Below are 288,358 nucleotides of genomic sequence, written 5' to 3'. Positions count from 1 at the left end.
CATGACAATGATCCAAAGCACACCGCCAGGGCAACGAAGGAGTGGCTTCGTAAGAAGCTTTTCAAGGTCCTGGAGTGGCCTAGCCAGTCTCCAGATCTCAACCCTATAGAAAACCTTTGGAGGGAGTTGAAAGTCCGTGTTGCCAAGCGAAAAGCCAAAAACATCACTGCTCTAGAGGAGATCTGCATGGAGGAATGGGCCAACATACCAACAACAGTGTGTGGCAACCTTGTGAAGACTTACAGAAAACGTTTGACCTCTGTCATTGCCAACAAAGGATATATCACAAAGTATTGAGATGAAATTTTGTTTCTGACCAAATACTTATTTTCCACCATAATATGCAAATAAAATGAAAAAAAAACAGACAATGTGATTTTCTGGATTTTTTTTTCTCAGTTTGTCTCCCATAGTTGAGGTCTACCTATGATGTAAATTACAGACGCCTCTCATCTTTTAAGTGGTGGAACTTGCACTATTGCTGACTGACTAAATACTTTTTTGCCCCACTGTATATACTACATTCATACTACATACATACTACATATATACTACATTCATACAGCATACTACATACATACTTCATATATACTACAGTCATACAACATACATACATACTACATGCATACTACATGTATACTACATTCATACAACATACATATATACTACATACATACTTCATATATACTACATTCATACAACATGCATACATACTACATACATACTACATACATACTACATGTATACTACATTCATACAACATTCATATATACTACATACACGCTACATATATACTACATTCATACAACATACATACTACATACATACTTCATATATACTACATTCATACAACATACATACTACATATATACTACATTCATGCAACATACATACTACATTCATACAACATACATACATACTACATGTATACTACTTTCATACAACATACATACTACATATATACTACATTCATACAACATACATATATACTACATACATACTTCATATATACTACATACATACAACATACTACATACATACTACATGTATACTACATTCATACAACATACATATATACTACACACTACATACATGCTACATATATACTACATTCATACAACATACTACATACATACTTCATATATACTACATTCATACAACATACATACTACATATATACTACATTCATGCAACATACATACTACATTCATACAACATACATACTACATGTATACTACTTTCATACAACATACATACTACATATACAGTATACTATATTCATACAACATACATACATACATACAACATACATACTACATTCATACAACATACATACATACTACATATATGCTACATTCATACAACATACATACTACATATATACTACATTCATACAACATACAGTTGTGGCCAAAAGTATTGACACCCCTGCAATTCTGTCAGATAATAGTCAGTTTCTTCCTGAAAATGATTGCAAACACAAATTCTTTGGTATTATTATCTTCATTTAATTTGTCTTAAATGAAAAAACGCAAAAAGAATTGTCCTAATGCCAAATTGGTTATAATTCCACACCAAACATAAAAAAGAGGGTGGACAAAAGTATTGGCACTGTTCGAAAAATCATGTGATGCTTCTCTAATTTGTGTAATTAACAGCACCTGTAACTTACCTGTGGCACCTAACAGGTGTTGGCAATAACTAAATCACACTTCCAGCCAGTTGACATGGATTAAAGTTGACTCAACCTCTGTCCTGTGTCCTTGTGTGTACCACATTGAGCATGGAGAAAAGAAAGAAGACCAAAGAACTGTCTGAGGACTTGAGAAACCAAATTGTGAGGAAGCATGAGCAATCTCAAGGCTACAAGTCCATCTCCAAAGACCTGAATGTTCCTGTGTCTACCGTGCACAGTGTCATCAAGAAGTTTAAAGCCCATGTCACTGTGGCTAACCTCCCTAGATGTGGATGGAAAAAAAAATTGACAAGAGATTTCAGCGCAAGATTGTGCGGATGTTGGATAAAGAACCTCGACTAACATCCAAACAAGTTCAAGCTGCCCTGCAGTCCGAGGGTACAACCGTGTCAACCCGTACTATCCGTCGGCGTCTGAATGAAAAGGGACTGTATGGTAGGAGAATCAGGAAGACCCCACTTCTTACCCCGAGACATAAAAAAGCCAGGCTGGAGTTTGCCAAAACTTACCTGAAAAAGCCTAAAACGTTTTGGAAGAATGTTCTCTGGTCAGATGAGACAAAAGTAGAGCTTTTTGGGGAAAGGCATCAACATAGAGTTTACAGGATAAAAAAAGAGGCATTCAAAGAAAAGAACACGGTCCCTCCAGTCAAACATGGCGGAGGTTCCCTGATATTTTGGGGTTGCTTTGCTGCCTCTGGCACTGGACTGCTTGACCGTGTGCATGACATTATGAAGTCAGAAGACTACCAACAAATTTTGCAGCATAATGTAGGGCCCAGTGTGAGAAAGCTGGGTCTCCCTCAGAGGTCATGGGTCTTCCAGCAGGACATTGACCCAAAACACACTTCTAAAAGCACTTGAAAATGGTTTGAGAGAGAGCACTGGAGACTTCTAAGGTGGCCAGCAATGAGTCCAGACCTGAATCCCATAGAATACCTGTGGAGAGATCTAAAAATGGCAGTTTGGAAAAGGCACCCTTCAAATATCAGGGACCTGGAGCAGTTTGCCAAGGAAGTATGGTCTAAAATTCCAGCAGAGCATTGTAAGAAACTCATTGATGGTTACCGGGAGCGGTTGGTCGCAGTTATTTTGGCTAAAGGTTGTGCAACCAAGTATTAGGCTGAGGGTGCCAATACTTTTGTCTGGCCCATTTTTTGGAGTTTTGTGTTAAATGATCAATGTTTTGCTTTTTGCTTCATTCTCTTTTGTGTTTTTTCATTTAAGACAAATTAAATGAAGATAATAATACCAAAGAATTTGTTTGCAATCATTTTCAGGAAGAAACTGAGTATTATCTGACAGAATTGCAGGGGTGTCAATACATTTGGCCACAACTGTACATACATAATACATACTACATACATACTACATACAGTATATACTACATTCATACAACATACATACTACATACATATTACATACTACATGTATACTACATTCATACAACATACATACTACATACATAGTACATGCTACAGACATACAACATGCTACAGACATACAACATGCTACAGACATACTACATACAATACATTCATACATTCATACAATACATACATAGACATACAGTACATATAACATAGAGAACATACTCACCATCACTTGTCACTTTGTTCCCCGAAGCCAGTGTCATTCTCACTGTAAAAAATATGAAAATAACAAACAATATACTCCCTGATCCGCAGAAATCCATGCGTGTGTGTCCCACGCCAATCTCCCGTGGAGAACAGCATCAGCTGATGCTGCTGTTCTCCACGGGAGATCGGCGTGGGACACATACGCGTGGATTTCTGCGGATCAGGGAGTATATTGTTTATTTGTTATTTTCATATTTTTCCACAGATGACACTGGCTTTGGGGATCAAAGTGACAAGTGATGGTGAGTATGTACTCTGTTATATGTACTGTATGTCTATATGTATGTATTGTATGAATGTATTGTATGCAGTATGTATGTAGTATATATGAATTATGTATGTAGTATGTATGTATGCTGTATGAATGTAGTATATGTGTAGCACGTATGTAGTATGTATGTATGTATGTTGTATGAATGTAGTATATGTGTAGCATGTGTGTAGTATGTATGTATGCTGTATGAATGTAGTATATATGTAGCATGTATGTAGTATGTATGTATGTTGTATGAATGTAGTATATGTAGCATGTATGTTGTATGAATGTAGTATATATGTAGCATGTATGAAGTATGTATGTATGTTGTATGAATGTAGTATATATGTAGCATGTATGTAGTATGTATGTTGTATGAATGTAGTATATATAGCATGTATGTAGTGTGTGTTGTATGAATGTAGTATATATGTAGCATGTATGTAGTATGTATGTTGTATGAATGTAGTATATATGTAGTATGTTGTGTTTTTTTTGTTTGCTTTTTTTTCTACATTCAACACATTAGCCGGATGATGGGACTACTACTGTCCCATCATTGGCTAATGTGTCAATCACTGACATTGTAGCAGGCATCGCCCGATGGGACTTGTAGTCCCATCGGACGATGCCTGCACAGACACAAGACCCCCGGCAGGCCCGCACAGACCACCGGCACAGGCCACCGGCAGCCGGAACAGACCACCGACAGCCGGCACAGGCCCCCGAGAGGCCCGTACAGACCACCGGCAGCCGGCACAGACCCCCGACAGTCGGCACAGACCCCCGAGAGGCCCGTACAGACCACCGGCAGCCGGCACAGGCCCCCAACAGTCGGCACAGACCCCCCGAGAGGCCCGTACAGACCACCGGCAGCCGGCCAGGCACCCAACAGGCCTGTACAGACCCCTGAGAGGCCCGCATCGACCCCGGCTGCACACACAGACACACACAGTGTCTGCCCACGCACCGCCCACACTCTTCCCCCCTCCCGAACAGGATGTACAAGGAAAGAAAGGTTTTTTTATTCCGATATTTCTGTCCCATTGACTTGAATGGGACTTCCGGGATCGGAATCGGCGATACCCGATACTTTTTTTTGTATCGGGCCAATCCAATCCGATCCAATATTTCTGAATATCGGATGGTATCGCTCAACACTATATTAACCCTTCAGGTGTTTCACAGGAACTAAAGCAACGTGGAATGGACATTTTAACTTTTCCAACAAAAATTTACTTTTAGCATCAATTTTTTCATTTTCACATGGGCAACAGGATAAAAATGGATCCTAAAATTTGTTGGGCAATTTCTCCTGAGTATACCGATGCCTCATGTGGTCATAAACCACTGTTTGGGTGCACGGCAGGGCTCAGAAGGGAAGGAGCTCCATTTGACTTTTTGAATGGAAAATATGCTGGAATATTTAGCAGTTGCCATGTTGCGTTTGGAGAGCCCCTGTGTGCCTAAACATTGGAGCTCCCCCACAAGTGACCACATTTTGGAAACTAGACCCCCCAAGGAACTTATCTAGATGCATAGTGAGCACTTTGTACCCCCAAGTGCTTCACAAAAGTTTCTAATGCAGAGCCGTGAAAATAAAAAATATTTTTTCCCTCAAAAAATTATTTTTTAGTGTGCAATTTTTTATTTTCACAAGGGTAGCAGGATAAATTGGACCCCAAAAGTTGTTGTCCAGTTTGTCCTGAGTACGCTGGTACCCCATATGTGGGTGGGGACCACTGTTTGGGTACACGTCGGGGCTCGGAAGGGAAATAGTGACATTATGAATTGCTGACTTTGATGGAATGGTCTGCGGGCATCATGTTACATTTGCAGAGCCCCTGATGTACCTAAACTGTGGAACCCCCCACAAGTGACCCCATTTTGGAAACTAGACCCCCCAAGGAACTTATCTAGATGTGTGGTGAGCACCTTGAACCCCCAAGTGCTTCACAGAAGTTTATAATGCAGAGCCGTGAAAATAAAAAATAATTTTTTTTTCCTCAAAAAGGAAGGCCAGCATTTTTTTTTCACAAGGGTACCAGGATAAATTGGACCCCAAAAGTTGTTGTCCAGTTTGTCCTGAGTACGCTGGTACCCCATATAGGGGGTGAACCATTGTTTGGGCACACGTAAGGGCTCGGAATTGAAGTAGTGACGTTTTGAAATGCAGACTTTGATGGAATGGTCTGCGGTCGTCGTTACGTTTGCAGAGCCCCTGATGTGCCTAAACAATAGAAACCCCCCACAAGTGACCCCATTTTGGAAACTAGACCCCCCAAGGAACTTATCTAGATGCCTGGTGAGCACTTTGAACCCCCAAGTGCTTCACAGAAGTTTATCACGCAGAGATGTGAAAATTAAAGAAAAAAAAAAAAAATTTCCACAAAAATATTTTAGCCCCCAATATTTTATTTTCCAAAGGGTACCAGGAGAAATTAGACCCCCAAAGTTGTTGTGCAATTTTTCCTGAGTATGCTGATACCCCATATGTTGAGGTGAACCACTGTTTGGGCACACGTCAGGGCTTGGAAGGTAGGGAGCACCGTTTGACTTTTTGAAAGCAAAATTGGCTGGAATCAATGGTTGCACCATGTTGCGTTTGGAGACCCCCGTGATGTGCCTAAACAATGGAAACCCGTCAATTCTAACTTCAACCCTAACCCCAACACACCCCTAACCATAACCCTAACCACAAGCCTAACCCTAATTCCAACCCTAACCCTAATTCTAACACTAATTCCATCCCTAACCCTATTTTCAACCCTAACCCTATTTCCAATCCTAACCCTAACCCTCTTTCCAACCCTAACCTTTCCAACCCTAACCCTCTTTCCAACCCTAACCCTAATGGAAAAATAAAAATAATTTCTTTATTTTATTAGCTGTTCCTGCCTATGGGGGTGATAATCAGGGGGTTTATTTACTTTTCATTCTATATTGATCACTGTGAGAGGTTATCACAGTGATCAAAATGAATGAAAGGAAATTGCATCCGGCGGGCGCACTGCGCATGCGCCCGCCATTTTCCAATATGGCGGCACTCATGGTCTGGGACTGGGGGACACCGGGAGCCATAGCGGCACTCGGTGAGTACCAGGGGGTGGGAGGGGGGTTGATCGGAAGGCGGGGGAGTGGAGGGAAGGCGGGGGGCAGATGATGACAGCGGTGGCTTATCACCGCTGTCATTCAGTGGCAGGGGGGCAGATCGCCCCGTTAACCGTTGGGGGGTCGGATTGGTGTCACCAGCCATGTCCGATGCTACAGCAGCGTCGGACATGGCTGGATTGTAATATTTCATCAATTTTCATTGATGAAATATTACTATCGCTCTGATTGGCTGTTTCACTTTTAACAGCCAATCAGAGCGATCGTAGGCATGTGGGGGCGAAGCCACGCCCCCCATGGTGAAGTACAAAGCCCCCTGTATCTGCGGGTCGGGTGACCTTTCAGTGACCTAGGTCACCCGACCTGCAGCGGGGGCTTTGAAGTCATGACACAGGGTATGCGTCATTGGTCGGAATGGCACCGACTTTCATGATGCATACGCTGTGTCACAGGTCTTCCCGAGTCTGGTTATTTTTTAACCCCTTCACGACCAAACAGTTGGACTGGCAATTTCCGTCATTTTGGTGTTATGGGGAATGGTTGCTTGCCTTCTTCGTGCCTGAAGGGGTGCTACACCTCCCTCCCCGTGTGCTGCTGTCCTCCTATCAGGTTGGGTCAGTTACTATATCATCCACCACCTCATCTTCCACTTCCGCACCCTGGTCCTCCTCCTGACTTTCTGGCAATTGTCTCATCATCATCCACCTATTGTGACCCTAGCTGGTCAAATATTTGGGCATCGCTACATGGAATCTCATCTTGCACCGCTTCAAGTGGACCAGGCGAGAGGCACGAATCTCCAAATGGAAAACTGAACAGCTCTTTGGAGTGTCCGAGTGTGGGATCAGTTGTCTCATGGCATTCAGCATGGTGGAAGGAAGGAGGATCATGCTGAGGAATATGCAGTCCGGATTCACGGCTACTCTGACTTGACCGTGTGGAAGACAGGGGGCTGGCGGTGGTGGATAAGTAACTGGAAGTATCTGCTGCAACCTTTTCACACTGCTCTGGCTTCAATAGTGCTGTCTTGCAGCGGTCCCCTAGAATTTCGGAAACTAAGGTCCAGCAAGAAACCGTGGGTGTTTTTTGTGGCCCAATTTCAGCTTGCCCACGGCCTCAGCATGCACCATCACCATCATGTCCTCTTCCCCGTCCCTTCCCACATGCCTTGCCCATTGTAAATGGACTAGAATATTATACAATGGTAAATGCAAAAAACACGGTGGGCACCACATTAAATACGCACGATGAGGATGACCGGGTGCTACTCTACGCCAAACAGTGAATATATGAAAGGAGAAGAACAGAAGCGCAGGAACCAGTGCACACTCTGCCGAAATGAAAAATACAAAAAGCTTTATTGAACAAAAATGCCCAACAGACAGAAAAACATACAATATAAAAACACAATTAAAATGACTATGCAAAGACAGATCAGACCTGACATATTGGGTAAATATGAAATTGACAATCATGGGTACAAGTATTAATAGTTAACATACCACTGAGTGGACACCGCACATAACAACATGGGCAAGGAAGTAGATCTAATCAAAATTGAATATCATACATCACATGTATAAACATCTTACAAATAATCGTCACATATGAGTAAACTGGTGTAATATAATCTAATTTAATCCACAATCAGATGCCAAATAGGAAGATATAATAAATAAGGTTATATAAACAATAGCCACTAAACAGATGAATAAAGTGCAAAATCTCTATATGACATGCCCCCTGGCTATGCACACGTGTCCCTGACAAAGCTGTCTGAGGGACAGCGACACGCGTAGGATCAGACAGACCTGAGGGTATGATATACATATGGGGCCTTTGTGATAACTTCTATTGTAATTTTCTTATTTACTTAAGGTGCCTATGTGATGGGAATTGCATGTATTATACATGATTTACTGCGGAGTGGACACGTGTGCATAGCCAGGGGGCATGTCATATAGAGATTTTGCACTTTATACATCTGTTTAGTGGCTATTAAACACGATCACGGTGTACCGGGGGTTAAAGGGAAGCATCGGCAGGGAGGGGGATCCCTCCGTGCTTCTCTGAGCCCCCCACAGCAGCGCAATGTGCAGCGCTGCTGCGGGGGGCTCCATCCCTGCAGGTCCCCGGATCCAAGATGGCACGAGGAAGCCTTGTGCAGTGCCTGTGTCAGATCGCTGATCTGTCACAGTGATCTGTGATGTGACAGATCAGCGATCTGTCACATGACAGTTATGACCCCCCTGGGACAATGTAATAAAGTTAAAAAAAAAAAAATGTAAAAATAATTTTTTAAAAATCGCTAAATAAATTAAAAAAAAAAAAAATATTCCCTAATAAATTCATTTTTTGGAAATAAAAAAAACAATAAAAGTACACATATTTGGTATCACCGCGTCCGTAACAACCCGCCCTATAAATCTGTCCCATTAGTTAACCCCTTTAGCGAACCCCTTAAAAAATAAAAATAAAAAACGAAGCAAAAAAGTGATTTATTATCATACCACTGAACAAAAAGTGCAATAACACGCGATCAAAAAGACGCATATAAATATCCATGGTACCGCTGAAAACGTCATCTTGTCCCGCAAAAAATGAGCCACCATACAGCATCATCACCAAAAAAGTAAAAAAGTTATAGCTCGCAGAATAAAGCGATGCAAAAATAATTATTTTTATATAAAATTGTTTTCACTGCATAAAAGCGCCAAAACATAAAAAAAACCTGAATAAGGTATCGCTGAAACCGTACTGACCCAAAGAATAAAACCGCTTTATCAATTTTACCGCAGGCAGAATGGTGTAAACGCACCCCTCAAATGAAACGCTGGTTTTTGTTCATTCTGCGTCCCAAAAATCAGAATAAAAAGTGATCAAAAGATGTCACGTGCCCGAACATGATACCAATAAAAACGTTAACTCGTCCCACAAAAAATAAGACCTCACATGACTCGGTGGGTCAAAATATGGAAAAATTATAGCTCTCAATATGTGGTGATGCAAAAACTATTTTTACAATAAAAAGCGTCTTTTAGCGTGTGACAGCTGCCAAATATAAAAACCGCCATAAATAGTAAATCAAACCCCCCCGATATCACCCCTTTAGTTAGGGGAAATTAATAAAATAAAAAGAAAATGTATTTATTTCCATTTTCCCATTAGGCTTAGGGCTCGGGCTGAGATTAGGGTTAGGGGTGTGTTGGGGTTAGGTTTGGAGTTATAATTGGGGGCACATCAGGTGCTCTCCAAATGCAACATGGCGTCTGATCTCAATTCCAGCCAATTCTGCGTTAAAAAAGTCAAATGGTGCTCCTTCCCTTCCAAGCTCTGCCATGCGCCCAAACAGTGGTTTACCCCCACATATGGGGTATCGGCGTACTCAGGACAAATTGGACAACAACTTTTGGGGTCCAATTTCAAAGTGCTCACCACACATCTAGATAAGTTCCTTAGGGGGTCTAGTTTCCAAAATGGGGTCATTTGTGGGGGGTTTCCACTGTTTAGGTACATCAGGGGCTCTCCAAAGGCAACATGACACCTGCAGACCATTCCATCAAAGTCTACATTCCAAAATGTCACTACTTCCCTTCTGAGCCCCGACGTGTGCCCATACAGTAGTTTTCTCCCACATATGGGGTATCTGCGTACTCAGGACAAATTGGACAACAACTTTTGGGGTCCAATTTCTCCTGGTACCCTTGGAAAAAAATAAAAAAATTGGTGACTAAAATATCATGTTTGTGGAAAAAATATGATTTTTTTATTTTCACGCCCGGGCGTTAAAAACTTCTGTGAAGCACTGGGGGGTTCAAAGTGCTCACCACACATCTAAATAAGTTCCTTGGGGGGTCTAGTTTCCAAAATTGTGTCATTTGTGGGGGGGGGTTTCCAAACGCAACATGGTGTCCGATCTCAATTCCAGCCAAAAACGTCAAATGGCACTGCTTCCTTTCCGAGCTCTGCCATGCGCCCAAATAGTGGTTTACTCCCACATGTGGGGTATCAGCGTACTCAGGACAAATTGCACAATAACTTTTAGGGTCCTGTTACCCTTGGGAAAATAAGAATTGAGGGTGAAAAGATCATTTTTGTGGAAAAAATATGATTTTTTAATTGTACCGCTGTACGTTATAAACTTCTGTGAAGCCCTTGTGGGTTCAAAGTTCTCACCACATATCTAGATAAGTTCCTTGGGGGGTCTAGTTTCCAAAATGGGGTCACTTGTGGGGGGTTTCCACAGTTTATGTACATCAGGGGCTCTTCAAACGTGACATGGCGTCCGATCTGAATTCCAGCCAATTTTGCATTGAAAAAGTCAAACGGCGCTCCTTCCCTTCTGAGCTCTGCCATGCGCCGAAACAGTGGTTCCCCCCCACATATCAGGTATCAGGGTACTCAGGACAAACTGCACAATAACTTTTGCATCCAATTTCTCCTGTTACCCTTGGTAAAATGAAAAAAATTGAACCTGAAGTATTTTTTTGTGAAAAAAAGTTAAATGTTCATTTTTTTAAATATTCAAAAAAATTCCTGTGACGCGCCTGAAGGGTTAATAAACTTCTTAAATGTGGTTTTGAGCACCTTAAGGGGTGCAGTTTTTAGAATGGTGTCACTTTTGGGTATTTTCTATCATATAGACTCCTCAAAGTGACTTCAAATGTGATGTGGTCTGTAAAAATAAAATGGTGTTGCAAAAATGAGAAATCGCTGGTCAACTTTTAACCCTTATACCTTCCTAACAAAAAAAAAAATTTTGGTTCCAAAATTGTGCTGATGTAAAGTAAACATGTGGGAAATGTTATTTATTAAGTTTTTTGTGTGCCGTATCTCTGTGATTTAAGGGCATAAAAATTCAAAGTTGGAAAATTGTGAAATTTTAAAAATTTTCGCCAAATTTGTTTTTTTCACAAATAAACGCAAGTTATTTGAATGAAATTTTACCACTAACATGAAGCACAGTATGTCACGAGAAAACAGTGTCAGACTCACCGGGATCCATGGAAGCGTTTCAGAGTTATTACCTCATAAAGGGACAGTGGTCAGAATTGTAAAAATTGGCCCGGGAGTTAACGTGCAAACCACCCTTGGTGATGAAGGGGTTAAGAAAGGTCCACAGCCTTAGTACTAGGACCAGGGAAGTCCCCACTGGACACTCTTAACCAAACCTAGAAACAACTAATACACAGAGTTGAAGTCCACAATATTGTAGTGAAAACATATGCTAATTTTATTAGTTACAAGGCAAATCAGTATATAAATAGAATTCTTCAATATCCAACAAAGGCCTTAATACTAGAGAAATGAAGGTTACACACAATATCCAGTGGGTCCTGACATAATGGTGAGAGGTGGGGGAGCAATTATCCAAAACATTAACAGCATATCATATAATATAAGGTGCCTTAAGTGCTCAATGGCCGGGTCGCAAATGCTAAATAGACCAAATCATTACTGAAGGTCCAAAATACCCTCTAATGTATACAGAAAAAATGACCCACATATATCTTAGAGTGTGACTCTTTAGTAATTTATAATATAAACGTTGCTCTTACCCATGGAGTCTCAGTCAGGAACCCACAGTAGCGTAGCCCCAACATGTTTTTCGCGTTGGCTTCTTCGGGGGGCCGTGTTTGTAAGTGTGTCAAACCAGGTCATATATAGACCAAGACGCGTGTGCGCACAGGTGCCGTGGATCACGCCGGAAGTCACGTCATCCCCAGCAGTCAGAGACAGTGCGGGGTCATGGGGAAGTCCCCAATGACGTCAGTGACCCGGACGCGTCATGATAAGACGCCGGAAGTGATGTGTCGGCAGTCAGACAACAGGAGACGCGCGCACCCACCACATCATGTGATCACAGGCTGAACGCACGTACTCCATATTAACTATGGGCAAGAGTAAAGGCAGGTATAAAACGCCTCCCATAAATATATAGAAATAGGAAATATCTTAAAAACAGCCCAAGCATAATAATAAAAATAATACTAATTAGAAATAAGTTTAAAGTGCAGTGTGCATATAAAAAGTGACAGTGCTCAATCCCTAGGGACGCATGATACCTATAATTAGATACAGTAAGAATACACATATAAAAAACAAAAAGACAATTATAAATACAAGTTGAGTCTTAAAGTAAGTGTTATTGTTGAGGATGAGAAAAGCTTGGGCATTCCGGACATCCTTATCATTCAGGGGGTATCACCCATACTTTATACTTAGATAGATAATGGAGACCATTATAATATACTGAAGTAAAAAAACAAAACAAAGACACACATTAAAGCACAAATATTTACAACAAAATAAAATGTAAGACCAGGAAATAGCGACTTAGAAAGACTAACTATTTAACGGGAACCTGTCACCCCCAGGGCGTTTTTCAGTTAAAGAGCCACCTTCAACAGCACTAAGGCTGCAATCTGTGAAGGTGGCTCTTCTGTTTCTGACCCCTAGTAACGCTGAAATATTGACTTTTATAACTAGGTCCTCATACCTGTAATGCGTCCCCATATATATGGTGTGTCCCCCTGTATCAGCCGCCTACCATCCATCCATCATGCCCCTTGTCTTGTGTCTGGGCGCCGCCCACCATTCATCTATCATGCCCCTGTGCCCTGCCGCCTCCTCCTGGTTTGTATGCCGGTGCCTGCGCTGTGACAAGAGTTTTCGGGCATGCGCAGTGCGCGCTGCCTGAGAACCGACATCAGGCTATTGCGCCTGCGTGTTGCGGAGGCCCCAGATCCCGCCCCTCAGTGTGTTATGATGTATTCACACTGCGGGGCTGGGGCCTCGGAATCGCTAAATGGTCGCTAGTGAGCTGCTAAACAGGCAGATCTTACCAGCGACGCAGCAGCGATAAGCGATCCGTCGGCAGTCGCTCTTACTTGTCACACCGCGGCAATGATGACTACTTCTGCCTGCGTTAATGCGTGGCTAGTCGGTGCCAGCGGGACGCCAACGAGGAAAAAATGGCCCAGGACATTCGAGCGTGATCAGCGATATCCAGCGGGGGGCGGTCGCAGGTACGTGTCACACAAAGCAAAATCGCTAGCGATATCGCTGTTGCTTCACAAAATCGGTTATGGGGAAGTCCCCAATAACGTCAGTGACCCGCACGCGTCATGATAACACGCCGGAAGTGGGGGCTGCGCTACTGTGGGTTCCTGACTGAGGCATCATGGGTAAGAGCAACATTTATATTATATCCTAGAGTGTGACTCTTTAGTAATTTATATATGTGGGTCGTTTTTTCTGTATACATTAGAGGGTATTTTGGACCCTCAACAATGATTTGGTCTATTTAGCATTTGCGACCCGACCATTGAGTACTATAGGCACCATAAATTATATGATATGCTGTTGATGTTTTGGATAATTGCTCCCCCACCTCTCACCATTATGTCAGGACCCACTGGATATTGTGTGTAACCTTCATTTCTCTAGTATTAAGGCCTTTGTTGGATATTGAAGAATTCTATTTATATACTGATTTGCCTTGTAACTAATAAAATTAGCATATGTTTTCACTACAATATTGTGGACTTCAACTCTGTGTATTAGTTGTTTCTACTGCCAAATATGTGGCCTGTTTTGGTAAAAAAAAAAAAAAAAAAAAGCAAAATAGTGCTGTTTATAACTAGAGTGGCAGACAGGAAAACACTGGAATACCGGCCTAAAATGGCCAAATTCGGACCACGGAGATACCACACTGCCAAATATGTGGCCTGTTTTTATTAAAAAAATGCAAAATAGTGCTGTATATTACTAGAGTGGCAGACAGCAAAAAAATGGAATACCGCCCTAAAATACCCAATCTGAGAGCACAAAGATATATTAGGCCTTTCACGGAGATACCACACCGCCAAATACGTGGCCTGTATTTTTTTCTTTTTTTATGCAAAATAGTGCTGTATATAACTAGAGTGACAGACAGGAAAACACTGGAATACCTTCCTAAAATGGCCAAACTTGAACCACGCAGATATGAGGCCTGGCGCAGAGATACCACACTGCCAAATATGTGGCCTGTTTTTTTTTTAAAAATGCAAAATAGTGCTGTATATAACTACAGTGACAGACAGCGAAAAAAATGGAATTTAGGCCTAAAATGCCCAATTTTTTAGCACATGGATGTATGAGGCGTGTCACAGATATACCACACTGTAAAATATGTGGCCTGTATGTATTTTTTGGGGGGTTTCAGCAAAATGGTGTCAAGAAATTATGTAAGGCTGAGTGCAGACGTACTTTTTTGCCCTGCGGATTTTTCTGCGCAGAATTGAAGAAATCCGCAGGTCAAATGACCTGCATTTTTCCTGCGGATTTCTTCCATTTTTAATGCGGTTTTCTTGCGGTTTTTGTGCGGTTTTCCACTGTGGATTTCCCCCTGCGGATTTGGAGACTGGGGAGGTGGAAAACCGCACAAAAGGAGTAACATGCTGCGGATTTTGTACCGCAGGAAAACTGCACGGAAAAATCCGCAGCGTCTGCACAGCGGTTTTTTTTTCATTGATTTAAATGCTACTGTACATTACAATGCAGATATGCAGTGTTTCTGAGTGGAAAAATCTGCTGCGGATCTGCTGGATATCCGCATCGTGTGCACACAGCCTTAGACACTCAAAAAAAACCCAAAAACTACTCTACCATACCACATAAAAATGAAAGATTTCTCTGCACTCAAAAGTGATTTTTGGGACCCCTTTAAATTTGCTGGATTTTCATGCTGTGCTGCGAAAAGGATCTGGCTGTATTGTACAGTGTTAAAAAGCAAATGGAGAAAAAAAAGGGCTCTGGATTGCTTTGCAATAATAAATTTTTTTTGCCAGGTTAATAGAGATTTTACTAGCCAATTATACCTGGGGCTAGGTATTATACGGTCAATAAATGCTATAGGTAGCAGCAGCAGACAGTAATGGAATGGACCCTTTTGATGTATGCAATGGTATCTATATACACATATACAGTGCCTGCAGGCCTTGCACTGATATGCATAGCGCGACGTACACTCCCCTGCCTGCCTAACACTGCAACCCAAATACTCTGGAATTAGTCCTTAGAAGGACTGATGGTTTAGCTGGATTTGAGTATTTAGGATGTTAGACCCCACACTGACTAATAAATCCCCAAATCTGACGTTATCTCGGCAGCAGCTGTCCCTACACTATCTCAATTCGGAGCTGAATGCGCCGAGCAAGGCGGCATCCGGTCTCTTATACCCCTGATGATGCTGTGCGGCCAGCTAATCACTGCAAGACCACCGCAAAGATGGCTGCGGCGTTACAGTGCCTGGCAGACAATCCCTGCATGTTGATTAGGTCTCTAAAGACCGCCAAAAATGCTGGGTGGAGACCTGAGTTCCCGCCGAGTAATCCCGGAATTACTCGGTGCCTGCCGAGTACACCGAGTACAGTTATACTCGGGCGAGTAACGAGTAGTGGTGAGCACGTTCACTCAGCACTAGTAAGTACATAATGTTGAATATCTCCTGAAAATAAAATGAATCAAGTGAGTTATTTTGTATAGCGCACTCATGTTAAATACAAAAGAGAAAATGATAAATGATAATTTAAAACAAACAATGGGAGGGAAAAATAGAAAAACCTAAAGCTTGCTGTGACACTGGTATTGGCACCCTTTACATTAAATTAGTATGGAAACACATTTTGACTCACCTGTGGTAAATCACAAAGGAAAATCACCTGTGACTAATTGTCGGTGCTCATGTGACATGAATTAGCCAATGAATGATGACTTCAGCGGTTTAAAAAGCCACATGGTAGGCCCTGTTCCTTTGTTACAATGGTGAAGACAAAAGAGCTGTCTGAGGACATCAGAACTGCTATTAGCAAGCACAAGTCTTCCAAAGGGTATAAGGTCATCTCCAAAGACCTGCTATCCCAGTTTCAACAGTGTGCAATGTTAAGAAGTTTGCCAAGCATGGAACAGTCAAGAACTTACCTGGATGTGGAGAAAGAGAAAAATTGACAAGAGATATCTTCAAATGTTGGTGCGAGTGATGGAAAAAACATCATGTCAAACATCCAAAACCTGAAGGCCAACCTGGAACAGTCAGGGGTCTTGCTTTCATCAATTACTATATGCTGCACACTAAACCAAGCAGAGCTTTATGGGTGAAGGACAAGGAAGAAACCATTGTTGAAGAAATTACATAAAAAGGAAAGACTGATCTTTGTCAAAGAGTACCTTGACAAACCACAATTCTGGGAAAATGTTCTGTTGACGGATGAAACAAAAATAGAGCCTTTTTGGCAATACAAAGCAACAGTTTGTTTACATATGGCACAATGAAGCTTATAAGAAAAAGAACACACTACCAATAGTTAAGGATGGTGGAGGATTCATATTGCTGTGGAGTTGCTTTGCGGTGTTCAGTACTGGAGGCCTTGACCGTACTGCAGGAATCATGAAATCTGAGAATTATCAAGAGATTGTAGAGAGAAATGTCCTACCAAGTGGAAGAAAACTTGGTTTGAATTTAAGATCATGGGTACTCCAGCAAGACAATGACCCAAAGCACACATCCAAAAGTACACAGAATGGTGGAAGAAGGAAAAAAAATGGACTGTTTTAAAATGGCCAAGAATGAGTTCTGACCTCAATCCCATCGAAAATATTTGGGGTGAGCTGAAATTTGCCATTGGGAAAAAGAACCCTGCAAAGTGCAAACGTTTCAAGAGCTTGAACAAACTGCAAAGGAAGAGTTGGAGAAAATACTAGCTGAGAAGTGCAAGAAGCGTATAGATGGCTACAAGAAATGTTTGGAGACTCTGATCAATGCCAAAGGATGTGCAACCAAGTATTAATTAGGGGAGCCTTTATTGCTGCACATGCTGTTTAATCTGTTCCTTCTTTGAAATTGCAAAATGTAAGTTGAAAAACAATGTTTTATTGCTGTATTGCTTTGGACCATTTATTAAAAAAATCCTGAGCATATAACTTTGGTACATTCCCATTTATTTCTGAAGAAATTGTACAGTCTATGGAAAAAATTAAGCAGTGCCAATAATGGTGAGCAGCGCTATATTAGGTTACTTTAATTCAGGCATGTCATAGTCACTGTGGGGTGTATATGAGAGGATGGGTGGGAGCTGAAGGGGTTGTAGAGGGAGGACATGGTGCTGGAGGCCTTATTATACTTAGTGTTATAGTGTTTAGTGTTCTAAGATTATATTCACTACATAGCATGTAATAGGTGGTGTTTGGGAGTCTGGAGATGGAGAGGTAGGGGGCTTACAAGCCCCCATACAGTAACCATGACATAAGCTGCATCATATTTAATAATGTCATAGTAAGGCTGGTTTCACACTAACGTTTTATCGCGCAGCGCATTGTGCGCTATTGGGCGCACGCGCAATGTTCCTCTATCTTTAACATGGTGGTTGCAGGGTCTTGCGATTGTACGCGCTCATCAGCATTTAGTGTGCGCTGCGCATTTTACAGGTGTGTGCCCAGACACGCCGTACACTACATGTTGCATTTTTTGTTCCGCCTACATCGTTAAAAAAATCGCGCGCACACATGTGCGCCCAAAAATGGCATTACAGTCTATGGGGTCGCTGACGTGCGCTTGGATGCGCGCACGTCAGCGCTTTGCGCACGCACGCGACTTGAGTAAACAATGTCTAGACACTTGTCTAAACCTCCCTCTAAACTAGCAACATTGTTTGAGAGGAGTCTAGATAAAAGAAGACAGCCTTGCAGAGACCAGACAAGAACCTACAAGCGCTTTCCTACTGTGGATTCAAGCTTCAGAAACCAAAATGTGAGTATTCTTCAACATAATGTCTGTGTGTCCTGTACAATTTTATAATGTACTAATGTATTTTTTGTTTAAATTTCAGCATGTCTTCTTCTGGATCGGTCTATTGGCCATCTCGGCAAGAACTGGCCCAAGCTGATCGTGAGGTGAGGATGTTGCTGCCTTTGGGTAAGTTTAGCTGCCTCTAGAAATGTGTTATAATTTTTTTTTTTTCTTTACAGACATCGGACACGGCCAGTGAAGGTGAAGTGCGGGAGCGGTCTGAGCGGGAGCATCGTAGTCAAGTCGTGGCAAGGAGACGCAATGTTAGTATATAATCCTTTTTTTTTTTTTGTCTTTTTCATCTTTTAACTTGCTTCTTCTCTGTTTCTTTTTCTATCTTTTTCATTCTCCAAAATTACAAACATTCTATTAGTTTTTTTTTTCTAGGATCCACAACGGAATGACGAAGAAGTGTACATCGACAACGAGCACCTGATCCGCCTTGTTGAGGAGCGTATCCTGTTGTGGGACAGCCGTGACCAGCAGTACAAAGACACAGTGGTGACCCGGCAGCTCTGGAATGAGGTGGCCGCAGCGATGATGGATGGCTGAGACAGCGCCTCTGCAGCTTCAAAAAGGGCGTTCAGTAAGTATAAAGATGCTCTGTGATACTGCATTGATTTTTGGTCCAGATGGTGCTGGTGTGTTTGTGGCAAGATATATTCTTGCATCAAACACACCAATGCCTTGTGGAAAACAGTGATTGCTTTTTGTTTTGAACTGCTGTCTGCAAGCTGCATTGATTTATGGTCCTGATGGTGCTGGTGTGTTTGTGGCAAGATATATTCTTGCATCAAACACACCAATGCCTTGTGGAGAACAGTGATTGCTTTTTGATTTAAACTGCTGTCTGGAAGCTGCATTGATTTATGGTCCTGATGGTGCTGGTGTGTTTGTGGCAAGATATATTCTTGCATCAAACACACCAATGCCTTGTGGAGAACAGTGATTGCTTTTTGATTTAAACTGCTGTCTGGAAGCTGCATTGATTTATGGTCCTGATGGTGCTGGTGTGTTTGTGGCAAGATATATTCTTGCATCAAACACACCAATGCCTTGTGGAAAACAGTGATTGTTTTTTGTTTTGAACTGCTGTCTGGAAGCTGCATAGATTTATGGTCCTGATGGTGTTGGTGTGTTTGTGGCAAGATATATTCTTGCATCAAACATACCAATGCCTTGTGGAAAACAGTGATTGCTTTTTCAACTGCTGTCTTGATCCTGTTTTCACTCTTGCTCCGGATGATGTTGTTTTGGCTGCTACATATATTCTAGCAGGAAACATAAGTGTCCTCAGGATCAACAGTGACTGCATTGTGTCTAAAATTTATGCTGCAGCATTGACTGTTTGCAAAGTTCTATCAGGTGTGTGTGCTGATAATTATGTTGCCTTCAGTGCATTGTCTAACGTTTTTTTTTCCCAACAGTGAACAAAATCCGCACACGTTGGCGCTCGATGAAGGACCGCTTCAACACTGATGTTCGTGCTGAGGGACAGGTTCGCAGTGCTTCTGCGGCAAGGCGCAGAAGAAAGTACCGCTATCATCTCGAGTTGGCTTTCCTGAGACCGGTCCTTGCCAGCAGAGCGTAAGTTTTTTTTTTTTTTTTATTACTATGTGCTTTTCTATTCCACAGCTGATGCTTCTTGTTAATGCATGATACTAATGTTTTCCCTTTCTTTCCACAGCACGTGGAGCAGCACCCTGCAACCTGTCCCGGGAGCGGTTCTTCATCGATTGACCTCGGACCCGTCCCAGCCATCTGACAGCCAGGGAGCATCTTGCAGGTCAGCAACGCAGACAGCTGGTGACCAGGAAGCTGGTCCATCAGGTGTTCCCCTGTCCCAGGTCTCTATCAATGGTTATGCGGGCACTACCCACCAGCGGCAGAGGGCCTCGGACAGGCCTGTCATGCCCGAGTTCATGCACTTGAGCGAGGCCTTTCAGGCCAGCCTCAAGGTGCTGTCCGCCAGAATGGAAAGCGGGTTTTCCCTGATGGAACGTGGTTTTAACCACATGGAACACGACTTCTACTCTGTTGACCAGCGCCTTGACCATCTGGAGGCCGACCTCAACAGACCAGCGCACCATTTTTTCAGTAAAATTGAACAGGGCATGGCGGAACACCCTTAGTCCTGAGCAACAGCTGAGTGTGTTACAGGCCTGCAACACTGCTTACTTGCAGGCTATGCAGCAGAAACGGTATGTGCAGCAGGCAGTGGTGTCATTTCCAACAGTTCCACCGCTGACTCGCTACACCTCCCTACCGACTTCTGCTGCATACCACAGCACGGCCACCTACATTCCCAGCGAAGCCGGACACCACTACACCACCCCAAGTCTGAGTGCTGCTGGACACTCCTCCGCCACCACTACTATGTCGAGCACTGCTCCTGTATGGAGCACCGCCACAGCACTACCAGCTTGGAGCCAACCACCACAGAACCTGCTTGGGCCACCGACACCACCAGTCAATATCAAAAGAGCACCGCCAGCACTCCTCAGCAAAAGAGCACCGCCAGCACTCCTCATCAAAGGAGCACCGCCAGCACTCCTCATCAAAGGAGCACCGCCAGCACTCCTCATCAAAGGAGCACAGCCAGCACTCCTCATCAAAGGAGCACCGCCAGCACTCCTCATCGTAGTCCTGCCAGAACTTCTATTCAGATCCCAGACAGGCAGCCCTCTTTCTAGGAGCACGGACACGACAACATCTCCAAGGGCCACCGCCACTTCTTTGAGCACCGACCTAACTTTGTCCCCTTCTAGGAGCACCACCACTGCCACTTCTAGGAGCACCGCCACCACAGAGCAGCAAATTGGTGACCCGCATTCCATCTTTTACAGGGCAACGCCACGGTCCACCATCACCAAGCGGTCGAGCAAAGTACGGCGGTCATGCGGTGCAAGTCGGTCCAGGCAGGATACTCCTGCGCCAAAGAAAAAAGCAAAAATTTGTTCATCCATCCACCCTCTCCTCCTAGTGTCTCTCAACCTGCCTCCACGTCCATTCCAGAGCTCCCTTCCACCAGTACTTTCGTCGCCCCTTCTCCTAGAACCCTTTCCTCAACCTCCAGTCGTTCCTCGTCTCTCCACACCCCCAAAGTATCCCAATCTTCCCCCAAACGTCATTCCTAATAAAACTTTTTTTATTTTATTTTAGTTTTTGTGAAAAAATAAATGTGCAATTGTGCTTTCAAAATGTTTGGATTGGTTACTGTGTCAATCGCCGAGTACACACACCGTCGTACACACACTGCGCCGTACGCTTAGCGTTTTTGCCACCAGATATCTCCATTACTGAGACATGTTTCTTGTGTCAGTCTTGGAGATATGTGTTGTCAACGAAACCAATCTATATGACTTGTCTTTTCCACAGCAGTCTCTACATTCTTGTAATATTGCACAGAGTGGATCCAACAGGGTTCCCCAACTCCAGTCCTCAAGGGACACCAACAGATCATGTTGTATGGAATCCTTTTTTATTTTGGCTCTTGTGAAGCAGTTATCAATGGAGATATGGATTTCATTACAATATGATCTGTTGGTGGACCTTGAGGACTGGAGTTGGGGAACCCTGCTGGATCCAGTCTGTGCAATTCTCCAAGAATGTAGAGACTGCTGTGGAAAAGACAAGTCATATAGATGTGTTGTCCAAAAAACCAAACCAATCTACATGACTTGTCTTTGCCACAGCAGTCTCTACATTCTTGTAATATTGCACAGACTGCATCCAGCAGGGTTCCCCAACTCCACTCCTCAAGGGACACCAACAGATCATGTTGTATGGAATCCTTTTTTATTTTGGCTCTTGTGAAGCAGTTATCAACGGAGATATGGATTTCATTACAACATGATCTGTTGGTGGACCTTAAGGACTGGAGTTGGGGAACCCTGCTGGATCCAGTCTGTGCAATATTAAAAGAATTTAGAGACTGCTGTGGAAAAGACAAGTCAGAATTTGTCCTATACTCACACAAGAAACATCAGTAATGGAGATATCTGGTGTATTGCACAGACTCAATTGAGCAGGGTTCCCCAACTCCATTCTTCAATGCCAACAAACAAATCATGTTTTAAGTAATTCCATTACTCTGGTGATAACAGTATCACCTGAGGGAAAAAAATTACATCCTTAAAACATGATCTGTTGGTGGACATTTAGGAATAGATTTTGGAAACCCTGGCATAGAGGATGGTGTTGAGTGCAAGGCATATCCAGTGGCGTAGCAACTGTTTGTGGCGCCCGGGACGGTCGAAAAATTTGCCGCCCCTTTGGTCGTTGATAATTCGGAAGCATCCGAAGAGCCCACACTACACTCAAAGATCTAATTTTTAGTCTGCTACTAACTCTGCTATTATTTCTAAATTTCTAGACTTTCATCTTCTTGCAGTTCTCTATATATATGTATGTATTAGCTTGATGATGCTGGATGAAGACCTAATGGCTTTTTTAATAATAATTTTTAATAATGTGACAGAAAAAAAAACAGAAAGTACAAATTATTTTGGCGGACAGGGGGCGGACACTGACAGCTTGGGGCCCCTGTGCAAGAAATGTATTCGGGCCCCCCTCCTTTTATGGCGTCAAAGCTACGTGTGTGTGTGTATATATACATATATATAGAGATAGATATTGATATTATATAGCCACACACACACATACAGGTATATATTACATAGTCTCCTTTATTATGTACAGTGGGGCAAAAAAGTATTTAGTCAGTCAGCAATAGTGCAAGTTCCACCACTTAAAAAGATGAGAGGCGTCTGTAATTTACATCATAGGTAGACCTCAACTATGGGAGACAAACTGAGAAAAAAAAATCCAGAAAATCACATTGTCTGTTTTTTTTTCATTTTATTTGCATATTATGGTGGAAAATAAGTATTTGGTCAGAAACAAAATTTCATCTCAATACTTTGTGATATATCCTTTGTTGGCAATGACAGAGGTCAAACGTTTTCTGTAAGTCTTCACAAGGTTGCCACACACTGTTGTTGGTATGTTGGCCCATTCCTCCATGCAGATCTCCTCTAGAGCAGTGATGTTTTTGGCTTTTCGCTTGGCAACACGGACTTTCAACTCCCTCCAAAGGTTTTCTATAGGGTTGAGATCTGGAGACTGGCTAGGCCACTCCAGGACCTTGAAATGCTTCTTACGAAGCCACTCCTTCGTTGCCCTGGCGGTGTGCTTTGGATCATTGTCATGTTGAAAGACCCAGCCACGTTTCATCTTCAATGCCCTTGCTGATGGGAGGAGGTTTGCACTCAAAATCTCACGATACATGGCCCCATTCATTCTTTCATGTACCCGGATCAGTCGTCCTGGCCCCTTTGCAGAGAAACAGCCCCAAAGCATGATGTTTCCACCACCATGCTTTACAGTAGGTATGGTGTTTGATGGATGCAACTCAGTATTCTTTTTCCTCCAAACACGACAAGTTGTGTTTCTACCAAACAGTTCCAGTTTGGTTTCATCAGACCATAGGACATTCTCCCAAAACTCCTCTGCATCATCCAAATGCTCTCTAGCAAACTTCAGACGGGCCCGGACATGTACAGGCTTAAGCAGTGGGACACGTCTGGCACTGCAGGATCTGAGTCCATGGTGGCGTAGTGTGTTACTTATGGTAGGCCTTGTTACATTGGTCCCAGCTCTCTGCAGTTCATTCACTAGGTCCCCCCGCGTGGTTCTGGGATTTTTGCTCACCGTTCTTGTGATCATTCTGACCCCACGGGGTGGGATTTTGCGTGGAGCACCAGATCGAGGGAGATTATCAGTGGTCTTGTATGTCTTCCATTTTCTAATTATTGCTCCCACAGTTGATTTCTTTACTCCAAGCTGGTTGGCTATTGCAGATTCAGTCTTCCCAGCCTGGTGCAGGGCTACAATTTTGTTTCTGGTGTCCTTTGACAGCTCTTTGGTCTTCACCATAGTGGAGTTTGGAGTCAGACTGTTTGAGGGTGTGCACAGGTGTCTTTTTATACTGATAACAAGTTTAAACAGGTGCCATTACTACAGGTAATGAGTGGAGGAAAGAGGAGACTCTTAAAGAAGAAGTTACAGGTCTGTGAGAGCCAGAAATCTTGATTGCTTGTTTCTGACCAAATACTTATTTTCCACCATAATATGCAAATAAAATGAAAAAAAAACAGACAATGTGATTTTCTGGATTTTTTTTTCTCAGTTTGTCTCCCATAGTTGAGGTCTACCTATGATGTAAATTACAGACGCCTCTCATCTGTTTAAGTGGTGAAACTTACGCTATTGCTGACTGACTAAATACTTTTTTTCCCCACTGTATATTGCTGTCCCTTACACAGTGCTCTCTTTTGTTATGTACAGTACCGTCCCTTACATATTGGATTATATAGAGCCCTTTTATTTATTACATACCGTCCTGTCTTGTTGGCTGTATAATGCAATGATGGCTGATGGAGCTTGGGAAAGTTTCCTTTCTAATGGAGGAGCTGATGGACTGGTAGTTTGGTCACCGGCTCCTCGATCAGCAGTCATTTTATATCTAAAAAGAGAAGGGACTATAATAAGAGGGCACTGTAAATAACAAAATTAACAAGAATACACTATGTAAGAGACAGCACTATACATAACAGCAGAGGAAGCTATGTAATAAGGGACGGCATCATATATAACTAGAGAGGATGATACGTAATAAGGGATGGTGTCATACATAATAAAAGAGGAAACTATGTAACTAAGGGTGGTGTTATACAGAATTAGTGAGTACACTATATACTAAGGGACTGTGTTAGACATAATAAGCGATAATGTCTTCCTCCACCTCCCCCTGTTCCTAAGGCCATTATAAGTCCCCCTTCCTCCTATCCCAATCCCCCACACCCCTCATTGTCCTCCTCCCCTCGCATCCCATCATTGCCCTCTTCACCACCTCCATCATTTTCTTCTCCACCACTATCTTTGCTTTCTCCCTCACCACTCCCATCATTGCCCTTTCCACCACCTCCATCATTTCCTCCTCCACCACCACCCTCATTTATTGCCCTTTCCACCACCACCATCATTGCATTCTCCCCCTCCACCCCATCATTGCCCTCTCCATCACCCCCATCATTGCCTTCTCCTTCACCCCATCACTGCCTTCTAGACCATCACTCCCATCATTGCCTGCTCCATCACCCCATCATTGTCTTCTCCCTATCACTCCCATCATTGCCTTCTCCATCACCCCATCACTGTCTTCTCCATCACCCCATCACTGCCTTCTCCCCATCACTCCCATCATTGCCTGCTCCATCACCCCATCATTGCCTGCTCCATCACCCCATCACCCCCATCATTGTCTGCTCCATCACTCCCATCAGTGCCTGCTCCATCACCCCATCACTGCCTTCTCCCTACCACTCCCATCATTGCCTGCTCCATCACCCCATCACCCCCATCATTGCCTGCTCCATCACCCCCATCATTGCCTGCTCCATCACCCCCATCATTGCCTGCTCCATCACCCCCATCATTGCCTGCTCCATCACCCCCATCATTGCCTTCTCCATCACCCCATCACTGCCTTCTCCCCATCACTCCCATCATTGCCTGCTCCATCACCCCATCACTCCCATCATTGTCTGCTCCATCACCCCATCATTGCCTGCTCCATCACCCCATCACTCCCATCATTGCCTTCTCCATCACCCCATCACTGCCTTCTCCCCATCACTCCCATCATTTCCTGCTCCATCACCCCATCACTCCCATCATTGTCTGCTCCATCACCCCATCATTGCCTGCTCCATCACCCCCATCATTGCCTGCTCCATCACCCCATCACTCCCATCATTGCCTTCCCTGCATCACCCCCATCATGGCCTCCTCCCATTACCCTCACATGGCCTCCTCCCATTACCCTCACATGGCCTTCTCCCATTACCCCCTCAAGGCCTTCTTCCATTACCCCCATCATGGCCTTCTCCCATTACCCCCATCATGGACTTCTCCCATTACCCCCATCATGGCCTTCTCCCATTACCCCCATCATGGCTTTCTCTCCCTATCACGATCTTCTCATGTCCCCATCTCCTGCAGGGCCAGGCTAACCTACAGACATACACACACACACACACACAGACATACATACACACACACAGACAGACAGACATACACACACAGACATACATACACACAGACATACATACACACAGACACCACCTCTCTCCTCTCACCTGTCCGCAGCATCGTGCGCGCTTCCTCCCTCACACAGCAGCGGCCGCTGAATGATGACGTCATTCAGCAGCGCTCCACTGTGTGAAACAGGAAGCGCGGCCTCCGGGCAGGAAGCAGGACGGACCCTTGCAGCTCCGCTCCTGCTATTCACTCTTGCAGGCAGCGGAGCAGCTGTGATCGCTCCCTGCCCGCCGCTGCACTGCACTGCAGGGTGAAATTGCTGCTGCCGGGCCGCCCCCACACACATGCCGCCTGGGGCGGACCGCCCCCTCCACGCTACGCCAGTGGGCATATCTATTGTTACCTTGCATTTTTTGTACTGTCCTCATTTAACTATTATAGAAAAGGCAAGAAACTATAGATATCTATACCTTGTAATCAACCACATACTCTTATTACGTGTGTTGAAGAAACTGATTAATATTGAACACAGACTGTAGAGATTATAAAGGTAATACAACTTGTGTGTGTATGTATAGTTACCTACTCAGGAGTATTAGTGAAGAATTCATGATACACAAAACACAGCATCATAAATTCACTGATACACCTGGCTACTTGCTAATGGTATTGGGAGTGTAAAAACAGAGAATGCACTCAGTACAGGTATCAAAACAGTTATTTTTATTAACATACCAACAAAAAATTTTTTTTACACCATTTGCTTTTGCCATTACACCCGTCCTACATCTGAGTTGAAGTAGGCCGCAAATTGGTCCCTCATTTGGCCAACTTCAACGGATGACCTGAGAGGGTGCTGTGTAAATTCAGGCAATGGATTAGGAGCAACATCATCAAGATCTAAGTTCGGGTGCTCTAGAGCAATTACAAAATTATGGAGAACAACACAGGCCTTCACCACCTCATCCACTGTTTCCAGTTTCAGATTAATAGCTGTGCCATGAATGCGCCATCTAGATACAAGTATACCGAAGGCACACTCTACTGTTCTCCTGGCCCTGGTCAGCCTGAAATTGAAAATTCTTTTGTTGTGGTCCAAGTCCCGGCTGGAGTAGGGCTTGAGCAGGTTTTGGCACATCTGGAATGCTTCATCACCAACCATTACAAAGGGCTGTGGCGGAGCTTCGGTGTGGGGAAGAGGCCGTGGTATGGGGAAATTGAAATGGTTGCCATACAACCTCCTGCCCATGTCCGAGTTCTTAAAAGCCTGGGAGTCATTCCCACGGCCAAATGCCCCAAAGTCCACAGCAATAAACATACAGTCTGCATCCACAATGGCCATGAGTACAGTAGAAAAGTACTTTTTATAGTTGTAGTACTCTGATCCAGTTCTTTTGGGCTTGAAAATCCGGATGTGTTTCCCATCCACCACTCCCAAACAGGGAAATTGCAGACAGTCCAGAATTTTTCAGCGATTTCCAGCCACTTTTCTGCGGTTGGCAGGGGCATGAATTCTGGACAAAGAACGTTCCACAAAGCCCGGCAGGTGTCTGCTACAATTCCAGACAACGTGGAGATTCCAATCCGGTACTGGAAGTGCAGTGAAGAGAGGGTCTCTCCAGTAGCCAGGAATCTGTAACACAAAGAAAAAAAAAAAAAATTAATATTTGTGTTTAGGGATTTTTGTACACACGTAAAAGTTATATAATTTTTTTGTTTTTTATCTGCAGCCTTTTGTTCACTACATGGCAGAACTCTAATTCTGCCAGATTTGGAAGAGTACATGTCACAACCAATACAATTCTGCAGGCATTGGTTTTGCAAAACTACGTACCTTAATGTGACCAGGAGCCGTTCCTCAGGAGTAATCGCATGCCGGAGCTGCGTGTCCTGTCTCCGGATGACTTCTTGTACCCGACCAAGCAAATAGTTAAAGGTTTCTTGGGTCATCCGGGTATAATCTGTAAATTTCTGCGGGTTTGGCTGTAGCTCGCTGTAGAGGCTGTGGTACGCTCCACGGCTCTCCCGGAGTTCAATAATGGGATGTATCCACAAACACCCCCGATGCAGTCTTCGCTGCCTCTCTCTCTCCCTCTGTCCATGGCAAGCAACTGCATAAGCCTGAGCCATCCTCATGTCCAGATCCAAGTCAAAGTAAAAGCTCTTCCAGCGCAGATCCATGTTTATCAAGTCAAATGCAAGCAAATGTGAAGACTTCAGCTGTAACCAGGGTCTATACAAAGAATTTCCATAAGACACGCCCACTGCTGTCCCGTTGGTGGAGTGTGTTGCAAGAATTTTTCAAGGATTCTTCCTCGTGTGAAGTGACACCATTGCGCATAAAAAATGCAAACGCATGAAAAACGCTTACAAACGCATAAAAACGCTGCAATTTTTTGTCGTTATGCACACAATAATGCAACAAAAAATGCAGCGTTTACAAGCGTTTGCATGTGTTTTTGACATGCGTTTCTTGTGCACTCGATACGCTGCGCAAAAAGGCGCAAGTGTGAAACTAGCCTAAGCAACTTATTATAAAGTTATTAAAGAGAGCCTGACAAATGATGCATGCTGTCCAACCATGCGCAGCATGTATCAGCACCGGCTGTAGGGTCCCAGCCAGATATGCTTGTCTCTAATGCTGTGTCGTTTCAGAGGAATACATATTCTAATAGCCACTGGGGAGCGAGATCAGCTGTGCACTAGTCCTGCGGTTCTCCCTGCCATCTGACTGATTGGTCTCTGCCCAAATGCGTGTAGGAAGAGGCTTGTCAGTCACTGTCAGTGGCCGGGGAGAAGTCGCAGGGGAATCTGCCTATATGACCAGTGCCCTCACGGCTCAATCCCCGACAACTGTTAAAGTGTGTTTTCTCTGAAACACCAGTGCGTTACAGACACAAAACTACCTGGCTGGGACACTACAGCCAGTGCTCATACATGCTGAACATAGTTTGAACAACATGTATATTACCTGTGAGGTTCTCTCTAAGGCCACGTTCAGTATTTGGTCAGTATTTTACCTCTGTGTTTGTAAGCAAAAACCCAGGAGTGGGTGACAAATAGGGAAGTGGTGACGTGTTTCTATTATACTTTCCATTTGATTGTTCCACTCCTGGTTTTGGCTTACACATACTGATGTAAAATACTGACAAATCAAATGAAAAGTATAATAGAAATGGAGCGCCCCACAGGTGCGGTACCGGGCCGGTCAGGTCTTTAAAGGGGATGTCACAGTGGCAGTGACACGGTCAGTGGCCCTGGGCGTCCAATAAAAATAGAGGATAATTAAGTGGTGTTTGATCATGACGCCACCCGTGGTGTTCGGCAATGCGCGGCCAACGCTGCGGTTTTGGTCCACTGGGGCTGATGGTGACTCGGCAAAGATGGTTCAGCTCCCTCTAAGAGGGGAGATAGAGGGGATAGAGAGATGCCTCGCATATTATTTCTGTCTGTCCTAAACGAGAGAAACGTTGTGCACACACGTTTTCTGTGGGTGGTGTTCAACCTAAGTTTCTTCTGGGAATTACTCTGATCTGCCCCCTGTCCACATTTTCCGCCAAGGCTTTTGTGGATTCGGGAGCAGCCCTGAATCTAATGGACTTGGATTTTGCTAAACGTTGTGGATTTCCGATGACACCTCTGCGGACGCCTATCCCTTTGAGGGGGATTGATGCTACTCCTTTGGCAAAAAATAAACCTCAGTTTTGGACCCAGGTGGTAATGCGGGTCGCTCCAGACCATCAAGAAAATTGCAGATTTTTGGTGTTGCATAATTTGCATGATACCATTGTTCTGGGGTTTCCCTGGTTGCAAATTCATAATCCAGTTTTGGATTGGAAATCTGTGTCTGTGGTGAGTTGGGGTTGTCGGTGTGCCCTTAGTGAGGCTCCGTTTTTTTCCACCTCTCCTTGGTCGCATGATGTTCCTGACTATTTGGCGGACTTTTATGATGTATTTAGTGAGAATGAGTCTGCGTCTTTGCCTCCTCATAGGAGTTATGGCTGTGCAATTGAACTGAGCCCGGGGTGTAAATTTCCTAAGGGTCGGCTCTTCAATTTATCTGTACCCGAGTACGAGGCTATGCGATCCTATATTAAGGAGGCGTTGGAGAAGGGTCATATTAGACCATCCTCTTCACCCTTAGGTGCCGTTCTTTTTTCGCGGCCAAAAAGGATGGTTCATTAAGGCCTTGTATTGATTATCGTGCCCTCAACAAAATTACTATTAAATATCAGTATCCGTTACCCCTGATTTCGGATCTATTCTCCAGAGTTAAAGGTGCTTGCTGGTTTACCAAGCTTGACCTCAGGGGGGCGTATAATCTTATCCGCATTAAGCATGTGCATGAATGGAAGACAGCGTTTAATACTCCGGAGGGACATTTTGAGTACCTGGTGATGCCTTTTGGGCTCACTAATGCCCCTTCTGTCTTCCAGTGCTTCATGAACGACATTTTCCAAGACTTTGTGGATAAATTTTTGATTATCTATCTGGATGATATTTTGATCTTCTCCAAGGATTGGGATTCTCATGTGGAACATGTTCGGACTGTGTTCACGGGTAGAGCCGGGCCCCAGTTCAAATATATTTGATTGTTAAGATGGTGTTGAACGTTGGGGTGCAGAGGAAAAGTGAGACAGAGAGGTGCGGTTTTCTTTACCTTTTACTTGAATGTAAATGCAATCTGGGGTACCACATACAGATGATGGATTGAGTCCTGCTCGCCTGGAGGCATTCAGGGGATCCACCCTGCTAGGAAGGGTTGTGGACCTTCATTCTGCGCTCTGTTTTCAGGTCCCTGCTGCTTGTAGCTAAGCTGCGGCTTTCTCCTGCATGATGATTGCTAACCTGTATGGCAGACAGCGTGAGCCTATTTCACGGCCACTGTCCTTTTCACGATCAGCTCCGGGCTCTTGGTCTGCTGCCGTACCTTCAGGTGTTCAGTGTGGCCAAGGAACTTGCAGTCCCCTGCACTCCAGATTCGGCTGTCAGGGCATACAGCTCCTGCTCAGCCAAGGACTCTGGGGTCCCTTTTTATCAGTGCTTCGCTCTGGGGTCATCTTTATGCAATTTTAGTTCCCCAGAGCCCCTTGTCTCTGCTCCTGTCCCTCCCCTCTCCACAAACCAACTCCAACGTCTTGTCATGAGCTCCAACTGCTCTCGTTTCCATGACAACTCTCTTGTTTACTCTCTCAGCTGACTTCTTACTGACTCACTAACCCCACCTACTGGCCAGAATTTATAAGGAAGCTCCCCTTTCTGGCCTGCAGCAGGAATTGTCATGTACACTATGTTAGCTGGCATGGGGAACCCCCTCCTGCCTCCAGGCATGACATCACCCCTTAGAGGGAGGCAATGTTACCGTGGCAACTGGACTCTGGGGTGCCACAGAAACACATCACCACTTCTGTATTTGTTACCCAGTCCTGATTTTGGCTTACAAATACTGAGGCAAAATACTGTCCAAACAGTGAACGTGTCGTTAACCCCTTCACGACCCAGCCTATTTTGACCTTAACCCCTTAACCCCTTCATGACATATTTTACTTCATGTTAGTGGTAAAATTTCTTCGATATGACTTGCATTTATTTATGAAAAAAAACGGAAAATGGCGAAAATTTGTAAAATTTTGCAATTTTCAAACTTTTAATTTTTATGCCCTTAAATCAGATATGTCACAAAAAATAGTTAATAAATAACATGTCCCACACGTCTACTTTACATCAGCACAATTTTGGAAGCAAATTTTTTCTTTGTTAGGAAGTTATAAGGGTTAAAAGTTGACCAGCGATTTCTCATTTTTCCAACAAAATTTACAAAACCATTTTTTTAGGGACCATCTCACATTTGAAGTGAGTTTGGGGGGTCAACATAACAGGACCTCAAATTTATTGTGCAATTTCTCCTGAGTACGCTGATACCCCAAATGTGGGGGTAAATCACTATTTGGGCACATGGCAGAACTTGGAAGGGAAGCAATGCCATTTGACTTTTTGGCTGGAATTGAGATCGGATGACATGTCACGTTTGGAGAGCCCCTGATGTGCCTAAACAGTGTAAAACCCTCACAAGTGACACCATTTTGGAAGCTAAAACCCCCAACGAGCTTATCTAGATGTGTGGTGAGCACTTTGAACCCCCATGTGCTTCACAGAAGTTTATAACATATAGCCGTGAAAATAAAAAAATTTATAATTTTTTCCTCAAAAATGATCTTTTTGCCCCCAAATTTTTATGTTCACAAGGGTAACAGGAGAAATAGAACCCCAAAAGTTGTCCAATTTGTCCTGAGTACGCTGATACCCTATATGTGGGGTGAAACCACTGTTTGGGCGCATGGCAGAGCTCAGAAGGGAAGGAGCGCTGTTTTGGAATGCAGACTTTGATGGAATGTCTGCGGGCGTCATGTTGCATTTGCAGAGCCCCTGAAGTGCCTAAACAGTAGAAACCCCCCACAAGTGACCCCATTTTGGAAACTAGACCCCCCAAGGAGCTTATCTAGATGTGTGGGGAGCACTTTTTTTTTTCCACAAAAATGATCTTTTTGCCCCCAAATTTTTATTTTCATAAGGGTAACAGGAGAAATTAGACCGCAAAAGTTGTTGTGCAATTTGTCCTGAGTACACTCATACCCCATATGTGTGGGGGTAAACCACTGTGACCACCTCACTGCGATCTTTGGGGGGCAGAATGAACAAATCCATGAAAGGTGAAGAATTGGTTTTATTTTTTATGCTGTTCCTCGTGCAGTATTAGTGATTAGGTGACTTTTTTCCTTGGGTCGGTACAATTACAGCGATACCAAATTTATACCTTTTTTCATGTTTAGCTTCTGTCACACACTAAAAGACACATTTTTGGAAGAATTTTTTGCAAGAAATTTTTGCATCGCCGTATTTTGAGAGCTATGATTTTTCTATATTTCGGCTGACAGTCATATGCAGGCTTGTTTTTTGCGGGACGAGCTGACGTTTTTATTGGTACCATTTTCGGGCACATAACTTTTTTGATCGCTTTCTATTCCGATTTTTGTGGAGGCAGAATGAACAAAACCAAGCAATTCAGGAATTTTTTTTTTTTTCTCCATTCCACGTGTGGTAAAATTGGTAAGGCAGTTTTTTCTTCAGGTAACTACGATTACAACGATACCTCATTTATATCTTTTTTTTATGTTTTGATGTTTTTTACACAATAAAACTTTTATGGAAAAAATAATTATTTTTGCATCACTTTATTCTGCGAGCTATAACTTTTTTATTTTTCTACTGATGGAGCTGTATGACAGCTTGTTTTTTTGCGGGACAAGATGACGTTTTCAGCGGTACCATGTTTATTTATATCCGTTTTTTTGATCGTGTGTTATTGCACTTTTTGTTCGGCAGTATGATGATAAAGCATTGTTTTTTGCCTTTTTTTAAGAAGTTCACTAAAGGGGTTAACTAGTGGGACAGTTTTATAGAGCTTTTATAGAGCGGATTGTAATGGACGTGGCGATTACTAAATATGTGTACTTTTATTGTTTTGTTTTTTTACATAAAGGAATTTATTGGGGATTTTTTTTTCTTTATTTAGGAATTTAAAAAAAATATATTTTTACACATGTTAAATATTTTTTTTTCTAACTTTATTACATTGTCCCAGGGTGGGACATTACTATATAGTGTCAGATCGCTGCGATCTGACAGGCTGTGTAGGAGGCTTCTCAGCGCCTACTCTCAGCAGGCACTAAGAAGCCACCTCCCTGCAGGACTCCGTGACCATCTTGGATTCGGGGTTCTGCAGGGAGGAGGCCTTCAGAACAATGTGATCACATCTCTTTGTTCTGAGAGTCTCAGCGAAGCAGGCAGGGAGCCCCCTCCCTGTGCAATGCTTCCTTATGCCCCCATGAACACTGCGATCATGTTTTATCACAGTGTGCTGGGGGTTAATGTGCCGGGAGCCATCCGTGACCGCTCGTGGCACATAGTGCCGGGTGTCAGATGTGATAATCGGCTGACACCCGGCAGTGATTAGCTGCGCTCCCCCCGTGAGCGCAGCTGATCGCTATGACATACTATCCTGCCAATGGGCATTAAGACCCAGTGCACATGGACGGTATAGTACGTCAAATGTCAGGAAGGTGTTAAAGGCACCAATAGCTGGTTTAAAAAACAACAGTATCACTGTGCTTGATTGGCTATCAAACTTGCCTGACCTTAACCCCATAGTGAATCTATGCAGAAAGTGGTGGGGTTAATCCAGTGACTATGAGAAGTAGATTTATTTATTTTTTTAAATCCAGTTTACTTTATACACATTAAAATACAGTGCAGTGCAGCATGTCGTAGCCACAGGGCCAAACTTTGGGAACAACAATCCTACGCGTTTCAGCTATAGAAAGCCTAAGTAATTGATGCCATAAAATAAACGATTTAAAAAAAATAAAAATTTCTACTGCCCATAGTCTCTAGATTACCCCCACCACTTTCTGCATTACTTTCAATCTGCCTGAAGCCAAAGGCAAATCTGTGCACATGGAGAGAATCCAATATCCAGGAGGACGACGTAAAAGGGTTGAGCTGAATCATTTTCTCTTTTTTTCCATAGTGAATCTATGAGGTATTGTCAAGAGGAGATGAGAGACACCAGACACAACAATGCAGATGAGCTGAAGGCTGCTATCAAAGCAACCTGGGCTTCCATAACACCTCAGCAGTGCCACGGGCTGATCACCTCTATGCCATGTCTTATTGATGCATTAATTAATGCCAAAGGAGCCAAGGCCAAGTATTGAGAGCATTTACTGAACTTACTGAAGTCTCGACTATTGCAACATCCTTTTATGTTGCCTCCCTGCTAACACCCTTGCACCTCTCCAGTCCATCCTCAACTCTGCCGCCCGACTAATTCATCTCTCTCCTCGCTACTCCTCCACTTCTCCCCTCTGCAAATATCTTCACTGGCTCCCATTCCCTCAGCGTATCCAATTCAAATTACTAATACTGACCTACAAGGCCATCTACAACCTGTCTCCTCCATACATCTCTGAACTAATCTCCCAATACTTTCCCTCACGTAATCTCCCGTCCTCCCAAGACCTCCTTCTGTCCTCCACACTTATTCGCTCCTCACCCAACCGCCTCCAAGACTTCTCACGAATAGCCCCCATCCTCTGGAATTCCCTGCCTCAACACGTCCGGCTATCATCCACACTCGGATCTTTCAGACGGAACCTGAAAACCCACCTCTTCAGGATAGCCTACAGCCTGCAATGATCCCTGCTGCTTCCTTACCACTACTGGAGCTACTGCCTCATAATCACTGGAGCTGCTGCAACCCCTCAACCTACTGTCTCCTTCCCCACCATCCTGTAGAATGTAAGCCCGAAAGGGCAGGGTCCTCTCTCCCCTCTGTATCAGTCTGTCATTGTTAGTTTGTTTACTGTAAGTGATATCTGTAATTCGTATGTAACCTCTTCTCATGTACAGCACCATGGAACCAATGGTGCTATGTAAATAAATAATAATAATTAAATAATAATAACATACATTTCAGTAGGCCAACATTTGATATTTTAAAATCATTTTTAAAGTTGGTGTTATAAAATATTCTAATTTACTGAGATAATGACTTTTGGGTTTTCATTGGCTGTAAGCCATAATCATCAACATTAACAGAAATAAACACTTGAAATAGATCACTCTGATTGTAATGACTCTATATATGAGTTTCACTTTATGTACTGAAGAACTGAAATTAACTTTTTGATGATATTATAATTTTGTGAGAATCAGTTGTATATACAAAAGAAATGGATTGGAATAAACTTTTGCAGTATGATTAGCTTCCATCCCTCTCCCATGAAAAGGTCCCTACTAGTTTTACAATACCATTGAGTGAGAATAATTGTCTCCAATGAGTCCACGCAATATTTGTGACTTTGGGAGATGAGTTCTAAATCTGAAGCAAAGGGTTATCCCCCTGGAGTTCTACGTCGTGTACAGGAGACCACTCCAGTTCCCACAAGACAGAACACAGGCCGTATTCTCTTTGTGCACACTTTTCATCCTAGTGCGTATAGAATCCCTAGATCACTAAGTAAACACTGGCACATTACCCAAACCCACTTATCCAAATATTAGGGAGTTTCAGATCCCTTTTTACCATGCTTTAGATGTCCTCCAAATCTTAGGGACAAACTGGCTCAAGCGGATACTGGTCCATCCTCTAGTATTCAACGCCAGAGATTTCTTGCCGCACCCAAATGTGGTACTTTACCCTGTCTTCACTGTTTCCAGTGAAGCAACATATTAAAGGGAAATGTCATTCATCCTCCATACTCAGGTAATCGTTATCCTATTAAGGGTTTTTTCACCTGCGATTCCACTAACGTCATTTACCTCATTAAATGCCCATGCGGTCTCTTGTTTGTCGGGGAAACCACCAACATACCAGCATATTGGATACCGCATTTTGAAAAACAAGTCCACAATACAGTGCAAGAACTTGATGCTACCAGTACCTCAGCATTTTCAGAATACAGGCCACACTGTGATGCAATTGAAATGCTAAGTCATTGGGCAGATAAACCAGGCAAGCCGAAGAGGAGACCTTATTTTGACTCTTAAAAATCGTGAGGCTTTTTGGATACATGAACTGCAAGCACTAGCACCAAGAGGCCTTAATAGGGAGTATGATTTCCAAACATTTGTTTAAATTATGAGTTGCATTTTACCTTGAATAGAAGTATTTATACAACATGCCTTGTTATATTCTTCCTCTGTGTGATTGATTTTGCTTTTGTTTTATGATGCTACTTACCGTATATACTCGAGTATAAGCCGACCCGAGTATAAGCCGACCCCCCTAATTTTGCCACAAAAAACTGGGAAAACTTATTGACTCGAGTATAAGCCTAGGGTGGAAATTGCAACAGCTACTGGTAAATTTCAAAAATAAAAATAGCTACCAATAAAAGTAAAAGTAATTGAGACATCAGTAGGTTAAATGTTTTTGAATATCCATATTGAATCAGGAGCCCCATATAATGCTTCATACAGTTCATGATGGCCCCATAAAATGCTCCATACAAAATACACCCCATATAATGCTGCATAAAGGTTAATAATGTCCCCATAAGATGCTCCATAGAATAATATGCCCCATATGCTGCTCCATAAAGGTTATGGCCCCATAAGATGTTCCATAGGTTATGCCCCATAAAATGCTCCATAGATTATGTCCCCCAATATGCTGCTCCATAGATTATGCCCCATATGCTGCTCCATAGATAATGCCCTGTTATGATTAGGTAACCGAGGAGGACAACGGGGAATAGACTAGGCAACCAGATAACCAGAGAGGTTGGTAGCTAGCGGATTGCAGACCCCTAAACTGACAACACAACAAGAATTAGCCGTGGGACATACCTACGAAGCCCTAGACGCCTCGGCACAGCCACAGAATTAACAGCCTAAAGAGAGAAATGGGAAAGCTAAACTGCCCCGGAGCAGAACCCAAAGGAATAGATAGCCCCCGAACATATATTGCCAGTGAGACAAGATGAAGCACAAAACACAGGCAGAGAATAGAGTAAGCAAATGATGGGGCCCAAACTGTCTAGATAGAACAGGACAGGAAAGAATACTGTCTGCAATCATGCAAAAAACCCTAAGAAAAATCCAACACGTCTGATATGCAAAAATACAGAGGCCACATGACCTCTCCCCCACTAAATCAGAACTCTGGTGTGAACTGGTTACTAAAAAGACTATCATACGCTGTAGCATATGGAACAGGGAGCAAGGCTGAACTCACACCAGCTAAGCAAAAATCAGAGACAAGCAAAAATGGATCCAATGCAAAAAAAAGATTCAAGAAGACAAATAACTTATCTGGGGGCCAGGTGCCAGTGTCCTGAGCAGGCGAGGACACCAGCGCACTATGGGGGACAGGTGCCGGTGTTGCCCTCTAACCTGAACGTCACAGACAGAGAACGCAGAGGACAGAGTGGTGCGTGGCGGTGGAATGGGGACAGGTGAATATCGCATACTTACCGCCTCCTGGCACGGTCTCTGCAGCCCCACCTCTCCCATGGTCTCCGGCAGCTCTTCCTTCCTTCAGCGGTCACGTGATACCGCTCATTAAAGTCATGAATATGCGAATATTTTCTCTACCTCATATTCCACATTGCCTTTAACCAATACAGGGTCAGGAGGCGCCGCCATAGGAACTACTGGCTCCACAAACCTCTTCAACAGAGATTTATGAAACACGTTATGGATCTTAAACGTAACTGGAAGAGCCAATCGAAAGGAAACAGGATTAAGAATCTCCAAAATCTTATAAGGTCCAATGAATCTTGGCTTGAACTTTGGAGACGCAACCTTCATAGGAATATTCTTTGACGACAACCAAACCATATCACCCACTTTAAACCGGGGACCAATGGTCCTATGCCGGTTGGAAAACCGTTGGGCCTTTTCCTGAGGGTCAACTTATCCACCTCTTGGTCCCAAATCTGCTGCATTCTCTCTACCACAGTGTCCACACTTGGGCAGGTCGAAGATTCCACTTGCCCTGAAGAAAATCGAGGATGAAACCCAAAGTTACAGAAAAAGGGCAACATCAAAGTGGCAGAACTAGCTCTATTGTTTAGCGCAAATTCGGCCAAGGGCAAAAATAAGACCCAGTCATCCTGATCAGCAGATATAAAACATCTCAAATAGGGCTCCAAAGTCTGGTTTGTTCTCTCAGTCTGCCCATTGGTCTGAGGATGAAATGCAGAGGAGAAAGATAACTGAATTCCCAGTTTGGAACAAAAAGCTCTCCAAAATCTGGAAACAAATTGGACTCCTCTGTCCGACACAATGTTCTCAGGAATCCCATGCAACCGAACCACCAGTTGTAAAAACAAGAGCACCAACTCTGAAGAAGATGGCAACTTTGGGAGTGGTACAAGATGGATCATCTTAAAAAATCTATCACAAATCACACAGATAACAGTCATTCTCTGAGAAACAGGAAGATCAGAAATAAAATCTATTGAGATATGGGTCCATGGCCTCTTGGGCACCGGCAGGGGCATCAACAACCCACTAGAACAAGAACCGGGTTTAGACCGAGAACAAGTCCCACAGGACTGCACAAAATTCCTGACATCACGAGATAAGGCAAGCCACCAAAAAGATCGACTCAGCAAATCTCTGGTACCAAAAATACCTGGATGACCAGCCAACGCGGAGCAATGAATTTCAGACATTACTCTCTTCCTCAACTGATCAGGAACATACAATTTTCCCATAGGGCAACGTTCAGGTTTGTCCTCCTGAAATTCCACCAGGGCACATCTCAAATCGGGTGAGATGGCGGAAAGAACTACCCCCTCATTTGGAATGGTAGTAGGCTCAGTCACAATAAGAGAATCTGCAAAGAAACTCCTAGAAAGGGCGTCTGCCTTGACATTCTTAGTGCACGGAAGAAAAGTGACAACAAAATTAAAACACGTGAAAAACAAGGCCCACCTAGCCTGTCTAGGATTCAAGCGTTTGGCTGATTCAAGATAAATCAAATTCTTGTGGTCGGTGAGGACCACAACTTGATGTCTAGCTCCCTCCAACCAATGTCTCTACTCTTCAAATGCCCATTTCATGGCCAACAATTCCCGATTCCCCACGTCATAGTTACGTTTAGATGGGGAGAATTTTCGAGAAAAAAAGGCACAGGGATTCATTTTAGAAGTCACCGGATCTTTTGGGGACAAAACGGCTCCTGCACCAATCTCAGAAGCATCTACCTCCACCTGAAATGGGAGTGAGACATCAGGTTGCCGTAGAACCGGAGCAGAAGTGAATCTCCGCTTAAGCTCCTGAAATGCCGAGACTGCCTCTGGAGACCAATTCACCACATCAGCGCCCTTTTTGGTCAGATCCGTCAGTGGTTTGACAATACCAGAAAAATTACTTTTAAATTTACGATAGAAATTAGCAAAACCTAAAAACTTCTGGAGAGCCTTCAAAGAAGTGGGCTGAACCCAATCATAAATGGCCTGTATCTTGGCCGGATCTATTTCAATAGCCGACGGGGACAAAATAAATCCCAAAAATGAAATCCTCTGTACACCAAAGAGGCACTTCGATGCCTTAACATACATGGAATTTTCCCTCAAAATCCGGAACACAGTCCGGACATGTTCCACATGAGAATCCCAATCACTGGAAAAGATCAAAATATCATCCAGATAAATGATCAGAAACTTATCCACAAAGTCCTGGAAAATATAATTCATAAAAGATTGGAAGACAGAAGGGGGGCATTAGTGAGCCCAAAAGGCATCACCAGGTACTCAAAATGTCCCTCCGGTGTATTAAACGCCATTTTCCATTCATCCCCGTGCTTGATGTGAATAAGATTATACGCCCCCCTGAGGTCAAGCTTAGTAAACCAGCAGGCACTTCTAACTCTGGAAAATAAATCAGAAATCAGGGGTAACGGGTACTGATGCGATAGTCAATATAAGGCCTTAATGAACCATCTTTCTTGGCCACAAAAAAACCAGCACCTAAAGGTGAAGAGGATGGTCTAATATGACCCTTCTCCAATGACTCCTTGATATAAGATGGCATAGCATCATGTTCAGGTACCGATAAGTTGAAAAGCCGACCCTTGGGAAATTTACACCCGGGCATTAACTCAATTGCACAGTCATAACTCCTATGAGGAGGCAAAGACGCAGACTTACTCTCACTAAATACATCAGAAAAATCAGCAAAATAATCAGGAATATCATGAGACTGGGGAGAGGTGGAGAAAACAGGAGTGTCACTAAGAACACACTGACAACCCCTACTCACCACAGACACAGATTTCCAATCCAAAACAGGATTATGAGTTTGCAACCAGGGAAAACCCAGAACAATAGTATCATGCAAATTGTGCAACACCAAAAATTTACAATTTTCTTGGTGGTCCAGGGCGACCCGCATTATCACCTGGGTCCAAAACTGGGGTTTATTCTCCGCCAAAGGAGTAGCATCAATACCCTCAAAGGGATAGGAGTCCGCAGGGGTATCATAGGAAAACCACAACATTTAGCAAAGTCTAAATCCATCAGATTCAAAGCTGCTCCTGAATCTATAAAAGCCTTAGCGGAAACTGTAGACAAGGAGCAGATCAGAGTAATTGCCAAAAGGAACTTAGGTTGTACACTGCCCACAGCAAATGTGTACATTTTTCTCGTTTAGGGCAGACAGAAATAGTATGAGAGACGTCTCCACAGAAAAAACACAGCTTATTACGCCTTGTAAACTCCTGACGTTGTGTGAAGCTCAGTGGGGTTCAGGTTCCAGCCACCTGTAAGGTCCGAGGCTACGTGCAGGCGTGTTAATCATGTCATCCCCAGATGAACATGAGCTGCAATCACCAGCGGTGCAATCACCAGCGGTGGAATCACAGGTGCATGTCACGGGGAAGAGAAGTGGGCGCTCCAGAGAAGGAGGTTCCACGGACAGGAGTCACAGAGCAGTAACATCGGACCCTCCTAAGACTCGGACTGAACCTTGGCCTCCAGATCCGTACCATATAAGCTTCACTGGATGAGTGTACGGGGCTCTACCTATTAAGCTGACTCCCCTTCTTTCTGTATACCTCCCTCTTTCCAGACCAAGAAAAAACAGAAACCTAAAAACAAGGAGTGTGCATTATGCAAAGAACCCCTTCCTGACTCCTACCCCAAGAGACTATATAAGGTTGTATTACTGAAACCCTACAAAGGGAGGCTGCTGTAACATCATCTGACATCCGTACGATGATAAGAGAGGAGCTTCAGGCCTTAGGTCAGGCAAGCATACCTAAAGGCCACATAAGTAAAAGTAAGAAAGTGTCCCCTATCTCGAGTTCGGAGTCCGACAGTGACTAAGGAGAGGCTTCTGACTCCTCACAGATGTCTTCATCTTCCTGTTGTGAATTCATTTCTGGCCTACCTCTGGTTACTAGTGAAGGTAGTGGAGCTGGTTATATTGACAGATGGGTCACGAGTTCTCTTTCCAGGCTCCCTCTGGTGGTTACTGGATGTAATGGAGCTGATCTAATTAACAGAGGCCTGCCACCTGATAATGAGGAGGATGACTGGAGATCTGGAGTTTCTGACTGGATTTAAGACAGCTGACTCCCTCTATCCTTGCTGGTGATTTTTTCCTGCCTCCTGAGGTCTTAGTTTCCAGCTCAGTCCCTGCATGCTCAGCTAAGTGTTCTTTTGCTATTGTTCACATTTGATCTGGTTTTGTCTATTTCAGTTTTGTGTGTTCAGCCAGCTCCGGCTGGGGCTGTGCTGAATTTCCATCCTTATGTTACTGCTTTTGCCAGTTTGTTTTTGCCCCTTATTAGATTGGCCTCTTTTTGCTCTGCTTTCAGAATATACCAGAGTGCTGATATAGTGGGCGAAGTCTAGTGACTTCAGTATTTTTCTATCAGATGTGTTGGGCATTTTTTGCAGGGTTTTTTGCGTGATTGCAGACAGAGTCTTTCCTTTCCTGTCCTGTCTAGTTAGTGTGGGCCCCATCGTTTGCTCAGTCTATTTTCCTATTTGCTTTTGTGTTTTCATCTTGTCTCACCGACAATATGTTTGGGGGCTATCTATTCCTTTGGGGTCTGCTCTGGGGCAGTTTAGATTTCCCCTTTCTTGCTTTAGGCTTATTTAGTTCTCCGGCTGTGTTGAGGCGTCTAGGATCATCGTAGGTACGCTCCACGGCTACTGCTAGTTGTGTGGATAGGATCAGGGGTCTGCAATCTGCTTTGCTACCAACCTCTCTGGTTTTCTGTGGCTTAGCTTGGTCTTGCTTTCCTCCTCGGTGACCCAATCATAACATCTTCCCCTTCATCTGATATTGAGGGGCGTTCGTGCTTTTCCATTGATAATATAGACAATTTAGTTAAGTCTGTCAGGAACACTATAGGGTGCACAGACACAAAAGAAACCCGAACGGCTCAGGATATAATGTTCACAGGTCTGACACAAAAGAAAAGGAGAACCTTGCATGTTATTCCAGCAGTAAAGGAACTAGTTAAGAAGGAGTGTGACAAACAGAACCAACAGGGTTTCCTTCCGTCAGCTTCCAAAAGGAAATATCCATTTAGTGAGGAGTTGTTGAATTGGTCCAACGTCATAGAATCATAGAATCGTAGAGTTAGAAGGGACCTCCTGGGCCATCTGGTCCAACCCACTGCTCAAAGCAGGATTCGCTAAATCATCCCAGACAGAGATCTGTCCAGCCTCTGTTTGAAGACTTCTATTGAAGGAGAACTCACCACCTCTCGTGGCAGCCTGTTGCACTCCTTGATCACTCTAACTGTCAAAAAGTTTTTTCTAATATCTAATCTGTGTCTCCTCCCATTCAGTTTCATCCCATTGCTTCTAGTCTTTCCTTGTGCAAATGAGAATAAAGATGATCCTTCTGCAATGTGACAGCCCTTTGAGATATTTGTAGACAGTTATTAAGTCTCCTCTCAGTCTTCTCTTTTGCAGGCTAAACATTCCCAAATCCTGCAACCTTTCCTCATAAGACAGGGTTTGCAGACCGGTCACCATTCTGGTTGCTCTTTTCTGAACTTGCTCCAGTTTGTTGATGTCCTTTTTAAAATGTGGCACCCAAAACTGGACACAATATTCCAGATGAGGTCTGACCAAAGAGGAGTAGAGGGCAATAATGACTTCACGTGATCTAGACTGTATGCTTCTGTTAATACATCCTAGAATTGCATTTGCCTTTTTTGCTGCTGCATCACAATGTTGACTCATATTCAGTCTGTGATCTATTAGTATACCCAAGTCGTTTTCACATGTGCTGTTGCTTAGCCCTAGTCCTCCCATTCTGTATATGCTTTTTTCATTTTTATTGACCAGATGTAGTACTTTGCATTTTTCCCTGTTAAAAACCATTCTGTTAGTTGCTGCCCTCTGCTCCAGTTTATTTATATCTTTTTGAATCTTCTCTCTCTCTTCTCTAGTATTAGATATCCCTCCTAGCTTTGTGTCATCAGCAAATTTAATCAGTTTACCCTCAATTCCTTCATCTAAATCGTCGATAAAGATGTTGAACAATACAGGGCCCAGGACAAAGCCCTGTGGTACCCCACTTGAGACATTCTTCCAACTGGATGTGCAGCCATTTACGACCACTCTTTGTGTCCGATCACTAAGCCAGTTATGATTCCACCTAACAGTTGTCTTGTCCATTCCATACTTATTCTTTTTTTCAAAAAGGATTGTGTGAGATACTTTGTCAAATGCTTTGCTGAACTCAAGACTATATCTACAGCATTTCCCTGATACACCCAATCAGTGATTCTGTCATAGAAGGAAATTAAGTTAGTCTGACATGACTTATTAGTTACAAACCCATGCTGACTCTGTTTAATCACTTCATTCCTATCCAGGTACTGACATACATGTTTAATAAATTGTTCAAAGATCTTTCCTGGTATAGAAGTCAGACTCGCCGGCCTATAGTTGCCTGGGTCCACCTTCTTCCCCTTTTTGAAGATAGGAACAACATTTGCTCTTCTCCAGTCTTCTGGGACTTCTCCTGTTCTCCACGAATTTTCAAAGATTATGGAGAGCGGTTCATAAATTTCTTCTGCTATCTCCTTCAATACTCTGGGGTGTAATTCATCTGGACCTGGAGACTTGAATTCATTTAGGTTAGCTAAGTGTTTCCTCACTATATTTCTGTTTATAGTTATATAAAGTCCCTAAGGTGGACGCGGCAGTGGCCTCCACATCCAAACAGTCGGCACTGCCGGTAGAAGATACGGGCATGTTATCAGACCCGCTGGACCATAGAGCAGAGACTTCCTTTAAAATAGCGTGGAAAGCTGCTACTGGAACCTTTAAGCCAGCCATATCAAGTATATGCATGGCTAGATCGATGCTGGTATGGATAGACCATCTATAACAACAGGTTACGCAGAAGGTGTCCAGGTTAATGCCGCCCGACGTGCTCTATGGTTCAAGAGCTGGAATTGAGATACACAGTCTAAAACAAAACTGCGCTATCCCGTGCCAGGGAGAGTTTCTTTTCGGAAGTGTTCTGGGTGAGATACTCACCAAAGCAGAGGAGAGGAAGAAGGGGTTCCTTAATAGATTTCTTCTTTTCTACAGGAGGACATTCAAGGGACGTCCATTTAACAAACAGAAGACGTCAGGAAACCGAGAGCACGAGCATACCAAACAAAGAGATGCCATGTTTTTAAGGGATATTACTCTTAGAAGGGCAGTAGATACCAGTTGCCCAGACGCTCCGTTAGGAAGCAGACTAAAGTTTTTTCATCAAAAATGGGAATAAATAACAGCAAGCGCTTGGATCTCGAATATAGTGAAATCTGGGTTGAGCTTAGAATTCCGCCATATTCCCCTTGATTCATTTATCATAACATCACTGAAGTCATCGGTACAGCAAATAACTCTTGAATCAGAAATTTTGAATTTATTGTCCAAAAATGTCCTAATAAAAGTTCCAGTAGGTCAGGAAGGAAGGGGATTTTATTCCCCTTAATTCCTGGTCCCCAAACCAGATGTGTCATTTAGGAGAATTATAAATTTAAAAAGGTTGAATACCTTTCTTTACAATCATAAATTCAAGATGGAGTCAATTAGATCCACTATTAAACTTTTATTCCATAGATGTATGATGGCCGGATTGGATCTAGATGCTTATTATCATCTTCCCATACACGCCAAATACCAGCAATATCTCAATTTGGCAGTGATCATGGCAAGAAAGGACCGCCATATCCAGTTCGCAGCAATGCCCTTTGGTCTCTCTATGGCATCCCGGGTGTTTACAAAGGTAATGCTTGAGGTGATGGCCTTTTTACTTCAGCGGGATACATTAATCATGCTGTATCTGGTGACTTTCTGGTAGTAGGGAATTCGGCCTCCCAATGTAGAAGCTGCCTTGCTGACACAATTTCGTCTTTACAGGCGTTGGGATGGATTATCAACTTCGAGAAGTCCAGGCTGGTGCCACAGACCCTCCAGTCTTTTCTGGGTCTTCTTTTAGATTCAACAAGTCAAAGATGCCTACTTCCAGAGGTAAAAAAGTCAATCATAAAGGCGAAAGTCAGCTTAGCAACTGACAGTCCACGAATGGCATTGAGAGACTCTATGTTCCTTCTGGGATCCCTTACCTCCTGTATTCCAGCAGTCCAATGGGCCCAATATCATACCCGGCTATTACAGCATGAGATCCTCTATGAGGAAGAATGCTTATGTGGTCATCTTGGGGGAATGATAACCTTGTCCACAGAAGTGTTAACTTCCTTATCTTGGTGGTTGGATGATGCCCATCTTTCTAGAGGTGTTCCATGGATAATAAGACCATCCAGGGTAATCACCACTGATGCTAGCCCTGAGGGATTGGGTGCCCATATTGTGAAAGCCTGGCTCAGGGTCAGTGGAATATACGGGAGATGCAGGACTCATCAAATTTGAAGGAGTTAAATGCGGTTGGTCATGCACTACATCATTTTCTCCCACAGCTTCGAGGCTCCCATGTAAGAGTCCTATCAGACAACACCACGGCAGTCGCATATGTGAACAGACAAGGCGGAACACGATCAAAAAGATTGATGTCTTCCACAGTAAAAATCTTCAATTTGTCTGAAAATCATCTACTTTCTCTCTCCGCCCTTCATATCAAGGGAAAAGAAAATTTAAAAGCAGACTTCCTGAGCCGTCATACGTTAAGACAAGGAGAATGGTGCCTAAATCACCAGATATTCAGGAAGATCGTGGAATTATGAGGTCTTCCTCAGATAGAGCTTTTTGCCACAAAAGAGAACAGACAGGTGCAGAGATTCACCTCCCTGAATACAGCAGATCATCTGGACACAGTGGATGCCCTTCAAGCTCAGTGGCAGTTCAATATTGCTTATTATTATTTATTTATATAGCGCCATTAATTCCATGGTGCTGTACATGAGAAGGGGGTTACCTACAAAGTTATAAATATCGTTAACAGTAAACAAATTTACAATGACAGACTGGTACAAAGGGGAGCGGACCCTGTCCTTGCGGACTTACATTCTATGGGATGCCTTTTCACCAATAATGCTGGTACCACTGGTCATCAGGAAAATCAGGGAGGAGAGGACGATAATAATCATCATCGCACCATTCTGGCCCAAGAGACCTTGGTTCTCCTGGCTGCTGGCAATGTCCATAACCGACCCATGGGTCCTTTCATCAGGCCCGGGTCTCCACTTGACGGCATGGAACTTGAGAGGCAGTTATTGCGGTCAAGGGGATTTTCAAAGGGTCTAGACAACACGCTCCTGCAAAGTAGGAAAGAATCCACAACAAAGATTTATGCAAAAGTTTGGAGGAGATTCCTAGATTTCCATACAGACACGTTTTCTAGGAAGATTCCAATCACAGCTATTTTAGAATTCCTGCAGAGGGGAAGAGAACTGGGTCTGTATGTTAGTACGCTAAAGGTACAGGTATCTGCCTTAGAGGCCGTTTATGTGGCAGGAGATAGGTGGGTTTCCAGGTTCATCGCAGCATGTGAACGTGGTAATCCGGTTCACATTTCTCAAGTACCCCCCTAGGATCTAAATTTGGTACTGGATGCCCTGACAGGTTACCAATTTGAACTTTTAGAGTCCATCTCAATAAAATACATATCGCTAAAGACAGCCTTATTGGTAACATTGACTTCAGCTAGAAGGGTTAGCAACATCCAGGCTCTTTCCATAGATCCTCCCTTTCTTTTAGTTTCTCAAGACAAAATAGTGCTGAAGCCAGATCCGTCATATCTTCCTAAGGTGGCAGCAAAGTTTCACAGGTCACAGGAGATCTTTCTTCCCTCCTTCTTTAGTAATCCTTCCACTCCAGAGGAAGAGAGGTTTCACACCCTAGATCTGAGGAGGGCCGTCCTGAAGTACATAGAAAGATCTAGCTCCTGGAGGCAGAGTAGGGCTCTGTTTGTATCCTTCCAGGGCTACAGGAAGGGGCATGGAGTCATGAGGGGCACTTTGTCTCCCTGGTTCAGGGATGCAATCTACCTGGCATACTCCACGAAGGGCGAGAATTCCCCGGAGGGTAAAAGAGCACATTCAGCATAAGCTGTAGCATCCTCTTGGGCTGAGAGACCAGACATCCCAATTGAGCTTTTATGTAAGGCCGCAACGTGGTCAACTCCGTCCACCTTTTACAATCACTACAGGCTTGATCTTTCATCTTCTTCTGAACTAGCCTTTGGGAGAGCTGTTCTTAACACGGTGGTCCCTCGAATGTGATGGATCTCTAAAAATCTCTCATGTGGGTGCTGTCGTGGCGAAGAGTAAAAAGCCGAGCCGGATTACTCACCGGTAATGCTCTTTCATTGAGTCCACGACAGCACCCACTCACTGCCCTCCCTAAATTACATATAAGAAAAGCATTTAATGGTGGTTATATATATAAATATATAGATAGATGGGTATATATAGTAGGATATAATTAGTAGATAAAAGGGAAAATGTTATTGCCTAATACTCGGGCGGTTCCCCTGATACTCTGAAATCCAACTGAGGAGAGGCGGACCACCTATTTTATTTCTGTAGGTTTCCTGTTCCTTTGGGCAGATCCATCTTTCATGTGGGTGCTGTCGTGGACTCAGTAAAAGAGCATTACCGGTGAGTAATCCGGCTTTTTTCTTTTTTAGACTCTTAACCTGTGATGTTCCTGGGTCTTCTGTTGTTGAATGTGATCACCACCCCTGGATAATTGATACCTATTGGCATAACATTTACTTTATAAAGAAAAACAAATTGCCAGCTCACCGATCTTCAGAAAGTGCACAGAACTCCGTCATGATGAGACGCATTCATGTGAATTTTGAAGACCAATTGTTCCAGCTCTTCCATAAAAATGTTTTTATTTTGTCACGATAAAAACATGATCAGCTTTTTAGACAACATCAAGGCACACGTGAGGACGAGCTATGCGTTTCGATCACTGCTGCGATCTTTATCAATGCTATCACACTATGAAAGTACCAACATTAAAAAGGACCTGTCACCAATCTGCTGTCAGAAAACAATCACATGGTTTAAGTTCCTGAACAAGAAACATACATATAATCAAAGTCACCAATGAGCTGTCAGAAAATAATCACATGATCTACAGTAAGGTCCTGAACAAGAAACATACACATAATCAAAGAAAAATAAAGGGAAAACATCAAAACACACAAATATGAATATAAATGACATGCAAAATCAATTAAATCAACTTAATAATAAATATTGCTTTGATGTAGATCAATAATGAAACACAATTTCATTTTTTCTATTCAGACCAGCAGGGAACCTTGTTCCAAGATTGAATATCCAACATGCCTCACGGGTGAGTAAGAGTCTTTTGATATCACCTCCACGAAAAGGTTTTTTTTTATTGTTTCCAGATCAGTGACTCTAAATGAAACAATATCCCTTGAGTGTACATCTATAAAATGTTTTGCTGCAGAGGATATACTATGGTTGCCACCTGCAATGTTTGCAATATCATTTAAATTTTCACTTATGTGAGTATTTAATTTTCTGGACGTACATCCAATATATGCCTTATTGCAGATAATGCAATCTATTTTGTACACAACATCGGTGAGCTGGCATTTTTTTTTCTCTATACTGTGATTCACAGTTGATTGGCACCCGATTTTTTTGCTTCTTAATATTGTGGCACATCTTTATGCACTTATGTGAGGAGGAACACTCTTGTGTTATTGATCCAACATACTCTACCAACTTGAAACATGTCAGACCCATTAAGGGACAAAATTAAGAAAGCTGCACAAGTTTTCTCCGTTACGCCTGATAAGACTAAGGAAGGGCTCCCCAGTTTTAGACTGGGGGGGTACATGGTCGCACAGACTTTAAAATAAGTAATATTTACTTTAATAATAATATCTTATGATAATTTGTTGTTAATGGGGTTTTCAGTTATATCTACAGGTCAAAAGGTTAGTTGCTCAAGCTGTGCGTGCTTCATGAGCAGGTTTAAACCGGTTCTGGCTATTGGGACTTTCCCGTTTTTTTTGAGAAATCTGTTTGGCAGCTGTCAATAATGGCCGGAATGTCAGTTGCTATATAAAGAAGGATCAGCTTGAGTGGTGTCAGTCATCCTCGGATGAAGACAGGAGACACTCCCCCCCAATTTTCTGTTATTTTATTTGTGATGTTTTTATTAGAGTGATAATCGCCCAGCTCTTGCTGGGTGGAGTTGGTCGTTGGAAATTTTTACTGGTGGATTTGTATGAAGATTTATGGTTGTGTAATATTAATATTTATTAAATTTATTTGTAGTAACTATTAATAAAATTCATCACGGCCTATTCTTAATCCATATTTCTGTGTATTGAGTGTTGTTTATTTTAGCTATTAGAATGTGTGAGTCTTGTGCTACCATGACTCTCCTGATATTTCTCACTTGTTCAAGCAGTTGGAAAAATTGATCCAGGAAACTAAGACATGGTGGGATCTCACCACCCTCCAGAAATGTTTCCAAGGATATGATTCCAAGGGGATTAAGGATTAAGAAAAAATCCACTACTGATTTTGGTGAACAATTTTTTCCAAGAGTGTAACAGCATTTTAAGCACCTGTTCGTTAAACCTTATGCGTCTCCTTATGAAATATGAAGAGTCAAAATTAACAAATATACAGAAAGACATTGATGATACATAACAGACATTGATCACACATAACATAAAAATTGAAAATGATGAGTTTCTAAAATAAAATCCAGGATAGCATGATCAAACTGGAAGATGACATCATGGTGAGAAAAAAATGCAAGTTCCAGCGTGACCTGGATGATTATTCATCAAATAATGTCTATGATTGGAACAATGGTGATTTTTAAAAAAAATCTCCATAGTCTATTTTAAGATGTTCTAAATCTAAAAAAACACATGAAAAACAACATGTGAGTTTCAGTTCACATGAGGGAGATTCATCTGATAACAATTTTAGCATGTCTGATTCATCTTTAAATGACTCAATGCATCATAAATTAAATAAACAATACAAAACAGCAAAAAACGTAAAAGGCGCGGTGGGAGCAAACCCAGAAGGAGTTTTTGTATGCAGGCACGCCGCAAGAAAAATTTCTAAATAAAAAGGAAATTAAAAGCGTTTTCAATCTCTCTACAAGGACTTTCACCAAAAATCAACTTGAGGTGTTATCATATGGCGTGAATTTCATTCCTGATCAGGACTTCAATTTATTTTCTACCATCTTGGACATTAATAAATTTATCTGCAATCTCACAATGAAAAAACATTTTTGGAAGGATGATTCTGTTGAATTATTGGACAGTGACATATCAAATGTGAATGAATTCCATTTAATGAATTTCCAAGAACAAATTTCTCTTTTGAATTTACAGGAGATGCAGGATGAGAGTGTCGAATCAAGTCATATTGTTACTCAATCAGACAATTTGAAGGTAAAAAAAAACGTTTTTTTTATCCGATCCAGATGAGATCGGAATGTATGGCTAAAATTCAAGAAATTGTAGAGCGCAAACTCAAATATGAAAAAAACAATGTACGCAGCAAATATAATCTTTCTAAAGAAAATCAATTAGCTATATAAGAAATAAAAAATATCATGGACATTATCATAAAGATGTCAGACAAAGGGGACATTATAGTTGCTATGAATTCTAGTGATTACAAAAATGAGATCTTGAAACTATTATCTGATTCTAGGACTTATAAAAAAAATACCAACGAATCCAGTGTGAACATTTAAAATTAAAATGGATAAACTAATCAAAGAAAGTTTAACAATGAGTGTATGTTCCAAAAAACAGGCAGAGTTTCTTGAAGTTTCTCATCCCATTAAGCCTATACTACATGGGTTGCCTAAAATTCGTAAAAATGAAACATTTCCACCAATGAGACCCATAGTCTTGGGAATTGATTCCATTAATGAACACATGGGGGAATGGCTAGATTCTGTGTTACAACCGATGGTAATTAAAACCCCAGGGTATACTACAAATACCAAGGAGGTTTTGGATAGGATATCTTGTCCCAAAAATCATGGCTGCCAGAGTACAATTGGTTGAGTTGTGATGTCACATCTTTACATCTGTGTATACCTCACTTTGTTGCATTGCAAGCTTTGAATTTTCATCTTACAAAGTACAATAATTATACACAAGATTTAATTCATTATATCTTGCAGGTAACATCATCTTTGTTGACTCATAACTATTTTTTTTTTGACCAGGAATTTTATTTACAGTGCACAGGAGTTCCAATGGGGGCTAAGTTTCTCTTGCTAATTTAGTTACCGTATATACTCGTGTATAAGCCGACATGTGTATAAGCCGACCCACCTGAATTTTGCCACAAAAAACTGGGAAAACTTATTGACTCGCGTATAAGCCTAGGGTGGAAAATGCAGCAGCTACTGGTAAATTTCAAAAATAAAAATAGATACCAATAAAAGTAAAATTAATTGAGACATCAGTAGATTAAATGTTTTTGAATACACATACTGAATCAGGAGCCCCATATAATGCTCCATACAGTTAATGATGGGCCCCATAAGATGCTCCATGCAAAATACACCCCATATAATGCTGCACAAAGGTTAATAATGCCCCCCATAAGATGCTCCATAGAATAATATGCCCCATAAAATGCTCCATAGAGTATGCCCCCATAAGATGCTCCATAGATTATGCCCCAATAAAATCCTCCATAGATTATGCCCCCATAACATGCTCCATAGATTATGCCCCATATGATGCTCCATAGATTATGCCCTCATATGCTGCCCCATATGCTGCTCCATAGACTATGCCCCCATATGCTGCCCCATATGCTTCCCCATAGAATATGCCCCCATATGCTGCTCCATAAAATATGACCCCATATGCTGCCCCATAGAATATGCTCCCATATGCTGATCCATAGAATATGCCCCCATATGCTGCCCCATATGCTGATCCATAGACTATGCCCCCATATGCTGCCCCATACAATATGCCCCCATATGCTGCTCCATAGAATATGCCCCCATATGCTGCTCCATAGACTATGCCCCCATATGCTGCTCCATAGACTATGCCCCCATATGCTGCTCCATAGAATATGCCCCCATATGCTGCTCCATAGGATATGCCTCCACATGCTGCCCCATAGGATATGCCTCCATATACTGCTCCATGGAATATGCCCCATATGCTGCCCCATAGAATATGCCCCATATGCTGCCCCATAGACTATGCCACCATATGCCCCCATAGAATATGCCCCCATATGCTGCTCCATAGAATATGCCCCATATGCTGCTCCATAGAATATGCCCCCATATGTTGCTCCATAGAATATGCCCCCATATGCTGCTCCATAGAATATGCCCCCATAAGATGTTCCATAGATTATGCTCCAATAAGATGCTCCATAGACTATGCCCCCATAAAATGCTCCATAGATTATGCCAATATGATGCTCCATAGATTATGCCCTCATATGCCCCCATATGCTGCCCCATATGCTGATCCATAGACTATGCCCCCATATGCTGCCTCATACAATATGCCCCCATATGCTGCTCCATAGACTATGCCCCCATATGCTGCTCCATAGACTATGCCCCCATATGCTCCTCCATAGAATATGCTCCCATATGCTGCTCCATAGAATATGCCCCCACATGCTGCCCCATAGGATATGCCTCCATATACTGCTCCATAGAATATGCCCCATATGCTGCCCCATAGAATATGCCCCATATGCTGCCCCATAGACTATGCCACCATATACTGCCCCATAGAATATGCCCCCATATGCTGCTCCATATAATATGCACCCATATGCTGCTCCATAGAATATGCTCCCATATGTTGCTCCATAGAATATGCCCTCATATGCTGCTCCATAGAATATGCCCCAATAAAATGCTCCATAGATTATGCCACAATAAAATGCTCCATAGATTATGCCCCCATAAGATGCTCCATAGATTATGCCCCAATAAGATGCTCCATAGACTATTCCCCCATAAAATGCTCCATAGATTATGCCCATATGATGCTCCATAGATTATGCCCTCATATGCTGCCCCATAGGATATGCCCCATATGCTGCCCTATAGAATATGCCCCCATATGCTTGCCACCATATTCTGCTCCATAGAATATGCCCCCATATATTGCTCCATGCATGGACTATTCCCCAATGTGCTGCCCCGTAGAATATGCCCCCATATGCTGCTCCATAGAATATGACCCCATATCCTGCCCCATAGAATATGCCCCCATATGCTGATCCATAGAATTTGCCCCCATATGCTGCTCCATAGAATATGCCCCCATATGCTGATCAATAGAATATGCCCCCATATGCTGTCCCCATATGCTGCTCCATAGACTATGCCCCCATATGCTGCCCCATACAATATGCCCCCATATGCTGCTCCATAGAATATGCCCCTATATGCTGCTCCATAGACTATGCCCCCATATGCTGCTCCATAGAATATGCCCCCATATGCTGCTCCATAGGATATGCCCCAATAAAATGCTCCATAGATTATGCCCCAATAAAATGCTCCATAGATTATGCCCCCATAAGATGCTCCATAGATTATGCCCCAATAAGATGCTCCATAGACTATTCCCCCATAAAATGCTCCATAGATTATGCCCATATGATGCTCCATAGATTATGCCCTCATATGCTGCCCCATAGGATATGCCCCCATATGCTGCCCCATAGAATATGCCCCCATATATTGCTCCATGCATGGACTATTCCCCAATGTGCTGCCCCATAGAATATTCCCCCATATGCTGCTCCATAGAATATGACCCCATATCCTGCCACATAGAATATGCCCCCATATGCTGATCCATAGAATTTGCCCCCATATGCTGCTCCATAGAATATGCCCCCATATGCTGATCGATATAATATGCCCCCATATGCTGTCCCAATATGCTGCTCCATAGACTATGCCCCCATATGCTGCCCCATACAATATGCCCCCATATGCTGCTCCATAGAATATGCCCCTATATGCTGCTCCATAGACTATGCCCCCATATGCTGCTCCATAGAATATGCCCCCATATGCTGCTCCATAGGATATGCCCCCATATGCTGCTCCATAGAATATGCCCCCATATGCTGCTCCATAGGATATGCCTCCATATGCTGCCCCATGGGATATGCCCCCATATGCTGCTCCATAGAATATGCCCCCATATGCTGCTCCATAGAATATGACCCCATATGCAGCCCCATAGAATATGCCCCTATATGCCGATCCATAGAATTTGCCCCCATATGCTGCCCCATAGAATACACCCCATATTCTGCCCCATAGAATATGCCCCCATATGCTGCTCCATAGACTATGCCCCCATATGCTGTTCCATAGACTATGCCCCATATGCTGCCCCATAGAATATGCCCCCATATGATGCTCCATAAATTATACCCCCATATGCTGCTGCTGCAAATAAATGCCATGCTCACCTATCCTTCTCAGTACCCGGCACCTGAGATTTTCACCTGTCCAGGGTCCATCGCTGCTCACCGCTGTCTGCCCTTCCTGTGTCAGTGACTATTCAGCCAGCAGAGGGCACAGCGCCCACTAACCAAGTCATTGCGCCCTTTACTGCCAAAAAGTCACTGATAGAGATAAGCGACTTTGCCTTTTTTTGGGTCGAGTCGGGTTTCATGAAACCCGACTTTCGCAAAAGTAGGGTCGAACGCAATCGGCCGATTATCGTGAAAAGTCGAAGGCCGACTGAAACATGAAACCCAATGCAAGTCAATGGGGAAGAAAAGTCAGCAGTGAGTGGAGGACAGGAAACACATCTACAGTGCCCATTATAATGCCAAAAACATCAATTCTTATTACTTAAGCTTGTCAACCTTAATTTACTTTATAATAAGTTAGGCATTGAAAACTGGGGGTTATTTGGCTAAGGGGGGTAGGACTGGCTCAAGATTTTCGTGGGCCCAGGGCCAAAGAGTGTCACTGGGCTCCTTTAACACATGCCACAATTCGTGATCCTCTGATACAGCAGAGAAATAGCGGTATAGTACAATGAAAAATACTTCACTTCTTACATCACATGACTGATATCCATTTTAAATTCTCCAATAGCTCCAAAAAGGACAGTATATTACTCCATACAGTATTATGGCCACGACATAGTGCGCCATACAGAGTAATGAGGCCCATATATTTCTCCATACAGAATCATTGGTCCCATATAATGTTCGATACAGTATATGATGAGCTCCACATAATGCTACAGTATATGTTGGTCCCCATGGATGAAGCTCCACTGTCTTATGGGCCCAAATAATGCTCCATATATAATGGGCCCCATTTCTAATGCTCCAGTGTATAATGGGCCCTGTAAATGCTGCTTCAGTGTCTGATGTCCCCCATTTGGAAAGCTCCAGCATATGATGGGCCTCACGGATGATGCTCTAGTGTACGATTGGTCCAAATAATGCTCCATATATAATCTTCCCCATTTACAATGCTCCAGTATATGATGGACCCCATGGATGATGCTCCAGTGTCTTATGGGCCCAAATAATGCTTCATATATAATGGGCCCCATTTCTAATCCTCCAGTGTATAATGGGACCTGTAAATGCTGCTCCAGTGTCTGATGTCTACCTTTGGAATGCTCCAGTGTATAGTGGGCCCCATATATCATTCTCCAGAGTATAGTGCTCCCCAAAAATTGCTCCCAACCTTTAAAACAATTAAATAAGTCTCCTTGCTAGGGAATCCCTGTACTCTGGACTTCTCCTCGTCCCCAACTTCCATCTCTCTGCACTTGGACTGTTTAGGCAGAGGGCGTACAGACGTGATGTCATCGTGCTCTCTGACCAGAATGTCAGTGTCAGGAAACGCGGAAGACGTCACGGCGGTGGAGCAGGGAGAGGTAAGTATTTCATCTTTGCAAGTGTTGTGATCCTGAGCAAGCAGGGGGGCCCACTCGTTGGCGACGGCACTGGCACAGGGCCCCTCATAGTACGACGGTGTGTCTGACGGCGGGTGGGCCCCTCCCACCGGCAGAGACACTTTTTCGTATATGAGGGGCCCTGTGCCAGTGCCGTCGCCCATGAGTATGCCCCCCCACCTGCTCAAGCAACCTGCACTTTCATCTGCACCTTCCTCTTTGTCACCGTGTAAGGTGGTATAGTATGCGGGAAGGGGAACCTGAGTTTCATCAGGGTCAGATTCTGGCTCAGTATACTGCGAGGACAATGTAGTGCTCTGAGTGAATGTACCAGCAGAAAAATCTAGCAGTGGCTGAGCATCAGTGCACTCCATGTCACATTCATCTTGGACTGGGGAATTCACGATTTGACTTGATAACCCAGGCATGGTATGTGAAAAGAGCTCCATGGAGTAATCTGTAGTGTGGCCTGCCGCATCCTTCACTTTTGGTAGGGGTGAAGGACACAAGGAAAGGTGTGGTTCCTAACCAGGAGCCTCCACTGATGACTCAGTGCTTTTATTTTTTGAAACTTCAGAAGATGAGGCGATAGAGCTGGAGGCTGTGTCAGCAATGTAAGCCAAAACTTGCTCCTGAAGCTCCGGCTTTAAAAGCGGTTTACCTACTCCCAGAAAAGGGAGCCTTCGAGGCCTTGTGGAGCCAGACGATGATGCAGGTTCAACACCTCCTGCCTTAGGTGCTATTGAGCTTTTGCCACTACCAGCAGATGCACCACCACCACCACCATCAGTACCAGCTGGCAACCCCCGCCCACTTCCACGGCCTCTTCCACCATACTTCCTCATTTTTGGGAAAATGTACCCAAAATACCACCAGCTATATGGTACTGTAAAACAAGGTACAAGGTGTATATAGTATTGGGGAGAATTTGAATCTCCCTAGAGATTATAGGAGGCTGAACAATTATCTCAGGCCCACTATAGATTACACCTCAATTTAACAGGCTGAAATAGGCTGGTGTATGACAATGTACAAGGTGTATATAGTATTGGGGAGAATTTGAATCTCCCTAGAGATTTTAGGAGGCTGACAATGATGCTCTCAGTCCAAGTATGGCAGCAGGCAGCCTAATAAGCAGGACTGCTGCACAGTGCACACACAAAAGGGTGGAAAAATGAATGCTTGGTAACTGTGCAGAAAAAGGAGGAAAAGTATTTTGCTTTTAAAAAAGCAGTTTGCACAGCAGTGTGCAAACAGCAATGCAGCTATCAGGGAGCCTTAAAAGGCAGCCTAATAACCAACAGAGCTGATGCCCAAAAATATATCCTCCCCTGTCACTACTTCTTATGGAACTTATTTTTTGGACTTTCATGCGCTGCTTGACATAATACACAATACAGTTATATTAAAAGATCAATCATTTATTCCCATTTAATCCCAACGCGTTTCGAAGTGGAAAACACTTCTTCAGGGGTAGACAAATATTTGAAACGCGTTGGGATTAAATGGGAATAAATGATTGATCTTTTAATATAACTGGATTGTGTATTATGTCAAGCAGCGCATGAAAGTCCAAAAAATAAGTTCCATAAGAAGCGATAGACTGGCGGTCACTTGTCTGACCTTTTGGACGTGCAGCAGCTGACGATTTCCATATGCTTGATCTCTCCTTTAGTGGGTGAGTGGATTTTCTATATCTTTATACCATTATCATCAGATAAGACCCTATTGTGCTTCTTTGTTCCTACAGTGTATTTTACTCCCCTGTCACTGCACACAAACTGTTGTGTTGTACAGTGAACATCGCTACCAGCAGAAGCAGTTTTTTTTTCTTCTTCCCTGCCTAACGCTCTCCCTTATTCAGAATCAGCAGCAGCAACCTCTCCCTATGCTAAGATCGGTAGAAGTAGGATGGCGGTCGGCGTGCATGCCCTTTTATAGCCCCTGTGACGCCACACAAAGCAAGCCAATCACTTGCATGCCCTTCTCAAAGATGGTGGTGACCGCTGCCCATGTCATCGCGTTGCCCACAGTGTGTGTCCTCCATCATTGGCTGAAAAAGGGCGCTGGAAGCATCATTTGAAACGCCGACCTCACGCTATGGTCGGGTTTTGTTTCATGAAACCCAACTTTAGTGAAAGTCGGCGACTTATGAATTTGACCGACCCGTTTTGCTCAACTCTACAGAACATTTGCGGATGGTACCCCTTGTCCGGAGGAGAGGAGACTGTCCTCTGGGCTCTGGGTACCATTTCCCTGTAAAAAATAGAATTAAAATAAAAAATATTGTTATTCTCACCTTCCGGCGTCCCGCGCAGCTTTCCCGCCTCTCTCCACGCTCCCGGTCCCAGTAATCCTTTGCGAGAATGACCGCGATGACGTCGAGATCTCGCGGGAGCGCGACGTCTCACGGTCATTCGCGATGACGTCGCAGGAGCGCGACATCTCGCAGTCATTCGTGCAAAGGATTACTGGGACCGGGAGCGTGGGGAGGCGGGAAGGCTGCGCGGGACACCGGAAGGTGAGAATAACAATATTTTTTATTTTTTTATTTTTTTTACATTTTATCTTTTACTACTGAGGCTGCATAGGCGGCCTCAGTAGTAAAAAGTTGGTCACACTAGTCAAACACTATGTTTGATGAGTGTGACCAACCTGTCAATCAGTTCTCCAAGCGATGCTCCAGATCGCTTGGAAAACGCTAGCATTCTGCAAACTAATTACGCTTGCAAATCGCTAGTTTTTCCACGGGAAAATCGCAGGAATTTAAAATTCGATTTTCCCGCGGAATGGAATTCCGGAATTCTCACGGTACCTTCCGCGAGAGTTCCGCTACGTGTGCACATAGCCTAACAGTAAGGAGATTTATTAATTGTAACACCTGTTATGTTATGTACAAAATAGATTGCTAGATTGCATTATCTGCAATAAGGCATATATTGGATGTACGTACAGAAAATTAACCCCTTAATCCCATGTGACGTACTATCCCATCCATGTGCCCTGGGACTTAATTCCCAGGGACGGGATAGTACGTCATAGCGATCAGTGGTGCCCACGTGGTGAGTGCCGCTGATCGCGGTCGGGTGTCAGCTGATTATCACAGCTGACACCTGGCACAATGTGTCAGGGGTGGTCACGGACCGCCCCCCGACACGTTAACCCCTTGCACACCTCGGTGTACCAGGGGTTAATGGGAAGCATTGGCAGGGAGGGGGCTCCCTCTGTGCTTCCCTGAGCCCCCCAAGGCAGCGCAATGTGCAGCGCTGCTGCGGGGGGCTCCTTCCCTGCAGGCCCCCGAATCCAAGATGGCGACGGGGGCCTTCGGGGGCATGCAGGGAACTGGCATCCTCAGTGCCTGCAAAGCGCAGGCATGAGGAAGTCTGCTTCAATGCCTGTGACAGATCGCTGATCTGTCACAGTGATCTGTGATGTGACAGATCAGCAATCTGTCACAGGACAGTGATATCCCACCTGGGACAAGGTAATAAAGTAAAAAAAAAATAAAAAAAAAAATTGTTAAAATAATTAGAAAAAAAATCGCCAAATAAATTAGAAAAAAAAAAAATATTCCCCCAATAAATTCATTTTTTGGAAATAAAAAAACAAAACAATAAAAGTACACATATTTGATATCGCCGCGTCCGTAACGACCTGCCCTATAAAACTGTCCCATTAGTTAACTCCTTTAGCGAATCCCTTAAAAAATAAAAATAAAAAACGAAGCAAAAAATGATTTATTATCATACAGCCGAATAAAAAGTGCAATAACGTGCGATCAAAAAGATGCATATAAATATCCATGGTACCGCTGAAAACGTCATCTTGTCCCGCAAAAAACAAGCCACCATACAGCATCATCAACGAAAAAATAAAAAAGTTATAGCTCGCAGAATAAAGCGATGCAAAAATAATTATTTTTTTATATAAAATAGTTTTCATTGCATAAAACCGACAAAACATAAAAAAAGACCTAAATGAGGTATCGCTGTAACCGTACCGACCCGAAGAATAAAACCACTTTATCAATTTTACTGCACGCGGAACGGTGTAAACGCACCCCCCCAAAAGAAATTCATGAAACGCTGGTTTTTGTTCATTCTGCGTCCCAAAAATCAGAATAAAAAGCGATCAAAAAGTGTCACGTGCCCGAAAATTGTACCAATAGAAACGTCAACTCGTCCCGCAAAAAATAAGATCTCACATGACTCAGTGGGTCAAAATACGGAAAAATTCTAGCTCTCAATATGTGGTGATGCAAAAACTATTTTTACAATAAAAAGCGTCTTTTAGCGTGTGACAGCCACCAAACATAAAAAACGCCATAAATAGTAAATCAAACCCCCCCGTTATCACCCCCCTTAGTTAGGGAAAATTAATAAAATTAAAAGAAAATGTATTTATTTCCATTTTCCCATTAGGGTTAGGGCTAGGGCTAGGGTTAGGGTTAGGGCTAGGGTTAGGGCTGAGATTAGGGTTAGGGATGTGTTGGGGTTAGGGTTGGAGTTAGAATTGGGGGGTTTCCACTGTTTTTGCACATCAGGTGCTCTCCAAATGCAACATGGCGTCTTATCTCAATTCCAGCCTATTCTGCGTTGAAAAAGTCAAATGGTGGTCCTTCCCTTCCAAGCTCTGCCATGCGCCCAAGCAGTGTTTTACCCCCACATATAGGGTATCAGCCTACTTAGGACAAATTGCAAAACAACTTTTGGGGTCCAATTTCTCCTGTTACCCTTAGGAAAATAAAAAATTGGGGGCAAAAATATCATTTTTGTGGAAAAAAATGATTTTTTTATTTTCACGCCCCGACGTTATAAGCTTCTGTGAAGCACTTGGGGGTTCAAAGTGCTCACCACACATCTAGATAAGTTCCTTGGGGGGTCTAGTTTCCAAAATGGGGTCACTTGTGGGGAGTTTCAATAGTTTAGGTACATCAGGGGCTCTGCAAATGCACATGACACCCGCAGACCATTCCATCAAAGCCTGCATTCCAAAACGTCACTACTTCCCTTCCGAACCCCAACGCCTATGACTAAGGGTGCCTTTGCGCACCAGAAACGCGTCAGGTGTTTTTTGCATTTTAATATGGCATATTAGCCTAATAAAGTTTTTTTTTTCATTTATGCCGGTGTGCTGAACGAACTTTCTTCTTCTTGTGGATATCTGCTGTGCTCACCAGCGAATTCGTGCACCCACCTGTGGATTAATGAACTCAGCCCAAAGTGGTTTTCATTTGGATGCGATGCAAGCTCCCAGTCCTCCCTCTTCTAAGTTCCTTAGGGGGTCTAGTTTCCAAAAGTGGGTCACTTGTGGGGAGTTTCAATAGTTTAGGTACATCAGGGGCTCTCCAAACGCACATGACACCCGCAGACCATTCCATCAAAGTCTGCATTCCAAAACTTCACTACTTCCCTTCCGAGCCCCGACGTGTGCCCATACAGTAGTTATCTCCCACATATGAGGTATAAGCGCACTCAGGACAAATTGGACAAAAACTTTTGGGGTCCAATTTCTCCTGTTACCCTTGGGAAAATAAGAAACTTGGGGACTAATTGATCATGTTTGTGGAAAAAATACGATTTTTTTATTTTCATGCCCGGGCATTATAACTTCTGTGAAGCCCTTGGGGGTTCAAAGTGCTCACCACACATCTAGATAAGTTCCTTGGGGGGTCTAGTTTCCAAAATGGGGTCAATTGTGGGGGGTTTCCACTGTTTAGGTACATTAGGGGCTCTCCAAAGGCAACATGACAACCGCAGACCATTCCATCAAAGTCTGCATTCCAAAACGTCACTACTTCTCTTCCGATCCCCGACGTGTGCCCATACAGTAGTTTTCTCCCACATTTGGGGTATCAGCGTACTCAGGACAAATTGGACAACAACTTTTGGGGTCCAGTTTCTCCTGGTACCCTTGGGAAAATAAAAAAAATTGGTGACTAAAAGATCATGTTTGTGGAAAAAATATGATTTTTTAATGGTACGGCTGTATGTTATAAACTTCTGTGAAGCACTGGAGGGGTCAAAGTGCTCACCACACATCTAGATAAGTTCCTTGGGGGGTCTAGTTTCCAAAATGGTGTCATTTGTTGGGTGGTTTCCACTGTTTTGGTACATTAGGGGTTTTCCAATCGCGACATGGTGTCCGATCTCAATTCCAGCCAAAAATGTCAAATGGCGCTGCTTCCCTTCCGAGCTCTGCCATGCGCCCAAATAGTGGTTTACCCCCACATGTGGGGTATCAGCGTACTCAGGACAAATTGCACAATAACTTTTGCAGTCCAATTTCTCCTGTTACCCTTGGTAAAATAAAAAAAATTGAACCTGAAGTATTTTTTTTGTGAAAAAAAGTTAAATGTTCATTTTTTTTTAAATATTCAAAAAATTCCTGTGACACACCTAAAGGGTTAATAAACTTCTTGAATGTGGTTTTGAGCACCTTAAGGGGTGCAGTTTTTAGAATGGTGTCACTTTTCGGTATTTTCTATCATATAGACCCCTCAAAGTAACTTCAAATGTGATGTGGTCCGTAAAAATAAAATGGTGTTGCAAAAATGAGAAATCGCTGGTCAATTTTTAACCCTTATAACTTCCTAACAAAAAAAAATTTTGGTTCCAAAATTGTGCTGATGTAAAGTGAACATGTGAAAAATGTTACTTATCAAGTTTTTTGTGTGCCGTATCTCTGTGATTTAAGGGCATAAAAATTCAAAGTTGAAAAATTGCGAAATTTTCAAAAATTTCGCCAAATTTCCATTTTTTTCACAAATAAACGCAAGCTATTTGAATGAAATTTTACCACTAACATGAAGTACAATAGGTCACGAGAAGACAGTGTCAGAATCACTGGGATCCAATAAAGCGTTTCAGAGTTATTACCTCATAAAGGGACAGTGGTCAGAATTGTAAAAATTGGCCCGGTCATGAACGTGCAAACCACCCTTGGGGCCTAACGGGTTAAAAACTCGCATAGGTGAACATTTAAATGATATTACAAACATTGCAGGTGGCAACCATAGTATATCCTCTGCAGCAAATATTTTATAGATGTACACTCAAGGGATATCGTTTCACTCAGAGTCACTGGTCTGGAAAAAAAAACCTTTTCGTGGAGGCGATATCAAAAGACTCTTACTCACCCGTGAGGCATGTTGGATATTCAATCTTGGAACAAGGTTCCCTGCTGGTCTGAATAGAAAAAATGAAATTATGTTTCATTACACTGTGTTACCAAGGTTTTGTCCCTCAGACAATTTTGATTGTTGCTGATAGATTTTTTCATGCTGATTTCAGAATTGAATTCATATTTTTTCTACCTCGTAAGGTTTTTGAGAAATGATATGACACATTATAATATTGCAAACAGGGAAAGAGACAAAGGAAAAATTCAGCTCGCCAATTTCAGCAGGAATCCAACCTCATAACACGCACAGGGCGTCAGTCACAGAGAAGTGTTAACGTAATACACTCACAGAGGTGCCTTGATCAGAGGCGTTGTCCACAACAAGGAAAAACGAGAAGTAGATTACTCTTCACATTTCTCCACATTATAATATTCTGTTATAATTCCAAAAACTCATATATGAACTTTTTCTGAAACAGTATATTCTGAATTTTCCGCTGAAATAACATAAATAGCTGATCTACACATATGCAAGCACTTATTATGTGAATTCCACGCAGGCGCAGTGAATCATTCAGCTGATCGTGTACAGAGCATTCCACATCTCCTGGGCAGGGGAAGAATCAAAAGACAACACTGACATACTTAGAGCATGGCTGACTGGATCATGACCTTCAATGCAGTTCGCTGTCCCAATGATATGGAGAGAGCAGAGAGATCATGTAACAAATTGCTACTTCTGCCTTACAAATGTAACAAGCAATCAATAGAATATCCTAATATTCCTTCAGCCATAAGACCAGTGCCAAACAATAAAAGTCTTCGTGTTCCAAAGTTGCCCAAAGTATGGACAATGGAGGACGACGAAGATGAACTAACAATGTCAGTGGAAAATGAAACTGCTGCAGACCCAGACATTGAGCCTTCTACATCTAATCCACATATGTTCAGTCAAGCTGATCTGAGTGACTTGGTCAGAGTTTTGAAATTGTCAAAGAGGCGGGCAGAATTATTGAGATCAAGGCTACAAGAAAGGAATCTCTTATTACCAGGAACAAGAGTTTCTGTTTTTCACTGTCATCAAGAAGACCTTAATCAATTTTTCAACCATGTCAACAGTTTAACCTTTGTTTGTTGTTGGTACTCTTGGATGCGAACATGACCCGAACGAATGGCGACTGTTCATTGACTCATCAGTTTTAAGTCTGAAGGCTATTTTACTACACAACGGAAATATCTATCCTTCTATACCTATTGGACATGCTGTACACATGAAAGAAACATATGAGAATATGAAGTTACTGTTGACCCACATTAATTATAGAAATTATAACTGAAACATATGTTGTGATCTACAAATTGTTGCACTTCTTCTTGGACTGCAGTTTGGATATACCAAGCATTGTTGTTTTATCTGTGAGTGGGACAGTCGTGCATGAGAAATGCACTATTTAAGAAAGGACTGGCCACTCCGCGAAAACCTGGTTGCTGGACAGAAGAATGTTAAACATAATCCTCTCGTTGATCCAGCAAAGATATTTCTCCTCCTTTGCATATTAAACTTGGGCTTATGAAGAATTTTGTCAAAGCAATGAACAAAGAATCGGAAGTCTTTTCTTACTTGTGACAGAAATTTCCAAGAAGAAGTGATGCAAAGATTAAAGAAGATATTTTTATTGGCCCACAGATCAGAGATATAATGAATGACAGTAGCTTTGATGGTCTTTTGCAAGGTGCTGAACAAGTGGCATGGAGAGACTTTAAAGATGTGACCTTCAACTTCCTTGGCAACAGCAGGGCACCGAACTTTGAACAACTAGTGGACATCATACTCACAGCATATCATTTGATGAAATGCAATATGTCAGTAAAAATGCATTTTCTACATTCTCACTTGGACTTTTTTCCAGCCAATCTTGGTTCCGTTAGTGATGAACACAGTGAAAGATTTCAACAAGACATTGCACAGATGGAGAAAAGGTACCAGGGAAAGTGGAGTATGTCAATGCTGGCTGACTATTGCTGGAATCTTATTCGAGAAGCATCTGACACAGATTATAAACGAAAGTAGTCTGCAAAGCACTTTTGAACAATTGCTTTTGCTACTGACATTCGATGCACATGTACTGTTTATAGTGCCTCGGACGTCATAATGTAGACTATAAACTGCTGTTTCTTAAAAACCTTATATGATACAGACTTTTGGAGCACATATTCGTGTTCAGCATATCAAAATCTGTAAGATACAATAAAATTTTTTCAGGGGACAAGAACTTCCCTGAAATTTATTGCGCAGTGTTATTGATCTACATCAAAGCAATTTTTATTAAGTTGACTTAATTGATTTTGCATGTCATTTATATTCATATTTGTGTCTTTTGATGTTTTCCCTTTTTTAAAATTTTTGTTCTTTGATTATATGTATTTTTCTTGTTTAGGGCCTTAGATCATGTGATTGTTTTCTGACAGCTGATTGGTGACTTTGAATATATATATGTTTTTTGTTCAGGACCTTAATCCCTTTCTGCCATGAGACATACTATCCCGTCCATGTGCCCTGGGACTTAATTCCCAGGGACGGGATAGTACGTCATGGCATTTAATGCGACATCGCGACTTCAGTCGCGATGATCGCATTAAAATTCCGACGCCATCCTACCTTATGGTAGATGGCCTCGGCATCCAGGGGTCTGTCGTCACCCTCCCTTCCTCCCGATTGCTGTGATTGGCTGTTGAAATCGAAACAGCCAATCACAGCGCTTCTCATTGTTTCAGCCAATCGGCGCGGCTGAAACAATGATGTGCTAGGCTGGGAGCTATAGCGCCGCTCTGCCCTGCCAGTATCGGTCCGGATCGGTGCTGTGTTAGCACCGATCCTAGGCAGGGACCTGATACAAGCCAAGTAGGGCCTGCAGGAGCTGATTGGCGCGATCGATTAGATCGGCGATCGCGCCAACCACAGGGCACAGCAGCTGTCACTCTGTGACCGCTCTGTGCCCTCCTGATGACCTGGGCATGACCTGCCTTTGAATCGGAGCTGTGAGCTCCGATCCTAGGTGGTTGCCATGGTCACCAGGCAGTGAAGGGATTGGTGGATCGATATTATCATTGGATCCCACCAATGGCAGGTCACAGCAGCGATGTGACCGCTCTGTGACCTGCCTGTGACCTGTATGACAGCTCTGCAGGGGGTCCTCACACTAGCTGAGGATTCCCTAGAGAGCAGTCATACGTCTGGATCTCCTGGTGTTCTGGGTATTGTGGTGCCACAGCAGCTTGTAGCATCCCAATACCTGCTAAAGAAAGAAGAAAGAAAACCCTACAACTGTAAGTATTGCCTGATCCCCGATCCCTGCCCAATCTAGCTTCACCCCCCAATCTAGCTTCATCCGCCAATCTAGCTTCATCCCCCCCAATCCCCCTACCCCCTCTTTTTACCCCCCTCCACCCCCCCTTTGCGCCACCTCCGTGCGCACATTTAGCAGCCGCCGAGCGTTGATTGGTGACGTAGTTCACCAATCAACACTTGTGCTTGCTTTTTGTCTCTAAGCCCCCTTTGCGCCAGCTCCGTATTCGCATCCTACAGCCGTCAAACTTTGATAAGTTGACATAGTTCACTTATCATAGCTTGTGCTTGCTGATTTCCTTTTTTTTTCACCCCCTCTTTGCGCCACCTGACTACCAGGGTAAGTGCTAATCCCTGTCCGATCTCTCTTCATCCCCACCCTTCCCCCTTCCCCCTCTTTTTACCCCGTCAATCCCCCTTTGCGTCGCCTCTGTGCCCACATTTAGCAGCCCCCTTTGCGCCATTCCGTATTCGCATCCCACAGCCGCCAAACTGTGATAAGTGACATAGTTCACTTATCATAGCTTGGGCTTGCTGATTTCCTTTTTTTTTCACCCCCTCTTTGCGCCACCTAACTACAAGTGTAAGTGCTAATCCCTGATCCCTGTCCGATCTCTCTTCATCCCCCCTTCCCCCACTTTTTACCCCCTCCATCCCCCTTTGCGCCGCCTCTGTGCGCACATTTAGCAGCCCCCTTAGCGCCAACTCCTTATTCGCATCGCACAGCCGCCAAACTGTGATAAGTGACATAGTTCACTTATCAGAGCTTGTGCCTGCTGATTTCCTTTTTTTCACCCCCCCTTGCACCACACCTGTACGCACACCCAGCAGCCGCCACTGAACTTTGATAAGTGACACCGTTCACTTATCAGAGCTAGGGCCTGCTGTTTTAGACTTTTCTTTTCACAGGTATTTTTCTCCCCATTTCCTTTTTTCTTTTAGCTTTTTCTTTACAGGATAGTGTGCACCAATCACTAGCTCCCCCACACCTTCACATAGTTGTAAATAAAGTACACCCAAGCACCACTTTCACAAAAAATGTCCCGCCCATCGCATTCGTCCCAACAGCGCTATTCAATGGAGGAGGCATATTCTTACCTTGCCTCCGACACTGATAGCGAGGATGACGATCCGACTTTTCTTTATTTTTCGGATTCTTCATCCTCTTCCTCTTCCCCCTCCTCATCTTCCTCCTCGGGTCCTGCGGAACCGCCACGCAGACGCTCCAGGACAGAAGATGAGGCAGCGGCCACCATGCCCGAAGCTGATTCAGTAGACCCTGTATGGACTTCGCCCCCCGAAAATTACGAGCCACTGATTCCTGATTTTGTGGCAGAATCAGGAATCAAGTTTGACACCACCGGCCTCACAGAAATAGACTTTTTCAAAGTCTTTTTCTCTGAGGATTTTGTTAACCTCATGGTGGAGCAAACTAATTTGTACGCTCGTCAATTTTTGGTGGAAAACCCGATTTCAACATATTCCAACTGGTCTCCTGTGGATGCAGTTGAAATGAGGCAGTTTTGGAGCCTGGTCCTCCACATGGGGATACTGAAGAAGCCAGAAATTCGGCAATATTGGAGTGTTGATATTTTATACAACACTCCAGTGTTCCGAATGGTCATGGTCCGGACGCGTTTTGAGGCCATCCACAAGTTTCTGCATTATACCGATAATGCACTGTGTCCCGCATGAGATGACCCCAACTTTGACCGTCTGTTCAAAGTTCGGCCGGTCATCGAACACTTCAACAAAAAGTTTGCTGAAGTGTACGTGCCTCAAAGGAACATCAGCGTGGATGAGTCCTTGGTCCATTTCAAGGGAAGGCTCGTATTCCGTCAATACATGCCCAGTAAGAGGGCCAGGTACGGAATCAAACTCTACAAACTTTGTGAGAGTACCTCAGGGTACACTCACAGGTTTAGAGTCTACAAAGGAAAGGACACCAGGATTGAACCCCCTGAGTGTCCCCCTGTCCTGGGAGTGAGTGGTAAAATTGTGTGGGATTTGATTCACCCACTGCTGGATAAAGGTTATCACCTCTACACTGATAACTTTTATACCAGCATCCCACTCTACAAATCCCTCTCTGTGCGAGGTACCGCAGCCTGCGGTACTGTCCGCAAAAATCAGAGAGGCCTTCCGAAGACGCTACTTGGGCAGATGCTCAGAAAAGGTAAGAGCAGAGCCCAATGTAGCGACCACCTGCTGGTGGTCAAGTACAAGGACAAGAGGGATGTCCATCTCTTGACCACCATACACGGTGATGGCAGCACCCTCTGCACTGTACGGGGTACCTCCACACAGGTCAGAAAACCGACCTGTGTAGTGGGGTACAACAAAAACATGGGGGGGCGTTGATCTCTCCGATCAATACCTCCAACCGTACAATGCTCTCAGAAAGGCAAGGGCATGGTACAAAAAGCTGGCCGTGCACATCGTACAAATGGCAATGCTCAACGCATTCCTGCTGTCACAATGTGCACACCCCACTGATACGTCGTACCTTCATTTCCAGGAGGTAGTGGTTAAGGCCCTGATGTTTGGCGCTCAGGAAGAAGCGGGTCCCAGTACTTTCAGAACTGAAGGTGCTCGTATCGTACCAGGTCAGCATTTTCCGGGGGTGGTCCCGCCAACTGGTAGAAAAGGTAAGCCGCAAAAAAGGTGCCGAGTGTGTTACAAAAAGGGAATACGCAAGGACACCATTTACCAGTGCGACACCTGCCCCGAAAAACCTGGCCTGTGTATGAAGGATTGCTTCAAATTGTACCACACCTCCATGCACTACTAATTTACATTAGTGTAGTTGGGGGCACATCTAGATTTGTTCTTTGGGGGTCCAGTATACAAAATGATGTCTCATGTGGGTTTTTTTCCTGTTTAGGCACATCAGGGGCTCTGCAAACGGAACATGACGCCAGCAGACCCATCAAATTCTGCGTTCCAAAACGTCACTACTTTCCTTTCCAACCCCCGACATGTGCCTAAACAGTTTTTTCCCACATGTGGGGTACCAGCGTACTCAGGTCAAATTGGACAACGTCTTTGGGGGTCCAATTTCTCCTGTTACTCTTGGGAAAATTAAAAATTGGGACTAAAAATAATTTATGTGGAAACAAAATAGGATTTTATATTTTCACGCCCGGGCATTATAAACTTTAGCGAAACACTTGGGGGTTCAAAGTGCTCACCACACATCTAGATAAGTTCCTTAGGGGGTCTAGTTTCCAAAGTGGGGTCACTTGTGGGGGGTTTCCACTGTTTAGGTACATCAGGGGCTCTGCAAACGGAACATGACGCCCGCAGACCATTCCATCAAAGTCTGCATTCCAAAACGTCATTACTTCCCTTTCGAGCCCTGCCGTGTGCCCAAACAGTGTTTCTCCCCCACATATGGGGTATTAGCGCACTCAGGACAAATTGGACAACAACTTTTGGGGTCCAATTTCTCCTGATACTCTTGGGAAAATAACAAATTGGGGACTAAGAGATCATTTTTGTGGAAAAAAAAATAATATTTTTTTTTCACGCCCGGGCATTATATGCTTTAGCGAAACACTTGGGGGGTTTAAAGTTCTCACCACACATCTAGATAAGTTCCTTAGGGGGTCTAGTTTCCAAAATGGGGTCACTTATGGGGGTTTCCACTGTTTAGGCGTATCATGGGCTCTCCAAACGGAACATGGCGTCCGATTTCAATTTCAGCCAATTTTAGGTTGAAAATGTCAAACGGCGCTCTTTCCCTTCCGAGCCCTGCTGTGTGCCCAAACAGTGTTTCTCCCCCACATATGGGTTATCAGCGCACTCAGGACAAATTGGACAACAACTTTTGGGGTCCAATTTCTCCTGATACCCTTGGGAAAATACCAAATTGGGGACTAAACTATCATGTTTGTGGAAAAAATATGATTTTTTATTTTTATGCCCAGGCGTTATAAACTTCTCTGAAGCCCTTGAGGGTTCAAAGTGCTCACCACACATCTAGATGAGTTCCTTAGGGGGTCTAGTTTCCAAAATGGGGTCTGTCACTTGTGGGGGTTTCCACTGTTTAGGCATATCATGGGCTCTCCAAACGGAACATGGCGTCCGATTTCAATTTCAGCCAATTTTAGGTTGCAAATGTCAAACGGCGCTCTTTCCCTTCCGAGCCCTGCTGTGTGCCCAAACAGTGTTTCTCCCCCACATATGGGGTATCAGCACACTCAGGACAAATTGGACAACCACTTTTGGGGTCCAATTTCTCCTGATACCCTTGGGAAAATAACAAATTGGGGACTAAACGATCATGTTTGTGGAAAAAATATGATTTTTTATTTTTACGCCCGGGCGTTATAAACTTCTGTGAAGCCCTTGGGGGTTCAAAGTGCTCACCACACATCTAGATGAGTTCCTTAGGGGGTCTAGTTTCCAAAATGGGGTCACCTGTGGGGGGTTTCCACTGTTTAGGCATATCATGGGCTCTCCAAATGGAACATGGCGTCCAATTTCAATTTCAGCCAATTTTAGGTTCAAAATATCAAACGGCGCTCTTTCCCTTCCAAGCCCTGCTGTGTGCCCAAACAGTGTTTCTCCTCCACATATGGGGTATCAGTGCACTCAGGACAAATTGGACAACAACTTTTGGGGTCCAATTTCTCCTGATACCCTTGGGAAAATAACAAATTGGGGACTAAACGATCATGTTTGTGGAAAAAATATGATTTGTTATTTTTACGCCCGGCGTTATAAACTTCTGTGAAGCCCTTGGGGGTTCAAAGTGCTCACCACACATCTAGATGAGTTCCTTAGGGGGTCTAGTTTCCAAAATGGGGTCACTTGTGGGGGGTTTCCACTGTTTAGGCATATCATGGGCTCTCCAAACGGAACATGGCGTCTGATTTCAATTTCAGCCAATTTTAGGTTGAAAATATCAAACGGCGCTCTTTCCCTTCCGAGCCCTGCTGTGTGCCCAAACAGTGTTTCTCCTCCACATATGGGGTATCAGCGCACTCAGGACAAATTGGACAACAACTTTTGGGGTCCAATTTCTCCTGTTACCCTTGGGAAAATAAAAAAAATGTTGCTAAAATATCATTTTTGTGACTAAAAAGTTAAATGTTAATTTTTTCCTTCCATGTTGCTTCTGCTCCTGTGAAACACCTGAAGGGTTAATAATAATAATAATAATCTTTATTTATACAGTGCCAACATATTCCGCAGCGCTTTACAGTTTAACAGTTTCAAAACACAAGTCATAAGTAACAACGCTAACAATACAATAATTAAAGCAAAATAAGACGAAATAAGACGACCCTGCTCGTGAGAGCGTACAATCTACAATGAGGTGAGGGAGATACAGAGTACAGGTGTGTATTTACAATGGTGTATTTACAATGAAGGTCCAGCCATCTTGCAGGAGTGAAGGATGGATGGAGATAGTGAATGGGCTACGCACGCACACTTACACAGAGAATGACTTTGAATAGTGAATGTGATAGGCCGCTCTGAACAGGTGTGTTTTGAGGGAGCGCCTAAAACTATGCAAATTGTGGATAGTCCTGATTTCTTGGGGTAGAGCATTCCAGAGGATAGGAGCAGCACGGGAGAAGTCTTGGAGTCGGGAGTGGGAGGTACGGATTAGTGCAGAGGTTAGTCGAAAGTCGTTTGCAGAGCGCAGCGATCGGCTAGGCCGATAGACAGAAATGAGAGAAGAGATGTAAGGGGGTGCCGCACTGTGGAGAGCTTTGTGGGTGAGAACAAGTACTTTGAATTGGATCCTATAATGAATGGGCAGCCAATGTAAGGACTGGCGAAGAGCGGACGCGTCTGAGTAATCTTCTTGAATGTAGTTTTGAGTAGCTTAAGGGGTGCAGTTTTTAGAATGGTGTCACTTTTGGGTATTTTCTGCCATATAGACCCCTCAAACTGACTTTGAATGTGAGGTGGTCCCTAAAAAAAATGGTTTTGTAAATTTTGTTGTAAAAATGATAAATCGCTGGTCAACTTTTAACCCTTATAACTTCCTAATAAAAAAAAATTTTGTTTCCAAAATTGTGCTGATGTAAAGTAGACATATGGGAAATGTTATTTAGTAATTACTTTGTGTCACATATTTCTCTATTTTAAGGGCATAAAAATTCAAAGTTTGAAAATTGCAATATTTTCAAAATTTTTTCCATATTTCCATTTTTTTCACAATTAAACGCGTTATATGAATGAAATTTTACCATTACATGAAGTACAATATGTCACGAGAAAACAATCTCAGAATCGCCTAGATCCGTTGAAGCTTTCCAGAGTTATGACCTCATAAAGGGACAGTGGTCAGAATTGTAAAAAATGGCCCGGGCATTAACGTGCAAACCACCCTTGGGGCTTAAGGGGTTAAATCATGTGATTGTTTTCTGACTGCTGATTGGTGACAGGTCCTTTTTAATGCTGGTACTTTCATAGTGTGATAGCTTTGATAAAGATCGCAACAGTGATCGAAACGTGTAGCTCGTCCGCACGTGTGCCTTGATGTTGTCTAAGAAGCTGATCATGCTTTTATCGTGACAAAATAAAGAAATTTTTTATGGAAGAGCTGGAACAATTGGTCTATAAAATATAACATTTACTTTGTAGGAGATTGGGAAAACATATTGCTTTGTCTTTACTCCTGCCAGGTCTAGCTCACCACCTTACTCCTCTTATTAGGGTTCAGTATATATTTCTTGCAGATTTGTCTTGGACCTCCATCCCTGGACTTAAACCCTCCTACTCATGGTATCCACAGTAACTTTGGATGCTTGTAGATCACAGTATAATCTACCCTGGACTTTGTAATTACTCCCTGTGCTCGGTGCCACTCCACTGACCTGTCAATCTGTCACTGCAGGGCATAGAGAGTGCTGCATCTAGACTCCAAAATCGGGCTCTTATAGTGGATTTGATTCTATTCCTGTAGCACGTCATTACTGACCTGCCTATCTGTTACCACTGGGCATTGAGAACGCAACCTCCAGACTCTTACCACTCGCCCTGAGATGCGTCACCTGACCACACCCCTGGAATCCTACTGGTCCATTGCCCGCACACCTCCTGTCTTCTCTGGGTGAATATCAAGCTGTTAGAACACGCTCCCTTAATTCCTATTGGCTCGCTCCACACACACCCTTCGACTGTCCCGAGTTATTTAAATCCGACTACATCTATTCCCCTCAGTGCTTTCAGTCTGAGCAGTGGATACCACAAACTCTCACCTGACCCTGCAGCACTCAGTTTCACCACTTCTAGAGTGTGTGATATCTTGTTGGGTTATAATTATTACTCGCTATTTTTCTGTGATATTTGTGTTTTAGCTCAGTTAGGGGTGTAGGTGTATTTTATGCTCTCTTGGTCTGACCGGTAGTGTCTTTTCTGATCTCAGTCCGGTGGCTGCAAATTTTTCTATAGTCCATGTGCACTACACATACCATATATATCCTAATGTTACATCTGCTTACATGATAAACACGGTTGTAGTGTATACTTACCTTGATCTCCCACATGTGTGTTTGTTGGTCTTCATTTTTGAACTTTACTTAATTTTTTTTGTCTAATACATAAACAGTATATTTTGCTTTGAGGGATTCAAATTATATTATGGATGTTAAAATGGGTTTTCCTCTCACAGATAGTATGACATGTATCTATGTATATTTTCCTTATGTAATCTGCAATATTGTGACATCATACAAAGTGATTATTTAATTTTTTTACGATAGTTATTGTACACTGTTATGTTTTTCTTTATCAGACTGATGAAGGTCTTGTTTTGACTGAAAAGTCTCTTTATTTTTGTCTGGAGTTTCCACAATGAAAGCTATTTCCTTGTTGAATACATCATTACAGTGCCAAGTGTCTTTACAATATAACCCACAGCTTTGGGTCCTACTTGTGCACCTTTTCTCCAGATGTGCCGTGTTTACTATCACATACCACTAAACTAGACAACTTTTTTCACTTTTGTTGGTATTTTTTGGTGAAAAAGATAACAATTCTAGTGAAAGTGTTTGTCAGAGCTTGTTACCTGACCCATAGGAGAGGGAGAAGGGTGCTTTAGGGTTCCTGTTACTTTAGGGGGGATGTAATGGCTTAATCTGCCTAGGGTACCAAGATGCATTGTCCCAGTCCTGGTTTAAACTATTCTACATAAAAACCACAATTAAAAGTGATACAGGACCTTTTAGAACACCACAGTGACATAATCAAGGTCTTGCACCCATGCACTGCAGAGATAAACTATTATGAGGTCTTTAATGCTTTTGTTTGCCTAAATTTGATTAAAGAAATAAAAAGAGAAATGGAAATATTTGCACTTCTTATTTGTATTGGTCCTGCTTTTGGTTTTGGATTACAAGTACTGTTGCAATATACTGACCAAAATACAGTTTGTGACCGTGTCCTTCCTCTTGGATTATCACTATTGGTCCCCTCTATTAGTAGGCCGTATGTGGTACCTTCAAATTTACATTTATTAGTGAGATCCATTTGAAGTATTTGTAGAAATTTTGTACCACTTACCGATGATGATGGTTTTACCATTTGGCGCCCATTGAACCCTAGAATGGGACTCTGCAAAGCCCCATCTAAATGAAATGAAGGTCAAGCATGCGTACTTCTGGTCCATTGATTGCCTATGGGACTGCTGGATGTAGCCATTTACAGTGGCAGAAAAAAATCTGATGGTGTTGAAGTTTTTTGAAACTCCAAGCAAAGCGTAATGTGTTAACATTTTTTGCCCAGGCAATACCTGCTCTCTTGGCAGTAAGGCTGGTTTCACATTTGCGTTTTTTAGCGCTGGAAAAAAACGCATATGTGCGCATGCGTTTTTTCCCCTATATTTAACATGGGTGCGCATACCTGCGCGCTTGTAAGCGCATGTATGCGATTTTCATGCGCTGCGTTTTTTTGGGGTGTGCGTTTGTATTTTCCAGACGCAGCATGTTGCATTTTTTGGCCCTGCAAAAAAGCGCATGCGCACAAATGCGCACGTTTTGCGCTAAAAATGGCCATTATAGCCTATGGATGCGCATATGTGCGCACTGGCATGCTCATGTATGCGTTTTTTTGCATATGCGTTTTTTTTTTTAACCATGGAATTTAGGGGTTTGGGTTAGAGTTAGGGTTAGTTAAGGGGGTTTAGGGTTAGGGTTAGGGTCAGGGTCAGGGTTAGGGTTGGGGTTTGGGTCAGGGTTAGGGTTAAGTATGGTTTGGTTAAGGGTTAGGGTCAGGGTTAGGGTCAGGATTAGGGTTAAGTATGGTTTTGTTAAGGGTTAGGGTCAGGGTTAGGGTTAGGGTTAGGGTCAGGGTTAGGGTTAGGGTCAGGGTTAGGGTTAGGGTCAGGGTTAGGGTTAAGTATGGTTTTGTTAAGGATTAGGGTCAGGGTTAGGGTCAGGATTAGGGTTAAGTATGGTTTGGTTAAGGGTTAGGGTCAGGGTTAGGGTTAGGGTTAGGGTTAGGGTTAGGGTCAGGGTTAGGGTTAGGGTCAGGGTTAGGGTTAAGTATGGTTTTGTTAAGGGTTAGGGTCAGGGTTAGGGTCAGGATTAGGGTTAAGTATGGTTTTGTTAAGGGTTAGGGTCATGGTTAGGGTTAGGGTTAGGGTCAGGGTTAGGGTCAGGATTAGGGTTAAGTATGGTTTGGTTAAGGGTTAGGGTCAGGGTTAGGGTTAGGGTTAGGGTTAGGGTCAGGGTTAGGGTTAAGTATGGTTTTGTTAAGGGTTAGGGTCAGGGTTAGGGTTAGGGTCAGGGTTAGGGTTAGGGTTAGGGTTAGTTAGGGTTTAGGGTTTGGGTTAGGGTTAAGTATGATTTGGTTAAGGGTTAGGGTCAGGGTTAGGGTTAGGGTTAGGGTCAGGGTTAGGGTTAGGGTTAGGGTCAGGGTTAGGGTTAGTAAAGTCATGGTTTGGGTAGTGTGAGGGGCCACCTAAAAATGTTGGAAAAAAACGCAAACGCGGTAAAAACGCACTAAAAACACATACAAACGCATAAAAACGCTGCGTTTTTTTCATGCATGCTCATAAAAATGCTTGAAAAAAACGCAGCAGTTGTATGCTTTTGTATGCGTTTTTTCAATGCGTTTTTTTGCGGGAAAAAAGCGCTGCAAAAAAAAGCAAGTGTGAAACTAGCCTAAAGAAGCTGCTTTTGCTGTGTTTTTATTGCTGCTTTTTTAATCTCTTGTGCATGTTGATAAAGTTTACTGACCCAGAAAATAGCATGATTAGACTTCCCTAGGTTTTTTTGCACCAATAATGCAGCAAAACTTGATTCCTGCATTTTTTGCTGCATTTTTGCACTTACCCATTGTTTCCTATGGGTGAAAAATCAGTCAGGAAAAAAAAAACCAATGTGTGTGAATGAGAGTTCTGAAATCTCATAGACTTTGCTGATACTGTTAAAAGCTTCTTAAAATTTGCATTAAAAAAGAAGCAAAAACTGCAACCTGTGAACATAGCCTAAAACTTCCCTAGGTTTTCATTCAGAGAAATATCACACTGTGATCTGCTGCAGTGTAATGCTAGCCCCAAACTTTTCCGAATTTCTGACACAGACTTTCTGAAAATGCTTTCAGAATAATACAATAGAAATGCCAGGTTTTATAAGGTTTAATCAGTGTATTATTTACTGCTAACATGTTAGTGCCGAAGAGACTACAGCATGTCTAGGAATCTTCGATTTACATGTGATACATAATCTGAAAACTGTTAGGACCTTAACATTACAATAACAAGCTTTTATCAGTCAAGAACAGGTTGGATTTCACCTCATTTTACAAAGCAGGTTACAGTAATTGTAAATCACGGAATTAAAAAATAAATATTATTCCAAATGGCATGGGTTGCTCTATAGAATAACTTTTTTGAAGTGGTATAATAAATAATCTTGTTTTCAGCATAGATTAGAATGTTGCATGGCTTTTAAGGTGAAAAGCGGAGTCCATTATTGATAATGTCGTTGTCTGTGTCCTCATTCTTTGCAGTTATACCAGTCCTTTGCGATATTCTGCTCAGAGCCAGGCTGGGGTTTCACTGCTGTTTTGCTTGACATATTAATGTTGTAGTATTTGTCTAAAAGTAAAAAAATAACACCTCATTATGTGAGTACATTTTAATGAAAATAACAAAAGTAAAGTGAACAGCCTCCTATTATAAGGGTGAGTGCACACGCTGCGGATTCTGCTGCGGATCTGCAGCGGTTTTGGCCCTGCGGATCCGCAGCATAATTAGCTGCGTTGAACAGTACCATTAAATCCTATGGAAAATGGAAACCGCAGTGCAGATGGTGCAGAATTTTCCGCGCGGTTTTTGCTGCGGTTTCCAATCTGCAGAAAGAATTGACATGTCACTCTTTTCTGCGGATTCCGCTGCGGTTTACCATCTCCTCCATTGTAGAGATGAAAAACCACAGGGCAAAACCGCAGGCCAATCCGCATATAAACCACAGGTCTTTTGACCTGCGGATTTACCTGCGGATTTTGCAAAATCCGCGCGGAAAAATCCGCAGACCAATTCGCAGCTTGTGCACATAGCCTAAGAAAGGTTTCCAGGGCCTTTTTATTTACGCATCTCTCTCAATTATGAAGAAGAATACATCAATATAATCTAATATATAAAGCTCAATGTGTATGTATGTATGTATGTATGTGTGTATGTCCAGGATTGGCATCCGCACCGTCGCAGCTACAGCCACAAAATTTGGCACAGTCACATGTCTGGACCCCGAGAGCGTCATAGGCTATTATTACTAATATGCATGTATATAGCGTCATTTATTCCATGGCGCTTTACATGTGAAAAGGGGAAATAAAGACAAGTATAATAAACATGTGTAAGACAAGGGACACACAAGTACATAAGGAGAGGGGACCCTGCCCGCAAGGGCTCACAGTCTACAGGGATGGGTGAGGATACAGTAGGAGAGGGTAGAGCAGGTCGTGCAGTGGTTCAGTAGACCGAGGCTATGTTGTGAGGCAAAATTTTAACCCTGCATGTTCCAATTCACCAAACAATTTTGCCCCTAACTACATAATGGGGAAAAAGTGAAAAGAAAAGTGTTGGAGGTAAATTGACAGCTGCCAGATGTGAACAAGGGGGACCTAAAGAATGAGAGCGATGGTGCCAAAGAGTATATACCGTACAGTTGCTAAGGTGGGGCCCTGATATGGGATATTCACCACACACGGGGATATGAACACACACACAAAATGCGCCACACACTACCACGTGCTTCAACACATATACCACCCTCAGCACACATCTCACCACACATACACCAACCTCGCCACACAAAAGTTGAAACACAAATGTCGCCACTCAAAACTCGCCACACTGTCCCAGAGCTGTTTAAAAGATGAAAAATGAGCTGTGATTGGTTGCTATGAGCAACAGTTTTCTTTGTAGACAGTTGTGGTAACTGAGGCCTATTATTCTTATCATTTCTATGGTGTTATTGTCCTTCTGTAAAGCTAGAAATAACACAAATTATTACCGTGCCAACACAGACCACCCTCTGACACAGACTGCAGGAGGAGCCTAGTATCACACAGGATAGGATTAGATACACAGCTCAGCAGTCAGTATCACACAGGATAGGAATAGATACACGGCTCAGCAGTCAGTATCACACAGGGTAGGATTAGATACACAGCTCAGCAGTCAGTACCACACAGGAGAGGATTAGACACATGGCTCAGCAGGCAGTATCACACAGGATAGGATTAGATACACAGTTCAGCAGTCAGTATCACACAGGATAGGATTAGATACACGGCTCAGCAGTCAGTATCACACAGGATAGGATTAGATACACAGTTCAGCAGACAGTATCACACAGGAGAGGATTAGACACATGGCTCAGCAGGCAGTATCACACAGGATAGGATTAGATACACAGCTCAGCAGTCAGTATCACACAGAATAGTATTAGATACACGGCTTAGCAGACAGTATCACACAGGATAGGATTAGATACACGGCTCAGCAGATGGTATCACACAGGATAGGATTAGATACACGGCTCAGCAGTCAGTATCACACAGGATAGGATTAGATACACGGCTCAGCAGTCAGTATCACACAGGATAGGATTAGATGCACGGTTTTTATGTGCAATATAATCATTATAATTTGTTATAACTAACCACAGTTGGTTACTATGCCCAGGCAACGCCGGGCTCTTCAGCTAGTTATCAATATTAATGGAAATATGCGGCAATCACCTTTATTGAAGACATAATAGTCATAGCCGTCCTTCTTCTTATAATTTGGCAATGATACAGCCGAGATGATGTTATTGGGAATACCTCTCCAGGTTAAACGTACTGTAGACTGTTCATGAAGCATGCCTAAATGTACACATGAAATAATGATAAGTACTGACACTAAATATATAGACGTAACGGTATAATAGCCAAGTACTGTATGGCATAGGCGGGATTTACACATCACAGATTTGGTGAATTGTGAATGCAGCCATAGGATTTGCACAGTTTCTCCCATTGCTGGAGTGAAACTTCATACTGCTGTTTACACAATCCAGAATATTAATGTAATAAAAACAGTTTTAAAGAAGCAGTAAGAGGCATCACAATATTTACCCTCCATTTATAGTGTCCTTATTAGAATCTAAGCAAATTACCTAGAGGCTGCTGGACATTAGCGAAAGACCGATGTATCTGGATCCGATGTCTCACTACATCCCGTGGGAAACGATACTTTACAGTCTGAACGTTTTTAGAGTTAATGGGATATTGGACACTGGGACGCTTCTTCTTTGTGCATCTTTTGGCTTGTTCCTGCCGGAATGTGTATTTTTGTACAAAACCACCTATGAGACAATCATATTATTGATGGACTGGATTGTAAATCCATACAATTGCACCAAACTCTGCTTTCCTCTTTTACAACAGCATCTTTGTAATGATGGATGTGACTTGTCTATCAGGTATAAGATCACTTGCTTGTCTCATATAGTGTGTGAAATGTGACCTTTATAAAAGTGACAAGAACAGGTGACCTTGACATGTGGACGAGAGAACAGTATTGACTTCACTTAAAGAGCGGCTATCATAAAAATATAGTTTTCTCTGTCTTTGGAGCTATTATTCAAAAATCATACGTTTCTGGGATTTTTTTTCTGTGCCTTCTTTTTCATACATCCATATTTCACGTATGTTTTTGATCTGTGCTTTTCACAAATAGAACATGCACCCATTATAGTCTATGGTGCTTTTCACATGTCCTAAAACTGAGACGTGTGTGATTCATTCCCAAACTCTCCAGTGCAACTCTATGGGTCATAAAAGTCTTGGACAGCACAGATATGTCATCTCTATGTACGATGTGTGCTGACTAGAATGCTTTTTTGCATACAGGAAAATCACTGATGAAACAATAATGGCAAAAACTGATAAACTGACCAAACACTGATCAAAAATAAATGTAAAACACAGGTTTTTTTTTTTTTTTAATTCCGTGGCGTCTGAATGAAGCTTAAATTTGCTGCTCCCCTAAATTTTATCTAAACGTCTTTTCATGAGAGATACCTTCTATATCTTATCTAACCAAGCATCTCATCAATAGTCGGTGGGTCCTGACAGTATAGGCATATTTGACCGACATAATCTAATGTGTATAGGGTCCCTTCTTTATTCAGACAGAAACCAATTCATTAATTTCAGAGTGAAAGGTGCTGAAAAATGTCAGGCCAAGACACTAAAAAAGGAAAGGAGATCATTTATCTGAACGTACACTGACTCCTCAGAATTTGTGGCACATATATTTTAATTCTACATTGAAAAATGAAACACAACAATAATGCTTATTAGTGGAGGAGTGTTGGTTCAGTAAATTTGTAACAGTCCTTCAAATATTTTTATTATAGTGTATCTAAGGGGGAATAGTTCTCCTGTCCACAAGGAGAAAGGTTTCCACTTAGACAGTGGCCTGCCACTTAACCAGATCAGATCTCTTGCCTTGCAATGATGACGAGAAACAACCCAAAAAACTTGTCTGCAAATGGAGTGTCTGGTTTGGCTTTTTGTCCTAAATAAGGTGACAAGGCTTTTCAAAGGATTGATATTGACTTTTAGAATAGCTATCTGGATAAGATGACACTAGTGTTCCTGTCCTCTTCCTCTTTGAAGTGGCTGTTTGCATATTTAAATCAAATCCCCAGAGGAGCATTGCATGGCCTATAAGTCTCCATACAATGGCTTGGCTCTCTCCGCAAGGGGAAACCTCCCCCCCTTAGATCCCAGTTAGAGGCATTTCACTTAGAAAAATTAGATCTCCTACTTTGCACTGATGAGGGAGAAATTCCCTGAAACACATCTGTAAATGAAGCCTCTGATTTATTTTCATCCTAAGTCATGTGCAAAGGCTCATTGAAAGATCAATATTGATTTCTAGGATTTCTACCCCCAATCTGTGGCACTAGTCTTTGTCCTCTTTGAAGAGAATATTTGCATGTTATAGTCAGTGGCGTAGGAAGGGGGGTGCGGGGGGGCAGGCCGCCCCAGGCGGCACGTGTGTGGGGACGGCGCAGCACGGCAGGAGCAGAAATTCCTCCTCTCTGTGCTGTGGGAGAGAAGCGTGGAGGCGGCCGAGGCACAGTGACAGGAGAAGACTGTGTGTATAGCAGGAGATTTTGGCAGCGGCTAGTGCAGGTGGGTCACTCACCATTTGGGAGGAGGACGCTCTGCCTCTCCCCAGCCTCCCTCCATGCTCAGTCAGCTGCTGAGCTCTCCCTGCGGGCGGCTTCCTTCGTCAGTGTCACACAGTCACACACACAGCAGGCAGCCGCAGGCAGCCTGTGTAAGTGTAACTTATACTGCGGCCAGGGGCAGAGGAGGCGGAGCTGAGCCTGCACATTACTGTCTGTGCTGCCTGGGAGCACTGTCGCAGGCAGTGTGTCAGAATGTCTGTGTGATTAATCATTAACATCCCTAACCAGTAACCCTAACCAGTAACCGCCCAGGCCGGTACCCCCTCCCAAGCGCGGCCATTTTATTCCTTTGCAGACCCTGCATCCGAGCAGGCCATTCACCGCCCGGGGGGGGGGCGCCAAATTTGGGAACAGCCCTGGGCGGCAAAAGCTCTAGCTACGCCTCTGGTTATAGTATAGTAATATTTTGTTATGTATAGTATTGTAATAGCTCATGTTGTATACTTCAATAATCTATCTGACCAGTGGGTTACACATGCAGTGTCACAGATTCCTCACCTGGTTTGAAAAAATAGACAGACTCCGGCCTTGTTCTGTATCCAGCGACGGGCAGAACAGCATTTACTTTACCTCTGAGTCCACCAAAACCCTTAATAATTTCTTTTGGATAGCCTTGGTCCATCGCATCATTAGAAAAACGCCAATAACGAGAACCCTATCATGAGAAAGGAACAAGAGGATGGATACAAATTTTCTTTTTTTTATTGCACACTACTTTACAATGCTGAATACATGCAAGTGCACACTTTTATTGTCAGCATGGTAAAGGTTGTGACACATGTGTATCTATTATATCCTTTATAGCTTCCAAATCTCTAATACAGCATAGAGGGGCCACACTGTGGCATATGATTGGTAAGTGTCTACATTCTGGCAACCACACTGATCTGTGATACCTTGTATCTGAAAGGTAGGTGACTGCACAAGTACAATCTTTCTCTATTGAAATGTATAGGGAATATGGGTACTGTCGAGGGCATGCAGATATTTACAGTTTGGGGATCATGTGTAGATTGTCATATAAATTGAGCCAAGACCTCAAGAAATACAGGTGTGTGAAAAAGTATTTGCCCTCTTCCTGATTTCCCATTCTTTTGCATGCTTATCACAGAACACCAAACAAATGTAAATATTAGATAAAGATAACACAATTAAACAAATAATGCAGTTTTTAAAATGAAGATCTTTATTTTTATGGGAAAAAGAAATAAAAAAACCTACAGGGCCCTGTGTGAAAAAGTGATTGCGCTCCCCCATCTAAAACCTAAATTAACTGTTGTTTATCACATCTTTGGGAAGATGACTCCAAATTCCGTAGCCACAACCAGATCTGATTACTGCCACACCTGTTCTCAATTAAGAAATCATTTAAATAGGACCTGCCTGAAAAAGTGAAGTAGGCCAAAAGAACCTCAAAATTTATACTTTGTGACCCGATCCAAAGAAATTCTGGAACAAATAAGAAACAAAGTAATTGAGATCTATCAGTATGGAAAATGTTAAAAGCCATTTCTAAAGCTTTGGGACTCCAGCAAACCACAGTAACAGCCATTATCCACAAATGGCAAAAACATGGAACAGTGATGAATAGTCCCAGGCGCCGATCAAGCAAAATTACTACAAGAGAAGAGCAACAACTTATCCAAGAGATCACAAAAAACCCACAACATCCAAAGAACTGCAGGCCTCATTTGACTCAGTTCAGTGTTCATGATTCTACCATAAAAAAGAGACTGGGCAAAAATCGCCTGCATGGCCGAGGTCCAGGATGAAAACCCATACTGAGCAATAAGACAATAAGAGCATAAAGGCTCATCTTAGTTTTGCCAGAAAACATCTTGATGATTCCCAATACATTTGGGAGAATACTCTGTGGACTGATGAGACAAAAGTTGAACTTTTTGGAAAGTATATGTCCCATTACATCTGGCAAAGAATTAACACAGCATTTCAGAAAAGGAACATCATACCAAGAGTAAAATATGGTGGTGATAGTGTGATGATCTGGAGCTGTTTTACTGCTTCAGGACCGGGAAGACTTGCAGTGGTAAATGAAACAAATAAATTCTGCTGTCCATCAAAAAATCCTGAAGGACAATGTCCAGTCATCTGTTTGTGACCTCAAGCTGAAGCGTACTTGGGTTTTGCAGCAGGACAATGATCTAAAACACACCAGCAAGTCCACCTCTGAATGGCTTAAGAAAAACAAAATTAAAGCTTTGGAGTGGCTAGTGAAAGTCCTGACCTTAATCCGATTGAGCTACTGTGGCTTGACCTTAAAAAGGTGGTTCATGCTCAAGAACTCAATGTGGCTGAATTGCAACAATTCTGAAAAGATGAGTTGCCAAAATTCCTTCAGAGCGCTGTAAAAGACTCATTGCCAGTTATCGCAAATGCTTGAATGCAGCTGCTGCTGCTGAGGGTGGCCAAACCAGTTATTATTTATTATTGCATTACTTTTTCCCTTAAGGCTACTTTTACACTTACCGGGTATTTTGCGGCCCGTTTTTGCGGGCCATATCACCGCAAAAAGGCGGTCTGCCACAATAACAGACCGCAAAAACTTGTGGATCGCTATTTTTCAGTTTTCCAATACTATGGAAGAAGTTTTGGAAAAAAAACGGCATTCCGCAAAACCGGAAGTGACGGTTCACCGCAAAAACAAACTTCTGTTTGTTTTTGTGGCCCCATTGATTTTCAATGGGGGCCGTGTCTGTACGCCATGAAAAAGATCGAGCAGGCTCGATCTTTTTTCATGGCCGCAAATACGGCCCTCACGGCCATACAGCACACCGTGGAATTTTCGCGTGCCAATTTTGCGGCCCCATAGAAATCTATTGGGGCCGCAAAAACGGCCAGTAAAAGCATAGTATGTGTAAAAGAAGCCTAAAGGGAACCTGTCAGCAAGATTGTGCATAGTAACCTACACACAGTGTCAGGTCAGCGCCCTTATACTGAATAAAATGATACCTTTATTGATGAAATCTGTCTTGTGGCTGTTTCTTAATCTTTATTTTCAGTTTTCTGTTAATGATATGCTCAGCCGTGGCACCTGCACTGCAGCATAATCGAATGGTTACTGTGCACTTAATCCCTTTTGCAGATTTACTTAAGCGAGGGAAAAAAAAGTCATTTTGAAAATGGCATCCGGGGTGCCTGCGCAGTTGCGGCTATTGGCTTGTATTCAGATCCAATAGCTGCTGTTGCACAGGTGCTGGCGGCGCCATCTTTTTGGAGATGAAAAAAAGTCCTGGTGCTGCCAATACCTGAGCAGTAGCAGCTCACGGAAATCGCGAACAGCTGCTATTGCGCATGTGCGGGTGGTGCCATCTTGGTGAAGGATATATTTTTTTTTCTCCATCAAGATGGCACCACTGGCACCTGCGCAAGAGCAGCTATCGGATCTCAATACAAACCGATAGCTGCTACTGCGCAGACGCCCCGGGCGCCATTTTCAAAATGACTTTTTTCCCTCACTCAAGTAATCTCCAAAAGGGATTAAGTGCACAGTAACCATTCGATTATGCTGCAGTGCAGGAGCCACGGCCGGCATCTGCCTGCAGAAGCAATTTTTTTTATTCAGTATGTGATGGTATTCATTATGCAAACTAGGGGGCAGGTCACTGAGAGATCAGTGACTTCTCTGCAGTCTGCATTATGAATATCTAATCAGAGCACCACGTACATGAACCCTGCCTTAAGACATGAGCATATCATTAACCCAAAACTGAAAGTAAAGATAAGACACAGCCACAAGACGGAGTTCATCAACCAAGGTATCATTTTATTCAGTATATTGGCTCTGACCTGACACTGTGTGTAGGTTACTATGCACAATCCTGCTGACATGTTCTCCCTTTCATTTTTAAATGAAGGTCTTTATAATTAATTTTGTGTTTTCTTTTGTTATCTTTGTCTTATATCTAAATTTGTTTTAGTGTGACAAACAAGTAAAATAGAAAATCAGGAAGGAGGCAAACCCTTTTTCACGAAACTGTAATTGCTATAAGAATAAACACTAAGCAAGCTATCGGCAATAACTATCCTTTAGGGAGCAAGAAAACAATTATATACTACCCCTTATAAAACAAGGATATCATTGAATGATTATTCCAGTTGCAAATCTTTATTCATTACATAGTGGAATGCATTGGGAATAGTGATGGGTGAACCCCTGGCTGATCAGGTTTCGGGCAGGTTCTGCAAAATATTTTAAAAAGTTTGGGTCGGGTACCAGAACAGTACCTGAACCTGGACTCCATTTATATAAATGGAGGGCCTGAACATCCATTGGTTGCTACGCTTGCATGACAGCGTGCCAAACACGTCCTTTGATGTATGGTAAGATTGACAGTGCGAGCCAGCAGCTGTGACTGGTGGTAAAAAACTTACCTCCAGTCACAGAGGCCTCGGCTGATGAGAGAGTACTACTCCCATCAGCCTATGCCTGCTGCCACTAATAACAGCGAGAGCGAGCATGGCTGATGGGAGTATTCATCAGCTTGTGCCTGTGTTAAAAATAAATTGAAAAAAACTGATGGGGGGGATTTTCTATTTTGATAACCAGCATGGCAAAACTGAAAGCTGTGAATTGCAACCCTGAGTTATCAGCTTTGTCATGGCTGGTTATGAAGAAAAGAGGGGTCCCCATACTGTTTTTTTTAAAATAAATAATAAAATAAAAACATTGTGGGGTCCCCTCCATGTCTGACAACCAGCCAAGCTAAAGCAGACAGCTAAGTCACTGATGCTGCACTCGCAGCAGCTTATTCTCCTGTGGATTTCACCCTGATGGTCACATCTTGGCACCATCCAGGTTGAAAACCACAGAAGAATGAGCTGTTGCAAGCAGCAGCGTCAGTGACTAGAGGTGACTTCATCGAGGTTATTCCAGGTCACTGAGGCTGCATTACTATCTCAATTTATTGTGAGCCAGGACAATGAACTGTTATGACCTTAGTGAGATCACCTCTAGCACCATGAGAAAAAATCTCACTGTGAAACGCTTAGCTCAGTGAATTCTCCGCTGTTCACCACGACAAATTTCTTATGGTGATTTTCAGCCATGACGATCGCACCTTGCACCGTCCTAGTTGAAAACCGATTATTGCAGATATGGATTATGGCATGGGACAGTGTGTCGGACATGTGAGGAAAATTGTCTTTATTTTTTAAATTTTTTTTATAGGTGACCAGGGCTTCAATGGAATAGGTGTAAGGTGAGCATAGCGGTATTTATTTTTAAATAAAATTGTAAAATGGTGTGTATTTTTATTTCAAATAAAGAACTTTATTCTGGGTGTTTTTATTGACAATATGACTATTGGATTAGTAATGGAGAGGCATCCATAAGACGTCTGTCCATTACTAACTGCTGGGCTCGATGTCATTTGAAAATACAAATGTGACATCAACCTCACAAATATGAACTCAACTTGTCACCACCACAAGGCAAGTGGGAAGAGCCAGGCAAAGTTCCAGAATTGGTGCATTTAACAGATGCACCTTTTCTGGGACAGCTGCGTGCTGCTATTTTTAGGCTGGCAGGGGCTCCTTACCAGCCTTAGAATACCATCCCCCAGGTGTCTGCTTTAGCTGGTCTGGTTGTAAAAAATGGAAGAGACCCTAAGCTGTTTTTTAAAATTATTTCTTTAAATAATTTAAAAAATAGCATGGGTACCTCCTATTCTTGATAACCAGTCATGACAAAGCTGACAGCTAAGGGTTGCAGGCCACAGCTGTCAGTTTTGCCATGCTGGTTACAAAAATTGAAAGACTCCTTGTAATTTTAAAAAAAAAAATTATTTATAGCGCAGGCGCCTGCTGATGAATACCCTGTTATTAAAGGCAGCAGGTGTAGACTGATGGGAGTAGTACTCTCTCATCAGCCGACGCCCCCTTGACCAGAGGTAAACGTTTCAATGATCTGATCACCAATCAGAGCCGCCGGTGTTTCTCGTGCTGTCATGCAGAGGACAGCGTGGGAAACACCTGATGTTCGGGTGTCAAACCCAAACAGTAACATGGACTTCCTTGAGAAATCTGTGTTCGGGGTCCATGCCGAATAATAGGTTTTCATTATGGCTCCCGAACTTTACTGTTCAGGTTCACCCATCACTAGTTAGGAACAATAAAACATGATGATCAACGTAAATCAAAATTAATATCCCATGGAGGTCTTGATTTGTTATGATACCCAAAATCAAAGTGGAAAATCAAATTACAGGATGATCCAACTTCAGGGGAAATGCCTCAAGACAAGGCAATGATGCTCAGTAATATGTGTGGCCTTCACGTGCCTGTATGACCTCCCTACAATGCCTGGGCATAGCGGCAGATGTACTTCTGAGGGATCTCCTCCCAGACTTGAAATAAAGCATCAGTTATCTCCTGGACAGTCTGTGGCACAATGTGGAGTTGGTGGATGGAACAAGACATGATTTCCCAGATGTGCTTGATTGAATTCAGGTCTGGGAAATGCGCAGACCAGTCCATAGCATCAAAGCCTTCATCATGAAGGAACTGCTGACATACTTCAGTTACATGAGGCTTAGCATTGTCATGCATCAGAAGGAACCCAGGATCCAGTGCACCTGCGTAGGGTCTCACAATACGACTGAAGATCTCGTCCCGGTACCTAATGGCAGTCAGGGTACTTTTGCCTAGCACATGGAGTGCTGTGTGACCCACTGCGAAATCTGTTATGATGGAGGATGTTGCAGGCAGCAAAATATTCTCCACAGCATCTCCAGACTCCGTCATGTCTGTCACACGCTCAATGTGAACCTGCTCTCATGCGTAAAGAGCACAGGGCACCAATGTCGAATCTGCAAATCTTCTGTGTTCTGTGGCAAATGCCAATTGCCATGGAGGATGTTGGGCTGAAAGCACAACACCCACTTGTGGATGTCGGTACCTCATTCCACCCTCATGGAGTCTGTTTCTGACAGTTTGAGCAGAAACTTAGATTTTAGAGGCCTGTTGGAGGTCATTTTTCAGGGCTCTGGCATTGCTCCTCCTGTTGCTCCCTGCAGAAAGGAGAAGGTAGAGGTCCTGCTGCTGGGTTGTTGCACTCCTATGGCCCCTCCATGTCTCTGTGTACTGTCCTGTCTCCTGACATCTGCATCATGCTCTGGACACTGTGATAACAAGCACAGCTATCCTTCTTGCCATAGCACTAACTGAGCAACTTCTGTGGATTGTAGGCACCGCCTCATGCTACTATACCTCAAGGCGTGAGAGCAATGACAAAATGCAAAAGTGACCAAAACAACACCCAAAAAGGACAGATAAATGGTCTGTGCTCACCACTATCCCACTAGGTTGTCTTGCTAATTGCTTATCATTTCTACCTGTAATCTGTTCTATTTGCACAACAGAAGGAGAAGTTGATTCACAATCTGTGTTGCTTCATAACTGGACAGGCTGATGTCACTGAAGTGTGATTGACTTGGAGTTATATTGTGTTAAGTGTCCCCTTTATTTTTTTGTGCAGGGTATATTAGAGCAGTACTAGATTGTACACTTTGAGCATACTGTATAGCCAATGACATCAGACCACTAATATCTTTTAAAGTGCATTTTTCATACCTTGAAAAAGAAGGTCTTGCCACCGCAATTACATCTAGTAAATACTGTGTCAATTGGTGATGGAACACCCCATACTTCAGTAATTTTGCGAGGACATCCCATCACACCTCCTTTATTTAATGTCCAAAAGTAGTGACCTGAAATTCCCCAACATTTTAGGAAAAAGAAATGATTAGCATGCAAATTTAGTTTAAGCTGGACAACTACTTATATCTGAATATAAAGTGCATATGCAAAGAACAAATAACACACATAGTCTTGTCTAATAACCAATTTGTGAAATCTTTATAACATTTATTAGTTTTCCAAGAGACATAAACTTGCAAATGTTCAATATGAAAGCATTGATACGCTGGCACATTAGAACCTACTGCTCTGAACCACTAAGGTATGGACTCCATGAGAGCTCCTATGGCATTTTGTGATATCTTGTACTAAAACCTTCTAAGGGGTTGCCCGCCCCTGAATATTTTTTACAGCTATGGTCCAGCATAGTCTAAAAAAAAAAGAAACATACTCATTTCTTCGATTGTTGCTGCTTCTCTTACATCTAGGGTCCTTCACCAATATCCATGCTACCTCTCCCTACCTGGATGGGCATGTAAGCACTCCAGCCAAGCACTGCCTGCAGAGGCAGATGTTACTTGCTAATCACTAAGTGTATGGCCACATAAGGATGTGCAGAACTCAGCTCTATACATCCTGTATGTAGACTGGTGTGTAACCTGAAAAGCTTTAAAAGATGTTTGTTGAAAATCAGAAAGATGGGTGAGATTTTTGCATTCTAATTATTATTATTATTATTATTATTATTTTGCAGCATGTTGGGCAGTATCAATAAACTTTTTTTAGGGGTGGGCAAACCCTTTAAATCTTGTAATTGCCAAAGTGAGTTCAGAGCACACCTTGAACTTACTGCCATTTAAGGATACTATTGCTAATAAAGTTTACTAGGACTGTAGCAAGGTTCAGGTGCAGTGCCATGCGAAAGTATTCGGCCCCCTGGAACTTTTCAACCTTTTCCCATATATCATGCTTCAAACATAAAGATACCAAATGTACATTTTTGGTGAAGAATCAACAACAAGTGGGACACAATTGTGACGTTGAACAAAATTTATTGGTTATTTTAAATTTTTGTGGAAAGTCAAAAACTGAAAAGTGGGGCGTGCAATATTATTCAGCCCCTTTACTTTCACTGCAGCAATCTCACTCCAGAAGTTCATTGTGGATCTCTGAATGATCCAATGTTGTCCTAAATGACTAATGATGATAAATATAATCCACCTTTCTGTAATCAAGTCTCCATATAAATGCACCTGCTCTGTGATAGTCTCAGAGTTCTGTTTAAAGCACAGAGAGCATCATGAAGACCAAGGAACACAGCAGGCAGGTCCGTTATACTGTTGTGGAGAATTTTAAAGCCGGATTTGGATACAAAATGATTTCCAAAACTTTAAACATCCCAAGGAGCACTGTGCAAGCGATCATATTGAAATGGAAGGAGTATCATACCACTGCAAATCTACCAAGACCCGGCCATCCCTCTGAACTTTCATCTCAAACAAGGAGAAGACTGATTAGAGATGCAGCCAAGAGACCCATGATTACTTTGGAGGAAATGCAGAGATCTACAGCTGAGGTGGGACAGTCTGTCCATAGGACAACAATCAGTCGTACACTGCACAAATCTGGCCTTTATTGAAGAGTGGCAAGAAGAAAGCCATTTCTCAAAGATATCCATAAAAAGTGTCATTTACAGTTTGCAACAAGCCACCTGGGAGACACACCAAACATGTGGAAGAAGGTGCTCTGGTCAGATGAAACCAAAATCGAACTTTTTGGCAACAATGCCAAACGATATGTTTGGTGTAAAGGCAACACAGCTCATCACCCTGAACACACCATCCCCACTGTCAAACATGGTGGTGGCAGCATGATGGTTTGGGCCTGCTTTTCTTCAGCAGGGACAGGGAAGATGGTTAAAATTTATGGGAAGATGGATGGAGCCAAATACAGGACCATTCTTGAAGAAAACCTGTTGGAGTCTGCAAAAGACCTGAGACTGGGAAGGAGATTTGTCTTCCAACAAGACAATGATCCCAAACATAAAGCAAAATCTACAATGGAATGGTTCACAAATAAACGTATCCAGGTGTTAGAATGGCTAAGTCAAAGTCCAGACCTGAATCCAATCGAGAATCTGTGGAAAGAGCTGAAAACTACGGTTCAGAAATGATCTTCATCAAACCTCAATGAGCTTGAGCTGTTTGCCAAGGAAGAATGGGCAAGAATTTCAGTCTCTCCATGTACAAAGCTGATAGAGACATACCCCAAGTGACTTGCAGCTTTAATCGCAGCAAAAGGTGGTGCAACAAAGCATTAAGTTAAAGGGGCCGAATAATATTGCACACCCCACTTTTCAGGCTCTGACTTTCCACAAAAATTTAACATAACCAATAAATTACATTAATGAGAAAAAATGAACTTTTTTGAATGTAACAAATGGCTGCAATGAAACAAAGAGTGAAAAATGTAAAGGGGTCTGAATACCTTCCATACCCACTGTATCTATTCTATGCTAACCTGTCATGATGTGATTTTACTCTACGCGGCATCATAATACACATTTCTGTCTACTTTGGAGTTGTGTTGTGAGTTCATTTTCCCCTTCATTACTGAGGCCCGAGGAACTCCCTCTTCTGGTAAAGAAAGGTAGTGAGCCTGATTATCAAACACCTGAGGCTGATGATGATGATGATGACTGGCTGAGTGGAGTTACTGACTGGATATAAGGCTGCCGACGCCCTTCTGCTCTGCGGGTGATTTCTCTGTGGGATCCTTGGAGACCAGTCTGAATTCCTGCTCCTCTAAAGCTAAGTTTGCTGCTCGGCCTTTTGCTTTGGTGCTTTGACTTTGTTTTGCTTTGTTTTTCTGGATTTCTGCCATTCCCTGCTGGGGTGTGCTGAATTCATTTAGCTCTGTCTTCTGAAAATACCTGAGTGCTGATTTAGTTTTTGAAGCAGCTGCTTCAGGGCCTTTTTCATATCAGCTTGTTGGCTTATGTCTTTGATAGGGTTTTGGCAGATTGCAGACAGCAGCCTTCCTGTCCTTTCCTATCTAGGTAGTTTGCTTTGGGGTCTGCTCTAGGGCAGTTTAGATTTCCCCTTTCTTTCTTTAGGCCTATGTAATTCTCCGGCTGTGATCAAGGGGTCTAGGGCATCGTAGGAACCCCCCACGGCTACTGCTAGTTGTGTTGATAGGTTCAGGGGTCTGCAATCTGATAGTTGCCAACTTCTCTGGTTTTCTTGACTTAGCTTGCATTTCTGCTTTTGCCTCCTACGGTGACTCATTCATAACAGAATCACCCGCCATACCGCAGATTCTAGGGTACTCAATAGCAGGAAAGAATTGTAAAAAAAAAAAAAAAAAAAAAAAGGTGTGTATATTTTTTCCTCTATATCTCTGAGGCCGTAGGGGGAATTTTTTTTTTCTCTCAATGGAGATAAAGCAATTGTCTGATCGTGTGGAGCATCTCGCTGCGGAAGTGCGGGGAATTTACGCCTACCTTGCTCATTCACATGCTGCTGAACCAAAGATTCCTACACCTGATGTATTTTTTGGGGATCGGTCTAAATTTTTGAATTTCAAAAATAATTGTAAATTATTTTTTGCCTTGCAGCCTAACTCGTCAGGGAGCTCCGCGCAGCAGGTTAAAATTGTCATCTCTTTGCTGCGTGGCGATCCCCAGGATTGGGCGTTTTCTTTGAAACCAGATGATCCTATTCTGACTAATGTGAACGCATTCTTTCAAGCTTTGGGGTTGTTGTATGACGAACCTAATGCCATTGATCAGGCTGAAAAGACCCTGCTGGCATTGAGCCAGGGTCGTGATTCTGCAGAATTGTACTGTCAAAAATTCCAAAAGTGGGCAGTACTTACTACCTGGAATGATAATGCCTTGGCTGCTCTCTTTCGGAAGGGGTTGTCAGAAGCCGTAAAAGATACTATGGTGGGATTTCCTGTTCCCTCTGGTCTTGACGATTCTATGTCATTAGCCATTCAGGTTGATGGGCGTTTGCGCGAACGCAAAGCTGCACGAGAGGTGTTGCCACCTGTTGAACAAATGTCTGAACCTATGCAATGTGATAGAGTTTTTCCAGAGAGCAGCGTCAGGAGTTCAGAAGGCGTAATAAGTTGTGTTTTTTCTGTGGAGATGCCTCGCATATTATTTCTGTCTGTCCTAAATGAGAGAAATGCTTTGCACACACGTTTTCTGTTGGGGGTGTTCAACCTAAGTTTCTTCTGGCTATTACTCTGATCTGCTCCCTGTCCACATTTTCCGCCAAGGCTTTTGTGGATTCGGGAGCAGCCCTAAACCTAATGGACTTGGATTTTGCTAAACGTTGTGGATTTCCAATGACACCTCTGCAGACGCCTATCCCTTTGAGGGGGATTGATGCTACTCCTTTGGCTAAAAATAAACCCCAGTTTTGGACCCAGGTGGTAATGCGGGTCGCCCCAGACCATCAAGAAAATTGCAGATTTTTGGTGTTGCATAATCTGCATGATACTATTGTTCTGGGGTTTCCCTGGTTACAGATTCATAATCCAGTTTTGGATTGGAAATCTGTGTCTGTGGTGAGTTGGGGTTGTCGGTGTGCCTTTAGTGAGGCTCCGGTGTTTTCCACCTCTCCTCAGTCGCATGATGTTCCTGATTATTTGGCGGACTTTTATGATGTATTTAGTGAGAATGAGTCTGCGTCTCTGCCTCCTCATAGGAGTTATGACTGTGCAATTGAACTGAGCCCGGGGTGTAAATTTCCCAAGGGTCGGCTCTTCAATTTATCTGTACCCGAGCACGAGGCTATGCGATCCTATATTAAGGAGGCGTTGGAGAAGGGTCATATTAGACCATCCTCGTCACCCTTAGGTGCCGGGTTTTTTTTGTAGCCAAAAAGGATGGATCATTAAGACCTTATATTGATTATCGTGCCCTCAACAAAATTACTGTTAAATATCAGTATCCGTTACCCCTGATTTCTGATCTATTCTCCAGAGTTAAAGGTGCTTGCTGGTTTACCAAGCTTGACCTCAGGGGGGCGTATAATCTTATTCGCATTAAGCATGGGGATGAATGGAAGACGGCGTTTAATACTCCGGAGGGACATTTTGAGTACCTGGTGATGCCTTTTGGGCTCACTAATGCCCCTTCTGTCTTCCAGTGCTTCATGAACGATATTTTCCGAGATTTTGTCGATAAATTTTTGATTATCTATCTGGATGATATTTTGATCTTCTCCAAGGATTAGGATTCTCATGTGGAACATGTTCAGACTGTGTTCCGGATCTTGAGGGAGAATTCCCTGTATGTCAAAGGATCTAAATGCCTTTTTGGAGTACAGAGGATTTCTTTTTTGGGATTTATTTTGTCCCCGTCAACTATTGAAATGGACCCGGCCAAGGTACAGGCCATTCACGATTGGGTTCAGCCCACTTCTTTGAAGGCCCTCCAGAAGTTTTTGGGTTTTGCTAATTTTTATCGGAAATTTATAGCAAAATTTTCTAGTATTGCCAAGCCATTGACTGATTTGACTAAAAAGGGTGCTGATGTGTTAAATTGGTCTCCGGAGGCTGTTTCTTCCTTTCAGGAGCTGAAGCGAAGATTCACCTCCGCCCCGGTTTTGCGGCAACCTGATGTCTCATTTCCAATCCAGGTAGAGGTGGATGCTTCTGAGATTGGTGCAGGAGCTGTTTTGTCCCAAAAGGATCCTGTAACATCTAAAATGAATCCCTGTGCTTTCTTTTCCCGAAAGTTCTCTCCATCTGAACGTAACTATGATGTGGGGAATAGGGAACTGTTGGCAATGAAATGGGCATTTGAGGAGTGGAGACATTGGTTGGAGGGAGCTAAGCATCAAGTCGTGGTCCTCACTGACCACAAGAATTTGATTTACCTAGAGTCGGCTAAGCGCTTGAACCCTAGACAGGCTAGGTGGGACTTGTTTTTTACACGTTTTGATTTTGTGGTTTCTTTTCTTCCTGGAACAAAAAATGTCAAGGCAGACGCCCTCTCTGGGAGCTTCTTTGCTGATTCTCCCGTGGTGACCAAGCCTGCTACCATCTTAGGCGAAGGGGTAGTTCTTTCTGCCATCTCGCCCGATTTGAGACGTGCTCTGGAAGAGTTCCAGGAGGACAAACCTGAGCGTTGTCCCAGTGGAAAGTTGTATGTTCCTGACCAGTGGAAGAAGAGAGTGATGTCTGAAGTTCATTGCTCTGCTTTGGCTGGTCATCCAGGTATTTTTGGTACTAGAGATCTGGTGAGTTGGTTTTTTTTGTGGCCCTCCTTGTCTCGTGATGTCAGGAATTTTGTGCAGTCCTGTGGGACGTGCTCCCGATCTAAATCGTGTTCTCACTCTAGTGGGTTGTTGATGCCTTTGCCTGTCCCCAAGAGGCCATGGACCCATATTTCAATGGATTTCATCTCGGATATGCCTGTCTCTCAGAGGATGACTGTTATTTGGGTGATTTGTGATAGGTTCTCTAAGATGGTTCATCTTGTACCACTCCCTAAGTTGCTGTCTTCCTCTGAGTTGGTGCCCCTGTTTTTACAACAGGTGGTTCGTTTGCACGGGATTCCTGAGAACATTGTATCTGACAGAGGAGTCCAGTTTGTGTCTAGATTTTGGAGAACTTTCTGTTCCAGGCTGGGAATTCAGTTGTCCTTCTCCTCTGTGTTTCACCCTCAGACCAATGGGCAGACATAGAGATCAAACCAGACCTTGGAGTCATATTTGAGATGTTTTATTTCTGCTGATCAGGATGATTGGGTTTCATTTTTGCCCTTGGCCGAATTTGCTTTAAATAATAGAGCTAGTTCTGCCACTTTGATGTCACCTATTTTTGTAACTTTGGGTTTCATCCTCGATTTTCTTCAGGGCAGGTGGAGCCCTCTGCCTGCCCAGGTGTTGACACTGTGGTGGAGAGAATGCACCAGATCTGGGACCAAGTGGTGGATAAGTTATCTCTCTCCCAGGAAAAGGCCCAGCGGTTTTCCAACCGACATAGGACCATTGGTCCCCAGTTTAAGGTTGGTGATATGGTGTGGTTATCATCAAAAAATATTGCTATGAAGGTGGCTTCTCCTAAGTTTAAGCCTAGATTTATTGGACCTTACAAGATTGTGGAGATTATTAATCCTGTATCTTTTCCTTTGGCTCTTCCTGTCACATTTAAAATCCATAATGTGATCCATAAATCTTTGTTGAAGAGGTTTGTTGAACCTGTTGATCCGGGGGTGGCCCCTCCAGACCCTGTATTGGTTGAAGGTAACATGGAATATGAGGTAGAGAAAGTACTGGATTCCCGTCTGGCTAGACGGAGACTCCAGTATTTGGTTAAGTGGAAGGGTTATGGTCAGGAGGATAATTCCTGGGTCTCTGCCTCTGATATTCATGCCAAAAGATTGGTGCGTGCCTTTCATCGGGCTCACCCTGATCGCCCTGGTGGCGTAGTTGAGGGTTCGGTGACCCCTCCTCAAGGGGGAGGTACTGCTGTGAGTTCATATTCCCCTTCATTACTGAGGCCCGAGGAACTCCCTCTTCTGGTAAAGAAAGGTAGTGAGCCTGATTATCAAACACCTGAGGCTGATGATGATGACTGGCTGAGTGGAGTTACTGACTGGATATAAGGCTGCCGACGCCCTTCTGCCCTGCGGGTGATTTCTCTGTGGGATCCTTGGAGACCAGTCTGAATTCCTGCTCCTCTAAAGCTAAGTTTGCTGCTCGGCCTTTTGCTTTGGTGCTTTGACTTTGTTTTGCTTTGTTTTTCTGGATTTCTGCCATTCCCTGCTGGGGTGTGCTGAATTCATTTAGCTCTGTCTTCTGAAAATACCTGAGTGCTGATTTAGTTTTTGAAGCCTAGCTGCTTCAGGGCCTTTTTTTATATCAGCTTGTTGGCTTATGTCTTTGATAGGGTTTTGGCAGATTGCAGACAGCAGCCTTCCTGTCCTTTCCTATCTAGGTAGTTTTGGGCCCCGTCTTTGCTCAGTCTATCTTTCTGTCTGTGTTAGTATTTTCATCTTGCTTCACCGTCATTATGTGTTGGGGGCTGCCTATTGCTTTGGGGTCTGCTCTGGGGCAGTTTAGATTTCCCCTTTCTTTCTTTAGGCCTATGTAATTCTCCGGCTGTGATCGAGGGGTCTAGGGCATCGTAGGAACCCTCCACGGCTACTGCTAGTTGTGTTGATAGGTTCAGGGGTCTGCAATCTGATAGATGCCAACTTCTCTGGTTTTCTGGACTTAGCTTGTATTTCTGCTTTTGCCTCCTACGGTGACTCATTCATAACAGAGTTGTTAGTGGGCCCTTTTACCTCTGGCATCCCTGTGCAGATGCACATATTGCACACAAGGTATGTACGCCCCTAATTTAATGTAAAACTACATACTGACAGTACAGACAATGTACTCTATGTTCAATCTAAATATTATATAATATACACTATATGCAGTGCATACTATATACAGTCTACATTGTACAGTGGTGAAAATAAATATTTGATATGCTGCCAATTTTGCAAGTTTTCCGACCTGCAAAGAATAGAGGTCTGTAATTTTCATTGCATATACACTTCAACTGTGAGACAGAATCTTTAAAAAATCCAGAAAATCCAACTGCATGATTTTTACATAATTAATTTGCATTTTATTGCATGACATACAGTGGGGCAAAAAAGTATTTAGTCAGTCAGCAATAGTGCAAGTTCCACCACTTAAAAAGATGAGAGGCGTCTGTAATTTACATCATAGGTAGACCTCAACTATGGGAGACAAACTGAGGAAAAAAAATCCAGAAAATCACATTGTCTGTTTTTTTTTCCTTTTATTTGCATATTATGGTGGAAAATAAGTATTTGGTCAGAAACAAGCAATCAAGATTTCTGGCTCTCACAGACCTGTATCTTCTTCTTTAAGAGTCTCCTCTTTCCTCCACTCATTACCTGTAGTAATGGCACCTGTTTAAACTTGTTATCAGTATAAAAAGACACCTGTGCACACCCTCAAACAGTCTGACTCCAAACTCCACTATGGTGAAGACCAAAGAGCTGTCAAAGGACACCAGAAACAAAATTGTAGCCCTGCACCAGGCTGGGAAGACTGAATCTGCAATAGCCAACCAGCTTGGAGTGAAGAAATCAACTGTGGGAGCAATAATTAGAAAATGGAAGACATACAAGACCACTGATATTCTCCCTCGATCTGGTGCTCCACGCAAAATCCCACCCCGTGGGGTCAGAATGATCACAAGAACGGTGAGCAAAAATCCCAGAACCACGCGGGGGGACCTAGTGAATGAACTGCAGAGAGCTGGGACCAATGTAACAAGGCCTACCATAAGTAACACACTACGCCACCATGGACTCAGATCCTGCAGTGCCAGACGTGTCCCACTGCTTAAGCCTGTACATGTCCGGGCCCGTCTGAAGTTTGCTAGAGAGCATTTGGATGATCCAGAGGAGTTTTGGGAGAATGTCCTATGGTCTGATGAAACCAAACTGGAACTGTTTGGTAGAAACACAACTTGTCGTGTTTGGAGGAAAAAGAATACTGAGTTGCATCCATCAAACACCATACCTACTGTAAAGCATGGTGGTGGAAACATCATGCTTTGGGGCTGTTTCTCTGCAAAGGGGCCAGGACGACTGATCCGGGTACATGAAAGAATGAATGGGGCCATGTATCGTGAGATTTTGAGTGCAAACCTCCTTCCATCAGCAAGGGCATTGATGATGAAACGTGGCTGGGTCTTTCAACATGACAATGATCCAAAGCACACCGCCAGGGCAATGAAGGAGTGGCTTCGTAAGAAGCATTTCAAGGTCCTGGAGTGGCCTAGCCAGTCTCCAGATCTCAACCCTATAGAAAACCTTTGGAGGAAGTTGAAAGTCCGTGTTGCCAAGCGAAAAGCCAAAAACATCACTGCTCTAGAGGAGATCTGCATGGAGAAATGGGCCAACATACCAACAACAGTGTGTGGCAACCTTATGAAGACTTACAGAAAACGTTTGACCTCTGTCATTGCCAACAAAGGATATATCACAAAGTATTGAGATGAAATTTTGTTTCTGACCAAATACTTATTTTCCACCATAATATGCAAATAAAAGGAAAAAAAAACAGACAATGTGATTTTCTGGATTTTTTTTTCTCAGTTTGTCTCCCATAGTTGAGGTCTACCTATGATGTAAATTACAGACGCCTCTCATCTTTTTAAGTGGTGGAACTTGCACTATTGCTGACTGACTAAATACTTTTTTGCCCCACTGTAAGTATTTGATAGAGTAGAAAAACAGAACTTAATATTTGGTACAGAAACCTTTGTTTGCAATAACAGAGGTCAGACATTTCCTGCAGTTTTTGACAATGTTTGCACACACTGCAGAAGGGATTTTGGCTCACTCCTCCAAACAGATTTTCTCCAGATTAGTCAGGTTTTGGGGCTGTCACTGGGCAGCATTGAGTTTCAGCTCTCTACAAAAATTTTATAACAGATTTGAGTCTAGTGTCTGGCTAGGCCACTCCAGGACCATGTAAAGCTTCATTCTGAGCCATTTTTTAGTTGCCCTGGCTGTGTGTTTCGGGTCATTGTGTTCGAATATGTTTGGTGCAACAACTCCATTCCTGTCTATGAATATTTAGTTGCTAGATTTGTATGCTGTTTATAAAGTTAAAAAAAAAACTCCCAAAGGCTCAAACAGGGAGAGCATGTGACTGTATTTCCTGTTTTTCCTGTGTCTGTGTATGAGAGAAGCAGCCAGCAGTAGATGATGCACAGATACAGACAAATGATTTTTTCCTGATCTATTAAGCTTATCATATATTGTTCCCGAATAAAGAAGCTCTGTTGCACACGCCTGGCAACTATCGTGAATAATCTACTGCCAACAGGTTATGGGCCCAGAGTGACACAGAACCCCAGAGTAACACAGCAGCAGAAGCCCAAAGCAAAAGCATCACAGAGCAACAGAGAAGATGTTCACTAGCAGCAATTCTGTCAAGTTCTCAGTGCCAAACCTCACTAGCAAGAACTACCAGTCCTGGAAATTCAAGGTCAAGATGCTGCTTATAAGAGAAGGTATGTGGAAATATACTCAGTAACAAGTGCCTCATCCATTACCAGATGATTGTCTAGAGAAGGATCAGAAAGCACAAAGCATGATCTCCCTCAGTGTTGATGATAATCAGATTGTGCATATATGCAAGTGTGCAACTGCAAAGGAGATGTGGGATGAGTTACAGAAACTGTATGAAAGATCAAATCTCAGCAATAAGCTTTATCTCATGAGAAAGCTGTATCAGTCTAAGCTAAGTGATGGACAGAATATACAGGACTATATAAGAAACACCCTAGAGATTTTGGAGCGTCTCAGGGGTATTGGGGAAGAAATTAAAGATTTTCATGTTGCTGCATGTGGTCTTCCCAGAGAGTTATGACATACTTGTGACTGCACTAGGTGCACGGCCAGATGATGAGCTGACACTAAAGTATGGTAAAGGCAAACTTGTGGATGAATTGAAGAGAATAATGCAGCATGTAAGGCACAGTAATGAATCCAGAGCAGAAACAGCATTAAAAACACAGGATTTCCCTAAATATAAGAGCAATCTAAGAGAAACTCATGAATGTTTTGTCTGTAAAAGGCCCGGCCACCTTAAGGCAGACTGCGGAATTTGGAAAGCAAGAATGAGTCAGCTTAAAAAGCAGAACAGTCATCAAAGGGTTAAACAGCTGTAAAGGAAGATTCTGCATGTCTTGAAACTGTATTTAATGCCAGTACAGGCCCATCTGCAAAGCATATATGGTGTATAGATTCTGTTGCAAGCAGTCATATGACAAATAACAAGGATTTCTTCACTGACCTTAATGAAAGCAAGTCAGAAAAGGTCATCTTAGCTAATGGTCAGTATATGACTTCAGAAGAAGTAGGAGACAGCTACCTCCACTGTCCAGTTTCCTCAGCACAAAGCAGAAAGATCTCAAGGATATCTCTATGTTCCCAGCCTTAAAAGCAATCTTTGGTCAGTAAAGAAGCTCAAAAGGGGAATTTTAAAGATAACAGCTGCATCATCTTAAAGAAGGGTCACATTCTTGCAGAAGGAAAAATCCAAGATGAACTTTATCAGCTAAAATGCAAAGAAAGAGTGTACAGTGATAGACAAAATCTACATAAGAACTGTATCCATGTATGGCACAAACGTCTTGGGCACAGAGACCCAGAAGCAGTAAGGAAGTTAGCTCAACTTGCAAATGGTATTGAAATCAACCAGTGAAGTCAAATAATAAAGTGCACTAGCTGTCTTAAAGAGAAAATGTGCAGAAAATCCTTTCCTAAAATAAGCACCACTAGGTCTGCACAGCCTCTAGATCTGATACATACAGATGTTTGTGGTCCAATGAGTGTTCAAACTCCTAGCAAGAAGAGATATTTTCTTACATTTATTGATGACTACTCCAGATGTACAGTCGCCTACCTGCTTCACAGTAAGGATGAAGTTCCACAGGAATTTGATAAATATCTTGCTGTAGTGTTTAGCAAATATGGAAGAATGGTAAAATCCCTGTGTGCAGATGGAACCGAATATACAAGTAGTAAGGTGCAAACTATTTTGAAAAAGGATGGAATTGTGTTCCAGACTACCATTCCATACAGTCCCAGCAGAAAAGCAAACAGATGAACGGCAAACTAGGGCACACAAATCACCACATTAACAGATGGAGCTATTTATCTGAAGTATTGCGGTATGCAGTTCAGTCAAAAAACGGAGGTGCTTGCATGAACAAGCATGAATTATTCAATATATAGTCGAAGAAGAAAAAATGCAGCACTCACCAGTTCAACTGAAAAACTGTGCGTCTTTTATTTCACATAAATTCCATCAACAGGTTTATGGACATACAGGACACTAGAGGAATGCTGGGGGAGGGAGGTGCCAGACAACAGCCATTTCGCGATTCCTCTCTGTGAAAGTGGAAAAAGTATGTTGTTTGATGGAAATCTACCTACAACATATTAGGGAGAAGCCATCATGACAGCTTGCTATCTTCAAAACAGAGTGGCAGGTAAAGCCACAAATAAAACTCCATATGCACTATGGAACTGCGTGAAGCCTAACCTGAAGCACCTCAGGATATTTGGAAGCAAAACATTTGTGTATGTTCCCAAAGAAAAACGTTTCAAGTGGGAATCACATGCAAAGCAAGGAGACCTGGTGGGCTATAGCGAAACTCAATAGGGATACAGAATCCTGCACCCAGAGACCAACACAGTAACAATCAGTAGAGATGTAGTGTTTGAAGAAAACTCTGTATCGCTCAAATTTCATGAAGTTACATCCGTTATTCGACATAAGAAGCAAGAACAAGAATCTCATTCATCTAACCCAGATGCCAAAAAGGAAAACACTGAAGTGTGGATAAGCTCTGAAGCCACCACGGAAGACACAGAAGAACCAAGTCAACCTCCAGTCAGGAGATCAGAAAGGCCAAAACACTTCCTGAACCAGAGCCGCAGTCATGGCAAGAGATGCAAAACTGCCTGTTCACGAGAAGCATAAATGGATAAATGCCGCTAATGAAGAGATGGAGTCCCTTCACCCACTCCAGACATGGGAGCTTACTGAGCTACCACAATAAAAATTAAATTTCAAAGCTAGGCGAAATTCTCAACCAGCATTTTGAGACTAGGGACCTTGGAAATGTGACATATTATTTGGGAATCCAAATCCAGAGAGAGGAAAATGGAAGTTTTCTTCTCAACCAAAGTTCTAAAATTTCCGCAATCCTAAACCAGTTTGGATTGTCAGAAGCCAAAGGTGTGTCAACACCAATGGATCCGTCCTACTTAAAGTTGGAAGGAGAAGAAGATCTGCTACCCAGCAATGAGATTAACAGACAAGCAGTGGGGGCGCTTCTGTACATAGCAACCACAACTCGTCCGGATATCACAGCCACAGTTGGAATTCTCTGCCGATGTGTAAGCAAGCCACACCAAAGAGACTGGAATGCAATTAAGAGAATTCTTCAATATCTTAAAGAAACTCAAAGGCTAAATCTTAAGATATCTGCATCAGGAGATTTCACTCTCAGAGGTTATGTGGATGCAGACTGGGCTGGAGATTCAAGTAATTGGAAATCAACAAGTGGTTACTTGTTCAAGTTAGGAGAAAAATCCAATTTCTTGGTCCAGCAGAAAACAAGTGTCTAAGGAATAAGTACATTGATGTCAAACATCACCACTTACGTGACGTAGTGGAACATGGTGTACTCGAGTTTGTTTATTGCGAGTCTGACAAAATGATTGCTGATGGAATGACAAAGCCATTATCAAGAGCCAAGTTTGTGGACTTCAGAACCGCAATAGGACTAACAGGATAAATAGTTGTTGAGTGGGGGTGGTGGAATATGTTTGGTGCAACAACTCCATTCATGTCTATTAGTTTTTAGTTGCTAGATATGTATGCTGCTTATAAAGTTAAAAAAACTCCCAGAGGCTCACACAGGGAGAGCATGTGACTGAATTTCCTGTTTTTCCTGTGTCTGTGTATGAGAGAAGCAGCCTGCTTCAGAAGCTGCACAGATAGAGACACATAAATGATTTATTCCTGATCTATTAAGCTCATCATATATTGTTCTTGTTTGTTCCTGAATAAAAAAGCTCTGTTGTCACACTCTTGGAGAGTATCCTTAATAATCGGCTGCCAACACATTGTCATGGTGGAAAACTCAGCCATGATCCATCTTCAGTGCTTTTACTGAGGGAAGGATGTTGTTGGCCAAAATCTCGCAATACATGACCCCATCCATTCTCCCTTCAATATGGGGTAGTTGTCCTGTCCCCTTTGCAGAAAAGCATCACCAAAGTATATTTCCCCCACTATGTTTCATGGTTGGGATAGTGTTCTTGGGGTTGTACTCATCCTTCTTATTCCTCCAAACACGGCGAGTGGAGTTGATACCAAAAAGTTCTATTTGGTCTCATCTGATCACATGATCTTCTCCCATGACTTCTCTGGATCATACATGTGGCCAATGATAAACTTCAAATGTGCCTGGACATTGATATTCATCTTAGTTTTTTCCATTTTTCTAATAATTGCACCAACAGTTGTTGCCTTCTCACCAAGCTGCTTGCCTGTTGTCCTGTAACCCATCCCAGCCTTGTGTAACCTACAATTTTGTCCCTGTTGTCCTTAGACAGCTTTTTGGTCATTGTGGAAAGGTTGGCGTGTGATCGAATGAGTGTGTGATCAGGTGTCTTTTACAGTTAACAAGTTCAAACAGGTGCAATTAATACAGGTAATGAGTGCATTAATGAGGGCTTCTTAAAGAAAGACTAACAGGTCTGTGAGAGCCAGAATTCTGGCAGGTTGGTAGGTGATGAAATACTTATATAATTCAATAAAACGCAATTTATTTATGTAAAAATCAGACAATATTTTGTTTTTTATTTTTAGATTCTGTTCCTCACAGTTGAAGTGTACCTATGATAAAAATTACAGACCTCTCCATTCTTTGTAGGTGGAAAAACTTGCAAAAACATCAGTGTACCAAATACTTATTTTCCCCACTGCATATAGTGCATATTTTATATTGTTTTGATTATGTATAGCGTACATTGTCTTTGTATGGTGTAGATTAGCTGTATATAGTTTAGAAAATCTGTTTTAGTACAGATTGCATATGTGGTATAGATTGTATAAATTATGTATAGATTTTGTATATACAGTACTATACATTATCTGTATATAGTGGATATTAGTTATAGTCTAGATTGTATGCAGTGTACATAGTGGACAAAACCAAACTCATAATCTGCCCTCCATCTCACTCAATTCCCCCTACCTGATCTCTCTATTACAATAAATGACATCACTCTTTCTCCTGTATCACAAGTCTGCTGCCGCTTTGTAACTCTTGACTCTGCTCTGTACTGCAAACCACATATTCAAAACCTTACCACCTCTTGCCACCTGCAACTCTAAAATATTTTCATAACTCGTCCTTTACTCAAACCTGAAACTACTAAAATGTTAGTATATGCCCTCATCTTCTCCAACATTGACTGCTACAATATCTTCCAATGTGGCTTCACAGCTAAGACTCTCACACCTCTCCAGTGCATCCTTAACTCCATTGCCTGATTACTCCATCTCTCCCTTTGCTACTCCTTTGCCTCTTCCCTCTGGTAATCTTTTCAGTTAATCCAGTTTAAATTACTAACAATGATTTACATGGCTGTCCATAATCTTTCTCCTCCATACATCTCTAAAAATAATCTACCTTTACTTCCCTACACGTAATCTATGGTCGTCACAAGATCCTCTTTTATCCTCCACTCTTCAACATTCCTCATCTAGTCGCCTCCAAGATTTCTCTCAAGTATCCCCACATTCCTCAGCATGTCTTCATTGTCTTCCACACTTGGAACTCACTTTTCACAGAAGTCTTCTGCAATAATCCTGCTGCCACTTTACTACTATTGGAGCTGCTTCAACCACCCAACCTCTCATCTCCTTCCCCATAGTAGTAAGAAGGATTGTTACATTACTGAGTGCAAGCACAGCAAGCAGGACACCTGACGAAGCAACTGTAAAACGCTTGTCGGGTGCCTGAGTACTTTTAGTAGTAAAGCTTTTCTTTTTCAATTCACTTACCCCGAAAAGCCACCATGGACCCATTTTGCAGAGTAGTTATCCCATCGACTGGCTGCCCATTGCACAGATTCTTCTGTGGGTCTAGATTGGAACATTTACTTAACATTTACATGGTTTTTAGACATAATTCCCTTTTTAGATTAATTCCTTTCCACTTTGTTTGAATGTGCAGCCACACATTATTTCTTCTGGTGTTTGAGAGCTTATCCATATTTTGTTTTCATTAAAAAGCACTCTCATAAAAGTTTTATGATTACACTTGTGTTATTTTACATGCAGTATATTGTAGGTGTGATAAAATACTCACCGACCACCGACTTCTCTGGTGTCCACCACCACTCTTGTCCTTCTCTTCTGTGTCATGTGACTGAAGGTCCGACTCTTCACATAATACTGGGGTTTGTGTGTGAAGCAGAAGTCGCTTTTACAATACAAGCCTCAGACCGAGGCTCCATACATTGTAATAATAGCTTCCAACTCACACTGAAACCCCAGTCTTTGCAAGCAAGTCAGAATAGGGATAATGTGCAACACTGGAACCAGGAGGAGATTGCAATCGGTGAGTATAGTAATACACCTACACTGCGTATACAGTGCACAGCAGGAATAGATAGATTTGTCAGAAAACCATTAGTTTCTTTCAGAATCAAGATTTTCTGTGGGACACCATGCTACAAAATACACCCACAAATGTGGGCTATTGGTTGCAAGCAAGATTTGTTATTTTGCACACGCAAAAAAACTAAATTTTTCTAACACACTAATTCAAGACCAAGTTTCAAATATGAGTACAGTTGTGGCCAAAAGTATTGACACCCCTGCAGTTCTGTCAGATAATACTCAGTTTCTTCCTGAAAATGATTGCAAACACAAATTCTTTGGTATTATTATCTTCATTTAATTTGTCTTAAATGAAAAACACAAAAGAGAATGAAGCAAAACATTGATCATTTCACACAAAACTCCAAAAATGGGCAAGACAAAAGTATTGGCACCCTCAGCCTAATACTTGGCTGCACAACCTTTAGCCAAAATAACTGCAACCAACCGCTTCCGGTAACCATCAATGAGTTTCTTACAATGCTCTGCTGGAATTTTAGACCATTCTTCTTTGGCAAACTGCTCCAGGTCCCCTGATATTTGAAGGGTGCCTTCTCCAAACTGCCATTTTTAGATCTCTCCACAGGTGTTCTATGGGATTCAGGTCTGGACTCTGGACTCATTGCTGGCCACCTTAGAAGTCTCCAGTGCTTTCTCTCAAACCATTTTCTAGTGCTTTTTGAAGTGTGTTTTGTGTCATTGTTCTGCTGGAAGATCCATGACCTCTGAGGGAGACCCAGCTTTCTCACACTGGGCCCCACATTATGCTGCAAAATTTGTTGGTAGTCTTCTGACTTCATAATGCCATGCACACGGTCAAGCAGTCCAGTGCCAGAGGCAGCAAAGCAACCCCAAAACATCAGGGAACCTCCGTCATGTTTGACTGTAGGGACCGTGTTCTTTTCTTTGAATGCCTCTTTTTTTCTCCTGTAAGCTCTATGTTGATGCCTTTGCCCAAAAAGCTCTACTTTTATCTCATCTGACCAGAGAACATTCTTCCAAAACGTTTTAGGCTTTTTCAGGTAAGTTTTGGCAAACTCCAGCCTGACTTTTTATGTCTCGTGGTAAGAAGTGGGGTCTTCCTGGGTCTCCTACCATATAGTCCCTTTTCATTCAGACGCCGACGGATAGTACGGGTTGACACTGTTCTACCCTCGGACTGCAGGGCAGCATGAACTTGTTTGGATGTTAGTCAAGGTTCTTTATCCAACATCCGCACAATCTTGCGTTGAAATCTCTTGTCAATTTTTGCTTTCCGTCCAAATCTAGGGAGGTTAGCCACAGTGCCATGTGCTTTAAACTTCTTGATGACACTGCGCACGGTAGACACAGGAACATTCAGGTCTTTGGAGATGGACTTGTAGCCTTGAGATTGCTCATGTTTCCTCACAATTTGGTTTCTCAAGTCCTCAGACAGTTCTTTGGTCTTCTTTCTTTTCTCCATGCTCAATGTGGTACACACAAGGACACAGGACAGAGGTTGAGTCAACTTTAATCCATGTCAACTGGCTGCAAGTATGATTTAGTTATTGCCAACACCTGTTAGGTGCCACAGGTAAGTTACAGGTGCTGTTAATTACACAAATTAGAGAAGCATCACATGATTTTTCGAACAGTGTCAATACTTTTGTCCACCCTCTTTTTTATGTTTGGTGTGGAATTATATCCAATTTGGCTTTAGGACAATTCTTTTAGTGTTTTTTTCATTTAAGACAAATTAAATGAAGATAATAATACCAAAGAATTTGTGTTTGCAATCATTTTCAGGAAGAAACTGAGTATTATCTGACAGAATTGCAGGGGTGTCAATACTTTTGGCCACAACTGTACACCCCAATGAAAGTTTAGACTACAAAATTCTAATCAACAAGAATTCAACCACATATAAGTCTAATTATTATTAAACAGTTGTCCAGCACACAGTTGACTATAAAGGGGCATTACTTAACAAAGAAAACCCCTTCTCATTCCATGCGTTTATGCTGAGCACTGCACATTCACATTGAGTTAGCACTTAAAAATTTTGATGGGAGGGCATCTTTAAATTACTGATATGAATTTACATTCCTTTTCTTGGCTAACTTTTCTGACTGATCATGTCATGCACTAATCTTCATCTGTCTCATTCTTTACACATTTGAAGTCAAGACTTCTACTATAAGCAATACTTAGATATAGCTGTTGTCATTATTATGACTATTAATATCTCACTCTCCAGTTCCATCTATAACTACGGTATGTAGTCAGAGATGTATAGACTTAGGGAATATAATAAGCATGTTATGGGCACAGTTATACATTTATAGTATATGCCTAGGCAGTAGAAATAGAAAATATAACTTTAGGAAAACATTGCAACATTTTCTGCAAATGTGCATACTGGCAGCAAGATGTATTGAATTCTGAGTGATGCAGAAGGATGAGAATAGTGTCGGACTCTGTTCACATTTGCATTGAGAATATCCACCAATTAGTCCTTCCAATATTTTGGAAGCCAAGAAGAGCAGTCTGCAACACCAAAATATTTTTGCTTTCAAATATATTATGATTAACAGTAGTCCAATGGGCTTCATAGTATGATTGTGAAAAAAAGCCCAACAAAGCTGCATGATTTACTGTAGATATTAACAGAGTCGTTGATGCTTGTGTGAACAGAGTCTTGCCACTTAAGATGAGCATCTCAGTACATACAAAAACTTAAATATATGGTGTGAAAATGTTGTGCAGTAGTAAAAGGGTTAACTCTGACATTCTACTTACCGTTAGAGCTTCTGATTTTATTACGTAGTAATACCCATATTGATGGTCTATGTATAGTGTAGCTATGTACACCTGTTATATTTGCCATTGGTGAATTATTCATCCTCCGATATATTTCATCTACAATCTGAATGATTCTTGCTCCTGGTTGTTGATTCCCATTAGGCGGTATCTCATTTGGGTAGCTGGAGGGAATATCTCTATCACCTGTGTCAGGCTGCTTTACGTCTGGAGATGGCGTACTTACAAGAGGATAAAGTTGCTGCATCTCAGTACATATGTCGTTGAGCCGTTGAAGGTCATCATCTGATATACTCAATTTACTTGCTTCTTCTTTAAGCAAGTCACAAATGTGAAATGGGTCAGTTGTGGAAGGGTTGGTGGGTTTAAAATTTTCCATCTCTTCAGGATTCAGTGGCCTGTTTGTAGGACTAACTCTGGGTTTAGGTGTTTTTGTTGGATTTACGGACTTGGTGGTCATTTTCATGTCGTCTGTATCTTTAGTTGGAGTTGGTTCATGTTCATCTTTGCTTGTAATTGTAGAAACCTCAGACTCATCTCCAGGCTGTGACGTTGTCAATTTAACAGAATGCTTAGTTGTCAGTGTTTGCTGTGGTTCAAGAGTTGTCCCTTTTATGTTGCTTTCTGATGGAATAGTGTGATCTGAATGCGTTGTGGTTGATTCTGTGATCACTGTGGTTTGTACTTGTTCACTTTTCTGAGTAGTAGCTGTGGTAGAGAAAGGCATTATATTAGTATTTGCCATGAAATAGTCAGTGTTTTGGTCAAGCGCGTTATTGGTAAATTCAGAAGGGGCATTTGTGGTATGGGAAAGTTGTGAATACATTGGACTTTCAGTGATATGAAGAGTTGTTAGCCCATGGGTAGTCTTAATTCTGCTTGAATCTACATCAATGACAGTACCCAATAAATCATCCTTCATCGTAGCTGAAAATGAGTCAGTAGATTCACTGCTTACTGGTTCATTTTCAGTATGTAAACCCTGAGCTCTAGTTGCATCTGTATGGGACAACGTCCTAGATCTAGAAGGATCTGCTGATGTGTAATATTTGTTCAGCAATCTAAATGATGTGGAAGTTGGTGTATTTTTGTTTGTTGTAGCTTCTGTGGATTTTGTCACATTGGGTAATGAAGTAAGGTGTGTAAAGCCACCATGATGGGACTCTGACAATGGTGCTTGCATGGTGGTGATGACTAAGCTATCCATTGTTACATCTGATGTTTGGGAGGTTTCATATGTTCTCTCTGAATGTTGGCTGCTATAACTTACAGATGCTGGGGTGCCTTTTTCAATTTCTATATTTTCAGTAGTTGGGGTTAATTCTGTTGCAATAAATTTACTGGGGGTTACAGTCATCTGGATGTCATCTGTGTTGTGATGATTAGTGATGTCTGTGGTCTGCAGTGTAATTGTTTGTCCTGTGCTAGCTGTTGCTGCGTCTTTAGGTGCATGAGTTGAATCCGTGTTCTCTGTGGAGAAAGATTCCTTGGTCCCAGCAGTTTTGGACACTCCTGTTGTAGTTATTTCACTGGGTGATAAAGTCGACTGCACAGAATCTGTGTTTTGTTGTTTAGTGATGTCTGTGGCCTGCAGTGTAATTGTTTGTGCTGTGTTAGATGTTAGTATTGTATCTTTAGATGTAATTGTAGAATAAGATCCATCTGTAAAGAAAGATTCCTTAATCTCAACTGTTGGGGATAATTCTGTTACAGAGAGTTTACTGGGATTAATAGTTGACTGGACGTCATCTGTGCTTTGTTGCTTGGTTGTGCCTGTGGTCTGCAGTGTACTAGCTCTCTCACTGGAAAATAAATGTTGGCTACTATCACTTGTTGTGTTTTGTTCTACTTCTACATTTTCAATAGTTGGAGATAATTCTGCTGCAGTTGTTTTACTGGGGGATAAAGACAACTGGGCGTCATCAGTGCTTTGTTGATTGGTGATGTCTGTGGTCTGCAGTGTAATTGCTTGTGCTGTGTTAGTTGATACTATAGTATCTTTGGATGTAAGTGTAGGATCAGTTCCTTCTATCGAGAAAGAATCCTTGGTCCCAACTGTTGGGGATAATTCTGTTGCAGAACTTTTCATGGTGGGTGCAATGGACAGTACATCACCTGTGCTTTGTTGTTTGGTGATGTCTGTGGTCTGTTGTGTAATTGTTTGTGCTGGGTTAGATGATACTATAGTATCTTTAGATGTAAGTGTAGGATCAGTTCCAGTTATTGAGAATGATTCCTTGGTTAATAAGGTCGATTGGATGCCATCTGTGCTTTGTTGTTTGGTGATGTCTGTGGTCTGCAGTGTAATTGCTTGTGCTGTGTTAGTTGATACTACATTAACTTTGGATGTAAGTGTAGGATCAGTTCCTTCTAGCGAGAAAGAATCCTTGGTCCCAACTGTTGGGGATAATTCTGTTGCAGAACTTTTCATGGTGGGTGCAAAGGACAGTACATCACCTGTGCTTTGTTGTTTGGTGATGTCTGTGGTCTGTTGTGTAATTGTTTGTGCTGTGTTAGATGATACTATAGTATCTTTAGATGTAAGTGTAGGATCAGTTCCAGTTATTGAGAATGATTCCTTGGTTGATAAGGTCGATTGGATGTCATCTGTGCTTTGTTGTTTGGTGATGTCTGTGGTCTGCAGTGTAATTGCTTGTGCTGTGTTAGTTGATACTACATTAACTTTGGATGTAAGTGTAGGATCAGTTCCTTCTATCGAGAAAGAATCCTTGGTCCCAACTGTTGGGGATAATTCTGTTGCAGAACTTTTCATGGTGGGTGCAAAGGACAGTACATCACCTGTGCTTTGTTGTTTGGTGATGTCTGTGGTCTGTTGTGTAATTGTTTGTGCTGGGTTAGATGATACTATAGTATCTTTAGATGTAAGTGTAGGATCAGTTCCAGTTATTGAGAATGATTCCTTGGTTGATAAGGTCGATTGGATGTCATCTGTGCTTTGTTGTTTGGTGATGTCTGTGGTCTGCAGTGTAATTGCTTGTGCTGTGTTAGTTGATACTACATTAACTTTGGATGTAAGTGTAGGATCAGTTCCTTCTATCGAGAAAGAATCCTTGGTCCCAACTGTTGGGGATAATTCTGTTGCAGAACTTTTCATGGTGGGTGCAATGGACAGTACATCACCTGTGCTTTGTTGTTTGGTGATGTCTGTGGTCTGTTGTGTAATTGTTTGTGCTGGGTTAGATGATAAAGTAGTATCTTTAGATGTAAGTGTAGGATCAGTTCCAGTTATTGAGAATGATTCCTTGGTTGATAAGGTCGATTGGATGCCATCTGTGCTTTGTTGTTTGGTGATGTCTGTGGTCTGCAGTGTAATTTCTTGTGCTGTGTTAGTTGATATTACATTAACTTTGGATGTAAGTGTAGGATCAGTTCCTTCTATCGAGAAAGAATCCTTGGTCCCAACTGTTGGGGATAATTCTGTTGCAGAACTTTTCATGGTGGGTGCAATGGACAATACATCACCTGTGCTTTGTTGTTTGGTGATGTCTGTGGTCTGTTGTGTAATTGTTTGTGCTGTGTTAGATGATACTATAGTATCTTTAGATGTAAGTGTAGGATCAGTTCCAGTTATTGAGAATGATTCCTTGGTTGATAAGGTCGATTGGATGTCATCTGTGCTTTGTTGTTTGGTGATGTCTGTAGTCTGTAGTGTAAATGTTTGTGCTGTATTAGATGATACTATAGTATCTTTAGGTGTAAGTGTAGGATCAGTTCCCGCTATGGAGAAAGATTCCCTAGTCCCAACTGTTGGGGATAATTCAGTCGCAGATATTTTACTGGGGGTTGCAGTCGACAGTACATCATCGGTGTTCTGTTGTTTAGAGGTGTCTGTGGTCTGCAGTGTAATTGTTTGTGCTGTATTAGATGAAGATATAGTGTCTTTAGACATAAGTGTAGGATCAGTCCTTTCTATTGGGAAAGATTCCTTGCTTCCAACTGTTGAGGATAATTCTGTCACAGATATTTTACTGGGATTTATAGTTGACTGGACGTCATCTGTGCTTTGTTGTTTGGTTGTGCCTGTGGTCTGCAGTGTACTAGCTCTCTCGCTGGAAAATAAATGTTGGACACTATCACTTGTTGGTTTGGTGCTTTGTCCTATTTCTATATTTTCAACAGTTGGAGTTAATTCTGTTGCAGATATTTTACTGGGGGAAAAAGACAACTGGACGTCATCTATGTTTTGTTGTTTGGTGATGTCTGTGGTCTGCAGTGTAATTGGTTGTCCTGTGCTACTTGTTATCATAGTGTCTTTAGATGTAAGTGTAGGACCTGTTATTTCTTTTGTGAAAGGTTCCTTGGTCCCAACTGTTGGCGATAATTCTGTTGCAGATAACTTACTGGGGTCTATAGTGAACAGTATAGAACCTGTGCTTTGTTGTTTAGTGATATCTGTGGTCTGAGGTGTAATTGCTTGTGCTGTGTTCGATGATATTATAGCGTCTTTAGATGTAAATGTAGGATCAGTTCCCTTTGGTGAGAAAGCTTCGCTGGCCTCAACAGTTGGGGAGTATCCTGTTATTTTAGTGGGGGATATAGTCAACTGAATCCCATCTGTGTTTTGCTGTTTAGTGATATCTGTGGTCTGCAGTGACATGGATTGAGCTGTTTTAGGTGATACTGTAAAATCTTTAGATGTAAGTGTAGGATCAGTAGCTGCTATTGAGAGAGATTCCTTGGTCCCAACTGTTGAGGAAAATTCTGTTGCAGACATTTTACTTGGGACTAACGTAGTCTGGACGTCATCTGTGCTTTGTTGCATGGTTATGCCTGTGGCCTGCAGTATACTAACCCTCTCAGTAGAAAATGAATGTTGGCCACTATCACTTGTTGGTTTGGTGCTTTGACCTATTTCTATATTTTCAACAGTTGAAGATAATTCTGTTGCAGATATTTTACTGGGGAATAAAGATGACTGCATGTCATCTGTGTTTTGTTGTTTTGTGATGTCTGTGGCCTGTGCTGTGTTAGATGTTATTATTTTGTCTTTAGATGCAAGTGTAGAATAAGATCCCTCTGTAGAAAAAGATTCCTTGATCTCAACTGTTGGGGATAATTCTGTCTCTGTTATTTTATTGGGGGTTGTAGTGGACAGTATATCATTTGTGTTCTGTTCTTTAGTGACGTCTGTGGGCTGCAGTGTAATTGTTTGTTCTGTGTTAGATGACATTATGGTATCTTTAGATGTATGTGTAAGATCAGTTCCCTTTAGTGAGAAAGATTCCTTGGTCCCAACTGTTGGGGATAATTCTGTCTCAGCTATTTTATTTGGGGTTGTAGTGGACAGTACATCATCTGTGTTTTGCTGTTTAGTGATGTCTGTGGTCTGCAGTGACATGGATTGAGCTGTTTTAGATGATATTGTAAAATCTTTGGATGTAAGTGTAGGATCGGTACCCGAGACTGAGAAAGATTCCTTGGTCCCAACTGTTGGAGATAATTCTGTTGCAGATATTTTACTCGTGATAAAAGTTGACTGGACGCCATCTGTGCTCTGTTGTTTGGTGATGTCTGTGTTTTGTAGTGTAAATGTTTGTGCTGTGTTAGATGATACTATAGAATCTTTAGATGTAAGTGTAGGACCAGCTCTTTCAGTTGAAAAAAATTCTTTGGTCCCAACTGTTGGGGATAATTCTGTTGCAGATATTTTACTGGGTGATAAAGTTGAAGGAACGCTGTCTGCGTTTTGATGTCCAGTGATGTCTGTAATTGTTTGTGCTGTGTTAGATGTTCGTACAGCATCTTTAGATGTAAATGAAGGACCAGTTCTCTCTACTTTATCTACAGTTGACAGTGGGGAACTGGTTGGCTTTCCATCAGTTCCCTGTACAGTAAATTGTGAATGTGTTATATTATTTGCTTCTGCAGCTTTAGACAAAGCTTCTGTAGCTTTGGTGGGTGTTGGGTGGTCTTCTGTTGACTTTGTTGCATCCCTTACATATACACTTGTCGGTAAGTTATTTTGTGTAGTGAACTTTTCTGTGTATCCTGTGGTAGTTAATGGGGTACTTTCCTGTATATCTGTAGACTTATAAATGGTCTCTGTAGGTCTTATATCTAGTGAAACTGTGGCATCTTTAGACAATGTAGTCATCTTAACATAATCTTTATCAGAAACTTCACTAGTGGTGGTTGATAGAGTAGTTTTAAGAATGTCTAGTATGGAAGGGGTTAGCATTGTTTCGGTGGACATTCTCTCAGATGACTCTTTTACCAATTTTGTGGCAGTCTGAAGTGTTCCTACATGGTTTTCAGTGAATGGTTTACTTTCTGTTGTCATACTAACCATGTGATGAAGATTAGATGCTGCACTTACTGGCTTGCTCTGTCCTGTATTTTCAGTTGTACCCATGTCAGAGCTTGTTTTACCATCTATTGGCCCTATAGTTTTAAGGGTCTCAGCGACAGTTGGGCCTGTGCTTTGTTTTGTTGTGGTTTGCATGTATGTGGTATCAAATGATGTTTGTTTCTCCCTCAATGTCTGAATTGTTGAGTGCAGTTTCCCCTCTATTGGTAAAAGGGTTGCCTCTATTGATCTAGATTGCTCTGAGCTTGCTTCAGTAAAAGGATTGTTTGATATTTTTTCTGCTGTGGTTTGGCTGTGGCTTTCAGACTTTGTGCTTATGGCATCAGCTGTTGATGGAGCTGTATTTCTGTTGCTACCAGCAATGGTAGTCATTGGCTTTATAGTGTCAGATAATATTTCTCCTATTAGCTGTGATGCATTTTGCTTTTCAATAACACTTTGAGCTTCAGTAAAAGATGCTTTCTCAGTTGGCAATATTTCTAACGTATCCATTGTGTCTGGAATGTTTATCATTTCTTCTCTATGGGTATTTTTGTCTGTTTCAGTTTTTGGGTCCTGACTTGACTCTTTTGATACCAATGTACTTAAAATATTATTTGCATTTTTTTCTGTAGGATTTATGCTGTCCTTTGGTCCTCTCCATGGGAAACTTTCAGATCTGATATCTGTTGTAAGTCTAGATGCACTAGGAGAGAGCCTCAATCGATTAGTGGCATACTCTGTAGTTAACTGAAAACCATGTGAATTGGCTGCTTCATTGGTCACAGTTGGGAAATCATGGGAAACTTCAGTCAAACCTTGGAATATATTTTGTGTCTCAGCTAAAGTATGGACATATACAGTTCTAGGCATTTCATCTAACACTGTTGTGCTTAAGACATGTTCAGAAAGTGTTGTAGCCATGTTAAATACGTTGCCGAAGCTCGGTCTTATAGAAGGGAATTTTTTTTCTTCAGTAGATTGGATTTTCTGCAATGTTACTACATTTTCTGTTGGTGATTTTGTGACCTCAGGACTGATCAGAAGCTGATTCACTCCTGGTGGACTTGTTTGTACAATTGTTCTAATATCTTCCCGTGTAGTTTTTATATCTTCTGTACTGCCTTTATCAGACACTGTATTGTCTGTGTTTGTAAGAACGGTGGATGTTCTTGCTGTTGATTCGGCAGGATCATTTTTACTTATATGATATGGTGATGTTTCCTTGTTGACTTCTGCAGGAATCTCATAATTTGATAAACTGTCTGTCCTAAGTTGAGTAATTCCTGGATTCAATGTGCTTTCTATACCATTTTTACCATTGATTCTTTTAGTTGTAGCCATCTCCATCACACTTGAAGGATTCATAGAATTAGGTATGTCTTTGCCTACAGTGTAATTCTCCAGCTTTTTCACAGTGGATCCATCATCTTGTGATGGCACTGTGGTGGCATCATTTATGTTTCCATCTACAGTAATATGTGTTATAATAACCGATGCTTCCGAATCATTCATTTCACTTGTGTGTTTAATATTCTTACTTTGTTGAGGAGGAGTTTCTGTTGACGTGCTTTTTCCAGTGGTTCTTTCCTCTGTTGTTGGACTTTGAGTGGAGGTAGTCATCGCATTTGTAGTTTTTTCAGTTACTTCTTTGGTTGTCGGAATATTGGTGGTAGTAGTCTTTTCCTTCTCTGTAGTTACAGCGGGGTTTTCAGTTGGTGACTGTGTTGGAAGTACTGTTGCTTCAGTTTGGTTTATTTCCTTTGCTGTCTGTGATGCTGTAGTTGTTGAATGGACCAATAAAGTTGTTGCTGATCTAGTTGTTGACAGAAAGTCCATTCCACTGCCATCATCTCCAGAGCCTTCAACTTTAAATGTGGGTTCAGGGGTTGGAGGGGAATCTTTATCTTTTTTTCGCTTTGGAGGTGCTAATGGGTCTTCTGGGTCTTAAAGACAAAAAATATATTTTACTATTGCATTTTTTAAAACTTTTTTCTTTAGAAATTGCAGATACCGTACATATGTAGCTCACTGTGTATTTATCAAAACTACAGCAACAGTAAGTGTATATTACCAGTTCTTGTATTTTTCTTACCAGGATTCTTCTTCTTTTTGTTTTTGCCTGATAACCTTCTGGAAGTTGATTTACTGCTAGTATGTGATGATGATGAACTTGATGAACTTGAAAACTCACTCTCTACAGTTTCTAAAATGAGTGATTCAAAAAAAATGGAATAAATAATAAGAATTTAGAAGACATATTGTATGCATTGTATTTCTTGTAACAATCTTATACCATCTGATTAAGTGGCATGTTTATATAAAACAAAAACATAAGGCATGGCCCTTTAAGTAAAGAAACAGATCTTAGGCTCTAACAACGTAGTAGGTTGAGCACTGCAGTTATAAAAGACTCTACAAAATTATAAATATCAAACCTTATATAATTATATAATATATGGAGTGGGTTTTTTTAATTGAAAACTATGTTACTTGCGACCCTCAATAATCACCTTGTCTTTCTTCTTCTGAGTCAACCTTCTTTTTCGGATTTGGTTTCTTTTTGTTTTTTTTTCCTTTCCCCGGTTTTAATGGGTCTGGTGGAAAAGTCAGATGTTAATACAGTTTTGCTTTCATTTTCTCAAATCAAAGCACAATTACTACCAATAATACAGGGCATGAGTTCTATTAATGAATTTTAATGAAAATGTATGGCTAGGATATGGACCCCATTGCTCCTGAAAAAGAAGGGGATGCTGAGCTATTTTTTACTCCTCCACTTGGCTGTTTTTGCCCCGCAGAGTGTGGCACCACCTACCAACTGTGCAGGGAACTGCAGTGTTTCAACAGTTAGGTGAATGGTGCTAGCTGCAGTTCCCTACACAACTGAGAGGCCTCTGTGCAGAAAAAACTTGGGACATAGTCCAAAATCTGCAGTGCCCCCTGCATTTTTAAATATTGAGGCCCCAGAGGTTATTCAAAAAGTGGTAAAATATCTTATTGATATGCCATCACTATATATAATGAGGAAACCCCTTAAAAATAAAATAAGCTTAATAGCAACCGGTGTTTATAAAATAAACATCAAATCACAAATAATATAAATTCTAAATTATTCTTCTGTCACAATATATGTGCTTGATTCCATTTAGTACCAGAATAATAATCTAAATACATCACAGTATTAGGACCAATGGTATGTTAGTGTGCATATTAGTGCGTCAAAAATCAAATATATTAAACTAAAAGATAATAGGTATAATAGGGACCAGACCAAGTTTAGGGTAGAATTTCAAAACTTACACCAAACTATTTTTAAAAATCTTAAACATTGCAATGGGAGAGATAGTGGGATTTATATCGTAATTTGACTTCCATTTCCATTTCTGATGCTAGTGAACTAAATTTTGCGATTAGAGAGGAAAAACTTGGGTGAGCTCTGGAATAATCTCCCAAAGAGATCAGCCCAGGCACAGATGATATACTGTAGAACAAATGATAATGTAGTTCCTCCAACTACAAATATAGGTGTATGGTTAAAACATCACATGTATTAGGAACACTAAGACCAGTGCCAAGGTCTCTCTCTTCTTCTTCCATTATGGCTTCCGTTATGGTTTTAATGTTCCAAATAGATGTGATGTTTTAATCATACACCTATTTTTGCAGTTGATGGAACTACATTACCCTTCGTTGTGTTTGTGGAGGAGGTGTCTGTGGCGTCGGCTCAGAAGGATGGAGGTCAGCCGTGGGGACTGGGAATATCCTGGCAGTCTCTGCATGTTTATCCCGGTTAGGCCTACAGCATGTACTGTAGTCAGGCAGCGGTATGGTACGGAACGTTTCCCCAATGTTGGAGGTGAGAGAGCCCACAGTCATGTGCTGCTCGCAGCCTGGCTGCGTATGTGTTGTTCATCTGCAAAGTGGCCTGGTCTCCTGGCGTCGCGCTGGAGAGAAAGAGTCAACCTTCTCCTGCTGCGCACGCTGTCTTCCCACCAAAGACCCCTTTTTGGTAAGCTCCATCCCTTTTATAACGGACCCGCCCACTGTAGTCAAGTGCAAAGGTCTGTCCAGGTCTGAAAGTCCTTCCCCCGGCAACAATGGTGACAGCTCCAATAGTTCTGACCCTGATACGAGAGAGGTACCACTAGCCTGGTCCATCTCCCTACACTTCCCCTCTTCTTTTGCTCGCCATTCAACGGGCGAGGGTTCTGGAAAAAAACTTGGATAATCTTTCTCTTTTTCTTTTTGAACAGTTTGCTGCCAAACAAATTGATCATGATTGGGGGGTATTCCACTGTGGCTCGCTCGGAATGCCGTAAGTTAGAAGGAGTAGTTGAGTCCCCTGGAGTGGTTGAGTCCTGTTGCATAAGAGTGGATGATGAGGTGTCAGCTTCTACTGGAGCAATTCCTTCAAGGATTTCAGGTGCGTGTTCCTCCCGTAAATCTTTGGGTGGCTGTTCAGAGTCATCTTCCTCTTCATATTCTACTACAACTGGTTGGGATATTTCAGGTGCATCAGGAATTCCTTCCTGCTGAACAGGATCTTTTGACAGACGGAAAAAGCATACTCCGGTGGACCACCCAAGTAGTGAGACCCTCCCCCTCCTAGGGCTCAATTTCATACACAGGACCTTCAGAATCGATTCGCTGTTTTATCAGATACGGATTTGTCTCCCACCGGTTCTCCAGTTTGTTGCGAGGGCGTTTTTCTTGCACTAACACACGGTCACCAACTTGGAGATCTATCCCCTGTAGCGGAGCTCATTCGTCATGCTCAAACTGCTGAAGTTTGGTCTGCACTAGGCGATGCAAAGTCAGTCTGTAAACGATGACCATGTTCTCAGATCGAGGTGGACACCCCTGTCCGTGGGTAGTCCTCCTCTGGGTCCAGTTCTAACTCAGTAAACTCTTTTCCTGCATGACCAAACAGCAACGTATATGGGGAATACCCGGTGGTCCGGTGTACTGGATTGTTGTACACCCAGACTAATTCGGCTACGTACTCAGGCCACCGGGCCTTCCAGTTTTCCTTCAGAGTTCTCAGCATTTGAATTAACGTGTGGTTGAACCGTTCACAGGCTCCATTACCCTGAGGGTGGTACGACGTGGTGCAAGACTTCTCAATTTGGTACATTCGGTGTAGTTCTTCCATCACTTTCCCTAGGAAGCAGGCTCCCTGGTCCGAATGAATATGCTTTGGACACCCGTAGACTTGAATTAAGTTTTTGCAGATGGCTTGTGCGGAAGATTCTGCAGTTTGATCTCAAGTCTGGGTCACAACGTCGAACTTTGTGAAGTGGTTTACCATTACCAGACAATATTCATACCCCTGATGAGCTGGCCCAATAGTCTATAATTAATAGTTCCAGGGGGGTACATGACACTATAGTTCGTATAGGGGCTCTCTGCTCTGGTGGTTTGGCTAGCTCACAAGTTCTGCAGAGCCGACAATTCTCTTCCACTACAGCCTTCAGCCGGGGATGGTAGACAAACCATTGCAACTACTGGAAGGTCTTTTCTTGACTATAATGTTCTCCCCTTTCATGGGCCTTGGTGGCCACCTTTAGTAGTAGTGTCTTGGGAATTACCACCTGCCAGGTGACTCCTAACTCTTTCTGTAATTGAACTTTTCTGTACAACAAGCTGTTCTTCATTTGGAGACATTCCCACTGCCGAAGAATCCGTAGGGTCTCTGGAGAGAGAGCATTTCTTTCTTCTAGAATGGCAAGTCTCTTTGACATCACCCACTGTCTCATTAGGGCTAGTTCCCCATTTTCCTGTTGTAACTCATCACGTGTTCACCCCAAGATACCTTTCTAAGCCAGTACTTGCGCCTGCTCCTGCGTAGCCACCGCCATCCTGGCAGAATCCTGGAATTTGGGGGTTTCCTAGTCTTCTAATTCATCATCCCTACTTCGAGCAGGTTTTACATGTTGCACCCTGGATAAGGTGTCAACATGAGTATTCTCAGCTTCTCTTTTGTAGGCGATTTTTTACCAAAACTTTGCCATTCTAGCGACCCATTGTTGTTTCAGAGCTCCCAGCTTCACATTTTCCAGATGTGCCAGTGGGTTGTTATCAGTACGCACCAATACTTCAGACCCAGACAAGTGCTCCGCGAACCTCTCCATCATAGCCCACACCAACGCCAACAGCTCTAGCTTAAAGGAACTGTAGTTGTCCGGATTTCGCTCAAAATCATGAAGGGACCGACTTGCATAAGCGATCACCTTCTCTCTCCCATACTGTATCTGTGACAACACAGCCCCAAGCCCATGCAGGCTCCAGTCAGTGTGGAGAATGAATGGTTGAGGAAAATCCGGGGCCTTTGTCAGTGCCCTCTTCAGATTCTGAAATGCTTTTTCTTGTTGTTCTCCCCACCGAATGGTCAATTCTTTGCGCCTGAAGACACTCCCTTCAAGAGTTCAAGCAAAAGGTTTGCTATGTGGGCAAAATTTTTTCACAAAGCGCCGGTAATACCCGGTCAGTCTCAAGAAGGCTCCTGATGTCTTTCACCGTCTCCGGTGTGGGCCAGTCCTGCACCACAGCAATTTTTTCTCATTTGCTTTACTCTTTCTGGAGAGACAACATGGCCCAGGCACTCAATTTGGGTTCCGAACAAATGACATCTCTGAGGTTTCACCTTTAGTTTGCGCCTTTGAAGGCGGCTTAGCACCTGTTCCAGTCTTTGTAAATGGTCCTCGAAAGAGGCATCATAAACGATAATGTCATACAGATAGGTGAGTGTGGCTTCAAAATTTAAATTGCCTAAACACCTTTCCATTAACCGTTGGAATGTTCTAAGGGCAGGGGTTAACCCGAACGGCATCCGATTAATAATAATAATAATAATCTTTATTTTTATATAGCACTAATATATTCTGCAGTGCTTTACAGTTTGAATTCATACAGACCCATTGGGAGTATAAAAGCTGTCTTGGGCCGAACCTGCTCCGACATTGGCACTTGCCAGTATCCGTTGGCCAGGTCCAACATTGAAAAGAATTTGGCTTTCCCCAACGCCGACAAGGATTCCTCAATTCTGGGTAGCGGATACGCATCTTACACAGTGCAAGCTTATGATAATCCACACATAAACTTAGTGTGCCATCCTTTTTCTTCATTAGCACTATAGGGGCAGCCCAAGGACTCTGAATCTCCCTTATGATGCCCTTCTGCAGCATCTGGCTAAGCATACTTTTCACCTCTTGGTACAGTTGTGGAGGAATTTGTCGATATCGCTGTCTTATAGGCACGGCGTTTCCTGTAGGTATCTCATTGTGATGGTGGTGGTGCAGCCAAAATCATCCTCATGACGAGCGAATACGTCCCGATATTGTCCTAGTAGAGCCCCCACCTGCTGGACCTGTGATGAAGTAAGATCGGATAGCTCAGCCCACATCTGTTCCAATATCTGCCGTTCTTCCTGTATATGCTGGGGCTCTGGAGCCAGAGAAGATTCCACCGCCACTGTCCAAGGACCTCCCTGCTTAACCATCAGTTGCACAGCCTGAGGTGGTATCACTTCTTTGGGCATACCCCTAATCCGAGCTACTTCACTCCTAGTGGAAATCGTGATGTCTTGCTCTCCTAAGTTGACACAATGCACTGGGACCATTCCATCACGAACAATAGCTAGCGAATGGGCCACCAGGAGCTTGGGAGGTAGTTGCTCTGGAATAGAAGGCTCAATTTGGATCTCTACTCCTTCAAGCGGTGTGCAAGCTCGGATGGGCAGGGTAAGTACAGCCTGCCCTGGCGGCTGGACAAGTTTAGTCGAGGCTGGAACAATCACTTTTCCCAACCTCCCCTAGTTACTGGAGGACTCTTGAGCCTAAGCTACACGTATCAAGTGCTGGAACACTCTCCTCTAGGGGAAGTGTGCAGGCTCCACTCCTTCAAAATTGCATCAGAAGGCTCACTGATTACAAGGCTCCCGAACTCCTTTAGGACATTCATCCCCAGCATGACGGCATGTCCACAACTTACTTCTCCATGGGTCAGCACCACACCTTTGCGCCCCAGGTCCTTGCAAGAAAGGATTATATGCATCCACACCACTCCTGTGACTGGAATGGGCAAGTGATTGGCAGCTGTCAACTTTATCACCGGACCCCACTCAGGCCTCACTACTTTAGGAAAATGTTGCCGGACATAGGTTTCAGGCATCGTAGTCACCTGCGAGCCAGTATCCACCAGGCAATGTACCGCTCGTCCGTCCATTTCAGCCCAAACCAAAGGGCACGTTGAGACTAGATTTGTGGGACTTCTACTACTCCTTCGTGACTGTTCAGGCTGCGTGTGGCATCCCCCAGACTCGGAGCCTTTTAGTTTAACGGTTGGCATGGCTGGGTTCTCCCCCTACACGGGCACTCTATAGCCAAATGTCCAGTCTCTCCACAATTAAAGCAGGTGAGGGGCCTCTGTCTGTGGAACATTCTTGATTCCCGTTGGAGGTCCGGGTCTTCTCTGCCCCCTGGCGGATTTAGGGTTCCCCCAGACTTCTTTACCTCAGTCAACTCCCCTCTAATATCTTGAAGTTTTCTCCGCAATTCTTCCACCCATTGGGGTTTGGTAATCTTTACAGATACCTCTCTGCTCTGGACCTTCTCTACTGGGACTGGCACCCCCTGCTCTCGTTCATGTGTGCTGGCTTCGCTGCCCACTCCCGTAGGGCCTGTTTCGTTGGCACATCCTGCAAGACCGTCACCAACTGATCCCGCAGCATTATGTCAGTAGGGCCTATGCCTATGCCGTCTTTTCGAACGATGGCTGTGTGTAACTCCTGAAAAGCATTCATATATTTGGTCAGTCTCCCCTCCCTCTGCATATGACTAAACAGGTGCATCCTCAGCTCCTCTACGTCCATGGGGTCCCCATGGGTCTCTTCCAAAATTTGCAGCATCTTATTAAAGGTGTCCCGTTCTCTGGGAGGTCGTAGCATAACTGAGTCTCTGGCTTCTCCATCTAACGCCATTATGGCCACCTCATCTTCTAACGCAGGGGTCATAGGGTGCATTTTCATCACCCCCCTTATGCGTTCAGTCCAGCTCCATAGAAGACAAAGAACGGGGGCACCTCTGAACAATATAAAGGGATCCAACCTTGACCTATAATACTACATATAATTAACAAAAAAGAAGAAAGAAATAGGCCACAAGCAGAGGATCACCCTGGGCAGGAAATAGCATGTACAATACAAATTTTGTTAGATACAAAAGAACAGACACAAAAAAATACTAAAAACATTAAAAATGGTCACACATGTGACACATACAGAAATTGCACAATGCTCATAATAGAGCAACCCGCCTGCTACCAAAAACACCCCCACCGGGAACAATACCTATAACCCTAGGTCCATGTAAACAGGATACCCAAATATAAGGTATATGTGCCCACAAATAGAAACACTGAACCATACATGGGTCCGAACAATGAACAATATATAATTAAAGTAGAGAATAGTTTTCTAACCCAAAAGAAGGGTAAATGCTGATAGCATAGAGCATCATATATAGAATAACATAGCCCAAAAAATGTCTTGGTCAAATGAAATACATAAAACATAGGACAATGCAAGCTAAAGACACCTCCTTTAAAAATAAGGGTACCTCAGTCTAAGATCAGGCATATAGCATATAAATGACTCACATTATCCAAACCATTAGGGGCTAGAGGGGGTTAGATGGACATAAATATTATAACCACCTTCAATAGTTAGCACACATGCAAATCAGCAGAATAAAAAACCCATGTGGAGTGGAGTGGAGCAGGCAGGGTTAAAGGACCCAACGCGTGTCGCCACTCTAGGTGGCTTCGTCAGGGGTACTACCTGCCAGTCTGCTGTGCCAATATATATGGTTGCTTGATTACTAAATGAGGAACAACTGCGCCACTGCTTACCATATCAAGATTTGTGTCAAGATACACCTGAAGACCGAAAAACCCACCAGTAATCTTTAACGATAGCTGTAAGCTCCCAACGCTGGCGTGTGATGTCACAAAGTATAGTATAGTCCAGCTCCATAACATGGTATTCTTCCCCACGAACTTAGGGAGATTGTTCAACATTGCCCCCAGGGAAATACTGGACCTAGGGCCGCCTCCAGCTACTTGATCTGCTACTTCCATGCTATTAGACTGCATCCTGCCAACTACGCCAAGTGAAGGTATAGCAGGCACGCGGGATGCAATGACGAGCAGGAGGCAGATCAAGAGTCAAACAGTGTTTAATACAGGGAATACTCCTCGCAAGGAGAGAATAGGGGAGGTATGGGGGTTAAGGTGCAGGAAGAGAACAAGTGTTCAAATAACAGGTAAACTCATCAGTCTGATGTTACCAGAGGATGGAGGCTTGGAGATCCCTCAGTGGCATTGTAGGAGACGCGTGAAGTCTCTGGCCTGGTCCTGGAGGAATGTGAGCCACTGTCTCCTGACAGCTGCGATGTATCCTGGCTCTCCTAGGCGTATTCTTGCGGTAACTGGGCAACGTGTCCCTGGAGGAGGCGTCTGTGGTGCCGGTGCAGATGGGTGGAGGTCAGCGGTGGGGACCAGGAATATCCTGGCAGTCTCTGCATGTTTACCTTGGTCAGGTCTACAGCACGCACTGTCGTCAGGCAGCTGTATGGTACGGGACGTCTCCCCAGTGTTGGAGGTGAGAGAGCCCACAGTAACGCGCTGCTCGCAGCCTGGCTGCGCATGTGTTGTCCATTGGCAAATTGGCCTGGTCTTCTGGCGTCGCACTGGGGAGAGAGAGTCAACCTTCTCCTACAGCACACGCTGTCTTCCCCCTGTAGTCAAGTGCAAAGGTCTGTCCAGGTCATAAAGTCCGTCCCCCGGCAACACTGGTAAAACCCCCAATAGTTCCGACCCTGATACGAGAGAGATACCACTAGCCTGGTCCATCTCCCTACAATACCAACATCTGCTTCATTCATTATTTATGGACTGCAGAAAAAGATAAGTTCTGTACTTGGTTATTTTGGCAGTTACATCTCAAGAAGATGGAGCAAAGGTGCCCATGCTCCATTCAGAAGAAGCTTGGCAGAGCTCTGTTCTCAGGCTCAATAGGAGTCCCTGTGGTTGCCTTACCCCCCCTGGACCTTGTGATTTTACTTTTTTTTGCTTTTATTTTTTCCCTCTCCTTATTCCAAATGCCATAACTTTTTTATTTTTCTATCCCCATAGCCATGTCAGGGCTTCTTTTTGTGGGACGAGTTATACTTTTGAATGACATACATTTTATCATGTAATGTGCTTGAAAGGAGGAAAAAAAATTCCAAGTGCGTTGAAATTGCAAAAAAGTGCAATTCCACATTTTTTTTATTTACTGTGCTCACTATATGGACTACACAAAAAAGTGAATGACCACAAAAGAGGCATATAAAAATATAATAAAAGTATAAATGTATAAATTCTATTGGTACATACACTTAAAATATATTAAAATACTGGGGAGCAGTGCACAAAAAAATAAGAAAGTTCATGACAAACGCATTCAAAAGACGTGTGGGAAGGACTTTTCAAATTGCTATATTCCCATTACATTAGTTTAACACATTTTGTATATAAGCATATATCTGTCAAATAGAATGTGTAAGTACTTAATAAGTACTCACTCTTTGATAAAGCCAAAGGCAAAACGTACATCAGAGTCCTGGTGTCCTAATCATATGCTATTTTTCTCTTCAATGGTATATTGCTTTTTGAACATACAGTAGCTTGTGAAAGTATTCACCCCCCTGGATTTTTACCTATTTAGTTACATTACAACCTGTGTTTAACCCCTTTCCGAAATCGGACGTAAATGTACGCCGATGTCGGACTCCCCCTTTTTGGTGTGGAGTTCTCACCTTTTCGGGCACATGTCAGCTGATCTATACAGCTGACATGTGCCTGCAACAGCTGCGGGTGGATTTGCAATCCACCTTCGGCTGTTAACCCGTTAAATGTCGCTGTCAAGTTCTGTGAAATTTTCTACATTTCTGCTTTTTTTCAGTCAAGATGAGGTGCAGAGTGTACATTAATGAAAAGAAAAAGAACTTTTTTGAACTTGCCCAATGGTTTCAATGAAACAAAGATAAATACTTTCTGTATCCACTGTAGTTGTGTATTTCCAGGTTCACTATATGGTGAAACTGTCCTGACAATATGATTCACCAGGTCAGTGAGAGTATGCAAAAATAAAACCCTGAATTTTCTAAGAAAAAATGTTTTTACTTATGTCCGAGACCTGTAACATTTTCATTTTTCAGTGTATAGGGCTCTGTGATTACTTATTTTATGCGCCATTAGGTGATACTATTACTCTTTTGAAGTAGATACAATGTTTTTATTACCTCTTATTGTAATATTGTGGCGGACGAAAAAACATAATTCTGGCATTTGTATTTTTTTCCTGTTACGCTGCTTACAGATCGAACAAATCTATATATATACTCGTCTTATCATGTCTGTCTGTAACCGAAATTGCGGGTCACTGATTGGTCGCGCCTGCCGCTGATTGTTCACGGCCTGGCGGCGGCGACCAATCAGCGGCAGGCGCAGTCGGGCGCAGTGCTCAATCGGGCGCAGGCCTTAATCTGTAAAAAAGAATTAAAATAAAAAAAATGTTATTCTCACCTTCTGACGGCCTCCGATCTTCTTTCCACGTGCCCGACCTCGCGGTCCCAGTAATGCCTTGCACCTTAGACTGGAGATGACGTCACTCTTGCGAGAGCGCAACTTCATCAGCGGTGTTTCGCGCAATGCATTACTGGGACCGCGAGGCCAGGCGCGTGGAGTGGAGATCGCGGGCCGTCGGAAGGTCAGTATATAACTATTTTTTTTTAACAGAGACCACGCATACCAGGAAAGGGGGGTGAGGGTGACCATACATACCAGCAAAGGGGGTGAGGGTGACCATGCATACCAGCAATGGGGGGAGGGGGACCATGCATACCAGCAAAGGGGGGTGAGGAGGACCATGCATACCAGCAATGGGGGGGAGGGGGACCATGCATACCAGCAATGGGGGAGGGGGACCATGCATACCAGAAATGGGGGGGAGGGGGACCATGCATACCAGGAAAGGGGGGTGAGGGTGACCATGCATACCAGGATAGGGGGTGAGGGTGACCATGCATACCAGGAAAGGGAGGTGAGGGGTACATGTATACCAGGAAAGGGGGGGGTGAGGGGGCCATGCATACCAGGAAAGGGGGGTGAGGGGTACATGTAAACCAGGAAAGGGGGGTGAGGGGGCCATGCATACCAGGAAAGGGGGGTGAGGGGGACCATGCATACCAGGAATGGTGGTGACGGGGGACCATGCATACCAGGAAAGGGGGGTGACGGGGGGACCATACATACCAGGAAAGGGGGGTGATGGGACCATGCATACCAGGAAAGGGGGGGGTGAGGGGACCATGCATACCAGGAAAGGGGGGGTGAGGGGACCATGCATACCAGGAAAGGGGGGGGTGAGGGGACCATGCATACCAGGAAAGGGGGGGTGAGGGGACCATGCATACCAGGAAAGGGGGGTGAGGGGGACCATGCATACCAGGATTGGGGGGTGAGAGAACCATGCATTCCAGGATTGAAGGGTGAGGGGACCATGCTTACCAGGATTGGGGGGTGAGGGGACCATGCAAATCAGGATTGGGGCGTGAGGGGACCATGCATACCACAAAAGGGGGTGATGGAACCATGCATACCAGGAAAAGGGGGTGAGGGGGACCATGCATACCAGGAAAGGGGGGTGAGGGGACCATGCTTACCATGAAAGAGGGGTTAGAGGACCATGCATACCAGGATTGGAGGGTGAGAGGACCATGCATTCCAGTATTGGAGGGTGAGGGGACCATGCTTACCAGGATTGGGGGGTGAGGGGACCATGCATACCAGGATCAGGGGGAGGGGTACCATGCATATCAGGATTGGGGGGTGAGAGGACCATGCATATCAGGATTGAGGGGGTGCATTATTATTAAAATTTCATAAATAAACTACATACATATTCTAGAATACCCGATGCGTTAGAATCGGGCCACCATTTAGTTTGTTATATTTAGATTGGATCAAAGTAATACCAAATTTTTATTTCTAGTGTGGCAAAAGGAGTTGATTTGAACTTTTGTGGGGTTTTTTGTTCTAAATTTGTAAACTTTTACATTTTTTTTCCCGTATTCAATAGTCCTCATAACTGCGATCATCTGATAAAGGTAATCCAAATTTTGTATTACAAGAGGAGGAAGACCAGATACGGTTGGACTTCAGAAAGGCGGATTTTAATGGACTCAGAAAAAGGGTAGGAAAGGTCCAATGACTGGATGTTCTAAAAGACAAAAATGTCCAAGAAGGATGGGAGATTTTCCTAAATGAAATTCTCATCACATAATCAGTAACTATCCAGAAAAAAAGGAAGAATTGTAAGCATTTAAAGAGACCATGGTGGATGAACACAGAACTTAATTTAATCAATTAAAAAGGAAAAAATAAATGTATATCAAATGGAAAGAGGGGGCATATCTAAAGAATATAATGCTGTATGCAGGGAATGCAGGGCAAGCGTTGGAAGAGCTAAAGTCAGTAATGAAGTAAGACTTGCCAGTGAGACCAAAAGCTGTTAAAAAGGATTTTCAGGGTATGTCAAATGCAAAATCATTTCTAAAATGCTATAGGATTTTTACATGATGAAAAGGGTGAAGTGGTCAAAAATGATGTTGAGAAGGATGAACTTTTAAATTCCTATTTTAGATCTGTGTTCTCTAAGAAAGCAATTGTAACATCAACTGATCTTCACGGTGCCATCGAAGGAATAAAATAATCCACACTATCCATAAACAGAGAGATGATGAGGGAACACTTAGCCAATTTAAATAAATTTAGATTTCGTGGTCCAGATGAATTACATCCTAGGGTACTGAAAGAGTTAACAGAGGAAATTGCAGAACCACTAGCCATAATCTTTGAAAAATCCAGGAAAACAGGAGAAGTCACAGAAGATTGGAGAAGGACAAATGTTGCCCCTATTTTCAAAAAAGGAAATAAGACGAAGCCAAGAAATTACAGGCCATTGAGCCTTACTTCTATACCAGGAAAGATATTTGAACAAATTATTAAACAGCATGTATGTAAGTACCCTGATCAGAATACAGTAATTAACCAGAGCCATGCCAGACCAATCTAATTTCCTTCTATGATGGAATTATTGACTGGGTGGATCAGCAAAATGTGGTAGATGTAATACAGTGGGAAAAAAAAGTATTTAGTCAGCCACCAATTGTGCAAGTTCTCCCACTTAAAAAGATGAGAGCGGCCTGTAATTGACATCATAGGTAGACCATGACTATGAGAGTCAAAATGATAAAACAAATTCAGAAAGTCACCTTGCCTGATTTGGCAAGATTTATTTTGCAAATTATGGTGGAAAATAAGAATTTGGTCATTACCAAAAGTTCATCTCAACATTTTGTTATACTAAAAATAGGCCCGATGCTATTGCAATGAGAGTGCGGTGAAATTAACAACTGTGTATGCTTAGTGGTGTTGACAGAAGCAGAGCGTGTAGAGCGCGCAGTTGTGGCAGTTACTGCACATGTGCGGGAATTGCGGCCACGAACTGCGCCTGTGCAAGTGACATACATGTAACCTCTGTTCCCCCGCATGCGTAGTAATGACGTGGCTGTTACTGTGCCTGTATGGGAATAGCAGAGATGTGTACCGTATATACTCGAGTATAAACCGACCCGAATATAAGCTGAGGCACCTAATTTTGACATGGAAAACTGGATAAGCTTATTGACTCCTTTATAAGCCGGGTATGCATTGTCCCCCCATCCTGTCCTGGTATGTGTGGCTCCCCCTGTCCTGTCCTGGTATGTGTGGCTCCCCCCGTCCCTGTCCTGCTATGTGTGGCTCCCCTCATCCTGTCCTGGTATGTGTGGCTCCCCCCGTCCCTGTCCTGGTATATGTGGCTCCCCCCTGTCCCTGTCCTGGTATGTGTGGCTCCCCCTGTCCCTGTCCTGGTATGTGTGGCTCCCCCATCCCTGTCCTAGTATGTGTGGCTCACCCCACCCCTGTCCTGGTATGTATGGCTCCCTGGTCCCATCTTGTATGCATGGTTCCCTGGTCCCATCTTGTATGCATGGCTCCCTGGTCCCATCCTGTATACAGAATAGCTTCGGCGTGGGAATGAAATCCTGTTCCCAGATTCCTTTTAATGCATCTTTTGTATCATTTCCTAAAACTAAAATGGTACAGGAAAGATGTAGTATATTACATTAATTTAAATACTACTGGAGAAATGGAATAGGTTACATTAAACTCTTCCCCCCCAAGCCTGTTTTCACCTTCATGACCAGGTAAAATTTTACAATTCTGACCAATGTTACATTATGTGGTAATAACTCCGAAACGCTTCACCGGATCCCAGTGATTCTGAGACTGTGCTCTCATGACATATTGTACTTCATGTTAGTGGTAAAATTTCTTCGATATGAATTGAGTTTATGTGTGAAAAAAATTAAAATTTGGTTAAAATGTATAAAATATAGCAATTTTCAAGCTTTTAACTTTTATGCTCTTAAATCAAAAATATATGCCACATAAAAAAGCTAACAAATAACATTTCCCACATGTCAAATTTACATCAGCACAATTTTTTAACTTTTTTTTGTTAGGATGTTAGAAGAATTAACAGTTTTCCAGCGATTTCTAACTTTTCCAATAAAATTTACAAAATATTTTTTTAGGGATCACCTCACATTTGAAGTGACTTTTGTCAGGATCCTGCCAGCGCCAGCGTGCAGCCTCCGCTGAGCAGGGACTCTCCCGCACTGTAGGGGGGCCCGGGGTCAGGTACAGCCGGAAAGTACAGATACACAGGACCTGTGGACGCTGAGGTTTAGCAAGCAGTGAAGGACCTACGGTCATGTGACTGCAAGGGGGCGGGGCTTAGCATCCTGCTTTCAGAGATGGCAGGACACTATACAGAAATACTCAGAGTCAGGCAAAACGGAGGTCATACACAGAAATAGCAGTAAAGTACCAGGGATGAGACAGAACAGATAGTCGGGGCCAAGCAGGGGTCAGAACCAAACAGACATAGAAGGTACCAAGCAGAATCCAACAAGCAATATCCAGAGAACAGACCGAGTTGTACTCAGAGTATCAAGCAACAAGAACACAGCACAAACACACTCAGGGGTCACCACACTATGCCAAGGGCGAAAGTATAACTGACGGGGGATGGGAGCTTCCTGAGGCAATAAGAAGCTTTCCCAGAACCAATGAGAGGCCACCATAATAAGTCCCAGGTGTGCAGGTAAGAGTCTGCACTGAGATCAAACCATAAACCCCAGAAGTGTCAGTCCACCAGCACTGGTATCATGACAGTACCCCCCTCTCAACGGGGGGCCTCTGGACCCCCAGGCTTGCCTGGGTACCTAACATGGAAAGCCCGAACCAGGCGATCCGCATGCATCAACCGAGCCGGCACCCAGGACCTATCCTCCGGCCCATACCCCTTCCAATGAACTAGGTACTGTACTGACCACCATACCAACATGGAATCTATGATGTGACCAATCTCATATTACACATGTCCCTCAACTGAAACCGGAGGAGGAGTGGACTCGTATTCTCCCCGGACTGCTTCAAAAGGCTTCAGTAGAGATCTATGGAAGACGTTAGGGATCTTGAAAGAGGGTGGAAGGCACAGCCTATACGCCACTGGATTGATTTTTTCCACAATCTTGTACGGGCCAATGAATTTGGGGCCCAACTTGGCTGACGGAATCTTTAACTTAATGTTTCGCGTGGAGAGCCATACTTTCTCTCCAACCTGAAACATGGGACCAGGTGTTCGTTTCCTGTCCACAAAAAACTTATACCTGCCTTGAGACCTAGATATATGCCGCTGGACTTCTGCTCCTGTATCTTTCAACCGCCGAACAGAGTCCTCATCCCCGGGACACCCCGAATCCAGATGAGAAAACTCACCAAAATGAGGACTGAACCCATAGTTGATCAAGAAAGGGGACATACCAGTGGATTGACTTACCCAACTATTGAAGGCAAATTCAGCCAATGGCAGTATATCACACCAGTCATTCTGTCTAGCAGAAGTCTGACACCTGAGGATCTGTTCCAGAGACTGATTAGTGCGTTCCGTCTGACCATTACTCTCGGGATGGTAGGCAGACGAAAAGGACAGAGATATCCCTAATTTTTTGCAGAAAACACGCCAAAACTTAGCCACAAACTGCACACCACGATCAGACACAACATTCAGGGGTACCCCATGCAAGCGGACCACATGCTGCACAAACAATCTGGATAAGGTCTCAGCAGAAGGTAATGCGGACAGGGGTATAAAATGAGCCTGCTTTGAAAATCTGTCCACCACTACCCATACCACCGTATTACCCCTGGAAGAGGGAAGATTGGTAATAAAATCCATGGACAGGTGGGTCCATGGTCTTTTGGGAACTGCCAAGGGCATCAGCTCCCTTGCCGGCCGGCTATGAGAGCTTTTAGAACGAGCACAGACCCCACAACCAGAAATGAATTTCTTTATATCAGAACCAAGGGTAGGCCACCAGAAGATCCTAGCCACCGCCAGTCACGTGGCTGATATACCAGGGTGAGCACACAGCTTGGATTCGTGGAACTCTTGCAAGAGTTTAAGGTGAAGTAGCTCTGGATCAAACAACTTGCCCCCTGGCTTGGCCGCAGGAACCAGCGACTGGGCCCCCTCAATTTCCTGTCAGCCTTGACATTCTTTGACCCTGGACGGAATGTAATAGTAAACTGAAAACGAGAAAAAAAAAGCGACCAACGGGCCTGTCTGGGCGTTAGTCTTTTAGCAGACTCAATGTATGACAAATTTTTGTGATCAGTGATCACAGTAACTGGGTGACTGGCCCCCTCCAAAAAGTGCCACCACTCCTCAAACGCCAACTTGACCGCAAGAAGCTCTCTATTGCCTACATCATAATTTCTTTCAGCAGCAGAGAACTTCCTGGAAAAGAAAGCACATGGCCTGAGGTTGGTAAGAGTGGCAGGCCCTTGGGACAACACTACCCCCACCCCCACCTCGGAGGCATCCACCTCCACCACAAATGGTTTGGACGGATCTGGCTGTACCAACACAGGAGCAGACATAAAACATTTTTTCAGAGTCGCAAAGGCCTATTTTGTGAGCGAGGACCAATTTCTCACATCTGCACCTTTGCATGTTAGATCCGTGAGAGGTTTGACCACCTGCGAAAACCTCCGGATAAATTTGCGGTAATAATTGGCGAACCCCAAGAAGCGCTGAAGACCCTTAAGATCTCGGGGTTGCACCCAATCCGCAATGGCCTGCGCCTTCTTGTGGTCCATACGAAAACCCTCACAGGATACAATTAATCCCAAAAAAGACAATTCTTTAACACAAAATACACATTTCTCCAATTTGGCATACAGATGATTTTCTCTCAGTCTTTGGAGAACAGTTCGTACATGTTCCAGATGAGAATGCCTGTTGGAGGAGTATATCAAAATATCATCTAAGCAGATAACGACAAAACGACCAATGAGATCCGAGAATACCACGTTGATGAAATTCTGAAATATGGCTGGGGCATTCGTAAGACCAAACGGCATGACTACATTTTCAAACAGTCCCTCGGACGTGAGGAATGCAGTTTTCCATTCATCCCCCTCCCGGACCCTTATCAAATTATATGCCCCCCGAAGATCCAGTTTAGAAAACCACTTTGCCCCTGATAGTTGGTTACACAAATCGGGAATCAGTTGAAGGGGGTACGTATTCCGTACAGTAATCTGATTAAGCTCCCGAAAATCGAGACATGGACGTAACCCGCCATCTTTTTTTTTTTACAAAAAAGAAACCTGCGGCCACAGGTGAGACTGAAGGACGTATGTGTCCCTTGCGTAGACTTTCAGCAATGTACTCCTTCATAGCCAAGTGCTCAGGGCCGTATAAATTAAAGAGACGGGCTTTAGGTAATTTAGCCCCCGGGACCAGCTCGATAGCGCAGTCAAAGGGTCTATGTGGCGGTAACGTCTCAGTCTCGCTTTCAGAGAATACATCTTCGAAGTCCTTCAGGCATTCCGGAATACCTTCCACCTCGACAGATGATACAGACACAGATTTAACAGGTTCAACCAGCAGTGCGGATTTATCACACAACTTAAAATCATTAACCCCCATTGAACAATCTCCCCCATTTTCCAGTTAATAACTGGGTTATGATGTTGTAACCAGAGCATGTCCAACACCAACCCTGCAGGTAGATTGTCCAGAACCAAACAACTTAGGTCTTTCACATGAGTAGCGCCAACTCTGAGCGAAAACAAGTCAGACATAAAGAGAATTCCCTCCTTAGTGAGGGGAGAGGAGGCAATGGCCACCACCTTGATCGGAACCTTGAGCCTAACTGTACCTATCTTGCAGCGTGTGACCAATTGGGAGTCATTGAGATCAATCGATGATCCGCAGTCCACGAAGGCTGTAGAGGGAAAAGAACAACCATCCACCAACAGTTCCACATGCAGTAACACTTTAGAAAACGAGGAAAAGGGTACCTGAGGGTCTGAGTAGTCTCCCCGCTGACTACCCAGACCTAGTCGTTTCCCGCCGACCGGGTCGAAGACGGGCAATCAGGACACTCCCTTTTCCAATGTCCCATTTTACCGCAGTAAAAACATAACTGCTTGTCCTTCTGGCGTTTCCTCTCCGTATCCTTCAGGGAGAGGACGCCTACGTCCATGAGCTCAGGGGCAGTCTCTTTTCCACTGGGGAACAATGGAGTCTCCACCTGCATCACCCCTCTGGCCCGCAGCCTGCGGTCCATTCGGACGGCTTGGGTCATGGCGTCCTTGAGAGAGTTAGGTGGGGGATGTAATGCCAAGGCATCCTGCAGCTGCTTGGACAAGCCTCTGCGAAAGATTCCTCAGAGTGCGGCGTCGTCCCAAGAAATCTCTGCGGCCCAGCGGTGGAATTCAGTACAAAACCACTCATCCGAGTGTTTCCCCTGACAGACACTCATCACCATGTCCTCTGCCAATCGCACTCTGCCAAGCTCATCATAAATGTACCCAAGGGCCTCAAAGAATGCATTCACAGACACTCTCTCAGGGGCAGTGGGAGGAAGGGAGAAAGCCCAAGCTTGTGGGGACCCTCTTAATAAAGACATAATGACCCCTACCTTCTGGTTTTCATCCCCAGAGGAACGTGGTCTCAAACTAAAAAAAAGTTTGCACCCCTCCATGAAGACCCTGAACTCCTTTTTGTTCCCAGAAAAAAAGTCAGGCTGTTTAACAGGTGGTTCTGGAGACACCAAAACAACATTACTCTCCCCAGCCCCCAGAGACCCAGCAGCTAAAGCCCGCGCCCACACTTTCTCAGAAATCTGCTGCTGAGAACGAGCCAGAGCATGCTGCTCCAGAGATAAACCTTGAAACATCTGACTCAGATTTTTCATCTGGTCAGCCAGAGACTGTATGGGATCCATAACTCTCTGCACAAAAACCCCCCAAAAACTTCACGTTCAGTTTTAATGTCAGGATCCTGCCAGCGCCGGCGTGCAGCCTCCGCTGAGCAGGGACTTACCCGCACTGTAGGGGGGCCCAGGTTCAGGTACAGCCGGAAAGTACAGATACACAGGACCTGTGGACGCTGAAGTTTAGCAAACAGTGAAGGACCTACGGTCATGTGACTGCAAGGGGGCGGGGCTTAGCATGCTGCTTTCAGAGATGGCAGGACACTATACAGAAATACTCAGTCAGGCAAAATGGATGTCATATACAGAGATGGCAGTAAAGTACCAGGGATGAGACAGAACGGATAGTCGGGGCCAAGCAGGGGTCAGAACCAAACAGACGTAGAAGGTACCAAGCAGAATCCAACAAGCAATATCCAGAGAACAGACCGAGTTGTACTCAGAGTATCAAGCAACCAGAACACAGCACAAACACACTCAGGGGTCACCACACTATGCCAAGGGCGAAAGTATAACTGACGGGGGATGGGAGCTTCCTGGGGCAATAAGAAGCTTTCCCAGAACCAATGAGAGGCCACCAGGTGTGCAGGTAAGAGTCTGCACTGAGATCAAACCATAAACCCCAGAAGTGCCGGTCCACCAGCACTGGTATCATGACACCTTTGAGGGGTCTAGATGACAGAAAATGCCAAAAAGTGACACGAAAAACCACATTAAAGAAGTTTCTTAACCGTTTAGGTGTGTCACAGGAATTGTGGATGGAAAAAATGAACATTTAACTTTTTTTTCACAAAAATTTTACTTCAGACCCAAATTATTTTATTTTTGCAAGGGTGAGAAAAAATGGACCGGAAAACTTGTTGTGCAATTTCTCCTGAAAATGCTGATATTGGGCTTGGAATGGAAGGAGTGGATGCCACTTTGCATTTGGAGAGCCCCTGAAGTGCCTAAACTGTGGAAATCACCCACAAGTGACTCCATTTTGGAAAGTAGATACCTCATCGAACTTATCTAGATGTTTGCTGAGCACCTTGAATCCCCAGGTGCTTCACAGAAGTTTATAAAGTTCAGGCAAGAAAATAAAAAAAAAAAATCACATTTTCCCCACAAGAATGTTTTTTAGCCTCAAATTTTGCATTTTCCCCAAAAGTTAACAGAAGAATTTGCACCTACAATGTGTCGTTCAATTTCTCCTGAGTACGCCAATACCCAACATGTGGCGTACTCAGGAGAACGCCCCATATGGCGTACTCTTTGGCAGCACAACAGGTCATGGAAGGGGAGAATTGCCATTTCACTTTTTGAATGCAAAATGTTCCGGAATAATTAGCGGACGCCAGGTTGCATTATGAGTGCGCCTGATGTGCCTAAACTCTGGAAACAGCCCACAAGTGACACAAATAACAGTCTGATCGCAGTTCAAATGCTTTACAATGCACCATCATTGCAATACAGTAGAACTGTCAGCAAACTTGTTAGATCATGCACTGAGTATGATCCAACAATTTTGCTACAGCCTGGTGACCTTGATGTTGTGGGTCACCATGGCAACAATTGGGCATCGCGGAGATGGCGATAGGAAGACTGAGGGGGCAAATTCTGTCTAACCGGAAGTCAGAGGTAACGGTCATAAGCTCTCAATGTACAGTAACTTTATACATTTAATTTCTAAGTCTATAAATTTTGGTTCACGTATCACTACATATTAATAAAAAAATGTTTTTCTCACCATCTCCATCAGTAGGTTTGCCTTTTTTCTTGTTTGGTTTTTTGGATTTAGGCTTCTTTTTTCCTTTTCCTGAAGGGTCTTCTGATGGATAGTTTTAAAAAGAATAGAAACTGTTAAAATCACCACTCATCCTGCCTCAGACATGTATTTTACAAGTTCTTGATGTCTAACTAATGAAACTTAACTATAATCATGTATTATTTGCTATCCATCCATTGTCATCATATCAATCTAGTCTATATATTTTCAGCAATCTTAGTCTATATTTGTTGAAAATGTCTGTATTGCATTGCAGGGGGGTAGAACACAACCACATCCCCAGTTATAAGTGTGTCCTCACTTAGGGAACCATATTATTTTAGTTTTGTTATTTTTATTTCCCACCTTGAAATGATTTCAGTTGTTTCTGAATGGAATTGTACAGATTATAGGTGATACTAAAGGTTGAGAAAGTTCTGAATTTATATGACAAAACTTGCTATTTTAGTGGTGTGTAGACTTTTTGTTTCCACTATACATATATCTATGATTGCAGAAATTACCATCTGTATCATCCCCTCGTTTTCTTGGCTTCTTCTTTTGACTTGAAGGTGAACGTTTTTTTGTGGTTCTCTGGTTAGACGTGGATGTATTCTCGTCATTATTGGCTATAGAAAAGACAAAATGAATGTCAAGCTTTATAATGTCTTCTTCCTATCATGAATTCTTGGCCGCGTGTTGACTATATGTGAATATATGCATTTAATTAACTACTAACTATTTACCAACAGAATATTAAATCAACTGATTGAATTTATAAAATGTGAAACTTACTATATCCTAAATATGATCAGAAAACATTGAACTTGATGGACTGAGGTTCATTAACTAATAAATCCAATGCTAAAAATAAGAACAGACATGTCATTATACCCTTCACACCTATTTTGGTAGTGTCGATAGACTAAAAAGAGTTTTATAATAAAGAGAAACCCTTCTAACATATAAGTTACACATTAACTTTGTGTCATCATTCTTGAAGACATGGCTTAGTTACACGCTAACATTGTTAATTCTGCTTGGAGGAAGAGTGACGTTTGCGAATATCACATCCTGAGGAATACTGATGCAATGTATATATATTCCTTTATCCGGTCAAGCACAGATGACAGCAAACATCATTTGATACAAGAGACATGATTCATCTGTTGACTCAATTCTTTTTAAAGAGGACCTATCCCCAGGAAAGGCCCCATATTTTGGTTTAGATTTAGACACAACCCCCCCCCTTTTTACATGGAAAAAATAATGTAATAATTTTGTAAATATTGCATGACTAATAAAAATGTGCAAGGAATAAAAAACAATACATTCTCAATGGGGAGTATGGCAATTTGTGTCTGTCACCTTCAAAGTCAAAGCAGGCATCATCTTGTAAGAAGCAGCTGAGCAATCAGAAGAAGTTGGAAAGGTTTACAGACACGTTATAATGGAAAACATCAGAATAAATCCAGGAACAGCCATGAAGGAGTGTACCATAAAACATATTAGAAGAGAGGCACATCCGCTTCAACAAGTACACCATCAGCAATTTTACAGTAATGGCCACCTGGGAAAGTTGCTGCAAAATGATTTGCATGATCTGGTCTATCGGTCATGTCTGTAATAAACAAAGCCCAAACATTTATCCATTTGCCTCACTGAAGTTAGCGGATATGTCAGAGGACACATCTGAATCCTGCTTTGAGTATAAAGTAATCCTCCAACAGAGTGCTTAATGCAGAGCACATTCTTAGTTGCCTAACTTGCATTTTATGGATTAATGTCCATGCTTTTTTGACTCAAGGTGGAGTTTCATGTGACCAGACCAGTAAATCAGGTTCCTCCTACAGAAAAGCAATTTTCCCATGTGACGTGTTTTTCCATTGGAGGAGGGTGATGAACAGGTCTGGTCACATATCCCCCCCTCGCCTATCCTGCCGACTACGCCAAATGTAGGATAGGTGAGGGGAGGAGCTGATCCAACAGGAATGGGGGGTGACCCTCTTCTTGCTGCCGACAGACACGAGACTGAGACAGGAGTAATATTCAACAGGTCCGTTTTTATTGGCCACCTCTCTGATGACCGATGCAATTCTTCACAGGAATTTCACAGTCCTATGGCTCACAGACCCGGGCACCTTCACTTCTTAGTTTCACTGCCGTGGTGTCCTCTGTGGCTCTCCTCACTGTGGCTGCCCTAGGCACATCCACCACAGCGCTTCACCAATCAAAGTACACCATCCACTTGGTACCCCCAGACCGTCTCCGTCTGCGGCTACTGTCCTTTGGGCCACCCCCTGTGACCGTCTCACCCATCAGTTACTCTCTGAAGGCTTTTACCGTCTTTCTCTCTACGGCAGATCCTCCTCTCTAGTGAGCTCCCCTGGCTGACTGGACTTTCCAGAACCTTCCCTCAACCTTTATACTCCCAGTCCTGGCAGCTCCGCCCACTATCACCTGACAGTTACCTTTGACCAATGGCAGTTACCTTGACCCATGGCAGTTACACAGTCACTCTCTCTTACAATCCCCACTGCCCTCTAATGGTCAAACTACCACATGTCACCCCTTTCTCTGTATCTCAGCTTACACTGCGCTGTCACTCTGCCTTCCTCCACAGGCAGACCTGTCCGTCAGTTCAACCTCCCCACATTGCTTACACCATTTTGGCAATAAAGTACAAACTGAATCCTTTGCGTAGGTGCAAGAAAAGTGGCCTGATCAAAATTAAGTAGTGAAAGATCCATAGTATATGCACTTGAACATCTTTTTTTAAATTATAACAACTATGTCTAACAACTAGCCTGCTGCTAGTCAAGATAATCTATCTGCAGGAGAACTGTAGTCCAGCAAGCAGGTTGGAAAAATCGGTAACCACTTAGAGTATAATGAAATGCTGCTGGTATCTACAATATGATTTACATTATGGTCAAAAACAACAGTTTTATCACAAAACGACGCAGGCATGCAAGCTGCATCAATTTTGCGGTAAAACCACACATCGGTGCTGTTTTTGGCCACATCGTGTAGACTCACTCTAAAAATCATTATAGCAAACTTGTAGGCCTACCACTATTATCAGTCCGCTCTTCTATATTTTCTTCAACTTCAAGACTGCTTGGATTTTTGGGCTTCTTTTTGACTTTAGAGTTGGGTTCTTGTGATGAAAACATTGAGATTTCATTAGTAATCAGTTTAGAAGATAAAATGAAATCCTTATTTTAATGAGATATCTAATATAGTCCATTTATCTTTAACATAATCTGTCAGCAAGTTTTTGCTATGTAATCTTAAGGCAGCATGAGGTACGGGTTAAAATTTAGCGATGTGTCACTTATCAGGCTGTGTGCTGTTTTTGACAATGAAGGTATTATCATTAGGACATTTACATTCCTGGGACTAGCTGCCTCATGTCAAGTCATAAGACCACGCCCCCTCCTGTGATAAGCAGCTCACTAGCAATAGACAATGTACATACAGAGCCTAGTGTGGGCGAGGTTAGCTTTCTGAGCTCTGCTAAATTCTACATCTAAAACTCTGATTGTTTCAAGACTGCTGCGCCCAGTAAACTAAGTGATACATCGTTGGAATCAGGGTCTCTTTTCCTACGTCATGCTGCTCTCAGACAAAGTCAAAGTAGCAAAAACCAGCTGACAGATTCCCTTTAAAGTGAACCTGTCATTTAATACTTGCTGCCCAATCTGTGGGCCTCATGTATTAAGCAGTGGCTGTATTATTTGAGCTTGGTATGTTTGATTCTTAAACACTGTGGTCCTTGGTAGCTTCTCCTCGCCCACTGCCCTGGACTGATAGCTGATAGGTCAATGTAGGCAGAGACCTGCCAGTCCAGGGCAGTGGGCAGGGAGAAGTTGTTGGGGGCTTGCCTGCTCAACTAGTCTACAGCGCTGTCCTGGTCCCTGACAGCTATTAATATGTTTTTCTCTGAAACACTGTAGTATTCCAAAGTCAAACATAGCTGGCTGAGATCATAGAGACAGTGCCTGACACATGCTGTGCACGAATTGGCATCATGAATCAGCAGACAGGTTCACTTTAATCTTAGCCAAGTCCTGAAAAGAGGCGCCTCTTATGGTGCTTCTTCACTAGCCGTCTTTGCAGTGTTAAGTGACCAGCAGTCAGTAAATATTTACTGATCGCTGATTTGTTAGAGAGAGTCACTGTCACTTTAATTCCTAATCCATAAGTCAAATAGTAATCTAGAAAGATAGCGTGCACTCGAGTCTTAGTAATGAGGTGCAGGTGTAATGGACCAATAGGTCCTATTACCAATAATAATATAGATTCACCGCACACTCAGAGGAATAAAATGCCAACAAGTGTTCATTTTATTATGTACAAAACATGTGGGAGCCAAAAAAGAATATAGAGCACTAGATGGAAGCGATATACATATAACGACGTTTCGGCTCAGCCCGAGCCTTTATCAGTTTATCGCTGCAAATAAAGAAAGATACATCAAAATATATACAGAGACAAAAAACAAATGCAGAAAAAACAGAAGAGAGAATATACAACACCAAATAAACATCACATTATCCAAATATAATACAGTGATAAAAACACATATATACATACAATTTATACTGCTTTCACGGTGAACATGGATGTACGGAACAGGAGGAAAGGCCCAGTAAACTAGTACCATACTAAGTAGAATAAGGGGAATAAGGGGAAAGAAAAGGATTACCTGAATCCGGTTTCAGATCTTTGAATAGATAGGAGGAGAACTCCCAAGAGAATAGCCCAAGTAAAACGGCTGAAAGGAATTTGTCAACATCATAGTTAGTAAAATAGATAAAGTTGTAATCGTAGTTATTCTGATTTGGTTGTCTGTGTGTGGTGTATAGTGCATCAGCATTATGGGGAAAAAAATATATATATACCATCCTTGTAATGAGAAGCCTTCTGCTCCTACTGATCATAGTAATAGTAAAAACGATTAAGCATATGGTAATGCCATCAAATAGGGCGTAAGAGTACTTGCCCACAGAGTGTCTAAATAGTGTAATTAATAGTGAAATAAATATACACACAAAATATAGCTAAATCAGTGCTAGCATCGCACTGAAGTGTATTATGTGCGTTATGCAGGATGTGCACAAAATGGCCATTTTTAAACAACGCTCTTAAAAGAATGCAGGACGCCACACATTATTATGTGTCTTGCGCATGATGTGTAAAATGTCAGTAAATTGCTATGTAACAGCGCTCTTATATTAATGTCATTTGAGAGGAGCCTGGGACAGTTACCTGTAGCTGTAGTGCTGTAAAGCGGCGCTCCCGCGCCTGGCTGCAATGGCGTCATGCTATACCCCTCGGTATGTGGCTGTATTTATATGGGAGCCCGGGTGGCCGCATCCGGCCGGAAGTGAAACCCCTGAACCGGAAGTGACGTCGCGCTGTCTTAGTATAGACACTGCGCATGTCTGTGATGGTTGTCAGGGTGATCAGCAGGTTGGCGTCCCTGTAGTTTATCTGATAGCGCCGGACAGTGTGTGTATATTGCGTAGAGGCAATAATTGTATGACATGAGGACAGCATCATAATATTGCAAAAAAATAAGAATAGCTAATATATAAGCAGGCATATGGAAAACAATGAACCATGGAAAGAAAATGAAATATGTAGAGGGCAAAAACAGAAAATAATAAAAAACAAAAATGGTAAATAAGAAAAATAGAAAAATAATAAAAGAATAAAAATAAAAATAAAATAAAAATAGAAAATGAAAAATGAAAAATGAAAGAATAAAAAATGAAAGAATAAAATGAAAATAAAGATAAAATAAAATGTAGATAAAAATAAAAACCAAAAACAAAGTTGCTGACCTTGCGCAAATAATTACCTATGCGTGCATTGTATATATAGGGTTATGAAAAATAAAAATAAAAATAAAGATAGAAAATAAAAAAATTAAAAAATAAAAATCCAAAATAAGAGTCCAGTGGGCGGAGCAAAACTCACCTAGGGTAATGGCATGTTAGCGAGTCTGTAAAATAACAGAAGAAGCAGGGAAAAGGTTATTAGCAGTTATAGGAGCCAGTCTATCTCTCTATTCAGCCCCTTAGGGGCTAGAGTGTCTAACTTGTGTATCCAATAGGTTTCTCTCTCTCTTAATAATTTAACATGGCCGCCCCCTCTCCTTGGGCGTGGTACATGCTCGATTACCTGAAATTTTAATTGTGCCACTGAATGTCGATATTTAGTGAAATGTTCAGGTAAAGGTAACCAGTTTTTTTGGTCCCCTTTCTAGATACAAAAGTTATACAAGATAGTGAGGGGAATCTCTCCACAGATTTATACTGTAAACCAACAGATACCAACAGATACCAACAGTCTTCTACACTACTCGAGTTGTCACCCAAAGGCCACCAAGAATAGTCTTCCACGCTCACAATTTAATAGGGTGGCACGTATCGTCTCTGATCATGATATTCGCAATGAGAAACTTGATATTATGACAAAAAAATTTAAGGACAGATGTTACCCATCAAAACTACTTGAGGTTGAAAAACAACGGGTATTAACCCCTTCATCTCCTCTACCGAGGACATGTGCAAAAGAAAGAATTCCATTTGTACATACTTTCCATCCACTAATGCCCAAAGTTTACTCTATTATCAAAAAACACTGGCCCCTCCTCTTTAAGGCTTACCCTGACGTCGGCTCTTTTGAAGCTCCAGTTTTAATTTGCACTAGACATCCTACTAATATTCGCGATAAAGTGGTTAGGGCTGACATAGGCAGTAAACTTCCTATGACTACGCAGAGGCTACTTGCCTCTCGCCGTTGCGGCACATTCCCCTGTCTGAGTTGCGCAGCCTGTTCGAATGTGATTAGATCGGACAGTATTACTCATCCAAGGACAGGTAAATCCTTCCCTATACGTGGCTACTATACATGTGATTCGAACTTTGTGGTCTACCTGGTAAAATGCCCATGTGGCCTCCACTATGTAGGGGAAACAACCCAACATGTCAAGGACCGTATTGCCAGCCACAAATCAACAATTAGGTGTCAAAAAAACTGGTTACCTTTACCTGAACATTTCACTAAATATCGACATTCAGTGGCACAATTAAAATTTCAGGTAATCGAGCATGTACCACGCCCAAGGAGAGGGGGTGGCCATGTTAAATTATTAAGAGAGAGAGAAACCTATTGGATACACAAGTTAGACACTCTAGCCCCTAAGGGGCTGAATAGAGAGATAGACTGGCTCCTATAACTGCTAATAACCTTTTCCCTGCTTCTTCTGTTATTTTACAGACTCGCTAACATGCCATTACCCTAGGTGAGTTTTGCTCCGCCCACTGGACTCTTATTTTGGATTTTTATTTTTTAATTTTTTTATTTTCTATCTTTATTTTTATTTTTATTTTTCATAACCCTATATATACAATGCACGCATAGGTAATTATTTGCGCAAGGTCAGCAACTTTGTTTTTGGTTTTTATTTTTATCTACATTTTATTTTATCTTTATTTTCATTTTATTCTTTCATTTTTTATTCTTTCATTTTTCATTTTCTATTTTTATTTTTATTCTTTTATTATTTTTCTATTTTTCTTATTTACCATTTTTGTTTTTTATTATTTTCTGTTTTTGCCCTCTACATATTTCATTTTCTTTCCATGGTTCATTGTTTTCCATATGCCTGCTTATATATTAGCTATTCTTATTTTTTTGCAATATTATGATGCTGTCCTCATGTCATACAATTATTGCCTCTACGCAATATACACACACTGTCCGGCGCTATCAGATAAACTACAGGGACGCCAACCTGCTGATCACCCTGACAACCATCACAGACATGCGCAGTGTCTATACTAAGACAGCGCGACGTCACTTCCGGTTCAGGGGTTTCACTTCCGGCCGGATGCGGCCACCCGGGCTCCCATATAAATACAGCCACATACCGAGGGGTATAGCATGACGCCATTGCAGCCAGGCGCGGGAGCGCCGCTTTACAGCACTACAGCTACAGGTAACTGTCCCAGGCTCCTCTCAAATGACATTAATATAAGAGCGCTGTTACATAGCAATTTACTGACATTTTACACATCATGCGCAAGACACATAATAATGTGTGGCGTCCTGCATTCTTTTAAGAGCGTTGTTTAAAAATGGCCATTTTGTGCACATCCTGCATAACGCACATAATACACTTCAGTGCGATGCTAGCACTGATTTAGCTATATTTTGTGTGTATATTTATTTCACTATTAATTACACTATTTAGACACTCTGTGGGCAAGTACTCTTACGCCCTATTTGATGGCATTACCATATGCTTAATCGTTTTTACTATTACTATGATCAGTAGGAGCAGAAGGCTTCTCATTACAAGGATGGTATATATATATTTTTTTCCCCATAATGCTGATGCACTATACACCACACACAGACAACCAAATCAGAATAACTACGATTACAACTTTATCTATTTTACTAACTATGATGTTGACAAATTCCTTTCAGCCGTTTTACTTGGGCTATTCTCTTGGGAGTTCTCCTCCTATCTATTCAAAGATCTGAAACCGGATTCAGGTAATCCTTTTCTTTCCCCTTATTCCCCTTATTCTACTTAGTATGGTACTAGTTTACTGGGCCTTTCCTCCTGTTCCGTACATCCATGTTCACCGTGAAAGCAGTATAAATTGTATGTATATATGTGTTTTTATCACTGTATTATATTTGGATAATGTGATGTTCATTTGGTGTTGTATATTCTCTCTTCTGTTTTTTCTGCATTTGTTTTTTGTCTCTGTATATATTTTGATGTATCTTTCTTTATTTGCAGCGATAAACTGATAAAGGCTCGGGCTGAGCCGAAACGTCGTTATATGTATATCGCTTCCATCTAGTGCTCTATATTCTTTTTTGGCTCCCACATGTTTTGTACATAATAAAATGAACACTTGTTGGCATTATATTCCTCTGAGTGTGCGGTGAATCTATATTATTATTCATAAGTCAAATAGTACATAAGAAAGTAACTTGGTAGTATATCTTATCAGAGAAATCTGCTTCTTTTTCCTCCCGGACTGCTCAGTGATTTGTCTGAGAAAACAACGGACAGTACCCGGACCGATGTTATTCAATGGGGCAGTGCAGATGAGCGACATTTTTCACTGACCAAATCTGTGTGAAAACCTCCAGTGTGCAGTAGTTTTGTCTGTAAATCAGATGAGCCTCACCTGTTCAAGTCTATGGGTGAGTAAAAAAAAGTGACATATGGAGCCACAGTATAACATCTGATTCTTACAGATACATTGCAATTCTGTAACACAGAAAACTGAAAGGGTACGTTTCCACTATTCGCATTGCCTGGGCTTTGGACGGATCGGAAACCACGCTCCACCCAAAGCCCCGCCCCCTTCTGTACGCGCAGTGATTCCGGACGTGATCATTGAACACATGCGGTATCACCGCATCGCATACTTAGACCGGATTATTTACCTTGCGGAGACGGAGCTTCTCCGCAAGGTAAACAGACATGCTGCGTTCTAAAAAGACGTGCCGGATGTCCGGCTTCATGGGTGTGTCACCCACATATTAGGACGCATAGTGGAGATAGGATTTCATAAAATCCCCTCCACTATGCAGGAACATCTGGACGCTGCGGATTAAACGCTGCGGCTGTACACAGCGTTCAATCCGCAGCAAATCCGGATGTAATCCGGCCTGCGGAAACATAGCCTTAGTGGTCCTGTAAATGATTAACCCCTTCACAAAGCGGGCAATTTATGTTTTTGCTTTTCCCTCCCTTCTTCCCAGAGCTATACCTTTGTTATTTTTCTGTCCATGTAGATAAATAAGGGCTTGTTTGTTTTTTGTGGGATAACTTGTGCTATTGAATGACACCATTCATTTTACCACATAATATACTGGAAAATTGGAAACAAATTCCGAATAGGGAGAAAGTGTGACAAAAATGCAATTCTGACATTGTTTTTTCTGGATTTGTTTTTACGGTGCACATTTTGTGGTAAAAATGACATTGCATTATCATTCTGCTCATCAGTTTGATTACAGCAGTACTAAACATGTCCATTTTTATATTATTTTAGTGGTGAAAGAAAAATCAGAAGTTTTAAACACTATTTTTTTGCAATTTTTGGGTTGTATCACCATTTTTTGGGATCCGTAACTTTTTATTTCTCGGTCGATGGAGTTGAGGGTTTTTTCTTTGTGAGGCAAAAATATGTTTTTGATGATACCATATTTTGGGATAAATATGACAGTTTGATCTCCTGTTACAGCATTTTTTCTGTTATTGCAGTGACTAAAAAAACTTACGGTAATTTTGGCATACTTAAATTTCTTCATTTGTGATATTTACCCATTAGATTCATTCTTTTTATATTTTGATAGATCTGACTTTTCTGAACTCAGCGACACCAGATATGTGCATTTTTTATTTATTTATTTTTTTTAAATAAGGGAATATGGTTGTAATTTGAACTTTTATGTATTTTTATTTTTTTGGTTTTTTTTTAAACTTTTTTTTACTTTTCACTGATATTATTACTCTCCTTAGGGGATTGAAGCTAATTCATCTGATCACTTGTGCTATACACAGCAATGCCATAACATTGCTGTACTATATATAATAAAAATCACAGTCTCCTTTGAAGCACGACCACAAGCTGGGATTTAAACAAGCTCCATAATGACAAGCAATAGACGCCCGGCTGTCATAGCAATCCATTGTCGACCTGCGATCAAGTCACGAGTGTTGGGAATGAAGTGCCACCCTGCTGGCGCTTGTTAAATGGCGCTGTCAGAGTTTGACAGTGGTATCATAATAATCTTGTACTATAAAAAGCCCTTCAGCCTCATTGAGCTCTATTGTAACCTACGTGTCTTGCAAGGATGATCTTGCAGTCAACCTGACAGCACCTTCCTTACACAGTCACTGTTTCATTTAGTAATATATTTCTTGTCCTGGCATTGTGATACACAATTCGATTACTACAGAACCAGAATTGATTCTCTAACAAGTAGTTTAATAATTTGATAATTAGACACGTATTTATGCAATTTACTATGAAGCTAAAACCTAAAAATATTAACAATATTAATAACACAAAAAGTAATAACATTAAAAATAATAATATTGCACAAATCTACTAGTCTATGTTCTTTGGCATGATGATCCATGTTATCATTACATCTACACAGGGGCAGGCACAGGCAGAATAAGCCCCCAACTCATCACAATGCACAATTCCATCAGAGATGGAAATAGGGCCCCTTACCTCTTGGCCCCTGGGTGGCTGCAAAGGTTGCACCAATGGAATGTCCACCCTTGCGTCTCTGTGTGTAGCCATGTGCACATTGTACATGCTGCAGTTGGGTCCATCTTACCTGTGTACCAGTCAGTAAGGCCGAGGATCCCATAACATTGCTGTTTTGCCCATACTATAAGGGTATGTCCACACATGTCGATTAGATTGCACTTTGGAATTACTAAAGATTTCACACTAAAAAACTGCAGAAAGAATTGACCCGCTGCAGATGGGAAAAAATGTCTTCACATAGAATTTGTCAGCAGTGTTTGGATGAGATTTCAGCCACACACTGCGGATCTCATTCACTTTCCTGCTGCTGTAATCTACTGCAGATTGTCCACAAAATCCACAGCAAATCCACAATGTGGGGACAAGCCTTTATTCACCCGGCTAACCTTTAGGAGGCTTTCCTTTATCATCAGGGTCATCACCTTCCTTGTCTTTTGAGGTTTTGGGTTTTCTTGTTTTACCATCATCATCATCAGGGTCTCTCTGATTTGGTTCTGAAAACACATTTACTTTCATGTAGCAGAATGTCAATTCGTAGTGGAGAATAGTGGTCTAGTTCTGCCACCATGCTGTGTTTTACTCACTGAGCTGGAGAATCACTTTTGTTTTGCAACTGATAGGGCTGTAACAGCTATGACAGGAGTTTGGAAGTAGGAGGCTAGGAAGGGGTTAACTACTGGTTGTACACATCCATCAGAGGGTTAGACAATAGGTCACATGGGGTGGGATTTTTTTTTACGATTGGGTAATTTGTAATGATATCAATAGAGTATGTACATAGAGAACCTGGTGTGGGCGGGGTTAGCTTTCTCAGCTCTGCCGAATGCTTCATCAAAGAACTCAGATTGTGTAACAACTGCTGCACCCTGTACGCTAAGTGATACGTCGCTGGCATCAGGATCTCTTTTCCTGCATCATGCTCTTTTCAGGTATAGTAGCAAAAATTAGGTGATAGATTCCCTTTAAATAGCATTTCTTTTGACATCCTTCATGAGAAAAATACAAAATATCTTTGAAGCATACCTTCAGATTGACTAATAAGTGGCAATGTGCCAATATCACTATTATTGGCAATTATATGACTTGTATCCTTTATTTTCAGTGGTCTCTAATATATTAGTGATGAGTATCTGCTATTTATTTTATTCACTTACACACTTATTTAGCACCATTAATTCCACAGCACTTTACAGACATTATTATCACTGTCCCCATTGGGACTTACAAGCTAGAATCCCTATCAGTATGTCTTTGGAATGTGGGAGGAAACCCAAGAAAACACGGGGAGAACATGCAAACTCCTTGCAGAGGTTGTCCTTTGAACCCAGGACCCCAGCGTTGCAAAGCTATAGTGCTAACTACTGAGCCACTGACCTGCTTGTGAGTTTAGATGTGCATGTGCACCAAGGTATGTATTACATGCAAATGTTGTGGTTTGGTGCTGATTTCACGTTATCCATTGCCAAGAGTGAAATGCACAGAACAAATTTGTAGAAAGAACTGACATGCTGCAGATTTAATAAATTATCCTGGCACAGAACTTTTCAGCAGTGTCTGAATGAGATTTGTGAAATCTCATCCGCTTTGCTGTTACTGTAATCTGCGACAGATTTCCCACCAATCTGGATGAAAATCTTCAGCAAATCTGCAACATGTTACCGATCCAGCTAACCTTTAGGAGGCTTTCCTTTGTCATCAGGATCCTCACCTTCCTTCTCTTTTGGGGTTTTGGGTTTTCTTGTTTTACCATCATCATCATCATCATCGTCAGGGTCCCTTTGATTTGGTCCTGAAAACACATTTACTTTCACACACGTGTCAATTTGTAGTGGAGAATTGTAGTCCAGTTTAGTCACAATGCTGTTTTGTAATGACCGAGCTGGAGAATCACCTTTAGCCGTGGTGACACTTGCGAGAAACTCGCATGAGTCTCGCGTCTCAATACCCAGCACTGCGGCCGCTGCCGTCGTCACTCGGGACCGGAGTGTGCGGCTGCATGTATTTCTATGCAGCTGAGCGCTCGTGCGAGTTTCTCGCAAGTGTGACCCAGGCCTTACCGGGCAACTGAAGATTGTCACTGAATTGCACATTGTCACTAGGTTCTCTGTGTATGGGGGTTGGCTGGTGAAGAAACAGCAGCTCTTTTGCCTCAGTTCCAATCACAGCACAGGAGAGTCCAGAGCAGAGACGCACATGATAATAAGGCAGCTGTTCAGTGTCTCGTGATAGTTTCTGGCCTGCCCTGCACTATATAACATCTATGCTGCATCACTATCTGCCACCAGTCTGACACTTCTGTGTATGTACAGCATTCAGTCAGACAGAGGATCAAATCCTCAATGCTGTATGTAAACTTGTCAGACTGGCAGCAGACCGTGATCCAAGGGTGCTACAGGTGGTGTCACCCAGCAGGACTGGTATCTACCACTATATGGTAGACAATTAGGGTGTGCCACCGTAGTTGCAAACATAGGTACCCCTGGTTAGGGTCCCTCTCAGATGTCTACCCCACCTTCAACTGAATCGCTAGCTACACCTGACTTGTGTGCGTGTGTGTATATATTGTAGAGATTCATACTCTTAGGCATTGGGAAGCGTTCACACAGGAAATGTGGTTTGGTCCAAACATGCAGTTTTATTGCTTTCATAAAACTTCAAATGGTTCAAAACCAAAACAAAATAAAATCCTAGGGAGAAAGTAGCACAAATAGGGTCTTATCTGACACACAATTAAAGTTTTTAAACAGATTCTACTAACCTGATTTATGCTTGAAAAAGCATTTGTACAGCTGCTGCGCATCCACAGGTCATAAAACCAAACAGCATGAAGATAAGGATAATGTGACAATATCTCCAGAGCTGCTGCTGTATACAGAAGACCAGGTGGTAATTTCTTGAGGAAGAAGTGCTTGAATCTTTGAAACACATTGAATAAAAACCACTTGAATGAGTTGCTGAGATTCAACGTCTTCTGTACACAGCAGCGTCTTCTGTACACAGCAGCACGGGAGATATTTGTGGCACCCCAGGAGTCCGGTTGCCACAGTGGAATTGCTTCCCTCGCAGGGGGTGATGTCATGCCTTGAGGCAAAGAGGGTTTCCTTAATCAGGTAACACTAACATCCAACACTTTTCCTGACTTCAGACCGGGGGGGAGCTCAAAACTTGGTTTCAGGGAAGCTTTCCTATAAGGCCCCGTCACACATAGCAACTCACGAGCGATCCCGACAACGATATCAACATGTCAGGATCGCTGGTGAGTCGCTACATGATCGCTGGTGAGCTGTCAAACAGACAGCTTCACCAGCGATTAGCACCAGCGACGCCGAGCGCGCGGCGTCGCTGTGTAGCTTAGTTACCAGCACGCTGAGCAGGGAGCTGGTAACTAAGGTACACATCGGGTTTCTAAGGGGCGTGCGTCACTTAGAAACCCGATGTGTACCTTGGTTACCAGCTCCCTGCATCAGTGCACTGGTAACTAAGGTACACATCGGGTTTCTAGGCACAGCACGCCCCCTTAGAAACCCGATTTATACCTTAGTTACCAGCTCCTGCTCGCTGGTTGCTGGTCTCCCGCCTGTCACACGCAGCGATGCGTGCTGACCAGCGGGAGACCAGCGACCCCAAAAAACTCCAGGGCTTTCCATCAGCGATACCGGCAGGGGGGCCAGTCGCTGATCGCTGTCACACACAGCGATCTCGTGATCTGTTGCATCACAAAACTAGTGACCGCTATGTGTGACTGAGCCCTAAGTTCTGGACTGGAGGAGGGGTTAGTCAGTCTGTAGCAGCAGTCTGCAGCAGAGAGACTGCAAGAGACAGTCTGAGGGAGATAGAGATGAGAGAGGAAGTCAAGGAAAAACCTGAGGAGTGGAGCTGTAGGTAAGCTCACTTCAGGGACAAGTGCTAGAGACTGGACACCAGAGTCTGTAATTGTCCAGGTACTGAAGTCCCAGCAGTTAAATCCGGAGGGCAGGGGACTGCAAGTCTCCTGGCCCATCACAACACCTGAAGGCACAGCAGCGAATGAGAGCCCGGAGCCACCACAAAGGAGTGACACCTGTAATAGGCTCAAGCTACCTGCCATACAGGCAAGGACTAAAGAACAAGAAGGAGCAGAGGACTGAGCACAGCTTTAGGCAGCAAGGACCTCAGAATACAGTGCAATAGGGAGGCCTACTCTGAACCCACCTGGTTAGGTGGATCCCAAATTGCTGACAGGCTTCCCGGATCTCCATTACCATCTGTAATCCGTGTCCTGGACTGCACCACAAACCGTGAGTAAAAGTGTGAAGACTGCACCCTGCTGTGTCCTCAGAGTTATTTACTGCACCCTTCACTCTGCACTACAACCATCTCCACTATCTTTCACATCATAAGTGCCCTGGGACTTAGCTCTGCCTGTGGAGAGCTGTACTAATTCTGCTGCATCACCATCAGCCCCAGTGGTCTCTTTAAGCAGCGTTGGCTATCCCTTGCCGAATACCACAGGTGGTGTCACAAACTATATCTTATGAACTTTATTCCCCTTTTATCATTTTCATTGGACGCCCAGGGCCAAGGATCGGGTCACTTCTGCCGTGACATATCCCCTTAAGAACCGGCCTGGTACCAAGCATCCCCACGGCCTGGCGAGCGCTCCATATTCACAAATTTCCTTATCTACAGAACCAAAACAGCCTCTTCTGGGCACTAAGGTATAACAGAAAATAAGCAGGTCATTCAGCAGGCACATATGTCAGTGCGGGTTCACCCGAACAGATTGCAGTTCTTTCTCCTGGAGCAAAGTTAATAAACAAGAGGAACATTACCAAGTTGCCACACAAGAAACGTATCATGATAGGTAAAAACAGTGAGCTGTATCAAGACCTTTGCAATCTTAAGGTTGCAAATCATAATGATGGCATTTGTTACAGAAGAATTTCTACTGAATCTTCCAGTGAACACTGTTGGGGCCATAATCCAGAAGTGGAAAGAACATAATTTCACCATAAACCAGCTACAACTAGGTGCTACCCTCAAGGTTTCAGACAGAGGAATGAGAAGAATTTTCAGAAGAGTTGTCCATGAACCAAGAACCACATGTGCAGAGCTACAGAAAGTCCTGGAATCAGCAGATACAATTGTTTGAAATCTAATGCACTCATCCTCTATGGCCTGTATGCACGATCAGAACACAAGATGACATTGCTGAACAAAAAGCATGTTCTTGCGCAATTAAACTTTGCTCAACTATATTTAGACCAGCCTGTGAAATATTGGGAGAATATGGTCTGGTCAGATGAGACCAAACTCTTTGGATGTGATAATACACACCATGTAAGGAGGCCAAAAGGCACTGCATATCACCCCCAAAACATCATACCAACAGTGAAGTTTGGAGGTTGCAACATCATGGTGTGGGGCTGTTTTCAGCAAACAGCACTTCCAATATTCATATAGCTGAAGGAAGGATGAATTAACAAATGTAAGGAGACATTCTTGATAAAAAAAATCTGCTGCAATCTACCAGGATGTTGAACATGAAACAAGGGTGGACAAGCTTGAGAAAAGTTCACACTGTGGCGAAGCATCTCCACATGGGCTAATTAGAGGCAGTAATGTTGTACTTTATCCTGCTGGTGTGCTGCCAACACTTGTTTACCAGATATATATACATATATATGTGTATCTGTGTGTGTACTGTAGGTACATTTTGTTATGAATTGCTGCTAATTTCACATTATCCACAGTTAAGGGTAAAATGCACAAAACACATTTGTAGAAAGAACTGACATGCTGCAGATTTGATAAATTACCCATGCACATAATTTATCAGCAGTGTGTAGATGAGTTTTGGGGAAATCTCATTCACTCTGTTGTTACTGAATCGGCTGCAGATTTTCCACAAATGTGGATGGCAAATCTGCAGCAAATCTGCAACATGTGAACAACCAGCTAACCTTTAGGAGACTTTCCTACACCATCAGGATCATCACCTTCCCTTTCCTTTGGGGTTTTCAGTTTTCTTGTTTTATCATCACCATCATCAGTGTCTCTTTGATTTGGTTCTGAAAACACATTTACTTTTATATATGTAGAATAGATGCACAAATTAATTTGTAGTTTGTAAAAGTAGTCTAGTTTAGTCACTGCTGCTTTTGTATCAACTGAGCGGGATGTCAGTTTAATGTTGTACAACTTTAGCTTCTCACTGAACTGCACGATGTGTCTAACCATAAACTGAAGAACAACTCTAGGTCAACTTCACTTATCTGACATTCAGGGTCCAAGTACAGAATGGCAGTGAATTCAGGTCAGGAGACCCACAGCCCGTCTGTACATCACAGAACGTACTTAGGCCATGAATATGGGGACTAAGTTGTAAAAATGGGGTGAAAAACTGCATGTAAAAACAATAGAATGAGCAAAAAAAAGTACAGATAATTGATATTGACACATCTGACTCGATCCAGTCTATAAAGCTGTAATATTCTATAACCCTTAGACAATGTTCCTACAATGAGTTTTTTGTGAGTTCTTGATGCTGATGCTTTTTAAAGCATTTCTGTATCTTTTAGGTAAACTACAGTAAGTTATTTGTGTTTTTTCTTTGCTTTTTGGATTGCTTTTTAATCGCAATTACTATGAAACTGGATGCCTGCGTAGGGGAAGACAACTCACTGAGGGTAGAGTGAGCTGTCAATCATCAACCAGACGTTGGCGTTGAGTAGAGGCTGGCAGTGGATAGCAAAGTACAGCACAACTGGTGAAAGAAGTGCTCGCTCTGATGCTCTTGAAAAAAAACCTTCAAAAATAGTTTTCTCAAAAATGACCCAATGAAACTCTACTAGAAAGGTAAGACTATAATAAAAGCTAAAGAGGCTTTGAGCTCATAGCTTCAGTCAGTGCTTGAATATCTTGCTGACACATCCTCTTTATTTAGAATATAGTATAGACAGGAAAGAACTACATGAAAATCACACCTGAAACTTCATAAAAAGGGGAGAAAGTAGCTTAATCTTTGCATTGTGTGTCTGTGTGTGCACCTCACTAATCATGGAGAACAGAAAGAGGAGAAAAGAACTGTCTGAGGACTTAAGAACCAAAATTGATGAACAGTATCAACAATCTCAAGGTTACAAGTCCACCTACAGAGATCTTGATGTTCACTTGTCCACGATGCGCAACACACTGTACAAATTTACAACCTAAAGCACTGGTGTTAATTTCTCTGGATGTGGATGGCAGAGAAAATTTGAAAAAAGATTACAATGCAGGATAGTCCAGATGGATGAAACGCTATGGCAGGAGACCCAGGAGGACCCCACAAAATTTTTGTGAGTAAGCTAAAATCCTTCTGGGAAGCATAACTATGAAAATAAGTTCCTCCCCCTCTGATATTAGGAATCATGGTCCCACAAAATCCAGATTAACAAGGAATGTGAGGTGAGATCTTTCCTTTTTCATTTATCATTTACACCGGAGAAATAGATACAATTGGTTCTGTTTTTTGCTCATTGGTTTTTCTCATGGGTATAAGACTATGAATTGATTTGTGGAGACACCGTGATATTCATTTGGATCATCACCTCACCTCATAAAAGGATGAAATATGATTTCTCAAAAACAACACATCTGGTATGAGACACACAGGGACCACTGCTGTCTATAACCTTTATACCCGTATTAATAGCTCTGGTCACAAATTCCCTTTAAATGCACCTTTTCAATCGCTTGTTTTCCCTTTGTCTCTGCCCCTTCTCCCTCTACTTTGACAGCTCTGGCTTTTATAGAGTCAAAGAAGGGCAGAGATAGATGCAAACAAGCAGGTGTGAAGGCGCACTGAGCGCCTATACTTGGTTTGAGCAGTCATTCTGTGCTGACAGAGACCCTATAAGGCTTTATTCACATGTCAGTATTTGGTCAGTATTTTACACGAGTATTTGTAGGCCAGAAACAGCAGTGGAACCTACAGATAAAATCTATAATTGAAACATGTTCTGCCTTTTCTAGTAACTCCTAGTTTTGGCATGCAAATATTGATGAAACACTGAACAAAAAATACTTACGTATAAATAAGGCTTAGGCCACGTTCACATGTTCAGTGTTTGGTGAGTATTTACATCAGTATCTGTAAGCCAAAACCAGGAGTGGGGAATAAATGCAGATGTGGTGACGTGTTTCTATTACACTTTTCCTTTGACTGCTCTACTCTTGATTTTGAATTACAAATACTGATGTAAAATACTGAACTTGTGAATGTGGCTTTAAAGGAAAATCTGCTCTTCACAAATCTGTTTTGCCAAGACTGGTGAAAATAATTCCAGTCTTGATGAGGGGATCTCTTGGAGTCATATGCTACTGATGCCTCTGAATCAATCAGAAGCTTCTAACAAGTGACTTGCACCTCTATGCGCCTGACCACAAATCATACTCTAGTCTGGGACTAGAGTAAGCATAAGGTCTCACACAGCTCATAATGAATTAGAAAATCTGTGGTGGCAGCTCCCATCCCACCTCAGCTTTGCCCATTTTGTGCTGTGCAAAAATGGAGTGAAACAGCTGAAGTCACAACATTTTTTGCAACCTTCAGTTGTGCAAAAAGTTTGTGAATAATCAAAATATTTAACATTTAACACCAGATTTCTGGCTAAAACACTTTGATGTATCAGAGCCTAGTGTTTTTTTAACTTTATTTGGCATATTTCACAAAATGTTTTGCTAGGCTTTAAATGCACATTTTATTGTTGCTCATAATTGGTGTTTCAGTGACCTGCTATAACAATAAAATCTGCAGCGCGGTAAACCGCGCGCCGACATTTTGGCTCATCTTTCATCGTTTTTAAGAAATCTCAATATGGAAGAGGCCAGGAGCCATTTGGTGAGCTGCATTTCTTGCTATATGTTCACAGACTTACCAGTGGAAAAGCCAAACTTCACATGCCACAAATGCAAGCTTGTGTCCCTGTTGGAGGAAAAGTTGGAAAATCTCGAAGAGAGGTTAGCTACGTTGAAGATCATTAAGGAAGGGGAAGAGTTCTTAGACAGAGCAGAATTATCTCTTCATGTTACAGAAAGAGAAGAAATTCGAAGTGCACCTGAAGAAACAGAGGAATGGAGACATGTGACCCAGAGAAGCAGGAGGATCAGGAGGCAGTCAGCACCCATACTGCTCAGGAACCAGTACCAGGCTCTCACGCAGGAAAACGATAAAGAAATACATCAGGATAAGACATTGCCCACAAACAGCAACCTTGTACGCCTTCAGAGTCCTCCTGGATGGAGAAAGAAAAATGTTGTGAAGAAGAAACGGAGAGTGGTGGTCATGGGGGATTCCCTGTTGAGAGGAACAGAGGCTGCTATCTGCAGACCGGATATAACTTCAAGAGAAATGTGCTGTCTTCCAGGTGTAAAAATTAAAGATGTGTCTGACAAGATATCAGGACTCTTCAGACCTACAGATGACTACCCATTCCTGCTACTACATGTGGGGACAAATGACACCGCAAGAAACGACCTGGAAACCATCTGCAGAGACTTTGAAGACTTAGGCAAGAAAGTGAAAGAACTGTGAGCGCAGGTGGTCTTCTCTTCCATCCTCCCAGTGGATGGCCATGGAACAAGGAGGTGGAATAAGATTCTGCAGGTGAACAACTGGCTACGTCGATGGTGCCGCCAGCAACGATTTGGATTCATGGATCACGGAGTGAATTACCTTTACGATGGACTACTTGCTAGAGATGGGGTGCACCTTACGAAGACTGGAAAATATGTATTTGGAAGTCGTCTTGCTACACTTGTAAGGAGAGCTTTAAACTAGAACAACGTGGGAAGGGAAGCAAAAGACCAGAAAAAGCCATACACCTGACAAATGCTATTGAGAACTCTGCTATTAGAAGTGGAAAGGAAGAACAAAGACAAAAGAATCTAATTAATAAAAAAATTGGAGAAAGAGAAACCAATCACAAACTAAAATGTTTCTATACTAATGCACAAAGCATGGGCAACAAACAAGGAGAATTGGAACTACTAAGACAGGAAAAGAAATATGATGTCATTGGAATCACTGAAACTTGGTGGGACGATACACATGATTGGAATACAAGACTAGAAGGATACAACTTATTTGCAAGAAACAGACTTGATAAACGAGGAGGAGGTGTCGCATTGTATGTTAGAAACGCGTATATCTGCACAGAGATTGAAGCTTCAGAGACTGGGAGTTCTGTGGAAACTGTTTGGGTAAGAATACAAGGACAGAACAATGGAAAGGACACCATTGTAGGCATTTACTACAGGCCGCCTGTGCAAGCTGAAGATATGGATGAACTCTTTATGCATCAAATGGCCAAGTTCTCCAAAAAATATGACATAGTTGTCATGGGAGATTTCATCTATCCAGACATTTGTTGGGAATCTCTCTCAGGCAAAACTAACAGGTCAAGGAAATTCTTGTCCTCTCTTGCTGACAACTTTATCTTCCAAAAGGTAGGGGAGAAAACAAGGGGAACTGCTACCTTGGATCTAATCCTTATAAACAGGGAGGAAATGGTTGAGGAGGTAAAAGTGGCTGGGACCCTAGGAGGTAGCGACCATGCTATTTTAGAATTTTGGATAACTAGAGGAGGAAGACCTGTGAAGACTCAGACGTCAAGGTTAGATTTAAGAAAGGCAGATTTTAAGGGATTCAGAAAGAGAATTGGAGGGATCCAATGGCTGGATATCCTTAAAGACAAAAATGTCCAGGAAGGATGGGTAATCTTGAAAAATGAAATTCTCAAAGCACAATTGTTAACAATTCCGAAAAGAGGGAAGAATAGGAAGCATTTAAGGAAACCAGGATGGATGAACACAGAACTTAAGCACATGCTAAAAAGGAAGAAAAAAATGTTTATAAAATGGAAAGAGGGAGGCATATCTAAAGAAGAATATAATGCTGTCTGCAGAACCTGCAGGGCACAAATCTGATTATCTAAAGTTGAAAATGAATTGAGGCTTGCAAGAGATGTCAAAAGCAATAATAAAGGATTTTGGGGATATGTCAAAAGTAAAAGAAAAGTCAAAGATGCTATAGGATTTTTACAGGATGAAAATGATGAAATGGTAAGACAGGATGTTGAGAAGGCCGAACTTTTAAATTCCTATTTTGCATCTGTTTTCTCTCAGAAAGGAAACGTAACATCAACTGTTCTTCACTGTCCTATTAAGGGTATAGAAGAATCCAGGATATCTATAAACAGAAAGATAGTGAGGAAACACTTAGCTAACCTAAATGAATTCAAGTCTCCAGGTCCAGATGAATTACACCCCAGAGTACTGAAGGAGATAGCAGAAGAAATTTTTGAACCCCTCTCCATAATCTTTGAAAATTCTTGGAGAACAGGAGAAGTCCCAGAAGACTGGAGAAGAGCAAATATTGTTCCTATCTTCAAAAAGGGGAAGAAGGTGGACCCAGGCAACTATAGGCCGGTGAGTCTGACTTCTATACCAGGAAAGATCTTTGAACAAATTATTAAACAACATGTATGTCAGTACCTGGATAAGAATGAAGTGATTAAACAGAGTCAGCTTGGGTTTGTAACTAATAAGTCATGTCAGACTAACTTAATTTCCTTCTATGATGGAATCACTGATTGGGTGGATCAAGGAAATGCTGTAGATATAGTATATCTTGACTTCAGCAAAGCATTTGACAAAGTATCTCATACAATCCTTATTGAAAAAATGACTAAGCATGGAATGGACAAGGCAACTGTTAGGTGGATTCATAACTGGCTTAGTGATCGGACCCAAAGAGTGGTCGTAAATGGCTGCACATCCAGTTGGAAGAATGTCTCAAGTGGGGTACCACAGGTCTCTGTCCTGGGCCCTGTATTGTTCAACATCTTTATCAATGATTTAGATGAAGGAATTGTGGGTAAACTGATTAAATTTGCTGATGACACAAAGCTAGGAGGGATAGCTAATACTAGAGAAGAGAGAGAGAGGATTCAAAAAGATATAAATAAACTGGAGAAGTGGGCATCAACTAACAGAATGGTTTTTAACAGGGAAAAATGCAAAGTACTACATCTGGGCAATAAAAATGAAAAAAGCATATACAGAATGGGAGGAATAGGGCTAAGCAACAGCACATGTGAAAAAGACTTGGGTATACTAATAGATCACAGACTGAATATGAGTCAACAGTGTGATGCAGCAGCAAAAAAGGCAAATGCAATTCTAGGATGTATTAACAGAAGCATACAGTCTAGATCATGTGAAGTCATTATTTCCCTCTACTCCTCTTTGGTCAGACCTCATCTGGAATATTGTGTCCAGTTTTGGGCACCACATTTTAAAAAAGACATCAACAAACTGGAGCAAGTTCAGAAAAGAGCGACCAGAATGGTGACCGGTCTGCATACCCTGTCTTATGAGGAAAGGTTGCAGGATTTGGGATTGTTTAGTTTGCAAAAGAGAAGACTGAGAGGAGACTTAATAGCTGTCTACAAATATCTAAAGGGCTGTCACATTGTAGAAGGATCAACTTTATTCTCATTTGCACAAGGAAAGACTAGAAGCAATGGGATGAAACTGAATGGGAGGAGACACAGATTAGATATTAGAAAAAACTTTTTGACAGTTAGAGTGATCAATGAGTGGAACAAGCTGCCACGAGAAGTGGTGAGTTCTCCTTCAATGGAAGTCTTCAAACAGAGGCTGGACAGACATCTGACTGGGATGATTTAGCGAATCCTGCTTTGAGCAGGGGGTTGGACCAGATGGCCCAGGAGGTCCCTTCCAACTCTACGATTCTATGATTCTATGATTTACCACTCCAACATCGGAAAGATTCATCAACATTTTTATGCCAGTTCCTGGAGAAAAACACTTAGAAAATTCATGCTATTTTGTTCAATGTGAAGTTGTGCAAAATGTTGAAACTTTTGACATATTCATTTAAGACCTAGCCAGGTCGATCAAAGTGGGGGAAGGGTGGTTGGTTTTAGGGTGGTGAAAACACCCCCTCATTTGATTCATGTTCAATTTGTGGTGTACCTTATGCCAAAAATCTTACTCTAGTCTAACGCCAATCGCACTTGTTTCAATAAAACAATCAACTTCTTACTCTTACTCCACCACACACCTTCATTGAGACTGACATGTGTAAAGCAAGACTTAATAATTCAGGACCCAAGTGTTTTGGGAGGATTGAGGGCTTCTCATTCAGAGAGATTTTGCCAAACATCTCCATTGTGGTCTTATCTCACAAGATCAAAAGGATTGGCAGTTCAAAATCCGATATACAGGATCTTTATCTCCCCTGACATTTTCTGTTGGGGAAAAGTCGGTGCCACTATACACATGTCAAACAGACAGCTTCACCAGGGATCAGCACCAGCGACGCGGAGCGTGCAACGTCCCTGTGTAGCTTAGTTACCAGCGCGCTGATGTAGGGAGTTGGTAACTAAGGTACACATCGGGTTTCTAAGGGGCGTGCGTCACTTAGAAACCCGATGTGTACCTTGGTTACCAGCTCCCTGCATCAGTGCGCTGGTAACTAAGGTACACATCAGGTTTCTAGGCACAGCACGCCCCCTTAGAAACCCGATTTATACCTTAGTTACCAGCTCCTGCTCGATGGTCTCCCGCCTGTCACACGCAGTGATGCGTGCTGACCAGCGGGAGACCAGCGACCCCAAAATGTCCAGGGCTTTCCATCAGCGATACCGGCAGGGGGGCCAGTCGCTGATTGCTGTCACACACAGCGATCTCGCTGGTGAGATCTCTATTGCGTCACAAAACTAGTGAGTCAGCAGCGATCTCGCTAGCGAGATCGCTATGTGTGACTGGGCCTTAAGTTCTGGACTGGAGGAGGGGTTAGTCAGTCTGTAGCAGCAGTCTGCAGCAGAGAGACTGCAAGAGACAGTCTGAGGGAGATAGAGATGAGAGAGGAAGTCAAGAAAAAACCTGAGGAGTGGAGCTGTAGGTAAGCTCACTTCAGGGACAAGTGCTAGAGACTGGACACCAGAGTCCGTGGTTGTGCGGGTACTGAAGTCCCAGCAGTTAAATCCGGAGGGCAGGGGACTGCAAGTCTCCTGGCCCATCACAACACCTGAAGGCACAGCAGCGAATGAGAGCCCGGAACCACCACAAAGGAGTGACACCTGTAATAGGCTCAAGCTACCTGCCATACAGGCAAGGACTAAAGAACAAGAAGGAGCAGAGGACTGAGCACAGCTTTAGGCAGCAAGGACCTCAGAATACAGTGCAATAGGGAGTCCTACTCTGAACCCACCTGGTTAGGTGGATCCCAAATTCCTGACAGGCTTCCCGGATCTCCATTACCATCTGTAATCCGTGTCCTGGACTGCACCACAAACCGTGAGTAAAAGTGTGAAGACTGCACCCTGCTGTGTCCTCAGAGTTATTTACTGCACCCTTCACTCTGCACTACAACCATCTCCACTATCTTTCACATCATAAGTGCCCTGGGACTTAGCTCTGCCTGTGGAGAGCTGTACTAATTCTGCTGCATCACCATCAGCCCCAGTGGTCTCTTTAAGCAGCGTTGGCTATCCCTTGCCGAATACCACAGGTGGTGTCACGAACTATATCTTATGAACTTTATTACCCTTTTATCATCATTTTCATTGGACGCCCAGGGCCATGGATCGGGTCACTTCTGCCGTGACATATCCCCTTAAGAACCGGCCTGGTACCAAGCATCCCCACGGCCTGGCGAGCGCTCCATATTCACAAATTTCCTTATCTACAGAACCAAAACAGCCTCTTCTGGGCACTAAGGTATAACAGAAAATAAGCAGGTCATTCAGCAGGCACATATATGTCAGTGCGCATTCACCCGAACAGATTGCAGTTCTTTCTCCTGGAGCAAAGTTAATAAACAAGAGGAACATTACCAAGTTGCCACACAAGAAATGTATCATGATAGGTAAAATCAGTGAGCTGTATCAAGACCTTTGCAATCTTAAGGTTGCAAATCATAATGATGGCAATTGTTACTGAAGAATTTCTACTGAATCTTCCAGTGAACACTGTTGGGGCCATAATCCAGAAGTGAAAAGAACATAATTTCACCATAAACCAGCTACAACTAGGTGCTACCCTCAAGATTTCAGACAGAGGAGTGAGAAGAATTTTCAGAAGAGTTGTCCATGAACCAAGAACCACATGTGCAGAGCTACAGAAAGTCCTGGAATCAGCAGATACAATTGTTTGAAATCTAATGCACTCATCCTCTGTGGCCTGTATGCACGGTCAGAACACAAGACGACATTGCTGAACAAAAAGCATGTTCATGCGCAATTAAACTTTGCTCAACCATATTTAGACCAGCCTGTGAAATATTGGGAGAATATGGTCTGGTCAGATGAGACCAAACTCTTTGGATGTGATAATACACACCATGTAAGGAGGCCAAAAGGCACTGCATATCACCCCCAAAACATCATACCAACAGTGAAGTTTTGAGGTTGCAACATCATGGTGTGGGGCTGTTTTCAGCATACAGCACTTCCAATATTCATATAGCTGAAGGAAGGATGAATTAACAAATGTAAGGAGACATTCTTGATAAAAAAAAATCTGCTGCAATCTACCAGGATGTTGAACATGAAACAAGGGTGGACAAGCTTGAGAAAAGTTCACACTGTGGCGAAGCATCTCCACATGGGCTAATTAGAGGCAGTAATGTTGTACTTTATCCCGCTGGTGTGCTGCCAACACTTGTTTACCAGATATATATACATATATATATGTGTATCTGTGTGTGTACTGTAGGTACATTTTGTTATGAATTGCTGCTAATTTCACATTATCCACAGTTAAGGGTAAAATGCACAAAACACATTTGTAGAAAGAACTGACATGCTGCAGATTTGATAAATTACCCATGCACATAATTTATCAGCAGTGTGTAGATGAGTTTTGGGGAAATCTCATTCACTCTGTTGTTACTAAATCGGCTGCAGATTTTCCACAAATGTGTATGGCAAATCTGCAGCAAATCTGCAACATGTGAACAACCAGCTAACCTTTAGGAGACTTTCCTACACCATCAGGATCATCACCTTCCCTTTCCTTTGGGGTTTTCAGTTTTCTTGTTTTATCATCACCATCATCAGTGTCTCTTTGATTTGGTTCTGAAAACACATTTACTTTTATATATGTAGAATAGATGCACAAATTAATTTGTAGTTTGTAAAAGTAGTCTAGTTTAGTCACTGCTGCTTTTGTATCAACTGAGCGGGATGTCAGTTTAATGTTGTACAACTTTAGCTTCTCACTGAACTGCACGATGTGTCTAACCATAAACTGAAGAACAACTCTAGGTCAACTTCACTTATCTGACATTCAGGGTCCAAGTACAGAATGGCAGTGAATTCAGGTCAGGAGACCCACAGCCCGTCTGTACATCACAGAACGTACTTAGGCCATGAATATGGGGACTAAGTTGTAAAAATGGGGTGAAAAACTGCATGTAAAAACAATAGAATGAGCAAAAAAAAGTACAGATAATTGATATTGACACATCTGACTCGATCCAGTCTATAAAGCTGTAATATTCTATAACCCTTAGACAATGTTCCTACAATGAGTTTTTTGTGAGTTCTTGATGCTGATGCTTTTTAAAGCATTTCTGTATCTTTTAGGTAAACTACAGTAAGTTATTTGTGTTTTTTCTTTGCTTTTTGGATTGCTTTTTAATCGCAATTACTATGAAACTGGATGCCTGCGTAGGGGAAGACAACTCACTGAGGGTAGAGTGAGCTGTCAATCATCAACCAGACATTGGCGTTGAGTAGAGGCTGGCAGTGGATAGCAAAGTACAGCACAACTGGTGAAAGAAGTGCTCGCTCTGATGCTCTTGAAAAAAAACCTTCAAAAATAGTTTTCTCAAAAATGACCCAATGAAACTCTACTAGAAAGGTAAGACTATAATAAAAGCTAAAGAGGCTTTGAGCTCATAGCTTCAGTCAGTGCTTGAATATCTTGCTGACACATCCTCTTTATTTAGAATATAGTATAGACAGGAAAGAACTACATGAAAATCACACCTGAAACTTCATAAAAAGGGGAGAAAGTAGCTTAATCTTTGCATTGTGTGTCTGTGTGTGCACCTCACTAATCATGGAGAACAGAAAGAGGAGAAAAGAACTGTCTGAGGACTTAAGAACCAAAATTGATGAACAGTATCAACAATCTCAAGGTTACAAGTCCACCTACAGAGATCTTGATGTTCCCTTGTCCACAATGCGCAACACACTGTACAAATTTACAACCTAAAGCACTGGTGTTAATTTCTCTGGATGTGGATGGCAGAGAAAATTTGAAGAAAGATTACAATGCAGGATAGTCCAGATGGATGAAACGCTATGGCAGGAGACCCAGGAGGACCCCACAAAATTTTTGTGAGTAAGCTAAAATCCTTCTGGGAAGCATAACTATGAAAATAAGTTCCTCCCCCTCTGATATTAGGAATCATGGTCCCACAAAATCCAGATAAACAAGGAATGTGAGGTGAGATCTTTCCTTTTTCATTTATCATTTACACCGGAGCAATAGATACAATTGGTTCTGTTTTTTGCTCATTCGTTTTTCTCATGGGTATAAGACTATGAATTGATTTGTGGAGACACCCTGATATTTATTTGGATCATCACCTCACCTCATAAAAGGATGAAATTTGATTTCTCAAAAACAACACATCTGGTATGAGACACACAGGGACCACTGCTGTCTATAACCTTTATACCCGTATTAATAGCTCTGGTCACAAATTCCCTTTAAATGCACCTTTTCAATCGCTTGTTTTCCCTTTGTCTCTGCCCCTTCTCCCTCTACTTTGACAGCTCTGGCTTTTATAGAGTCAAAGAAGGGCAGAGATAGATGCAAACAAGCAGGTGTGAAGGCGCACTGAGCGCCTATACTTGGTTTGAGCAGTCATTCTGTGCTGACAGAGACCCTATAAGGCTTTATTCACATGTCAGTATTTGGTCAGTATTTTACACGAGTATTTGTAGGCCAGAAACAGCAGTGGAACCTACAGATAAAATCTATAATTGAAACATGTTCTGCCTTTTCTAGTAACTCCTAGTTTTGGCATGCAAATATTGATGAAACACTGAACAAAAAATACTTACGTATAAATAAGGCTTAGGCCACGTTCACATGTTCAGTGTTTGGTGAGTATTTACATCAGTATCTGTAAGCCAAAACCAGGAGTGGGGAATAAATGCAGATGTGGTGACGTGTTTCTATTACACTTTTCCTTTGACTGCTCTACTCTTGATTTTGAATTACAAATACTGATGTAAAATACTGAACTTGTGAATGTGGCTTTAAAGGAAAATCTGCTCTTCACAAATCTGTTTTGCCAAGACTGGTGAAAATAATTCCAGTCTTGATGAGGGGATCTCTTGGAGTCATATGCTACTGATGCCTCTGAATCAATCAGAAGCTTCTAACAAGTGACTTGCACCTCTATGCGCCTGACCACAAATCATACTCTAGTCTGGGACTGGAGTAAGCATAAGGTCTCACACAGCTCATAATGAATTAGAAAATCTGTGGTGGCAGCTCCCATCCCACCTCAGCTTTGCCCATTTTGTGCTGTGCAAAAATGGAGTGAAACAGCTGAAGTCACAACATTTTTTGCAACCTTCAGTTGTGCAAAAAGTTTGTGAATAATCAAAATATTTAACATTTAACACCAGATTTCTGGCTAAAACACTTTGATGTATCAGAGCCTAGTGTTTTTTTAACTTTATTTGGCATATTTCACAAAATGTTTTGCTAGGCTTTAAATGCATTTTATTGTTGCTCATAATTGGTGTTTCAGTGACCTGCTATAACAATAAAATCTGCAGCGCGGTAAACCGCGCGCCGACATTTTGGCTCATCTTTCATCGTTTTTAAGAAATCTCAATATGGAAAAGGCCAGGAGCCATTTGGTGAGCTGCATTTCTTGCTATATGTTCACAGACTTACCAGTGGAAAAGCCAAACTTCACATGCCACAAATGCAAGCTTGTGTCCCTGTTGGAGGAAAAGTTGGAAAATCTCGAAGAGAGGTTAGCTACGTTGAAGATCATTAAGGAAGGGGAAGAGTTCTTAGACAGAGCAGAATTATCTCTTCATGTTACAGAAAGAGAAGAAATTCAAAGTGCACCTGAAGAAACAGAGGAATGGAGACATGTGACCCAGAGAAGCAGGAGGATCAGGAGGCAGTCAGCACCCATACTGCTCAGGAACCAGTACCAGGCTCTCACGCAGGAAAACGATAAAGAAATACATCAGGATAAGACATTGCCCACAAACAGCAACCTTGTACGCCTTCAGAGTCCTCCTGGATGGAGAAAGAAAAATGTTGTGAAGAAGAAACGGAGAGTGGTGGTCATGGGGGATTCCCTGTTGAGAGGAACAGAGGCCGCTATCTGCAGACCGGATATAACTTCAAGAGAAATGTGCTGTCTTCCAGGTGTAAAAATTAAAGATGTGTCTGACAGGATATCAGGACTCTTCAGACCTACAGATGACTACCCATTCCTGCTACTACATGTGGGGACAAATGACACCGCAAGAAACGACCTGGAAACCATCTGCAGAGACTTTGAAGACTTAGGCAAGAAAGTGAAAGAACTGGGAGCGCAGGTGGTCTTCTCTTCCATCCTCCCAGTGGATGGCCATGGAACAAGGAGGTGGAATAAGATTCTGCAGGTGAACAACTGGCTACGTCGATGGTGCCGTCAGCAACGATTTGGATTCATGGATCACGGAGTGAATTACCTTTACGATGGACTACTTGCTAGAGATGGGGTGCACCTTACGAAGACTGGAAAATATGTATTTGGAAGTCGCCTTGCTACACTTGTAAGGAGAGCTTTAAACTAGAACAACGTGGGAAGGGAAGCAAAAGACCAGAAAAAGCCATACACCTGACAAATGCTATTGAGAACTCTGCTATTAGAAGTGGAAAGGAAGAACAAAGACAAAAGAATCTAATTAATAAAAAAATTGGAGAAAGAGAAACCAATCACAAACTAAAATGTTTCTATACTAATGCACAAAGCATGGGCAACAAACAAGGAGAATTGGAACTACTAAGACAGGAAAAGAAATATGATGTCATTGGAATCACTGAAACTTGGTGGGACGATACACATGATTGGAATATAAGACTAGAAGGATACAACTTATTTGCAAGAAACAGACTTGATAAACGAGGAGGAGGTGTCGCATTGTATGTTAGAAACGCGTATATCTGCACAGAGATTGAAGCTTCAGAGACTGGGAGTTCTGTGGAAACTGTTTGGGTAAGAATACAAGGACAGAACAATGGAAAGGACACCATTGTAGGCATTTACTACAGGCCGCCTGTGCAAGCTGAAGATATGGATGAACTCTTTATGCATCAAATGGCCAAGTTCTCCAAAAAATATGACATAGTTGTCATGGGAGATTTCATCTATCCAGACATTTGTTGGGAATCTCTCTCAGGCAAAACTAACAGGTCAAGGAAATTCTTATCCTCTCTTGCTGACAATTTTATCTTCCAAAAGGTAGGGGAGAAAAAAAGGGGAACTGCTACCTTGGATCTAATCCTTATAAACAGGGAGGAAATGGTTGAGGAGTTAAAAGTGGCTGGGACCCTAGGAGGTAGCGACCATGCTATTTTAGAATTTTGGATAACTAGAGGAGGAAGACCTGTGAAGACTCAGACGTCAAGGTTAGATTTCAGAAAGGCAGATTTTAAGGGATTCAGAAAGAGAATTGGAGGGATCCAATGGCTGGATATCCTTAAAGACAAAAATGTCCAGGAAGGATGGGAAATCTTGAAAAATGAAATTCTCAAAGCACAATTGTTAACAATTCCGAAAAGAGGGAAGAATAGGAAGCATTTAAGGAAACCAGGATGGATGAACACAGAACTTAAGCACATGCTAAAAAGGACGAAAAAAATGTTTATAAAATGGAAAGAGGGAGGCATATCTAAAGAATAATATAATGCTGTCTGCAGAACCTGCAGGGCACAAATCAGATTATCTAAAGCTGAAAATGAATTGAGGCTTGCAAGAGATGTCAAAAGCAATAATAAAGGATTTTGGGGATATGTCAAAAGTAAAAGAAAAGTCAAAGATGCTATAGGATTTTTACAGGGTGAAAATGATGAAATTGTAAGACAGGATGTTGAGAAGGCCGAACTTTTAAATTCCTATTTTGCATCTGTTTTCTCTCAGAAAGGAAACGTAACATCAACTGTTCTTCACTGTCCTATTAAGGGTATAGAAGAATCCAGGATATCTATAAACAGAAAGATAGTGAGGAAACACTTAGCTAACCTAAATGAATTCAAGTCTCCAGGTCCAGATGAATTACACCCCAGAGTACTGAAGGAGATAGCAGAAGAAATTTTTGAACCCCTCTCCATAATCTTTGAAAATTCTTGGAGAACAGGAGAAGTCCCAGAAGACTGGAGAAGAGCAAATGTTGTTCCTATCTTCAAAAAGGGGAAGAAGGTGGACCCAGGCAACTATAGGCCGGTGAGTCTGGCTTCTATACCAGGAAAGATCTTTGAACAAATTATTAAACAACATGTACTGTATGTCAGTACCTGGATAAGAATGAAGTGATTAAACAGAGTCAGCATGGGTTTGTAACTAATAAGTCATGTCAGACTAACTTAATTTCCTTCTATGATGGAATCACTGATTGGGTGGATCAAGGAAATGCTGTAGATATAGTATATCTTGACTTCAGCAAAGCATTTGACAAAGTATCTCATACAATCCTTATTGAAAAAATGACTAAGTATGGAATGGACAAGGCAACTGTTAGGTGGATTCATAACTGGCTTAGTGATCGGACCCAAAGAGTGGTCGAAAATGGCTGCACATCCAGTTGGAAGAATGTCTCAAGTGGGGTACCACAGGGCTCTGTCCTGGGCCCTGTATTGTTCAACATCTTTATCAATGATTTAGATGAAGGAATTGCGGGTAAACTGATTAAATTTGCTGATGACACAAAGCTAGGAGGGATAGCTAATACTAGAGAAGAGAGAGAGAGGATTCAAAAAGATATAAATAAACTGGAGAAGTGGGCAGCAACTAACAGAATGGTTTTTAACAGGGAAAAATGCAAAGTACTACATCTGGGCAATAAAAATGAAAAAAGCATATACAGAATGGGAGGAATAGGGCTAAGCAACAGCACATGTGAAAAAGACTTGGGTATACTAATAGATCACAGACTGAATATGAGTCAAGAGTGTGATGCAGCAGCAAAAAACGCAAATGCAATTCTAGGATGTATTAACAGAAGCATACAGTCTAGATCATGTGAAGTCATTATTTCCCTCTACTCCTCTTTGGTCAGACCTCATCTGGAATATTGTGTCCAGTTTTGGGCACCACATTTTAAAAAAGACATCAACAAACTGGAGCAAGTTCAGAAAAGAGCGACCAGAATGGTGACCGGTCTGCATACCCTGTCTTATGAGGAAAGGTTGCAGGATTTGGGAATGTTTAGTTTGCAAAAGAGAAGACTGAGAGGAGACTTAATAGCAGTCTACAAATATCTAAAGGGCTGTCACATTGTAGAAGGATCAACTTTATTCTCATTTGCACAAGGAAAGACTAGAAGCAATGGGATGAAACTGAATGGGAGGAGACACAGATTAGATATTAGAAAAAACTTTTTGACAGTTAGAGTGATCAATGAGTGGAACAAGCTGCCACGAGAAGTGGTGAGTTCTCCTTCAATGGAAGTCTTCAAACAGAGGCTGGACAGACATCTGACTGGGATGATTTAGCGAATCCTGCTTTGAGCAGGGGGTTGGACCAGATGGCCCAGGAGGTCCCTTCCAACTCTACGATTCTATGATTCTATGATTTACCACTCCAACATCGGAAAGATTCATAAACATTTTTATGCCAGTTCCTGGAGAAAAACACTTAGAAAATTCATGCTATTTTGTTCAATGTGAAGTTGTGCAAAATGTTGAAACTTTTGACATATTCATGTAAGACCTAGGCAGGTCGATCAAAGTGGGGGAAGGGTGGTTGGTTTTAGGGTGGTGAAAACACCCCCTCATTTGATTCATGTTCAATTTGTGGTGTACCTTATGCCAAAAATCTTACTCTAGTCTAACGCCAATCGCACTTGTTTCAATAAAACAATCAACTTCTTACTCTTACTCCACCACACACCTTCACTGAGACTGACATGTGTAAAGCAAGTCTTAATAAGTCAGGACCCAAGTGTTTTGGGAGGATTGAGGGCTTCTCATTCAGAGAGATTTTGCCAAACATCTCCAGTGTGGTCTTATCTCACAAGATCAAAAGGATTGGCAGTTCGAAATCCGATATACAGGATCTTTATCTCACCCGACATTTTCTGTTGGGGAAAAGTCGTGCCACTATACACATGTCAAACAGACAGCTTCACCAGCGATCAGCACCAGCAACGCGGAGCGCGCGGCGTCCCTGTGTAGCTTAGTTACCAGCGCGCTGATGTAGGGAGTTGGTGACTAAGGTACACATCGGGTTTCTAAGGGGCGTGCGTCACTTAGAAACCCGATGTGTACCTTGGTTACCAGCTCCCTGCATCAGTGCGCTGGTAACTAAGGTACACATCAGGTTTCTAGGCACAGCATGCCCCCTTAGAAACCCGATTTATACCTTAGTTACCAGCTCCTGCTCGCTGGTCGCTGGTCTCACGCAGTGATGCGTGCTGACCAGCGGGAGACCAGCGACCCCAAAATGTCCAGGGCTTTCCATCAGCGATACCGGCAGGGGGGCCATTCGCTGATCGCTGTCACTCTCGCTGGTGAGATCTCTATTGCGTCACAAAACTAGTGAGTCAGCAGCGATCTCGCTAGCGAGATCGCTATGTGTGACTGGGCCTTAAGTTCTGGACTGGAGGAGGGGTTAGTCAGTCTGTAGCAGCAGTCTGCAGCAGAGAGACTGCAAGAGACAGTCTGAGGGAGATAGAGATGAGAGAGGAAGTCAAGAAAAAACCTGAGGAGTGGAGCTGTAGGTAAGCTCACTTCAGGGACAAGTGCTAGAGACTGGACACCAGAGTCCGTGGTTGTGCGGGTACTGAAGTCCCAGCAGTTAAATCCGGAGGGCAGGGGACTGCAAGTCTCCTGGCCCATCACAACACCTGAAGGCACAGCAGCGAATGAGAGCCCGGAACCACCACAAAGGAGTGACACCTGTAATAGGCTCAAGCTACCTGCCATACAGGCAAGGACTAAAGAACAAGAAGGAGCAGAGGACTGAGCACAGCTTTAGGCAGCAAGGACCTCAGAATACAGTGCAATAGGGAGTCCTACTCTGAACCTACCTGGTTAGGTGGATCCCAAATTCCTGACAGGCTTCCCGGATCTCCATTACCATCTGTAATCCGTGCCCTGGACTGCACCACAAACTGTGAGTAAAAGTGTGAAGACTGCACCCTGCTGTGTCCTCAGAGTTATTTAATGCACCCTTCACTCTGCACTACAACCATCTCCACTATCTTTCACATCATAAGTGCCCTGGGACTTAGCTCTGCCTGTGGAGAGCTGTACTAATTCTGCTGCGTCACCATCAGCCCCAGTGGTCTATTTAAGCAGCGTTGGCTATCCCTTGCCGAATACCACAGGTGGTGTCACGAACTATATCTTATGAACTTTATTCCCCTTTTATCATCATTTTCATTGAACGCCCAGGGCCATGGATCGGGTCACTGCTGCCGTGACATATCCCCTTAAGAACCGGCCTGGTACCAAGCATCCCCACGGCTCTGGCGAGCGCTCCATATTCACAAATTTCCTTATCTACAGAACCAAAACAGCCTCTTCTGGGCACTAAGGTATAACAGAAAATAAGCAGGTCATTCAGCAGGCACATATATGTCAGTGCAGGTTCACCCGAACAGATTGCAGTTCTTTCTCCTGGAGCAAAGTTAATAAACAAGAGGGACATTACCAAGGTGCCACACAAGAAACGTATCATGATAGGTAAAATGAGTGAGCTGTCTCAAGACCTTTGCAATCTTAAGGTTGCATATCATAATGATGGCAATTGTTACAGAAGAATTTCTACTCAATGTTCCAGTGAACACTGTTGGGGCCATAATCCAGAAGTGGAAAGAACATAATTTCACCATAAACCAGCTACAACTAGCTGCTCCCCTCAAGACTTCAGACAGAGGAGTGAAAAGAATTTTCAGAAGAGTTGTCCATGAACCAAGAACCACATGTGCAGAGCTACAGAAAGTCCTGGAATCAGCAGATACAATTGTTTGAAATCAATTGCACTCATCCTCTATGGCCTGTATGCACGGTCAGAACACAAGACGACATTGCTGAACAAAAAGCATGTTCTTGCGCAATTAAACTTTGCTCAACTATATTTAGACCAGCCTGTGAAATATTGGGAGAATATGGTCTGGTCAGATGAGACCAAACTCTTTGGATGTGATAATACACACCATGTAAGGAGGCCAAAAGGCACTGCATATCACCCCCAAAACATCATACCAACAGTGAAGTTTGGAGGTTGCAACATCATGGTGTGGGGCTGTTTTCAGCATACAGCACTTCCAATATTCATATAGCTGAAGGAAGGATGAATTAACAAATGTAAGGAGACATTCTTGTTAAAAAAAAATCTGCTGCAATCTACCAGGATGTTGAACATGAAACAAGGGTGGACAAGCTTGAGAAAAGTTCACACTGTGGCGAATCATCTCCACATGGGCTAATTAGAGGCAGTAATGTTGTACTTTATCCCGCTGGTGTGCTGCCAACACTTGTTTACCAGATATATATACATATATATGTGTATCTGTGTGTGTACTGTAGGTACATTTTGTTATGAATTGCTGCTAATTTCACATTATCCACAGTTAAGGGTAAAATGCACAAAACACATTTGTAGAAAGAACTGACATGCTGCAGATTTGATAAATTACCCATGCACATAATTTATCAGCAGTGTGTAGATGAGTTTTGGGGAAATCTCATTCACTCTGTTGTTACTGAATCGGCTGCAGATTTTCCTCAAATGTGGATGGCAAATCTGCAGCAAATCTGCAACATGTGAACAACCAGCTAACCTTTAGGAGACTTTCCTACACCATCAGGATCATCACCTTCCCTTTCCTTTGGGGTTTTCAGTTTTCTTGTTTTATCATCACCATCATCAGTGTCTCTTTGATTTGGTTCTGAAAACACATTTACTTTCATATATGTAGAACAGATGCACAAATTAATTTGTAGTTTGTAAAAGTAGTCTAGTTTAGTCACTGCTGCTTTTGTATCAACTGAGCGGGATGTCAATTTAATGTTGTACAACTTTAGCTTCTCACTGAACTGCACGATGTGTCTAACCATAAACTGAAGAACAACTCTAGGTCAACTTCACTTATCTGACATTCAGGGTCCAAGTACAGAATGGCAGTGAATTCAGGTCAGGAGACCCACAGCCCGTCTGTACATCACAGAACGTACTTAGGCCATGAATATGGGGACTAAGTTGTAAAAAGGGGGTGAAAAACTGCATGTAAAAACATTAGAATGAGCAAAAAAAAGTACAGATAATTGATATTGACACATCTGAATCGACCCAGTCTATAAAGCTGTAATATTCTATAACCCTTAGACAATGTTCCTACAATGAGTTTTTTGTGAGTTCTTGATGCTGATGCTTTTTAAAGCATTTCTGTATCTTTTAGGTAAACTACAGTAAGTTATTTGTGTTTTTTCTTTGCTTTTCGGATTGCTTTTTAATCGCAATTACTATGAAACTGGATGCCTGCGTAGGGGAAGACAACTCACTGAGGGTAGAGTGAGCTGTCAATCATCAACCAGACGTTGGCGTTGAGTAGAGGCTGGCAGTGGATAGCAAAGCACAGCACAGCTGGTGAAAGAAGTGCTCTCTCTGATGCTCTTGAAAAAAAACCTTCAAAAATAGTTTTCTCAAAAATGACCCAATGAAACTCTACTAGAAAGGTAAGACTATAATAAAAGCTAAAGAGGCTTTGAGCTCATAGCTTCAGTCAGTGCTTGAATATCTTGCTGACACATCCTCTTTATTTAGAATATAGTATAGACAGGAAAGAACTACATGAAAATCACACCTGAAACTTCATAAAAAGGGAGAAAGTAGCTTAATCTTTGCATTGTGTGTCTGTGTGTGCACCACACTAATCATGGAGAACAGAAAGAGGAGAAAAGAACTGTCTGAGGACTTGAGATCCAAAATTGATGAACAATATCAACAATCTCAAGGTTACAAGTCCACCTACAGATATCTTGATGTTCCCTTGTCCACAATGCGCAACACACTGTACAAATTTACAGCCTAAAGCACTGGTGTTAATTTCTCTGGATGTGGATGGCAGAGAAAATTTGAAGAAAGATTACAATGCAGGATAGTCCAGATGGATGAAACGCTATGGCAGGAGACCCAGGAGGACCCCACAAAATTTTTGTGAGTAAGCTAAAATCCTTCTGGGAAACATAAGTATGAAAATAAGTTCCTCCCCCTCTGATATTAGGAATCATGGTCCAACAAAATCCAGATAAACAAGGAATGTGAGGTGAGTAGTGTTGAGCATTCCGATACCGCAAGTATCGGGTATCGGCCGATACTTGCTGTATCGGAATTCCGATACCGACTTCCGATATTTTTTCAATATCGGAATTCGGCATCGGAATCGGAAGTTCAGTTGATTGACGGCCTGACGTCATCATGATGCGCGGTGTGTGCGCATCATGATGCGCCGTCATTTCGGGCCTTCCGGGGGTCTCTGCCGGCCTGCCGGGGGGCTGTGTGGACTGCCCGGGGTCGGTACCGGCCTGCCGGGGGGCTGTGCCGGCCTGCCGGTGGTCTGTGCACCCTGTGGGGGTCTGTACCGGCCTGCCGGGGGGCTGTGCCGGCCTGCCGGTGGTCTGTGCACCCTGTGGGGGTCTGTACCGGCCTGCCGGGGGGCTGTGCCGGCCTGCCGGGGGGCTGTGCTGATGTCCGGGGGTCTGTGCAAGCATCGTCCGATGGGACTACAAGTCCCATCGGGCGATGCCTGCTACCATGACAGTGATTGACACATTAGCCAATGATGGGACAGTAGTAGTCCCATCATCCGGCTAATGTGTTAAATGTTAAAAAAAAAAAAAATAAAATACTACATACATACTACATGCATGCTACATACATACTACATGCTACATACATACTACATATATACTACATACATACTACATACATGCTACATACATACTACATGCATGCTACATACATACTACATATATACTACATACATACTACATACATACTGCATGCTACATACATACTACATACATACTACATACATACTACATGCATGCTACATACATACTGCATGCTACATACATACCACATACATACTACATATATACTACATGCATGCTACATACATACTACATGCTACATACATACCACATATATACTACATACATACTACATATATACTGCATGCTACATACATACTACATATATACTACATGCATGCTACATACATACTACATGCTACATACATACTACATATATACTACATACATACTACATACATGCTACATACATACTACATGCATGCTACATACATACTACATATATACTACATACATACTACATACATACTGCATGCTACATACATACTACATACATACTACATACATACTACATGCATGCTACATACATACTGCATGCTACATACATACCACATACATACTACATATATACTACATGCATGCTACATACATACTACATGCTACATACATACCACATATATACTACATACATACTACATATATACTGCATGCTACATACATACTACATATATACTACATGCATGCTACATACATACTACATGCTACATACATACCACATATATACTACATACATACAATACATTCATACAATACATACATAGACATACAGTACATATAACATAGAGTAACATACTTACCAATACTTGTCACATTGTTCCCCGAAGCCATTGTCGTCTACGGAATAAATATTAACATAACAAACCACAAAAATACTCACCCACGATCCGAAGCAGTCCACGAGTGTGTCCCACGACGATCTTGGGTAGAGAACTGCAGCATCAGATGATGCTGCCGTTCTCTACGGGCTGCAGGAATCCAATGACGGAAGGTAGGTATCCTTCCGCACTGTATTCCTCCGCCACTTAAAAAAAAAAGTCCCTAGTCTCACTTTATGCCATTGCTGTGTGGGAAATTCCCACACAGCAATGGCATAAAGTGAGACTAGGGACTTTTTTTTTTTAAGTGGCGGAGGAATACAGTGCGGAAGGATACCTACCTTCCGTCATTGGATTCCTGCAGCCCGTAGAGAACGGCAGCATCATCTGATGCTGCAGTTCTCTACCCAAGATCGTCGTGGGACACACTCGTGGACTGCTTCGGATCGTGGGTGAGTATTTTTGTGGTTTGTTATGTTAATATTTATTCCGTAGACGACAATGGCTTCGGGGAACAATGTGACAAGTATTGGTAAGTATGTTACTCTATGTTATATGTACTGTATGTCTATGTATGTATTGTATGAATGTATTGTATGTATGTAGTATATATGTGGTATGTATGTAGCATGTAGTATGTATGTAGTATGTATGTAGCATGCATGTAGCATGTAGTATGTATGTAGCATGCATGTAGTATATATGTAGTATGTATGTAGCATGTAGTATGTATGTAGTATGTATGTAGTATGTATGTGGTATGTATGTGGTATGTAGTATGTATGTAGCATGCATGTAGTATATATGTAGTATGTATGTAGCATGCAGTATATATGTAGTATGTATGTAGTATATATGTGGTATGTATGTAGCATGTAGTATGTATGTAGCATGCATGTAGTATATATGTAGTATGTATGTGGTATGTATGTAGCATGTAGTATGTATGTAGCATGCATGTAGTATATATGTAGTATGTATGTAGTATGTATGTGGTATGTATGTAGCATGCAGTATGTATGTAGCATGCATGTAGTATATATGTAGTATGTATGTAGCATGCATGTAGTATATATGTAGTATGTATGTAGCATGCAGTATATATGTAGTATGTATGTAGTATATATGTGGTATGTATGTAGCATGCATGTAGTATATATGTAGTATGTATGTAGCATGCAGTATATATGTAGTATGTATGTAGTATATATGTGGTATGTATGTAGCATGTAGTATGTATGTAGCATGCATGTAGTATATATGTAGTATGTATGTGGTATGTATGTAGCATGTAGTATGTATGTAGCATGCATGTAGTATATATGTAGTATGTATGTAGTATGTATGTGGTATGTATGTAGCATGCAGTATGTATGTATCATGCATGTAGTATATATGTAGTATGTATGTAGCATGTATGTAGTATGTAGTATGAATGTAGCATGTATGTAGTATGCATGTTGTATGTATGTAGCATGTAATTTTTTTTTTTTTTTTTTTTTACATTTAACACATTAGCCGGATGATGGGACTACTACTGTCCCATCATTGGCTAATGTGTCAATCACTGTCATGGTAGCAGGCATCGCCCGATGGGACTTGTAGTCCCATCGGACGATGCCTGCACAGACCCCCGGAGCCTGCACAGCCCCCCGGCAGGCCGGCACAGCCCCCCGGAGCCGGCACAGCCCCCCGGCAGGCCGGCACAGCCCCCCGGAGCCTGCACAGACCACCGGCAGGCCGGCACAGACCACCGGAGCCTGCACAGACCCCCTGGCAGGCCGGCACAGCCCCCCGAAAGGCCCGTACAGACCCCAGAGAGGCTGTACAAGGGCAGGAAAGGGTTTTTCTTATTCCGATACCGGAAGTCCCATAGACTTGAATGGGACTTCCGGTATCGGAATCGGCGATACCGATACTTTTTTTAAAGATCGGCCGATACCATCCGATACGATACTTTGAAGTATCGGACGGTATCGCTCAACTCTAGAGGTGAGATCTTTCCTTTTTCATTTATCATTTACACAGGAGCAATAGATACAATTGGTTCTGTTTTTTGCTCATTGGTTTTTCTCATGGGTATACGACTATGAATTGATTTGTGGCGATACCCTGATATTTATTTGGATCATCACCTCACCTCATAAAATGATGAAATATGATTTCTCAAAAACAACTCATCTGGTATGAGACACACAGGGATCACTGCTGTCTATAACCTTTATACCCGTATTAATAGCTCTGGTCACAAATTCCCTTTAAATGCACCTTTTCAATCGCTTGTTTTCCCTTTGTCTCTGCCCCTTCTCCCTCTACTTTGACAGCTCTGGCTTTATAGAGTCAAAGAAGGGCAGAGATAGATGCAAACAAGCAGGTGTGAAGGCGCACTGAGCGCCTATACTTGGTTTGAGCAGTCATTCTGTGCTGACAGAGACCCTATAAGGCTTTATTCACATGTCAGTATTTGGTCAGTATTTTACACGAGTATTTGTAGGCCAGAAACAGCAGTGGAACCTACAGATAAAATCTATAATTGAAACATGTTCTGCCTTTTCTAGTAACTCCTAGTTTTGACATGCAAATATTGATGAAACACTGAACAAAAAATACTTACGTATAAATAAGGCTTAGGCCACGTTCACATGTTCAGTGTTTGGTTAGTATTTACATCAGTATCTGTAAGCCAAAACCAGGAGTGGGGAATAAATGCAGATGTGGTGACGTGTTTCTATTACACTTTTCCTTTGACTGTTCTACTCTTGATTTTGAATTACAAATACTGATGTAAAATACTGAACTTGTGAATGTGGCTTTAAAGGAAAATCTGCTCTTCACAAATCTGTTTTGCCAAGACTGGTGAAAATAATTCCAGTCTTGATGAGGGGATCTCTTGGAGTCATATGCTACTGATGCCTTTGAATCAATCAGAAGCTTCTAACAAGTGACTTGCACCTCTATGCGCCTGACCACAAATCATACTCTAGTCTGGGACTGGAGTAAGCATAAGGTCTCACACAGCTCATAATGAATTAGAAAATCTGTGGTGGCAGCTCCCATCCCACCTCAGCTTTGCCCATTTTGTGCTTTGCAAAAATGGAGGGAAACAGCTGAAGTCACAACATTTTTTGCAACCTTCAGTTGTGCAAAAAGTTTGTGAATAATCAAAGTATTTAACATTTAACACCAGATTTCTGGCTAAAACACTTTGATGTATCAGAGCCTAGTGTTTTTCTAACTTTATTTGGCATATTTCACAAAATGTTTTGCTAGGCTGTAAATGCACATTTTATTGTTGCTCATAATTGGTGTTTCAGTGACCTGCTATAACAATAAAATCTGCAGCGCGGTATTTACCACTCCAACATCGGAAAGATTCATCAACATTTTTATGCCAGTTCCTGGAGAAAAACACTTAGAAAATTCATGCCATTTTGTTCAATGTGAAGTTGTGCAAAATTTTGAAACTTTTGACATATTCTTGTAAGACCTAGCCAGGTCGATCAAAGTGGGGGAAGGGTGGTTGGTTTTAGGGTGGTGAAAACACCCCCTCATTTGATTCATGTTCAATTTGTGGTGTACCTTATGCCAAAAATCTTACTCTAGTCTAACGCCAATCGCACTTGTTTCAATAAAACAATCAACTTCTTACTCTTACTCCACCACACACCTTCATTGAGACTGGCATGTGTAAAGCAAGTCTTAATAAGTCAGGACCCAAGTGTTTTGGGAGGATTGAGGGCTTCTCATTCAGAGAGATTTTGCCAAACATCTCCATTGTGGTCTTATCTCACAAGATCAAAAGGATTGGCAGTTCGAAATCCGATATACAGGATCTTTATCTCCCCCGACATTTTCTGTTGGGGAAAAGTCGGTGCCACTATACACATGTCAAACAGACAGCTTCACCAGCGATCAGCACCAGCGACGCGGAGCGCGCGGCGTCCCTGTGTAGCTTAGTTACCAGCGCGCTGATGTAGGGAGTTGGTAACTAAGGTACACATCGGGTTTCTAAGGGGCGTGCGTCACTTAGAAACCTGATGTGTACCTTGGTTACCAGCTCCCTGCATCAGTGCGCTGGTAACTAAGGTACACATCGGGTTTCTAGGCACAGCACGCCCCCTTAGAAACCCGATTTATACCTTAGTTACCAGCTCCTGGTCGCTGGTCTCCCGCCTGTCACACGCAGTGACGCGTGCTGACCAGCGGGAGACCAGCGACCCCAAAAATGTCCAGGGCTTTCCATCAGCGATTCCGGCAGGGGGGCCAGTCGCTGATTGCTGTCACACACAGCGATCTCACTGGTGAGATCTCTGCTGCGTCACAAAACTAGTGACTCAGCAGCGATCTCGCTAGCGAGATCGCTATGTGTGACTGGGCCCTAAGTTCTGGACTGGAGTAGGGGTTAGTCAGTCTGTTGCAGCAGTCTGCAGCAGAGAGACTGCACGAGACAGTCTGAGGGAGATAGAGATGAGAGAGGAAGTCAAGGAAAAACCTGAGGAGTGGAGCTGTAGGTAAGCTCACTTCAGGGACAAGTGCTAGAGACTGGACACCAGAGTCCGTGGTTGTGTGGGTACTGAAGTCCCAGCAGTTAAATCCGGAGGGCAGGGGACTGCAAGTCTCCTGGCCCATCACAACACCTGAAGGCACAGCAGCGAATGAGAGCCCGGAACCACCACAAAGGAGTGACACCTGTAATAGGCTCAAGCTACCTGCCATACAGGCAAGGACTAAAGAACAAGAAGGAGCAGAGGACTGAGCACAGCTTTAGGCAGCAAGGACCTCAGAATACAGTGTAATAGGGAGTCCTACTCTGAACCAACCTGGTTAGGTGGATCCCAAATTCCTGACAGGCTTCCCGGATCTCCATTACCATCTGTAATCCGTGCCCTGGACTGCACCACAAACTGTGAGTAAAAGTGTGAAGACTGCAACCTGCTGTGTCATCAGAGTTATTTACTGCACCCTTCACTCTGCACTACAACCATCACCACTATCTTTCACATCATAAGTGCCCTGGGACTTAGCTCTGCCTGTGGAGAGCTGTACTAATTCTGCTGCATCACCATCAGCCCCAGTGGTCTCTTTAAGCAGCGTTGGCTATCCCTTGCCGAATACCACAGGTGGTGTCACGAACTATATCTTATGAACTTTATTCCCCTTTTATCATCATTTTTATTGGACGCCCAGGGCCATGGTTCGGGTCACTGCTGCCGTGACATATCCCCTTAAGAACCGGCCTGGTACCAAGGATCCCCACGGCCCTGGCGAGCGCTCCATATTCACAAATTTCCTTATCTACTGAACCAAAACAGCCTCTTCTGGGCACTAAGGTATAACAGAAAATAAGCAGGTCATTCAGCAGGCACATATATGTCAGTGCGGGTTCACCCGAACAGATTGCAGTTCTTTCTCCTGGAGCAAAGTTAATAAACAAGAGGAACATTACCAAGGTGCCACACAAGAAACGTATCATGATAGGTAAAATCAGTGAGCTGTATCAAGACCTTTGCAATCTTAAGGTTGCAAATCATAATGATGGCATTTGTTAAAGAAAAATTTCTACTGAATCTTCCAGTGAACACTGTTGGGGCCATAATCCAGAAGTGGAAAGAACATAATTTCACCATAAACCAGCTACAACTAGGTGCTACCCTCAAGATTTCAGACAGAGGAGTGAAAAGAATTTTCAGAAGAGTTGTCCATGAACCAAGAACCACATGTGCAGAGCTACAGAAAGTCCTGGAATCAGCAGATACAATTGTTTGAAATCTAATGCACTCATCCTCTATGGCCTGTATGCACGATCAGAACACAAGATGACATTGCTGAACAAAAAGCATGTTCATGCGCAATTAAACTTTGCTCAACTATATTTAGACCAGCCTGTGAAATATTGGGAGAATATGGTCTGGTCAGATGAGACCAAACTCTTTGGATGTGATAATACACACCATGTAAGGAGGCCAAAAGGCACTGCATATCACCCCCAAAACATCATACCAACAGTGAAGTTTGGAGGTTGCAACATCATGGTGTGGGGCTGTTTTCAGCATACAGCACTTCCAATATTCATATAGCTGAAGGAAGGATGAATTAACAAATGTAAGGAGACATTTTTGATAAAAAAATCTGCTGCAATCTACCAGGATGTTGAACATGAAACAAGGGTGGACAAGCTTGAGAAAAGTTCACACTGTGGCGAAGCATCTCCACATGGGCTAATTAGAGGCAGTAATGTTGTACTTTATCCTGCTGGTGTGCTGCCAACACTTGTTTACCAGATATATATACATATATATATGTGTATCTGTGTGTGTACTGTAGGTACATTTTGTTATGAATTGCTGCTAATTTCACATTATCCACAGTTAAGGGTAAAATGCACAAAACACATTTGTAGAAAGAACTGACATGCTGCAGATTTGATAAATTACCCATGCACATAATTTATCAGCAGTGTGTAGATGAGATTTGGGGAAATCTCATTCACTCTGTTGTTACTGAATCGGCTGCAGATTTTCCACAAATGTGTATGGCAAATCTGCAGCAAATCTGCAACATGTGAACAACCAGCTAACCTTTAGGAGACTTTCCTACACCATCAGGATCATCACCTTCCCTTTCCTTTGGGGTTTTCAGTTTTCTTGTTTTATCATCACCATCATCAGTGTCTCTTTGATTTGGTTCTGAAAACACATTTACTTTCATATATGTAGAATAGATGCACAAATTAATTTGTAGTTTGTAAAAGTAGTCTAGTTTAGTCACTGCTGCTTTTGTATCAACTGAGCGGGATGTCAATTTAATGTTGTACAACTTTAGCTTCTCACTGAACTGCACGATGTGTCTAACCATAAACTGAAGAACAACTCTAGGTCAACTTCACTTATCTGACATTCAGGGTCCAAGTACAGAATGGCAGTGAATTCAGGTCAGGAGACCCACAGCCCGTCTGTACATCACAGAACGTACTTAGGCCATGAATATGGGGACTAAGTTGTAAAAATGGGGTGAAAAACTGCATGTAAAAACAATAGAATGAGCAAAAAAAAGTACAGATAATTGATATTGACACATCTGAATCGACCCAGTCTATAAAGCTGTAATATTCTATAACCCTTAGACAATGTTCCTACAATGAGTTTTTTGTGAGTTCTTGATGCTGAAGCTTTTTAAAGAATTTTTGTATCTTTTAGGTAAACTACAGTAAGTTATTTGTGTTTTTTCTTTGCTTTTTGGATTGCTTTTTAATCGCAATTACTATGAAACTGGATGCCTGCATAGGGGAAGACAACTCACTGAGGGTAGAGTGAGCTGTCAATCATCAACCAGACGTTGGCGTTGAGTGGAGGCTGGCAGTGGATAGCAAAGTACAGCACAGCTGGTGAAAGAAGTGCTCGCTCTGATGCTCTTGACAAAAAACCTTCAAAAATAGTTTTCTCAAAAATGACCCAATGAAACTCTACTAGAAAGGTAAGACTATAATTAAAAGCTAAAGAGGCTTTGAGCTCATAGCTTCAGTCAGTGCTTGAATATCTTGCTGACACGTCCTCTTTATTTAGAATATAGTATAGACAGGAAAGAACTACATGAAAATCACACCTGAAACTTCATAAAAAGGGGAGAAAGTAGCTTAATCTTTGCATTGTGTGTCTGTGTGTGCACCACACTAATCATGGAGAACAGAAAGAGGAGAAAAGAACTGTCTGAGGACTTGAGAACCAAAATTGATGAACAGTATCAACAATCTCAAGGTTACAAGTCCACCTACAGAGATCTTGATGTTCACTTGTCCACGATGCGCAACACACTGTACAAATTTACAACCTAAAGCACTGGTGTTAATTTCTCTGGATGTGGATGGCAGAGAAAATTTGAAGAAAGATTACAATGCAGGATAGTCCAGATGGATGAAACGCTATGGCAGGAGACCCAGGAGGACCCCACAAAATGTTTGTGAGAAAGCTAAAATCCTTCTGGGAAGCATAACTATGAAAATAAGTTCCTCCCCCTCTGATATTATGAATCATGGTCCCACAAAATCCAGATAAACAAGGAATGTGAGGTGAGATCTTTCCTTTTTCATTTATCATTTACACCGGAGCAATAGATACAATTGGTTCTGTTTTTTGCTCATTGGTTTTTCTCATGGGTATAAGACTATGAATTGATTTGTGGCGATACCCTGATATTTATTTGGGTCATCACCTCAGCTGATTGATGTTTTATGTGAGTTCTAGTTACTGTCTATATGTTGTGTTTTTGTCCTGTGTGACACTATAGGGCTTATTTTAGATTTATCATTAAAAGTTATATTTTAATAAGTAATCCTACCCTGCTTTTTTCATAGAAAGCATCTAGTGGACAGATAAGACCAAGATAGACCTTTTTGGCAAAGCACCTCATTCTATGGTTTACCAAAAATGGAATGAGGTCTACAAAGGAAATAATACAGTACCTATAGTCAAATATAGCAGAGGTTCAAAGGTGTTTTGAGGTTGCTTTGCTGCCTCTGGCACTGGGTGCCTTAACTGTGTGCAAGGCATCATAAAATCTGAAGATTACCAAAGGATTTTGGGTCATAATGTAGTGCCCAGTGTCAGAAGGCTGGGTTTGTGTCCTAAGTCATGTTTCTTCAAGCAGGGCAATTACCCTAAACACACTTCAAGAAGCACCGATAAATGGATGGAAACAAAGCGCTGGAGAATTATTAAGTGGCTTCCAGTAAGTCCTGCCCATTTTGAGGGTATGTGTGAAATTATGTCCAATGTGTCCTTTTCTCTGTTTTTTTCTTTGTGTTGTTTCAAGACACACAAAGGAAATAAACATGTATACAACAAAACATGTGTAATAGCAATAATTTCTTGGGAGAAAAACTTCATTTTCTGGAACAATTTCAAGGGTGCTATCACTTTCGGCCATGACTGTAGATGATATGGATCGCATAGGAAAGGTGCTGAATTTAAAAGAAAAAAGGCGCCAAATATGAGATGTGTGATTAAGTTAAAAACTCAGAGATTGGAGGTTGTCAGAAGGTTGACCTAACAAGGTGCATACAAACTAGCCAATGGCTACATGTGTAACATGATACACAAGAGTGAAGCAAGGGCACAATGTTTATATGTATAGAGGATCGCCTAATTAATGGTCCATGAATGTTTAGAAAATGGAAACAGATGAGACATACCATAGTAAAGTGAAATACACATTTTAGATGTTTCCAATTTCTAAACCTTCATGGACCATTAATTGGGTAATTCTCTACATATGAATGTTGTGCCCTTGCTTCCCTCCTGTGTATCAGGTCATACATGTAGCCAGTGTCTAGCTTGTATGCATCGAGTTCGGTATACATTAGCTGACACTCTGCAATCTCTGAGTTCTAAAATCAATCACAATGCTCATCAGTGGCACCTTCTTTCTGTTAAATACAGCACCTCTATTATGCGGTATACAGTGGGGCAAAAAAATATTTAGTCAGTCAGCAATAGTGCAAGTTCCACCACTTAAAAAGATGAGAGGCGTCTGTAATTTACATCATAGGTAGACCTCAACTATGGGAGACAAACTGAGAAAAAAAAATCCAGAAAATCACATTGTCTGTTTTTTTTTTCATTTTATTTGCATATTATGGTGGAAAATAAGTATTTGGTCAGAAACAAAATTTCATCTCAATACTTTGTGATATATCCTCTGTTGGCAATGACAGAGGTCAAACGTTTTCTGTAAGTCTTCACAAGGTTGCCACACACTGTTGTTGGTATGTTGGCCCATTCCTCCATGCAGATCTCCTCTAGAGCAGTGATGTTTTTGGCTTTTCGCTTGGCAACACGGACTTTCAACTCCCTCCAAAGGTTTTCTATGGGGTTGAGATCTGGAGACTGGCTAGGCCACTCCAGGACCTTGAAATGCTTCTTACGAAGCCACTCCTTCGTTGCCCTGGCAGTGTGCTTTGGATCATTGTCATGTTGAAAGACCCAGCCACGTTTCATATTCAATGCCCTTGCTGATGGAAGAAGGTTTGCACTCAAAATCTCACGATACATGGCCCCATTCATTCTTTCATGTACCCGGATCAGTCGTCCTGGCCCCTTTGCAGAGAAACAGCCCCAAAGCATGATGTTTCCACCACCATGCTTTACAGTAGGTATGGTGTTTGATGGATGCAACTCAGTATTCTTTTTCCTCCAAACACGACAAGTTGTGTTTCTACCAAACAGTTCCAGTTTGGTTTCATCAGACCATAGCACATTCTCCCTAAACTCCTCTGGATCATCCAAATGCTCTCTAGCAAACTTCAGACGGGCCCGGACATGTACAGGCTTAAGCAGTGGGACACGTCTGGCACTGCAGGATCTGAGTCCATGGTGGCGTAGTGTGTTACTTATGGTAGGCCTTGTTACATTGGTCCCAGCTCTCTGCAGTTCATTCACTAGGTCCCCCCGCGTGGTACTGGGATTTTTGCTCACCGTTCTTGTGATCATTCTGACCCCACGGGGTGGGATTTTGCGTGGAGCACCAGATCGAGGGAGATTATCAGTGGTCTTGTATGTCTTCCATTTTCTAATTATTGCTCCCACAGTTGATTTCTTCACTCCAAGCTGGTTGGCTATTGCAGATTCAGTCTTCCCAGCCTGGTGCAGGGCTACAATTTTGTTTCTGGTGTCCTTTGACAGCTCTTTGGTCTTCACCATAGTGGAGTTTGGAGTCAGACTGTTTGAGGGTGTGCACAGGTGTCTTTTTATACTGATAACAAGTTTAAACAGGTGCCATTACTACAGGTAATGAGTGGAGGAAAGAGGAGACTCTTAAAGAAGAAGTTACAGGTCTGTGAGAGCCAGAAATCTTGATTGCTTGTTTCTGACCAAATACTTATTTTCCACCATAATATGCAAATAAAATGAAAAAAAAACAGACAATGTGATTTTCTGGATTTTTTTTTCTCAGTTTGTCTCCCATAGTTGAGGTCTACCTATGATGCAAATTACAGACGCCTCTCATCTTTTTAAGTGGTGGAACTTGCACTATTGCTGACTGACTAAATACTTTTTTGCCCCACTGTATACTGTACCATGTACCTGAAGAAGCTGCTCCGACTGTGAAATGCAGAATAATTTTACATGATCAATAATAAAGAATCCTGTTTTACTAACAGGCACATGCCGATTTCTTAATGTTGCAGGTCTGGACTATCTTGATTCAGTAAACCATTTTGCAGAGTGTATTCTATTTTTGCTGTTTTATCATATTTTAAGAGTTTGTCCACACGTGACAAAAAATCTGCTGCAGATTATGCTGCGGATCTGCATGTATTAGATACAGATTTTGTTGGGGATTTGCTATACATCTCTATCCATTGCAAATGGTGATGCCCACAGTGAAAATCTAAAGAAAAAAATGTATATGCTGCTCATCTGAAAAACTTCCCATGCAAGGAAACTACCAGGAAACTTCCTGCAGAAGGTGGATGAGACTTGGTAAAGTCTCATTCACTTTGATACTACTGTAATTCTGAGGATTTTCCATGAATATGGATGGAAAAACTGTTGCAAATCTTTAACGTGTGAACAAACGCTTAACAAAACAAGCTAACCTTTAGGAGACTTTCCTGTATCTTTGGGATCATCACCATCTTTTTCTTTTGGGGTTTTGAGTTTTCTGGTTTTACCATCATCATCATCTTCATCATCTCTTTGATTTGGTTCTGAAAACACATTTACTTTCACACTTGCAGAATACATACAAATGTCTGTTTATAATGCAGAGTAGTAGTCTTGTTTAGTCACAATATACTTCCTGACTGACTATCAAGAACCCTGCTGCATACTTAAAGCATGAGTCTGCGCACAGAGTGTGTGAGGAGAGCTGCGGTGAGCTTACCTGCCGGAGTGCAGGACCTGAAGCACGTAACCACCGGGGGAGTGGCCGGAGGTGGAGTCAGATGCCGAGTAGTGGCGGTGACCGGCAATGCCGGAGAGTAGTCAGAACGTGCCGAAATCAAGCCGGGAGGTCAATGTAGTGCCGAGGGGTGAGACGCAAAGAGTGGTCAGGACATAGCAAAGGGTCAGGAAGCCAAAGATAGCGGTGCAGTACAAACAGGGCAGGCAGGTAGGAAGTGAAAGTCAAAGCCAAAGGTCAGAGGTGGAAACAATCAGAACAGAGTCACAAGGCAATGCACAGAACGAGAAAACAGACTAAATCATACAATAAGAGGCAATCGGACAAAACAGAATGCAAGCACACCAGGGGGTCAGACACACAGCCAAAAACAAATGCATCACTGACAAGGATCCCCAGGCGGAGGTGGGTACATATAGCCCTCCCCAAACCAAAATGAGGCTATACAAAATTAATAGACAAAAACATGAGGGGCGCTCCAGGTGATAAAATTTCTTGCTTTATTGAAAAATTAAAATAGTACAATGGCTTACTCCTCAAGAATGAGTGGATGTGCTATGAGGCATCCACTCATTCTTGTGGAGTAAGTCATTGTACTATTTTAATTTTTTCAATAAAGCAAGAAATTTTATCAGCTGTAATGCCCCTCATGTTTTTGTCTATTAATTTTGTATTGCCTCATTTTGGTTTGGGGAGGGCTATATGTACCCACCTCCGCCTGGGGATCCTTGTCAGTGATGCATTCGTTTTTGGCTGTGTGTCTGACCCCCTGGTGTGCTTGCATTCTGTTTTGTTCGATTGCCTCTTATTGTATGATCTAGTCTGTTTTCTCGTTCTGTCAGCTATCACCTATCGTTTGGTCCAGACGAGGTTCCGTGCTGTGGCTGGTGAGCTGGCTAGGGCTTCTTTTAGCCCATTTTTTTCTATTTGTGCATACAAAATTAACCCTGCGAGGACAGAGAAGGGAACCCTGTCCACAACCATGACACTGACAATGTGACTGACCAGTGAAATTGAGGAGTCCCTCTAATTATGGTTTCACATGTCCATGCAATACGTGGGAAACGGGCCTAACAGATGCTAGGTATAAAATAAGATATTAGCTGACTTAATTCCTTAGAAAATTATATTTATAAAACATATGGCAGCACAAATATCCATGCACCCCTAGCGTACAGTAAAAATGTGGTGCAAAGGCAGAAGGCAGAACAGAAGGGCTTCTTCAGTGCCTTATACTCTGGAGATTAATGATCTTGAGTCTGGGGCAAAAGAGACCTAGAGAAGTAAACCCGTAGTCTAGCTGCAGAGAGAAAATGCCGAAGAACCGTCAGGGACGGTCCAACCCGGGCCCGCGCTTTGTGATCATGAGAGTAACTCAGGGAAAGAAAAGGAACATTGTTTTGTGAAGCCTGTTGTTAAGAATGTGAAGTCTTTGGATGTGCTGTGCAACGGAACCAGTACACATGTTAATGTTGAAGTTGAATTGGACTGTGTCTCAGTTTATCCTGTCTCATCCGGAGGGAATCTCCCACAGCAGAAAAAGGAATTTGAAGGAGCTGGACCTGCAAGTGTAGGTATGCCGACTAATGGAGAATATATTTCTGTGAGGGGAGGCCAGGACACTGATGCGCAGGTGTCCTCGGCCATGTCTACGGTCTTGGCCGAACCTTAAATAGCCATGAACATGGTGGTTATATTAAGAAAGGTCAGCTCCTTTTCAAACACTTGGAAAGTGCACAGATTTCATCTTATTGATAAAATCATTGAAGCTGGGATGTTATTATCTGATATGACAGCACTCACCACTAATTATCTGCACTAGATTTTATTCCGTAGTTCTGTGTTTCCCCTCACAAGATAGTACTGATAATCAATTTCATGAATCCCCTGAGCCAGAAATCTGCTGACTAGTTCTGAGGTCTCTGTCTGACCATTAGTGGTCATTAGAGCCACAGACAAATTGTCAACATCTTGAGCTGCGGTTGTTCTCATTCACAATGATTTTATAATTTTATTTACATTTTATGAAGCAAAAGGTGTCTTTTCCATCCTTTGCAGGACATTACTTGCTTTACTGAAATATCTTTAGCTTATTAAATGGAGTCTGTCAGCAGAGAATGATTGTTCAAACCAAGCACAGATGTGACCTTGGTATGGCCAAACATGTAAAGGGAATCTGTCACCACGTTTCACCTATGTAAACTATTAATATGGGCATACAGGTTATTGACCGCTGAGGAAAGTGGTCCCTGTGTGTCTCATATCAGATGTGTTGTTGTGGCTAAATCATCTTTTATCACTTGATATAAATGACCTCTTCCACACTTTGGAGAAGATGCTGCCTGGAAGATGAATCTGCCTCCAGAGCTTGTATTACTTGAAGGGGGAGTTACCAGTGTGATGTGTAATGGTTACCAGTGTGATGGCTGCTCTATGCTCTCCTGATCTCATTGCAGAGCTGTGCATGATTATGCCTCACACATGTGCAGGTTACTCTCAGCTTCCAGCTCACAGGCAGACAGGGATGTAATACTGTTGTAATACAGCAGAGCTCAGAGAGTTGCAAAAAATGTGATTGCAAAATGACAAACTTAATTTCTCCTGTTCTGTGTTAGTTACTTGTCTCAAACTGGTAACTCTCCTTCATGTAAAATAATCTCTGGAGGCAGAGTTATCATCCAAGCACCCTTCGCTCCAGAGCCTGGAAGAGGTCATTTACATAAAATGATGAAATATGATTTCTCAAAAACAACACATCTGGTATGAGACACACAAGGACCACTCTCTGCTGTCTATAACTTTTATGCCCATATTAATAGCTCTGGTCACAAATTCCCTATAAGTGCACCTTTTCAATCGCTTGTTTTCCCTTTGTCTCTGCCCCTTCTCCCTCTACTTTGACAGCTCTGGCTTTATAGAGTCAAAGAAGGGCAGAGATAGATGCAAAACAAGCAGGTGTGAAGGCGCACTGAGCGCCTATACTTGGTTTGAGCAGTCATTCTGTGCTGACAGAGACCCTATAAGGCTTTATTCACATGTCAGTATTTGGTCAGTATTTTACACGAGTGTTTGTAGGCCAGAAACAGCAGTGGAACCTACAGATAAAATCTATAATTGAAACATGTTCTGCCTTTTCTAGTAACTCCTAGTTTTGGCATGCAAATATTGATGAAACACTGAACAAAAAATACTTACATATAAATAAGGCTTAGGCCACGTTCACATGTTCAGTGTTTGGTTAGTATTTACATCAGTATCTGTAAGCCAAAACCAGGAGTGGGGAATAAATGCAGATGTGGTGACGTGTTTCTGTTACACTTTTCCTTTGACTGTTCTACTCTTGATTTTGAATTACAAATACTGATGTAAAATACTGAACTTGTGAATGTGGCTTTAAAGGAAAATCTGCTCTTCACAAATCTGTTTTGCCAAGACTGGTGAAAATAATTCCAGTCTTGATGAGGGGATCTCTTGGAGTCATATGCTACTGATGCCTCTGAATCAATCAGAAGCGTCTAACAAGTGACTTGCTCCTCCATGCGCCTGACCACAAATCATACTCTAGTCTGGGATTGGAGTAAGCATAAGGTCTCACACAGCTCATAATGAATTAGAAAATCTGTGGTGGCAGTTCCCATCCCACCACAGCTTTGCCCATGTTGTGCTGTGCAAAAATGGAGTGAAACAACTGAAGTCACAACATTTTTTGCAACCTTGAGTTGTGCAAAAAGTTTGCGAATAATCAAAGTATTTAACACCAGATTTCTGGCTAAAACACTTTGATGTATCAGAGCCTAGTGTTTTTTAACTTTATTTGGCATATTTCACAAAATGTTTTTCTAGGTTTTAAATGCACATTTTATTGTTGCTCATAATTGGTGTTTCAGTGACCTGCTATAACAATAAAATCTGCAGCGCGGTATTTACCACTCCAACATTGGAAAGATTCAACATTTTTATGTCTGTTCCTGGAGAAAAACACTTAGAACATTCATGCCATTTTGTTCAAAAAGGTCGATCAAAGTGGGGAATGGTGGTTGGTTTTAGGGTGGTAAAAAAAAACCCCATCATTTGATTCATGTTCAATTTGTGGTGTACCTTATGCCAAAAATCTTACTCTAGTCTAACGTCAATCGCACTTTTTTCAATAAATCAATCAACTTCTTACTCTTACTCCACCACACACCTTCATTGAGACTGGCATGTGTAAAGCATGTCTTAATAAGTCAGGACCCAAGTGTTTTGGGAGGATTGAGGGCTTCTCATTCAGAGAGATTTTGCCAAACATCTCCATTGGGGTCTTATCTCACAAGATCAAAAGGATTGGCAGTTCGAAATCCGATATACAGGATCTTTATCTCCCCGACATTTTCTGTTGGGGAAAAGTCGGTGCCACTATACACATTTCTAGGTGTATATCGGTTGGTCCAGTTGACAACAATCCTATTTGTATTGGGGCCTTATAAAGCCTCCGGAATCTCCCCCAACACTGTCATAAGAATTAGTCAGTTTGAATTTTTCAGATCATCCTTATCTTCTATAGGCAAATAAAACATCTAGCAGAGGCTTAAGGTCCCGTCACACACAGAGAGATCGCTAGCAAGATCGCTGATTTTGTGATGCAACAGCGATCTCACCAGCATTCTCGCTGTGTGTGACATGCATCAGTGACTGGCCCCCCCGCCGAGTATCGCTGATCGTACAGGAATGTCCTGGACCATTTTTTGATCGTTGGTCTCCCACTGGCCTGCGGGACGCCGATGATGAAAAAATGGTCCAGGACATTTGAGCACTATCAGCGATATCCAGCGGGGGGGGGGCGCGGTCGCCGCTGCATGTCACATGTAGCGAGATCGCTGGAGAGGTCGCCGTTGCATCACAAAATCGGTGATGCTTCAGCAATCTCGCTATGTGAGACGGGAACCTGTTGTGTCTGATAAAAGTATTAACCGGCAGAACACTATCGCTACAGTTTAATAGTGTCATTAAGTTTCCTGGCCGCAGTGCTGAAAGTGCTTCACTCAGAAGAGCATGAACTTTATTTCTCGGATGCCGCAAGCTTTCAGTCATACGAGCGTGCCTTGAAAATTACAGTCACCACTCACACCACTGTTGGCATGGCCCAGCACTGACTGACAGACGGCTCTGTGGTGCATGAATGAAGAGCCAGCCATCAGTCAGTGCCAGGGCATGGCTACACCGTAATGATGAGGCTAACTATCCATTAAATTAGTTGACCGATTGACCATTCAGCAATTTGGTAGGGCATGGCTACAGTCACCGTTCTTAGTGCTATCATTGATCCGGGCACTCCTGCATGACTGAAAACCAGCGGATCCCAGGAGAAATAGATTAATTTTCCATATATCTGCAGGTGAATAGTGTTATCAAACAGCTTGCCATTAAGGTTCGCTTACATGATCTGGTGGGTGGCATTAGACAACCACTGATTGGGGGTCATTTATTAGCCTGCTTATACAGGCAGACAGCAATTATGCTATGCGCTAAGTTAGGCTGCCATTGTTCTAGACAGAACAATTTCTATTTACAAAGGATGATGTGCTGCCCAGAATGGCGATCTTTTCTGAAACACAAAAGATCATTTCACCCTACAAACAAGATTCATCAGATGATTGGCAGAGAGATTACACTGCAAGATTATCACAAACAAGCGTTTTAGGAACCCTTACTCCACTTTCCCCATAGAGATTACATAAACGCTCAGTCTCATGTGTATAGGAGAGGTGGGAGAGATAGCTATTGACAGCTTTATAGGGTATACACGCACATTTAGGGTTAGTGATATTGCAATATCTTCAAATATGTAGATCAGAGAGAAGCTAATCTTAATTTATACCATACATGCTACTTCTGAAAACTTTGTAACTAAAAAATGTTCTGAAAGAGGAAAAGTAGAACTGAATAGAAATGTATACCCCTTTCCAGTCCTCATAAGCAAATACCTTTAGGGGGAGCATTAGGGTCTTCAGGATCATCACCAGGTCCTTTGGGCTTTTTTGGTTTTCCATCTTTGTCAAGTGTAGTTGGGTCTGGTAATAGTAAAATCATTATATATAGAGAATATTATTGGCTTGCGCAATGCCCATGGTTTTATATGTCTTTTGCACGTTGCAGCTATTGAAAACTGCAGACAGTGTTAATGTGTGCCACAAACAGGCGACTGAAAGACAAATGCCTTGTGTCATTGCATTATATGATATTATAATCATTTCATTGTACACAACTTCCCATTTTAGGCTGGTTTCACATTTGCGTTTTTGTGTGCAGTGCATCGTGCACATGCGTCATGCGTACCTATGTTTAACATGGCGTACGCATGGTCTTGCATTTGCATGCGTTTGTCTGCGTTTTCGTGCGCATGCATTTTTTACAGGTGTGTGTCTAGACGTGCTGGACGCAACATGTTACATTTTTGGGTCCATCCAAAGTCGGCAAAAAAACGCATGCGTACGCTTGCGCACGGAATGCGTCAAAACAATGCATTACAGTCTATGGGAACGCAGGCGTGCGCGTGGACATGTGTACGCCTGCGTTTGCATATGCATGCATTTTAAGAGTAAGCATGTCTAGACACTGGTTTTAACCACCCCCTTCCCATGACACACGCCCACTGGTGTCCCATTGTTGAGTCTGTTTCAAGGATTTTTCAAGGATTTTCCTCCTGTGAAATGTGACACCTAGAAAACGCAAGCGCATGCAAAAACGCATGTGCGTTTTTGCATGCGTTTCTACTTGCGCACGATGCGCTGCGCACAAAGAAGCAAATGTGAAACTAGCCTAAGGCAGATTTTATTAACTCTTTTTGCGCATTATATGAATGGAAGTAAATAAACTTGCTAAAATAATTACACTACTAAATAAGAGTTATACAGTATAATGGTGGTATTGCTATTAAAATCTGTATACGTACTTTATAACAAAAATAGAAGGCTGCTAATCAGATGTAACATCCTTACAAGTTATGTGTATATCTGTGTCTATGCCTCCTATATTTATCCTTGGTCAGACTTGGGTTGAACACTGAATGTAGTTCTACAAGGCAATGCTACTAATGCTTGGAACATGGTACTTTGCCCCTAAACGCCAACTTTGTGCTCCAAATTTGACCACTTCTACTCCACAGACCTCTATCTATTCTGCCCTCGCCTGATGTCTATGATCAATTCAGGAAGAGAACAAAGGCCACAATCAGCTACCAGAACTTAGAAGCTGCCGAATGGAGCTGGAGCCAGTGAGTTAGGTCTCACTATCTTGTACCACCAGGGCATTCAGGACCTGATTTATGAGAAAGGTGAACATTTATGACATATGCCATCATTAGCCACTCAAAGTCCCGTACAAGCACCATTTTGTTCTAATTGTGCACTGTGCCTGGCTGAGCGTCCATTGGCTTCACCATGAAGATGCGGCATTTCCATGTCTCCAAGAAGCTAAGAGTAGTTGATTAAACACATAGGGACTCGTATAGAAAGGCATTTATCCACACTAAAAGACTTTCATGTGGCACATTAGGTGTGTAAATGCTGCTGATTAATTCCCTTTAAGGCAGTGGAGATAATCAAATTTATAGAACTTTGATTAATCTGATTCAACCCAAACATTTTATTGGAAATGAGTTGACTTGCGGCAAATAGAAAGTACTCGAAAGTCTTCAATTGCCTTGAAGAGGCGTGTATAACACTGTAAGTTCTCTTAGGACTGCATCCAAACCCTCTCAAATTATTTAAAAAGAGACAAAGACAGGCTTAGTAATGTCAAATTGACCTCAAAGTACAGAGCTGTGGCTAACCGGTGGCAACAAACTGGGTGTAATAAACACGTGCCCAGGCCTGACCATCTTTTTATGCTTTTTAAAATAAAGAAATTCCCAAATTATTACTATGTGGTGCAGATCACAAACTTACACACCCTCCTATCTGTCCACATGATACAGAAAGAATAATTTATCAAACCATTCATTGCTCCATAGTCCAGTTCCGAAGGTCACCTGTTCATTGTAAGCGCTTTCAGTGGTGTTGTATCAGTTTGCAGACCAATACACAGTGAACAGTGAGGACACCTTTCTATCACATTAGCTTGCATTATCTTTGTCTGTAAGATTGGATCAGAAAGACGAGTGTATTCTTCCTATGCATGCGTTGTATTTATACATATACAGTGTGCATGGAAGCCATCAAAACATCAATTTTTGATCATGTTTTGTACCTGAAGAAGGTCCTGGCTCAGGTCTGAATTCCTATTTGTTTCTAAACATTGTAATGCCTATCTTTTAATAAGGAATATACTATATCCACAATGTCTGGCAAGGAAGCTTTTATTCCTTTCTACTATACTGGTAATACTGCCATAAATCAGAGTCTCCCATTTGCTACTACTTGTCAACGGTTCCCTTCTTTGTTTGGAGGTCCTGGCCAAAGGAGAAGCAGCAGTTATCCAAGAGTATTGCGTGCTATGCTGTTTTTACATAGCACTCTACATGAGTGAACAACCTAAAAAAATCTAATATTTATATAATCTGTCCACGAGAGCACCATTTTTGCTTGTTTTTGTTTCTTTTTTACAGCAGATAGGCAGTGCGCAAGCATGGGATTTCCATCAGCTCCTGGGTGTACGTCCCCAGCTTCTCATCATATGTGTGCATGCTCCGGAGCCGCCGTGAGTCAGGGGACATACAGCCAGATTTAGTGCGCATGCCCGGGGAGCTGATGGATAGTGTGCACGTGCAGGAGTTCCTCAGCCGTTGCTGTGATGTCAGGCCTGTCATGGCAATCGATCACAATTCAGTGGGCGGGCATAATTTGAACAGGACACTGACTGATCCATAACAGAAGCAAAAACTATTTGTGGCAATCCCGTATTGATATAAAGTATTTTTAAATATAATACTGGGAGCTTTTCTTTGAGAAAACCATGTTAGTGATGGATGCACATGGCATCACTAACCATACACTGAGGCCAGTTTCATAGCAAAAAACAACGTGAAAGGTTACCTTTAAGTGCCCTTGTGTAGCGTTCAAACAACCAATACAAACCTCATAGATAGCATGCCATGGTGTGGAATTGGATTCTTATGTGTGGTGCTCATACTTGAAACTGAATAGATGACTTCCCGCAAACTAATGTACATGTACGGTAGTTTGCTAACATCAGCTCACAAGCATGCTTGTGAGCCATCATCATGTGGATATCAGCTCTAGAGCATAGCTTTCACCCTGCTGCAACACCCATGAGAAGCATTAGCCCCAATCATGACCGATTTAAGGGAGACAGAATGACTGAAAGACTAAAAATGTATGCTAACTTTCCCACCTACTTGTTTTCCCTTTATCTCCACCCTTCCCTAGATATAGAAAGACAAAGTTGTCAACTAAAGAATAAAAGAATCCAGGGCATGAAGATAGAGGAAAAACAAGTAGGTGGGAAGATTAAATGTTTGACCATGACAAGGATGCACCGAGCACCTGGTCAGTCAATAGTGATGGCAAGTAACAGGGTCTAGCAGGCAAAGAGTCAGTGTAAAACTGAAAGCTCTAATATCCTGCAGTACATAAATATTGCAGGGTATTAGAACAGGGATCAGGCAAGTGAAAGTCTCATATAGGCACCAAGGAATAAAAATTGTAAATATTTTTTCTCTAAATAAAGTAAAAAAATAAGGGAAAAATATTTAGCCACTAAAAACATAATTTTATGTAAAAATGAAAGTAAACAAAAAGTACATATCTGGTTCACATTGCGTTTTGTCACACATTCGTTGGTCCCGTCAAAACTGGATTCGGGTTTATGCGCCAATGGAGTCATAAACTATAATGGACTGAGTCTGGGTGTCCGTCTCCAGTAGGCTTATTAGTCTGAAAATGATGCATGGTAGATGGCAAGATCGATCTTCCAGCATCAATATAGTCTACAGCCCTATTTTCAGGGGGGCGGAGGTTTGGACGTAAGCCCCAACGGGACTAACGAATGTGAGAAAAAACGCAATGTGAAAGCACCCTAATCCATATGACAATTACTGTAAAGAAATAAATAAAAGCACATAAAAAATGTAGGTTTTTCTTTACATTTGCACAAAAAATGTACAAAGTGATCAAAAAGTCACACAGAAAAAATATGGTATCACTGAAAATTTAATTTTGTCTCTCAAGGAATAGGGCCTTTCAACTTCAAACTTCAAATTTTTTCTATGTGTGGCTCATTTACCCAGTCAAGTTTGAGATTCCTGATATATACTGTATTCATGGTAGACACATTCTTACAAAATCAAAATATTCAAGATATCAGTACTCAATATAGAGCCACAAATAGATAGGTGCAGAATAATAAACTGTTTGGTTTCATAAACACACTCATGCAAATTATATAAATGAACATAAAAGACCACAATACAATTACAAACTTGATATTATAGTTCGTATATATCCTCAGATCGAGATCCAACTCCTTTCCAATATACTAATAGTAGATGCTCAGATGTCTCCACCAAGATCAGAATGTAGGTGGAATATGAGGATGTTGAAAGAATAGGTGGTCCTGGAGTATGTGCACCACTCACCCCACACTTTATAGCATTTTTGAGGGTATCCTCTATTTTTGTACAAGCAGTTTTCATAAGGAATTGTGGCGCCCCCAGGTGTACGGTCGCCACAGTGGCATTACCTTCCTCCTAGAGAGTGTGATGTCATACTTGAAAGCAATGAAAGGGTCTCTCTATCAGGTAAATCCAGCACTCAGCACAGTTCCCACTCCAGGCCAGAAGAGGGAGCTCTGAACCAAACTGGGGGAGGAGCTGCTCGCTGTAGCCAGGAAAGGGAAGTTAGTGAAGTTCGTGTGGAGAGGGAAAAGAGTGGAGACATGGAGAGAGGAGCTGGAGGATTGAGCAGAATTCAGGCTCACTTCTAGCTGTAGCGCATGGTCCAGAGTCCGGTATCCGAGGTTGTATGGATGCTGATGGTCCTGCAGCAGAAACCGGAGGAACAAGAGGCTGTAAATGCTCTGTTCCCAGCTAAGACTCGGAGGCACAGCAGCAACTTGTGTGAGGCAGAAAAAGGAGGCTATGGCTGTCTGCCATACGAGGGGAGTTCTAAAGAGCAAGCAAGGGGAACTTCAGTGTAACTCAGTACTGCAAGTGCCTCAGATAAGCACTAGAAAGGAGACTACACAACCCATCTGCATAGAGAGATTCCTAAGTTGCTCCCAGGCTGATCAACTCCTGTTCCATCTGTAATCTGGATCCTGGACTGCACTTACAAAGCAAAGTAAAAAAAGATAAAGGAAACTGCACCCTGTTGTGTCATTGCCTTCTTCCTGCAACCCACTCAGCACTGCTACATCTCTGTGCCTAACACTACACCATCTACCTCAACTCCTACTATTACTGCCCTGGGACTACAGCTCTACCTGTGGGGAGCTATTACATCTCTGCTGCCTTATACCATCTGTCCCAGAGGATCTGCACTGCAGCGTCGGCTTAACACCTTCATTGCCGAGTACCACAGATGGCGTCACGTATCATCCACAGTCTATAAACTTTATTCAGCTACGTTTCACCCCTTTTGCATGGACGCCCAGGGCCACAGACCGGGCCACCGCCACCGTGACACATCCCTCTGAGACACTGGCCCAGTACCGAGTCACCCCACTGCCCTGGCGGGCGATCCATTTTGGCGTCACGAACAGGATTTACAAAGCTCAGTGCCCCCGGGTCCTGTGTGCCAGAGACTGTGTTGTGTGCCGTGGACTTGTTGTGCAGTTGCCGCCATTACCCCGCCACTTGGCGCGTGCGGGAAGCAAAAGGGGAGTGCCGTCATGGGCGGAGCCTGCCAGAGTGCGAAAGTGAGGTGCTGCACGTGAAGAGACAGCGGGCGGGAAGTGAGGAGCTGAGGCCTGCAGTTCCAGCATCCCTCGATCATCCAGCCTGCGGAGTGGCAACCGGTAAGCCAGTGAAACACGTGGCCTGGCCAACGTTAACTAGGGGGGAAGAGAATGTCTGAGGCAGGAGAAGATGCAGCGGTGAACACCACTGCACCCCCCACAGCACCGCAAGATGCAGGGGCCAGCGCAGCTGCGGCTCCAATGGCACTGCAGAATCCAGCGGCCAGCGCCGCCTCCAGAGCACCGCAAGAACAAGCACCCACCGCAGCAGTCCCTATAATGCCGCTGTCCATGCCCTATATACCGGGAGCGGCCTGGTTACCGCAGTACTCAGGGGACTCACATACCCCGAGTGAATTCAAAGAGAGACTGTGCAATTTGTTTGAGGTGTATGTCTGTCTGAAAGCCAAAAAGTGAACATCCTTATTGGGCAGCTAACTGGTGCAGCACAAAGAGAAGTAAAGTCCTGGCAGGACACTGATAAGGAGACTGTTAAAAAGATTCTGGCTACGCTAAGAAGTACCTTTGACACCAGCACTGCAGCTGAAATAAAAATGAGATTCTTTGGGTGTAAGCAAAGAGTGCAGGACAGTATACGGGACTATGCTCTTAACCTGCAGGAGGCGCTGTGAGCCATAAAGCAGAATGACCCAGACAGTGTGAAAGATGGAGACAGGCTGTTAAAGGAGCAAATTATTGAGGAACTCCTATCCAGTACCCACAGAGCACAGCTGCGCATTATAGTCCTACAGAACCCTGATCTAGACTTTGCAGACTTTAAAGACAGGGCTATCCAGGTGCTGCATGAACCAAATGTCAGCCATCCAGCGCCCCCTAGGTGCCCAGCGATCACATACCACCAAGAAGCAGCATCTTTCCCTCCAAGCCCTGTGGAGGCTGACGTACAGACTCTGGATAATGATCCATCTACAGAACTGCGCCTTCTGGTCCAAGAGCTGACCAAAAATATGGCTGCACTTGCCCAAACTGTGCAGTCCATGCAGGTGTCCTCAAAGGAGAAGATCCAGCTGGCCTCCAGTCCAGAGGATGTCCCATGGCTACGAAAGAAGAGAATCCCGCCACTCCGAGGGAGAGACCACGATCGCTATGACCAGGACGGACGTCCCATCTGTTGTCACTGCCGCAATGCAGGCCACATCGCAAGATTCTGTTATTTAAACGAGCAACCCCTGGGGCAGAGGGCCAACCCCCAGGAGTAGGACCACAAGGCCCAGAGAACTGGCAAGCCAAGTATGTTGGAGGGCGACCGGTCCTCCCAGTGGTGATTGACGGCATCCCCATGAATGCTTTGCTGGACACTGGCTCTCAAGTGACAACTATGCTATATATCCTTTATAAACGGAATAGGCCTGACTCTGAACTTACTCACAGCCCAAGTGATGAGCTGACAGTAGTTGCCAGCAATGTTCAGTCTTTGCCACAAGTAGGATTTAAGAGATTACCATTAAAGTGGGGCGAGTGGAGTTAAAAATCTCAAGGTCTGATAGTTGTAGACATTGATCGATGAGAATGTAACCCAATGATGACCTTAGGTACTAATGTGATTGAAAATTGTCTTGCTGAGGTTATTGTTTTGTTGCAACAGGTAGCTGAGACTGCTGGTTCCAGTGAACAACGAGTCCTGCAGAAGGAGATCAAGGCCCTGATGCAAAGACAGCAGGTAGAACTGTCTGGCGGAGAAATTGGCAGCGTCAGAGTGAGTGATTCGTTCCCCATTGCGATACCCCCCAGATGTGAAATGTTAATTTGGTGTCGGGCAGTCATAGGCCTCAGAGGGAAAGATTACCAAGCATTGGTAGAGCCAGTATACTCTGATAGCCGGCCCACTGTCCTGACAGCCAGAGGGGTAGTTGATGTCCTCAAAGGGAGAGTACCTGTATGCCTCTTGAATTGTGGGGAGGAGGAGGCTACAATACCTCGGGATGCCACAGTTGCTAAGCTGTTTACTGTCAGTAACAACGCAATACAGGCAGCAGAGCCCTTGGTCTCATCTGACCAGGCAGGGGACAATGGCTCTGTAAAGCAGCTGGAGGAGTGGTCAGCATCTGCATGTGGGCACTGACTCCACCCCTTCATACCAAAAGAATGGGGTTTACCGAGTGGCTCAGGAGTATGAGCGGGTATTCAGTAAACACCCTCTAGACTTTGGGAAGGCAAAAGGGGTTCAACACCATATCCCCACTGGAGATCATCCACCCATTAAAGAAAGGTACCGGCCTATACCCCCAACACAATATCAATGTGCCAAAAGTATGTTGCGGGAAATGAAGGAAGCTGGGGTGATCAGAGATAGTTGTAGCCCCTGGCCAGCCCCAATAGTCTTTGTGAAAAAGAAAGATGGTACCATGAGAATGGGTGTTGATTACAGAAAAATTAGCAGCATTACACATAAGGAAGCCTACCCATTACCCAGAATTGAGGAGTCATTAGCTGCACTTAAAATTGCTAACTATTTTTCCACCTTAGATCTCACTAGTGGGTATTGGCAGGTTCCCGTGGCAGAGGCAGACGAGGAGAAACAGCGTTTACCACACCAATGGGTCTCTGCGAGTTCAACTACATGCCGTTTGGGCTCTGCACCGCCCCAGGGACACTTCAACGGCTAATGGAGTGCTGTCTTGGACACAAGAACTTTGAGACAGTTCTATTGTACCTTCATGATGTCATTGTTTTCTCCAAGACTTATGAAGACTGTCTGGAGCGCTTGGCTGAAGTGTTTGAAGCCTTGTCCAACTTTGGCCTGAAAGTGAAGCCATCCAAATGCCACCTCGTGAAGCCCAAGGTACAGTACCTCGGTCATGTAGTGAGTGCAGAAGGTGTGGCACCGGATCCTGACAAAGTCACTGTCATCCGGTACTGGCAGAAGCCCAGCAACCTCCATGAGGTACGTCAATTCCTCGGGTTATTAGGCTACTACCGAAGGTTCATCAAAGGCTTCACTGAGATAGCCACACCTATGCAAAATCTTCTGGTGGGCCAGCCCAAGAAAGCCAGGAAGAAGAGTCCTACACTTGAATGGAATGAGGAACTGGAGAGGACGCATTTCTTCTTGTGTAGAGCAAGACAGGGAGGGGGGGAGCAGTTGAATAAGCCCCGCCCATCGGACCGGACAGCGGCAGTTTACATACATCTGAACCGATATAAAAAAGGTATTTATGCATGAAAGGTGCGGGGTCAAGGGGAAGCAAAAGTACTAAGAGAATCCTTATGTGACACACAATTGAATGATATCATTATATGATATCTCAAAAAAGGGGTCACAGATTCCCTTTAACACCTTCATTGCCGAGTACCACAGGTGGCGTCACGTATCATCCACCTATAAACTTTATTCAGCTATGTTTCACCCCTTTTGCATGGACGCCCTGGGCCACGGACCGGGCCACTGCCACCGTGACACATCCCTCTGAGACACTGGACCGGTACCGAGTAACCCCACTGCCCTGGCGGGCGATCCAGAATTACCATGTTAACAATTTTTTTCCATTGAGAAAATGCAGGCATTCAGTCACCATTTCACCTGAGAGTTATCTCCTTTCTAGTCAGGAAGTGAGCTTCCCGCCAAAAAAACTATTATGATGTGTCCACAAGGACTCATGTAAGATACCCAGTAAATGAACCTCAAATGTGTGTGCGATGGAAATTCCCCAGATGTCCTCAGAAACTGTAGCACTTCTCAGAATGAACGTACAGTGAGGAAAAAGTATCTAGTCAGCCACCAATTGTGCAAGTTCTCCCACTTAAAAAGATGAGAGAGGCCTGTAACTGACATTACAAAGGATATATAGCAAAATATTGAGATGAACTTTTCTTAATGACCAAATACTTATTTTCCACCATAATTTGCAAAATAAATCTTGCCAAATCAGATAAGGTGATTTTCTGGATTTGTTTTCTCATTTTGTCTCTCATAGTTGTGGTCTACCTATGAGATCAACTACAGGCCTCTCTCATCTTTTTAAATGGGAGAACTTGAACAATTGATGGCTGAATAAATACTTTTTTCCCCACTGTATATGATGACATCCCCATGCCTCTGTGCTAAAAATCTGCACCAGACATTCCTCACCGATGACAATTAAAATGAGATAGCCTATTTTCTGAAGTCGTGTTGCGGATAAATAATGATGGTGTAAGAAGTATAGCTGTATCATTTTGTACATTTTGATTGCAAAAGACACATGAAGTGGAGGCTCCAGCGCCTTCTCCCACTCCTCTGTGGTTACATCTTACCTAACCATCTACCTTCACCAGGGAGTGGTTTTGAGACTATTGTTACTTTTGTGCATGTATACCATAAAGATCAGCCCCCCAAGAGTCCATGGGTCATAACAATGCCTATTCTTGGAGAGTTTAAGATTGGGCTACTGATTCTACGGAACTGACACTGTAAAACATGATGTTTTTCTTCTTTGTGCTGCAATTTCCATTTTGCAGAATATATTTAGATATTGCATAGTATATTATTTACCGTACATAGTTTATAGGGGCAGCTGTAGGGAAGTATTTGGATATATGTCATTAAGCCCAACAGATGACAATGATATGATGCTATACTTTATGGTGTAGTTACACTTGGTCTTTTATAATTATTTGTATGCAGTATAACACTATTATTAAATGATATACCAAATAAAGCTGTACTTTGAGCTATAGTTTTTATTCCCCCCAAACAGTCCACCAATGACCTCTCTCGGACATTGATTGGCTAAGCAGGAATGTTGGGTGTGTCAAAACTAGGGCACATTAAGTGACAGAACCAGTCCTGTGAAGTACTGAGAAGTAGGTTATATTTATCGTCCGTAAACCTTTATTCACAGGTAGTTATTTGTGATGGGCAAATCTGCTGAAATTTAAATTTAGCAGTCTGCTCAAATTTGGCTAAGGCCGGCGTCACACTAGTGATGAATACGGACGAGTGCTATGTGATAAAACATCGCACAGCACTCGAACCAGTATTCATCTAAGGGGCAGCTCCCATCACTGTTTTTTTCTCTGCCTTATTCTACGTGCGAGTGAAATCGAAGAATGTCGTGATTATCACAGACACTCGGCCGGGTCTCGGCTCACTCGCACCCATATTAAGTCTATGGGTGTGAGTGACACAGCGCACATGACTTGGATATTATCCAAGTGCAGAGCGATATACGCTGACCCCAATAATGGAGCAGAGCAGGAGCCGAGGGTTATTAGCATATCGCATCTGATGCTCTCACATCAGATGTCATACCCTAGTCTGACCCCGGCCTAAGAATTTCCATTTGCATCAAAGTTATTCAAAATTAATTTAATGCTCTTTATTATAATATGAGAGCTTTCCAGACCCCCAGGATATACAGTACATGCAGGGTAAAAAAAAAAAAAATTCACGTGGTAGCTCAATTTATACAGCCCTGAGTCCAATGTTCTGCACATCCTGTACAGCTTTTTTGTAATTATGACTCAAAGCTGAATATATGTAAGACGTCACAATAAGCGGGCCCATGTATGTGGACTCCTCAGCACCAGAAGTCCTGGCACTGAGTGGACATGAGGAAAGAGCCCAAGAAGATGTGCTGAAAACTGGACACATGGCTCCAGTGGTCGAAGAAGTGTGTGGTGAGGCGAGTATTTTTTTACCTGCCCTCTACAAGCCAGCCATTTTGCTGAATTAGTACAAAGCAGTCAGAAAAAGTTCTGGATCAAAAGAATCATAATTTTGAGTAAAATTCAATGTGAGTTTAATTTGCCTCAAACAGATTCGCTCCTCTCATCTGCAAAAAGTCTCTGAGCACCTCTGATTCTGCTGTTTTTTTCAGTTTCACACTGCATCGCTCCACTGCAGAGATCTTCACATTTGTTGATTTTGGAGCTCAGTATTTAAACCCTAGCTTGCAGACCAACAGGGTGTTTCTTTAGTCTTTTCTGGCCAATTTCACTCCTCCCTCCTAGAGGCTGACAAGCCGTCTTTGATTGGCAGCATCTGGGAGTAATGATTGAAAAGGCACGCCTGGAGAAAAAACTTTAAAAAAATGCCCAGTGAAACATGCAGAGATTTCACATACTGTGCTACAAAACCAAAAAATACTACTATCTCTTCAACTCAATGCAAAATGGAAAAAAAGTGATTGAATCAGGGAAGCTCAGGGATTTTTACAAGGTATTTTAACTGAGGAATTGAAAGATTCTCTTTAAAAATAAAATAGATATTTGGAGGATGAAAAAAATGAGAATCAAATAAAAATGTCTTCAAAAGGTAAAGGGCCTGTCACACTAAGCGATATCGCTAGCAATATCTCTGTAACGTCACTGGTTTTGTGACGTAGCAGTGATATTGCTAGCGATATCGCTATGTGTGATACTTACCTCCGACCGCCTCCCCCGCTGATTATCGCTGATCGCGCGAGAACGTCCTGGACCGTTTCTCGTCGTCAGCTTCCTGCTGGGCTTCCTGTGGCGCCGACCAGCGACGCGTGGACGCGAGCGGGAGGACGTCAGGATCGCCTCGTCTGACAGGTAAGTAGCAACCCCCGACCGCTGCTATGTCGCTGGTGAGATCTGCCTGTGTGGCAGCTCACTAGCGACCACTTAGCGATGCACCAGCGATCCTGACCGCGTCATATCGCTGGTCGGGATCGCTGGTGCATCGCTAAGTGTGACAGTACCTTAAGTATGAGAGTTGATTGAATTAAATGTTTTGATTCCCTTACCTTTGGGCTGAGATTCAGGATCACTATTGCCATCCTTTGGAGTTTTTGGCTTCTTGGGTTTTTTTGTCTTGTCTTTAGGTGTTTGATTTGGATCTGGAATTGTATGGTTTAAATCAATTGACTACATATTGGGAGAGGTTTACCAAGCTAAATCTGCCAGAATTCTAGCACCTTTTGTGGCAAATAAAACTGTGGTAAATGGCCCTCACCAACTTTATGGTATGGTTTAAACATTGTGTGCCAAACGTTTAACATAGAATAAAAAGTTGAGTCAACAGAAGTCAAATCAGCAAGTAGGAATTGTAAAGTTTAACAAAAGTGTTTAAAGGTGAACCAAATTTATCATCCAGCATGAGACACTGTCATAAATTTGGTGCATTTTCAAACTTTCTAGTCTAAAATTACACTAAAAATTAGACAGGATTAGTAAATCTGCCCTTTGTATTTGATATGTATGTGCAAATCCAGAATCTTCTAAGCTAGCAACCCAGCAGTTCGATAGTGTTGTACAACCACAATTTGCTCCCACTTTAAAGTAAAGCAAGTCTGTCACATCCCAGTCTCGGTTTAAACTATTTTTACAATCCTATAGGGTCTCTATCCATGTAAATCATACCTGCAGTATAAATTTCCCTTCATTATTTGTACAGAAAATAGTATTAGTTCATATGCCAATAAGGGCTCCTCGGTGCACACTTGACATTGTCAAGGGCTCAGTGCACCGTTCTGCCCTCTCAATCAACATGTCGATGGACAGCACTCGCCCATTGCTTCCCTGGCCAGTACCTCCACACTGACCCACAGGAGCTAAACAGGCACACGTACGTGCACACACAGTATCATTGTGAGAGTACACTCATCCCTCTCGTGATCAAGGTGAGTTGTGTCTACACCTGCACTGTTGAAGAAGATTCCAGAATATTAAGAAGTTCCATACAAGGTTTTGTTTCAAAAATTTTTTAAAAGTCAACGCGTTTCGAAGTCACACAGGACCTCTTCTTCAGGACAAAACCTAATGTGTGTCATACCGAGTTTAGAGAGTTTTACAAGTGGTCATTTAAAAAAAAACAACAAACAGAGCATGTCATGTCAAAGTTCATATGTGACATTGTTAAAATAAACAGTAATAATTTAAAAACACTTGTAACATATTGATGCTATACAAATGTGACAATATACACAAAAATAATAAGACTAAAGACAAATAGTTATAAAAATAAAAAATATTCATGTTATTAAAAATATTAATAAGAGATTGTGTTTCATTTAATTAACATTACCCATCTGGAGTGCAAGCTAGTATTCAATAGGTTTCCATGATCAGAGATGTAGTGACCCTATAAGATTTGCTACTGGAGATTTCTGTTTGTGACCTAGGGATTGCTGAAGTAAGATTTATGAAAATGCAAGTGAACAGGGAAAATTATGTGGCTCTCCTGTTTTGTGACCTATTAAAATATTTAGATCCAGGGTATTAGAGGTGAGCATGACAAGAGAAAAAACTGATATGTAAAAATGCCTGGTGCCCGAAATCGTAAAGGTGAAGCTACGATCCCAGAGTTCACTGGTGGTGCTGGACAGGAGAACAATGTCATGGCAGAAACTGCCGGTGAAGAAGCTCATCAGTTGTGTCCGCAGGATTAGTAGAAATTTGGAGGAAAACAAAAAAATGGTGGATTTGCATTTAGTATTAGCTAGATGGGAGAGATACTGGAGACTACAGAGCGGATCCACTCATGAGATTTTCAGAGGAGGAGAGAAATGAGAAGTCACATTCTACAGATCGGGAGCAAGTTGGTAAAAATTAATGCGGGAAAATGATACTACCTGTATCAAATTGATGTTATTATATAAAAATCTATATAATTATAAATATATAAAATTTATATTTTATATAAACAAAAAGGAAAGAATCCACACCAAAGATATTTGCAAATTAATATTGATGTGTGGTGAATATGCAAAACTGGTTATAAAAGACATCTGTAAATGGTATTAGTGCATGAGCCAATAAGGGCTCCTCGGTGCACACTTGACATGGCCAAGGGCTCAGTGCACCGTTCTGCCCTCAATAATCATGTCGAAACCCTCCTTTAGTTTGACTGACAGCACTCACCCATTGCTTCCCTGGCCTGTACCGCCACACTGACCCACAGGAGCTGGACAGGCACAAGTACATACTCACACAGTATCAGTGCGAGACTACTCTCATCCCTCTCTTCTGTCTGCAACGACCACTTGCTACTGTGTGATCCTGTGTGCAGCAAGTACTGACAGGATAGAGGGGTGTCATTGTGCCTGCACTGATATTGAGTGTTTGTTTGCCTGTCCAGCTCCTGCAGTGTCAGTGTGGATGTGCAGGTGTGGAGATTTGATTTAGCAGTGCTCGCCCTGGGCAAGTAACCACTGGCAATCAAGCTAAGGGAGGCTTGTGGCATGTTGACTGACTTTGTGGAGCGGTGCACTGAGCCTTTGGCCTTGCCAATCGTGCACCCAGTAACCCTCACTTGCATATTAAATAAAACATTTTTTTCCCTGTACAATTAAAGAAGTGAAATTTATACTGCAGTTATGATTTCTATAGGTGCTACATCCCCTCTAGGACCATTAAAGCTGTTTCAATTAATTTTTGATGTCAAACTCCACTTAACTTCTCCTTTACAGAAAAACTGTAAGAATCTTTATATTTTTTATTTGTTTATTGGCGATTCCAATATAGAGCCAACGCATTTCACAGTATCGCACAGAAATTGTCACCATTTGCCCATTTTTCCCCTCATGTACACACACACAATCCAAATATGCCAATTAATCTTTGAATATCAATGGGAGGGAAGGAGGAGCGTTTGCTTGTTTACTCAGTTTCAGAATCATTTTGTTAATCCCAAAATCTTGCGGAGTTCATATATGTCAGAGAAAGTTATAGAGTTATACAGATAATAATATAATAAATGAAGCCTACTTCAATGTATCTTTCATATTTAACTCTGTACATAATGCAATAAGAGTCTTTGTTACTACGTCAGTGCAGTGACCATTCATCCATTGTCAGTTCTCTTAGCTCTAGAATCCCCAAATGCTGACCTCACTTCCAACCACAACCGTTGGCCTCGCATATAGGGTATCATCCGCATACTGCTTGCAATGTTCTTACCTACTCAAACTATAAAACTTTGTCTTGTTTATGCTTAAGACTGGCATTCTATTGTACAATGTTTAGGCATCAACAAGTTTAGGTGAAATAATTCAGAATTAAAATGTTGCCTCTCAGTAATAGTAATTAAAGAAGCCACTCACCTCAGAAAATGCTATCTACTTGCAGATATAGGGTTAATCTGCTGGTAAATCATGTTACAATGCTGCCTGACTGCCTTACTGAAAGTCAGTAGAATATGAACCTCTCTCGGCTACCACCGGCTTTCACTCACGGGTACGTGCACAGAGCGGATACAGTCATCGCTTACAGCACCGCTCACTATACTGCGAGCTGCGGATGTAGGCATGCTCGAGCATTTGACAGCTCTCTCTGCCCAGATCCATTGTAGAGCCAGCTGTCAATCAAAGTGCTAGGGCGTGCTTACAGCTGATTCTCATAGAATAGTGAGTGATGCTCTGAGCGTTGACTATAACCATGCTGTGCACATCCCCATGACTGAAAGCCGGCAACAGCCGAGAGGGAATAAGTTAATTTTCTCCTGGTAGCTGCATTTTTAGTAAAACAGCATGGCAGCATTGTGACACAACATGCAGATTTACCCTCTATATGTTCAGGTAAAGAGCTTTTCTGTGGTGCCAGAATATCTTTAAGACAAATTACAAGCGTTTTTATTGATTAGAATCAGTTACTGAAAATATACTTTTTTTCTTATATGTTTTTACTTTCAGATTGTAGATTTATTTTATTTTTTGTCACATAACCTTGGGCACAGCCACCTATTCAAAACTATTACGAGCATTCATAGAAATAGTTACAGCAGTCGCATGGGCAGGAGCCTGCAGTTTAGAGATTTTTATTAACTTTTATTGCAGAGTGTTATGGTCTGGCTCTGTAACCAGACAGGCTTCAGGATACCCAGAGGAGGAGGAGGTAAGCTGATACTTTGTTATAAGTCCTCAACATAGAAATTGCAACACCAGGAAGGCGAAATCATGGAATTTTGGAGATCAGAGGGTGGCAGGCATGTTAATCTAAAATTAAGTAAATTGGGACCTGTTGAAGTGCATTGTGCACGAAACGGCTGTCGTCCGTCTTTTTGCATTTCTCCTGTGCCGATGCTTTATTAATATGAAATAAAGGGAATCATATCAAGAGAACGGTGAGTGCCATCCTGCTGTCTTTTTCTACTAAAATTAAGTGATCTTATTTAAAAGTATGATTAACATAAAAACTTGATTTATATATTTTGCCTTCATAGCAAATTATAAATCAATGTATACCTCCGTTGTCTTCATCTGGATTGTCTGGATCATCCTTATTTTTCTTTTGATTTTTCCTTGAAAGTTTTTTGGTTGTTTTACTCCCCTTTACACTTGATGAAGAAGATGTTGAAGAGAATGAGGAGGAAGACATATTTTCTTCAGATTCTGAAAGCAACATTTAGCAGCTATCTTTGAGTCTTGAACATTCATATATGTGCTCTTTATACATGCAATGCAGATTACGGTAGTTTTATATTTGGTTTTTCATATTTTTCAGGCAGTAAAAATTGACAAGTGCAAATCGCATCAGGAAATGCTGGCGTTTATTTTCTTAAACATGCAGATTTTTTTTTCCAAAGGCATTTCCTGAAGTAGTTTGTAAGCATTTTTGCTGGCATTTTCGGTCATTTTTTTAGTTTTTTTTTTTTGCTGTTTTTAGGAGTGATTTGTGGGCAGGTTTTAGAAGTTTAATGAGCAATGAATAAAAAGGTTTGCATTTTTGCAGGCAGAAACGCTGACAAAATGCTTCAAAATACAACCAGGTATATTCTGTCCTTTTTTTGCCTTCCTGTTCAATTCCATTGTAAAATATGCAGCATGTATCATGCAGTAAATGCCAGAAGACTGGTCCATACTATTCTTTTAATCACTTGCCAATTTTGGAAATCTGATGTGGTTATAAGATGCTAAAAAACCTGAATGTACGAGCTGCAAATATTTTTACATTGAAATGAAAGGGAAGTTTCTCTGGAGTGGTTTCTGAACACTTTTTCAGGAGATCATTGGAGCAGACACACTCCAAAACTACCTGAAATAAAGCATCGTGTGAATGTACCCTTAGTGTAACTACTAATTCTGTAGTCCCAGAGAGGAACTCTTAGCTGAGTCATGCACTCTCTTGCTCCTTTCTTTTACTGATCAGTGGCGGTCTCCACACCCAGTCCCTGACTAGTCAAAGTTTCTGGCATGTGTCCATGACTTGTCAGAAATGTTGCAAAAGTGTAGCAACTCATTTAAGGAACAATGAACCTAGAAGTTAATTAATTTTTTTCTAATATTTAGAATGACTTATTAACTTATGGAAGGGGTAATAGATAAATCTGCCTACAACCAAAACCATTCTCTTATCATTTCATTTTGAAGCATAGAGGCCCATCATTATAACATTAAGTAATCTTTGTAAATATACTACCTTCAATTTCTTCTTCTGACTCAACAACTTGCTTCTTCTTCTTTTTAGGCTTTTTTGGTGACTTTTTTGATGGTTGTTTTTTGTCTTTAGGCTTCTGGTTTGGATCTAAAATATATCAAATTTATGCAAAAAACATTATTTAAAATGTAAACTATATTTTCTGTAGTCCAGGGGTGTTGATGCAGTGCGACAGACAGGCAAGGACCACAGAAAGTTCAACGTAAACAGTGTCTTTACTGGCAGACTCACATACAGGAGTGATATCCTCTGGATCGCAGCCGCGTTTCCATATTCACAGTCCGTGTTCACAACCCGTTGCTGTGGATAATGAAACAGCCGTGTCTCTTAGGTGTGTCAGCCACCTTGAAGCCCTGGCTTTGTGTTTGCTCCAGACAGACCTGGTTGCACAAAGCCTGCTGCTTTGCAGTTTGCAAACTCCAAAACTGACACACCTAAGACAAAACTTGACAGATTTTAAATGGAATCATGGCCATAGAGGCATTTCCAATACCCAGAGTGGAGAGAGGAATTCGCCCCACTACCAAAACCTGCAAATCCCTCTAAAATTAAAAGCCCTTACCAGGTTTCTTAAAAATTTGACTGAGTCACTACTTGGACTCAGTGCTTTCTTTAATTTTGCCTTGTGACTCACAGGTGTCCTGCTGTGAACACAAGGCACTCCAGTGGGTTTAATAAGACTCTGTCCACATCCTGGGGGACACATATCGACCCTTGCATATGATCCCCCCTCTCTGTTCAAACTTGTGGGGTTTAACACTTGTCACCGTACAGGGTGCCCATGACAGGGCATTTGCATCCCCTTGTGTCTTCCCTGCATGATGTTGCACGGTGAAATTAAAATTTTGTAGAGACAGGAACCATCTGGTGACCCGAGCATTATTTTCCCTGGCATTTCTCATCCAGACCATGGGTGATTGATCTGTCACCAAGCAAAATGGTCAACTGAGCAAATAATAGCGTATGAATTCCAAGGCACACTTAATGGCCAGGCACTCCTCCACCATGCTATAACTTTTCTCGGCCAGGGTGAGTTTCCTACCTAGGTAGGTGACCGGATGTTCCTCTCCGTTCATGTCCTGTGACAGGACCGCTCCTAGGCCAACATTAGAGGCATCCGTCTGCTCGACGAAGAGTTCCTTGAAGTTGGGGCTAATGAGGACGGGCTGTTCGCACAGTGCCAACTTCTTGAATTGGTACGCTTCCTCTGCCTGAGGATTCCATCTGACCATGACAAACTTCTTTGCCTTTTGGAGATCGGTTAGGGAATGTTGTTCTCCAAGAGAAATTAGGTATAAACCTTCAGTAATAACTGATGATGACGAGAAATGCTCTCACCTGTTTGGTGGTAACAGGTCAGGGCCAGTTTTGTGTGGCCTCGATTTTATTTATTTGGGGTTTGGTAACCCCACTGCCAATCATGTACCCTAAGTACTGGGCTTCCTCAAGCCCTATCGCATATTTCTTGGGATTCTCTGTCAAGCCCTCGGCTCTGAGTGAATCTACTACCGCTTGTACCTGGGACAAGTGGGTATGCCAATCAGTACTAAAGATGATGATGTCATTCAAGTACGCTGACACATACTTCCGATGGGGTTATTGCACTATGTCCATCAGCCTCTGGAATGTGGCTGGCACCCCATGTAGTCCAAAGGGTAAGACGACATAGTAGTACAGACCCTCCAGTGTTATGAAGGCGGTCTTTTCTTATGCCGACTCCGTAAGAGGCACCTGCCAGTAACACTTGGTCAGATCGAGCTTGGTAAAGTATTGCATCTGCCCCAGTCACTCGATCAGCTCATCCACCTGGGGCATTGGATAAAGGTCAAATTTCGACACCTCATTCAACTTTCGGAAATCATTACAGAACCGTAATGATCCTTCCGGCTTTGGGATCTGTACAATGGGGGTTTCCCACTCACTCCGGGACTCTTCAATTATTCGTAGCTGGAGCATTTGTCTTACCTCATTCGTGATGACTTGTCTCCGGGTCTCAGGCACACGGTACAGTTTCATTTGCACCCTTACGTGAGGCTCGGTGACAATGTAATGCTGGATGACAGAGGTATGGCTGGGTAGTTCTGAGAATACATCCGTATTCTCTTGTACTAATTTCTGCACTTCTCGACGCTGTTTCAAGAGAGTGTCACCTATCTTTACCTCTCTCTCAGCCTCCATCTGGGCTGATATCGGAGGGTCCCCAGATGATACGTCTGGAGTCGCATCCGTAAGCATACACTCCTGGTCCTTCCCTGCTTTTAACAGATTGACATGATACAACTGTTAAGGTTTTCTTTCCCCGGGCTGGTAAACTTGGTAGTTCACTTTTTCCTGAACTTCATATGGTCCTTGTCACTTGGCCTTAAGCTTGCTTTCTGCTGTGGGTACCAAGACTAAAACCTGATCTCTTGCTTTAAAGGAACATACCGTGGCCTTTATGTTACACACACAGCACTGTGCTGCCTGAGCATCCAACAAATGCTCTTTTACTATAGGCATGACCACTGTGATCCGGTCCTCAATATTGGCTACATGCTCAATTACACTCTTATGTGGTGTAGGTTCCTTCTCCCATGTCTCTGTGGCTACGTCCAGCAGACCCAAAGGATGCCTACCATACAGTAGCTCAAAGGGTGAAAATCCCATGGAAGTCTGTGGAACCTCAAGAATGACAGACATCAAGTAGGGCAGCAACATGTCCTAGTCCCTTCAGTCCTTGGAAACTACCCTATTTATCATGGACTTGAGAGTTATGCTGCAGCTCTCAACTAACCCATCTGCCTGGGGGTGATACACTGATGTGCGCAACTGCTTTATTTTGAGAAGCCTGAACAGTTCCTTCATCACTTCAGACATAAACGAAGTCCCCTGATTAGTAAGGATCTCCTTCGGTAGCCCAAGGTGACACAACATGGCAAACAACTCCTGGGCGATAAGCTTAGCCGAGGTGTGCTGAAGCTGAATGGCCTCTGGGTACCAGGTAGCGTAAGTCTACGGCCACTAATATGTGTTGGTGGCCCCGGGTGAATTTTACTATTGACCCTACCAGATCCATCGCAATCTGCTCAAAAGGTACCTTTATAATGGTTAGGGGTACCAACAGACTCTGGTAGCTTGCGGTGGGTGAGGTTAGTTGGTACTCAGGACACGTTTCACATTACCTCTGTTCCTCAGCGTAGACCCCAGGCCAAAAAAACGCTGTAATATGCGCTCCTGTGTTTTTTTTTTTAGCCCCCAAGTGCCTTCTCAGAATGTGGGTGTGAGCCATTTCGAGCACCGCCCGACGGTAGGATTGGGGCACTACCAGCTGTTCTACCACTTCGTCCCAGATGTTATCCACTGTATAGAGTAACTCCTGGTTGACTGCCATGCATGGGAACACCGTCTCTGCACCCGGTTCTTGAGCCACTCCATTTACCTGAATTACCCTATCCCTTGCCGTGTCAGTGTGGAATCCTGTAGCTGGGCTGCTCCAAAGGTTCACCGGGGCACTTCTAGCTCGGAAATTGTCGGGGTCTCCTCGACCTCTCCTGCCATCACCTCTAGGGGAAGCCTATCAGGTTCACATTCTTTCCCTATGGGGGTGACCCATACGGCAAGAATCTTTGAGTTCTGGCCCAGAAAAATATTTCCCTGTGGTGGGTTAATTTTATTTTTCCACATAGACCAGAAGAGGGGCACATCCCTTCCCAGGACAGCCCCATAAGGAAGGGTCTTCACTACTGCCACCACATGTTTAATCTTCCCGCATGGCGTAACAAATGAAACCTCTGCTGTCAGATACTCGCAGAGTTCACCATGTATACACACGACACCCACATTTTTTCCAGTGGGTTCTAGGCCTGAGATTAATGACCCATGCACAAGTGTCACTAGGCTCCCTGAGTCCAGAAGGGCCTCGGCCAGGTGTCCATTGACAAGCACCTGGCACAGATGCAGTTCACTCGCTGGGACAAAAGAATCTAGGTGAATACAGCCTGGGCATACATTGACACATTCCGAGAAAACCCGCAGTCCATGGGTTCAGCTGTCAGGGGGCAGTTGGCAGCCACATGTCCTGGCCCCTGGCACCACCAACACCTAATAGCTGTGGTATGACTGGACCCCGAGACCAGTTTAGGGGTCACAGGTCTTTTGTCACTCTCACTACGGGGATACCCCCTCAGTATGGGCTCAGTCCTGATTGGCCCCAGCAGAGGGTTGTGGACAGGGCCCGACGTGATAATAGCAGTTGAGCAGAGTCCCGTATAAAGTCCTAAGTGGCCATATATCGCTCAATCAGTCTGACCACCTGATCTAGGGTGCCGGGATCCCCTTGGCCCAACCAATGCTGAATAGTGGCTGGCAGAGTTCTTACTAGCTGCTCGACCACCACCCTCTCTATCATCTGAAAAGGGGTTAAGATCTCAGGCTGAAGCCATTTCTTTAAAAGCTGTACTATAAGTCATATGCCTGAGACCTGGCGGCCGAGTCTCCACAAACGACCACTGGAACACCTGTTGAGCCTGTACATATGTATTAACCCCCAGTTGGGCAAGGATCTCACCTTTCAGTTTCTCATACTCCAGGGCATCATCCCGACTAAGGTCCAAGTAGGCCTTCTGGGCATCTCCCACCAGGAAAGGGGCCACCACTTCAGCCCACTGGGAAAGCGGCAAGCTCTCCCGCTCTGTTATGCGCTCAAACACTGTGAGGAAAGCCTCTATATTGTCTTCAGGGCTCATCTTCCTCAGTGCTGACCGGACCTTGTACTGGGCCTCAGCACAGATCGGAATCATGGGTGAGGTGCCTCTCCCAGAGCCGCAATCATTTGCAGGATCAAATTGTTGGTTTGCTGCTGCTGCTGGTACAACTCCTGCTGGTGCTGCTTACTAAGGACCAATTGCTTCAAAAGCTCCTCCATTTTGTTGGCAGGCTTGGGCTGCAGTGTTGCAGGCCTAACAACCGACATGCAGCGGGCTTTGGGTATGCCTCAATTCACGCTACCCGCATTCTCCACCATATGTTGTCCAGCTAAACTTTGCTGTTCAGCCACCTTGAAGCCCTGGCTCTGTGTTAGCTCCACACAAATCTGGGTTGCACAGAGCCTGCTGCCCTGCAGCTTGCAAACTCCAAAACTGACACACCCAAGGCAAACCTGACAGATGTTAAATTAAATTGTGGCCATAGAGTCACTTCCAAAACCCGGAGTGGAGAGAGGAATTCACCCCACTACCAAAACCTGCAAATCCCTCTAAAAATAAAAGCCCTTACCGGGTTTCCTAAAATTTGACTGAGTCACTACTTGGACAAAATCCTTTCTTTCTATTATTTTGGCATGTGACTCACAAGTGTCCTGCTGTGAACACAATGCACTCCAGTGGGTTTAATAAGACTCTGTCCGCATCCTAGGGAGAAAATATCGACCCTCTCATATGATCCCTTTCACTGCCTCACAATTCATTGTGTATAACACCAAGATTACATTGTTCCCATACCAGTATGGGCATAGATATTACATATTGCATAATTATATACATTTTTATTCTTGATAAAAGTCACTAATTTATTCATACACAACGGTCTATTAATTCCCAAGCAACAGCTATGCAATTTGTAGAGTTCCTTGGCTAAAAAAATGATGAGGTGCTCATTTTGTATTGGGCACACCACTATTTGCTTTCTAGATGCTTATTCAGTGCAGAAACATATTACTCATGCTTCTTAGAATTTAATTCACACACATCCTTCTACATATTTACCTTATCTTCTTCCAAGTGATTTTTTTCTAAAAATGCTAGAGATGTACAAGGATTTGCATTAATCTTAACAAGATATTTGATATTCGGGCACAGAGATCTAAGTCAGACTCAACATGACTCAAATCTATGCTCTTTGGGGCTGACTGTGTGCACCCAAACATGCCCAATTTAGAAAATACCTTCTACTTCGTCTTCGTATTCTACTATGAACTTCTTTTTCTTCTTTCTTGGTTTTTTAGTTGATGAGTACTTTATGTAATTTTTGTTCTTTTTTGGGGATTTTTTTTTAGGACTTCGAGATGGTGGTTTTCCCTCGTAGGGATCTAGATTAAAGTGAATACACTCGTTTATTTGTAGAATCAACATGACTGAACATAAGCAGTCAACCATGCTGAAACCAGATGTGAATGTTCAATGTTTCAAACATATCAATTAATCGTAAAAATAACTGTCATCATCATCAACATCATATTCTAGATGAATTTGGTTAAACAATTTTAAACTTTACATTAAACCTGAGAGGTTGGCAGTGTGATATTCCTTATGCTCAGCATTCCCAAAGCAAGGAAGAGAACTTTTAATGTAAATCCAAATTTGATCAATGAAATAAATTTAAAAACATTAAGGTTAATTCCCACAATGAGTTTTCATGAATTTTTGATGCTGTGCTTTTTCACCACTGAAAAAAGCAGGACCTTACAGTTCCAGAAAAGTGGGTGGGATTTATACAAATTTCATGCCCACGCTTCTTTTTTTTTATGGGATAACCTGACCTGCAGTGATTGTTTGATGTTAACAACATGTCATTTCTTTTACTGCGACGCTGAGCTTTATGTGCAGATTTTCCCCATAAAATTGATTTAGTTACAGAAAATACACAGAGAAAATTTCATATACGTTTTTAGTGCATTTCCGCACTAAAAGTGCATGTAATCTGCACATGACTGTATTATTAAAGTTTTATCAAAGCCAAATACAAAGAATTATCAAACCAAGTCAGTTTATTTAAATATGAAATACAAGAAACGAAAAACGCAGTCAAAAACACATGTAAAGGAAGGCACCAAAAATGCTATGTAAAAAGTAATTACATTTACATAATAGGTGCAGAAAGGCTGCAGAAACTGTATAACATCAATAACTCATCAAATACTCATTGTAGCAGTATAGACTAAAGAGGTTTTCATCCAACCTCTAGTGAAATGGAAAGCTTAGAAAAGAATAAAAGGAAGACATACCTACACCTGAAGTCTGCCCTCTACTCCTGAACACCTGATGCAACTGTCTCCCCAGACCACAAAAGATGACATCCCAACCCCAGTCACCTGACCCTGCAGACAATAAATGGGCATGATGTCCTCCCTTTTGGTCGGACATATTCCCTGAATCAGTATGCCCTTTCTTTTCTATACATTTCCACTGTTAACGTTTAAAGAAGACAGGAAAACAAATTTAATGGATTTACAAAAAACTAAACCCTAAAAACAGAGCAACATGATCAGTTTCTGAACACAATTATCATTTTCTGTGTTCCAATTCTGTAATTTTTGATTGTACTGTCATCTAAACAGGAAAACCTCCAGGTTTTGGAGATATTACAATGGCTACCACCTATGTACCCATTGAATATCCCCATTCTTAAAAGTACCTGCGTCATAACCATCATCATCATCTTCTACATTCATTAATTTTCTATATTTCTTCTTTCCTGGCCTCCTTTTTCTATTTTGTTTTGGTGACTACAATGATGGTAGACTGTTCTGTGAAGGGTCTATAAGTATAAATGATTTAACCCATGTCCACATTATGTTTATTTGTTGTTGCATTTTTTTGAACAAATGTATTGAATTTTATTTCTAAATTATTCACATACTTCTTATAACCATGAGTGTAAAATCTTTCCAAGCTCCAATATTATATTGTCATGAATGTCAGTTTTTGAACCGGTGAGGCATGCACTGTATCTTTTAGCTTCACATGGTTAAGGCGCTACTACTAAACTTTGCTAGGTATCACTTGTATTGATCTCTGGTACATTTCTTAATTGAAAAGTGGAAAAGTTTTGGAAATCAGTCCAAAGAATTGATCCCTTTTTCCGTAAACCTACAAAATTTTAATAGTTAATTGTGATGTGATTTTGATAAACCTAGAGCATAAACTGCAGTATATACTGAGCAGTATCCACTCGTGACTATAAAGAAAGAGATCTGATCATCTTTGTTATAATTTATTTTTTGATGTTAGATTTCAAGCAGTCAAGCCCGTAATCTTGGTAAATCCACATCATGCCACAAATTATTTTGAATCACCAAGGTAACCCAGGAAAAAACCTTTTACATTTGTACAGTAAAGAAAGTCAATCTGTGAGTTCATCTTGCTGAGATTCACATGCTGATGACATTATAATGGTTCTAGTTTGTTACTACCATTAAATGTCATCACTGAGGAGTACCTTGTGTATCCTCTCCTGGACTTAAATTATTAGTCTTCGTCTTCGGTCTTCTTGGGCTCCGTTTAGTTGTTTTTTTAGAAGGTTGAGCAACTTTTGGAGTTGCATTTGGAGAGTCTATAAAGTAAAGGTATACATATACACATATAAAGCCTAGCCTTACTCTTCATTATTTGGGTCAGATATATGAGAAATATTGATATACTAGCACATTTGCTTGCATCAAGATAAGTTGATGTAAACTTCACTTCCATCAAAATGTTCATCCTCCTAATTTGTTGGAGTTATATTACACAGCACTACACACTTACAATTGGTCATTTTGTCTTTCTACCCAGTTAATTCTTCTCTTTTCCATTAGATCTATGGGATTAAAAACAGATTAACTTAATCATTCTAAGCTCTATGTAGATACAGGAAGTCTCTTTTCCTTGCAAAAGTCATCATTAGAACTACAATTCTACATTGCTTCAAATTCCCTGGCATGGGAAGGAGTGGAGCAGCTGGGTCAGGAGCTGAACAGGAAGATGACTCTTGCAGGGCAGGGAAAAGAGACAATCCCTGATTTTACATAGCGCTTTGAAGAATTCAGTTATTCTGCTTTTAATTAAGTGATAAAGCAAGATAAAGTGCAGTCTTTAGGAGCGCTAGTGCAAAATTAAAAAATAAATACATGGCAATCAAGTGATGTCATAGACCTAATGGAAAACCAAAGAATTAGCTCAGTATAAGGGCAAAATGAGCAATTGTGAGTACACAGTATTATATAATATGATGACTGCAATTTATTGAGATGATAAACATTTTGATGGAAGGAGGAGTGCTTCTTTAAAGAGCATTAGTCTTGGGAGAACAGCTTTATTACGCCATTAAATAATGACAATTAAAGATTTTAATGACCTTTAAAGTAGCAGTATCAAAACACTGCAGTTTCATATAAATATATACCCAGTGGCTTACGAAAGCATTCACCCCCTCATCATTTTACCCATTTTATTACATTACAACCTATGTTTAAATTTTTTTGTAACCCGATTTTTGTGTGACGCATCAGCACTAAATAGTCTAAGTTGGTGAAGTGACATGAGAAACATACAGGCATAAATTAAATTTATGGGATAAAATAACTAAAAATTGATATGTGCATATGTATTCATCCCTTTCGTTATGAAGCCCCTAAAAATTTCTTGTGCAAGCAATTACATTCATACTTTACATGCTTAGTGAAAGGAAGTCTACCTGAGTGCAATCTAAATGTCACATGGCCTGTCAGTATATACATACCTTTTCTGAATGGCCATAGAAGCTGCAACACCATTAAGCAAGAGGCACCACTAACAAAACATCATGAAGATCAAGGAGATCAACAAACAAGTCAGGGACAAAGTTGTTGAGCAGTACAAGTCAGGGTTGAGTTATGAAAAAAATCCCAATCTCTGATGATCCCCGGAGCACCATCAAATCCATTATCATCAAATGGAAACATGGTAACACAACAAACTTGCCAAGAGTGAGCTGGCCACCAAAACGCTTAGCCTGGGCAAGGAGGGCATTAATCAGAGAGGCAGCACAGAGACCAAAAAGTAACACTGAAGGAGCTGTAGCATTCTCAAATAGACACTTGAGTATCTTTCCATATGACCACAATAAGCCGTACACTACTTAGAGGTGGCCTTTATGAAAGACCGGGGAAAAAACCTTTACTTACACATAAAAGTTGAGTTTGCCAAAAGACATGTGGGAGACTCCCCAAATGTATGGAGGAATTTGCTATGGTCAGAAAAAGGCCAAAACTTAACTTTTTGGCTACCAAGGTAAATGCTATGTCTAGTGCCAAACCAACACAGCTCATCACCCCAAGAACACCATCCCCACAGTGAAACATGGTGGTGGCAACGTCATGCATTGGGGATGTTTTTTGGCAGCAGACACAGGGAAAATGGTCCAAGTCATGAGGAAAATTGATGGTGCGAAATTTAGGGATATTCTTAAGCAAAACCTATTTCAGTTTGTCAGTGATTTCAGACTGGAAAAGAGGTTCACCTTCTAACAAGACAATGACCCAAAGCATTTTGCTAAAGCAACACTTGAGAGGTTTAGGGGGAAGCACGCAAATGTTTTGAATTGGCCTCGTCAAAGCCCAGACCTCAATACAATTGAGAATCTGTGGCGAGACTTTAAAATTGCTGTTCACCAGAGTAAACCATCTAACTTGAACCTCCCACTCCCGTCTCCAAGACTATACATGTGCTGCGCCAATTCTTTGGAATGCACTTCCCAGGTCAATACTATTAGTCCCCAATCCCCACAATTTTAAGCGTACCCTGAAAACTCATTTATTCAGACTGGCCTACCGCCTCAACACATTAACCTAATCTATCCCTATGTGGCACAGCCAAAAGTTTTTACCATAACCAGGTTCCCCGCATCATGTTCCCACACGCTTTATGCATCCATTAGCCCTCTGCATCTGTACTGTTACACACTTAACATTATGGCTGGTCCATACAATCAGAGCAACTGTTACCACCCACGTTTCGAGTCTCCCTTTTTTCCTCATAGATTGTAAGCTTGTGAGCAGGGCCCTCATTCCTCTTGGTATCTGTTATGATCTATGTGATTATTGTTATGCTGTAATGTCTATTGTCTGTACAAGTCCCCTCTGAAATGTAAAGTGCTGCGGAATATGTCTGCGTTATAGAAATAAAATTTATTATTATTATGAATTATTAACTTGAAGGAGCTGTAGCAGTTTTGCCTTCAATAATGGGCAAAAATGCCAGTGGCAAAATGTAGAGGGCTCATACAGACTTATCCAGAGAGACTTGCATCTATAGTTGACACAAACGGAGGCTCTACAGAGTACTGACTTTAGGGGGTGAATATTTATGCACACCGAAGTTTTAAGTTATTTTGACATATTTGTAGTTTGCTTCACAATAAAAATAAAATAAATGTTTACAGTTGTAGGCATGTTCTTTACATGAACTGATGCAAAAAAAAACAGTGACATTCCAGGTTATGAGGTAGATTACTACAAAAAATTACCTAGGAAGGGGTGAATGCTTTCGCAAGCCACTGTAAAAAGAAAACTGATGTGTGAAAGATAAATTTATGAAATTGAAATTCAGAAATAGCACACATGCAAATCTATTTCTTTCCATGACAGGGATAAATTAAATTTTCGGACTTTCAAATAGCCCAAAAAGTGACAAATTGATTAAGAGGCACATGTCTTTCAAACCCTTCACAACATCCGCCGTATGCTCGGTTAATGGGGAGGTACGTTCTCACAAACTGTCATATATGTACGGCATGACAATTGTGGATGCTTGCTCCTCGTGCCGGCGCTATCCAAAGTAGGTCAGTGCGACGTTTAATCCCTCTGATGCCGCTGTCAATAGTAACAGCGACATCAATTGACATCGCAGAGGGAAGGAGCTCACCCTCTCTGCTCCGATTGATAGAACGCGATTATGATCGCGTTGTGCTGAAGGTCTCCATGGTGACCCCAGGCCAGGAGCTGACATGCCTCCTCTCTGCCTGCGATGCAGTGAGATAATGCTCTGCAATAAAAAAGCATTGCCGAGTATTACATCACTGAACAAACCCCCCCAGAAAATATATTAATATAATATATACATATATTTATATAAAAACAAAATAAAGTACATATATTTGGTATCGCTGCATCCTGAGCGACTTGATCTATAAAACTGTCCCACTAGTTAACCCTTTCAATGAACACCATAAAAAAAAAGACATGGCAAAAAGCTATGCTTTTTCGCTATACATCTCATCAAAAAGTGGAATAACATGTGAATAGAAAATCATATGTAAATAAACATGGTATAGATGAAAACGTCATATTCTACTGCAAAAAAACAAGCCACCACACAGCTCTATCAGCAGAAAAATAAAAAAAAGCTATGGCTCTCAGAATAGAGCGATGCAAAAACATTTTTTCTAAAAAAATGTTTTTTTGTCTAAAAGTGACAAAACATAAAGATATATAAATGTGGTATCTCTATAATCATACGGACCTGAAAAATAAAGCCGTCTTTTTACTTTTACCACATGGTAAATGGCATTAAAAAATTAAAACTATTCCTGTTTCACATTGTAGAAGGATCATCTTTATTCTCATTTGCACAAGGAAAGACTAGAAGCAATGGGATGAAACTGAATGGGAGGAGACACAGATTAGATATTAGAAAAAACTTTTTGACAGTTAGAGTGATCAATGAGTGGAACAGGCTGCCACGAGAAGTGGTGAGTTCTCCTTCAATGGAAGTCTTCAAACAGAGGCTGGACAGACATCTGACTGGTATGATTTAGCGAATCCTGCTTTGAGCAGGGGGTTGGACCAGATGGCCCAGGAGGTCCCTTCCAACTCTACGATTCTATGATTCTATGATTCTATGTTTTTTTTCGTTCTGCCTCCCAAAAATCAGAATAGAAAGCGATCAAGAAATGTCATGTGTGAAAATGTCACCAATAAAAGCATCAACTCGTCCTGCAAAAAACAAAACCCTCACATGTGGGCAGAAATATAGAAAAATTATAGTTTTCAAAATATGGTCATGCAAAAACTTTGTTTTGCAAAAAAGTGTTTTTTAGTGTGTGACAGCTGCCAAACATAAAAACCCGCTATAAATTTGGTATCTCTGTAATCGCATCAACCCAAAGATTAAATCCATCAAATCACTTATACCACACGAAGAATGGCGTAAAAAATAAATAGAACAAATTCTTCACCTGCTGTTGATTTGCCCACAAAGATCACAGTAAGGCTCGTCTCACATTTACCCTGCACTCTACGGTGATTTCTTACACTGGGCTTTTCATGTATCTCTTTGAAATACATGGTTCAGATGGAACCCAAGTTGGAAAATTCCCTATAGTGAGGCACATGGAGACACTGTGGACGCCGTCTGGCCTGTGTCCTTCTTTTTAAGCCTGTATAAAAGTGCGGTTGACCACAGTTTTGTGCACCTTTGAAAAGAAGGAAACCACTGAACGGAGGCTAAAAGGAGTCCAGAGTAACTCTACTGCCTCATTATAGTGAATGAATCCTGATGGGGTTTCATCACGTAATTCCGAGATTTAAATAGATACCCCCATACAGTTAATACAGAGAACACAGGATAAATGTGATCCAAAATATTATGTAAAATTTTCCCAATAAAAGCTTCAAACAAATCACAAAAAAACAAGTCCACACTCCGGTCTGTTTTCTATCAATGGAAATTTAATGGGTTTCCACGTTACTGATGGCACAAAGACTCTGGAAAAGCCCTATGGCTTCCGCCCTCCAGAAGAAATCCAGCAAATTCTGCTCTCCCAAATCCAAATGCCTCCTCCCTTCTGAGCGCCACAGTGTGCCTAAACTGCAGTTATCATCCACATTTGGCATTTCTGTGGAGATGAGAGTCCATTTAAATTATGGGATCCATGTCTCCAGAAACACAACTTGGGCACAATGTACTGGGCTCTGCAAGGTATGGGCACTACAATGGTAGATTTGCAATTTTTACTCAGCAATATTCACTGCCTCTTGTTTTTGGAAAACACCAATGGAGTCAAATCATCACTGCACCTGTAGATAAATTCCTGTAGGGGTGTAATTTCCAAAATAGGATCACTTGAAGGGGAATTCTGCTCTTCTATCACTTAGGTGCTCTGTATGTAGACCCTGCAACTATTCTAAGATAATTTGTTCTCCAAATACTGCTCCTTCCATTCTGGGTCTCGCAGTGTGACTAAGCAGTACTGTACAGCCACAGATGGGGTATTGCCACATTCAGCTGAAATAGTGTGACCATATGACAAGGTAAACTAAGGGGATAAATAACATTTTTTGTGGTAAAAATGTAATTATTTTTTCTTCACAGCCCAATGGTATAAAAGTCTGTCATACACCTGTGGTGCCAATATGATCACCGCATCTTTAGATTAATTCATTGAGTGATGTAGTTTGTAAAATGAGGTCACTTAGGAGTTCTAAGTTAGGGTTGGCAGAACGCACCAAATAAAATATAATAGTAAGGTGCGTTCACAACCCAGGGTTCACCGCGCAGAGATGAAACCTGCTGCTAAGTAATGGCGGAACAAGATGGCAGTAGAGCTCCGAAAACACGTTGGTTAAATGTCACCCGGTGTGAACAGCGGCGAACTATGTTGCTCCACAGAATCGCAGCAACAACGTAATAGAATGCTGTTCCCTGTTGAACTTCACAGGGCACAGCAGATATAGCGGGAGTGAGGTCTCTAGACTCAACCCCTAGAATGTTGGGGTTAGAGTCTGACCAGACCAACTATGAGCACGGTGTCGCACAGGCGATGCCACTACTTGGCGCTGATGCTAGGCACTGACTCTGCCTCCAACCTGCACTATCTGCCTAGGCACTAACTGGCAGGACTAAACAACACATGCATACCAAGGGTAGGCATTTCATAATGAGTCAGTCACCAGAGACATTCATACGTGCATACAACACATACACCATATGGTCTAAACTAGCGCACGGTCATGCGGCTATGAGATCCTTTTATAGATCCCAGTCTGCCAGGACCTTGCTAGTGGACCAATCCGGGCTCGCTTCAGAACCTGAGCAGGTGACCGCTGACCACCAATGAGAGGTTGCCACCTCACGAGCATGCTCAGTAGAGCGAAACCAGGACTTAGTCTCAGGAACGACTGCTCGCTGCTGTTTACTGTTGATTGCTATAGCTGAACCTGGAGAGGCAGCAGCAATCAATCGCACAGCACGGGTCTGAGCAATGTGCTGAGACTGACGTCTCTGCTGAGCAGGATCCGCTGTTGCCTAGACAGAATGGAAGACCCCAGGAGAAGACATGGCTTGGGATTCCTCCTGTGCAGAGGGAGAATCCTGGCACCTAACACTACATTAAATAAAATAATTCCCTATGTCAGAAGAGGCATTTTGTTATAGATATGACAACAAAACGCTGAACATAAAGTAAATGTGGGGGAACAAAGAACAGATCCAAAAATTACAATAATAAATCATTATTTTTCTTCAAAAATATATTAAAAACATACCATAAAAAAGCAAAATGCAGCAATGGAGAAGGAAAAATAGTGGTATGCAAAATAACAGGCAGGGTGTGTGAAATAATGATTCAATAACTCTCCCTAGCCAAGTAACAAGGTGCAACCATATGTATGACATAGTGCATGCATACAAATCCTCCAAACATCTCACTCACTGCAGTGGCAGTAATAATATATAAGTAAATTATATAGCAGTGATATAAGGTGATGTCAAGATATATTATGTACCTCCTTGTATCATGAACAGAGAGAGAAGGGCTAAATGAGAACATAACCAATTGTAGTGCTAAAGTTATGCAATGCTGACAGTCTTGTACAAAGCTTGTAAACAGGTTACTGGAATAAATAATTATTACTGTATAGTATAAATCAGTGGAAAAAGTGGTAATTTTCCATTGACTCAGCTCAATATAATACAATTGTGTGAATCACTTGAGAGTTAAAAATTCTCACTACATAGCTAGATGAATTCCTCGAGAGGTATGGTTTTCAAAATGGGGTCACCTATGGAAATTTATGCTGTTTTGGCAGGTGATGGGATCTTCAAATTTAACAAGGCATCTGCAATCTTCGCGCCAAAATTGCTCTCCAGAATTCAAATGGCGCTCTTTCCCTTCCGAGCCCTGCCTTGTGCCCAAACAAAAGTTTTTCACGACATATGGGGTATCAGTGTACTCAGGACAAATGGCACAACAAGACAAAATGTATGGTCCATTTTTCTGTTGCCATTGTGAAAAAAAATTGGGGGATGAAGCAACATTTTTGTGGAAAAATGTGTATTTTCATTTTCACAGCTCAACTTTATAAAATTCTGTGAAGCTCTTGTGGCTTCAAGGTGCTCACTACACATCTAGATAAGTTCCTTGAGGGGTGTAGTTTCCAAAATGGGGTAAAAAATGGGGTAACTTGTCGGGGTTTCCACTGTTTTGGCACATCAGGAGCTCAGCAAATGCAACATGGTATCTGCTATCTACTCTAGCCAAGTTTGCTTTCCAAAAGTCAAATGGCACTCCTTCCCTTCTGAGCCTTGCAATTCCTTCCAAACAGTAGTTTTCAACCACATATGTGGTATCGGTATATTTAGGAGAGATTGCAAAACAAATTGTATCGTTCATTTTCTCTTGTTACCGTTGTAAACATGCAAAATTTGGGGCTAAATTAACATTTTTGTGGGAAAAATTAAAATGTTCAATTTTTCCTTCCACATTGCTTTAATTTCTGTGAAGCATCTAAAGAATTAATAATCTTCTTGAATGTGGTTTTGACTACTTTGAGGGGTGCAGTGTTTAACATGGTGTCACATTTGGGAATTTTCTGTCATTTAGACCCCTAAAAGTCACTTCAAATGTGATATGTTCTCCAAAAAAAATAAACGGTTTTATAAATTTTGTTGGAAAAATTACAAACTGTTGATAAATTTTTACCCTAACTTCCTACCAAAAAAATTATATTTAAAAAAATGATGGTGATGTAAAGTAGACATATGGGAAATGTCATTTATAAATTATTTTATACAGCCTGACTAACTGGTTTAAGGAAATAAAAATTGACAATTTGAAAATTCTGAAATTTTCAAAAATAATTGCAAAAAAATTCAACCTAAATTTACCACTATCATAAAGAACAATGTGTCACTAAAAACAGTCTTGGAAGCACTGGGATTCGTTGAAGCATTTCAGAATTATTGCCACATATATTGGCATTGGTCAGAATTGTAAAATTCGGCTTGGTTAGGAAGGTGAAAACAGGCTTCGAGGTGAAGGGGTGAAACAACTTGGTAGTAGCCAATCCAACTGTCTCCAGTATAGACAACATAATATACACCGTTTTTAAAATAAAAGGCAAGTAAAATGTAATTGACATCCAAAAACTAATAGAGAAGTCTAACGTTAGGTTACTGACTTTATTTTGTAGATGTTTTGCGCACATCTTGCTTAAATAATTATAATCTTTCTAAAATAAAGCCATTACAATTTACCTTTCTTAGCTCTTTCTGGCATTGCTTCATCTTTCTGAATGCGATCTACATTAACATGAACAATGTATTGGATATAAGTCATTTAGTATGAATATTTTGACTATTAGCATAAGTAGATTATATGAAGCCCAAAAATAGGTTTGCATTTGAAGAAAATCTGTGCTATTTACAAAAATTAGAGTTTCCTCTTTAAGTACTACAGAAAATAGAAACAAGAAGATATCTGGACCGCTCAAACTACATAAATATTCAAAACTTCCTCTTCTAACTTTCTGCCTTACAGAAAACGAAAACCATCTGACATTTAGTCATAGGCTTTCCTAATAGTTTGCAGAGAAGAGGAAGACATGTAATAGTTAGGAAAACATTACGGCTAATTAGTTTTTTGTTTTTCTTTCGCCTTTTCTCAGATTTATTATGGGTGTTAACCTAAATTATGGAAACCCCGTTATCAAGAGAACAGTCCAAATGACTGTTGCCATGTTTATATATGTTACTATCCGCCGATCCAATGTAGCATCACAGTATGTGCACGGCACAACAGGTCCTGATTTACCGCTAAATTGCTTCCAAGTCACTATAATTACATATTAAGTGTACATAATGTTCTTCAGCCTTGGATGAGAGCAATTCATTACTTAGCAAATGGTTTTATCAAGTTATCTGCCAAAGGAATACTTTTATCCCAGGGATAAGAACCTCTAGTGTATTATAAGAGGCAGCACAAAACACTTAGAAACCCTCTGTTTTTCAGCTTTATATTACGGTTTACTCCTCATGTAACAAAACTTGTGCAAATTAAGCAACTATTATATGAATTACATACCTTGGAGCCTGTCAAAGACTCTAATAGTCAACTATTTATACTCCTGTCAAAGAGTATAGTAATGAAGACGCAATACAAAATGGATGCAAAACTATCTCTACTATTGTTCGTCTGTCAGAAGGTTTCTCACATTCATTAGAGCAGATTTACCTATTCTGCACAGACTTACATCTCCATTTTTAGCATAAGTCTAAACTAGAATGTATGAAAATGTATCAAATATATCATTGTCTTGTGCTGAAAACCCAAAGTGTCTAAAGATAAACCAAACTTATCAAAGTAAAAGCACTCATTACTTGGTTGCCTTTGTGCAAATATTCTTCTCCAAAGTTTTGGCAAATGGTTTTGCATCTCAAACTTACCCCTTCACAAAAAAATAATGCATTTTCCCTGCTAAGTTATACCCCTTTGTTGAGCAAAAAGTGTCTAAACACATAACAATTGTGATATAAAGCATAAAAGAGGTCATACAATATAGAACTTTTTTCCTCAGGCATGGATGTGTAAGTAAAAAGTGCTAACATACTGACCTTCAAGCATCCCTGCCGATCCAGCACAGGCTGCTTCAAAAGTGATGTCTGCTCTGTTCAGACGTCAGAGGACTGCATCATCTTGTGATTTGATGCAGCGGTTAGAAGATTAAAGTAGCGCATCATCTGACATTCTCTTCTAGCCATCTAATCACTGCAGCCAATCAAAGCCTGCAGTGGTCCTCTGACTTCCACAGGCTTCCAAAGCTGTTAGTGCTGGATCTTCGGGTGCACTTAAAGGTGAGAATGCGTCTGCTTATTATTTAAGAACGCTTTTCTACATTGCACAAACTCTTTGGCAACCTTAATTGTGGTGTAGTTAACTTAGCAGATCTCCTCCATTGTCCACAGAGCAATATGACAAAAAATACAGTGGCATGAAAAAGTTTGGGCATCTCTGTTCAAAATTACCATTATTGTACACAGCTGAGCAAGTTGAAGATGAAATGAACTCTAAAAGGCCTAAAGTTAAAGATGACATTTCCTTTGTATTTTCTGCAAAAAAATTGTCATTTTTTACATTTTAAAAGTTACAAAAAGGAAAATGGGCCAATGCAAAAGTTTGGGCAACCTTGGAGATTTGTGTGCTCAGATAACTTTGACTAAGGCTTCAGTCCTTAATTAACCTGCTAGGTTTATGACTTGTTCATCATTTTGAAAGGCCAGGTGATGCAAATTTTCCATTTTTGTAAAAACCCAACCTCCTCTAAACTTGTGTAAAAAAACAACAGCCATGGTTTTTTCTATTCAGCTGTCTAGCACTCTGAAAATAAAAATTGTGGAGGCCCGCAAAGCAGGAGAAGGCTATAAGAAGATAGCAAAGTGTTTTCAAGTTGCTCTTTCCTCAGTTCGAAATGTAATTAAGAAATGGCAGTTAACAGGAACAGTGGAGGTCAAAATAATGTCTGGACGACAAAGCAAAATTTCAGTGAGAACTGCTTGTAGGATTGCTAGAGAGGCAAATCAGAAGCCCTGCTTGACTGCAAAAGACCTTCAGAAAGATTTAGAAGACTCTGGAGTTGTGGTGCATTGTTCTACTGTTCATAGACACCTGCAAAAATATGGCCTTCATGGAAGAGTCATCAGAAGAATACATCTCCAGCGTCCTCACCATAAAATTCAGCATCAGAAGTATGAAAAAGAACATCTAAACAAGCTTGATGGATTTTGGAAACAAATCCTGTGTACCGATGAGGTTAAAATAGAACTCCTTGGCCACAATGATTAACAGTATATCACATTTTTCGGATTATAAAACACACTTCTTTCCCCTCCAATTTGGGAAGAAAATGGGGATGCGTCTTATAGCCCAAATGCAGGCTTACTGGGGGGTTGTGGTAGTGGTGGAGCAGGGTTCCTTCCTCAGAGAGCGGGCGGCGGCAGAAGTGTGGCAATACTGCGACCTGGTGTTGACAGTGAGCAAAGTGGCGTGCATCATTGGCTTCCCGGCGGAAATTTTCCTGAAGCCATGGGCTGTCAGAGGAGACATGTGCGCATATTGGGATCTTGGCTCAGCCACCTTCAGCAGCCATTTTCCTGAGGCTGTGGGCTGCAGGGAAAAGGACGACAGAGGCTGAGATCCCAATCTGTGCAAGCACCGCCTCTGGCAGCCCACTGCTTCAGTAAACTGGGAAACCAGTGATGCACTCTGCTCTGCTCACTCCCAACAAAGGGCCATGGCATTGTCACACTTCTACTGCTGCCGGCTTACTGAGGAAGGAACTCTGCTCCACACAACACACTCTGTTCTACCTCACCTCCGACACCGGGCCCGCATTGCACAAGTGGGATACCACCTCCTCCCACCCAGGTTCCGCAGCATTGTCCCACTTCTGCTTCTGTCGGCCTCCTGAGGAAGGGATCATGCCTCCTGTGACCACCACTCCACCACCGCTGGCCCTCATGTAAAATAACTTAAATTTGTACTATAAGATAGACCCCATCTTATAAAAATCTTTTTATTCCTATTTGCACCCCAAAATTTGGGGTGTGTCTTATGATCCGCCAGATCTTACAGTTTGAAAAATATGGTATGTGGAGAAAAAAGGGCACAGAATTTCAGGAAAAGAACATCTCACCATTCATAAGGAAATCTATACAAATAATGATATTATTTTTTACCATCATTTGAGCCTGGTCTCATCTGGTAATGAAGAAAATCCCAGACTGGGATCACAACACTAGTGTAGATTTATCAAAACCATATAAAAGTAAGTATCGACCTTGTTGGCTATAGCTATCAATCACGGCACATCTTTCATAAAAAAATAAATAAAATGTAAACCCTGAATGGCGCAGTCACCAAATATCACAGTTAATATCTAACATCATCTATCTAGTGAAATGTTACTGTCTTAGGGTATGTGCATATGACGGCTGCTACAGGGCAGCGATCCAGCCGAGTTTGACAATGGGCAGATGTTTCAAGAAGATGCAATCAGTGCTTTTCCCTGAAGTGTCTTCCTTGACACCTTTGTCATGTTTTTGCCATCTTTTCTTTTGATCTTGCATATACTGTATACTAATGAGCGGCATCCAAACACAAACTGCTTGAAGAATGGAGCAGTCACTTGTTATGACACCTGAAGAAGTTGAAATAGCTCAAAAAAATGAACATGTCTTATTCTTTTTATTGTTTCAGAGCAGAACAAACAGAAAAATACACAGTGTGCATATACCATTAGGGATCATCACTCATTTTTTATGTTCCCTTAAACGGAATTATTAGTTTGACCACTAAAAGCCTGCAGTGATGATGTCCCATCTATCAACCACATGAATAGCATTCTCTGGCCTCAGTAGTCATGTGCCAAACATGCAAACATCAACGTTGAGGCTAGTTATTTACTGAAGCAGTCAGGTGACCGATGGAGAGAACGTCATCATCACACAACCAGTGGGCACCTCTAGAGTGGCAAGTGTTTCAATGGGTAAGAAATTATTATTCCTTCAAACATTGTTATATTGATTGAAAAAAGACCTCGGTCCATCAAGTTCAACCTTTCCCCATCGATTATGCATTTTGTCACTAAATTAACTATAACCCATAGACAAATAATAAAAAAGATCTTCTGCACTGTTCAGCATATTGGACTCCTTTAGACTATCTGTATTTATTTTGGACCACATCCAATTAAACCTACATTTTCTAAAGAACTACATAATTCAGTACCCTAAACATTCTCTGCAAAAGCCAAAGAATTCCGCTCTTTTATTTCTTTGCAGTAAGTAATCTTGTTTCTTTGCTAAAACTGGTGACTGAATGTGACATACAGAGGCTTGCAAAATTATTCCACCCTTTGTCTTTCACCTGTTTTGTTACATTACAATCTTTGTTTACATTTTTTGTAATCCGATTTGTGCGCGAGGCAACAGCACTAAATAGTCTAAGTTGGTGAAGTGAGAAAAATAAAGATCTAAACTACATTATGGATCAAATAACAAGCAATTGCTATGTTCATATGTATTCACCCCTTTTCCTAAGAAGCCCTTAATTTTTTTTGCTGCAATCAATTACCTACATAAATCAAATGCTTGATGACAGGAAGTCCCCCTGTGTGCAATATAAGTGTCCCATGGCCTGTCAGTTTATACCCACCTTTTCTGAAAGGCCACAGAGGCGGAAACACCATTAAGCAAGAGAGACTTATGCAATGCGGCTTGCAGCTGTAATTGCCGCAAAAGGAGGCTCTACAAAGTACTGACTTTAGGGAGGTGAATAGTTATGCACACTGATGTTTTCAGTTATTATTGTCCTATTTGGTGTTTGCTTCACAATAATAAAGAAAAACAAATCTTCACAGTTGTAGACATGCCCTTTACATGTACTGATGCAAACCCTTAAAACAAGTGAAATTCCAGGTTGTGAGGTAGCAAAATATGAAAAAAGCCTAGGGGGTGAATATTTCACAAGCCTCTGTATATGACAAGGATGCTCTTGAATTAAGGTACTGCACATATCTGTATAGTGCACTGTGTAGTATAGCGAGTCATTATACATATACTGTATATTTGTATTTCTGAAGGCTCTCTAACCAGAACATGTTACCTTCTGGTGCCTCTTCTGGTACTTGGTCCTTTGGTTTGGTAGTGGGTTCTGGAGGCTTTTCTTTTTCATCACGAGTTTCCTGATCTGGGGATGAAGAGGGAGGTCGTGCATCCTGCGTTGGTTCTGTGGAGACATATTCCAGGATTATCTCTGACCGGTAAGAATACAACACTATTTAAAATATTAAGAATAAGGAAAAAAGACTTAGGTAATAGTAAATGAAAGGTACATAACAGCAAGTGTCTGTAACATAATCTAAGCTTATTGTCATCCAAGAACCTTAGAAATCTGGGAGACGTAATGGTTACCATATTGGGTGTCAACAGTTTGTATTAGCAATTCTTACAAAAAATATTTGGAAACCTTTGTCTTGACATAGACCTTGATTTGGCAAAAAAGATACTCAGCTATAATGCCAATATAATAGTAGAATTGTTTTCTTTAATTAATGCTGGGTAATTTCTGCGTTAATATTGCAGCCATCCTCCCACTTGACCATAATGACATTGACCATTTAAAAAAAATGAGTGTTAAACATAAGTACGGTAGCTGCACTCTTCCATTAACTTCAAGTCTGTTAAAGCTCCATCCCCATGTACAGAATTCATTGATAAGTATAGGGATAGTTTTACACTGACAGATTTATGGCCTTTTCCATTTGTCTCAATGAGGCTTACACATGGTGTAGGATAAAAAAACAAAACATTCCAACATATGGACCAGGTTTTCCCTCACCGATATTTCTGGAAGAAAAATGCTACATGTGAATTTACATGATATAAATTCATTTTGGATACTTACGGGCACAACTTTCTTCATAGTCTGGGCAGCATTTGCCAAATTTTCCACAGCCAGGGTCACAATCACAATTCTGTCCCCTTATAAACCCCTCATGGCATCGTCCTTTGCATGAGCCGTCTGCATATAAAGCACAGTCAGTCATTAACCAGTTCTCATCATCTCTCTCATATTTCATACCTGGAGAGAGATACTGCGCCCTCCTGTCCTTGGGTCACTGTACTGCTACTTACTATATCTCGTACTCCCTGTGTGGAAGGTAACATGTCCTTTCTTAGTGCCACATTACATGGTAGTCCAGTCTCATCAAAGTTAAAGGAGTTTCCCAACAATAGATGTTTCTCAAGTATCCACAGGATAAGAGATAACTGTGTGATAATGGGTGGGGACCACTGCTAGGACCCCAATCATCACTAACAGTTGTGCCCCTGTGTCTCTGTCGTACATGACTGTAGTGAGAGGCACTTTGAATGGAGCTTGTGCTGCGCGGCTTTATTGTATGTCAATGGGACTCCAAGAGACTGCCGCGGAGGGTAGGCTCCAAGACATTTATTGTCTATCCTGTAAATGGCTGATCTATTTCTGTTGTAGGGAAACCTATTGACATTTCTTCTTTTATAAACTACTTGATATCAAGAACCTACCTGTGTACCAGGTGAAACTGTTCCAGCCGCACCAGAAAATGATCACAGTGCCTGATCGGACCCACAGATATACTCTCACATTAATAGCAGCAGTCCATGGGGCATTATTGCACATTGTAGACAGGAATATTAGTGATGTGGCCACATGCCCTCATATACACTGAGATTTCTGGTGATAATCCACCACAATTGGAAAGCCTGGATGTTGTGTGAAGCCTGGATGTTGTGTGCACGGCCGCTGTCAGAGCCATGTGCATGTTTCTGGGCATTGCCTCATTAGGGTCTAGCAGTCATGTGTGACAGGCACTGATACAAGCTCTGCTTGCAGTTCCATACTGGATCCCAGTGGCTGTTATGTGACTTATTGATTTTCTAATTGAAGGCAATAGATTTCATAGTTGCCAATTGCTTCTGCTCTGCAACAACTGCTCTCTCCCAGAGGATTAGCATTTAAGGTGCAACCATACTTTTAATTAGACTTAGTACAGTAGCTCAACAGTACATGTGAAAATAAGAAACTTTGTAAGTTTTCAGAGAAATCTGCTCCTTTCTCTAGAAAGACTGTTCATTAAGGCTATGTGCACACGTAGCGGAATTCCCGCGGAAGTTACTGTGGGAATTCTGGAATTCCATTCCGCGGGAAAACCGCATTTTAAATTCCCGTGATTTTCCCACGGAAAAACTAGCCATTTGCAAGTGTAATTAGCTTGCAGAATGCTAGCATTTTCCAAGCGATCTGTAGCATCGCTTGGAAAACTGATTGACAGGTTGGTCACACTTGTCAAAGATAGTGTTTGACAAGTGTGACCAACTTTTTACTGTTGAGGCCGCCTATGCAGCATCAGTAGTAAAAAGAGCTAATGTTAAAAATAATAAAAAAAATCATGATTTTCTCACCTTCTGACGTCCCGCGCAGCGTTCCCGATCATCGCGATGCTCCTGGCAGGTCCCGTTCCCAGTGATGCATTGCAACAATGACCTTTGATGACGTCGCGGTCTTGCGATACTGTAGTGGTCTCGCGATACCGCTACGTCATCACAAGTCCTTGCCGCAAGGTATTACTGGGAACGGGAGTTGGTGAGAGCATCGGTAAGGCTGCGCAGGACGCCGGAAGGTGAATATAACCCGATTTTTTATTTTAATTCTATTTTTTACAGGGATATGGTACCCAGAGCCCGGAGGACAGTCTCCTCTCCTCCACCTCCTGGGTACCATCCGCAAATGTTCTGCTTACTTTTCGCATGGTGGGCACAGCCACAAGCAGAATGTAAGCAGAACAATGCATTCCTATGTGGGCGAAAACGCCGCGATTCCGCAAAATTAATGAGCATGCTGCATATTTTTCCGCGATGCGATTCCGCTGCGGGAAAATCCGCAGCATTAGTACAGCATTGCGGAATCCCATAGGATTGCATGGGATGCTGTTTTTTTGCGTTTTCGCAGCAAAATCGAGCGTTAAAAACCGCCACGAAAACGCAAAAAAACTGCAATGTGTGAATGCAGCCTAATTCTCTAAATTCCCACTTCACAGGTAAAATCCATCTTCACTGAAAGCAGACTTTCCCATGACTAAGATGAGAGATTGCACCTAATGCTGATTCTATGTAGATGGAGGAGGAGATGCTAGCGGCAAAATTGTATCTGTAGTAACTGTCATCTCCTATCTCAGTAATGTAGCATTGTGTCTTCACTGAACACAGACTTCACCCCGAATTGAGAATTTTGAGAATGACTGCTCAGTCCTGGTGAGAAAAAAGCAGATGTCTGTGATGAGATACATTACATAGTACCTTACTTTCCCATGTATTATTGATTCATGAAATAAAAATTAAAACAACTGCTACTCTTTAAAGTATACAGTGCCTGTCATTTCAAGATCATCTGTCGGCATAGTTTTTACCTCCTGTATGCTCATTTTCTAACCATCAGTTTTATTTGATCCCAGCTCTAGTGTATGGAGAAGCTAGCTGCTATTATTCCACTTATAGAAGACTCAAGGATCATATCTTGTTTCCTAGCCCTCTGTAACTCACTCTAAATGTCAGAAGCATGGAGGACATCATACAGCAGTACTGAGCAATGCAGCTGTGAATACAGCTCTGCTCTGAGCTACTAGAAACTGCCGTATTGTCTGTCTCTTTGATCTTTCTAAGCCGAGCAGCTCCTCCCTACTCCTACCCCTGCATCTCCATAACCTTCTATAGGCTGCAGCATGTAGCATGATCCTTCTGTGTCCAGACTTTTGTATAGAGGTTTCATTGTAGAGACATTGATTTAGAGAGAACAATTAGTGTAGAAGAAGGTGGGGCAGAAACTACAAATTGGAAAAGAGGCATTTTATGTGTTATATATTATAAAGTTTGTTTTTTTTCACTAATGCTATTGAGTTATGAAAAAGTGAAGAATAGTCAATTTTAAATAGTTCTACTTGCTGCTAGAAGTTTTGGAGGGCTGTCAGCACCAAATATTATCTATTATTATTGGGAAATTGTCCTACAGAGAGAGAGAGTCCCCACATAGTTAGCTCTACCAAACTGAACCTTCCTTGGCTAAACTTTGGATAGAAATAGAAAAGCTTTACCTAGCCCCTCAACAACCTAATTAACTTTTATAGACTAATCCAAAGCAATTCTCCTGTTCACATGTTTTTAGGGCCTATGTCCTTCACCACAGAAATTTGGTGACTCTGTTGTAAAAGCTTTCTGGTCTCCTCTCTTCGTTCCCTCCTATCACGCCTTCTACTTTTCAGTAGTCTAACCTCTAATATGAACAGAATTTGGGTGCAGAACTGTGGAATAAATGGCCTCAATAATAAAAAATAATAATATCACAAGTTACTAAGCTGTTCCTGCATATTCTAACAGCAGTCCACTGCCCTATAGTTAAATGGAGGAAGCAGACTGCCGCCCCACCAGCTCTACTGAATCTCTACTCCAAGATCGAAGTGGACAGGGGTCTAGAAAACCTTACAGCTTTAATAAACTAAACATTAATCTATTCTGTTTTACCTACATGAGATGCTTCTTGGATTATCCATCAATTGTGAAATACTGTGCGTATTCTAAATTCTAGTTTACCGAGTACCGTAGGAGGACCTCTCTCCTTATTTCCCTAGTTTACTACCCCAGTGTAAGTTTTCTTGTCTTTATGATTTTGAAAACTACAGTTTTATAATTGCTTATTATATAGCTAGATGTAGTATTCCAGCTAGTAAATTCATATCAGTGGTTTGAATATTAATGTATAGGATTATTGGCTCTTGTTGTTCCATTTTTTCCTAATGTAATTGTATGGCTACGATGTGTTTGTAAATCTGTTAAGCATTGATGTGTACCTTAGATGTTTGCGAACGGACAACTGCTTGTCAGTTTACGTAGTTTCAGTTAAAGGAAACCTGTCAGGTCCCCCAAGTTCTCCAATCCAGTACATACAGTTGTGCTCAAAAGTTTACATACCCTGGCAGAATTTTTGCTTCCTTGGCCTTTTTTCAGACATTATGAATGATAACACCAAAACTTTTTCTTCACTAATGGTTAATGGTTGAGTGAAGCCATTTATTGTCAAACTACTGTTTTTCTCTTTTTATATCATAATGACAACCCAAATCATCTAAATTACTCTGATCAAAAGTTTACATACCCCATTTCTTAATACAGTGTATTGCCCCCTCTGGCATCAATGACAGCTTGAAGTCTTTTGTGGTAGTTGTGGACAAGGTTCTTAATTTTCTCAAATGGTAAAACTGCCCACTCTTCTTGGCAAAAAGCCTCCAGTTCCTGTAAATTCCTGGGCTCTCTAGCATGAACTGTGCGCTTGAGATCTCCCCAGAGTGGCTCAATGATATTGAGATCAGGAGACTGAGATGGCCACTCCAGAACCTTCACTTTGTTCTGCTGTAACCAATGACAGGTCGAATTGGCCTTGTGCTTTGGATTGTTGTCATGTTGGAACGTCCAAGTACGTCCCATTTGCAGCTTCTGGGCTGATGATTGCAAATTTCCCTCCAGTATTTGCTGATGACGTGCTGCATTCATCTTTCCTTCAAATCTAAGTTTCCTGTGCCTCTGTAGGTCACACATCCCCAAAGCATCAGCGATCCACCTCCGTACTTTACAGTAGGAATGGTGTTCCTTTCATCATAGGCCTTGTTGACATCTCTCCAAAAGTAATGTTTATGGTTGTGGCCAAAAAGTTCAATTTTTGTCTCATCACTCCAAATTACCTCATTCTAGAAGTTCTGAGGCTTATCTATGTGCTGTCTTGCGCATTGCAAGCAAGATACTTTGTGGCATTTGCGCAGTAATGGCTTTCTTCTGGTGACTCGACCATGCAGCCCATTTTTCAAATGCCTCCTTATTGTGCATCTTGAAGCAGCCACACCGTTAGTTTTCAGAGAGTCCAGTATTTCAGCTGATGTTACTTGTGGGTTTTTCTTTGCATCTCGAACAATTTTCCTGGCAATTGTGGATGAAATTTTTGTTGGTCTACCTGACCGTGGTTTTGTTTTTACAAAGCCCCTAATTTTTCATTTGTTAATCACAGTTTGAATGCTGCCGACTGGCATTAACAATTCCTTGGAAATCTTTTTGTATCCGTTTCCTGTTTTATACAGTTCAACTACCTTTTCCCGTAGATCTGTTGACAATTCTTTTGTTTTCCCCATGACTCACAATCCAGAAACATCAGTGGCTGGATAAAAGATGCAAGAGTCTGTCTGGATCTCAGAAACTCACTCAGCTTTTAGGCACGCACACAGATTACAAGCAAACAGGTCACAGGTGACGATGTTACCTTTAGTAGCCATTCAAACCCATTGGTGACAGCTTCTGTGCATGTTATAAGGCCAAAATCATCAGGATATGTAAATATGTAAAAATGTAACATTTCAATAGCAATATATTTACTTTCGAACCTTAAAGTTGTCAATCTCTGCTTATCACATAATTCTAGTGAGTCTAATGACTTTCCTTTTATGTGATATATGGGCCATAGTGAAGTAATATAAATGTGACATTTAATAGTCCTGTATGCTGAGTTCCTGTCCTGTAACAAAGATGTCAGCTGCTTCTACAATTTCTTCCTAGTAATCTTATGGGGACACACCCTATTGAACTGTTACTGAGCTGCAGGCAATCACGCTGCATGTTAACCTTGTGGGTTACCTGATGTGCAAACTGTCTTGAAGTCCTGACAACATTCCATATAAGACATACAGGTATAATCACAATGGCATGGGTCCGATCGTGTGTACCCTTGACCACATCTCCCAACACAGCTTGATTGACCTATAATTAAACACAGACATTGTCTATTACCGCAAACCAAGATGATTTACTAAGAGGTTATGTTGAATCCGAAACCTTTATTTCTTATTAAAATGGTTTTATGTGAACTGAAAATTGGTAAATTGGAGTATGAACTGTAGGGCATGGGAATACAAATACTTGAAAATCATCCATGATATTTATAGGTCACATTGGTAGAAATAATTTTGATTACAAATGTATTCTTCACATTTTTGAAAGAAAGATAAAAAAAAAACGCTAAATTGATTTCATTCATTTCAGTCTGTATGCTGTGTGTTTAGATGTTATAAGTACAACCGGGTCAGAAAAAAATCCTGCTAGTAATAGATGAATGTAAATTTAAGATGATCAGACACCCAGGAAATATCCACTAATGGATTATTAAACCATGCAATGCAGCAACATCTGTATGTTAAAGGGTCACAGTAATGTCTATGACCCCTTCACGATTTGACATATGTTTAAATAGCATGTTGTGTCCCTGACTTTGATGTGGGCTGTACACTGTTTCCTATGTACACTGTGCATAGGCAGAGAGCTGCCAATCAGTGGTGGAGGTGTGGTTATACAGAGCTCATAAATATGGAAGACTACATGGCAGCAGGTTTACTAGTTCCCTACTGATAATCTCCTGCTGATAAAAGAGTGATTTTAATTAAAACTTGAGCAAAGAGCCTAAAAATTGATGCATCATAGGAATCAGAGATTCTGACCCTATATTTTGCTGCTTTCAGACTAGGTGCCAAAAACCTGGTGACAAATTCATTTTAAAATAGAGGAATCATAAAAAAGATAAAATGGCTTTTGCGTATGTTTGTTTGTATTATGTGCTGACTTGCTTTTTTTAACCCTTAGTGGTTATTATCTACATAATGTTGCTACTCATTATATTTTATTTTAATCCATTACATTTGTTGAATTCATGGCTGAAGATGAGAATAAAGAAATACTTGCTTTATGAATGGGAATGGATCATTGTCATTTGAGGACCACTTAGATATATGTGAGCTGGAACGGAAAAAGATTGCAATTACTTACCTGCATAGGTCTGACTACTGCTATTCTCTCTTCTCAGTGAAATGGTTAATGCAGCAATGAATGTACAGTACCGTTCAAAAGTTTAGGGTCACTTAGAAATTTCCTTATTATTGAAAGAAAAGCACAGTTTTTTCCAATGAAGCTAACATTAAATGATTCAGAAATACACTCTATACATTGTTAATGTGGTAAATGACTATTCTAGCTGCAAACGTCTGGATTGTTATGCAATACGTTCAAAGGTGTATAGAGGCCCATTTCCAACAACCATCACTCCAGTGTTCTTATGGCATTTTGTGTTTGCTAACTGTGTAAGAAGGCTAATGGATGGTTACAATACTCTTGAAAACCCTTGTTCAAGAATGTTAGCACAGCTGAGATGCAGAACAACTGAAAATATGCTAGAAGAGTGTCTGACGCCATCTGTCAAGCATGGTGGAGGTAATGTGATGGTCTGGGGTTGCTTTGGTGCTGGTAAAGTGGGAGATTTATACAAGGTAAAAGGGATTTTGAATAAGAAAAGCTATCACTCCATTTTGCAACGCCATGCCATACCCTGTAGACAGCGCTTGATTGGAGCCAATTTCATCCTACAACAGGACAATGACCCAAAGCACATCTCCAAATTATGCAAGGGAAGAAGCAGGCAGCTGGTATTCTATCTGTAATGGAGTGGCCAGCGCAGTCACCAGATCTCAACCCCATTGAGCTGTTGTGGGAGCAGCTTGACCGTATGGTACGCAAAAAGCGCCCATCAAGCCAAATCAACTTGTGGGAGGGGCTTCTGGAAGCATGGGGTGAAATTTCTCCAGATTACCTCAGCAAATTAACTGCTAGAATTCCAAAGGTCTGCAATGTTGTAATTGCTACAAAGGGAGCATTCTTTGACGAAAGGAAAGTTTGAAGGAGAAAATTAATATTTCAAATAAAAATCTTTTTTTCGAACCTTGTCAATGTCTGGACTAGATTTAAAATTCATTTGGCAACTCATTTGATTAATAAAAGTATGAGTTTTCATGGAAAACACAAAATTGTCTGGGTGACCCCAAACTTTTGAACGGCAGTATACAAGGAGAAATCCAAAAGAAACAGAAACCACATCCTGGATGGTGGTGGGTTTGTAGTACTGTTTTTTGTCTCTAGATGAGTGTTCAGTTGTTCACAAAACAATTCTGAATCAGTATGCCAGCGACATTGTTGGGGAAGGTTGTCTTTGGCTTCAGTAGTTTTTTTTCCAATAAGTTTTTCAATTTTTTGCCTATTTTTTCTTTTTTTTTTATTGCTATTATAATCGACCACCTAAACTGAAGAAAATGTGATGAAAAAAGTCATGAAGCTATGTGGACCACTGATGAACTGGTGAATTTTAACAGAGGACTAGTGTGTGAAAAGAGTTACAGCAAAATCCATGCCTGGCCTGCTCACCCCTGACCAGGACCCAATAGACTGGCTGCATATGGGGAGTACTCAGAAGGAGACTGAAGTTTCAGAATGTACAAATAAGTACATGATTTTTATAGATCAATTCGGGTTTCTTTTGGGTACTGTTAGGGTTAGCAGATCACACTGAATATAAAAGATGGTAAAGTGCGATCGCAACCTGGGGTCCACCGTGCGATGATGGGAAACCGCAGCTATGGAATAATGGCAGAGCAAAGCTGCGAGCAAGCACCGTAAACACACCAAGGTAAATGTCACTCAGTGTGAACAGGGTGCGAAACACCTGACTCTGTTACTTCACAGAGCGTTATAAGAAGAGGAAGCACTCAAGACTATACCCTGTTGGACATCACAGGACTATAGTGGTAATGACGCTAGTGGGGGTCTCTTTAGCTACCCCCCAGGGAAGTCTAGGCTGGTGGTTGTGCTCGCTCTGACACACGGCTGTGCTAGCTGCACATGCGACTTAGGACGCTCGGTGTCAGATGCTGAGCCAAGTGGGAGTTCCCACCCTACACTGCCTGCCTAGACATGCACTCGCAGTGCTAGTAGAAGCACACGTGCACACAGGGTGGTAATGTATCCAGCAACACACCATACACCATGCTCTAGGGAACCTTTTATATGTTCCTGTTCAAGTCCAGTCAGACAGGACCTTGCTTGTGGACCAATCCAGAACTGCCACGTCACCCAAGCAGATGACGACCGACCACCAATGAGAGGTCGTCACCTCACTAGCATGCTCAGTAGGGTGATTTCTGGACTTAGCCTCTGGAACGTCTGTTTGCCGCTGCCTGTTGATAGTTACTATAGCTTTGGCTGGAGAATCAGCAGTAACCAAGCAAACAGCGCAAGTCTGAGCAAGACGCTGAGGCCAATGTCTTTGCTAAGCAGCTCCCACAGCAGCTGAAGCGGAATGGGAGACTGCAGAGGCAGACAAAGCTTGGAATCTACCCTGTGCAGAGGGAGAATCCTGGCACCTAACAGGTACTCCTCCCCCCCAGTAACAATCATTTTGCCCCCTAGTAATGATCATTTACCACTTCATAGCAGCAAAGTGATGTGTGTATCAGACATCACAAAATAGGGAAAGGATTTAGCAACTTATTGAAAAAAAGTGAAACAACTTTTCCTTACAACGTCGATTGGCATGCTGATTCACAACTCTGCACTACAAGTGCAATGTCTCCAGAAAACAATTCCTCTTTCTTTTGGGTACCTCTGCATAAAGTAAAATGTGTGGTTTTAGAACACATGAAAATATAGGCAGATATTTAGTATTCATATCATTACATACCTGCTAAACAAGGGAGGACACTTAAGGCCAATGTCACCTGTGCAGGACGTGTGTCTGGGTCCCCTTCTCCCACACATACATGCACACATACAGTATATGAAATATGCTTCTACACATGCACAAATACATTAGGCCCACAAATATATAAAATGACTTTCATTTTATTTACATATTTTTTCTGAATGAATGCAAAAAAAAAAACAATGTGTTAATGAGAAAAGTAGCTGTATGCTGCAAGGTTTGTAATTTAACTCTTTAGTGACCAATGTTTCAAATCTGACTTCTCAATTTATGTGGTAATAAATCTAAAATGCTTTTACACATCCCAATGAAGCTAAGGTTGATTTTTTGTGACAGATGGTTCTTTATACTAGTGCTAAATTTAAGTAAATATTTTCTGCATTTATTTATAAAAATATTGAAAATTTTATGACAATTTCAAACAATTAGCAATGTTTAAATTGTGAGTGTTTTAACCCTTAAACCAAGTAATCCTACTATATAAAAATGTTATTATTATCATTATTATTTATTTATATAGCACCATAGGATTTTATGAGTTGTCCCAGGCCAAGGGTATAGATTGAGAAGAGAAGGGGTCCTAGGACAGAGCCTTGAGGGACATCGCATGCTCCAGTCCCAGTCCCAGAGTCTCTCGCAAGTGAGTATGAGCCCGTAGTGTGGGAGTATGAAACGCTAAATGTGCGGTTGGTAAGGTATGAGGAGATCCAGGATAGGGCAAGGTCTTTGACACCAAAGTTAGAAAGGATCTATACTAAGAGTCAGTGGTCAACTGTGTTGAAGGCAGAGTACAGGTCTAGAAGCAGGAGTATAGAGAATTGTCTGTTAGCTTTGGATGAAAGTAAGTCATTAGTAAGTTTGGTAAGGGCAGTCTCAGTGGAATGGTGGGGACGGAAACCATATTGTAGGTGGTTGAAGAGCAAGTTAGATGCAAGGTGAGAGGAAAGTTCAGTGTGGATGTGGTGCTCAAGGCGTTTGGAAGCAAATGGGAGCAAAGATATGGGACGATAGCTGGACATGGCGCTCGGGTCAAGGGATGGCTTTTTGAGGATAGGTGTGATTGCGGCATGTTTGAAAGCAGAACGGAAGGTACCAAAAGTTAGTGATAGGTTGAAGAGTTAGTTAGGGATGGGATTAGTGTAGTGGTGAGGTTGGGGAGGAGGTGGGATGGGATTGGGTAAAGTGCACAAGTGGTGAGGTGTGATTTGGAGAAGAGATGAGCAAGCTCTCCTTCAGTAATTTTGTAGAGGGAAGTTATGGGGTTAGGGCATTGGTCTGGCATACAAAGGGATTGTGGTGGTTGGATAGCAAAGACTTGCCTTGTTTGGTCTATCTTAATTGTGAAGTCTGTGGCAAAGTCCTCGGCAGATATTAGGGAAGTCGGAGGGGGCAGTGGTGGGCGGAGGAGGGAGGTAAAAGTGTTGAACAACTGTTTAGGGTTGTGTGATAAGAAAGAAAAAAGAATGTAAAGTAGATCTGTTTAGCAGAGGTGAGAACTGATTTGAATGCGAGTGTTGCATGTTTGAATGAGGTGAAGTCGTCTTGCGAGTGCGTTTTCTTCCAACGCTGCTCTGCAATTCTGGATACTTGCTGAAGCTTTTTAGTGATGTGATTTTTAGTGATTTAGTGCCAGGGTTGTCTATTGATTTGCCACACTCTGCTATGCATGACAGGGGCGGCCGCGTCGATGGCTGATGCAAGAGTGGCATTGTAGAAGTTAGTGGCAGTGTCTGTGTCATGGAATGAAGATATGGTGGACAGTGGTAGAATAGAGTTAGAGAGTGTGTGTGTCTAGATGTGCGAGGTTTCTGCGGGGTTGCGCGTGTTGCTAGACATGGGTGACAGGTGAGGAGGACAGGGATGAAAAAGTGAGTAGATTGAGGGAGAGGGATGGTGGTGAATTTAGACAGAGAGCAGAGACGGGTGAAGACCAGGTCCATCTATGTGGGTGGCTGAGGAGGACCACTGGGTAAGTCCAAAAGATGAAGTGAGCGACAGGAGTTTGGTGGCTGCTGACTGGTGGGTGTCGATGGGGATACTGAAGTCACCCATGATGATGCTGGGAATGTCAGCATTGAGGAAGTGAAGAAGCCAGGTGGAGAAATGGTCAATAAAGGCAGTGGTCGGGCCCAGAGGTCGGTATATGACAGCCACTTGGAGGTTGGAGGGGGAGTAGATGCGGACAGAGTGGACTTCAAAAGAGGGGAGGGTAGAGGTGGGATTGGGTTAATGGTACAGTTGGAAGAAAGAAGAATGCCCACTCCTCCACCATGTCTGTTGCCAGGGCAAGGAGTGTGGCTGAAGTGGAGGCCGCCGTAACATAGCATAGCAGGGGAGACTGTGTCGGAGGGTGTCATCCTTGTTTCGATGAGGCCCAGGAGGAAAGGTTACGAGAGGTAAAGAGGTCGTGAATCACGTGGAGTTTATTGCAGACAGAGCAGGTATTCCAGAGTGATCCAGAGAGAGGGAGCGATAGAAGGGGGTTATAATGGGAGGTATGAGATGTGGGGGGTCCAGGATTGGGAGATATGTCACCAGCAGTGAGGAGAAGCAGAAAGAGCGAGAGCAGGTGGGAGGAGAGTGGGCGGCTTGTTTTGTGTTTTATTAGGAGAGACCTGAGGTTGAGGAACAGGTCAGGTGGGGAGGCAAGAGAGAAGGAGAGATTATTACTTGGTTAGCGGATGCTGGGGTTTGTGGATAGCGAAGGAGAGTGAGGAGTAATGGAGTCAAAACTGTTAGAGCGTATGTCAGCATGATGAGAGTATGTGTGGAGGAAGGAGAAAGAAATTTAATACATTTAATAACAGTGGTTAGTCGCACCTTCTGTTCACTTCTGGCTCATTTATGGCATATTTCTGCTGTATCCTTACAGAGCCATCCTTATGTATCCAGACCATGGTCAGACAGACTTGCGAGTCTGCATTTATAGCAAACTAAGTGCACATGAAATAGGCCAAGTGTGATCAAGAGGGAGGGGCAGCAGGAAGACTGACCACAGGCACAGGAGGGGATTAATTAGAAGGGAAAATGCAAATGGAAATAGTCAGATCCAAATGGAAAGATAAAGTCAACTGTGTGTTAGCATCAAGGAATTAAGGTGAGAAAACATGCAGGGGAGAAATAAAAACCAGTAATGACAGACAGATCAGATACAGGGTGAGTGGGGTCAGGAAAGATGGGTGATGGTATTGCAGCCAGCAGACATAACAGTAATGGCAGACAATGTTAAATACCATATCCTATATGTCTATTTTATGTCAGCATCATTATTCAAATAATAAAAAGTTGTCTGTCACTTCCAAACAGAAAACAGGTGCAAAATAAGATTAGCAATCTTTATACATAACTAACATAGAAAGTAGCACTCTGTAGCACTGTAGTATGACAACATGAAATATATGAAATTTGATTTGCATTACTGCTCTAGATAGGAAAAAAAGGAGATACTTATCAGGATCATACCTACCCATATCTCCTAGAAGACAATTCACATTAGATAGGTTCCCAGCAACAGGAGAACACCTTGTCAATGGCTGCTGGGCTTCCATGAATTGGCCAAATTATGTGCTAAGAATCTCCATTTTCTTATTATCTAGAGCAGGAATGCTGTTCTCAAATTCTATTCTCTCTATTCTATTTTCAAAATTCTCTAATGCACAGAAGTGCAAACTGAGGCACCTCTAGTTCTAGTATTTCTGACCCCGATGCCAACATGTGCCTGCAAACAGAATTACAGAATTATACTGCAGATTTACTGTACAGATCAGCATTCAATCCTGACTTGTTTTTTTTGCAAATCAAGAGATGATGGGAGTGATGGCTTTGGATCTTGATGATCCGCATTCTTTATGATTCACTACACAGACACATTTCACAATTTCACATCTCCACCAGACTGACTCCAGATCAAACAAACCATCACTCCCATCACTTCTCCATTCATAAAAAAAACATCAAAACTTAGTGTTATAAGCTTGGCTTATCTAGAGGAGACATCACCCCGTCAATCACACATGTCCTGTTGTATCATCTTCTAAATTTAAATTTTGTGCTCTTCTCTTAGTAATTCAATTGTAAACCTGCCTGATAAAGAAGTCTCTGTGTTCTGAGAGCTGCAAATATTATGTTTCTTGGTAGCCTATAATGGTATCACGCCTCAATGCTTGTGTCTTATAGGGCATAAAACTATTTACATAGATGTTTCTGGCTAACATGGTACCACAAGATAATTTTAATCATGTTTATGTTTTGCATTTATTTAGAAAAAATATCTGAAATTGTACAGAAATTCTGTAAAAATAGCAATTTTCAAACTTTGAAAGTTTATACCCTTAAACCAGATCATATCGTGCTAGGATGTTAGAAGACTTACACACATGGTCAAAATTGTTGGTACCCCTCGTTTAATGACAGAAAAACCCACAATGGTCACAGAAATAACTTGAATCTGACAAAACTGATAATAAATCAAAAATCTATGAAAATGAACAAATGAAAGTCAGACATTGCTTTTCAACCATGCTTCCACAGAATTTAAAAAAAAAAATAAAACTCATGACATAGGCCTGACAGAAATGATGGTACCCTTAACTTAATATTTTGTTGCACAACCTTTTGAGGCAATCATTGCAATCAAATGATTCCCGTAACTGTCAATGAGACTTCTGCACCTCTCAACATGTATTTTGGCCTCAAGAGTAAACTGCTCCAGTTGTCTCGTGTTTGAAGGTTGCCTTTTCCATGTTTCACCTCTTTCTAAAGATGCTCAATAGGATGTGGGTCATAGAAGGCCACTTCAGAACAGTGCAATGTTTTCCTCTTAGCCATTCTTGGGTGTTTTTAGCTGTGTGTTTTGGGTCATTATCCTGTTGCTAGACCCATGACCTGGGACTGAAACCAAGCTTTCTGACACTGGGCAGCACATTTGTCTCTAGAATCCCTTGATAGTCTTGAGATTTAATTGTACCCTGCACAGATTCTAGACACTCTGTCCCAGGTGCAGCAAAGCAGCCTAAGAACATAATAGAGCCTCCTCCATGTTTCACAGTAGGGACAGTGTTTTTTTTCTTGATAGGCTTCATTTTTCTGTCTGTTAGCATAGAGCTAATGTGCCTTGCCATAAGTTCCATCTCTTTCTCTTCTGTCCATGCGGTATTCTACCAGAAGCTTTGTGGCTTGTCAACATGTAGTTTGGCAAATTCCACTCTGGCTTTTTTATGATTTTTTTTCAACTATGGTGTCCTCATTGGTCATCTCCCATGAAGTCCACTTTGGCTCATACAATGACCGATAGTGCGACCAGACACTGATGTTCCTTGAGCTTGAAGTTCACCTTTAATCTGTTTAGAAGTTTTTCTGGGCTCTTTTGCTACCATTCTTATTATCCTCACAAACTGAATGCCAAAAAATAAATAAATTGGTGGCACAAGGAATGTATAGTAAAATATTACAGTTTTATTTGCAAACAAATCATATTACTTAAAAACATCCTAGTGTATAAATAATGCCTCAAAAAACTAGAGATCGCATGCAACTGGAATGAACAAAACACTACATTATTAAAGATAAATGCTTAATGGTACATTTGATATCCATACTATACTCATGTTAGACAAATAGGACAACTATTACCCGAGATCCATAATAATATTTGTGCCAAAATAGCATCCACTTATACTAGCAAGTAGAGTTGAGCATGCACTTTCTGGCCATTTCTGGCCAAGTCATATAGGAACAAAAAGTATTAGAAATGTAATCATTAGCCATTGTAGTAGCTTAGTTCAGAAACACATATAGGTCATTATATTGACATATATTATCATTACTATTTATGGAGTCTTTCTCTCTTGGAGATCCACTCTTCCACCTCTGCCGGGTTCTGAAAGAAAATTACTCTCTCACCATCCAGGACGCTAAGCCTGGCAGGGTATGCCATTGAGTAAATTACATTAGCACTTTTAAGACGTTTCTTGACTGATGTAAATGAGGCTCCGCTCCTGCAAATCTGCTGTGAAATCCGGGAACAACATCACAGTAGTGTTATCATGTTTGATTACTTGGGCCTTTCGTGCCAGTTGCAGGATATAGTCTCTGTCCTTCCAGTTAAGAAATTTGGCCAGCAGGGGTCTAGGAGGGGATTCGGTTTCCCAGGTACCCGGTGTGCCCTCTCCACCACGTAAGCAGCAGAAAAGGTGGCGTCCGGAAACAGAGTACAGATCCATCTTTCCACAAAATCACTCGGGCTATTTCCTTCAGCCCTTTCCAGCATGGGGGAGGGCACTATAAGTGTTGCCGGCGATTTGTGAGTGGGGGAGAAGGAGATAACAAAAGATGGCATCAGCCACATGTAGCAAGCTAGGGGGAGGAGGCTACAGCCCGTTCTTATCTGTTCCCCGGGGACAGTAAAGGATCCAGCACCCAGACCTTCACACAGCTCGTTCCTCCTGCACTGACCTATGGTGTTTTTCGGTTAGAAGGACTAATATGTATGCATTCGTATTATCTGTCTCCTTGATTTGTCATGTGCAACTGTAATCACAGCAACATCAAGCTGCTTGGAGACGGTTTTATAACTTTTACCTTTAACATGTTTGTCTATACTTTTCTTTCTAATCTCCTGAGACAACTCTTTCCTTCGCTTCCTCTGGTCCATGTTGGGTGTGATACACACCATGTCACCAAACAGCACAGTGAGTATCTGTAGCCCTATATACAGGCTACAGGCACACTCACTGATTCCAAGATTTCTAGACACCTGTGATGCTAACTAGTGGACACACATTGATTTAGCATGTCCCTTTTGTCACATTATTTTCAGGAGTACCGTCATTTCTGTCCAGGCCTATTTCATGAGTTTTATTTTAAATTCTGTGGAAGCATGGTTGAAAAGCAATGTCTGACTTTCAATTGTTCCTTTTCATATATTTTTGATTTATTATTACTTTTGTCAAATTCAAGTTATTTATGTGTCTTATGTGGGTTTTTCTGTCATTAAACGAGGGGTGCCAACAATTTTGACCACATGTGTAAAAGTTTTAGAGACATATTTACTGTTAGGCGCTGGGATTTTCCTGCTGCACAGGATAGATCCTAAGCCTTGTCGGGTGCAGCAGTCTGCCATTCAGGCTTGGCCACTGGGATGACTGCTCAGCACAGATTCCGGACCCAGCGCCTTGCCCAAGCTCATGCTGCATGTGTAGTTGCTGCTGGCTCTCCAGCTAAGCCTATGGTGACTACTGGTATACACGTACAGCGTTGTGCTCTGGAGACTAAGGCCGGATTTCACCCTACTGAGCATGTCCGTGATGTGGCCCCCTCTCTTTGGTGCTCGGACGTCAGCTGCTCTGGTGAGGTGGCAGCTTCTGATTGGTCCACAGGCAAGGTCCTGTCTGACTGGACTTGAGCTAAAGGTATAAAAGGCTCTTAATGGCGCACACCTGTGCGCTAGTATCATGCTTATTTGCTGTGTGTGCAGGTGGGACAGCTACCACCCTGTGTGCACATGTGCCGCTAATAGCACTGCGAGTGTGTTTCTAGCAGGCAGTGTAGGGTGGGAACTCCTGCACCGGGCGTCCTTGGGTGCGGGCTCAAAAGCTAGCGTGTGTCAGAGCAGGTTCAATCACCAGTGTAGTGGGGGGTGAGGTATAGGTCCCCCACTGGCGTAAATCCCTCTATGCCCCTGTGACGTTTAACAAGGCATAGCTTAGAGTGCTGTCAGTTTCCGCACTGCTCTATGGAGAAACAGAATCAGGCACTTTGCACTCTGTTCAAACCGGGTGATGTTTAACTTGGTGTGTTTATGGTGCTTACTCACGGCTACGCGCTGCCATTGTCCTCTAGCTGCGGTTTCGCCATCATTGCACGATGGACCCTGGGTTGTGAACGCACCTAATTATAATTTATGTTTGGTGTGTTCCTGCCAATCCTAACATGTAGTTTAGAAGTGATTTTTAGGGGCTTTTATATTGGAATCTCCCATAAGTAACACTATTTTGAAAATTACACCCTTCAATGTATTCAAAACAGCAATCAAAATGTTTGTTAACTCTTCATATACCTCACAGAAATTGGTGCAAAATGGAATGAATGAAATTAAAAATTTAAATTTTTCCACTAAGATGTTGCGTTAGCTGCTCCAAGATTTTCATTTTCACAAAGGGTAATAGGAAAAAATAGATTCCACAATTTCCTACATATGCATTGATAACCTTTATGTTGTGACATCTGTTTGTGCAGATGACAATGATTGAAAGGAAAAGAACACTGTATTTTTTTGCAGCACAAATTTGTCTAGAAGTAGTTTGCATATGCCACGTTGCATTTGCAGAGTCCCTGAGAAGACAGAAATTCCCCTTAGGTGCCCAATATTTTGAAACTAGATAGCTCAAGAAATTCATCCAGGAGTAAAATGAGCATTCTGATCCCACAGGTGTTATACAGAATTTTATAACCTTGTGTTCAGAGTTGCTTTTTAAGATCACTCACTTGAACCATACCACTTTTCAAGAGCTTTTGAGCAAGACATGGATCCCCTCTATTTTTCTTTTGGCAGATGAAAGACTAAAATGGGGTTTTAAGAGTTAAAGCTAGATTCACATTTATTATGTGCTTTACGTTCAGCACTTCATACAGTGAGTCCTTCTGGAAATACTCAATATATTGAGATGGATGGGAACTCAATATGACAGTGTTTGGCCTCTATTCTGGTGGTGTCTTGTCTTTTATAGACATGCACCAAGCTGCAGTCGACCACTTCTGAGGATGTCTAAAAAGACAGAGTCCAAAGTGAGTCCATATCACTTATTAGGCCGGAGTCACACTAATTATTAGTCAAAGACATATAAACAACTAAATGAAATGAAATGGTTTACTGTATGTAAATCATGTGTCATTTCTGTGTCGGGTTTTGTAATGATTTTACAGAAGCCGGCAACTGATTTAGCAGCTATTCTGCTATGTAGAACTCTATGAAATATAAATATATATATATATGTGTGTCTCAATGACATGTGTATATATATATACAGTTGTGGCCAAAAGTATTGACATCCCTGCAATTCTGTCAGATAATACTCAGTTTCTTCCTGAAAATGATTGCAAACACAAATTCTTTGGTATTATTATCTTCATTTAATTTGTTTTAAATGAAAAAACACAAAAATAATTGTCCTAAAGCCAATTTTGATATAATTCCACACCAAACGTAAAAAAGAGGGTGGACAAAAATATTGGCACTGTTCGAAAAATCATGTGATGCTCCTCTAATTTGTGTAATTAACAGCACCTGTAACTTACCTGTGGCACCTAACAGGTGTTGGCAATAACTAAATCACACTTGCAGCCAGTTGACATGGATTAAAGTTGACTCAACCTCTGTCCTGTGTCCTTGTGTGTACCACATTGAGCATGGAGAAAAGAAAGAAGACCAAAGAACTGTCTGAGGACTTGAGAAACCAAATTGTGAGGAAGCATGAGCAATCTCAAGGCTACAAGTCCATCTCCAAAGACCTGAATGTTCCTGTGTCTACCGTGCACAGTGTCATCAAGAAGTTTAAAGCCCATGGCACTGTGGCTAACCTCCCTAGATGTGGACGGAAAAGAAAAATTGACAAGAGATTTCAACGCAAGATTGTGCGGATGCTGGATAAAGAACCTCGACTAACATCCAAACAAGTTCAAGCTGCCCTGCAGTCCGAGGGTACAACACTGTCAACCCCTACTATCCGCCGGCGTCTGAATGAAAAGGGACTGTATGGTAGGAGACTGACCCAGAAAGACCCCACTTCTTACCCCGAGACATAAAAAAGCAAGGCTGGAGTTTGCCAAAACTTACCTGAAAAAGCCTAAAACGTTTTTGAAGAATGTTCTCTGGTCAGATGAGACAAAAGTAGAGCTTTTTGGGCAAAGGCATCAACATAGAGCTTACAGGAGAAAAAAAGAGGCATTCAAAGAAAAGAACACGGTCCCTACAGTCAAACATGGCGGAGGTTCCATGATGTTTTGGGTTTGCTTTGCTGCCTCTGGCACTGGACTGCTTGGCCGTGTGCATGGCATTATGAAGTCAGAAGACTACCAACAAATTTTGCAGCATAATGTAGGGCCCAGTGTGAGAAAGATGGGTCTCCCTCAGAGGTCATGGGTCTTCCAGGAGGACAATGACCCAAAACACACTTCAAAAAGCACTAGAAAATGGTTTGAGAGAAAGCACTGGAGACTTCTAAGGTGGCCAGCAATGAGTCCAGACCTGAATTCCATAGAACACCTGTGGAGAGATCTAAAAATGGCAGTTTGGAGAAGGCACCCTTCAAATATCAGGGACCTAGAGCAGTTTGCCAAAGAAGAATGGTCTAAAATTCCAGCAGAGCATTGTAAGAAACTCATTGATGGTTACCGGAAGCGGTTGGTCGCAGTTATTTTGGCTAAAGGTTGTGCAACCAAGTATTAGGCTGAGGGTTCCAAGACTTTTGTCTGGCCCATTTTTGGAGTTTTGTGTGAAATGATCAATGTTTTGCTTTTTGCTTCATTCTCTTTTGTGTTTTTTCATTTAACACAAATTAAATGAAGATAATACCAAAGAATTTGTGTTTGCAATCATTTTCAGGAAGAAACTGAGTATTATCTGACAGAATTGCAGGGGTGTCAATACTTTTGGCCACAACTGTATATATATATATATATATATATTCTATGTGTCTATAGCTATTCTTTCTATTCTTTATTAAACATGTCAGTGTGATTTTACTGTATCACAAAATGAATTGCCTGCTTTTGATAAAGGACACCTGTGCGTATTTCTTGCAAGTCACAAGTCTGGTCCGCGTGTAATCCGTACTTTTCTCGCCCCCATAGACTTGCACTGGTGTATTACGGGCGTAATACACTGACAATCGCAGCATGCTGTGATTTTCTCAGCCCATATAATACGGCCGAGAAAAAAAATCGGCTGATGGGAGTTGCCCCATAGATTAACATTGGTCAGAGTGCAATGCGATTTTTTTTCTTGCATAGCACTCATCCATATTTCTCGCTAGTGTGACTCCAGCCTAAGAGGGATCCTTCACAGAGTCAGACTAGGATCCACAGATTGTTGGGGAAGAATGGAGCTGGGTAACAAAATTATTAAGAACTGTTCAAAGCAGCAAACCTTTTGAAAAGTGGTAATTTACTCTCATTTTTTTATCTTTTTTCACTGGTTCTATGTATGATATTTATTAGTTCTATGCATCATGTCTTTTTCTGTTTCTTGGCTCTTAAACTAATAATTGAGGGTAAAATATTTCCTTGCAGTAAAATGAACATATTAATAAAGTTGTAAGCCATGCCTATCTTCAATTAAACCTCCATAAATAAACTGTCTGGAAAACATCAGATGCCTGATTTTTTTAAGAGAACTGCTGTCTTTTATGGACATTACAAAGCATGAAAGCTGGATAATGCCTAAGTAAATGAACCACATTCCTAATTACAGAGCATTTCTTGACCCCTATTACAAACAGATATAGAAAATTCAAAATTTCAAATAAGGTCTTTCATGTATGAGGATACAAATTATAGAAGACCTATCATTTATAGAAAATACATAAGATGGGAAAAGATGAAATTCTAAGACTTTTCTCAAATATTTATCATTAGCAAAAAAAGATTATTTTGCTCTGTTTTCCAAGGATGCAGGCTATACTTTCATTTTATAAATCAGTAGGAATACGGCACTCCTGGATAAGATGGAGCCCAGATCGGGTCCTAACCCAAATCCATGAATAGAAAGAATCTGGCACTCGAGTGGGGATATGGTGAAATCAGGTGAAAAATGTGTTACCTGGTCCTAACTGTGTGTATAATACGTGACATTTTGGTCTCACAAAGACCTTTATCAAACATACCCACTGACGGTCCTTCAGACTACATTGGAAAACATCCTTCAAATGGACATAAATCAACATGTGTCCAACTAATAACTAAGGGCACTTCACATAATAGTAACAAACTATCCCGTGTATATGAACACAGGACTAAGAAGAGATCCCAAAATGAATAAAAACAATTTTATTGCATGCTTTTATTAAAAAATACAACATAAATATAAAAAGCGAAATGCCGTATATGGGGACTCAAGAGCTCACCTTTACACTAATCCTAATAGGACAAATCAGCAGTCCACAAATATAAACTACAATCCAGGGATTTACATAATGTTGTTCTTGTACAACCAATTATCCTCATAGTATGAAAAATCAAAATACAATGTCCGAAAATTAATCTCATACAAATAACGAGGAGCAAGAAATTTTTATTAACCCTGTAAACCTGTGGTTCAATAAATGGCTGGAGTGAAACAATCCTAATCACCCAAATGGCCTGGCCTATATATCACAAAATTATCCTCAAGTGCATAATGACACTATATGTAGGGGCACAGACGGGGAGGAACAGTCCCAAAATACCCCAAGTCTGACATTGTAATTTGATTTTTCATACTATGAGGATAATTGGTTGTACAAGAACAACATAATGTAAATCCCTGGATTGTAGTTTATATTTGTGGACTGCTGATTTGTCCTATAAGGATTATTATAAAGGTGTGCTCTTGCGTCCCCATATACGGCATTTTGCTTTTTATATTTATGTTGTATTTTTTAATAAAAGCATGTAATAAAATTGTTTTTATTCATTTTGGGATCTCTTCTTAGTCCTGTGTTCATATACACGGGATAGTTTGTTACTTCAAATGGACATGTTGGAGAGGACTCACCAGGGGCTCACCAGGGGCCGACCATCGAGCCGAGGATGAGTGAAATATAGTGCAATTAAAGGGAATCTGTCACCCCATTTTAGCCCTATCAGCTGCCGGCACCGTTATCAGGGGCTTATCTACAGCATTCTATAATGCTGTAGATAAGCCTCCAATGTAACCTGAAAGAGAAGAAAAACAAGTTAGATTATACTTACCAGGGGGCGTGGTCCGGTGCGGGGTGTGTCGGGGTCCGGCGCCTACGATCTTCAAACAATGCCATCCTCCTTCTTACTTCTGCCGTGGCTCCGGCGCAGGCGTAATTTCTCTGCTCTATTGAGGGCAGAGTAAAGTACTGCAGTTCACAGGCGTCGGGAAAGGTCAGAGAGGTCCGGCGCCTGTGCACTGCAGTACTTTACTCTGCCCTCAACAGGGCAGATAAAGTACACCTGTGTTGGAGCCACAGCAGAATTAAGAAGGGGGATGGCATCGTATGAAGATGGGAGACGCCGGACCGGACCGCGACACCTATCCGGCTGGACCGGATCCTCGGGTGAGTATAATCTAACTCATTTTTCTTATCTTTCAGGTTATATCGGGGGCTTATCTACAGCATTGCAGAATGCTGTACATAAGCCCCTGATGGTGGTGCCGGCAGCTGATAGGACTAAAATGGGGTGACAGATTCCCTTTAAGTAATGTATCCATCGCTTGTGGTGCATGATCAGAGAATGGCTGCACACACCCCTGTTTCAGAGAAAACTTAGTTCGAAGAGCAAGATGGGGCCTTTAAGAAGAGACCAGAATAGTCCGTTGTGAGCCCCCAGTTGGTTTTTCCACTGCCAGCTCCAGTTGATGTGAGTACATAAAGAGATACCTGTCAATGAACTAGAGTGGTGCTGGAAGGAGCTGTCCAAGGGCAGCATTAAACTAGTCTCCTCTCTGCCTGTAGTCTTCACACTATGCATACCTCCCAACTTTGGAAGAACAGAAAGAGGAATAGATCATGTGTCCCCTGGCCACACCCCAATCCTCACTCATTTACCATTTCTTTCTACCCTGGCAAGAGGAGTTGTCTGAAGGGTGGTGGTAGTGTAAGGAGGTGAAGTGCAGAAGAGCTGAGAGAGAGTTGCCTCCTCTGCTCCATGCCCGGAACCATTGAGCAGGGCAGCAGATTCCCTGGGGGACAAAAAAACAGCCTGTTCAGCAGCCAGGAACAGGAAGGGAGGAGAGCTGAGCTCGGGAAAAGTGCGCAGGTTTTCCTCAGAGCAGCACAGACAGGAGACAGGGGAGGATGCTGACACAAACCGGGAGAGAGAAATCTCCGGTACAACAGCCAGAAACAGTGAGACCGCGCACAAAGACTGCAGACCGTGAGTACATAAAGCCGGGTACTGCAGTGTCAGGAAGGTTGCGCTCTCACCTCTGTGTTAAAACTTTTCCCTGCATAGAGACTACGCTCTGTGTTAAGAATATTCCCTGCAAAGAGACTGCGCTCTGTGATAAGACTGTCCCCTGCAAAGAGACAGCGCCCATTGATAGGGCTGTGAGCTGTTTAGAGAGACTGTACCATGTACGAAGTTCCGGTAACCCTTGTGTTAATGCAGAGCCCCTGATTCCGGTGAGAGAGCACCGCTGTAGAGTTGAAGAGAAGGACTCCGAGCATAGGGGATATCGTTTGTCTCATACCCCTCTGGCTCCCGCAGTAACCCCTTATATCTCGGCTGGATATTGTTAAAGGCACAGGATACAGAGTACTTAAGATGACAAGCGCTGCTGGTGATTCGGCGCCAACATGGGAGATGAGTGACCCTTCAATCAAGACCCCTTCAGACTGATAAGTTCCTCCATAGGAAAACTACCCTTTTTACTGTTTAATACTGTTGATGCCTTTTGTCTGCTTTCTTAACCCGTTCTCATAATATTCATATTTGCACTCTTAGGCTATGTGCACACGGTGCGGATTCTGTTGCAGATCCGCAGCGTTTCTGGCCCTGCGGGTCCGCAGCAGTTTCTGCTGCGTTGTACAGTACCATTGTTTCCAATGGTAAAACCAAAAACGCTGTGCACATGCTGCAGATTTTTCCGTGCGGATTTGCTACGGGTTCAAATCCGCAGTGTGGTGCCCCTGAGGGTTCAGTCTTCACAGAGGTACTGCACCTCCTCCTGAGGTGTGGTACCCCATCATCCAGGTAAGGTGGAGACACCTGACCACGCTCCAACACTTGCATCCCACACAACATAGTAGTGTAGCAAAGCACCCTTTGGTGGCTCCCTGCTTGGAACACGAAGCGTGCTGGGAGGCGGGTGGAGTTTAGTTTGCACAAAAGAGCGGGAAGGGTTTAGGATTCAGTCAGTTTGTCACAGGAGTCTGATGAGGTCAGTCTGTGAGGGAAGAACCCCTGAGTGGCATGGATGAAGGAAGTGCTGCAGCCAACCTCAGTGACCTGGGTCTACTGGCACAGGAAAGGAACTTTGATAGAAAGCCTGACTCTCCATAAGAAGGAAAGGATTAGTACGGAACGTGAGGAGAAGAAGAGAATTAAGGATTAGGGTTAGAGGAGAACCCATCCCAAGTTCTAAGCGCAAGGCTGGGGTCCGGTCCCCGAGGTTGTATTGATACTAATGGTCCTGCAGCAGACACCGGAGGAATAGAAGTTGCCACCACTTTATTCCCACACCAGACTTGGGGGCACAGCAGCAATGATAGTGAGCCGGGACTAGGTAGTAAGGAGTCCCTGAAGCAGGCTACAGCTGTCTGCCGTACAGGTAGAGTTCATAGGAACATCGGACAGGAGGAACTCCAGTGTAACTCAGTACTGTGAGTACTTCACTAAAGGCGCTAAGAGGGAGACGTTCAGAAAAGGCACATAAGTTGGCAGAGTGTTAGAAAGGAGTACTTCATCTTGCCTGGAGGTTGGCTGAGCTCCTAACCTGGAGGACACGGCACGGATGCGGGCTCTTGTGCCACAACAGACTGTGAGTAAAGCTTTGGAACTACATGCCCTGGTGTCCTCCACTTATTCCTGCGCCAACCTGCCCAGCACTGCTACATTCCCTGCGCCCGACACTGCACTATCTAAGTATCACTTCACCTACTCTGCCCTGGGACAAAAGCCCTGCCTGTGGAGGGCCATTACATCATTGCTGCACCCCACCATCTGTCCCAGAGGATCTGTCTGCAGCGTCGGCTTAAACATCTTCATTGCCGAACACCACAGGTGGCATCACTACTCATTCATTCATAAACTTTAATCATCATAAGCACACCGAACATTACCCCTTTGTTACAATGGGCGCCCAGGGCCACGGGCCGGGTCCCAGCTGCCGTGACATCTCCCAGTGAAGCTCATCGGGTCCGATACCGAGTACCCTGCAGCCCTGGGAGGGTGACCCAACTTTGGCGTCACAAACAGGATGACGAAGCCTGGTGCCACCGGGTTCTGTGTGCCTAAGATTTATTGGACTTAAACATTGCTGAAAATGTGCAGAATAACCAAATTAATAGACTGTAAAATGGACTCTAAAAATGGCCACCGACACGGAGAAGAAGGGCGTGACAATATGGGTGGTCCTAAGAAAAGACCGCGAACTGTCCTGGGCCTCCCCTGCCTGGACTTCTATGCAACTGCAACATGGGCCACCCCCCGAGGGGTTCGTATACTGGCCTGGTATGGAGGAGTAGGAAGAAGACGCCGCCCTCAGAAGGAGAAGCAAGAGACGGTGGCGGGAAAAGAGTGTAGACAGGAAGGAGAAGGAAGAGAGAACGCCATGATGGAAGAAGGAGGGAGGCCCGAAGAGCGCAAGTAGGTTGAGCTGAACCTCCCCGGGGCATTGGCTGAAGGCTCCGATCTGACTTCCACGATGGACCGCCAGCAGCTGGAGGCAGAGATAGCCCAGCTGATACACCGCCTACGGCTGAGGCAGGAGGCGCTCTGGATAATGAACTGGCAGCACGCCTGGTTTGGACCTAAACCATCGGTACCTCCATGTCCGGTACCCTCACCATTGGTACCCGCTATCGCTGCTGTCACGCCGGTACCTTCACCCACGGTACCTGCCGCCGCTGCACGAGACCTCTCGCCGGCAGCACCTGTGAAGCCTGCGGCCGCTGCTGTGCCATTGGCAGCACCTGTCTCCACCTGCACACTGCCATCACCGCAGAGTGAGGCCAGTCGGGAAGAGCTCTCAGAGGACCTGGGAGCCAGAGTGGAGGAAGCTGAACCCCAACCTGGACCTGACGCGGATGCACAGGTCCCATCGGAGACCCCTGCAGACCCAGAGCCGCCATCTGCTCCACCGCTTCCTCCGACAGCAAAATGGACTATTCCGTGGATGTTCCTGACGTTGAATGCTGTTCTAACCCTGCACCGGAGCCGGAGCAACGCCAGAAGGCCCCAGGTACGTCCACTGTTCCTACACCTGGGAAGGCCTCGGGGTGTGTAGCTGCTGCAGCGTCCGGACAGGTCGTGCTGGACCTTGTCTGGGACCGGGACTCTGAGCCCTGGGGGGAAATACCTGAACCCCTAGCGGTAGTGCCTTTGTCTACGGTGGGTAAAAGCAGATCCCGGGACGAGAAAGAGGAGACGGAGTCCTTTTGTCAGCAGACCCTCCACCAGCTGGCAGCCGAGCAGAGAGAGCGGGAACAGCGGAGGTTGGCTGTGCAGGGCCCTGATCTGGACCGGAAGGAAAAGGTCCATGTCGGTCACTACGGTCCCCGGGACTCAGCCGGATGGGGACAGGTCCTCAATGTAAATCATGAGTGGGGGTTTGGGTTTATTGCAGACCCCCAAGCGGATCAGTGACCTATTCTTTAGTAGGAGGGATATGGAGTCACACCTCCGGAAGGGACATCCTGCAAGAGACTTGCAACCAGGGGAATACGTTACTTTTACCAGTCATGAGGGGTTGCGTGGCTGGTATGTCATGAACATACGCCGAATCCCCGAAGATTTCATTGCGGCCTACAAGAAAGAGAAGGCCTATGTCCCACCGGCAGGAATACCTCCTACTGTAGTAATCACACCTGCCAAGGTCAGACAGGCGATATCCACCCCTGTCAGAAACCCTATGGTACAGGTAGTTACACCCGCTGCACCTCAGGCAGCAATCCACCCAGCTGCCAACACCTCGTCCTATGTGAACCCACAAGCAGGAAGAGGATGTTCACAAGTTCTTCCCTGGAAGCAGCCCCCAGTCTTCAGCTTCCAGTACCCCAGGAGGGGCCCACCAACACTAAAGATAACTAACTAACTTTGTTACCCAGGAGGGTATTTGCACCATTGTGCCTGTTTTTTCTATTTTTGCTCTCATGCTGTTTCCCTGTTAGTTCCAGTTTTGTTGCCCAGTTTTATTGGCAGCGTTTTTCTTACTGAACTGTAGAGATCATGGACACTGAATGATCCAGAACTTTAATGTATATAGTTGCACCCCTTTAGGTGCCCTCTCTTGGTTTTACATAGCCCTTTTTGGAATAAGGACTACCTCATCTGGAGCATGGCTCCCACCAAAAGGACACTGCAAGAGATCCCGGCTGGGAGCGGTGTCCAGCATTTACAAGAATGATTGAAGTTTTGATGTGAAGTATTTTATAATGTGCCTTATGAAAGTCTTAATAGTTAGAGAACAACTTTTATATAGAATCTAGTTAATAGAAATGACTATTAGGAATGTTTTAATAAAGAGATGAAGGATTTGAATAAAGATAAAGATTTGAAAAATGCAGGTGACGAACCAAGCATCAGCGGTTGTCACTTAAGGTTAATAAAAGAAAGTAGAAAATGTGAAAGAGGAGATGATGAAGAAATATGTTAATGATAATACTTGAAATAGCACTTTGAATTAGGAACTGTAGTAAGATATAGATAGTTAGTTAAAATTGTTTGTAACATTCAAGACTCAGTTCCTCCCACATTGGGAAGTTTAGATAAGAACTGTTTATTTAGCATTATAAAAATTTTGTATGTTCCTGTATTTGTCCATCTTTGCTTCTTTTACAGCTCGCGGATGTGCTGTGTTTAACAGGGGGGTATGTGGCGCCCCTGAGGGTTCAGTCGCCACAGAGGTACTGCACCTCCTTCTGAGGTGTGGTACCCCACCATCCAGGTAAGGTGGAGACACCTGACAACGCTCCAACACCTGCATCCCACACAACATAGTAGTGTAGCAAAGCATCCTTTGGTGGCTCCCTGCTTGGAACACGAAGCGTGCTGGGAGGCGGGTGGAGTTTAGTTTGCACAAAAGAGCGGGAAGGGTTTAGGATTCAGTCAGTTTGTCACAGGAGTCTGACGAGGTCAGTCTGTGAGGGAAGAACCCCTGAGTGGCATGGATGAAGGAAGTGCTGCAGCCGACCTCAGTGACCTGGGTCCGCTGGCACAGGAAAGGAACTTTGATAGAAAGCCTGACTCTCCATAAGAAGGAAAGGATTAGTACGGAACGTGAGGAGAAGAAGAGAATTAAGGATTAGGGTTAGAGGAGAACCCATCCCAAGTTCTAAGAGCAAGGCCGGGGTCCGGTCCCCGAGGTTGTATTGATACTAATGGTCCTGCAGCAGACACCGGAGGAATAAAAGTTGTCACCACTTTATTCCCACACCAGACTTGGGGGCACAACAGCAACGATAGTGAACCGGGACTAGGTAGTAAGGAGTCCCCGAAGCAGGCTACAGCTGTCTACCGTACAAGTAGAGTTCATAGGAACATCGGACAGGAGGAACTCCAGTGTAACTCAGTACTGTGAGTATTTCACTAAAAGCGCTAAGAGGGAGACGTTCAGAAAAGGCACATAAGTTGGCGGAGTGTTGGAAAGGAGTACTTCATCTTGCCTGGAGGTTGGCTGAGCTCCTAACCTGGAGGACACGGCACGGATGCGGGCTCTTGTGCCACAACAGACTGTGAGTAAAGCTTTGGAACTACATACCCTGGTGTCCTCCACTTATTCCTGCGTCAACCTGCCCAGTACTGTTACATCCCCTGCGCCCGACACTACACTGGGTCCCAGCAGCCGTGACATCTCTCAGTGAAGCTCATCGGGCCCGGTACCGAGTACCCCGCAGCCCTGGGAGGGCGACCCAGCAGCATGTAAATTCTTTGTGCGGAATCCGCTGCGGTTTCACACCTTATCCATTATGAGGTTTGAAACTGCAGGGCTAAACCGCAGGTAAACCACTGGACCTTTGAACTGCGGATTTACAAATCCACAGCTCTCAAAAATACGTGTGCACATAGCCTCAACTTTGTCAGTGTTATCCCCTGTAAAGAAAACCTCCCTTTAACTGTTGGTCCCTCTGTTCCGTGGTGACATACTCATCTCCTGTACCTTATTACAGTAGAGAGGGAAATTCATCAGATGCCAGAGACTGCAGGGCGTAGACTCAAATCAGGGTCAGTTCACTGTATCTGGGACAGTTGGGTTTAGAGCTGAGTGGATGGATTAATGGATCTCTGGTCCAACGTGCAAGTCAGTGCTTACTGGCAGCTGGACAGGAGGCCGCAAATATCTATCTTACGCCGTTCACGGCACGGCTTTAGACAAAGCTGGTGGGCCGTCATTTGCACTTCCTGCTCATCGCTAGTTGGGACCTGTGCATTTTAATTTTTGTGTATTCATTAACAGTCAGATCTGCCAGAAATGTCTCATCTTTATGAAGCTTCATTTTATGACATCTGGCTTTTTTGTGTCTGTAAGATCCTGTTCACATGTTGCAGAAATACTGTGTTTTTGTTTTCTGCAGGATCAGCACCAAACTACACAATAACAATCTTCTCCACTTTTTTTATGCATTTTTGGTGCAAATTTGAAGCCGCATTTTTAATTTTTATATAGTACAGAAAAGCTTTGATTATGCACTTAAAAAGTACAGTATCTGCACATTTTTTTACATCCACTTTGATTGAGCAATTAAACACAGCAGAATTTTTGTGCAAAAAAGCTGCAAAATATATGGAGCATTTACCCTACATGTGAACAAGGTCTAAATTTCGAAGGAAAGTAAATGTGATTCCATGAAATCTCCATAACCTGTGGTCTGAAAATACTGCTGAAATCTGCCGTTTTGGTGCATTTTTGCTCTATAGGCTTATAACATATGAAAAAAACCACTGTTGCAGTTTTAAAGTCAGAATTAACGCTTTTCTGTGCTATTAAAAAAGCATTAAGAACTCTGCTTCATATACTGTGGGGGAAATAAGTATTTGATCCCTTGCTGGATTTGTACGTTTGTCCACTGACAAAGACATGAACAGTCTATAATTTTAAGGGTAGGTTAATTTTAATATTGAGAGATAGAATATCGAAAATAAAATCCAGAAAATCACATTGTATAAATTATATAAATTTATTTGCATTTTGCAGTGAGAAATAAGTACTTGATCCCCTACCAACAATTAAGAGTTCTGGCTCCTACAGACCAGTTAGACGCTCCTAACCAACTCGTTACCTGCATTAAAGACAACTGTCTTACATAGCCACCTTTATAAAAGACTCCTGTCCACAAACTCAATTAATCAGTCAGACTCTAACATCTACAACATGGGCAAGACCAAAGAGCTTTCTAAGGCTAGTTTCACACTAGCGCATTTTACAGGCAGTGCACGGCGCCGCTAAGCCCCGCCCCCTGCACGCCCTCTCCGGTCATTTCCTCCTACTATCGCATACGGCTGCATGCGATCTGCGCACCCTATCTTTAGCACAGGGTGCGCAGACCGTGCACTGGCCGTGCGCTAGTAGGATTTTTGTGTGTGCTGCACACTTTTGAAGGTGCGCCGAGTGCACCAAAATGCAACATGGTGCGTTCGGCGCGCACCGGCGCACCTTCAAAAGTGCGCAGCGCACGCAAAAATCCTACTAGCACACGGCCAGCACACGGTCTGCACACCCTATGCTAAAGATAGGGTGTGCAGATCGCATGCAGCCGTGTGCGATAGTAGGAGGAAATGACCGGACGGGGGGGAAAGGGTGGGGCTTAGCGGCGCCGTGCGCTGCATGTAAAATGCATTAGTCTGAAACTAGCCTAAAGATGTCAGGGACAAGATCACAGACCTGCACAAAGCTGGAATGGGCTACCAAACCATAAGTAAGAGGCTGGGTGAGAAGAAGACAACTGTTGGTGCAATGGTAAGCAATAGTAAGAAATGGAAGAAATACAAAATGACTGTCAATCAACATCAATCTGGGGCACCTTGCAAAATCTCACCTCGTCGGGTATCCTTGATCATGAGGAAGGTGAGAGATCATCCTAAAAGTACACGGGAGAAGTTGTTAATGATCTCAAGGCAGGTGGGACCACAGTCACCAAGAAAACCATTGGTAACACAATAAAGCCAAAAAGGTTTAAAATCCTGCAGAGCCAGCAAGGTCCTCCTGCTCATGAAGGCACATGTGCAGGCCCGTCTGAAGTTTTCCAATGAACACCTAACATAGTAACATTAACATTATTAAGGTTGAAGGAAGACTTTAAGTCCATCTAGTTCAACCCATATCCTATCCTAACTTGCCCTAACATGTTGATCCAGAGGAAGGCAAAAAAAAAACCCAGTAAGCTTCACATTGGGGAAAAAAATTCCTTCCCGACTCCACATACGGCAATCAGACTACCTCCCTGGATCAATGCAATATTAAGGAAACTAGTGTATATACCCTGTAATATTATACTTTTCAAGAAAGGCATCCAGTCTCCCTTCTTAAATTTTAGTAGGGAATCACTCATTACACCATCATATGGCAGAGAGTTCCATAGTCTCACTGCTCTTACAGTAAAGAATCCGCGTCTGTGAGTATGCTTAAACCTTCTTTCCTCCAGACGTAGAGGATGCCCCCTTGTCCCCGTCACAGGTCTAAGAGTAAAAAGATCATTAGAAAGGTCTTTGTACTGTCCCCGCATATATTTATATATTGTAATAAGATCACCCCTAAGCCTTCGATTTTCCAAACTAAATAACCCCAAGTATAATAACCTGTCTTGGTATTGCAGACCCCCTAGTTCCCTAATAACCTTGGTCACTCTTCTCTGCATCCGCTCCAGTTCAGCTATGTCTTTCTTATACACCGGAGACGAGAACTGTACACAGTATTCTAAGTGTGGGCACATTAGTGACTTATATAGAGGTAAAATTATGTTGTCCTCATGAGCATCTATGCCTCTTTTAATGCATCCCATTATTTTATTGGCCTTTGCAGCAGCTGCCTGACACTGGCCACTAAATGTGAGTTTGTCGACCTGGATGATTCTGTGAGTGATTGGGAGAAGGTGTTGTGGTAAGATGAGACAAAAATTGAACTCTTTGGCATTAACTCTACTCGCCGTGTTTGGAGGAAGAGAAATGCTGCCTATGAGTCAAAGAACACCGTCCCACTGTCAAGCATGAAGGTGGAAACATTATGTTTTGTGGGTGTTTTTCTGCTAAGGGCACAGGTCTAATTCACCACATCAATGGGAGAATGGATGGAGCCATGTGCAATAAAATACTGAATGACAACCTCCTTCCCACCGCCAGGACATAAGAAATGGGTCGTGGCTGGGTCTTCCAGCAAGACAATGATCCAAAACATACAGCCAAGGCAACAAAGGAGTGGCTTAAAAAGAAGCACATTAAGGTCATGGCGTGGCCTAGACAGTCTCCAAGACCTTAATCCCATAGAAAACTTATGGAGGGAGTTGAAGCTCCGAGTTGCCAAGCGATAGCCTCAAAAGCTTAATGAGTTAGAGATGATCTGCAAAGAGGAATGGACCAAAATTCCTCCTGATGTGCGCAAACCTCATCATCAACAAAAAAAGTCTGACTGACTGCTGTGCTTGTCAACAAGGGTTTTGCCACCAAGTATTAAGTCTTGCTTGCCAGAGGGATCAAATACTTATTTCTAACTGCAAAATGGAAATAAATTTACATAATTTATACAATGAAATTTTCTGGATTTTATTTTTGATATTCTATATCTCAATGTTAAAATTAACCTACCTTTAAAATTGTAGACTGATCATGTCTTTGTCAGTGGGCAAACTTACAAAATCAGCAAGGGATCTAATACTTATTTCCCCCAATGAAGGCCCCCAAATCGCATCAAATAAATCGGAAAATGCATAAAAGAAACACAACAAACACTCAATAACCAGAGAAAATTCTGTTTGCGTCATGAGGGCAGTAGAAAGAACGCAACATTTACGCTACGTGTGAACACAGCCTCAGCATTACTGTTTTATTACATTTTTTAATGGGTTTAATAGAGAAAAAAGTTCAATCATGACTTTTTTTTGTAATTTTCCAATCCCTGTTAATAATCTGATCTCTGTGTGGTGCAAGTCGTTATGCACACAGGTACAACAAACATGTTCGTGTGATGTTTATTATTTTTTTAAAATACATTAAAAATTACATTATTTTTTTCATTATCAAGTGTTTTTCATTATTATAATTTAGTAATTTTATAGAATGAAAAAAAATCTCAATTATTCTCTTTCTCTTATCCCAATACATAGAAATCCACTGATTTTTTTTTAATGTATCAGTATTAAGTACACAAAATTCTCTCCATTTTATCATCAGAGCTTGTGGCTCAACAGCTTAAGATCCCTCCTACCTGTGGGGATGATAACAGGGGAGACTCACAGAAGTGCAAAAATATGATTTTTTTTTTCTAATCACTTATTATTATTACGTTGTTGCCTCATTGGGGGACACGGAACCAATTATCAAATTCTCCCCTTTATAGCAATGTGGGCTGTGGCTCCTATAGAGAGCAATATCCTGCAAACATGGAGATGTGAGTTCAACAGATAGAGGGTGGGATGAGGAGGTAGTGTGGGACATGCTGAATGTGCGGTTGGAAAGGTATGAGGAGATCCAGGATAGGGCGAGGTCTTTGATGCCAAAGGAGAGGATCTGTAGTAGGAGGCAGTGGTCAACTGTGTCAAAAGCAGAGGACAGGTCTAGAAGGAGGAGTATAGAGTATTGTCCGTTAGCTTTGGCTGTAAGTATGTCGTTGGTAATTTTGGTCAGGGCTGTCTCAGTGGAATGATGGGGACGGAAGCCAGATTGTAGATTGTCAAAGAGCAAGTTAGATGAGAGGTGGGAGGAAAGTTCAGCATGGACATGTTGCTCCAGGAGTTTAGAAGCGAATGGGAGCAGCGATATTGGGCGATAGCTGGACGCGGCTTTTGGATTGAGGGTTGGCTTTTTAAGGATAGGCGTGATTGTGGCATGTTTGAAAGCAGAAGGGAAGGTACCAGAAGTTAGTGATAGGTTGAAGAGGCAGGTACTTGAAACAAATAGACGTACTGGTACAACTTGGCGATTATGTGGGTACAGGAGCTGTGCCCACAAGATTTCTGCTGGGAGCTTGGCTTCTGTATCAACTGAGCTCTGGCTGTCACATCCAGGGCTGGTGTCTGCACCATGTCCGGTTGTTTAACCACCTAATTGCCGCAATCAATAGCAGTCACAGCATTTAGAAGGCTTCCTCTCTCACCTGATCAGCACCCCCATGACGTGATTTCAAGGGCCCAGTGGGTGCCATAATAGGAGGAGGTCAAATAATGACCTCCTGGCCTGTCAGCTACAATGGCCTATTAGGCGATTCCAGGAGCATGGTCTAAAAGGTGTTTTGTCAGTGTAACACTGACAGGCCCAATACATTGCAATACATGTGTATTTCAATAATAAATAATAGCAATAATATTTATTCCTATAGCGCCAACATATTTCGCAGCACTTTACAATTCAGAGAAGACATAAACAGACAATATCAGACATTACAGAGTACCACATAATCCAACAGACACCAAAAGAAGTGAGGGCCCTGCTCGCGACCTTTTACTCTATGAGGAAATAGGGGAGATACATAAAGTAAATGTCCTTGTATTGTATGGTCCAGGGATCAGTAAGGCTAGTTTCACACTAGCGTTCGGCAGAGCTGAGGAGGGCTGCGTAGTTCCTCCATGAAGCTCCACCCACTGCTGCACCTCTTCCATTTATCTCCACCTATGTCTGCATGCGGCCTGCATACCTATCTTTAACATTGGGTATGCAGGCCATATGGATGTATGAGGATGTGTCCGCATGCGTCGTTTTGACGCTGCAGTGACTGCAACAAAATGCAACATGTTGCTTTCAACGCAGGTCGACGCAGCCTCAAAACGACGCATGCATCCGCATGGCCTGCCTACCCAATGTTAAAGATAGGTACGCAGGCTGCATGCAGACATAGGCGCAGCTGAACGGAGGAGGTGCGGCAGTGGGCGTAGCTTCACGGAGGAACTACGCAGCCCTCCGCAGCTCTGCACATGCTAGTGTGAAACTAGCCTAAAATAAAAATAGGGTATTCAAATAACACTTGTCATCAGCTAGTATCTGTACAAGTACAGCTACAGAGTGCTATTAAGTGCATGTAAGGCATGTAAACTGATAACACAAGGGACCAGATTTGGAGAAAATTTTTGGAGGGTCAAAACAGGAATAATTAGATACGTGAGGCCAGGTAATAGGCCAATCTAAAGAAATGCCTTTTTAGAGACTGCTTAAAACTGTGGGTATTAGAATTTAATGCGAACCTGTCAGCAGTTTTGGCCTATATAAGATACGGCCACTGCCTTTCAGAGCTTATCTAAGCATTCTATAATGCTGTAGATAAGCCCACGGTCCGACATGAAAGATAAGAAAAATAAGTTTTATTATACTCACCCGAGTGGGCGGTCTGGTGCAGTCCTGTCCGATGGGTGTTGCAGGTCTGGATCTGGCGCCTCCCATCTTCTTGCGATTCCACCCTCCTTTTGCTTCATGGCTACCCGGCATCGTGATCCTGCGCAGGCCTACTTTTCTGCCCTGTTGAGGGCAGAGCAAAGTACTGCAGTGCACAGGTGCTGGGCCTCGCTGACCTTTCCCAGCGCCTACGCACTGCAATACTTTTATCTGCCCTCAGCAGGGCAGATAAGTACGCCTGTGCAGGAGAGCGATGCCGGGGAGCAATGAAGCAGCAGGAGGGTGGCATCGCAAGAAGATGGGAGGTGCCAGACCCAGACCTGCGACACCCATCAGACTGGACTGCACCGGACCGCCCCCCCGGGTGAGTATAATAAAACTTATTTTTCTTATTTTTCAGGTCGGACCGTGGGCTTATTTACAGCATTATAGAATGCTGTAGATAAGCCCTGAAAGGCTGTGGCCGCATCTTATACCTGCCAAAACTGCTGCCAGGTTCCTTTTAGTCAAATTGTCTGGGATATTGCAATCCAGAGAATTGGAGCAGCACAAGAGAAGTCTTGGAGACGTGAGTGGGAGGTTCAGATTATTGAAGATATTGGTCTGAGATCATTAGTGAAATGGAGTAAACAGGTAGTGTGGTAGACATAAATGAGGGCGGAGATTGGTGCAGAACTTTCGAGAGCATTTAGGGAGAGTGATAAGTAGTGTTGAGCATTCCGATACCGCAAGTATCGGGTATCGGCCGATACTTGCTGTATCGGAATTCCGATACCGACTTCCGATATTTTTTTAATATCGGAATTCGGCATCGGAATCGGAAGTTCAAAGTTGATTGACAGCCTGACGTCATCATGATGCGCGGTGTGTGCGCATCATGATGTGCCGTCATTTCGGGCCTTCCGGGGGTCTCTGCCGGCCTGCCGGGGGGCTGTGTGGACTGCCCGAGGTCTGTACCGGCCTGCCGGGGGGCTGTGCCGGCCTGCCGGGGGGCTGTGCACCCTGTGGGGGTCTGTACCGGCCTGCCGGGGGGCTGTGCCGGCCTGCCGGGGGGCTGTGCTGATGTCCGGGGGTCTGTGCAAGCATCGTCCGATGGGACTACAAGTCCCATCTGGCGATGCCTGCTACCATGACAGTGATTGACACATTAGCCAATGATGGGACAGTAGTAGTCCCATCATCCGGCTAATGTGTTAAATGTTAAAAAAAAAAAAAAAAAAAAAAAAAAAATACTACATGCATGCTACATACATACTACATGCTACATACATACTACATGCTACATACATACTACATATATACTACATGCATGCTACATACATACTACATGCATGCTACATACATACTACATGCTACATACATACTACATGCTACATACATACTACATATATACTACATGCATGCTACATACATACTACATGCTACATACATACTACATATATACTACATGCATGCTACATACATACTACATGCTACATACATACTACATGCTACATATATACTACATACATACTACATACATGCTACATACATGCTACATACATACTACATACATACTACATACATACTACATGCATGCTACATACATACTACATACATACTACATACATGCTACATACATACTACATGCTACATACATACTACATATATACTACATGCATGCTACATATATACTACATGCATGCTACATGCTACATACATACTACATACATACTACATACATGCTACATGCTACATACATACTACATATATACTACATGCATGCTACATACGTACTACATATATACTACATGCATGCTACATACATACTGCATGCTACATGCATGCTACATACATACTACATACATACTACATGCTACATACATACCACATATATACTACATACATACAATACATTCATACAATACATACATAGACATACAGTACATATAACATAGAGTAACATACTTACCAATACTTGTCACATTGTTCCCCGAAGCCATTGTCTTTTCCGGAATAAATATTAACATAACAAACCACAAAAATACTCACCCACGATCCGAAGCAGTCCACGAGTGTGTCCCACGACGATCTTGGGTAGAGAACTGCAGCATCAGATGATGCTGCCGTTCTCTACGGGCTGCAGGAATCCAATGACGGAAGGTAGGTATCCTTCCGCACTGTATTCCTCCGCCACTTAAAAAAAAAAAAAGTCCCTAGTCTCACTTTATGCCATTGCTGCGTGGGAAATTCCCACACAGCAATGGCATAAAGTGAGACTAGGGACTTTTTTTTTTTTTTAAGTGGCGGAGGAATACAGTGCGGAAGGATACCTACCTTCCGTCATTGGATTCCTACAGCCCATAGAGAACGGCAGCATCAGCTGATGCTGCAGTTCTCTACCCAAGATCGTCGTGGGACACACTCGTGGACTGCTTCGGATCGTGGGTGAGTATTTCTGTGGTTTGTTATGTTAATATTTATTCCGGAAAAGACAATGGCTTCGGGGAACAATGTGACAAGTATTGGTAAGTATGTTACTCTATGTTATATGTACTGTATGTCTATGTATGTATTGTATGAATGTATTGTATGTATGTAGTATATATGTGGTATGTATGTAGCATGTAGTATGTATGTAGTATGTATGTAGCATGCATGTAGCATGCAGTATGTATGTAGCATGCATGTAGTATATATGTAGTATGTATGTGGTATGTATGTAGCATGTAGTATATATGTAGTATGTATGTAGCATGCATGTAGTATATATGTAGTATGTATGTAGCATGTAGTATGTATGTAGCATGCATGTAGTATATATGTAGTATGTATGTAGCATGTATGTATGTAGCATGCATGTAGTATATATGTAGTATGTATGTAGCATGTAGTATGTATGTAGCATGCATGTAGTATATATGTAGTATGTATGTAGCATGTAGTATGTATGTAGCATGCATGTAGTATATATGTAGTATGTAGCATGTAGTATGTATGTAGCATGCATGTAGTATATATGTAGTATGTAGCATGTAGTATGTATGTAGCATGCATGTAGTATGTATGTAGCATGCATGTAGTATGTATGTGGTATGTATGTAGCATGTAGTATATATGTGTTATGTATGTAGCATGTAGTATGTATGTAGTATGTATGTAGTATGTATGTGGTATGTATGTAGCATGCATGTAGTATGTATGTAGTATATATGTAGTATGTATGTTGCATGTAGTATTTATGTAGTATGAATGTAGCATGTATGTAGTATGAATGTAGCATGTATGTAGTATGCATGTTGTATGTATGTAGCATGTATGTAGCATGTAATTTTTTTTTTACATTCAACACATTAGCCGGATGATGGGACTACTACTGTCCCATCATTGGCTAATGTGTCAATCACTGTCATGGTAGCAGGCATCGCCCGATGGGACTTGTAGTCCCATCGGACGATGCCTGCACAGACCCCCGAAGCCTGCACAGACCACCGGCAGGCCGGCACAGCCCCCCGGCAGGCTGGCACAGCCCCCCGGAGCCTGCACAGACCACCGGCAGGCCGGCACAGCCCCCCGGCAGGCCGGCACAGCCCCCCGGAGCCTGCACAGCCCCCCGGCAGGCCGGCACAGCCCCCCGGCAGGCCGGCACAGACCACCGGAGCCTGCACAGACCCCCTGGCAGGCCGGCACAGCCTCCCGAAAGGCCCGTACAGACCCCAGAGAGGCTGTACAAGGCAAAAACAGGGTTTTTCTTATTCCGATACCGGAAGTCCCATAGACTTGAATGGGACTTCCGGTATCGGAATCGGCGATACCGATACTTTTTTTAAAGATCGGCCGATCCATTCCGATCCGATACTTTGAAGTATCGGACGGTATCGCTCAACTCTAGTGATAAGTTTACATTGTACTCTGTAGCGGATGAGTAACCAGTGCCACGACTGGCACAGGGTGGATGCATTGTCATAGCAGTTGGACAAGAATATGATCCTGGCTGCTGCAATCAGGATTGATTGGAGGGGGAGAGCTTAGTAAGAGGGAGATTGATTAGTAGAGAGTTGCAATAGTCTAGATGAGAGGAAATAATAGTAACAGTGGGAGTCAAAGGTAAGAAAAGGTTGGATTCTAGAGATGTTTTAAAGGTGCAGGTGACAAGATCGACCAAGTGATCAGATGTAGAGAGTGAAGGAAAGATCTAAATCAAATAATGCCCCAAGATAGCTAGCGTGGGACTTATGGTAGAACCACACATGGAAATGGCAATATTGGGTTTAGGAGGGTTGCTGGAGCGAGGAAACACAAGTTCAGTTTTTGACAGACTAAATCTTAGGCCGGTTTCACACGTCAGTGGCTCCAGTACGTGTAGTGACAGTTTCCTCACGTACCGGAGACACTGACACACGTAGACACATTAAAATGAATGTGTCTCTGCTGGCAACAGCAAGCAGGAGAGAAGAATGAATGAAAACCTGATGTGGGGTCCCCCTCTGTTTGTGAACCAACCAGACGAAACTTACAGCTGGGGGCTGTGTTTAATCAAGACCAAGGTAAGGGCAGCCATCTACCAGGACATTTTAGAGTACTTCATGCTTCCCTCTGCCTACAAGCTTATTGGAAATTTCAATTTTACAGCAGGATTTGGCACCTGTCCACACTGTCAAAAGTACCAAGCCCTGGTTTAAAAACAACAGTATCACTGTACTTGATTGCCCAGCAAACTCGTCTGGCCTTAACTCCATAGAGAATCTATGGGGTATTGTCAAGAAGAAGATTAGAGTCACCAGTCCCAACAATGCAGACAAGCTGAAGGCTGCTATCAAAGCAACCTGGGCAGCCTCCATGCCATGCCGCATTGATGCAGGTGTTATAAAGTATTCTAACTTACAGAGATAATGACTATGTTTTGATTGGCTGTAAGCCATAATCATCAGCACTAACCAAAATAAACACTTGAAATAGATTACTCTGTTAGCAATGACTCTATATAATATATGAGTTTCACTTTTTGTATTGAAGAACTGAAATAAATTAACTTTTTGATGATATCCTAATTTTGTGAGATGCACCTGTATATATGATATCACTGTAATTGTAGTGACCCAAATGATAAAGCCATTTTATCACTTATATCTCTTGAGAAACTGGGTAAAAAAAAAATAAAACCAATTCTTGACCTGCTGTTTAGTGATGGGCGAACCTGTGGATATTGGGCTAAAGCAAAATTTTTGTGGTAAAAATGTAATTATTTTTCTTCACTGCCCAATGGTATAAAATTTTGTGGCACACTTGTAGTGTCAATGTGCTCGCTGCACCCCAAGATGAAATCTTTTAGGGGTGTAGTTTGTAAAATGACATCACTTCTGGGGGAGTCTGTTTTATGGCATGTCAAGGGCTCTGTAAATGTGACAAGGCACCTCTAAACCATTCCAGCAAAATCTGAACTCCAATACTCTGCTACTTCCTTTCTTTTATTTCCATATGTGTGCCTCAGAAGTCGTTTTCAACCCCATATGAGGTAATGGCAAACTCAGGAGAAATTAAGTAACAAATTGTACCATTCATTTGCTCCTAATACCCCTTTTTAAAAGTAAATACTTGCGGCCAAAGCAACATTTTTTTCATTTACTCAGCCCAATGTTATATAATTCTGTGAGTCGTCTGATGGTTAAAGATGGTCACTACACCCCTAGATGTATTCCTCAAGAGGTGTGGTTTCCAAAATGGGGTCACTTGTGGGGGTTTCTGCTATTTTGGCATGTCAAGGGTTCTTCAAATGTGACATTGAATCCACAATCTATTATAGCCAAAATGGCGCTCTAAAATTCAAACAGCGTTCCATTTTTCTGAGCCGTGACATGTGCCAAAACAGTACTTTATGACCACATATGGAGTATCTTTGCACTGAGGAGAAAGGAGAAATTGCAGAACAAATTGTGTTGTCCAATTACTTCTGCTTCTTATGTCAACATGACCTTTATTTTGGTCTAAAGCAACATTTTTGTGGAAAAAATGTAATTTTTAATTTTCATGTTCCAAAGTTGAAAAGTTCTGTGAACCAGCTGTGGGACCTAGATGCACACAATATCCATACATGAATTCCTTGTGGAGAATAGTTTCCATAATGGGGTCACTTGTGTTGGGTTTCTGCTGTTTTGGCATATAAGGGTTCTTCAAATGCAACATAGCTCTCACAATATATTCCAGACAAAGCTGCGTTTTAGAATAGAATTCAAAGGGCGCTACTTCCCTTCTGAGCCAAGAAGTATGCCTAAACAGTACTTTCTTATAACATTTAGCATATTGTCCTACTCAGGAGAAATTGCGTAACAAATTGTGTGGTCTGTTTTCTCCGGTTACTCTTGTGAAAATTAAAAAATTGTGACTACAGGTGTTTCTGCTGTTTTGGCATATAAGGGGTTCTTAAAATACAACATGGCTTTCAAAATCTATTCCAGCCAAAACAGCGCTTCAGAATTCAAATGGCACTCCTTCCTTTCCGAGCCATGCCGTGTGCCTAAACAGTAGTTTATGATCACATTTAGGATATCGTTGTACTCTGGCAAAATTGTGCAACAAATTAGGTGGTCTATTTTTTCCTGTTACTCTTTCGAAAATGAAAAAACTGTGACTACAAGAATGTTTTTGGGGAAAATTTTTTTTTTTTCATTTTAAAGTCACAATGTTATAAAATTATTTGAATCAACTCTGGGTTCAGTATGCTCACCACACCCCATGTTGAATTTCTCAAGGGGTGTCATTTCCAAAATGGAGTCACTTGTTGGGGTTTCTACTGTTTTGGCACATCTGGGGCTCAACAAATGCGACATGGTATTCGCAATCTATTCAGCCAAAATTGTGTTCCAAAATTCACATATGGCTCCTTCCCGAGCCCTGCTATGCGCCCAATCAGTAATTTCTCTCCACATATGGGGTATCCTTGTGCTCATGAGAAATTGCACAACAAATTACATGATCCATTTTTTCCTTTTACCCTTGTCAAAATGAAAAAATTGAGGCTAAAGCAACTTTTTTTATGGAAAATAACTAATTTTTCATTTATTGTTTCCACTTTGTCTTAATTCTTGTGAAGCGCCTGATGGATTAACAAACTTTCTAAATGTTGAGCTCAATACCTGAAAGGGTGCAGTTTTTAAAATGTGGTCACTTTGGGGCATTTTGTGACATATAGACCCCTAAAAGTTACTTCAAATGTGAAGTGGTCCATAATAAAATACAGTAAGTTTTGTAAATGTTGTTGAAAAAATGAAAAATTGCTGCTAAATTTTTAACCCTTCTATGTTTCTAACAAAAAATATGTTTAAAGAATGATGCAGATGTAAAGTAGACATATGGCAAATCTTATTTTGTAATTATCAATTGTGAATATTTCAAAATTGTCATCAAATTTCCATTTTTTTCCTAAATAAACCAATCATAGCGACCTAAATTTATCACTAATATGAAGTACAATGTGTCGTGAAAAAAGCAATCTCCGAATCACTGGGATGTGTTGAAGCATTTCAGATTTATTACCATATAAAGTGACACTGGTCAGAGTTGAAACATTTGGCCTGGTCAGGAAGGTGAAAGCAGACATTGGCGATAAAGGGTTAAAGTTTTAGGTTTAAACTTAGTTCATACTTTAATTCTAAAAAATAGAGCAATGCTAATCTTTCAAAAATTCCACTATCTCTTAAAACTTTACAAAAGTGACAAAAATAAATGTTGCGTATGTAATTTTTAAAATATTTTACTGCAGACTATTAAGCAACACCTGAACACAGTGGTTTAAAACTAAACTATTGCACCTAAAAGATTACATCCAAAGTGTGGGCAAGCACGCCATGTGAAGCCAACGTTATGCAGCAGTAGTTGTCCTAGGTACTGTAAGGCTGTGTGCACACGCTGCGGATTTTGCTGCGGTTCCGCAGCGGTTTTGGCCGCTGCGGACCCGCAGCAGTTTTTGCTGCAGTGTACAGTACCATGATTCCCTATGGGAATCAAAAACCGCAGTGCAGACGGTGCGGAATTTTCCGCGCGGATTATCTGCGGTTTTCAATCCGCAGAAAGAATTGACATGTCAATTCTTTCTGCGGATTCTGCTGCGGTTTGCCATCTCCTCTATTGAGGAGATGATAAACCGCAGGGCAAAACCGCAGAGCAATCCGCAGGTGAAACCGCAGGTATTTTGACCTGCGGTTTCACCTGCGGATTTTACAAAATCCGCGCGGATGAATCCGCACCTAATCCGCAGCGTGTGCACACAGCCTAATGAACAGAAAACCACCATCTTCCAGGGCCTCATCATGAGCATTACATTATATAGTTATACTATAACTTTGTGTCAGTTACACAATCATAATAGTCCATTCCAATGGAAGGCAATTTTTGGGTAAGAGTTTGTGCAACCCTTTTATATTCTGCAATGAATTCTGTGGACAGTGTATGCTGTAATACTCTGATATGCTGATACAGGTACTATTGCACATGCATTTTTAATAACTGGAGTCTAATATGCGCAGCAGCATGTAATATACCTGATGAACATGTATACAGTAGTCTTTTAACTAGTAATTGCAAGGATCCCGAAGTTGAAAGGGGTGTTCAAAACCAGTCATACATTAAAACAACCTGTTGGTTAGTAGTGTTTCAGTGCTGTCCAGTCACCTTTCTTTATTCCATAGGGGTGTCCATGAGACAACTTAGGTCCAGTCACTATTCAACCATTCAAGTCTAAGAGTGTGTGGAAAACATTGGACTGCACTCGGATGTCACCTGAGTGCAGTCCGATTTCCGCAAACTCACAGAATGGAGAAGATGAAGAAATTTTGTTCTCCATCTTCTCCTCGCAGTGGGCTCCAAATCTCTCTTCCAAGAATATTGGATCACACTATGCTGACACTCGGGTCAAACTCTGATCAAAGTTTGAGCAGAGCTTCACTTACATAATTGGTCCAATGATCTCAGATGAGAGGATCTAAAGCTGTAGCCTGTGTGACAGTAAATCACTAGAACCTGCTTCACCTGTGTCTATGAGTGAGGTAATGAATTCACAGCTAAACAGGACATTACAGAGATCTCACCGTCCCAAATGAGATATTCTATGATCAGGTCAGTTTAAACTGACCATGCCTAAATGTCCCGGCCACATTTCAGCTGTGGTATGGTTTTTGTGGCACTTTCTGTCATTTAAAGAAAAGGTGCTAGGATTTTGTCATAGCTTTGGAAAACCACTAGTGATGAGCGAGTATACTCGTTGCTTGGGCTTTCCCTGAGCATGCTCGGTTGATCTCTGAGTATTTTGGCATGCTTGGAGATTTAGTTTTTGTCATCTCAGCTGCATGATTTGCGGCTGCTGGACAGCCTGAATACATGTGAGGAATGCCTGTTTGTTAGGAAATTCCCACATGTATTCAGGCTGTCTAGCAGTCGCAAATCATGCAGCTGAGACGACAAAAACTAAATCTCCAAGCACGCCATAACACTCGGACACCACCCGAGCATGCTCGAGGAGACCCGAGCAATGATGCTACTTGCCCATCACTAAAACCCACAATAAATAGGACTTAGCGACTTGTGATTTCATGATTGTATAAAGTGATTGGCTGTCTGCAAATATCAACTTGGGATACAAATATATTCCCTACCAAGTCACCTATGTACACTTTGGTTTGAGTATAATTCATGTAATCCCATAAAGTAATCAAATAAATACTACATGTATGTATGAGTTATTACACGTCCAATAATTCATTCATTGCATCAGCCATCATAATGATTAAAAATTAATAATAAAATAACAGCAATAAATTGTAATAATCAAACAGGCATAAATAAAAGTAGAGTAATATATTAAAACAAATGATTACACTCGGGCTGAAAGGTGTGACATATACCACAGATGAATCTATTTCGATCCGGCACTGCTGTAATACTTTGTCGTATAAATGCTCTTACCTTGAGAAGACACTGATGAAATGGAGACTAGGAAGCAGAGGGCCAGGGGGAGGCTGCAGATCTTCATATCGACGGTAATAAACACCTGGGCATAATACCTGGATATCAATGATAAAAGTCTTTATGGCAAATAATAATAATCCTAAGAATAAAGCAATGTAACAATCAGAATAAAATAGTGTCCATAAATAAAGTAATATAATTAAGAAAATGATTAAACTCAGGCGAACAGAAGTACCATGATCTACACCAGGAGTGAGAATTTTGTAAGTAAATACTAAGAACAGCATGTTTTCCCACACACCTTGCTTGGGAGATGTACAGGAAATTTGGCTGAGGAGAATATTTCTAAGTTTATATAGTCCTGGAAATATTGCATCTTTGTCAGACCAGTAAAAAAGTGGAAAGTGGGTGTTGACTATTCACTTAATGAAAGTTAACTTTCCACAAGTGCTGGAAAATGTAGCAAAGTAGCTAGTATTGAGCAATCTGGTGAATCACCTTTAACAAGTCACCATCTGAAATATTTCAGTAGTTCATTCATTGATCAAAAATATTGATTTCCATAGCTATCAAATGCTGACATGGTGAAAAGAGCATTTTAACTCTTTCATTTTTGCCAATTTGCCCTCTTTTATTTATTCAATTTTTCAGTTCATTTTTAATGTACGATTGCAAGAGTGAGTAAACCCAAAATTTATCTATAAGAGAAAAAATTATCCAGCTGCAAGAAGCTCTGTGTGAAAAGTTAATCTGATATACCGGTACTCACTGAGAGTGTGATTTTCATAGAAGATATTGTTGTGGGGGGGGGGGGTCTCTGATGTGTTCTCTTCTGTTTTGCTATCAAAAGTGGGATTGAATACCAGTTCTAGGAAACTCTTTATTTTGGGTTACAATTGTTCTTTTTTTCTGGTAGAAAAAATATTAACACAGCACATAGGTAATATGCGCTAATATGAATGAATTACGAGGCTCTCCGACACTATGCCACAGAAAACAAGAGAAGTAGGTTTCCGTAAGTCCACAACTATCTTAGAGTTTACCTTAAGCTCTTGCCTGGGGTGGACTTGTAAAACCAGCAGTTTAAAATGACAACTGCTATTGCTAATATTTTATATCTTGCATTGATTAATATTTATCCCCATTAACGCAACGGCGATCTTCAGTTCTTTCATTTTCGTTCTTTCCTTCCCTTCTTTCAAGAGCCACAACTTTCTTCTCTTTCTGGCCATGCAGCCAAGTGCAATGAAATTGCAAAAATACTGCAATTCCACAGTAGTTTTCTTGGGTACTTTATTTACTATGTTAACTAT

The 288,358-nt window shown here is 42.3% G+C and overlaps 1 protein-coding gene across 1 annotated transcript; it reads right to left on the bottom strand.

Moving 5' to 3' along the window:
• Window positions 1-78,662: 78,662 nt before the first annotated feature.
• PRG4 (proteoglycan 4) lies at window positions 78,663-287,136 on the bottom strand. Its single transcript, XM_073582914.1, has 27 exons — window positions 287,043-287,136; window positions 246,749-246,871; window positions 240,945-241,061; window positions 240,144-240,266; window positions 234,740-234,784; window positions 225,687-225,800; window positions 223,414-223,557; window positions 217,476-217,580; window positions 216,302-216,448; window positions 199,226-199,312; window positions 192,958-193,068; window positions 187,943-188,050; window positions 154,040-154,156; window positions 152,754-152,861; window positions 144,108-144,194; window positions 141,559-141,663; window positions 141,017-141,094; window positions 120,301-120,384; window positions 119,883-119,993; window positions 119,329-119,733; window positions 111,460-112,188; window positions 108,100-108,180; window positions 91,388-91,524; window positions 84,296-84,452; window positions 81,710-81,898; window positions 81,291-81,416; window positions 78,663-79,140 (listed from the first exon to the last, which is right to left on the bottom strand). Exons 1-27 carry the CDS (start codon window positions 287,107-287,109, stop codon window positions 79,040-79,042), a joined length of 3,906 nt encoding a protein of 1,301 aa, XP_073439015.1. The 5' UTR covers window positions 287,110-287,136; the 3' UTR covers window positions 78,663-79,039.
• Window positions 287,137-288,358: the final 1,222 nt, after the last annotated feature.

This window comes from Dendrobates tinctorius, unplaced genomic scaffold (assembly GCF_039654945.1).
Source record: "Dendrobates tinctorius isolate UK_male_01 unplaced genomic scaffold, ASM3965494v1 ptg000074l, whole genome shotgun sequence".
Taxonomy (NCBI): domain Eukaryota; kingdom Metazoa; phylum Chordata; class Amphibia; order Anura; family Dendrobatidae; genus Dendrobates; species Dendrobates tinctorius.
Note: the sequence above shows the minus strand (reverse complement) of the source record. Positions and strands in the feature narration are given on the sequence as shown.

Excerpts from the sequence above, each read along its gene's own strand:
- PRG4 (XM_073582914.1), bottom strand. The coding sequence starts at position 287,109 with ATGAAGATCTGCAGCCTCCCCCTGGCCCTCTGCTTCCTAGTCTCCATT. Across the intron at positions 154,157-187,942 it reads TGTAGGAAAGTCTCCTAAAG|GACCAAATCAAAGGGACCCT; the intron begins GTTAGCTGGTTG and ends ATGTGTTTTCAG. Across the intron at positions 141,095-141,558 it reads ACGAGGGGATGATACAGATG|ACCCTTCAGGAAAAGGAAAA; the intron begins GTAATTTCTGCA and ends ATCCATCAGAAG.